Below are 247,901 nucleotides of genomic sequence, written 5' to 3' on the forward strand. Positions count from 1 at the left end.
TTTTTGAAATCAAGCTCTGCGGCGAAAAGCCTGCCTCTTTCACCATATTAAAATACCCCAACCAGCTCCCGGAACAAGTGAACGTCCTCGTCAGGTTGGTGGGTTTTTGTGCTTCTCGAATATTGGGTCACCTCCAAACCCACCCCACTTACCACCATGCCCTAGTGGGGAGCACAATGAGCGAACAACGGAACAACTCAAAAAACACAACAAAAGAGGTAACCATTTTGACAATTCCTACTTCTGCACAGTTTTCCTCTGTTAATTTGCTGCAATTTCCAACAGAGGTTACGTTCCTGGAAAGTTCCGAGACATATCCACATTAATTGTACTTGTGAAGTGAATCTGGACATTTGTCTGTCAATAGAGGATATTGCTTATTTTGGGTCACGTCTGTGTATAGTATAGTCCAGGTGGGTGTCCTACTAATGATGGTGTGGTTTTCCCTCTGACAGGCGGAGGATTGTTGTTTTTGTGGCTGTCCATGTCAATATCTCACGTGATGGTCAGGTGCATGTGAGGATGGGGACGGCACTGTGACGAGGTCTAAACCAGAAATGGATGAACATGACGATGTTCGTGAAAACTCACTCATATATCTATGTTTTTGTTTGCAGAAATTCAGTAGGAAGAGCACTAATAATTTGGTTATTCATGTCTCTATCACTCTCCATTGTCTTTGTCAATCACTAACTTCATCCTCTCACCAAAAACTCATCGCACCTTACCGTCAAATTAATGAAGTTGTTTCTGCACAACAATAGTTGGCCACGTTGCCACACCAATATCGATCTCATATCTCAAAAAAAAAAACAAACAAAAAAACTCGTGGGGACTCAATGATTAAAATTGGAGTTAACAATGTTCACCAAAAAAAAAAAAAGAATTACGTATACACGTACATGTATACCGCAACTAAATTTGATTTCAGCAATCAGCAGAATGTGTTGTGCAAACTGCAAAGCGCAGAACAAGGATGTGTGCCCACTGTACACAGGCATGTCGCTGTCTTTTAAATACTGTGATGGATGACGCATATCGCATATCACTGGTTGGATCTAAAATGAGGAAGCTACTGTTAGCGTTGACCATTATAGATTGGAAAAATTGCATCAAAATTTACATTAAAGTCCTATTTAAGGAAATAAATACAAAAATAAAATTTTAAAGAAAGTTATTATAAAAGATTCTACGTTTTCAATTACTAAACCGTCCTCATCTCCTCCCCTGAATTATCAGGTTTCTTTAGCAGTGTGCGTTGACAGTGTGCGTTGATAGGCAGTCATTAACAACTTAATATACAACTATCCAGAGGTAGAGGAGATAAGATCTAGACCGAAAAATCATAGATTGAAGGTCAAATGGAAGATAAGCTCAAGAAAAAGACACCAGCCAAAAAAAAAAAAAAAAGTGAGTTAGGCCTTCAACCAACCACGACTCTGTACACATTCCAAAGATACAATCCAAGGTCAAAATGCTGTCCACAACCATGCACATGCCAATGAAAAGTGAATGTCGCAGCAGAAATCAGAGTGAAAAGGATCACTTCAACCACAATGTCTAACGTTGGGCCAGAAAAAGCACAGTCTAAGACGTTTTTCTTTATAAAAATCTAAATTAGGTGTGCTTTATTTTTTGCTCATTCAAAATTAAAACTTAATAAATGCGAGGTTTAAAGAAACCTTAGACACCCTAAATCTATCGTTTCAAGTGAACAGATGATTCAATCTTAAATCCGGGTCCATATATCAGATAAACAAAAAGATGAAAGGTGAGCCGAAATTAACAAACATATTTTATCATGCTCGAAGCCACCAGACAGAAATAAAAATGGAAAAAGTGAGCAGCCGACCGCACTTGCTTAGACGTGACGCTGCTCATTTTATGGCTGCAAGTATTTCCTAAATTCATATGATCGTGGGGCGAAGAAGGCACGTCATTCCTGGTGCCAACACAATCTGAACATACCACATCAACATATTAACCTACAAAAAGTTTATACTTCAAATTTCCAAATCAAATTTCTGCTCATAACGTGCTGTGAAAATTAAAAAAAGAAAAAGAATTGACATGGGGCAGATGGAGAAAACAAGAAAAAAAATCATAGGAAAAAAAAGTAGGAGTTATTATTCACTCCATTAAATCAAACATGTATACATCATCTATTTATAAGACCCCAACATTGAAGAGTAGCCTAAATAGTTATAAAGAAGGAAATTAAGTAATATAATTGTGCGATTGGAGGTCACAGAGAATCAATACTAAAGACTCTTCAATTTGGGAGTTATAAAGTATAATGCCACTTAACATTATGTGAAAGGTTAAGAGTATCTTGCTTGGATGCTATCGTTCTATTGACATCCGCATAATTATAATCTTCATAACATTTTTTTTTTTGGTTTTTAGTAGTGGTTAGAAGTAAAAATTATGAGAAAAACTCGGGTCTATTATCATGGTTTTTTTTTTTCCGGTAGTTTTGTTTTAGCAAAGTCTTAACATTTTCTTTTCCTTAAAAAAAAAAGCAAGGAATACTGTGAATACCTAATTCTGATTTATTATTTTATTCAGCAAATTTTCAGTTATAGCGAGCTTCAAAAATTAATAAATAAAAAATATCAGTGAAAACTGGATTGTTAATCTCACGCGTTATGCTTTGTACCAAATTTAGTTATTCTAATCAGTTGTCGGCTTGTCGCTAGAGACGCGGCATCATTGTTGCCCGGAAGACTTGCGGGTTTGCTTACTAATTGCAAGTTCAGATCAGAATAGTCATAATTCAAAAAATACAGTATAGTTGTTATTATACTATGGTTTATGTGAGAATCAATATTATGATAAGCACTCTAGTTTAAATAGATTTACTTGTTAATTTGAAGCAAAAATTATATAATACTACCTCCAGTCCTTATATAAGACATATTTGATTAATTTGGAGAGATTAAAAAAGATAATAAATTACTTAATTATAACATATATTACATGATTTTCCTAAAATATTTTTGTGCATCATTAGATTGGAATAATATAATCTTTAGTCCCTTAAATTTCAAACTATAAGATTTGGTCATTCAAGAAAGAAAATTGTCCAAGTTTTTACTGAATTACGACGGCCAATATTTTAAATTAAAAAAACTTGAGGAACCAAAACACATGTTTTGAAACTTAAAACACCAAAATTGAAATGAACACAAATTTGAGCGGCAAAAAATTATACTCCCATGATCCTTAATATAAGATCTATTTAACTAATTTGATTATATTAAAGGAATTAGATAAGTTAGTTAATTATAAGAAAAGTGACACATTTTTCCTAAAACATCATAATCATCTTTGGTAATACCCCCTCTCTTTCTTCTACTTTATTATAGCTGAGAAAGTATCCATAGGGGTAATTTAGAAAAAATTGATAAATATGAGAAATGAGTTTTATATTTAGGACCAAAACCAGCTCAAAAATTAGGTCTTATATTAAGGATCGGAGAAATATTAAATACAGTGTCTAAGCCCAATCATGCACTCCAACGTGCCCAATATATGTTGGGCTTTCTCTTGTCCGTCTAAGCCCACAACATGTTACTGCCCAATTCCAGCTTAATATTTAACACGTGATCCTACGTTCAAACTTCTTTATTCTATTGTTGTCTCGTTGGTTGGAAGTAATTCTTCCATGACACAACTTTCCACGGAGGGAAAATTAATTCGTGTTTTTTATACTTTCATCTGATTTTCAGATTCTTGTAATTTTTTTTTCTTGTTGGTAGGCCCTCAGAATTTTTTCAATCACAGGCATGAGTGTCCAAACTCATAATCTGTTGATTTGTGTATGCATGACTCTCGCCCAATTATTAACTTTGCGACATAGATCTGGATAAAATATATAAAACAAGATTATAGATCACATATAGATGTATCGAGACGAAATATTAATTTTTTATTACACTGATAGTGAGTTGAATTTATTTCGTCATTTTCTTTTTTTCAAAAATAGAATTTTTTTTTATTTCATATTTTGCGACAACTTTTAGATGCTGTTCAATGAATATTTGCATTAACCATGATTCACTAGCTATGTGTATAGAAATTAGTACTTATAGTTAAAATGTAAAGATCTATTAGTTTCTTACTTCCCAAATGGTGTGTTACTTTTGAGAAACTCTTCACCGTTAGACTTTGACACAAATTGAGCTTAGGAAAGGAAACACAAAGCTAAGCCACTTAGGTATTTGCTGTATTTTTTCCTAATCAAGTCATAACATGGATTTATTTATCAGTTTTGTATAAAGTCTTACTGTCAAATTGTTTTTAAAAAAGGGTGTATATCATATTTTCGTTTATTTACTGTGTTGCTTTTCAGAGCCTCTTCGTCTAAAGGATCTCAATTAACAGTGTTACATCATATTTTAGTTGGGCTTGTTTGCCCATCAAAAATAAGTACCTCTTCCTCCCTCCAATTAACAGTGTTATACTACCTCCGGTCCTTGATATAAAACCTTGTTTAATTTTTATTTTAGTCCTAAATATAAAACCCCAATCCACTTTGTCTCTCATATTTATGCATTTTTCCCAACGTAATCATTCTAACAATAGTAGGTCTAGATAATAAACTTGATTAGCAGGATATTTTAGAAAAAACAACACATATTCATTATAAATAACTAATTTAACTAAGTTTCTTAATCTTCTCAAATTAGTCAACTAGGTCATATAATTATGACCGAAGGTAGTATTTTATCATAGCACTCGATAAAACTGAAACACAAGCTTCAACCAGAGTTACCGCTCCACATCTCGCCCTTCTTGATTCTCATTATGGCCTGCAATTTCTTCCAGCCATTCTCGGCTAATTGTGATCGCTTTCCATAGTTTCTTTGGCAAGAAATTAGTGTCACTGCTCTTGGCAATTTACTCTCAGCTTCCAATTCTTGATTCCTCAACCTATCCCCTTCTTGATTCTTCATTCCAGGTATGCTTTTTTTTTTTTATTCTTCATTTAGCTCATGTGTATAATTTTATGTTTGAAAGGGGCCATGTTGAGACACCATTCGATTCCATATTGAAAGTTGGAATCAGTTGGTGCATTTTGTAGTTTCTAGTTCTTGTGTTACTCTCTCTTTGATTTGTATTTTGGTTTTCTTGCTTCTTTGCTGGTGACAGTTCCTGTGGCCTGGACTAGTAAAGTATTCTTCTGGAATAGTTATTTTTGGCATTGATGGAAAAGTATTATTCAGTGGGAAGGGGTGGGGAGATCACCTGCATAGCATGTAATTGTTTCTCCTTCAAGTGTTATATTTTCTTCTGTCATTTTTTAGCTTGATGATATCTGCAAGGTATATATTGACTCTTCTAGTCAAGCGCTAATCTATTTTTCTGAGGGTATACGATTTTATCTTGATAAGGCCATCAAAAAAATACTGAAAATCTTAAAAAAAAAAAAAGCATAGCATCTATATTTATACTGACACTTGTTGACAGGTCCAATGCTAAAGGAAGTCGTGTAGCTAATAATTGAAGAGTATGGATGAGAAGCAAACTATTAGTGCAGAGCCCTATTTGGGCTTTGGGCCAAGAAACCCTAGATCTAATCTAGGTTAAGTTGTAGCTGTTAGAGTAATAAAATCTAATCTGATTATGTATTTGAATTTGATTTTATTCTCCTTGATTTTAGGTCTTTATCAGTCCTTAGTCTTGGGTCATTATTATTCCTAGTATCTTGGACTCTCTCTCCTAACATTAAGAGATCCTTTTGTCTATTTATTCTGCTATACTCTTTGATTCAATTAAGTGAATAAACAGAATTATTCAGCTTTTATGGTATCAGAGTAATGATCAAATTTGGCTTTGGTCTAGACGTTGATGGCCAAAGTTCAAAAGCTCATTGATTGATCCTTTCGGCCTGACAACAACAACTTCAAACCCTAGCAATCAAGCCCTATCCAATGCTAATCCAATCTCTACCACCATCCATCGACTGAATAGGCATAACTATATTCAATAGGCAAGCAACATTAGGTTGTGGGTGATGGGAAAGGGAAAATTTGGCTATCTAACTGGTTCACAAAAGAAACCAAAAACCACGGACTCCTAGTTTGCTACATGGGAAGTCAAGAACTCTATAGTATAGGTATGGTTAATAAATCCCATGACCAAAAAAATCAACTGTCGCTTCTCTTTCTTCCACACAGCTCATGAAGTATGGCAAGCAGCTAGGGACATGTTTACATCCCTAAAGAACAAATATGCAATTTTGGAAATTGAAAGCTTCTTCCATGACTTTAAAAAGGGTAACTTTTCAGTCACTCAATGTTATACTAACTTGTTTGTTTAATGGTAGCAGTTAGATATGTATGATACTCATATGAAAAGATCAAAGAAGCAAAAAAATTTTTTTAAATTCTTGCTTGGTTTAATGTTGTTCTTATGGTTGAGATAAAAAATTTACTTACCACACCTACATCATAACTTATGTTTGGTCAGGTGTGAGACAAGTAAATTAACTTTCTAACCAATCTTTTGTACCTTTCAGCATCTATAGGCAGCCCATCCTTCTTGTATTCTAGACTGGTAGATAAATCTATAGGAGTTGAGGATGGCTTAGCTCTTAACATGCCTATTTTCTTAAGCAAGTCAGGAGTGTATTTTCATTGAGACACAGATATTCCTACCTTTGATCGAGTCACTTCCATTCCCAGGAAGTATCTGAGGCTCCCAAGATCCTTTACTTCAAATGCAGCTGCCAAAGCTTTCTTTAGTCACTTGAATTGCTCCAAACCATCCATGTCATCACTATATCATTAACATAGACTATTAGAATAGAAACTTTGGACTCGGAGTGTTTCACAAAAAGAGTGTTTAATTTTAAGAACTAAAATTAATATTAGTGCAAATTTAAATGGTTAAACATTACATCAATCCTAATATTTTGTAAAAATTATATTGACCCTTTTTTTTTTTTTGTGCATAGAAAACTCTAATGTTTTAATTTTTCTTGACTTCAGCAGTCAATCTTTCCTTTTCCACAGCAATACTTTGTTTCATGAGTTCCAAGTTTGCTGCCAATCCAAGTAGCTCAATGGTTTTCTTTAAATTTTCAGTGTGAGGTTCAATATTTTCTCTTTGATTTGTTAATGCCGGCTTGTGGGTAGTTCCTCCTTCAAACAGTAAGTTCCTGCAGTCAGTCTTGTGCTCGTACTAATCCACTAGCCAATGATGAAAATAAAGATAACTTTTTCTACCAATACATATTTTTCTTTTGGAAAATTTGCATTAAGGTTCTACTAAAGGGAAACAAATGCAAGAAAATCATTAAATTCATATGAAATCTCAAGAAACCTCATTGTAAAAGATTCCACTTATTTAATTATTAAACTATCTTTATCTTTTTGTTTTTCCTCCAAATTATCAGCTTCCTTTAGTAGTATATGTTGACAACCGAAACGCGAGTCATTAACAACTCAATAGGAACAATTACTAACTATTATGATAGGTATTAACAACAAAATTTCTCAACACTTAACAGCATACATTAACAATTTAAAAAACAATAGTTAATAACTGATTTGCAAAAATTAACAACTATCAAGACAAGTATTAGCAACAAAGTTTCTCAGTACTTAACAGTATGCATTGACAACTAGTAGTTGTTAACAACTAAAGGTGATACAATTAACAACTATTGCGGTAGGTATTAACAACACATTTTTTTAGCTTATAACATAAGCATATTTGACTTGAAGTCTTTTTCATATAAACATATTTAACTTGAAATCTTTTTGATGTGCTGAAAAAAATATATTGTTAATGCATGTCATGATTGTTGTTAATTGTCATACTTTCAATTGTTAACGATTGTCCTTTCAGTTGTCAACGCATATTTGAAAAAGAAGATGGGGGCAATTTATTAATTGAATAAGTGGATCTCTTGCAATAGAGTCTCTTGAGACTTTAGATCAATTTAATAATTAAAAAAAATATATTTATTTCTCTTGAGTGGAACCTCAATGCAATTTTTCCAAATAGATTATTACGAGGAAAGCGGGGCCTCACGGAGGGAATTATTTTGGCACAAACTGACGGAATTGGGCCAGTCTTTGAGGAGCTTTAAAAAAGGAGGCCCATTTCGGCCTTCTTGGGTCTGCCAAATGGAAGATAGCCCACACTCTCATGGGCTTAACTATGCCGGTCCTTGATGTTGCTCAGCCCTATTACCTTTCCCGCGGTTGACCCATTGGACTCGAGTATGTGCCGGTTGCCACGCTATTCATACTTCAGGTTTTTCGTCGGCTTCTCAGAGGAAGTTAAGACTTAAGAAACTCTCATATCTCAAAAGTTTAATTAAAGGAACCGAGATCAATTTTGCACGAGAGTGTATCTTCCAAATCAAAATAATTCTCAAAATAACAACAATACTCTAGCATTTGGAGAAAAATAATCTGTATGCAGCTTTTGCATCTCTATCATCTAATATTTCAATCAGTACATGATAATTGCATAGTTTTTTAATTACATCGTACAATTGAATCAAATAATATTTTTACTATGTTTAAAACAAAAAGTTAGGTGATCCGGTATAATACAGGAACATTGATATAAATATCAATGTTATTGATTATGTACGTGTATTATAATTGTCACAATAAATATAAAATGGATTACGAAAACATATCGGGTCAGATTTCGGGTTGGGTCGGATTTCGGATCCTTGGAGCTCACGCTATAAGTTAGACTATAAAAGTCTAAGCTTTGAGTGCATAGCAGAGTACCTCTTTGCAAGAAAGAATAAGAGAGAGAGAGTAAGAAAACTCAACTATTAGAGTGAGAATGAGTTGGACTGATGGATGAAAGTTTCTATTTATAGCTTTTTTTAGGGGTATTTTGGGAAGCCAAAATATTTATTGAGCCCATCGGATTAAATCTGAGTTAGGATATATAAATATATCTTTATTTTATAATATCATGATATTTGAATTCAAATCCAGAATCAATCACAATTAATTCTAAATATATATACTTAATATATATTTAAGTTATACAATATAAATTAATTAAATTTATATCGTAATTGATTGGATTTGATTCAGGATGTTTGACCGAGTTAAACATATCATAATCTTGCTTAGATATTTAACCAGTATGTTCTCTTAATATCCAGTTGAATAGTTCAACCCATCAAGAACGGATCCAAACTCAAAATCCAATAATAATGATATAAAATACAACACCTCCCTAGCTCTTGCCCTAAAATTGCGGTCATGACGAGAAAATTTCTGTTCCTAAAAGTGACATATGCTTCATTTTCACTAGAGGCACGATAAAAAGGTTATGGTTGACTTCTTGATGGCGTCATGTATTTTTATCCAGCCGCCTTATGGAAGGGACAATATGACCTTCAAGATGCACACAGCGGACGTATCGGGGCGTGTTTATCTTGTCATCTCTGCCACGCTGGCAGCACTTAAAGCGGCCGAACTAAGCAAAACCCCTTTTTTTGCGATATTTTAGGATGTAATTTAATACTTGTCATGAATCAATTTGTTCATATCTCCATCAGGTTTTGCTGTGGATTCGTTTTAAGAACTTCGAAGCGAGTTCATGGTTTATCCACTGATGGAGCTAAGCCTATGGATTTTGCAGCATGCGTATGTAGCTATATGTGTGTGTGGTGGAAACTATAGTTGTTACTTTTTCCCCTCAGGAACATATTAGTAAAGGTAGGTTAGTTTACTTGTTCTATTAAATAGTTAATGAATCATTGAGGGGGTTCAAGCGACGGAGTTAGAACTCACAAATTCAACTAAGGAAAGAAGGATAGATTGGAGTTGAGATCAAAACAGAATTGAGAACAGAGGCTAGAGGTGAAAAGGAATGAACAAATAATTACAAAGAAGGGAGGAAACTACAACGGATCAGTGAGAAGTGAAGGTCAAAAGCTGCTCCAGATAGTCGGCTCCTAAATCCTCCAACACCAGCACAGCCTGATGATGAGTTGCAATCGATTTGGGTTTTGGCAGCAGGAGGGGTCTTGGACTTGGACCTTCGCCTCGAGGCGTGTTTCTTCTTGAGGGCTAACACCGGAGAGCAACCATCCTCCCATGTCTTGTTCGGCATCTTCCTCAGCGACTCCCTCACCACTTGCTCTGGGAAATTCAGCACCGCTTGTGATCCCCGTGTCGACAATGCCGCCTGATCATACGCCAACGCCGCCGCCTCCGCCGTATCAAATGTTCCGATCCACACTCGTACCCCTTTTCTGGTGGAGTCCCTTATCTCCGCCGCGTATTTCCCCCACGGCCGCCTTCTCACTCCTCTGTACACCCTCTCCTCATCCCCCGCCGACGGATGCCCTGCAAAATTCGATTTTTCTTCTTCCGCTTCAGCTTTGGGGCAGATGAAACCGGAGGAGACTTCGTTCACCGCCTCCAGGGATGAAGAATTGGAGTCGGAGGATGATGAATCCTTGGCCATAACATCGCAAGACACGGCATGATCTGGTGAGTAGTAGTAGTTGCTGCAGTCGTTGAAGAGCAACAGGTCATCCCAGCAGGACAATGATTCACCAGAAACAAAGGAATCTACAGGGGAGCAAGCAGGTTGGGGGTATTGGAAGAAGAAGGGATCTGAATAATCCATGCGAATTTTGATCACTATGCTGAGCCAGTTAATACCAGTACTTTCCTTATCTGGTCTTCGCTATTTATGTTGTGGTGGGTTTTAAAGCAGGATTCGGGTTGTGTATATATACCCAGTGAAAAGAAGGGAAAGAATACCACCAAAACAGCTGATTGACATTAAATATTCGAAATTGTAATATAAAAGGGGGGGGGGGGGGGGGTACGAGAAGTTGGGATTATTGGCGAGGGAGGATGTCTCGGATGGGATTGGATTGGGAAAGGAGGGGCCCAATAGAGGGTCTAGGGAGAGCAATTTTTTTTTTTTTTTTAAAACAGGGGAATGAGTGCTGATGTTCACCATCTTCTTTAATAATTTCTGCACGTGACCCAAAACGTGGGCAGCTTGGCAGCAACATCATACATTCGACCAAGGAACCTTCTTAAGTTAGTAATTCCATTATTATTGCTCAAATCTTCAACGCATCCTCTTTAGTTATGTGTAGTTCTTACATGTATATAGTGGTCTCCACACTCTCTCTTTACAATGTTATTTGTGTGTAATCTGATTAATTAGTGTCATCCATTTTCATATGTACGAGGCCTTTGCAAAAGAAGAGGTGGAAATCATAAAGAGCATAAGCTACACGAGATAAGAATGAAGAAGATGCAGGAGACATACAAATGAGATATTGATGGGGAAAGCACAAAATAAAGTGTTCCATCCGCCACAATTTAATCCAATGAAAACAGAGGAGCTGTATCTGGTCGTGCGTGTTGTTCAAATCTAATATGGATGTCCCCTTCAAACCAATGAATCATTATTAAACCAGTTTCCCATCCGAATTTTTGGCGGGCTTGAATCTTATACTTCTCTTTTCCCATTATCAAGCCTGGAATAATATAATGTTGTTTTGAGTTAAAAGAAAATAGTCAATCAATATATATATATATGTATTTGTATTTTAATAATTATATTTTATTGAATTGCGTGTGATCTATGTATAAAATGTTCTATTTACTTGTGATTGATGTCTTTCCTATATTTACATTTTATTTTTCAAAGTTATATGTGAATATTTTTGTATATTTTAATTAATTTATATTATTTTTAATCATAAGTAACAGACTATTCACCCTCAAATTATCATCCCAAACACTCTAATGACCCAAGCAATTGTTTCCAGCACCTTAATTTGCGTTTCCACACACACAATGATTTCCTCAGTATTCAGCCGCCATGCCATCTCCCCTTCCAAAAGAAAAAAAATTCATTTTCTGAATTTGCAATCTCTTCAATATGCATCATGTATTTATATATATATATATTAATTCGGTTGTCTCTTAGCTTTTCTCTGAATGTGGATACCGTTACTTGTGGGTTATACACACACACACACACACACACCAATCCGAGAGACGAAGTAGGACCGTGCAAGTTGAAATAGGGTAGACAAAGAAGAAGGAATACAATTGAATAAGGGCCACTTGGTGAGTGAGAACGAAAAGTGAGGGATAGTTTAAGAGGGGGTTTAGGCGCAGACGCCTCGTGCTGAAATTAAGAACAAGGGCACATACATTGGACTGATGATCATGATGATAGGTTGTTTTGATGGTACGCCTGCTTCCCGACAAGACAATTGGTTGGACTATTCAATGGTCAAAATTCAAGGTCAAGCGTGCCGTTCGTCAAATCTTCTCCTTTCCTTAGATTCTATGCCCTATATATATATAAAAAAATTGTAAAGTTGGTCTTATTCATTTAAAAATAATTGGAAGAAGACATAATTACAATCAAGTCACGTATAAGAAAAATAACTACTAAAAGGTTTAATAACAACCTAAACAACTTGTAATAACAAGTTCTAGAGTGAAGAATAACAACATTTAGGACTTGTTTTGTAATTTTTTTTTTACATGGTACCTCACTATAATTCTCTCTTAGAAGAGTTATTGTGAGATTCTGAAAAAAGAAAATGAAGATTAATAACAAGTGAGCATTCAACCGAAACTTGCTGTTATTTCGTGTAGTATTACAAGCTGTTATGAGAATTTTGTTTTAATTTTTTTTTTAGACTTTATTGTAATTCTCCTAAAATTACTTACCGATAATTAATTTTTATGAAAAGAGGTGGTATTTTATTTAAATATTTATTTAATTATTTGCATAAAAAACCACTTGATTTATAAAAAATATCTTTCATATTTATAATTAATAGGAAGAGATTATAATAAAAATTATAAATTTGAGAAGTAAAAGTAAAGTGAAATTTTATATTCAGGATAAACATGAATCTCTCTATTAATTTTTACTATGGTTAAAACAGGAAGGAGTATACTCTATATTTTTATAAAGTGGAGTATTGCAAGTGGGTCAAACAACTTCCATTGGTAAACTCCGATTAGGCATTAGGCAAGAAGAATCAGAGGAGGATCGACATTTTCGGAAGTTTGAAAACGATGAACTTAAGTAAAAGTTTAGCAATTTTGCTCAAAAAAATGTTAAAATTTAGCAACGTGCCATAAAAAGAAAATAAAAACGGAGAGTAAGTTTGGCAAGCAGTAAAAAGAAGCGAGGATTAAAACTAAAGGATTTTTTTATTTAAAATCTGCTTCTTAAATGACAAATTTTATTTATGTATCATTCTCAAGTCTCAACGTTCGAGATCCATTTTTGTAAACGTCAAAAATTACCCACAATCACTATACATATATAATATTTTTATAACCTGAGTGCACGAATTGTTGTAAAACTTTTTTAAAATTAATCAAAAACAACAGAAAGATTAAAAGTAGTAGAAAGAGATGAAAAAAAGGACAAAGAGACAATAATCAAAATGAGAATGATCTCGCTTATATTCTGTTTTATACTTCAATACAAATAAGATGTCATACATACATACATACATATATATATGCGAATGATCTGGTATTATGTTTTACATTTTAAATCATTAATTCATAACTTCACAGTTAAAAATATCAGCCATGCACATTTAACTTTAAAAAAACATAAAAGGGCAAAGGCATGTAACTGACATTAATGAATAGCAGGAATCTACAATTAGACGTACCGTGCTGTAAATAGCTTAGAGTGTGCAAAATGGACATTTAATTTGTCAAATTTGACAACCTTTACTTCAACTTCACCGTGACTGCAGGCGACCAATGATAAAACGAAGATAAAGCAATCGACCAGGATTGGCACAAGAGTTGGCACCACATCCTAATTGAGAAAACTGTCATCAAAAGCCAACAAACCCAAACCCAAACCCAAACGGAAATCCGAGGTGGTCGCACTAATAGACGACTTGGGAATTCACTATATCAAAAGCCAACAGACCCAAACCCAAACTTCTCAGCATATCTCATCAGACTACAAGCCCTAGCTCCTTGAAATATAGTTTGAAATGTTTCACACTTGCACCTTCTGCAAGCTGGGTTAGCTTTATTAGCTTCTTTAATTTGAACCCATTCTTCAAACACAATCGAACTTTCTTCATCAATGTATTTACCTTCGGTATGGTCCACATTGCCCCATGCATATGACATTAAATCTTCTTCACCGGCTAGTTCCCCCGGAAATAAATCTTTAAGGCTGCAGAAGAGAATGAATCAATACGGCAAGTTCATGCAATTTTGAGTGAGTATATGCATCTATGTTTGAAACCAACACACACACACACACACACACACACACACACATTTAACTCAAATAAATGACCACATCATGTTCTGAAGTTCTTATATTATAACTCACTCTTTCCGGATGTGGTCTCTGATTTGCATTAGAGTTGAGGTTTGGTCACCCATGCACAAAGTTGCGATGTATACACATGGCAAACTCTTAAATCTTCCAATGAAAGTAAAACGGCCAAAAAAAAAAAATCAAGCCAATGAAAAAAAAATTCAGTGGGATATACAGAGATAGAAATGGTAACACATTATAGACAATGAATATCCTGTAAATATGGCATCAATAAAATCAAGAGACGAAATTAGCCCCCCAAAAAGTTTGAGGTCTAATCTAAACAACCAAATAATTAAAGGGACTAGAATATTAAACAAGTAATGTGAAAGTATTTTTTCACTTATATCCCAACAGTTTGGCGCATGAGCAAAAATACAAATCCAGAAATTCGTTGTTCTCTCCTCTAACCGGGACTTGGAAGACGACATGTATTCAAAGCAGCATTTGACACTGCAGGGGCAAGAATAATAATATTAATTACAACAGTGGAGACAGACGATTTATTTGAGTTGAAGCAGAATCATACCTCAGTTGTTTCACAACTTCCATGTATTCTGCAACCACAATAACTTCAAATATCTTAAACATGCAAGAAAAAATAAGAAGTTTACCATAAACCAGAAGAGTTAAGGACACTTGTATACCTCTAATGCCATTTAAAACAAGCATATAGAACTCGATGGTTGAAATTGTATTCGTTTTTACAACACATTCAAGAGCAATATGTGCAGTCGTTGCAATAACTAAAATTTAATTTTTCAAAACCCTGACGACGACACAAAGGTAATTGGTACATTATCCCCAGAGATCTCTTCTATTACTTATATTTTTCTGAATGCGCCAAATAGCAGCCTATAAATCAGATCTAATACAAACGAAAGTGTTAGATGCTTGGACAAATGATGCATGTAATCATCCAGTAGTAGCCTTATATATGGTGAAGCATCCTATATATCTAGTGTCAGAAATTTCTAAAAGCTATAATATTCAAGTTCTATAATAACGAAAATATATAAGCACAGAGACAAGTTAATAATTGAAATTGCTTAAAAAAACAACCACCATCACGAAGACATAAAGCATATATTTCAGGTATTAGAGTAGGTTATCATTCAAAAATACAGAGATCGGAAAGCTCCATAAAACAAAACGCACAAACCAAATCATAAGGCGTAATGACATCAACCAAAGAAACCCAAGAAAAATCAGAGAAGGAAAAAGACATACAACAGTAATGCTAAAAATTCGAGAGTGATCATTTTCGCTTCAGTATGTGTATATATATGCCTTCCTCTGCAATATATTCCCTCTATAACACAGCTGAAATGGGGAATCTAACAACTGGGAACAAACAAATAAATTTGAAAAAGTAGGTTAGCAACGATCGGAAAGTGCCTGGGGTTAGGGTTTTTTTTTTTTTGTGTTAGGTTTTTGTTGGGGGGGGTGGTTGGGGAGGAATAAAGGGGACGATGAGGCGGCGTTTTGCGGAAAGAAAAACGAGGGCACGAACTGTATTAACTCTGTCCGAAATAGAAAATAGAAATGCAAATACGAATAACTAGTTACATACACGATATGCCCAATAAAAAAAGAAAGAAGTTCATAACATGGAAATCTTTTGAATATGAATATCAATATAAAATGTGAAAGCCATAAAAAATGCATAATATTTATGAACAGTACATAGAATTATTTGTATCAGATTTCAATTAATTTTTTATTTTTAATACATATATATATAGTTCTCGACTTCTAGGCAAGTACCTTATTTTTTTTTCAATTCCTGCAAAAAACAGCATTGGGGATTAGATGTAGAGGAAATAAGTTTGAGGAGAAGGCACTGGGTATTAGATTTGGGCATTTGGCAGTGAAGTATCTGTCATCGTCCCAATTCATTGTCCGGTGGAGCCGATTATATAAAATACAAATAGCGGATGGCGAGGTCCTAGATTTGGCAGAATAATCTAATAATGCCAAAACTTTAATATTAATTGGGGCTCACTTATTTAATTAATTTATCTTTAGAAGGGCTGCGTGCTTATTTTACTGGGAAAGGAACCCCACTACCACTTGCACTTGAACCCCACAGCAACATTATTGTGTTAATTACCAGAGAGTGGTTAATTAAAGTCATAAAACAGCAGCAACCTTCCATATCATGCATTACTGAAATTATCCATTGCATTAATTGCGCCTTTCTTGATTCATTTGAATGCGTTGTCGCCTTTGTCAGATTCATCACATTGCAAATTCAGCAAGTGTCTCCTTATTAATTTAATTTGCTCCTTGATTCTTGTTATCAATCATTAAATTATATATTAATTAAGTTTTTTTAATATTACTCCTATTCAAATTAATTTTTTTAATATTACTCCTATTCAAAATTATATAAAAGAGAATGTAACATAAATAATTTTAGGGATAATACTACACTACTATTTGATAGTCTAGAATACCTAATATTCACGAGAGAATTTATAGTTTAAAGAAAATAATAAAGATATCCTTTAATACTATATTTTGTGGCATACCTATACACTGCTCCTCAACTTCTATTACTATCTATGAATCTATAATGCTACGTATAATATCCATTCTGTTTTCAGACTTAACTGATAAATGCTTAAGTTCCACCTCTCAAACAGCAATGGTTGGTCAGAATCCATCATATATAAGACATTCTTGATCTTGGACTTTTAGGGAAACAAACAGTAGATGATCCGATGATTGGATGAACCAAGTCAATTTTGTTGTCATATACCAAAAAGAAACATTAAAGATCTTTTTTTTTTTGGAAGAAAAGGGGGAAATGGCAGGCGTGCATCTTCCCTTGCTCTAAAAAGGACGAGGTGTCGGGGGATAGATCCCTATAAACAATTATGTTTTTTAATTATTGCCTAATTTAGCAAGCAGAGCTTAATTACTTATAAATTACGAGTTGATGGTAATAATATCATGCTTGTTTATCCAATATTTTATCATTCAACTTGGGTCTGCATCATTATATTCTTTTAGAATTTTATTATAATATAGTTGCAAGGTATATATAAAAGGGTATCCATGTTGAATCTAGCAATTTGTTCAGCAGTTTCTAATTTTTCCGGTGCAATGGCGATTTTTAATTGCACTAAGCTCAGTGAACAATTGTAGCATCTTAGTTAACATATTAACTTCTTAGATCTCAAGGACGATGAGATAAAACCAATAATCCGCATGTAAACCCTCAAATAAAAAGTTCATCTGTTGAAGCTCAAAATTAAAGCAAAGAGAGTGCATTTCTTAACCGAACACAAGTTGGGTCACAAATGATGACCCGATCATATTCATCCTCTGCCCGATACACACAAAATTATTTTAATATTATATATTTTTAACACATGTTCATTGAACGTTTTAAGCCTCCGTTATTTCACCTAATCAATCACTTTCATAATATTAAGCCGCATAGTGCCATGGCTGCTTTCGTCCCAAATCGAGATTACACTGCCGCAATGCATGACCAGGATATGGCTGCTAGGAATGAAGACGCTCATCACTGTACAGATATTGAGTTTATTAAAGCACCCAGATACATGAATGAGAATGAATCGCTAGTAAAATCCAAATTGAAGTTCTCGTAATCCTCATACAAATTCAAACGTGGTACTGGGACTAAAATCTTGGACGAGGACAAATTCAATCACAGGCGGCGTCCAAAGCAAAGATTCATGCATCATTGGATCTGGCAGTTGATCATTTTAAGGGTCACCAGCAGACGCCAGTTCACTTTTCCACTCACGCAAACGCAACAATAGAGGTACTTTAATTCCAAAATCCTCCCTCCCTTCTTCCTTCCCTTGATTCATCTGGTCCTCTTAGTGAGAATTCTTGTACCTTGCAGATTTACTAAATTCCTCTGCCTCTTTTTCTTTCTTTACATTTTTGCAGATCAGCTGACGCATTTCAAGTGGTTAAAGATGGAACTAGATATATATAGCTGGACGACTTACAGAGGCATTACACCAGAGGTATGAACCCTAACATTACTTGATTATTATATTAGATCGAGATTCTTTTTTTTTTCCCCCGGCCTGCGAAGAATGAGGGATTTGTTATAGAGGGAGCTGGAGGTTGCGAGCAGATTGTTACGACAAATGAAAAATGGCCCCAACCTGAAAGTATTACATCTATTACGAAGCCTCTTAGGACCGTGATGCATTTGCTGTGAACAATGGCTGCTTTTCCTCTGATTTTAGTCCAATCCAGTAAACGGAGGAGGAGTTGGGAGATTATTGATCCGAAACCTGCAACTATTATGCATTCGAATTCCCTAATTTCTCACTGTAACTATCACCATAGTAAAAGTTAAATTACATGAGATTTCATGTTTTCTTCAGATAATTTATTATAAAAAAAACTTTAATTTAAATTACAATGTGTTAAATTATAACAACATTAAATGATTTTTTTCGACTCAAATAATTTTTAGTTAAAGTTTAGAAAAACTACAATACTTACATTAAATTGTTTTTATTCATTATGTCAAATTCTCTAATTATAAATGATCATGTGTCATGTTTTCGACATATTACATTTCATTATTGACCCGCATGAAAAAAATAAGATAACTGGCTATGTGTGATCAAAGAATAGATATAAGTAACTTAACTCTATTATGTGTTGAATTGTTTATGTTATTAATTAGATCGTATTAATTAGTATTTACTAATATGCTAAAAAAATATTACTCTTCCAGTCCTATTACAAGTCATAAAGAGAATTTTTTTTTAAAAAAAAAATTTAAGTGACATCATTAAGTTTTTTAGTATGAATATACTATTCTGTCATTCATTTACTGCTCCGGCTCTATGTAGAGGGCAGGAGAAGGAATTTTTGGTCATAATATAAATATGTAATGTTATCTTTCATTTATTATTATATTGACTTTATTTTTAGTAGGTATAATGTGTATTAAATACTCCTCTGGTCCTATTTATAAGACAGAGAGGAAAACATTTTTTAGTCTTATTTATAGGGCATTGAGAGAAATTTTTGGAATGAATGTACAATTTTACCCTCCATTTATTATTATATTGATCTTATTTACATGAGGTATAATGTATATTAAATAGGGATAAAGTTGAAAAGTTGTTAAATTTTAAACGAGAGTTAATGAAGTTTAAGATTTTTCTTAATCTATGTAAAATATGTTAAACGTGACTTATAAATAGGACCAGAATGAGAATAAAGTTAAAAAGTTGTTGAATTTTAAAGCATATTTAATGCAATTTAATTTTTTTTTTGTTTGTATGAAACATATTTAGAAGTGACTTACAAAAAAGACCAGAGTAGTATGTTGCTTTTTTTTTTTTTGAAAAAAATTGTATATATTAAATGAAGAGAAAACTAAAAATTCATAACGTCTTCACATAGAGTTGATCCAATTCAGTGTTTTTTTCGATTCGTCTGAAATATGCTGAAATGCGTTTAATTGCCTAATTATCCCTCAGCTCAACTTAGCAATATTGTGCATTTATGTTTTTCCCCGTGTGATTATATGCTCCATTGTTCACCGCGAGTGTTAAGTGTCTTTATGCCCGTCTTCCCCGGAAAACCAGACTCGCCTTTTTGAATTATTACCGCCGCGCTCATACTCCCATGTCCTTTCCCCCCTTCGTTTCCAGAAAAAACCCTATTTCCGTGCTTCATGGCTCATGCTTTTCGTTGGATGCTACAGTCAGCTTTCTCGAATTATATATGTTCTGTTTCGAAGCTACTCGATTCCCGAATTTTGACAGTCTTCTTCCAATGGAAGTCATTTCCGGGACCTAATGGGCAGCGTAGCACGCGATCGAGGGTTTCACCAACTCAGTTATCGAGGTAAATGTGAAATAATCTCCTTTCCTTTTCTTTTTGTTATTTTATCATTATATTCAGGAGGGAAGCTAAGGTTACTTTATGGCGAAACGGTTTCATTGTTGTTAATTAGTTTGAAGTCTCCCAGATATTCCAATTGGAATTAATCCTCGTCACCTCTGTCTGTCCAGCTGTTGGTTCTGTCTTTTAGGTTTTCCACTGAGTTTCTTGATTTAATAGCCCCCGCAATTATTAATTTATTATAGCGCAGTCGGATGTAATGACGAATTTGCCATCACCTTCTGGATGACTATCGTTTTCTATTGTTTTTTAGTAACAATATTTGATTTGATTAATAAGCATTCTGCCAATATCTTAGGTGCTTGCTGATTAATAAGCATGAGTTCAGTATTGACGGCCGCCAGAACGCCTCAAAGGATTCAGGTCATATATACTTAGATACTCATTCCGTTCCTTATTATAAGAGACAAATAACCAAATTACGTTGATCAAAAAATAGAGGACAATCAATGTGTAAAAATATAATGTTTTTTTCCAACAAATTAATAAAAAGAGTATGAGGACAATAATTGTCAACATGCCTTGTCTATAATAACAATATATAGTTTTCACTTATAGCTTTCATTTGATCACCATTCCTTTTAATTTTGGATGTTCTGAACTGCTGATTAATGTAGATTTCCTCAATCTTATGTCATTAGAATTCTAATTAGCCGACTTAGCCTGTGCGTTTATTTCCACAAGTATCATCAACCTTGCTGTTTGGACTTAATTAAGATACCGAAAATATTGGATGCGGCCGTATTGTATATATAGATGAAATATGGGCGGTGTATCATTTTGTCCAGGCATCTAAGATTCTAGGATGAGTTAATATATTTGTTGACATTTGGTATGCGTGTCTTAGAATTCTACAACTGTCATAAAAGATCTCCATATGCGATGGATTTCCACCAATTACACATGGAAACTATATCTCTCTTATCCTTTTTTTGTTTTTGTTTTGTTTTTAGTAGCCTACATAATTCGTGATTTCCTGGATAGATTATTGGTTTACACATCTGATGCCAAATATATAGAACTTGGAATTCCATCTTTCATCCTCGTGGTCTCTACTCAAAGTTCATGATCAATACCAATTTGAAATAATGAACATAGCTGAGCGTTGACATATGACTGAAGTATATCTGCTACTGCGTTAGGCATATCCACTAAACTTCCTTTTCTTCATTTATGTTTAGCCTATGAGTTGTTGCTGCAAAATTCATAATCATTTCCGATTAATAGTCAATGGGAAACTAATGAGTTGTGACATTTTTAGTAAATTGTATGGTATAGGTCTGATTCGTTTTTTGTCACAAAATATTTGTGCGTGGTATATATAGATGTACTCTTCCGGTCCTTAATATAATATCTAATTAACTAATTTGAGTAAATTAAGAATGTTAGTTAAATTAGTTAACATGATTTTTTTTTTCTAAAACACCCAAATATCTTCCTTAATTCCCTCCTTCTTTCACTTACTTGATTATTGTTGGGGAATATCAATAAGGTTAATTTGAAAAAAAAATTTGATAAATATGTGAAATAGATGTTATATATATGACTAACATCAACTCTCTAATTAGCTCTTATATTAAGGACCGAAAGAGTATATAGGATCTGATTTCTATACTGAATACGATTTGTTGTATCTGGGAAACTTAGTTGAAGAGATGTTTTGTCATACTAGAATCAATTGTTAGTTCCTGCGGTTAATCTTGTGCAAGAATAGAATGCAGTGAGAATCTTATAATTAGAAGGACGCCTTGCCTTTTTTTAGTTAACCTTACTTTTCTAGCAGCTCTCATTGTCCAGCAAATGAGGCAAACAATTGCAACACTATATGCTTTTTGCCTTTTCCCACCAGCTAGTAAGCGATGTTGAAAGAACTACTCGTGCTGTTGTGGCCTGTAATGTTGATACTTGATATTGAAATAAACCATACGGTCATTTTCTTTGGTGAGATTAAAATACAACATTTAGTTTATATAATACCATGTTTATCTCCATGTGTGAAAATTTTACGATGCCAGCTATTCTGGTTTAGTATTAGTCTTTTCCCATGGTATCAAATGATGTGTAAACATCCTAATTAATAAAGGAGTTCTTTGTTAGAAAGATTTTGTAGAGTTCAGATACAGTGACATAAATATAATTATACTAAATAAAAGGCTTCTTTTTCTTTTTCCTCTTCTCTGTGCCCTTCAACGAGACCTTTGCAATTGAAAACTTTAGAAAATCCAAATTTATTAAGTAACACTATTACATTTAGGTTTACTGTCTCTGAAGTCATGAGGAAAATGGAGAATGAAATACTATCTGATTTAACTTTATACTGACATATGTGGGAAGATTTCAACAGTGAATTCCAAGGTAATTGCATATATACTTCTGGCTAAACTAATTCATACATTCCTTTCCCCGGGTTTTGTTGATATTTCTATTATGGATGCATCGAGATGTGTTTTAGGCGCTGTGATTGGAAACCGAAAACTCATCGTCTGGTTCATTTAAAATTGCTGATCAATTAGTCATTTTATGGACATGTCTGGTGATGATTTCTTTTTTTGGGTAAAACTCGGGAAGGATTTGAAGCTGTTTCAAAAATAGATGTATGCAATATGAAGGTCACATTTTAGTTGAAGAAAAGATATAAAAGAAGTTTATGGGGCTTGGAAAGGGAAGACGCCAAGATGGTTTTAGGTGGGAACAAAGACACTGAGGAGGGTGCAATGGTCGAGTCGATGCTCTATGAAAGGAGCAGCTAGCTTTAGCTGAAGGTGTAATAATCATTGTAATTAGTTTCCAGAAAAAATTGGTAAAAGATCTCTTGTTTGGAGATTTTAATCAGTAGGAGGACTTGATAATCAGTACTTTAAGGATTTCATACACAAAGTATCGATATTTGAATTTAGGTCTTTCTAGCCAATACAATTTCCAAACAGGAATGATTCACCAATTTTCCCTAGTTTCTACTTTGTCCCTACTGCATCAGATATGTCAAATTTCTTAACGAACACCAACAAATAGAATGGGATGAGCTGGGAAGGGGGCTTATAATTAGCAAGAGAAAATGACTGCAAAATGAAAGAGGGACGAAAATAAGATAAATGGCGCCTCCACCTATAGGAGAAGGATAATATATGGACTAATAAATAGAAATGAGGGTGATTAATACTGTGTGAAACTGCAGGTTTGATTATTACAAGTATACATCTAGCTTGTAGTTTGATCAGATATGGTGAGAAGTTGCTCCAGATATTCAACACCCAAGTCCTCCAGCACCAACACCTCCGATTGTTGTTTAGCTTTGTCTTTCTTTGCCTTTGACGACAATTTTCTTTGGATGTAGAACCTCTCTTTGAGGGCCAAAGCAGGCGAACAGCCTTTGCGGCAGCCATACTTGATGTGTTGCAGAGACTCCTTCACCTTTTCCACAGGGAAATTAAGAACGGCGTTGTTGCCTCTCATGGTGAATGCAGCTTGGTCATAAGCTAGAGCAGCCTCCTCGGCAGTCTCGAACGTTCCCAGCCAAACTCTGGTTCCATTCCTGGTCGTGTCTCTGATCTCAGCTGCAAATTTCCCCCAAGGTCTCTTCCTCACCCCTATGTATGATCTTTCCTTCACTGCGCTCTCGGTTTCTTTGTTTTTACAACTCACCGGTGCTTGATTTACCTCCTTCTCAATCATATCGAAGCAGAGATAATCTTGGAAAGGGTCTTCGTGAAATTGGTCGCTTGATGAAGAAGAGGCCACGAAAGGTTCAAAGGTAGTCTCCTCCCAAAACTCACAATCTGGGCTCCAAGACATAATGGCTATGGTTGCAATCTGGTATGGTATTTATGACTTTGATCCCATTATTGCAGTTATTTATATACGCCAGATCCATGATGGTTCTATTTTGAATCAGCCACCCCGCAATTTTTTATACTATCATAAGACTATATTATTGCTAAACTTCAATTCAAGTTCTTTTGTTTTTTCGGGTCAGATACTTCAGTTCAATTTAATCTCTGCGGTCAGCACTGATATGTCGAGACAGCACTGGAATTAATTTGAGTGCTATTCTTCATTCCATATATTTTAATAATGAGCATGCATAAAATTCAATCTTTTCTGAATCATTTCATAGTATTGTATTTTTGTTCTTAATTTAATCGCCACTTTAAATATGAAATTTAATTCAATTTCATATCATTTATATGAAAATAATGTTATTTATATGCCATAAAAATGCTGCTTAAATACATAGCGTCTATATTACTTTCCAGCCTATCAAAAAAATGGCGTTTATATTAAATTATTTTGTACATTGTACATCTTTTATTGGGCTAATAATTGGACCTTTCCGTTATATACATCCAGATAAAGTATCAGTGTTCTCTCTTCTTGTTCTATTAATAGAAAAAATTATTAGAGGTTTGTGATCTTTTTATGGGATATTGTATTAATTAGCTATTATATTCTTTCTTTTTATCCCTGTTTAATGTTAATGTAGAAAAATGAAAATAATTTTTAAGAATACATTTAGTATAGACATAATAAGAAATTTTTTTATTTCATGGCAAAATTAATAAATAAAATGCCAAAAATAAATAGTTTATGTCATGCATGTGCGCTCCCTATATTGAAGTTAAAAATTATTATTCTAGTAGTAAAACCTATAAACTAGCTAGATCGGGACTCTTTTTGGGTCAAGCTAGGCCATTAGATCGGGATGGCTCGTAATTTATGTTTCTTGTCATAAGTTAGTAGTAAAAAATAAAAATGCCTCACGTGTTGGTTTGTTGGGTTGCGTCATTTTCCCTCTTGCCGTATATATACATGTAAAGTTAAAAAGAGATAACGTATAAGAAAGATATTTCTGGTAAAATTAAATTATTCATTTAATTATCTATTACCTTACAAACGAGCATAAACATAGTACTACCTCCGGTCCTAATTATAAGAGCTAATTGACTAATTTGAGAAGATTAAGAAAATAAATTAAGTTAGTTATTTGTAATAAATAGGTGTTGTTTTTTCTAAAATATCCTTGCTAATCAAATGTGTTGCCTAAAACTATCATTATTAGAAGGACTATCTTGAACAAAATGCATAAATATGAGAGACAAAGTGGATAGGGGTCTTATATTTAGGATAAAAATAAAAATCAAACGAGGTCTTGTATTAAGGAGTGAAGGTAGTACGAAGCAATTTTTAAATATGTATAAACAACTTGTCATCGCTCATCACTGTCACCCTCCCCAATTTTAAATGCTTCGTCGCGTATGCGCACAGGACGCGGAGCAAGGAATCCACGATTAATTAATTATCCTTTTTAATCCCGTGGTTTTTTTAATTTATGGAAGGTCAATATGGATTAGGAAAAATTTCATTTAACCCCGCATATGCGATTTTATTTCAAATAAAGAATTAAAAAAATATAAAATTACACTGTAGCGTGAAAGGATATCATAATGAAATCATGTTTTGACAATAAATGATCAAAATGCCCTTCCTTGATATGAACATTTTTTATTTTATTATTGTCAGTTATTAAAATATTTTATGCACTTATAAATTCACTAATAAAAACTTGTAAATTTTTGTATCTACTCTTATAAATTTCTATATGTCCAATTAAAATTTTTTACTATTATTAGTTGTTAAAATTTTTGCGTGTGCATTTTAAATTTTGTTATTGTTATTTGTTCGTTGCTAAAATAAGCATACGAGATTTTGCTAACAATAATAAAATAACAAATGTACAGACTCGCAGCACATTCCTATGTCCTAAGTCCTCACATGCCTTATCTATATGTTGTCTTTCATTCTCCTCTCCCTCAAGAAGCCTCTTGTAATCCGCGAAGGAGTCCAAGTTTAGACTTTTGGTTCTGTTTTTGCTTCCCTAGACTCCATTTCCAATGTAGACCAGATGGGGCAATAGATTTTAAACACAAATAATATAATGGTGCCATAAAAACTTGAGGTTTAGGCGGTTGCATATCAGCATTATTGTGCACTGGAGAATCCATGAGAGAAATCATCAGCAGATAATACACACACACACACACATATGTATTCCATTTGAGAAGTCATCGGCAAATCCCTTGACACGTACGATCGATAATGTCTTGGTGGCGATCGAACTTTTAATTGGTTGCTGGACAGAGAGATCAGGAAGACGAACATACATATAATTAGTGTTGCTGTTGGATCATGTTAATAATATGTGTGCACGTGGGGGGCAACAACATTAGCGATTACCTCGTCCAGTTCATCAGATCTTCAAATGCGTGCCTACGCGCGTCTGTGTCTGCATGTCTATATATAGTTCTTCTTACACACACACACACATATAAGCCACATCATCATTACATTATAATATATCTTATTTTTTTAATATGCCATTATTGGCTCCGTTCTTTTCCCTGAATGTGGACACCCATGTGTGTGTGTGTGTGTGTTCCGATTTGAATGATTAAATACTGTGAACAATGGCACCATCAGATTGTGATTATTGATTATTTTAGGGGCCACTTGGTGACTTGGTCTGGGAATAAAAGGGAAGTGATGGTTTATTAATTAATTATGAGATACATTGTACGTTGATGTGACATCTGCTTCCAGACAAAAACAATTAGTTGGCCTTGCTGTGCTCTGCCATGTCAATGGTCTTCTCTCTATTCCTTTGGTCAAAATTCAAGGTCAGGAATGCCGTTTGGTCAGATTATATGGGAGCGAGGCCCTCATCAATCCTAATCCTATATATGCTCATCAGTGCCTCCTTCCTTCGTTCATATATGATTTCATCAATGAGTGGTAAAATCAACTATTCAATATATATATATATATATATATTCAATTCTATATATCTACATAACTAAATTATCCAGGAGAGATGGTCAATTACAGAGAAAATATCCAAAATTACATGTTACATGCTCTCAAGTTTCTAATAAGAGTTTACAAAATCATAATCATGAACATCTATTAATATATTCTGCTCACGGTTTTATTTAGATTTGTGAGTTTAACAACTTTAGTAAGATCATACGTACGCTTTGATTTGCATATATATTTTTTTTAATAACTATCGACAATATTTAAGGGTAAAAAACTTTAATGAATGATTCGCAGATCGTCTGAAAGGGGAAAAAAAATTAAGAAGAATCAATTTAAATTTTTTTTTTATCAATTTAACATATTACTTAGTATGTCAGAAGAAGTGACAGACAACTTATAATAATCATCAAGAGTTAAGTTATTAAAATAATGGGGAGGGCGTCCCAGATTTTGGCAGAATCTAACGCCAAATTATGGAAATTTGCAAATTGCAGCCGCCCAACATTTCGCATTACAACAGTATTACGCGATCCAAAATTTTAAAACTACTAGTAAAAAGCTTTATTAATTAAATGTAATTTTATGATGGTGGGGAAAGGGAAAAGGAAAAGTATCCCACATTGGACTGGAACGCGGCTTTCCCGGCTTCTTGACCTTGAACTTGAACGTTGAAGGTTGAACCACACGAAGACATGAATCATATTATAATATTCATGCGCCATCCGTTTCTTCATTCCATTTCGATCCCTAATTGTTTGCCCTTGTCAGATTCTCAGATGCCGCAGTGTTCCCTCATTAATCATGGCCGCTACAACATATACTATTACCAGAAATTTGTTAAAATTAGTTAGTTAAAAGCAGTAATTTGATAAAAATATATCTTTATTTTTAAATATTCTCTGAAAAAAATAAAATAGAATGTATGAGAAAATGTAATGAAAAAGAGACAAGTAAATAAAAGATAGTGAATAATTAAGAATGAAATCGAAAAAAAATATTAAATATTGATGAGGCAAACTTAGATATTGAAATCTATAAAATGAACTACACCTGATCTTCTTCTTAGATTTAAAGTTTGTAAATAAAACTACTATGAAGTGGTACCATTTCTTTTAATTAAAAGAGCTGAAATAATTATAAATAGGATCAAACTCACAATCTTTCACTCAAGCAAAAAAAAAAAAAACTTTTCATGCATTTAAATTATAAGACCATTAATAAAATGAATTAAAGCAGTACTAATTCAATACTCGTGCTGATGATTACTTGTCTTCATAAAAAAATGGAATATTAAAAGGAATGAAAATCTATATAATATATAAGAATTATTTATTTAGTTTTACCTTTCATTTAAGATCATGATATTTTAAATATTAACTACTTTAATTTGACGACGTCCGTTTAACGTAGATGTTGTATAAAATAAGTATACTTTTTTAAAAGCAAAATTATTCTTTAGTCCTACATTATATCCCATACGGACTTATTTTCAGCTTCTATATATGTATATATATTATATAATATTCATCCTATTTTTTTGACTTAATAATATGTGCTTGACCTCGCGCGTACACATACTAAACAGCATCTTCTCCATGTTCTAGTACGCATGAGGCGTTGGGTATAGATTAATCTTGGCAAAAGTAGTTCTTATTTTAATTAGTTTTTCCAAATTGATTGGAAGTTGGATGCAAGTCAACTAGCGTTGTATGATGTATGTTTGGAAAGAATTTTTCAAAAAAAAAAACTTAATCTCACTTAAATTTTTTTGGATAACATATGAAAAGTTTTAAAATGTTCAAATAACTTTAAAAAGAACCAAAAGACAAAAAGTTACTTAGGAAAAAGTCATTTTTTCCCTCAAAATTATGTCAAATATTATTTTTTTTAATCCAACTAGTCCTTTTTAATCTTTAACTAAATTCTGAGAATTTTTTTTAAAATTATATGATGCACGAACTAAATTCATATAAAAAATAACGTATTGTTTATTACCAAGTCAGCAAGTTGTGCTTAATTATTTAAATCTCAGGCCGATGATCATACGTGTTTGTGCAATATTTTATCATTCAACTTGGGTTTCCATCATTATCAAGAATATTATTATAATTGCAAGGTACATATAAAAGGGTATATCCAAGTTCAATGTAGAAATTTGATCCGCTATAGCTTATACTATTTCTGATGCGATGGCAATTTTTTTTATGCATTAAGTGAACAGATAGCATCTAACATATGATTAAATTCTTAAATCTTGGGGCGATGGGATAAAACCAAGCAACATCCGTACGTAAAACACCAGGAAAAAAGAAAAGAGAAACACCAAACGGAAAATTCATCTGCCGAAGTTCATTATTCCCTCAGACCCATTAAACTTATATATATATATATATATTCTGAAATTTAACTGAGAAGAATACCTCATAGCTGATTGCGATGCAACATAACATATCCTGGTCGTGTATCAAGGCAGTACTGGAGTCTTGATATAGACGACGAAAGCAGCCATGGCACAGCGGCTAAAATGTGGTCGATTGAATGAAAAGTAACGGAGGCTTAGTAAGTTCAATGAACACGTGCTAAAAATGTAATATGAAAATATATAATTTTGTGCGTATATGTGGCAGATCAGAGGACGAATGGGGTCATCATTTGTGACCAACTTGTGACCAGTTAATTATAAGAAATGCACTCATATTTGGTTTATTAGCATCCCAATCATGGTTTTCCGTATTAATTAATCCAACTATACATATGTGGCTGCTGAAATGAAGACGCTCCCTGTACTTTTGAGTTGAAAAGCACCCAGATACATGAACGAATCACTATACATATATAGTAAAAGTATACTTTAATATTGTGCGTTTTCTTTCATTGCAGAAATCAAATTTACATTTTTCTCGTAATCCTCGAACAAATTCAAATGTAGTAATATTGAAAGCTGCATATACATGGTACAGGGACTCAAAGCTTTGACGAGGACAAATTAAATAACAGGCGGCGTCCCAATCCCCAAACTAATTCATGCATCATTCTGCTTTTGGCAGTATACCAGTTCACTTTCCCGCTCATGCAAACGCAACAATAGACATATATATATAGAGAGAGGGGGGGTACTTTCAAAGAATCCTTCCCTGATTCATCTGGTTTTCTATGGGAATTCTCTCGATCGCCTCTTGCAGCTGATTTACAGAACTTCCTCCGCTTCTTTTTCTTTTCTTTACATTTCTGCATATCAGCGAGGCGTTTCAGGCGGTTACGTTAAAGGTCGATGGAGAGAGGATCGAGGCATGAAGGTAAGAAACTAACATATTGCTTAGCTTATTAGATTATATATCGCTTCATTTGTTTCTTTCAATGAATACAAGTCTTGGGATAGAAGCCACGCCATTTCTCTCTTTATTCTCTGCCAACGTACGTCAATTATTGTGTGATAGTCTTGCACATAAATAATCACTGCTAAACGTCTTTTTTGCAATTTTTTTGAACGGGAAATTACCTATATATATTGAAAATTTTGGTAAATCGCACTAGTATTACCTTTTGGATATTCAGCTCAATCGCACAGGATTAGCTGATCTCCTTTTTTTTTTTTTCCCCCCTCTCTGTTTAGGAGAAATTACCAGACCACTCCTACGCGTTGCCTTCCAAAATAGGATCACTATTCACTAATTCATGTCACATTATTGAGCGTACGTCTATTCGTTAGAATGACTTATTATTTGGGAAAATTACAAATAATTTATTAGATAGAACTTCTCAAATCAAAATTTTAAAACATATACCTGCGCTTGTCTTACTCATTTTATTGTTCAAACTCATTTCTACAACCCTCGCGTGTTTTACCAATTACGAATCATCAAATTTGTTTGAAAATAAAAAAAATTCCAAATCTACCATTATTTAAAACTATAAATTACAGGGTATTTGGATTAGTTTTTTAGAAGTAATTTTATGGAGTGCGAAACAAGTATGTGAGAGAAATTCTGTTTCAATTTACATAAAAGTATTTTTTTTAAATACTTATAAAAAGGTAAAATTATATCAAACTCTAAATTAATAATGATAGTTTAAAAAGAATACAATTAATATTCTTTTTGGTAACTTATAATCAAGGACCAATTTTTTGCCAATTGGGAGACGGGGACCACTTATTTGCATTTCTAACAAGGACTTACTTATTTCTCACAACATACAGACTCATCCTTAATATAAGACCTAATTGTTGAGTTAATCTCAGTTTTATATATTTTTTAGATTTATTAATTTTTTTAAATTACCCTTATTGATACTCATTTAACTATAATCAAGTAAGAAAAGAAGGAAAATATTGAAAAAAATAATTATATTGTTTTAGAAAAAATATGACATATTTTTTTATAACTAACTAATTTATTTGATTTTTTAATTTAATTAAATTAGTTAAATATATCTTACACTGAACATAGGAGAAATCGTATAAGAGGCACCACAATGTGATATGAGAAGTCTTAAAGATTGATGCTGATATTAATATGCATATTTCCTTTTATCTATATTATAAATTTTTTAGTCTATTTTATACCACTTTTTGATAGTTTTAATGAGAGTAATTAAATATTTTTTCATATAGATGTCTGTATTTAATAAGGATAGTGAAAGAAAGTAAAAATTAATATAATGTGAAATTTAATGGGACTAATAGGGACAATATAAAAAATCACTCAAATTTTATGATAAATTTAATTTAATACTTTTAATCCTTTTGTATTGACACTGTGAGTTAGAAAAGTGAAGGGAGAGAGTTTTTTTTTCGTAGGTACTGGAGACAATTTTATTCAAAGCACTATCATATACTTCTTTTAATGAGGGTTTGAATCTTAGTTCACCACGATGTGAGAGACTAGCCTTTTTATTAGATTAAATCCCTGTTGGAAGGGAAAGAGTATTAATTACTAGTACTAATTTTTTCCTATTTATAACTCATTTGTAGGGAAAAATGTATTCCTAAATAGATGAAGTCACTTGTAGCGTATTTAATAAGTCTTTTCCAATTTAATTCCTGTTAACAATAGGTGAGGGAAAATAAATATGAAGTTTTTTTTTTTGCTATTATTCCTTTAATAAGGACAAGAAATGAAAAAAATTATCAGTTTAATGTATCTTTTGTTTTTGCTTTTGGGGGGGGGGGGCTAGAGATAAGTAACTTGTAAATAATAGGAAGTTGAAAAAATGTACTAGTACTAAATAAAAAGCATTAAATTACCGAATTAGCTCTCAGCTCAGCTTATGTTTTTTCCCGCCATTACGGGGTTTCATGCTCGGACACCGCGAGGGTTAAATGTCTTTATGCCCTTTTCTCCGGGAAAATCAGTATCGCTCTTTTTACTCCCCGCGCCCATAAATGGTCCCATTCCCATATCCTAATTTCCCCCCTTCTTTTCAGGAAGAAGCCCTCTTTCTGTGCTTGATGGCTCATGCTTTTCGTTCGATGGCTTTCGTTTCAAAGCTATTCGATTCCCGAATTTTGACAGTCTTCATTTCTGGGAGATAAGAGGCAAACCAACAGGTAAATGTGAAATTTCCTTTCCTTCTCTTTCTATTTTTCAATCAGAAGTTTCATTATTCAGGACCGAAGGTTAATTAGTTCATCGTTGTTAGTCCAAATCTCACAGATATTCCAATCGGAATAAATCGTTGCCAGTTCTATCTGTTTGGTGGTTGGTTCTGCATTTAGGTTTTCCATAGAGTTACTTAATTTAATAATTTAACAATTTAATAATAGCTCTCGCAATGAACATGGCGCAGTCGGATGAAATGACGAATTTGCCCTCCTCTTCAGGACGACTATCGCTTTCTATTTTCTACCAATATTTGGCTGATTAATGAGCATCCTGCCAATATTTTAGGTGCTCGCGCTGAACTCGTTTGTGTCCAGTATTGACGGCTGCAGAACGCGTCAAAGGACTCCGGTCATATATCCTTTGATCTTATGTAGCTCTTCAACTTATAAGCCTTTTTTTTTTTTTTGGTACTATGATATTTTCTTATGTTTTTATTTTGTGTCTTTTTCCATCTCAAATTTTGCTCGGACCTTCTTTGTTTAATCAATCATTCCTTTATCTTTTTTTGGTGAACGATTATTAATTATTCCTTTTAATTTTGGATGTTTTGAACTTCTAATTGACGCAGACTCTTTTCAGTCTTATATCATTTCAATTCTAATTAGTCGACCTATTCCACTTTAATTTTATGTCCTCGTCAGCTTTCATTTTTCTTTAAAATTTTGTAGACCATAAACGCCTTTGTATTTATTTCCACTAGTGTCAGCCTGATGAAACTACTAATTGATGAAATTTTTTAATATTACTCTTTGGACTTTAGATGCCGAAAACATTGTATCATTTTGGATGCACGAGTTATCTCTGTTGTCATTTGGTATGCATGTTTTAGAATTTTATTACTGTCACACCAGACCAATATGCGATGGATTTCCGCCAATTTCATAGAAACTATATCTTTCTTCTTCTTCTTTTTTTTCCAGAAATAAAACTATCTCTTGGCCCTTTTTCTTTGTTTTAATGGCCTAGATAATTCGTCACTTCCATCTTTTATCTACGTGGTCTATAGTCAAAAAAAGCACATGATCAATACGAATTTGAAAGAATGAATATAGCTGAGCATTAATATATGACTAAAGAAAATCCGCTGTCAAACATATCCACTAAGAACTTCCTTATCCTTCATATGTGTTTTGCATGAAGACGTGTTTGCTGCAAAATTCGTAATCACTCTGATTGATCGTCAATGGGAAGAAGTGAGCTATAACTAAATGAGGTATGACATTGTTGGTAAATTGGATAGTATAGATCTGATTCTTTTTTTTTCCACGAAAAAATTGTGCGTGAGATATATAAAGATCTGGTTGCTATGTTGAATACGATTTGTTGGATCTTGGAAACATAGTTGGAGAGATATTTTGTCATGCTAGAATCAATTATGAGCTCCTTTGATTAATGTTAGCTTGTATGAGAATAGTAGAATGCATGTAGGAGATGCTGCAAAAGGAAGCACTCCTGCTCTTGTGGCCTGTAATGTTGACACTTGGTATTGGAATAAACCATAGGTTATAAAGCCATAGGTTATTTTCTTGGATGAGATTAAAACACAACGTTTCGTTTCTACAATACCATTTTTATCGATCTCCAACAACAACAAAATCTTATCCTACTAAGTGGGGTCGGCTACATGAATCACACGACGTCACTATACTCTATCAACAACCCAGTCCTTAGATATGTTGTTGACTAGAAGGTCTCGTTCAATGACCTCATTGAGCGTTCTTCTTGGTCTTCCTCTGTCCCTTTTTATGGGACTCTATACTGTTTGATCTGCCCTCCTTATTGGGGCCTCCAATTCATTCTTTACACATATCCAAACCACCTTAAGCGATGTTCAATCATTTTTCCTTAGATAGGCGCCACACAAACGCTTGCTCTAATATTTTCATTTTGAATCTTTTTTTTTTTGTATGACTATACATCCATCTCAACATCGTCATTTCTGCTACGTCAATTTTGTGCTCTTGTTTTCTCTTTATCACCCAACATTCACTACCGTACAATATAGCTGGTCTTATAGCAGTTGATAAAAATTTTCCTTAACTCAGGTACCTTCTTATTATAAATAACTCCGATAGCCTTTCTCAATTTTAACTAGCCAGCTTGTATTCTATGAGAAACGTCTCCATCAATTTCACCATCTTTATGTATAATAAATCCTAAGTATTTAAACTTTGATACTTGAGGGATGATTTGATCCCCATCTTCACCTCCAAATTTATCTCCATGTTTGAAAATTTTACGATTTCAGCTATTCTGGTGAAGTATTATTCTTTTTCCTATGGTATCGAATGATGTGTAAAGGCTTTTCTACCATTAGACTGTAAACAGGAATAAAAAAAACCAAAATGCCACATGGCGGGAAGTATTTCGTTCTTGTTGAGAATGATTTTAACTTTTCTGCCATTCCGATAATGAAGATTTTGTAGAGTTCGGATGCAGTGACATATATATAATGAAAATCTATAAAGGCTTCTGTTTTTCTCTTCTCTGTGCTCTTTGGAACTCTACAAGGCCGTCAGCCCCTCATAATTGAAAACTCTAGCCAATCCAAATTTATCAAGTAACACTGTTGCATTTAGATTGACTGTATCTGAAGTCATGAGTAAAATGGAGAATGAAATAATTTCTGGTTTTATGTTGCCATATATGGAAAGATTTCAACCGTGAATTCCAAGGTAATTATGCTCTATTAGTTCATATATTCCTTTCGCCGGGTTCTGTTGATCAATTGGTCAATTTTTTAGCCATGTCTTGTGATGATTTCTGTGTTGGGTAAAATCAAAGTAGCGAAGAATTTAATTTGAAGCTATTTCGAAAATAGGTGTCCGCAACATGAAGGTCACATTTTGGTTGAGGAAAAGATATGGAAGAGTTTACAGGGCTTGGAAAGGGAAGACACCGGGATGGTCTTAGGTGGGAAAAAATAAGTTAACTGAGGGCTTTAGCTGAAGGTGTAATAATCATTCTAATTAATTTCTAGGAAAAATCAGTGAAAAGTCCCTTGTTTGAAAACTTTATCAGCCGGAAGGATTTGATATTGATGCTTTGCATGATTTCACACATGGAGAGAGTATCGGTAATCGAATTCAAGTCCTTACTAAAAGGAATCTCAAAGAGGGACTTTTCACTGATTTTCCCTAATTTCTGCTTCGTCCCTAGTGTATCAGATGATATCAAGTTTCTTAATGGACACCAACAAATAAAATGGGATGGGCTGGGGAGGGGGCTTATAATTAGCAAGAGAAAATAACAGCAAAATAGAAGGATGAAGGACGAAAATAAGATAAATGGTGCATCCACAAATGGACTAATAAATAGAAATGATAGTGATTAATACTGTTGTGAGACTACAGGTTTGATTACTGGAAGTATAAATCTAGCTTGTAGTTTGATCAGATATGCTGAGAAGTTGCTCCAGATACTCTACACCCAAGTCCTCCAGCACCACCACCTCTGATTGCTGTTTGGCTTTGTCTTTCTTTGCCCTTGACGAGAGTTTTCTTTGGATGTAGTGCCTCTCTTTGAGGGCCAAAGCAGGCGAACACCCTTTGGGACAGCCATACTTGATGTGTTGCAGAGACTCCTTCACCTTTTCCACAGGAAAATTGAGAACGGCGTTGTGGCCTCTCATGGTGAATGCAGCTTGGTCATAAGCTAGAGCAGCCTCCTCCGCAGTCTCGAACGTTCCCAGCCAAAGCTCTGGTCCCATTCCTGGTCGTGTCTCTGATCTCTGCTGCAAATTTCCCCCAAGGTCTCTCCTCACCCCTATGTATACTTTTTCCTGCACGGTACTTTCGGCTTCTATGGCTTCACAACTCACCCGTGCTTGATTTGCCTCCTTCTCAATCATATCGAAGCAGAGATAATCTTGGAAAGGGTCTTCGTGAAATTGGTCGTTTGATGAAGAAGAGGGCGGGAAAGGATCAGACGTCCCCGGCCGAAACTCCCAATCTGGGCGTGGCTGCAGATTTGACGGCCAATTCATCGTGGGTAGGGTTGCTGTCTGGAAGAGGCACGACTCTCATCCCATTATTGCAGTTATTTATATAGGCTAGATCCATGGTGATTATATATTAAATCAGCGCCCACCGCAGTTTTTTAATTATAACTATCATAATGCTGGTCAAAAAATAATTATAACTATCATAAGACTATTATTGCTTGACTTGAAATTCAACTTAATCTCTTGGGGTTCACTATGATTTGTTCAGACAACATTTGATTCGGCTGATATTCTCAGTGCCTGAGATTTTAATAATGAATAGAAGAGTTGTTGCTTAGTATTGTGTTTTTGTTTTTGTCGCCATTTTAGTTATGAAGTTTAATTCGATTTCATTCATTTATATGAAACTACGTTATTTACAAGCCTTAAATTTGCTGCTATTATACAACGCATAGGGTTTATATTAAATCACTTTGTACTCTGTTGATTTTTCATTGTGCTAATGATGTTTTTTTTTTGGTTATATTCATGCACACAGAGCAGTAGTACTTTTTTCATTCTATTTATAAGATACTTATTAAAAGAATAATTTCGTGATCTTTCCGAAGCGTCATACTGATTATTCATTATGATTTTTTATTTTCATCATTATTCAATATTAATATAAAAAGTATGAAACTTTATTATTTCATGATAAAGTTGATAAATTTTAAGATTTTTTTTGGAAGGTTTGGAAATGATATGTGAATATAATAGACCGAATGAAATATATGGCATGCATGTGCGTTACTGAATAATTATTGAGATAGTAAAAACTAGCTGGATCTATTCACCAAAAAAAAAAAAACTGAAACGAGCTAGATCTTGACCTTTTATTGGTCAAACTAGCCGGATCCTTAGACCGCTTCTCGTAATTTCTATATCTGGTCTTCTTATACATCAGGTGTTGCCGATGGTGCATCATTTACCTTTTCACTTGATACGTGTGGTCATTACCAAGCATCAACGTGTATTTATTTTTTTCAGTTTTACTCAATGTGCGTTCATTGAACACACATGAAAATTATAATTAAAAGAGATAACATATAATAAGGAAATTTTGGTAAAATTAAATTATTCATTACCTTTTAAAGAAATACGTATAAAAATAGTACAATGATTAAATAAAGTGGCATGTATAAACAACTCGTCATCTCTCATCACTGCACACCCCAATTTTAAATGGAATTTTTTGTCTCTGTTTTTGTCTTGTATGAACAGCACGGGCAGCCCGGAATCTATGGTTGATAAATTATCCTCTTTTAATCCCAACTTGGTCGCTATCTTTTCGGAAGAGAAATAAAAGTCGTGTGTGTGTGTGTGTGTGTGTGTGTGTGTGTGTAAGTTTGTAACTATTATGAGGTTTAGTACAGAAGACACGCACATTTGGCCAAGAGTAATATGCGTAATCCAGGTTGGTTGTTTAATAATTGGGTCTTACCTCATTTGGTGCTTCCTCCATGCTTATGTCTACTGTTGTTAGTCCTATTTAATTTCCTGATTGCACTCCTTACATGCTTTAATTTCTTCTTCCAAGCACTACTTTTAAAATGACCCTAACGTTAGAATGCATTAATTCAAATGGATGAATACTATGTTATAATTTACTCTTGCTTCTTGCCAACATATATGGTTTATCAGTATTTTTATTTAAATTTATTGAGTTATTTATTATTCTAAAATATTTGTAAAGAAAGAAAGCGCGTATTAAACGTGAAATGAGGGGGAGAAAAATACGTAACGCCTAGAATTTTGATGAATTTAACTTGTATTATTATGATAGAATAGATTTACCATGATATAAAAAAAGAAGCCCATTAAACTTATAAAAGAATATTTCACACCCAACTATGGTTAAAAAAAACAACAAAGAAAGAAAAGACAGTGACAAACCATAGTCAACAAGAAATTATCTATTAAAAGATGTTTTTACATGGCAACTGTATATATCACCTGTTTAGGAAAACCAAACCTGGTATATATCGCCTAACCAAAAGTGGGTTGGGTTAGGCTAAAAGTTTGAGGTCCCAAACGTAGGTTATCCATTAACAGCGCGACTACCACAAACTCAACATCCTTTTTCATAATTTCATCTTTGATTCATATCTAATTTACAATTATACTTCAAAAACAGATAACAAAGTTGTCACTACAGCCCCAGTGCACTTGGCTTCTCACAATTACAACATCCACAAGTTTTTTTTTTTTTGGGGTCAAGTACTACGTACGTTCACAAGTTTAAACGTATATAATATAAGTACCTCAACATCTATGATCAACTAACTAATCTTCAAAACCCTAATATCCACAAGTATGACTCAAAAGGCCCTATAATAGCAATATAGGTCATTAAATCAAACACGTGAAAGTAAAACTGAAACCATATAAAGGTAACCATAGCCTCAAGCTTTGGATCCCTCCCCTTGAAAACACTGTCAGAATCCTCACAAGTAAAATACTGAAAGAAATTTTCGGGCCCACGAGTTATTATTTCAATTCACAGTTATGCCAAAAGCTCATTTTCAGAGCAAGTTTGAGTATGATATAATACCTTGAATCAAGTTCAATTATCATAAAAGTTTTAATAAGATTCTCATTACCTAAAGTTTTCAATTGAAATAGTTTCTTTGTCAAATCAATGTCCAGATTGCTATATAAAAGGTACTCCCAAGTTCCCAATAATTCATCCATAAATTACCAAAAAAAAAAAACCAAACTTAAGCTTCTACCATAAGATCAAATTTCAACAAGCATTATAAAGACCCCAAAACAAACAAGTGAAGTTGTAAACCAAGATTTACATTCAAAAACGAAATTTCCTTTTTTATTGTCTAGGGTTACACGACTGCAATTTCCACCGACAAAGATCTTCCTTGAACCATAAAAAAAAAAAAAAATCAACTCACCTCATTAACCTCAGCCAAATGCCTAACAACCATAAGAAATTCGGACTTGTTGCTGTCACGAAGAATCAAATCCTCCATTGACACGTAACTCAAAATAAGCTTAAGAGGATAGGGAAGATGAGGGAGAGGGATTACCTCCCAAGTTTTTGAAGCCCAAAGGAATCGTACTAACACAAAAAAAAAACCCTCTATTTCTTTTTTTTCCTGAGCACATGTATCCTCCTATTAGAAGCCATTATGTTTGAGGTACTGTCAAATACTAAATACGAGTATACACCTCTCCTAGCATAAATATAAGATTTGGTTCATCACATTTTAAAGAATTTAGCCATTTCACTAAACTCAATTCCTATTGGTAAAACCCTTCATATCTTTGTGGGTAGACCCTTAGGCTAGGTTTGCCCACACACATAATCCGCACATTTATGTTTGCTGTGAATGTGAATGTGAAAAGTTCGTTTATTTTACTGACTTTCAAAAATTACAAATAATCTCATTCCAAGATAATTCATCCAGTCCTTCAATTAATCATCAATTAACTTAATTATGTTACTAAGACAATTTAATTAAATGAGTGTTGTTATACTTTTGTTTTTCCAAATCCTTAGAACTTTTACCTCAAGAGAGCTTTCTCGATTAATCCTCCATCATCAACTTCAAATAACTTAATAAGAATTTTGGGTTGGCAAAAATTTTTTTTACAATTTTAGGCATGTTATAAAATAAAATAAAATTAACTGAAGTAATAAAAAATTGAGATCTTATATTTAGGATCAACATAAATTATTAAATTAAATCTTATATATAGAAAGGAGGGGTATATTATATCACTTTATTTTTTGAAAGTGGCGGTTATGTTTTTTTTAAAGCCAAAGCGGCAGTTATATTTAAAACCAAGTTGACGCTGATGCTTCTTTTTATTAAAGAGTATTTGGGTGGAAATCAAATCATTGTTTTTAAAAGTAATTTTATGTAATTAGGGAGTTTTGGGTAGAAACAAAAACTATAATTTTAAAGATACTTTTGGCATATGAAGTAAATATATGAAAGAATTTGCCTCGATTTGTGAAAAATTATTTTTGTGGTATATGAATGTGTAGAAAGCACTTTGGCAATAGCCAACCCTCATTTTTTTCATTAATCCAAATACCCCTAAATATATAAGAGGAGTTTTGTCTTGACTTACATGAAAATAATTTTTTAAAGTGTTTTTTAGATAAACCAATCGTCTATCTTGGTCTTCTAATTTAGACGTATCGTGTGTAATATCCACCATTGGTATATTTAACATTGTGATCCTTTGTATCTCCAGTGAAAAAATGAAAGATTTATAATAAATAAATTAAAATTAAAATTACCATATATTATTTCATTTTTAAAATTTCAGGGAGGATTTTTTTTTTTTGGGATCCGGGAGGATGGGCAGGAAACCAAAATACCAAACAAACGTAAAACACTAAACTAGAAATTCTTTTGTTAAGATTCATACGTACACGAATTTTATCATTTTATCTATCAATCTTCGTGTCCCTCTAACACAAAATTTTAAAATATTCTACTCGCCTTGTCTCTCACACCCATCAAATCCTTGGACAACATTATTTTTTTTTTTAGAAAAACTGAATAATGCTTTTAATGTAATGAGGTATTCTTATCACAGTAGTGAAATCTCGGTCTGGATGAAGCAGCCATATGATATGACATAGCGACCAATTGTTGGTTAATTAATTATGTTGGTGAGTGAAATTAACAGAGGCTTAAAATAATGCACAACAATGAACATGTGTTAAAAATCTTAAGTTAAATATTCTGATGGAGACAGGGTGAAGAATCATGATCGTGATTAGCTAAGCATAGCGACCAATTGATGGTTAATTAATTATGTTGGTGAGTGAAATTAACAGAGGCTTAAAATAATGCACAATAATGAACACGTGTTCAAAATGTTAAAGTAAATATTATGATGGAGACGGGGTGAAGAATTGGGTCATGATCGCGATTAGCTAAGGAATTTGCGCTTATTAATTACTTTGATTTAGGACCTAACCCTACTTTTTCATAATTAATCCAACTATGGCTGCTATGAATGAAGACACTTATACTGTATCTTAATTTTATTTGATTGGAAATGACCCGGATACATGAATGAAATTAATCACCACGCATATATGGGAAAGTATACTTTAATTATTTTAACATGTCCCTTTTCTTTCTTCCATTGTCCTATTGTCTTATTTCTTGTTATTTAATTAACTCAGTCTTCAAGGCCAAGTGGCACCACCACTTGTGAGAGCGCAAATATAAAAATAAGTAAAACTACAACAAGGAACCATGCATGTATGGGCCATTGGGGGTACAAATAAAAAACAACAACTTAAAAAACATAAGAAAAGGGACATTATTTGGCAGTGTTTGCCGCAATTTAGTTCAATCTTCACTATATATCAATTCATGTCACCATCAATGTTCCCACCCCTCAGATCTAAAACAGCGACTGTGGAATTTTTCTAATGGGTTTGTACAGATTCAGTTTATACAGTTAGAAAAGACAAAAACAGAACGCTTAAATATATATCAAGGGGGCTTATAGATTAATTGAACTTTTTTGGTGGTGTAATCCCCAGATAATTTCAGCTAATATATTGAATAATGCCGGATACATGCACGGAACGGGGATTTAAAAGCACAAATGGTTGAATTCGTTGGTTATTTGTATTGACTACTACGAGCATGAATTAAATTAACATTAGGAGGATTTCATCAAAACATGCGTCAAACAACGTGGGGAAATGAATCCAGACATTTATGATGACTAAACTAATCCGGCCAAATTCATGCATCCTCCTCCTAAACTTCACCCACTTCTTCCTTTTAAATCCATTGGAGTTCATAGTCATGCGTACATTTTACGCACTTTGATTTGATTTAAGCTAGAAATAGAAATCGCTAACCATATCATACTCCTTGTAATTCACTTCCCACTCTGAAGCAGGACGTTGAAGCGTTGAAGCCTGCAACAATGGAGAAAGAGGTACTTTCCAAACCTTTTTAATTTCGAGCGCTTCATTTCATTTCTTTTTTTCCGAAGGCGAAGCTCTTTTTTTTTTTTTTCCGAGCTGAAGTACGTGAAGCTCTTATTTTCTTCTCCTGATTCCAAATTTTGCTCCTGGTTTATAGCTAGCTTGCATTTGTTTGCTCAAATTGGTTTGCCAAGAGGACAACATGTTATTGGGCTGATGGCTAGCTAGCTTCTTCATTCACAGAGAGGACTCTGTAAGTCCCAATAGTAAGTTATAATGGTGTTAATATTATTGTTGATTATATTCTTAAAGTTTGATTTTGTTCACTGTAATTTTAAATGATTGGTTTTAATGCCTGTAAATAATATTACACATATCTTATTTCTTTAGTAATTTCAAAATGATAAAATTAGCAACATTAGTAATTTTTCATTTTTCTTCTTTGGATAAAAATGAAAAAAAATAAAAAAATTGAAAATGCATGTAGGATAGTGAAGATTTATTTCCTGAACTATTTTTCATACCTTCATAGATTTAGCCCTCATGCTCTGTACAGTCAAAGCAACTTGGGTCTTGCCGTATAGTTGTTTGTTTTTAGAGTAAAATACATCAACACCCCTCTATTTTAGTTAATTACAGAAATCTCTATTTTATTTTGAAAATGTATATAAACTTCCCTTCAAATTAAAATGTATGTTACACTAACCTCCTTACACTTTTAAGATTCAATTTCCATCCATCCAACCGTTAGTTAGTTGACTGTTAAGTTTCACTTTTAAATTTTTATTTTGACCAAAATATTCCTCCTTAACATAAATGTTATTTAAACATTTAAATAAAAAATAATTTTTGACACAACAAAACATAATTATAATACATGTATTTTCAAAATTTTTAATATGCTATGAAATTTCTGATTTCAATTATATTATAGAATTATATAATTTTAGTTCCTCATGAAATATTGAAATTTAAAAATTTTTTAAATGGCTAAAAAATATTTTGAATATTTTCTTATCACATAATGTAAATTATGCAAGTTTAGAACCTTATATAAATCATTTAAGTTTATGTTTGCATTAACTAAATTACTTAATTTTTTGGCCCAATATGATAAAAACATTAAACAAACAACAATTTTTAAAAATAAAAAAATAAAATTAAGGTAAAGGAGAAAATCTTAAATTTTTCGATATAATTTTAACCAAGATTGTGGGATTAGTATTATGAAGGGTAATTTAACAAATAGAAAGTATTTCAATATAAATTTGAATTAAAAAATATTTTTTTGAAATATTTTTAACGGAGTTAAGAGTTTGAATTTAGATATATATTTTCAAAATAGAATGAAAATCCATATAGTTAAGAAAAATATAAAGAAATTAAAGTATTTTACTCTTGTTTTTACTGTATTTCGCCTTTTGGGGATGGCCCGTCATGCGTGCAAGACAGGGCCCACACACAAATTTGAAAGAAGAATAAAAGGTTACGTCAATCAAACATAGAAGTTAATGAAAGTTAACACAATTCTTGCTCTTTTTCACTTAATTTTAATTTTAATTTCTTAATTTTAAAATTATTAGTTTTAATCTCTTAAATTTTTTATTTAAAATATTAATTTTTATACTTTAATAAAAATTTAAACTATTTTATCTCTGTGGCTAAAACCTATAATTTAAAATTTGAAAAATTAAAACCAAAATTTATACAAATTTGATAAGCAAAAATTATCACAACCCTTTATCTTTTAATCTGATACCTGATGGGAGGTGCTGCAGCTTAACGGCCTCTCTACACATTTTGGGATTATTACTAATTTTGTACTTAAATTTTTATTTTTATTTTTGAATTCTTAAATTACGCATATGATTTTTATATGTTTGGGAATAAGATCTTAGTTGTTTTCCCTTTTTTTTAATTAATGCTATTCTTTCGTTGTTAAAATTAAAAACTCATAGTTGGCTAAAAAAAATTAAAAACTCATCACGCAAAAAAAAAAAAAAAAAGGAGTCAGGAAATTATGCCATTATCATCAAGAAGCAGCGCGGGTCGTTGCGGTGCAAATATGATGTTTTCGTCGTTTTGTGGCCCGCCCCTAGTTTTATTAATTGTTGGCATGTTTGGATTGGTTATTCAAGAGTAGTAATACGAGACAAGTTTATTTCGACTTGCCTAATACATGGGTCCCGAAATCCGGCTGCTTCTCCTTCTTCCTCCCCACTGGAATGAAACCCTAGCTTCCATCATCACCCACGCCAAAAACTCTTTCACTGATTCTTTTCCTTCATTCATCTGTTTTGTGCGATTGTCGCTCGTTCCAGAGTTCCTGAACTCCGGCTTCCTTTTCTCTACATATTGCAGAACAGCCAGGTATATTTTCAAGAAATTAAACATGGGGGACGCCGGATCCTTCACGCGACAGGTAAATCCCTAACTGTCATTTCAATTTCGTCTCAATGTCGGTTGGTATATAGGAAAGCGACATTACAACTAATTCATCTTTTCTTGCTTGCTGTCTTGAGTCTGTCACTGTGGAAGAATATGTTGTTTTAAAATCTATGTTGAACTTCTTTTTATGCGCTGCGTGATTATGTCTCTCCGACTTTTGTTTCTTCGTTCGTTCGTTCTAGGAAGAGAAAGTAAACATGGGACAAAAGCAAGGGATAGATTAAGCTAGACTAATACTATCTCCGGTCCTGATTATAAGATTTTGTTTATAGTCTATAAACGAGGTCTTATAAATAGGATTAGACGTAGTACTAACTTCCTTCCTTTACATAAGATATAGACAACTAATTTGTGAATATTAAGAATATTAATTTAGTTATTTATAATAAATGGATGTTAATTTTTTTCTAAAATATCTTTATTAATAATGTGTATTAGAATAGAAACCATTTGACATATGTAATCATTATGAAGACTATTTTGAAAAAGAAAAGAATAAATATGGAAGATAAAATGAATTAGGATTTTATATTTATGAACAAATTGAATGCCTGATTAATTCTTATATTTAAGATCCGGCAGAGACAGTAACAAAACTTCTTTTGTTTTGCAATTAACTAGCTATTAGTAATTGATTGATTATTCTGATACTCGAAAATATACATGTTCGATCAGTTGACATAGATATTACATAGTAAAATATTTGTTGGTTGTGCCACTGCAAGTTAGGATAATTAGTTGTCAAACATCAAGAACAGAATTCTCATTCATGCATGGTGTGTCTTCAATGCTCCTCCCTTGTCTTATCTGTTAACACTGTCAGTGCCTTCCTTTTCTAGCCAGTTACAATTCGGTATCTGCAATATGTCAGTGATTGGTAATCCTAGGACAATTTTGACAGATTTTACACAGATTATTCAGTTGTATTTCTACACGTTACTTATTGACATGTATGGTAAATTACATATGCTTTTAGAAAAGGCATTTTCCATCATATCATAAATTATATTGCTTGAAATATCATGTTTATCCAAAAAAATGTCTTTACGAAACTAAACTTTGACAAACTTGAATAAAAAATATTAAACTTTAAGAGGTATTTGAATTAGCCTCATATGAAAAAATTTTGTCTCATCAACCTATATATAAACACCTTTTTTAAGTGACTATAAAGGATTGCCAAACTTCTCACTCCCATTATTTCACATTGATGTCAGTGTGACTAGAAATAGGCATAAAGCCAAGGTAGGACTTGGGAGGGCCGTATTGCTAGCGCCTCTAAACGCTGAGTTTAAAAAGTGACCTTTAATTTAAATTATGCACATTAAAAATTATTATATAATTTAGATTCAACAAGATTTTAATATTTTGACAAAAATTGTAATGCAAAATTCAATGATATGTATCTAGGCCTCTCTTCCTATTATATTTATTAATAAAAATAATATGATTTTTGGCCAAAAAGCAAAATTATTTAAAAATTAATCAACATCAATGCTTCACTGAAGTTTAACACACAATTAGTTTAAAACAAAATTAAAATTAAAGGCCAAAAGAAATACTCCTATGGTTCTATTTATAGAAAAGAGAAAAATTTTTTTTGTCACTTTATTAAATTTTTACCATAAATATGCTATATTGTCCTTTATTTATTAAAATATAGATAGTTATTTTTTCTAAAGATGTATATATTATACATGGATAAAGTTGAAAAGTTATTATATTTTAATAGAGAATTAATACTATTTAAAATGTTTTTTGATATGTACGAAATATATTAAAAGTATTTTATACTAATAAATAGGACAAGAGGAGTAGCATTAAATTAAGCGAACACTCACTCCCACTGACCACTGTGGTGCATTAAAGACTTTTTCGTTACTTTGTTCCCTCAAGTTCAGACAATGTGATGCCCGCCTTTCCTGGAAAACCAGCTCCTCCCTCTTGCTTCCCCGCCGCTCCCACGAAAACCCCTCTTTCTTTGCCGCACGGCTTCGTGCTTTTCCGTCGACGCTAAACCCAGGTTTTGCTAATTACGTTCTGTTTCGAAGTTTTCCGGTTCCTGATTTTTGCTAGTCTGCTTTCAAGAAAAGTTATTTCCGGGGCAGATAATAGGCAACGTGAGGATGCCATGAATTTACTTATGGAGGTAAATATGTAATCCCTTTCTCTTTCTTATGTTTGATTACCGTTACCATTATTTTGGATCGAAAATTACTTCATGATGGAACGGTTCCATTGTTGCTGGTTGGTCCCTTGCAGATATTCCGATGGGAATTAATCCTTATCAGCTGTATAAGTCTAATTGTTGGTTTTGAGTCTGTTTCTTAATTTAATGGCGCTAGATAAAATACAACGATTTATATCACTCAGATATTTAGTCGCTATTTTGGCCACCAAAAAGATATATAGTCGTTATTTGATCAAAATTTACCTTTCCATCATCTCCAGGACGACAATCATTTCCTTTTTTAACGTTGGCACTACTCTCTCTGTGTGTGTGTGTGTCTTCTTACTTCTCAACTTTTGTTTGAACTTCTTTGGTTTTTTTTTTTGGCCTGAACTTCTTTGGTTGATTAATCGTTCCTTTTAATTTTACATTTTTTAGACTTCTGACTCGTGTATTGTTTCCAATCTACTATCATTTGAATGCTAATTACCCGAGTTATATACTTTATAAGTTTTATTTTATTTTCTGATTTCATTTTTTTAATTTTCGAAATTGTATTGCTGTTTATAGTTTAGATACCGAAAATTGGGTCTCTGTTGATTTTCTATACACGCACATACGCATAGATGAAAAATGGGATCTGTGTACCGTGTCTTTGTCTAAGCATCTAGCTAAGATTCTTGGATGTAGATATGGGTTAGATGTTACTGTTAGGTTTGCATGTCTAGAATTGTATAACTGACTTAAAATATCTCCAGATATGATTATTTCCACCTTTCACGTATATAGCAACAATCTTTCATCCTTTTTATTCGTTTTTAATAGTCAAATACAATGCATCATTTCCTGGATAATTCAATTCACTTACCATGCCAAATAAATTTAACTTGAATTTTCATTTTTATCGTTGTGATTTATACTAAAAAATCTGCTTAATTGTAATTTACAACAATGAATGATTTGAGTGTTAATATGAGCAGAAAATTCTGTTGTCTCAAACAGTTACCAGATCACGTAACAAACAATATATATCCTCCAACTCTTTTACTAAGGGTAGTACACATAGGGCTTTTGTGTTCTTTTATTGTTTTCCCACGAGTCTGGTGTAGGGATTGTCCCTTGAGGAGAGACACTACTCGCCAATGTGAGTGTACCTAGCAGATTTCAATGTGACATCCTTGCCATATCTGTGCCAGGAGTTTTTCCTGAGAATCGTGAACACATCATGAGCTACAGTTTGCTGCATCACTTAATCTGCTTAATATGAAACTATGAGTGCATGCAGATCAATTCCTTGTTTTATTCTATGGACTATGGTTAAAACCAATATGTGTTATCTTTTCTATGAACGTCATACGGTAATGAAAAGTTTGTTAGTCCTATCATGAAAATATTTTCTGTCAAAAGCATTTTATTGAGGATTTCCTATATTTTAAAACTTGATTTATTCAATGAACTCGATGATGCATGCTTTGCTTGACCTTATCTTTGTTTTCTTTTTTTAATGAATAATCGAATTTGCGAGCCCTTATCTAAACTTCCGTCTCCACTCTTTGAGGTTGGCTAAGTTGGTTGCTTTTGCCTTTTTTATTACCTACCTTCTTGCACGTTTCAGATAATTTCTGGTTATTGGTGGCTGCAGAATTCATTGTTACTCCGATGATCATAAATGCAACGAAGTGAGATATAAAATGTGAAATTAAACAGGTTATGGCATTGTTGGTAAATTGTATATTGTTGATCTCATTATTTTTTCTACTTTCCTCCATATTTAAGGTTAATTTCTTGTTTTTGGCGCCTGCAGAATTCGAAATTTCTCTGATGATCATAGATGCAATGAAGTGAAATGTAAGGTGTGGAACTAAACAAGGTATGACATTGTTGGTAAGATTGTATAGTGTTGATCTTTTTGTTATTTTTCCAAAAGAATTATGTGTGAGATAGGATCTGATTTTTCTATTGAACATGATGTTGTATTGCATCTAGGAAACATGCAGTTGGAGAGATGTTTCGTCATACTAGAATTAATTGTCAAGTTTACAATGACCAATCTTGTAAGAATACAGTGAGAATCTTATAATTGCAATATAACTTGCTTTTTTCAGCTAGCTAGTCTACGAGTCTTGTTATTCATGTGGAGTTTGAAATAAAGAACTTATAGTTTGAGAAACGGAACTACTCATACTGCTCTCTATAGTAGCTTTGTCCAGTGAATTTTTCTTTGCTCATACTGTTGTGGCCTGTAATACCTGATGATAAACCATAGTTCATCATTTCGGATGAGATTAAATCGCAACTTTTAGTGTATATAATATCTCCCTATCTTCCAATTAAATTCTTTTTACCATAAAGGTCAAATGCCTTGAGTTCATTATCACAAAAGTCTACGGTATACCTCGTGACTGCTATTCTGGTCAAGTATAAATCTTTCCACAGCATCAAATGAAGTGTACATCTTTTGTAGTTCTTTTTTTTTTTTGGGGGGGTGTTTGGCAGCATAAAGAGTGGAAATTATGAATGAAACTTACCTCTTTTCATTGTCAGTTTTCTCTTCTTTCTCCTAGCCCTGCTAGATTTTCACGTTAACAAACTCTTAAGTAGTCCAAACTCATCAGACAGTATACAAGTTAATTATGTACTTCTTGCGAAATTATCGTGTATATTCTGTTCCCTGGGATTCATGAATATTTCTGCTTTAGGTGGCACTCTTCAAAATGTCTTTGGTAGTTGTATGATTCGAAAATTAAATAGTCTAAGTTGTAACCTTGCTGATTAATTCGTCTTGTATGGCCTGTCTTGGGATTCTTGTGAAAATTTCTCTTTGGGATAAAACTAGTGAGGGATTATGGAGCTACTTTAGAAATAGATATCAACAATAAGATGACGCCACATGTGACGAAAGGTTTTTATAGAACTTCCAAAGGCAGACGCGGCGAGCGTTAGCAGGGAACAAAGAAGTGATCGAGTTAATGCCCTGTGAAAGGCGTAGCATGGCTTCAGCAGAAGGTGTAATCATTATAATTTATACTCCTTTCTTAGTGTATCAGATAGCAAATTTCTTAACGAACACCATCAAATAGAATGGAAGTGCCTGGTGAGAGTCATTATAATTACATAGGTGTCAGCCCCTAAATGGGGACTTAAGATCGTGGGCACATAATGATGAAAGACGGATGATAATAAAAGGAAGGGTCCATCCAAATTTAGTAGAAAGACACGTATGGTTATTTAGATAGAAACGATAACAATACAGTTGTGAAACACGTTTGATTATTCGAGTATATATCTAGCTTGTGGTTTGATCAGATATGCTGAGAAGTTGCTCCAGATATTCTACACCCAAGTCCTCCAGCACCACCACCTCTGATTGCTGTTTGGCTTTGCCTTTCCTAGCCTTTGACGACTGTTTTCTTTGGATGTAGTGCCTCTCTTTGAGGGCCAAAGCAGGCGAATGCCCTTTGCGGCAGCCATACTTGATGTGTTGCAGAGACTCCTTCACCTTTTCCACAGGAAAATTGAGAACAGCGTTATTGCCTCTCATGGTGAATGCAGCTTGGTCATAAGCTAAAGCAGCCTCCTCGGCAGTCTCGAACGTTCCCAGCCAAACTCTGATCCCATTCCTGGTGGTATCTCTGATCTCTGCCGCAAATTTCCCCCAAGGTCTCTTCCTCACCCCGATGTACGATCTTCCCTTAACAGTCTTCTTTGTTTCGATGGCTTCTGAACTCACCGGCGCTTGATTCGCCTCCCTGTCAACCATATCGAAGCAGAGGTAATCATGGAAGGGGTCTTCGTGATGAAGTTGGTCGCTTGGCAGAGAAATCAAAAGCGCATCAGAGGGCTCCTGCCAGGACTCCCAATCTGGGCAGGGGTGCCGCGCTGACGGCGAAGACAGTGTTGCAGTCATGTTTGGATTATTGTTTTGTGCGGGATGAGTTAATATGATATGCTACTCATCTCATCGTTGCTTATATAAGGCTCGATGGCTGATGCTGGGCTTGTGTCAGCGCCCACCACAATTTTTTATGTCAACCAATAGTGGTGGTTCTTGACACAGCGTTGGGTTTTGGGGAGTATTATATAATACCATGCCTTCTACATCTATTTTATTCTCTCCATTAATTAGTGTTTTAGACTTTTTTCTTGTTTTCAAATTTTCGTCGTTTTTGGGGATTCAAGGCCTGATCATTTTTTTGGGGTCAAGATGTACCCTTAATTATATTTCTCTTTTATCGTCTCTTTGTGGAAAGGAAATTCGTTCAAAGAAAAAGAAACTCTCTTTTGATTAATTTTTCATTGAAGGCTGACTTCCGTCAAACATAGGAAGGAGTGTCTTTCATCAAATTATAGCTGAGGAAACGACACTTCTTTTACAAACCATTAACCCCTACTTCTAAATATAAGGACTAGTTGACTAATATAAATAGATTAAGAAAATGAGTTAAGTTAGTTATTTTGTAATAAATAGATATTGTCTTTTCTAAAATATATTTGCTAATTAAATGCATTAACTAGACCTACTATTATTAGAAGGATTACCTTGAAAAAAATATATAAATATGAGAGATAAAGTAGATTATGATCTTATATTTAAGACTAGAATAAAACCAAATGAAATCTTAGATTAAGAACCGGAGGTTATATTAACATTGTATCTTTTTATAATTTAAGGCTATTGATGTCTTTTTCAAATCAGTGATATTTGTGTCTTTTTTTTTCTTTTTCTTTTTCTTTTTTAACATTCAACTATCAACATGTAAATTGATTTGGGCTGTTTGGAAACTCTCATGCTATTTGGATTAGTTTTTTAAAAGTGATTTTATAAGGTCAAAGGTAAACATGTAGGAGGAAATTTGTCTCATCTTATCTCTCTCTCTCTCTGTTTTTTTTTTCAATTTCCCGAGAATTTTTTCGCTATGCAAATCAAGACAAGATCTTTATCTTATTTTACTTTCTATCTCTTAAATTAGGTATATTAATTAAAATATGACAATATTTTATATTAATAATAAATTTTAACGTACGTGTATAGCCTGAACTAACAACAATTTTAAAATGAGGGCAGCAATAATGAAGACAAAAATATAGCTCATGTCAGCTGTTTCAAACCATTCAGTCTTGCAGCCCTTCGTTTAATGGTTTGTTTTGTGTTTGTTGTCATTAATCATAAAAATCAATATATAAAATGAAAAAAACTCATCATGAATTACATTATATATATTTATATAGAATATTATATAAAGTAGTAGCAGTATGACTTACCTTAGATTATATGGGATTCTCAACTCTTCTGTGCTGGAGTCTAAATGACTTAACCGATCTAAAACGGCATTTTTTTTCAATATAAACTACATATCATTCACAAAAAGTTGTCATAAAAAGGCGAAATTCTTATTTGTCAATAAACAGTACCAAAATTAACCAAATTAAAAATAAGCTGAAAATACTGGCATTAGAACACTCCCTTTTGATGTCAAGATAAGGTCTATCTCTGTGTTTTAGTTTGATTCTAAATAATCCTACCTCTAATTCTTAGTATAAGAGTTAGTTTGCCTTTTAATTGGATCTTAAATATAAGATCTCAATCCAATTTATCTCTAACATTTATTATTTTTTGGCAAAATAGTTTTTGTAATATTTACACATGCTAAATAATCTCTAATATTTATTATTTTTTGGCAAAGTAGTATATTTACACAATTTATCTCTAATATTTCATTAAATGGTTGTTTTAGCTAATATACATGATTAGTAAAGGTATTTTAGATAAGATAACACTGTTTTATTTGAAATAATTAACTTAATAAACTTTATTAACATACTCAAATTAGTTAACTAGTTTTTATATAAAGAGTGCAGGTAGTATAAGGTTTCATTCTCTCCTGCTTTCCCATAACACCTGCTCCTATTTGTTGGAATATTTTTTTTGCTCATAAAATTTTAATCAATGAATAGCCGGGGTATTTTTAAAGAAGTGTCACAAAATTCTCTACATATTAAATACAAATAATTAATTTTTTAATTATGAGAATTATATTTAATTGCCATTAGTATTTAGAATAGGAGGGGTAACATTTCTCAAGGTCTCGTAGCTATGGTATAATACAGTTTATTGTTGGCAAAAAATAAAAAAAGAGTACTCATATAGTCCTATTTATAAGGTAGGAAAAAAAGATATTTTTTTGTCCTATTTATAAGGCATTGAAAAAATTTGTATGAATGTGCAATTTTATCATTCATTTATTATTGTGTTTACTTTATTTATATGAAGTATACCATATATTAAATAAGGGATAAAGCTAAAAAGTTATTGAATTTTAAATAATAATTAATAAAATTTAAAGTTTTTCTTAATTTGTATGAAACATATTAGAAGTAATTTATAAATAAGATTAGAGAAGCATAATACAGCTTATTATGAAAGGCGCAGTTTTAGACAAATTCTTTGTTATGACTCATGAGTGCGACGAAGGGACTGCAAAACAAATGTAATAATGGTTATCCATTAATCTTATTTAAGCACAGTATTGATTATTGGTCTAAATAGCGGTCAAATGGGGTAGGCGAGTAGATCTTCGAAAATATTATTTTTCAATTTCAAGATTTGAGTTTTTAATCTCGGTCAAAGAATGGTCAGCCGAGAGTAGGTCAACTTCAGCTTCATTATAGTATATTTATAATTTAACAATATACTCTTCAATTCTCAAGCTTCAAAATTCAAATAACTGATTTTTATATAAAAAAAATTAGTTAAAATTATTTTTTTAAAAAAAGGTAAGAACAATACCTTTTTTTAAAATATGTTTCTAACAAAAAGAAATAAAATGTATAAAAAATGTAATAAGAAAAAAATAAGAATTTAATAAATGAGAGAGAATAAAGAATTAAGGATAAAATTAAAAAAATATATTAAATATTGAGATAAACTTAAATTAATGTTTATAAGATGAATCATATCCTTTATTAAATTTAAAATTTATAAATCACATCGAAGGAGTACGTGCGCATATAAATATCTCAAATCAAGTTCTTTTAATTTGTGCTTTCGTTTTTGGGCCAACATATATTATACAGTTACTCAATCTAACCCTTTTGGCCCAAATACTTTCCCAAATCGAAAATTGGCATCATTTAAACATAAGGACCATTGCCTTGACTCTCAAACTTGTACCCAAAAAAAAAAAAACACTCTCAAATTATAAATGCGAAAATTTTTATCACAAATATAAAATTTCAATTTATTTTATCTTCTATGTTTGTTATTTGTTCAAACTACCTCTATTGATTATGAACAGTAGCACGCCATTAAATGCAATCAATAAAGATAATTTTTAATTAGAAAAATCAACATATAGTTTCACAAGTAATTAATTTAACTAGTTTTTTAATTTAAATAAATTAATTATCTAGTTTTTTTTTGCCAAATTTATCTAGTTCCCACCTTTAGAATTTGAGAGAATATATTATGCATCTTTTAACTTTTTTTAAAATTAAAGAAGTAAATACTAGCAACTTGAAGTTACAACGGAATCAAGTTCACAATCTTCCATACCACAAGATATTTCATGCGGTTAATCAACCAAGGATGTTGACATTTTTTAAAAAACTCTATCAATCACCATCTTATATTTTCTATCTTTATATATGATAAGTGGCAAAAAAAGATTAATAAGAAATAAAAAAAGTTTGAGAAACAGCCAGAAGATCCCTCATCACTACTACGAAACTCGTTACCGACTTTTACAAATATATTATATATATATATTTACTATGTGTGTAAGCATTTTTTATCTGAAATACAAAAAAGACTGTCGAAATAAAAAAATTACAAATAAAAACCCATAATAATATTAGTACGAGTTTTGACAACAATAGTATAAGTTTTGATCACAATTTTTACAAACCAATCTCTATGTGTAATTTTACTATTTCGGTAGTCTTTTTTTTGTCATTTTTCCTTTTTATTTTTCATTTTGCGAATAGTAATAATATGACCTTTGCATTTTGTCCAGACGGAGTATATGACATGGGAGGTTCCTCATCCTAAATTTAAATTTTAAATTATTTTTAATTATTAAAATCTGGATCATCTGTTATCTCTTGTCAGTCGTTTCCCTCATATATGGCTAAGTTATTTTCATAGATCAAGTTATTTATCCACTTATCCTTTCTTTTCTGTGGTCATTTTAGAAAAAAAAAACTATTTTTGGGCAAAATAAAATTGCAATAACTGATAAAAGAGAATTCAGTTATTTCTCTTTACATATGGTGTTAGATTGAAAACTATCTTGAGAATTAACAAGTTTATTTTGTATATATACACATAATAAGACAAAATGAAAATATAATGTTAAGCTGTTTGATAACAAATACAGAACATTGCTTTGCAGTGGGAAGTCCCGGTCAAAGATCTTGTATATATCAAGGTCTTATGTCATTACCATATAATTATATGAATAATTAACTTCCTGCATGGATAAAATGCTAAAATTATTTCTTAATTAAAATCAATTGGATAATTATCGTAACTTTCACAACTTTCCTCGCCTCCTCCAACTGACATCATTTTGCTTCAATTTATTCCACCCTCTCCTTCTTATCCCACTTGTTCTGGGGTGACATTCTTATCCCACTTTAATTTGCTGTGCCGGTGTCAAACTATTTATGAAAGTTAGTGGCTACGTTGTTGATGTTGACAGGAAGGATGTTTTTTTTGGTTAGAATTATCTTGTGGTGACATCCACCATCCGTTACTCATTTAAAAAGTTATATCTCTTATTCTTAATATAAAATTCAATTAACTAATTTAGAGAAGTTAAGAAACTACTAAATCGCTTAATGATAACATATATTACATGTTCTTTCCAAAATACTTATGTATATTATTAGCTTATATATTAATTTATGAGATTGACAAATTAATTTGAAAAAATAGGGTAAATATACATACTTTAAGATAATTTATTAATCCTCTTAATCTTTCCAAATAAGTTAACTGTATTTTATATTAAAGATTGGAGATAATATAACATGTACTTTGTAGCTAGTGTAAAATTTCATTACAAAGTAAATCTTATATTAATGTTAAGAGGTATTAGCATTTTTAATTAGCAACTCCCAATTTAACAAGTATTAAGAATTGTATACTTGTGCTAATTACATGTTGGCATATACAGGGGGAAATGTTCAAATTCCTGGAAATTTTCAATATGAAGCACTCGCATAGGGAATAAAAAAGTCATTTTTATATTTATAAGATAAAATTTTTCTTATATAATTAAATTACGTAACACAAAATTACTCAAAATAAGTGGATTCAAACAAGTATTGATACTGGGGTTGATAAGCAATGAGGCTCTATTTGCTATTACTATTAAAATTACTTATAAACATATTCCATCTAAGTCGAGACAAAACTCTTTTCACATATTCACCTCGTATTCTGTAAATTATGATTAAAAAGCTACTTATAAACTGTTCTAAATGAGCCCGAGTTAGTGTATAGATAGTACAAAAGACTAAATTAATAACAAAGAGAAGCGGAGTTTTCAAGCGTTTAATAAGATGAATTGCGTCGAGTTTAACTTTGAATTTGTTAAAACCTTTAAAGAGTCCAATGGCAAAAAAATTTCCCTTGACTTTGAATTTGAAAGACGCGTGGGAGTGATCCGTTAAGTTATACTGCCATTTTAGCAAATTACACTGTGATTGTTAAATGCGTAGTGGGAATTAGACGCCTAATTTTTTACTAATTAATTAATTATTTGGCGAAAACCACTCTTTTGGATACTCATCGCCAGCTAATTCAACGGATTGTACGGTCCCCACGGCGGCGTCCGTCAACATCGTATATACATCACAGCCCGAATGGTGTTTTGATTTGAATGGAGATTTTGAATACGAGCAAAATTGGGAAAAAAATCTTTGATTAAAAATCTTATTAATAAGAAGAAATTGTTAAATTTTTATGCCCAAAAAACATTGGTATTTTGTATTTTAGTAAGCTTATTTGGTTGAACTTTAATTTGAATGCAATAAATAAAAACTACGCATGTAGTAGTACGCTTAAAAGACAGAAAAAGAGAATAATACCAACAACTTCATATTAATTTTTCAGCAGCATCTACTATTCTAATCTTGTTTACAGTATATTCAATACTTTAATATATTTTTTTAATGCATCTAACACATGACATTGTTGTCCCGTCTTATCAGCATCATAATTTTATTCATGGTTTAAAGTGCTAGATGCACTATAAATAGTAGTAGGATATTAAAAGTATAAAAAAATAACATTAAAGTGCTAGATGTATCATAAATACTGCCTTCGGTATTTAATACAAGATCTCATTTGATTTTTATTTTAGTCATAAATATAAGACCTTAATGCATTTTGTCTTTTATATTTATCTATTTTTTAAAGATAGTCCTTGTAATAATAGTAGTTCTAACTAATAAACTTTATTAATAAGAATATTTTAGGAAAGACAATTCTTATTTATTGCAAATAATTAATTTAACTAGTTTCTTTAACATACTTAAATTAATAAATTAGTTCATATATTAAAAATCGAAGATAATAACGTGCATGGTGCATGTTACTCTTCTGGTCCTTAATATAAGACCCATTTAACTAATTTGATTAGATTAAGGAAGTTAGGTAAATTAGTTAATTTTAAGAAATGTGACATGTTTTTCCTAAAACACCATAATCATCTTTCGTAATACCCATCTTCCTCTTCTACTTAATTATGGTTAAGGGAGTATCCATAGGGATAATTTAGAGAAAATTGATAAATATGAGAAATAGGTCTTATATTTAGGACTAAAATCAACTCAATAATTAGGTCTTATATTTAGGACTAAAATTAACTCAATAATTAGGTCTTATATTAAAGACCGGAGGAGTATATTGTTATTTTACCCACAGAAATTTGCCAGGGTGTTGAACGATAATGTTCAACCGCTGATTCCTCGTACCATTAGTCAAACCCTACATGATTACCAGTTGGAACCACTATTTATCCTTCTCGTGCGTGTTCTCGGAAAAAAACTATATATTCTTTATCACCCATCTTCTCTTTCATACGTATATATCAGTACATACATAACTGACCGCTAACATTAATTTATGTTTGACTCACAACATACTCCTACTTTCTTAGGTCTATCTAATAACATTTGATTTCTTGCCCTGTGACCACTTCTCCTTCTTGTTTGCAGACAACAACAAAACAAGACTAGGTCAGTCAATTAATATGATACTCCTCTAGTCTTTAATATAGAATCCAATTGTTGAGTTGGTTTTTGTCATAAATATAAAATTCATTTATCATATTTGTCAATTTTCTCTAAATTACCCTTATGAATATTCCCTCAACCATAATCAAGTAGAAGAGGAAGAAGAGGTATTAAGAAAGATGATTATGATATTTTAGGAAAACATGTCACATTTCTTATAATTAACTAACTTACCTAACTTTTTTAATCTAATCAATTTAGTTAAATAGGTCTTATATTAAAAACTGATGGAGTATATCCATTCGAGCGCACGTAGGTATTTAGTTGAAAGAAGTAGTGAAATTCTCACGTTGACTCTATCATTTGAATTTTGAAGTTTCATCCCTATGAGGTGTGCCGAATAGCTTGGCTACTATTTGAAACAAATAGCGTGAATAATCACTAGCACGAGTTGGAATAAACAAAAGTGAAAAAACGCTTTTATTCTTTTTAAACAAATCAGAAGACGCTATTATTCTGCTTGCAGATACTTTTCAGTATGATTATTTCTTCAACTTTATCAAACTCATACAAAACCGGTGTTAGTTTCTGAGATATATATTTTTCACAAATAAAAGATGAAAGAGAATACAGTGTTTTCATTAAATTAATAAAATATATAATCAAGAATATTTTAATTAATTAAACTAAAGATTATATATTTCAACAAAACAAAAATGGATTTAAATGTCAGTCTCCAGCTTAAAAGATCTTTTTAGGCCACATTCAGATTAACCATTTTTCTTCGGTACAACTACATTACTGGACCCAAATATACTGTAAGGAAAAATTTTTCGGCCCAGTAGTAAGAAAAGATTTGGGCCTCGAAGTCCATCGGGCCTAAATTTTATTATTAAATAGCACTTTTTCACTTTTAATAATAATTCGGAATTAACATAATTTTTGATATCTTCATTTGTCCTTATTTATGTTTTTGTCCTTTAAGTTTCATATAATAGATTTTGATCTTTCAAGTTTCTTTTTAGTTAAAATATTGGTTCATATAATTCAATAACAACTTGAACCATTTGGCCCAATAAGAGACCAAAACCTATAATTTAAAATTTGAACTCGAGGATCCGAAGATTATATTAATCCTAATAATTGAATTACATTGAATTTTATATAATTATATTTGTTGACCTTATTTAATTTTATTTAATTAAGATAATGTTATGTTGATTTTATAATTATCTTTTACATATTTTCTTTCCCCATGAAATTAGGAATGGATAAAAATAAAAATAGAACCATAAATTATACAGTTAATTGATGCCAAAAGAAAAGGACATCATTTATAAAGTAATTGAAAATAAAAGATCAAGATTAAGAAGGTCATACTAACTGTACAAATACATCATTGACCTAGCCTTCTACATCCAACACTATTCAAACTTATTCCAAAAAGAAAAAAAAATAAAAGAAAGTGTAGGGCCAGGTCTCTAAAAGTGAGAACGAAAACGAAGTAACGGCCGGATCCTTGCAGGAAGTAGGCCAGCCTTTACTCTTCGTTCTTGGTCGAATAGTCAAGAAGGTCCTCTAGCAATTTATCATCCAAACACTCGAATTCGAACACCTGTCTTCCACCCTGAGCTTCCGCCATTGAAGACGACGACGAAGCAGACGACGATGAAGAGCGATGCAGGTGGCCACTACTAGAACAGGCACTCCCTGCACTGCTCAAACCGTATTCTTCTGGGAAGTTGAGAATGGCCGAAGGCCCTCTCATCCCGAAAGCAGCACGATCATAGGCTCTTGCCGCTTCTTCTGCCGTGTTGAAAGTGCCCAGCCACAATCGAGCTCCGTGCCTGTTCGAATCTCGAATCTCTGCCGCGAACTTCCCCCACGGCCGCCTTCGTACTCCTCTGTACTTGCTTTCTTTTGCTTCGTCTTCCTTGCCAGTTTTTTTCTGCAACTGTTCCATCCTGTTTGGCGCGCTCATCGACACCGGCTTGACCCTGGCATTTATATTGACCAGCCAATTCATAGTTGGCCCCGAAACTCTGTTTCCGTTGTAGATTCAATGGACGTGTAATTATCAAAGTCCAGGAGGAAGCATGATGGAGATTGTTCCCATCGTTCAACGTATGTGGATCCCAATTACAAAGTGGCGATGGCTAAATGGCGTATTCAAGGTCACCTCAACCATTTTGGTTGGAATTTTGTTCATAAATAATGTCTTTGTTTTTGCAGGTGAGGTCAGGGTCTAAAAGCCGCATGGAATTTAAGAAATGCTCACCTTCTTAACTTAATATAAGATTTAATTATTAAATTATTTTGATTTTAAATATAAGATCTATTTTTATATATAATTAATTTTTTTTTTTAAATTATCCTCATGAATACTTTCTCAATTATAATCAAGTAAGTGAGGAAGGAAGGATATCAAAAAAAATGATTATGGTGTTTTTAAAAAGTCATATTTCTTATAATTACTTAACTTATCTAACTTTTTAAATATAATTAAATTAGTTACTAACTCCGGTCCTAATTATAAGAGCTAGTTAACTAATTTGAGAAAATTAAGAAAAGAAGTTAGATTAGTTATTTTTAATAAATATGTATTGTCTTTTCTAAAATATCTTACTAATCAAGTGTATTGGTTAGAACTACTATTGGTTAGAAGGATTACTTTAAAAAAAATATATAAATATAAGAGACAAATGGATTGAGGTCTTATATTTAGGACCAAAATAAAAGTCAAACAAAATCTTATACTCATTTTGTCCTTAATATAGGACCCAATTATTGAGTTGGTTTTGGTCCTAAATATAAGACTTATTTATCATATTTATTAATTTTTCTAAATTACCCAATGGATACTCTCTCAACCGTAATCAAGTAGAAGAGGAATACGGGTATTAAAAAATATAGTTATAATGTTTTAGGAAAAATATATCATATTTTTTATAATTAACTAACAACCTAATTTTTTAATTTAATTAAATTAATTAAATGAATCTTATATTAAAGATCATAAAAGTATTAAAGACCGAAGGCAGTAGATTTTAAAACTAAGGATGGGAGGAGTACTACATAAATAACTAAATCCATATGGCCCTTTTGCCATCGAACTTGGGGATCAGGAGGGTCCCAGGTTGGCCGGATGAGTTCATTAATTAATGAAGGTAAAATAAAAAGCTGGGATTGCAACAATAAAGATATGATTCCATTTAGCACGTGATGAGGGTTTTTTTTTTTTTTTTTTTAAGGCGAAACATTGAACTCCAATTGCTGCCAGCGTCACGCAACACATCAACAAAATATTTTTACCCCTTATCCTGATGGCCGATCGTGAAAACCAGCTGCTATCTTTTTTAAAAATAGAAGACTGAAAGTAGAAGACAAAAAGCAAGGATTTGGGTTAACCAAAAGACAAATAATATTGATTTTTCAAACGTCACTATGTGCATAGTGTTTTGGTGGATGAGAGCTTAACAATGCTACCTGCTCCAGAATAAGAAAACAGAGGGGTGGTGCCATGAGGGACCCTCGTCCTTTACCAGAAATAACCAAATGAATCCCTTCTGGGTCCGACCTCTGTTTTGGCAGGAACTCTCTAAATTGCTGTGCTTCCCCATTGGTATGCATCATGTTAAGGATCGGACGGGGATTTGTGTAACCCCTGTTTTGGCACGAACTCTTGATTCGTATTCATCACAAGAAACGTTCTGGCAACTGAAACATGAACAACTTATTTTTTTCCTTTCTTTTTTTTTTGAAGGGATTGAGTGCCAGTTCGGTTGGGTTTCTCAGGGGTGAAAAGTAACTTAAATTGGGCAGAAGCCTGATTGGAAATTTAGATGCTGTTTAGATGGACAATTGGGCAATCTGGTTTTTGTATAAAAAACTACAATAAATTATAAGCTAAAATTATCAGTTTATGATTTATAACTTTTGAAACATGGAGAGAAAAAAAGTTAAGAAATTTATTATCTCTTTTGATTTTTATTATAAGCCTCAAATAACTAATTTGTAGATAACAAAAAATAAGTTAAAATTAGTTGAAAGCAATAAATAAGTTAGAAATATACTTTTGTTTTTAAATATGCTCCTAGAAATATACTTTATTTTTTCATGTTTCACTTTATATTTAAAATATTTTATGATTTCTCTAAAGTTTTAAAATTTACTTCACTCATTAAATTTGACTTCTTCATATCAAATTATTTTAATTTTATTGTATTATGTGAAATCATTTTTTTTAATCATGTTTCATTATTTATTAAAACTCATACTCATTTTAGGCATTTTACAACCAAATTTATTTTTACTCAACCATAATCCAAACAACCCTTTATTAATCTTATTTTTGCAAACTAATTTTTCTGAACTCCAATATAAATACAATTCAACTTATCTAATTTAGCTTTTACCTAACTTTACTTTTTCATAAGCCAAATCGACAATAAGTTATTTTTTCAATCGCTGATCTAAATGGACTCTATATTACATTTATTTCAACTTTTAGATTTCTATTAATTAGTAAACATTATATATCATTTCCTAATACGATAGATGGTTGAACTGGGACAACTCAAGCTCTCAGATTGGTCATATCCCTAAAGACCAAGTTAACTCTAAAGCAAAAGACGTAATTTTGGTGGTCCCTATAAAAAATGTTGCCAAATCAACGACTGATTTGATTTGGTTATCACTTATCACAAATCCGATGGGGCCCATCAGGCAACTTTCTCCAAATACCCCCGAGATGAGACAGAGCTCAGTTACGACAAAATCAAGACATCACCAAACACCACCCATGATCATGCCTCTCGCCACCTTCCAAATGAAACGCGAATCAGGTTGAGGCAGCCTTTAATCTCCTCCTCCACTTCAAATCGCCACCTTCCAATGCCTCTTGCTTGGACGGCGCAAGTTTTTACACACACACACACACATCTTATTTTAATTCTTTATTAACATTATTAATTCATTTTATGATATTGTTTTTCTTCATATATCATATTTATTAAATAACTTAGACAGGATCACAGGACCAAACCTGATCTTCTATGCTGGGTTCGTCCGGTTTCGATCTTGGTACATGAAGAACGGGTATTTTAATTAAACTAAAGCAAAATATTCTCCTCCAAAAATACCAATTTCAGAGGAGAGGGGGAGGCATTCTTCTCCCTCCATTTCTCCCAAACCATGCGGAAGGGTTTCAACTGTTGGTAATGAAGATTTTCACATATGTACATGCAGAGACCACGGTGGTGGTATCTGAATCAAACAACAGAGAAAGTTCCAAGCCTCATAACACAACCACTTATCTGCCAACTACTAGCTGAACCAACTGAAGACAACATGGTATTTAAACTTATACAAGCAAACAAAGCTGCAAACCAACTTCATAAACTGCTAGAGATACAGAAGAATGAAGACTATGCCAAGTTTCACAGAACAACAATTTCCATTTCCTGAGATTCTCATTATTTATTATTTGACTCATAGTGTCATGCCTTGAAATGATAAAAAGTTGCTTCAGTGTCAGCATCGTTTTCGAAGAATTTCATGTAGAAATCCTTAGGTGTGAAGGGTCTGTAGATGGCAGGATGGAGTTCATCAACAACACCTTTTGCTGGTTCTATCACACTATCCTCCAAAGCCGTCACAAAGAACGCAGCTGACGCTCGAAATCTGCTAGCATTTGTCACCACTCTGTGTTTCACACTTCTTAACTTGTCATTACTTATCACCTGCACTCCAACTTAGCCCATTAATCATAACTCGTCTATAGAAAGAAATGTTAATTAATTAGCAGAAGATGAACCATACTCAAATTATAAGACAGTTTCGACTGGAAAGTGTGTACCTGCAAGAGGCAGCCGACGTTGACGACAAAAGCATGTGGAATAGGCTCAACGCTAATCCATTGATCATCTTTGAAGATTTGAAGTCCGGAAACTTCATCTTGAAGTAGAAAAGTAATGAGATTGGCGTCATCATGCGGGCACGTTCCTAGAGTCAAGCTTGGATCAGGGCATGGTGGATACTGCAGAGCTGTCAGAACCATACATGCGCTTAGTTCATTGTCAAAATGTTCACATTTCAGGCCAAGTCCTTCAGTGATCAACCCCAGAATCCTTGAAGCCAATTCCTTAATTCCCACTGAACATGCCCCAACAATCTCCCTGTCATGTCAACAAAAATTACGTAAAACTTGGGAGTAGAGAGCCAGTTTTATTATTGAAGAGGGTGCATAATTTTCTTACCGGTATCTGGCTGGGCTGTCAGGCCAAAAATTCTGCCACTTGTCCAAGGGATGACACTGGTGTTGCAGAAAGTCTCGCCACATATGAACCTTTTCATTAGCATAATTTTCACAGCTTGTGAAATAAATACACTCCTTGCTAAAGTCTTTAGTGTACAAGTGTTGCTTGGCTTCATCTGGCATTTGGAAGAACTCCCTCACCACACTTATTGTTTCACCCATTAAATTCTCCGAAACCCCATGATTCGCCACCTGATTTCATTGCAAACCTCAGACTTCTGACAAAGATTGATTAGGAAAAAGAAAATTAATAGAAAATGACATGAACCTGGAAGAATCCAAACTCTTGACCAGCCTTGAGAATTTTCTGAATTACAAGTGTTCGATCACCTTTCTCTGCTTCACTGAGATCAATCACTGGTATGCCTTCACCTTTAGGAACATGGATGTTGCCTGGTCTTTTTTCTGGTGGATATATGTAATCCTCAGGCACGGGTCGCACATTGTACCAGTTTGAAACAAGTTTCTCCATATCTGATCAACAGGGTCCAAAACAAAGAAACTCAATGATGCTCTGCCACTTGGGGATGAATTAGCGTGACCTATTGATTTGTATTTAAATAGGGCCCATCATCTTAGTGGTCCATCGGATTCCTACATATATTAACCCATTATCTTAGTGGTCCATCGGGTTCACACACGCACATTCAAGTTGCTCTGTAACATTTATGAAGTTTACATGTTGGATATATTTTGTTTATTTCATATTGTCTGTCACAAAAATGCGGTTTTTCAAGTTTTATAACAATACTTGTCGATTTTAAATTCAAGAATGCATTAAATTAGGAGTAGTTTTTAACTATTTGTTTAAACAAGGGTAAGGACATCTAAGAAAAGACGCAAAGTAATTTTGCAAAACAAAGAAACTCAAGAATGTTTTGTCACTTGGGGATGAATTAGTGTGACCTATTGATTTGTATTTAAATAGAGCCCATCATCTTAGTGGTCCATCGGATTCCTATATATATTAGCCCATGATCGTAGTGGTCCTCCGGTTGTGGGTGTATATGTATATTCAAGTTGCTTTGTAACATATACGAAGTTTACATGTGGATGCATTTTGTTTACTTCATAGTATCTGTCACACAAATGCGGTCTTTCGGGTTTTATAATAATACTTGTCAATTTTAAATTTCAAGAATGCATTAAATTAGGTGTAATGCTAGTATTTATTTAAACAAGACTAAGGACATCTAAGAAAAGTAGTAAAGTAATTTTGCAAAATCCGATGTTATTAAATGGTTTTCTTATTTTTGTAGAATTTGTTTTTGTTAGAGCTAATTGTAGTATGAAATATGGAGAGTATATACTCTCTGGTCCTATTTATAAGTCATTTCTAACATGTTTCACACAGAATTTTTTTTTAAAACTTCATTAATTTTTATTTAAAATTCAACAATTTTTCAAATTTAACTTTATTTAATATATATTATACCTCATGTAAACAAAATTAACATAATAATAAATGAAGGGTAAAATCATACATCTATATAAAATTTTTTCTCAGTACCTTATAAATAAGATTAAAATATACCTACTCTCTTTCGTATAAACATGACCAGAAAAGTATATACCAACGTGAATTTAGTATCGGTGCATATTATCTAATGAAGGCAATATTTTACAACCAAAAGGTGACAATTAGCCCCTCAACTTAAAGTAACTTTCCCATGACATGACATGAAACTTAAAATAAAAGAGGTGCTTTTCTGCAAGACAACACAAAACATAACAAATGAAGAAAAAGATAAGACTGAGGTGTTCAATGTACTTTATTAATATATTTAGTGAAGTACCCAGCCAGTTAGTTTTTTTCTTTCGGAAAACATTAATTAAGAACCTTGATTTAAGTCATTCTTTCTTAAGTGCATGCTAAGTCCAATTACTGGTTTCCAGCCCCAAAAAAAGTCCAATTACTGGCTTGTTCCTGTCCCCCTTTTTCGGGTGAACGCTCCTTTCCCTTTTCTAGCGTGGCCTGTGAGTCACCGTAACTTGAAAAGAATTTAGAAAGAAAATCTTTACTCTTGAAGGACTTGTAAATCGGAGGATGGAGTTCATCAATCAGAGCTTTTGCTGGCTCTATAACACTCTCCTCCGAAGCTCCTATGAAAAATGCAGCCGAAAATCGAGTTTTACTTGAATTTGTCACAACTCTGTGTTCCGAACTTCTCAACTTGTTGTTACTGATCACCTGCAATCTCAACACAAAATCAAATCAACCATTATTTGCTATAATTTCTACTTATTTCCGAATACTGCTGATCTAGAACGAACGAAAAATTTTAGACTGCAAGAAGTTAAAGAATGTATATGCCTGCAACTGGGAGGCTATATTGACCACAGTTGCATGGGGGTTAGGATCGACGCCAATCCACGTATCATCCTTCAACACTTGAAGTCCACAGACGCCATCTTGGAGTAAAAGGGTTATGATGTTAGGATCGGCGTGCTTGGTTGCTCCAAGAGTCAAATCTGGCTGAGGACATGTTGGATAGAAATTAGCGGATAGTTTCATAGTTTGGCTATATTCACCCTCAAGATATTCGCCATGCAGTCCAAGCCCTTCACTGTACTGATTAACCTCAAGATCCTGGAACTCAACTTCTTAACTTCCATTGAACACGCCCCAATACACTCTCTGATACAAATCAGACTAAACCCAATAAGTAAAGAAGTGTGCGTTTGTTTTTTGGCCTCAAAGAGAAGTGTGCGTGTAAAAGCAGACATATAAGCATTTTGGGTTCAGAGGGTAGCATCCATTACTGATATCTCGCTGGGGTTTGAGGCCACAAATGCTGCCACCTCTCTAAAGGATGACATGGGTGTTTGAGAAATTCCCTCCATGTATGAACATTCTCGGCAGCATAAGTTACACCGTTCAAAGTGAACCTGAAATCCTTGTGCCAATCCTGTGAGGACAAGTTCTGCTTCGCCTCCGCCGGCAACTGGAAGAACTCCCCCAACACACTCATTGTTTCATTAATTAGATTGTCCGGTATCCCATGATTGATCACCTATATTTTCATTCATCACACGTTAATGCAACTATATGATTGATCCAGCTTTGAAAAATCTTTTTTTTTTTTTTTTGCCCCATCAAACCGGCAAAAACTAACCCAAAAAGGAAAAAAGAAGTTATGGCATGAACCTGGAAGAATCCAAACTCTTGAGCGGCTTTGAGAATTTTCTGCACGGTATGGGTTCGATCACCTTTCTCTGCTTCGCTGAGGTCAATCACTGGGAAGCTTTCACTTACAGGAACATGGACGCTCCCTGGTCTTATTTCTGGTGGAAACACGTAATCCTCAGGCACTCGTTGCACATCGTACCAGTTTGAAGCAGGTTTCTCCATTGCTGATCAACAGGGTACAGATTAAAACAATTCAAGAATGTTTTATCAACGGGGAATTGATTACTATGAGCTATTGATTTGTATCCAGATTGAGCGCATCATTAACTCATGATCTTAATGGCCCATCTGATTCCTCTGTATATGTTCAAGACTTCAAGTAGCTGGTTTATACTAGTACATGTGAAATTTAGTATTAATCTAACATTTTCTTGGATAAATGCGAACAGGATAGTATCAACGCGTACCATCTGAGGAAAGTAATAGTCAACTACCATGAAGTTACAATTATGCCCATCGCCTTAAAATATGCTTCCCATAACATCACTTCAAATAAAACAGAGATACTTCTTTAGCAAGACAAAACAAAGCAACATAAATGATAAAAGGCGAGATCTTCAGTGTACCTTATTTAGTCTTCGGAAAAGATATATTTATTTGAAAAGGTTTAAAACACATTAATTAAATTAAGAGCTTCGAGAGCTTCGATCTAAATTATGAGCTAATTACGCATATAACAGAGCAGCTAACTGGATAAACAAACAAAGGAACAACAAGGAAAGCTAGGACAAAGATTACTCATACCTAATACAAGACACCGCAACAAGTCTAGTACTGAAGCATAACCACAGAGAATAAGGACACGACTCCTTTTATGAAACGCAATGCGAACTTAAGAGGAAGATTCACATGAGGTTGTCTTTTCACATAGAGCAACACTCTTCTTAAGTATGATTAAAAACAGTTTACCCCTTGATCGTCAAGTTTCATTTCCTTCTCCATTATCATCCAGTTTAATCTCATATATAAATGAACAACCCCAAGCCAGATATAAATCGAAGTGGAAGGCTACGGCCACAAGCCCGTAAAACTCAAAATCGAGGCGGGGAAATCCAAAAATCAACAATCTAGAAATAAATCTTAAATCTCATAACCAACAACGAGAGAAGAAGCTGGCAAAGGGTAAGTTACGAACAGAGTTGACAATTTCTATTGGTGAATGCGAAAGGTTGCTTATCCAGCCATAACCGACGGCCTGTCTTACCGCAAAGAAGAGGATCTGTGCCGTGCTGGAAGACAAGCAGTGGAAGAGGGCCTCAGATATTTGAGAAAGAAGAATAGATAGCATCCAGCGATGGCAAAGAGAAGATAGAGAGAGGTTAACGAAGAGCGACGATTGCAAGACCCTGCTCCACCTCCATATGCATTTTGGTTACAATGCCTCTGAGTCTCTGACCGTTGACTTTTCTTGTTTTTGGTTCGTATTTTTGTATTCAAACAGAACGGAACGATCAGATCTAAATCATCAGATGAGACGGTTCAGATTTAATCTTTTCATTTTTATAAAATAATTTTTTTAATTAGTCTCTAGGACCAAAATGAGGCCAATTTCCGAAGCCGTCATGCTTCATTGTTACAGCAGGCAACACAGAAAGGGTGGCCACGATGCCAAGAGAGGATTGGCGTCTAGCCAGTTCGTGAGCATAGACGTCATCTTGTAATAAAAGGATGAAAGGATCAGCATGCTTGGATACTACGCCACCTATGAACCTTCTCTGCAACATAATTTGGAGTGCTTGTAGAAAGCCTGCAACTGAAACCCTCCGTGAACAAGTCTTGCTTGGCCTCCGCCGGCAACTGGAAGAACTCCTTCCGCCCACTCATTGTTTCATTCATTAGATACGCCGGAATCCCATGATTGATCACCTGGCCTGTATCCTTCCCATCATCACACGTTTCCTGGTCTTGTTTCTGGTGGAAATATGTTATCCCCAGGTACGGCTTCCACATTGCACCAGTTTGAAGCAAGTTTCTCCAATACTTCTTCATTGATCGAGGGTGAGTAGCGCAGGAACTCGAAAATGTTTTAGCAGTTGAAAATTAAATGAATTGGCATGAGCTATTTCACTTTGTACATAAATAGACTCCATCATTTTTATTTAACAATAATTAATTCAAAATATTAAATTTGGACCGTTCATATGTAATTTAGACCATTCACATTTGATCTAAACTATCTAGATTACTCATAAGATAACGAGCACCCAAACTGAGCCCTTGTATAAGAGGTTTTGTGTGTGTGTGTGTGTATTTTTGCCATAATTCGATGTTATAAATTTTACAACGTACGGACATTGCATGGACCTTAAAAACGAAAGTAACAGTTTCATCTTATTTGACCAAGTCATTAACGTTGATAATTGAGCACACGCTTGCAAAAGTCAGCACACATACATGTATGTGTGAATCCGGCTATTGATAATAGTAGCATAGTACTGCATAATTAATTCACACACAGTAGGTTAAAATACACAGTAGACAATTTTTTTTTTTGATGAAAAGACAATTTTATTTAACCTAAATAAAACAAAACGATTACATAAAAAAATTGGCCAATCACATTTGGTTAATTTGAGTAAAACTCAAATAAACTAAAGGAAAAAAACAGCCCAAAACATCTAAAACTTAAAAAGAACATAAAGGCAATAACGAACAAAACAAAAAGTTAACGGCAGAAAAACATAAGCCCGAGACCACAAGCCAACAAGGCCATAATACACTACACCAGTTAACTACCCTTCCATTTTACTTATTAAAAGAGAAATCCCATCTGAAACGAGAGGCGTATGGTTTTATGCCCTGAAATGACTAAAAGTTGCCTCTGTGTCCGCACCACATTCAAGGAATTTGGCAACGAAATCCTTAGTGGTGAAGGGTTTATAAATGGCAGGATGGACTTCATCAACAATACCTTGTGCTGGTTCTATGACACAGTCCTCCAAAGCAGTCACAAAAAAAACAGCCGATGTTCGAAATCTACTTTCATTTGTGATCACTCTGTGCTTCGCACTCGTTAGCTTATTATTACTTATCACCTGCACTCCCACACACCAAATCATTCATTCATAGCTATATAATCATAATCTGGTATATTCACAAGACATTGTAGAGGCAAAGTGTATGAATTACCTGTAGGAGGGCGCCTATGTTGACCACAAATGCATGAGGAATAGGCTCAACGCCAATCCACTTGTCATCTTTGAGGATTTGAAGGCCGTATACTTCGTCTGGAAGCACAATGGTAATGAGATTAGCATCAACATGCTCGAATGCTCCTAGAGTCAAACTTGGCTCTGGACACGGTGGATACAGAAAGGACCACAGTGGCATACGTCCACTTAGTTCATCGTCAAAATATCCACATTTCAAGCCAAGACCTTCACTGATCAACCCCAGGATCCTTGAAGACAGTTTCTTAACTTCCACTGAGCAAGCCCCAACAATCTCTCTGTCAACAAATCAATTGAGAGTAAGTGACTAAACCCAAATGTTAGATAAGGTTTGTGAGTTTGAATACCGGTATCTGGTTGGGCTTTGGGGCCAAAAATGCTGCCACTTTTCTAGAGGATGACAGGGGTGTTTCAAGAAGTCACGCCAGAGATGAACCTTCTCTTTGGCATAACACAGACCGCTGGTAGAAAAAATGCAATTCTTGCTCATGTCTTCTGTGTATACATGTTGCTTGGCCTCATTTGGCATCTGGAAAAACTCCCTCAGCACACTTGTTGTTTCATTCATTAGATTCTCCGAAACCCCGTGATTAATCACCTGCTCAGAATTTATCGCGCATTAGCGGAACAAGGAATAAACCTTCAGAGGAAATCTCAAAAAGGGAAAACTAATAACTATGGCTTGAACCTGGAAGAATCCACAATCTTGAGCAGCCGTGAGGATCTTCTGAATGGTAAGAGGTCGGTCACCTTTCTCTGTTTCGCTGAGATCAATCACTGGGATGCCTTCACCAAGTGGGACATGAACGTTTCCTGGTCTTTTTTCTGGTGGAAATATGTAATCCTCCGGCACAGGCCGCACATTGTACCAATTTGAAACAAGTTTCTCCATTGTTTTGATCTCTCAGTAACTTGATGAGAGCAGAAAAAGGGGCGAAAAGCGGAGAAGATGGAACAAAGTAGGACTCTCGGTAGCAAGAAATGAAATGAAATCTAGAAAGTAAGTCCTTCATTATTATTGATCACATGCTTCCGCTGTTGCCGCATCTTCGTCTTCAAAATAAAATTACAAAGATAAGCTGTCCCGTGTACTTCAGCTTCGAAGAATGCGCTGTGCTATAAATTACATCATACAATCACAAAGTACTGGCTTCAATCTGCAGGCAACATGTGAGTAACACTACTTGATTATTTTAGCTATGATTTAATGATTTTTAACTGCCCAGCTTGATCTATTTGTACTATTCTAAGTTTTTATGCTATGATTTTCGTTGAAAGCCAAAAGGTAGAGTTAGTTTATCTTCCAAACTTATCATAAATGAGCAGAAAATGCAATTCTCTCGCACTTGATGGCCAAAAAAAGGCCCCAAAAAAAAAACTCTTTAATATACTTGTCAGAAATTTGAGGTTTCTGCTGAGAAGAAAAGTTGACGCTATCCAAGCCGATGGCAAGTGATTTCGAAACTATCTTCTTCGTGCGCCAACATTTTGTTAAACTCGTGTTAATCATTACTTTAGATCCTTTGGAAAACGGTGAAGTTGTATATAAAATACTACTGTACTATTCTTCATTTAGTCATTCATCTTCCTTTATATACCAAAACGTAAGCTACATTCAATATTGAACACAATTTCCATTATATACATAAATTGCTGGTACATTGAGTTCAATTTCCCCCCGTTTCATGAGCAAACAATTTCCCCTATTTTAAAGCTCCAACTTTACAGCATTCTGATTCATAACACACCACAACTTTGAGCTTATTGGTCGACAGGACTAGAAATAGTAGAGCTTACTTCACCCCTAACAATATGTAGACACACGTATTCCAAATGCACGCGCGTGCACAAACACATAAAACAACATTAACGTTCTTCCATTGCGCAGATGCTACGCCAAAACAGATCTTAATGCTGCCTGTGAGTCACCGTCATTTGCAAGGAATTGGGTCACGAAATCCTTAGTTTTGAACGGTTTATAAATTGGAGGATGGAGTTCATCCGTAAGATCTTTTGCTGGCTCTAAGATACTGTCTTCCAAAGCAATTACAAAAAATGCAGCTGATGTTCGAGCAGTACTTGGATTTGTCACAACTCTGTGCTCTGCACTGTTTAGTATGTTGTTACTGATCAACTGCTACCCAACAAGATAATTAACCTCATTTGCTATCCAAGAGCAGTTTCATGACCCCGTAATTCAGATGTGCTTACCTGCAAGAGGCAACCCATGTTGACTACAAATGCAAGAGGATTAGGCTCAACACCAATCCACTTGTCTTCTTTCAAGACTTGAAGTCCATAGACATCGTCTTGAAGCAAAATGGTAATCAGATTGGTGTCGGCATGCTTAGATGAACCCAGAGTCAAGCTTGGTTGAGGACATGGTGGATAGTGATTAACTGAAAGCATCATGCTTCCACTAAGTAGTTCATCATCAAAATATCCACATTTTAGTCCAAGCCCTTCGCTGATTAATGCCAGAATCCTTGAAGCCAACTTCTTGACTTCAACTGAACATGCTCCTCCACACTCTCTAACAACACACAAGAATCAATTAGTTATGACTAAACCCGATAAATTTATAGTATAAAAACTTATATTTCAGCTGAAGAGGCTGTATCATTTACTGGTATCTAGTTGGGTTTTGAGGCCAGGTATGCTGCCATTGTTCTAGAGGATGACATGGGTGCATCAGAAAGTCCCGCCATAGATGAACCTTATGAGTAGTACAATTTATAGTGTACGTTTTAAGCCTGCAACGCTTGCTAACATCCTCTGAGTCCAATTTTTGCTTGGCCAAATTTGACCTCTGGAAAATTTCTTTGAATACACCCATTGCTTCAGTCATTAAATTCTCTGAAACCCCTTGATTTGTCACCTGCTTTCAATTTATCACACAGTCAGTCAGTCAGATAACAGGTAATCGAACTTTGTAAACCTTGGGCTTAGACCAAGAGAGAAGAAAAGTAAAGTAATATGAACCTGAAAGAATCCAAACTCTTGAGCAGCTTTGAGAATTTTCTGAATAGTAGGTGTTCGATCACCCTGCTCTGCTTCACTGAGGTCGATCACCGGAATTACTTCACCTATAGGAACATGGAGGCTCCCGGGTCTTGTTTCTGGCGGAAAAATGTAGTCCTCCGGCACAGGTCGAACATCGTACCAAGATGAAACAAGTTTCTCCATCACGTTGATTCTAGTAACTAGATGGACCAGACTGCATAAATAGAGACTTGAAAGCACTTTGAGTTCATGTTCATCATTAATCGATGCCTCGTCAACCTGGCAGATTCTGATATTTTAAGTTCGAATGACTCGTAAAAGAACGAGACGTATCCATGAATTTGTCATATATTAGATTCTATAGGCTTTATTTTATGTAGTCCTAATCACAATTCAGATGTGAGGGATTTTTTTAATTATTATCTGTCACTAATCTGACAGTTATAAGGCATTAATCGTCACATCTTTTAATCAAACCAGACATTTCTTCTCTCCGGTCGTTTTTTGTTAAATTCATGGAAAGATATTTCTCAACCCCTACTCCGTATCCGAATATTATTCTATGATTGGAGTGAGAGAAAAGTAACGAAAGAGAAAACTAGAAAAGAAAATAGAAGAAAACAATACATTTTTTTTTCTTATTTTGGTCGTTAGAGAAAGTTTTTTTTTGGGGGGGGGGGAGGATGAATGAGAAAATGAAATATGAAATCCATATGTTTTCTCTTCAGAGCTTTCTTGTGAAAATAGAAACGATTTTTAGATCGGTCGAGACTTGATATCCTTAATTGCCATAAAGTTGACATCTCTCGATAATAAGTAATTAGACATCAATGAAGTCCCAATTCCTACGGAAGCTATTGTAATTATGACTGAAAGAAAACATGCAAGAAATATCCTTGTTCTTAAGCACAGGTCCAGTAGAAAAGACAACGCCACAAAAGAACTGGTTTAAAGACAACACATATCAAGATCAAAGGGTAATGCCACTAGTAAATGGTACGCATCATAAAGTATCTCTTCGGCTGATCACTTACTCTGGTGCCGGCTTGCATTGCTTCTATAAGCTCGGGGAACAAATAGGTAAATTATATGAACTTATGAAGAGAAAATTGACTATTTTTAACAAAAGCTTCAATTCTGAATGTGAAAGAAAACAAATTCTCAATTATGATGACATTCCCAAACTCTATTCTGTAATTTCCGGGAAAAAAATTATTTTCTAAGTGAGCAAAACTCGAAACTAGCAACCAAAGACCCGTACACAGTATATCGTATGATTAGAAAGGGAAAGACTAATAAGCTCTGCTGCTGGATTGAAGTGAGATGTTGGGTTGGGAGACGGTAGGTGGTTGAGGTGTATCAGGTAAGGGCAGAGCCTTTGCGGGAAACTCGTTTGCAGAAGCAGCACTACTGGCTTTTTGCTTCAATTGCTCCAGAAGTCGGCGGGCTTCTCTGAGTTCATCAGCAGCACCTGCTCCATGGCTTTCCCAAGCATCTATAGCTTGCTGTTGAAATTCTATTGCAAGGCCATAGCTGCACTTCCAAGACAGAGTGTATATCTTTAATTCTATTTTCATTAGTTTCCATGACAAATAACATCACATATTTGCACATTTTCCCAAGATAAAGATCAAAATCTAACAACTATATAACATACATAATTCAGGTGTTGGCAAAAAATATATAACATAATTAAGGCAACAAAAACATGCTAGCATATCTAAGAGGAATTGGCGTTCATCCACCCAGTTAGAGGACATCGCAGTAATTAACTCCTCTACCACAGTATAAACACCTTCCTCATAAATCTTACTTTGCTTCAAAATAAGAACCATTTCATAATCAATGATATGAATAAAGATGCAAAGAGAAAATCTAACAGGCCAAGAAGCATAAAAAGTACAGCACCTAATACAACCAGGATAACAAATACATTTCCGTGAACTAGAAGTCTAGAAGCAACCTTTCTTTGGACTTTAAAAAAAAAAAAAATTGCATGAGAAATTATGAAACTTACAAAAGGATCAAGACCAAGGAAATCTACCATACACTTGAATGACATAACGGCCATAAACTAACAATTTCCTTTTTCCTAATTCACAGTATTGGTTTGGATGGTAAGGCTTAATTAGAAGAAAAATAAATCATATAAAATGTCAATCTTTCATGAGTTCAATATCTTTTGCATTTACCAGCAGAAATGCCGAACATATATAAGCAGATGGAGGCAAAAAATCAAGATTTTCCATAATTAATGAATTTGAAACATCTAATTCCATCTCGCATGTTCAATAAATTGCAACAGCATCATACTCACGTAAAAGCACAAGAAGATACAACATTAAAAATACAGTTTTACGATTAGAATACATTAGCAACTGGATAGAATATGGACCACTAAAACCTTGGGTTAACTCTGGCAGCCAATTACGGCACACAGATAAGGATCTGAACTTCAAACATCCGAATGTTTATAAATTTAGGTTTGCTTCTGAACATAATTCCTTGTGCGTGTACGTGTAGATATTTGTATAAATTTGCACATTTGCATATGCATGTGCACGCATCTAAATATACACACTAGGGTGGGCCAAAGTGGATGAATCCATTGGACATCCATGATTTGTGCATTAAGAATTAGATCAGATCTTGCCCACTCGATCCACGAAATTTCATGAGGATTGGATGGGCATTTTGGTGCAGATATATAGATCTGGGATATCCATTGCTCACCATTTAAGTGGTTAGACTTAAATAGGCCCAAGTAAATTACAATTACAATACTAGTGATAAAAAAGTTAATTCTTTCCTTAGGCTAGCGACCCTGTTACCCCACACACACACACAATCAATACAACGAAATGAAATGAAATCAAAAAAGGCATCCATACCTTCCCATTTCACCATAAGCTTTCGAAAGATTCTGACAAGCTTCAATTGTATCTGCATGATGTGGACCAAGAGAAACATCCATGATGTCCTTGGCTACTGCAAACATTTGTGCCGCTGACTGGGGTCTTGCCAACTCTAAATATGCTGCTCCCAAATTGTTGTATATATAACCCACTCCAAAATGCTTGGGACCAAAGCTATCTTTCAATGTTTCGGCAGCACTTTCCAAGTAAGGAATAGCCTGCTGCACCTTACCTGTCAGCAAGAGTAACCACCCTATTCTTGCAGAAATGCTTCCCTCTGAATGCTGCTCTTGTGGAAGCTTCTCAAGCAAAGCCAGTGACCTCTTCAGCAGTGAGATTGCAGTTTCAAACTCATTCATGGCTTCATACTGCATTGAAATCTCTGAGTATGCCTCAGCTACTTCCACAGGGGAGATCGATTCTTTTTTGTCAAGAATCCCACAAGCAATCTCCAAACACCTTTTGGAGTCGGCAAACTTGTCCTGATTACATAAAGCTTTTGCCATTGATATAAGTACAAGTGCCCGAGTCTCACTATCTGCGTCTGTCTGCTGCACAACACTCCTCAAAGTACCAGTAGCCTCATCATATCTTCCCAGAGCAATCAGCATATTTGCTGCGTCTATTTCAGCACGCAGCAAATCAGAGTTAAGATTCCAATTCGTCAAAATCTTCTTGGACAAAGTATTCTGCTCGAGTGCCTTCTCATGCTCCTCCAACCCACTGTATATAACTCCAAGGATTCTCCTATCATGTGCAACCTCCACAGAATTATTCCCCAATTGCTTCTTATGTATCTCCAATGCCTGCATACAAAAAGGCAGTGCCTCCTTGAAGTTCAAAACGGCAACATAAGCTTCAGCTAAATCACGGTTAGCTTTACCCAGTTCTCTACTATCTTCTTCCAAACTCAATTGCTTAATCTCTAAACACTTTCTAAGATTTTCAAGGGCCTCTTCTCTCCTGCCCATGGCGGTCTTGACGTTTGCCAACTCAAGTTGTACAGCGTGAAGAATTGGCCTAACATCATCAACATCATTCTCTCCCTGTAACCTACCCAATATCCTATTCGCCCTGTTAAGATACCCTAGGCTATCACTGAATCGCTTTAAGCTATAATTAGCCGAACCCATCAACTGTAATGTCATTGCAACAAGTATAGAAGGTTTGTTGTCACTGTCTAATGCCTTTAAAGCTCTGTCAGCGAATGATAGGGCTTTTTCAGGGTCCTCACCTTCTTGATCAAGTTTGAGGCCAATTTTCAAAGAGGCCAACCCCAGCTCTCTCTCATCGAAAGTTGCCTCCATATCCTTGAATATTCTGAACATGTCCTCACTGGTTTCCGCAGACTCAAAAGCTTCCTCAAGCTCAGACTTTTCCTTTATTTTTCGCTGCCTAGACGATATTTGAGTGGGCGTTTCAACCAGAGTATCCATGTTTCGACAAGAGTTTGCCTGAAACTTGTTTCTGGTAAGTAATCCATGGCTTTTAGTGCAGTAGTGCTTGAGATGGGTCGATGGATTAATTGGCGGAGACGGAGAAGACGAAGTTGAAGGAGCCGAGCTGAATGATATAGTCGGGGCAAAAGGATTTAGTCGGCGACGACTGAGATGTTGGAGCAACGTGACTGAAACCTTTCTCATGGTGATATCAAGTAGCTTCCTTGAGATTGTGTTAAACCTTCCCAAAACCCTTGTCATCCATGAAGGGGAAACCACTCAAACCAAAACCAGAGCGAAATGGAAGGCAAGGGAGGAGTTCAGCAAAAACGCCGTCGTTGCAGTATTCATTATTACTGTGCTGTTCCTCATTAACTGTGCTGCTTCCTCAATAACGTGCGCGTGGGTTTATATTATTGACAACCGAGTTACCAAGGTTGGCTTTCACATAGGTCCCTATCTTATATGAAAATTGAAAAAAGTAGTATTTTTATTATGATACAAATACATGAAAAAAAAGATTTGTTCGCAAACTTTCAATTTACAGATGGTATAAAGCACATATTTAATATATATATATATAAATCATAAATGTGTTCACATGTCGATATCTGAAAAAAAAAAAAATGCCATTTTAGATTTATAAACTCAATATAGTATACTGACAGTCTGACACAATAATTTAATTTAAATCATACAATTTAAAATGAAGGTGTATTATCAAACATTTTGATCTAACTATTTCCATCATTTTCATATACTGGAGAGCTAGGCAGTGCAAAGAATATTTAACGATCTCTAGTTTTCATCTTCATCTTAGCGTGAGTCTCCATAATTCTTTTTCTGACCCATTTAAGAGTTGATTTCTGCCTGTCTAGATTTTTTCAATTGGAATGGATTAAAGAAATAACAACAGAAAGAAAGTCTCCACTTCAGCTTCATGACAATGAGTTAGGTGAATAAATTTTTTTTGGGGCTAAGGATAGGTATCCTCTCTCATTCTTTTAAAAAAAAAAAAAACCAATATCAGAATGTGGGATCTCAATTCCCCACACAGGCCTCTTATGAACGCTTATATGCCCTCCATATTTTAGTCATTTTATTTTTGTTTATATTTCTTTAATTACAGAAATCCCACCAAAAGAGGTCCCCACCCCCCCAAAAATAATAATAATAATAATTTAAAAAACAGAGAGAGTGTGAATTAGGACGCTTGTCATGATGAATGATAAATGTCTACATATTGTTTTCTTCGTTTTCTTACATTAGGAAGGCAGCCCTTTAAAGCCCCTATCCAAACTCTGAAGCTGGGTTTCACTCAGAATACAACCCAACAGAACAATTCAATGGATCTTTATCTACAGTAAAGAATATTGTTTCCATTGGTAGAACAGAAGACACAGCTACCATTTGCAGAGTAGGAACTCTAATACATTCCGGACACTCAAAGCAACAGCATTCAAACAAATAATCAGAGAACAGGCGGTCATCGCTCACAGACTTGCAGTGCTTGGATTAAAAGTGGGAGTTTCTGGGGGTCGGCTATAAATATCATCAAAATGAAGATTAAATTCCCCTGCCTCTAAGTCATCTGTATGTGTCGTCCTAGATAATCTATGATAATCTCTCCAGTCCAAGTGTTGCTCTTGATCATCTGAACATCTATCAGACAACCTATCATAGCAGTTAAATGTCTGGTGATTGAAATCTGGAGGCTCAAAAAAGCTTGCCTGAGCTTGCCCACCATGTGGTCGACTTCTAGCCCACCAATGACTCTTGCTCGACTCTGCCATATCACTACCCCTCTGATCCTCAAGTAGAGCTTCCCTGAAAAAGGGAGCTGACGTGGATGCCCCAAAATGAGACTCAGCTCGATCCCCACCATAACCTCTCAAGTATTCATCATACCCAGGTTCATTCTCCGAGGTCATCCAATACTCTCCGGAATGAAGCTCAGTCTTCTCAAATGGTTCTATTGGATCATGACGAGATCGAGAAGTATAGTAGCAATCAAGAATATAAAGATTATTGTTTTGATTGGCATCACTTGGCCACAATGAACCTAAGTGATTACCAATTTTGAAAGTGTTATGTGGCATTTCACTGGATATGAACAAATTTCTGTCTCCATTACTCCTCATGTAGGGACCACCCACCCACATTTTAGGACGGAAAGATGCATATCTGTTCCCATACCCTGGTAAATTTTGCTCTCTCAACGTTCTAAGATTCAGCAAAAACTGCTTCCCCTGAATATCTGGTTTCCATGATTGGTAGGTACTCTGAAAGCTGTAACCATAACAGGAGTCATTGCTATAAGGAATTGGAGACGTACAGAAACTTTGTTTCTACACAACACAAAGACGAGATGGCATGATGCCACATCTGTCTTTCAATAACGCATTTTTCAACAGCAGTACAGGTGAGAAAGAAAACAATAAGCAGAAGATAAAGTTCTTAGGCAGACCAATCCAAACATGAATAGAGTTTATGAGATTTAACTTATCCAGTCAGGATCCCCCAAAAAAAAAAATCCAGATCAAACATAAAATCTGTAATTTTCCAGTAGCATGAAAGGGAATAGTTGAAATATTGAAAATATCATCAGTAAAGGACAACTAACAGAAACAGATAGAACTTTTAAAATCCTGCATAGAGATAAGAGCAACTTTCTCCAGTATGAAATTATATGAATTTATACAACAGAAATTACTAAAGTAATTTTAACCTCCCTAGCTGATTGGTAAATAACAACCTAATTTTGTGTTTTCCAATATATTCATTCTTTTCCCCCCCTTTCCATTGACCACAGGCATTTCAGGTCCCCCCCCCCCCCCAAAAAAAAAAGGCATTTTATATAACCTAATGCAATTGTCAATGTAGGTAGAAACAAGCAAATAGGAAAGCGATCCAAATAAATATATATTTCCTAACATCTATACCTATAAACAGCGAGGCTCAACCTAAACAACCATGAATCATAGCGGTTCTAGACTTCTAGTCATAGTAGTGTTGTGCATATAACGAACTCAGCCAAAACAATACCTCAGAAATGATTTCTCCATCTTCCCCTGGGAACTCCTCCTGTTGCGAGGTGCATCGCATGGGGAACCATATTTGCCGTTTCCGTGGGCTTGAAAATCAAAGAAACTAAAACTGCCAATATTGAGGATATCACAGAAGAAAATATCGTACATCATTAGCACAACAACAAAAAATATTAAAACAAGAAAATAATCATTTTAGGCAGCCCCAAGTAATTCCCAGGATGCAAATCAAAGAAAAATGGAAGTTATTATGTCAATACCAACCTGCAAACATGACCAACCCCTTCAACATCCACTGTGAAATCTGCAATGAACTGCAGAATATCATCAACCCGCTGCAAATTGGACCCAAAAAAAAAAAGTTATGACATTATAATATATGGAGTAACCCAAGTGAAATTCTCGTCGAAGGAAGGTATTGACCTCGGGGACAACAAATAAAAGTAAATATGGAGTGAGGAAAATTGAGGCCATCTCCTCAAGTAACATCATCCCAGTGTACTGCACCATATGAAAATGTAGTAGCATGAGAATAAATAATATGCCATCATATAGACAACAAAGAAAAAGAACTCATAAAGGCTTGTCAAAATTAGTGCAATTGAATTAAACCAAAAATTGGAGAGAATACCTGAAATAGTGTTCCAAACTCAGTGCGGACCATTTCAGTACTTTCTTTGCCACGCCATCTTTTTGGCATATAGTGAGTATGTTGAACCACCATGGACATTGCTCCCTCAGGATCTAGAACAAGAAGCTCATTTGTCACCGCAAAACGGCTAACAGCTGTTATAGTTCCAAAAACAGCAGCATACCAAAACAAGTTTCGGCCAAATATCTGTAAGTTTTTGTATATAATTATCAATAACAGATATCGCAATGGGTAAATGCATAAAATCTTCCAGGCAAAATTAGCATAAATCCATTACATGGCCTTCAAGCAGAGATTCCTCAAGAAAAGCAATGATGATCAGAATTGCAGCAAATCCACCAGATACAAAAGATATGAACTTTGCAATGATTGATATAATAGGTGAAGGAAATTGCTTGAGATAATCAGAAGCATGTATCGTGCTGCTATTTATCCGATGTTTGAAGAGATGGTCCACCTATAGCAGAAGTATAGGTAAGCTCAAGCAATAGGATAAGAGAGATACAAGTTTTGTTATGTTAAAAATGATCATTAGGCACTGGCACTTACAAACTGACATAAAATTTAAACCACCATGGAACATGAATAGCAAATGATTATAATGTACTACCTCCGATCCTTAATATAAGAACTACTTGACTAATTTGGGTAAATTAAGAAAATTAGTTAAGTTAATTATTTGTAATAAATAGGTATTGTCTTTCCTAAAGTATCTTATTAATCAAGTATATTTGTTAGAACTACCATTGTTACAAGAACTATTTTGGGAAAAAAAATGAATAAATATAAGAGACAAAATGGATTGGAGTTTTATATTTAAGATTAAAATAAAAATCAAACGAACTTTTATATTAAGGACTGAAGGTAGTATAACCTTATCACCTCCTTAAAAACATCATACCTTAAAGGTGCTTACTAATAATGGAAGCCCTTCAAATAAGATAGCTTGCATTAGACTAGTGATTCTGAGGAAGAAAGTTAGAAACTAGGGGAGTTTGATATAATCCATGGAAAAGAATTCCTTTTCCATTGCATAAAAAATGAGATATAATTAATTAACACTAACTCTCCTTTTCAATTATTGTATCTTTTTTCTCATTCATGGGCACAAAAAGACATCTCCAACCTACAGAATTACCATTTTCTATCCCATTTCCTTTTACATTCCAGTTCATTTGCACACCAAACAGCCCTTAAGGTTTTATTATATTCAATAATTTGAAAAGAGAACTCGTTGACAAATTTAGAATATTTGCCAGGACAAGCATGCTAGTGATTGGAATAGCATCATCTGTCCAAGAGGAAATACTGGATACCTTCTCTGATAAGGATTTCTAGTACAATGGAATTCGCAAGTTAAAAACTTTACTGAATAATGTATATTTTTAGACTAGCAGGAAACCATGCGCAAAAGGCAGATGAACTGAAGGCTAAACTTAAAAAGAAAAAAAGAAAAGAAAAACGAAAAGAATAGAGATACCTCATTGAATTCCCTAAAGATCCACCTTGACAAATTTGACCACCTTCGAGATGATGCTGTGCTTGGATGATTATAAAATTGTTCAGCATGCCTCAGAAAGAGATACACCAGCATGAATATGACAAGAAATGGAGAAAGTAAAAGCATTGCAAGCCCAACTACCATAAGCCTTTTCTTCAATGTCTTTGGGTTGGACACAAAATCCCTTCTAACACAAAAGTTTCTGCAGAGAAAGCATGTAATCTTGGATTGGACATAAAATACTTCTAACACAGATGAGTACAAAATAACGAATATTAAGAAACTAATTAAGATACCATCCATAATAAGAAACATTGATAAATACAAGAAAAAATAAATATTTACTCTCTTTCCTTATTGAATGAATACTCAAACTAATGAAAGCCCTCCACATTTACATGACTTCTAAAATCTCCATGTGTCACCACATTTAATACTGTCTATAATAAAAATGCCCAGCAGTTAACTAGGAAGCAAGAAGCATTGATCAGAATACCATTCATTAGTTAATCTTAATTATAGTTAGGCATGTGAACTTAAATTTATAATGCGGCAGACGTATTATTTAATATTCAATAGTGCCAAAAAATTGCTTTTTTACATGCCAATAAATTCCAAGCGTAATGTCCAAAGTTATTTGGGGCATGTCTCTCTTGCAAGCCGATATATATACCAAGTTTAACATTCTATGAGCCACCATCCTACATCTCCTAAAAGGCCACTATATCACCGGATTAGCACGTCACCATTTTTCATAACAATTTGAAGAAAAACTTCAACAACCACTCCTTAAATGAAGTAAAATTAAAAGACCCACGTATATCCACACAATTTGTCGAAACAGATAATATGAACATGCTGAATATACATGAAAAGGAATCTGCATAGAAATTAACACACCGATCAAACATGCTTTGCAGGATGCACCAGTTTAAAGTCCACTCAAGGGTCTTGGTTAGTATGAGACGATATCGTGTTCCATTAGGACCACATTTCACCGTAGGACCAGCACCTGGGACCCACCGAGAAATGGGGAAAGCAAGCACCCCCTTGTTGATCATTCCAATCAAGTAGTTTTCTTTCCGCATCAGTCTCATCACCATTTCATGAGCACAGAGATCTTTTACCACACAGAGCTGCCGAGAACTTTGCACCAAAACAACCTTTTCAAGAATAGTAGCCCAGGGCATAGTTTGGATCTCATTGTCAGTAACACGGAGACTGCAAGAAGATCATGGAAAGTTATGACAAAATGATGTTAGTCATCCCAAAGTTGTAGTTTCTGTCTTAAATTTGAACGTTTATCATTTGTGCTTACCTATTGTAATAAAAGTGACGGATTTCCAGAATGTCCTTTAGTTGAGCAAAGAACCTCAAGAAACAGAATATCCAATAGATGGAAAATATTGCTAAATATCCAACAATAATAACCTTTGTAAGTGTTAGTGGGGTTAAAGGGTGTTGATGAATAGCTTCTTTACCAAGATCACAAGGCTTAATTCCTGATTCCACTGCATCCATCCCACACTTCGCATTGCGAAGTCCATTCCAATCAACATATAATAAGAAAAATCCCGAGAAACATATGGTAAATCCTAGACTAAGAAGTTCAACAATCCACTTTATAATAATGCACCAGAGCCCTTTCTCGCAGTAGTAGCTGTAAAGCCTTTCAAAGAAGAGGTCCAAGTCCGAAATCGGCTCTATGTTCAAACTCTCACCATTAAGAAGCCCTGAAGGGCTCTCACTACCTGGACTTGGAATCCTTCCATAGTCAGACAACTCAATCTCTGGTGGAACATCCTGAAGCAAACCTGTTGTCAGAGATGATCCATCTTGACGCTTCCATTTGAATATGTTAAAAACACTAGGACCCCTTGGCCTGATAAACATTGTTCACAGACACTGACAGTAGGCATAAACAGCCAGTCCATGACCCAGAAACCTGAATGGTTAGTGCAGGGTAAAGAGTCAAGATCAAAATATAACAAAAAGTAAACATGAAAGAACTTATTTTCAGATACATTAAGTGAATTACTGGAGGGGGCATTTCATGTCAACTTCAAATCATAGGCATCAATCTTTACCCAACTTAAGCTAAAGGACAAATATGTCAGTTGCAGACTTTATATGCCTGCGTTCGTTTTGACATAAACTATGGGTGGATATTTTGAAAACGATCAAATTGAACATATGACATTCACTCGGTTGAACCTAGCCTCCGTGCTGACAGAATATCCAACAAGAATTTGTATCTACATAGCACGAAAAACATTCTTTTTATTTAGGAAGGAGTTGGGCAAGAAATTTTCTAGTGCATAGAAACAAAATCCAAAATAGAAAGTCATAGACTATGAGATGACTTAATCAACTGGGCGCTAAAGTACGACTGACTAGCGAACCAGACTCGTCCAAAAACGAGAACGATCAGGCTGCTGATAGCTGATTGAAGCTTTTAAGCAAAAGAAGAAAAATGCTAAACCAATTTTGGTCAATAGAATCAAACCCCATCGAAGTAATTTAAAAAAAAAAAAAAAAGCAAACGGAACCATCCTTATCCATTGTCACGCATCAAGAAAAGCACACAAAATACAAAAATTCAATCGTTAAAGGAAAGACAACAATATCAGCTAACCGTACGCGGAAGCACAGGGTTACCTGGAACTAAGCAACACTCATGGAAGAAGTTAGGAATGACGCAGTACCGACCGAAATAGGTGAAGTACTCCCAGTAATGAAATTTGGGCAAAACCCCCCCTGAAAGTTAAGAAATTTAGGGGTTGAAACCAGTAGAAGGAAGGCTAATACAGCGAGAGAAGACGTTAATCAGAGCGGGGAAGAATACAAAGAGCATGAAGGCAAGAGAGGAAGAGGGCTTGATTGCGTAGAAGACGATGAAATTACAGTAACACGTAAATTCTTTTATTTAATATGACTTTGGAAGCCATACGCTGAGTTTTTGGGCCTCTCTTCGCCTCCTCCGTCAAGATTGTTTATTAGTGTAAGGAGACGTGGGGATGAGTATTACTTCGGCTTCCACCTCTTTATCTACCTCCTCCAAGTTCACGCCACTTTGATCTCATTCCCATAGCCCCGACCTTTCCGAAAATTGGGTTTTTGCTTTTTCTCTGTTCCCGGTAGATAAAAAAGTAACTAGATATGGATGTGAGGTTTATTGGAGCAACTTCCAAAGATTAGGGTTAAAAAGAGCCTATTATGTTAAAAAAATTTAAAAATGAAGTTTAGAAAATAAAAAATTATTAGAAGCCTTTTTGGGCCAACAAAACTTTTTAGAGGTCTTAATAAAATTAAAAAAAATTCTTATTCCACATCTCAAAGCCGAGCTGTGATAACTTGTAATATTGTTTATTCTGCTAATTTTTGTTTGGTGGTTTAATAAATGGTTGACTACTGAGATATTCTTAAGAGTGTTAATCTGTGAAATTATGAGATGCTAAATTTAGAATTTTAAAATATTTCAAAACTTTAGATGCAATAAAGATCTCCTGGGTTTTCTGAAAATAAATTAAGAAAATGATATCTAGAAATTTAAAATTCATAAATTTTAAATTAGAATACCTCAAAAATACAAATAGTGTTAGAAATTACAATTAAAACTTTGCCTCGAGAAAAATTAATTTGAACAAAATATTATATTTTTTCAAATTTAACATATTTATGAGTATTCTAATATTCTAATCTTGTTCGCTTATTTTGGTTAAAAAAATCTTGCGTGCTTCTATAGAAATTTGAAATGGCATAAAATCAAGAGAAGCCAGTTTGCTGTTGGGCCCAAAAAAATCCAACTATCATCTACTATCAACTATTATATCAATGACTTTATTGATCCATAACAATAAGAGTTGGTCCGACTAGGAAGAAATCAATTCATAACTCCTATAGTCATAAATTTGAATCCCATGTCCGATATGAGGGCATTATTTGTTGTAACAAAAAAAAATCTATTGATGCATAATAATAAGAAAATATGAAATATACTTTTAATGACCAAATGATTTTATACGCAAGTCACCATAATAAAAAGTGTCTTCGCTTACCTCTTCAGAATAAAAATTGTTTTTTAACAAAAAATATCGATTTTTTTATTTACAAGATATAAAAAATATCGATTTTTGTCTATCAATTTCTTAATCACATAAAGTATTTTGACGAATAAAATGGGGTTTTCTTCTTAAGTTACAGCCTATATAAGGTCATTTGGTCCACACTAGTGGATTTTATTGGGAAAATTTCAAAAAAAACAACTTTTAAAATTTCCAAATATCAAATCAAGAATAATTACAAAAATATGTTGTAATTTGCTTTTCAAATATTGTCAATTGTTGTTAAAGTGTAGTGAATAAGATTGATTTGAAATTTTAAAATTTAAAGATATTTTTTTAGATCTACACAGCATATATATGTGTGTGTACACGTGTATATTAGTTAGCTTTTTTTTTTTGTCAAAATATATCAGTCCGTTTAGATTCTTTATAATGCAACACTCATTTTTATTATATACTCCATCCCCTAAATGTAAAATTTAATTGATAAGTTGATGTTGATTTTATATATAAGATATATTGAATAAGTTTATTAATTTTTTTTAAAATTAACCCTATTAATATTTTTTTAACAATAACCAAGTAAGAGAGGGAGAGATAAAGAAAATTAAAAAAGATACTTTAAAAAAACATATTATATTAATTAATTTAACCAATATTTTTATTTTACTTAAACGCATTTATATAATATATTGAAGGATGTATTTATCCTTTTTTAATTTGTAACTGTAACACGGGTGGATCCTTTTTTTCGTTTTTTATCTGTTTCTCGTATCCGGCCTCAGATGTCAGATGACTGATTGGGCTGTCAGGCCCATTTAGAGGCCTCGCAATCTCCAGCGCAATAAACCGTCTAGGAGGCCTCAAAGTCTAAAACAAAAGAACGTTGGATGGGCCTATGTATCGAATCTCGAGGTCGACTGCCCCAAAAGAACTTGCGGGAACTAACGGGTCATTTTGGCGGGAATTCCACGTGGCATCGATTCACGAGAGGAGCAGCCTGGATTTCCCGCCAAAAGAAGCCCTAATATATAACACAGTCACTGCTCAATCTTCATTTCTGATAGAAATCTCAGATTCCCCCTCGCCGGAATATCGTTTTCCCGTAGGATGAGCTCCTCAGAGGCCAAGTCGTTGCCCTTCAAGTCTAAGAAGCCCCATATCTGCCACTCAGCCTCCAAATCCCAATCACCAGATCCCATTTCACTGAGCTCCAAAACACCAGAGAAGGCCTCACAGCTCTCGCACCGTACCAGAAACCGCGGCGTTGCGCTCTCTATTAGAGAAGTCAGGAAAGTCGCTGAAAGCCTCCAGGATCAGAAAGGCCAGCGGCAGAATCATGATCGTACGGGGCAGATCAAGTCCGCCCGAAGGAAGATTGCACCGTCTTTCGCTGAAATCTCCCCCCGCAAATCCAAGGCATCTGTAGATGAGCCCGTCAAGATGCCGGAAAAGTAGGATGTGTTCTTGGTGTTTTAGCTAGTAAATCTGAATTTTGTTCTGTTGTTGAGTGTTCGTCCTTGTCACGCGCTAACTTGTGGGGTTTAACCGCAGGTATGAAATTTTGGGTCAGTTCTTTGACAGCTTGGATAGCTCGATACGGTTGTTGCATTTGAAAGGTTCTACAACAACTTTCACGAATATCTGCCCCAAAATTGAATGTTTAACTGATAGGTGTGTCTCTCTCTTGCTTCATTTTGCGTGTCACATTGTTACTTTTTCTTTTTCTGAATTGTCGATTTGGAGAATGAGATCTCCTCTGTATGCTAGCAATGCACTGTTGGCTCATTTATTGATTTTATGCTGTAACTTCTATAGGAGATTTACGCATAGTCATCTGGCCCAGTTGAAATATATCTTTCCAGAGGCACTTGCTATAAAGAAGGTGCTCAGGTTTGATGAACGAACAAGTTGTATGAAGCCAGACCTCCATCTTACATTAAATCCCGATTCAAAGTTGTTTTCTGAAGGTGGAAATGTGTCCTTGCGAAAGTTATTTCGCACACGGTTAAGAGATTTTTATGAATCACATCCTGAGGTGCGACTTACTTCTTTTGCTATCAGTTCTTTGAATTTATATCCATTGATAAAGTTATTTATGGAAAGTGCGTTTATAGCTTCTTATTGTTCACTAGCTAGGCATCATGATCGCTGCTCTAATATATTCTGGAAGTTCTCAAGTTGCTTTAGATTAGTTGTCATATACTTTACCCCTTATTTTGGACAATTACTAGTGGAACATGAATGAATCTAAGTGAAAGCATGAAATTTATGGAACTTAACTGAATCTACTGCACCATTGATCAACTGCATTTTCAACAACCCCTCCTTTTCGAATGCGTGTATAAAGACCTAAACGATGCTTCTTCATCCAGGTTGATGAGATTCCAGAAGAAATGCTGCCTGAGCCGTTCAATCACCGTAAGCAAGATCGTCCTTTAGAAACATTGAGAACTACCTCCTCATCATTTGATACGATGCCATCAAATGATGCAGTTGCACCTCGTCGAGCTGCAGAACCTGAGAGCATGCAACATAATGCCATGGTAATCAATTCAGAGCCTGCTAAGGGCGAAGAAAACTTGTCAATGCCTGTTAACATGTCAAATGAAGCACATCATCAACAACCAGCAGTAGCCACTCATATGTCTCATTCTTTTAGAAGGCGCTTTTCTCAGAAATCTGTAAAAGATGAAGCAGATGGTGTTCAACAAAAGTCACCATCAGATTCATTGCCTCCTCAATCTGTCCTAGTTTCAGAATCAAGCATGAAGAAAAATTCATCAAGTGTAGACGCTACTATGTGCCCGGCAATATGTGCTTCTCCAGCTAATCTCAAATCATCTGGTGCTTCAGCTGCCACACCAAATAAAGTTGCTTCTACTCCCTCTAGGTTGATGACTCATACACCTTCGTTGCCTCCCCCTAAGAGATGTTACATGAGCCCCGATGATAGCCCTTGCAGCTCACCAAACAAGTTAGTTAGGCGTCCAACGAGTTTGAAGAAGTCATTGAACTTTGACACGCCAGTGAAAAATCGGAGGACAGAGAATGAAGCTGATGATGCTGGTGGCTTGTCAATTGATGACGATATTTATGATATTCTCCCGGAGGGTCTCCTCCAATCGGTATGTCCCAAACCTCACTATACATCGCTACATGCAGAAAGTTTAAGAGTCTCGTTTTTAACATTTCTACCTGGGCTGATTTGCAGAATTCCTAAAGAATGGTCATGCTATACTAAAAGTCTTGTATAATTCAAAAGTTGAACAATTGATATGTAAAAATGACCTCTTTTTCTTTGTCTGGAGGTTAACATATATGATAGGCTTTCTTTTTCCTTTTTCGTTTTTGTCCTTCTGATGATCGCTATTAGGTCTGCTTGGTTGTTCTCATCAACCGTGGAAGAGTTGATTATTTTCTTCTGTTTATTGATTAAGGGATCCTATGTTTATCCTTAACTTGCACAGATTAAAGAAAAGGAGAGAGTGGCAATGGAGGAAAGAAATCCGGCTATCTCACAAGCAAAAAGACGGAAAAAAATGATTGCCTGCCTCCCTAAGCTATTTAACATGATTCATCTCTTGATTCATTCATTGAATCGTTCTGTTGTCACAAAAGAGGAGCTTCTAAGCAAGATAATCTCAAACCATTGTGATATTGTTGACCGGAGTAAGACACAATTAGATGCAGTCAATTGTCAGATACGCAGTCATTTTCATTATGCTAAATCTTTCTCATTGTATTCTTAGGAGAAGTTGAAGAGCAGTTGAATTTGTTGCTAGAACTAGTTCCAGAATGGATATCTGAAAAGTTGGCTTCTAGTGGAGATCTGCTATTCTGGTGAGTTTCCATTGAATCTTAGCATAGTGCATTGACATGCAATGAATTGATTGCATATGTTCTTTATTCTAAACTCTCAACAATGTACTTTCGCTTTTCCTTAGTTTTGACGTAACTATCCATCCTTTTGGCAGCATAAATAAACTGCAGGACCCTGAGACCATACGATCACGGCTTGCAGAAGCAAAATGAGCTAGAATGTGACAGTGTTTCAGAGTAGCACCGCATCTTTTATTAAGAGAAGCGATGTACAAATACCCTTTTGTTTAGGATTGCTTGTAAATGTTTTATTTATTTGGTATTAGTGACGAGATGAGAAAAATTCACAATAGACCGGCTCAGCTATTTTGGGGTATATATCATGAAATTCGCGGATGGAATCATATCCTTTTTATTTACTCTTTAGCACATTGGCGACATACTATTGTGATTTCGCCATCATTGCAAGAACCCTCGAGACTTGTACGCACTATTCATGACTTCCAAGTCATAAGATCCCATCTTTCGCGACGCTACCTTGTTCAGAGCTTAACTTTTCTGTCTGCCCTGAAGTCGCTATCTGCGTCCTGCTTTCGTTTTGCTCATGTGCTGAACTTGATAGTTGTCGTGATTTGTAATCTTGATCAGTTTCTTTTCCCCATAAAAGCAAGTAAAGGCCGATGATGACGATGACTCCTCCCAGTATACTGAAACATCCAAAATAAGTCTGAAACTGCAGGGGTATGGTCATATGGACATTACCTGAAAAGCTTGAAAAGAAGGGCGAACATTACCTGCCCATGTGAAGCTGTTCCCCCATAACTAAGTACGCCAGGACTGACACTAAGACTGTCCCAAGGAGATTGAACATAGTCACGAAGACAGGTCCCTTTTGGTCCGTAGCCCATAACTGAACGAAAATACTCAAGCCACAACTTATAATTCCCTGCTAATGCCATAACACTTAAGTTTGTTGCATATTAAAGTTTAGACCCTACAATAACTTCAGCATTTTTTGCAGTAAAGCTTTACTTACAGCATATAAGATGCAATAGAGTTCGATTCTGGACGTAATGAACCAGGCATGGAGCTTGTGTTCAACGATCACAGCAAAGACTGCTGATTGTACTGCACCGATACAATTTATCCATGCCGTGAGCGAAAGCTGTGCTGGATATTTCTTCACTGTAAATGCCTACAACACAGACAGATTTCCCATGTCTATCTATATGATGATACTTTTCACACATCAATTTTCAATCTGAGAATGTTTGTTCTTTCAGGAGCGAGTCTTTTGTTGCAGCTCAATTCTGTGTTTAATGTATTGGTTTCCGTTCATAAGTTTTATGTTTGGCATTTCTATGCTAATTTTTAGCATTAGATATGAGCCTTTCATATATTTTTTTAATTCTAATGTATAAGAAAATTTTGTACCATCTAAGTTTATTATAGACAAGTTTACCTGCATTATGTAGAAGACAGACCATGATATGCAACTTGCAACAGTCAAAATAGATCCCTTAATCCAGTTAGGATGAGCAGATTGGGCTGTGATTAGGACTGGAGCAGCTTTTAAGTTCGGTATGGCGTGCCCTTTATATAAAGTCATAGTCAAGGCCCCAGCCAATGATAGAAGGGTTCCAAAGATCTTAGCTACCCCACGAGGGTTCTTAACATCAACAGCCTCTAACCTACGTCCAAAAAGACAAAAAAAGGAAAAATGGAGCTCTTTCTTCTATAGCAGAAAGAAATATGAAAATCGAAATGGTAATTTTACTTCATGTACTTTACCTGAGTGCAACTGCAATTATAAATGTTAGAGCTGATATTGTATTAACCATTGAAGTGACAAAGGAAGGAGAGGTATACTTCAAGCTTGCGAAATACATGTTTAGGGTGAGGCTAACCCTATTCCATAGTAAAGAAGATGCAGAAAGATAAATATCAGTCGAATTCAATCAAACTATATTTTGGTTTAAACAGATACAAGAATTCAACTTGAGTACTGTACCCTAAAAGGGAAAGCAAAAATAGCTCCATGAACATTGCCACCGTCATCTTCGGCCTAGATTTTCTGCCAAGATGATTATATGTCAGGAAATAATTGAGCACAATAGATCTTATGACAGATCTTATGTTCAACATGTTAATATGAATATTTCCACTAGTGCTCATAACAGTTGCAGCTCTTAAACTGCTAAATGTTCTGTGATATCATCTGAATTTTCTGACTGGGAAATCTGAAGAAATGGGGCTGCATATAAATGTATATTCGGCCATAAAAGGCTCAGGAGGGTATATAGGATATACCTTTCAAGAAAATAGGCAAAAGGAAGCACTACAATACCACCAAGAGCATGCCGGTAAGTTACAAAAACATGAAGATTCATTCCCTTGCTGAAGGAAGCCTCTATCTTCTGATAGAGAAGTGTGACAGCCACCTGAACAAAAACCATGAGAAGGTGAGGCCTGTATTTTCTACAGATCACATAGAAAGCAGTCTCCCTGTGAGACATTTCTTTATAATGATGAGAAGCTATAAGCTTATAATACTAATGCGTCTCTGCTTATTTGTGAAGTTGTCAGCAGAGTCTTGAGGCAGGTAAATAAAGATGAAATCTCTGCGTTCAAAGTATTCTTGCTGGTCTCTCTGCAATATGTATCAACATGGTAATGGAAAAATGACTCAGAAGGCTGATATTGGCTACGTCGATTATATGTTCCACTAAAGATGGAACATTTTATTCCATTAAAAGTAATTAGGGAATCCTAATATTTTGATGGCATTCTCAATTAAGTATTAGCTGTTCTAAGAATATATTTTTTAATATAATAATAGAAAATTCTTGACATACAAAAATACGGCTAGACGCAGCTGAGGGAGTTTTATTCTTTGCAAGGTAACAGAACCTATAGGAAAAATTAGCCCCCAAGAATCTTAATTTTTTACAAATCTTGTTAAGGAACTAAGAATATAAAGGAAGAAGTTACAGTATTCCATAGTTAAAAACGGATTACATAACTAGCATCAGATTTGATAATAGGACCCCTTTAAGATTTTACTGTCACACTTTGATATTCTTACCTTATTAGTTCCATGCAATGTAACTACCGTTAGATTGAATGATTATTAAAAAAAAAGAAAAAGAAGAAGTATTTTTTAGGAATTAAAAGAGAAAAACCTCCTTGCATGTATCAGCTTTATCACTGGCATGCCTAGTGACATGCCAGGAGGTGGGATCGCTGCTGTGAGACTTTATAGGACACGTATCCACCCACGCTAATATTAGTGGAGCGTTGTCAAGGTCAAAATGGACATTAACATAATGCATTATGGAATAAAACAATGAAAAATCCTGATGAAGGGTTTGCCCTCCATACTCTTGAGGGATATATTAATTCCTTATTCCTGCCAATAAGGAGGGATACCCTTAGTTTTGTACAATGATCTAACATTAGTACGTAGAAACCGCGCAAAGCTGATGATCATGCATATTTACATTACAAGCACCACAATATCTTCGTATAGAAATGAAAAAAAGCCAAGAGACAGACTTTATTAATCTCCATCACACTTTTCTTTCGAACTGTGATTGGTTGTTTCCTTACCAAATAGCATGCAGATAAGCAGAGGAAGTCAAGATATACAGTTGAAAAAGCAAGATATCGTATATATAGGACGCTTGTCGGCCAAAAAAAGAAAGAAAAATAAGACTTGATGTTCTTGACCCCATGATCTCATCAGCAAATTAAAGCCTTTGAATGCTTTGTTTTGTCCGTGTTAGATATACTCCTCTCATCTTTAATGTAAAAGTTATTTAACAAGTTTGGATAAATAAATTAGTTAACTACATCAAATCTGACATGAATTATTTAAAATGTTCATGTGTAAGTTAGATAAATTAGTTTTAAAAAATAAATATAAAAGATAAAATAGAAATCAATCTTTTAATTAACTGTTGCATATATTTAGAATCGGAGGTACTTTATTTTTTTTTTTAAAAACAGCTACTTGGTCCTTCTTTTAACTCTGGACCCCTTCTAGTGTAGTGCTTGCATAAAATGCAATGGAATTTATTCTCTGACCCATGTTCCTTTGGTTCTCCCTACTGTACACGGCCCACAATTAATTATATTTTCTTTCCATTTCAAGAAATATATCATGGGGGCTTTATTTCACGTCCCAAATGAGAATGGAATGATTCCCTCCAGGCTCCATCACCACCAATTGTCCATTTGGCATCTACTTTAATTTAATTTAATTAAACTATACTTTGAAAAAAAAATAGCAATACCCAGCTGTAGATGGTCAATTAGTCTAATCTGCAAAGCCCATAAATAAAATAAAAAAGAAGCCCAATAAAGTAATTGCTGTTCAAATGAAATTATTAGGAATTTTTGCGCAATTTAACCTCACAATCAAAAACCTTTTTCCCAAGATGCCAGAGACCAGAGCAAAGGGCCATGAGAGAATAATGTTTGTCCACAAATCAATGCTATTCTCATTGTCTGACAGATTTCTACAAGATGAAGCTGCAGGATTCCTTTATGGCCCAGAAGGTAGTTTCTACTTTCTATTTACAGGCGACCAAAGAGGTGACTTGGCGACAAGAAATCAGAAAAAACTAAACAACACTTAGTGCATACACTTTGGGCCTTATGCTGATTCCAGCGTAGACGAAACTTTGGGCCAAAGCCCAGTCAACTTGGACTTTAAGGCCCAAAAGATAACTCGACTTTAGGTTCGAGCGAGGATGGTTGCCCGCTTTCAAGTTTCAATATTGGAGCCCGTTATGTAAAGCCGCGTTACCTTGCACCCGAAAGCCACAACTTTAAATTTGTCTGTTAGAGTCAATTTCTACACATCTAAATGATTATAAAGTTACCGATTTTTTAGTTCACCATGTTTTGGTTTAAGATATCATGTTCCTTGATGGCGCCTGATATTTCCCATTTTCAGTTAAAACTGTAATTGATGTCAACAAGGGAGGAGTCTCAGACCTTATTAATGGAGAAATGAAAAATGAGGCTCTCTGGAAAGCCAAGTATGTCTTTGCATAAGCATAAACTATTGAAATATTTTTAAAATGAAGAGATGTGTTTTTGAAAAGTTATGTCTTTATGTAAATTTATTAAATTAATGAATTTATTTGAAGGATTGTGTTGCCATATAAATTAATATATTTATATGAGGGGTTGTGTTTTCATATAAATTAATATATTTATATAAAGGGTTATGTAGGAAGTTACAATACTAAAATAAAATACCCTGCATATTACATTTTATTTATTTAAATTATGCTGGCATGAACCAACATATGGTTGTGACTTTTGTTTAATAAGATATTATTTCAAAAGGTATCTCTTCAACTCTTCAAGGCATCATTTTATAGTCTATATAAACCCCTCACCATCACTTCATTTGGATATAACACAACACAATATAAACACAAAGATCAAACTCATTACCTTTATCTTTGAGTGCGTGTAGAAATAGAGTCAAATTATCACTTTGTAAAGGTTATTGTTCTCTTCCCTGGAATCTTAAAAGTGCAATCTATATTCAAGGGTCTTTATTACACCTTGAAAGAAATTTGTTGGTCAATCCAACTTGCATCCTATAAGATAGAAATAGGTGGGGGCGAATTAAGTCTAAAGGAAAGTACTGCCTATATCTTGAAGACATCATGCACGACTTTTTTCTTCATCTCTTCTTCTTGTACTCTTCAGAAAATCATTCCTTCCAACATAAACAAATACACGCATCAAAAAACCATTGGTGGTTTCTACTTTACAAGTTGAAGCGTCTGAGTTCAGTGGATCCTGATAGTCTGATACTCTATATCAGGAAAGGAAGGCCTCTTAAAAGTTTACGGGGCCAACATGAATTTGTAAATGTCAAACTCATATATGAATATAAGATAGGAATAAGTGGGAGCAAATTAAACTTAAAGAAAAGTACCACTCACGTTTTGAAGATATCATGCACTACTTTATTCTTCATCTCTTATTCTTGTACTCTTCAGAAAACCATTCCCACCAATATAAACAAGTACACGCATCAAAAAATTATTGGTGGTTTCTACTTTATAAGGTGTAAGCGTCTGAGTTCAGTGGATCTTGATAGTATGATACTCTATATCAGGAAAGGAAAGCCTCTTAAAAGTTTGTGGGGCCAACATAAATTTGCAAGTGTCAAATTCACACTTGATTTACCCGTGGGTAAAACTGGAACTTTTTGGCCAAAATTATTTATAGGCGCCAACTAAAACTACTAAATATAAATAGGTCCCAAATTTCAATTATTATCACAATAAAATATATTTGTTTCAACTTTTGTTGGTTAACGACTACTACCACAGTCCAACACTGGTATGGTCAATGATTAGTCAACCTATGGAGGTAATTTCACACTTTTTTTCAGGTGATTCCTAGGTTATCTTCTAGAACTTCGAAGTGATAACGGAAATTTAAGAGACCTATTTACACTTAATATTTTTACTTGGGTTCTATGAGCAATTGTCCTATATATCTATATTCATCAACTATAACTTACTTTAAAATATGTCCACGGTTCAGCCCTCACAATGATTACTCTTATGAGAAAGAAGAAAAAAGAAAAATCTGCAGGAAACTTCACTATAGCATTGAACCTGTGTGCTCGAAGCATTCATCAGAGATGCTAGGTTCAGATGGCATATATGCATTCTCAACAGCTCTTTCATACATATCTGAGTTTCTGGGCAGCTACTAGTACTGCACATGGAATTTTCATTTTTAAGATCATCTCTCTATATGTTTAAATACGGAGACCCAACTCTTAAAACTGGTATAAATTAAAATTATGACTGGTGAGAAGCTCCATATCCTGGCTTTGCGGCTAGTGCTTGCCAAAGATTGCTGAGCAGTGGCGAGCAATTTCTCATTCACATGATTGCATACAGCTAAAGATTGTTGATTAGTCTGACGACAAAACAACAGGTGAATATCCTCGTCACTAACTACAGTTCAGGCCCACTCAACCAACAAAGTGACAACCATTAATTGTGAGATTCAAATTTAAGGTGATGATATATCCTTGTCAATTTGCTACAGCTTAAGGATATGTATAATTAAAGAATCCCAGCACCCAAGAAAAAGGCTAATGCAAAGTGTGTGTGTGTATAATATACCAGTGTCCATCGTCCTCTCTTATTTATGCTTTGAACAATTATTTGTAATTTTATGACTTGTAATCCAATAGATTTGCTTCTTTCTTGCTTTTAGAATACTCGTATATGATTAGTGGCTGACTGCAAATCTTCAACAACCGTTAATTTATACTTTATACCGAGTGCTTGGGATGACAGAATTAATTACCTTCAATCAAAATTGTTGCCATATGGTCAGATTTCCATCTTATTTTGGAAGATATTCCCTTTTCATAATCATTGGTGTGAGATTTTCAGTGGAGGAAATAGAGGAAGGAGATGGGTTTAATTACAAGAATTTGAAAGTGAGAGGATAAGAAGAAAGCATCTGTCTCACTATACACTGAACTGGTGAAGCCATACTGGCTAAACGACAACATCCACTAAACCAACCTTATCTTTTGGAGCTACTTATTGGATTAAGCACTTAATCTCGCAAAACTTACTTGTGGTTAAAAAAAAGGACTTGTACCTTTCATGGTGGTAGGAATATCTTTTCTAGAACAGTGTTTCATCGATTTTAAAACCCATAATGCTTGACTTTCCCTGGAACAGTATCATTTCAGATTTCATGCTGTTGGATATGGAATTTCATTATTCTACCCGAATGTACCTTTGCTGAAAGTGACAGCTTAAAACAATATGATTAGTGTTGCTGAATAATAGAATACAACGTTTTACAAATCCAATTATGATATTCCTTACATTGTTTATAACTCCACACTCTACTAACCGCAAGAGGACAAGACTTTTCCTTTTCCTTTCCCTTTTAACGCTCAAGAACGGAAACATTATTACTTCAACCAAAAGGATTTTGGCCCTAAAGCATTTTATCATTGGATTCCTCGTGCTTGCATTGATCAAGCTATCACAGTTTTGATTAGAGATAAGAGCGTCCAGGGAAAGAAACAAAACCAAATACGATAACTGATGGATTTCCTGGGCAAGTTTAATCAGAGGGAAATCTTTCGTAAAGTGTGTTAACCCTACTTTCTTAACTCGTATGGCTAAAAGCTAAAAGATATAGTTTATCTAGTTAGTGGCCACTAGTTTATTTCACTTATATATTATTCTTCATGTGTTTATAAATATATTGGATTTTTATGTGGGTAGTGTTCCATTTTCACGCCCATCGATTTTGACTAAGGGAAAGGAGGCAAGCTGTGAGAAGACACTTGTACTCATAGCTTTGGAGACTGAGTCATCCTTTTCTAGATTTTTTTTTTTTGGTCTGTAACCTTTTTGGGATGAAGTGTTGCGAAAAGATTTCTAGTAAGATCTGATTTTGGCCCCTAATCTGATCATACTATGAGAAAAAGGAAAAGCAGCGCGAGAAAACGAAAAGACCATGGACATGATAAAAATTAAAGTTTCCATTTGGGATCTAAATGCAAAATCAAATCCTTAAAGAAACAGCATTTTTCTTCCTGTTTACATTGTCATTTCATACGGAACAAACTCACCCCTCGTAGGAATATAAGACGTTATTCACGGAATAAGAAAGTTAGCAGAATTTTGTGGGTGAAAAATTAAAACTTGACAGAAAAAGGAGAGAGAAATGATTGTTCTTCGTCACTTTGCATTTATGATTTATGATACTCATGGTCCTTTTCACTGGTCTTTATCCAGAAAGCCTATCATTAGAATCACTAACTCGCAGCGCGGCACCTTCATGCATAGCCTAGTTGACTTTGTCCAATGGCTATATCATTCTCGTAAGCTTTGATAACCCTAGACTTAAATTAATTGCAAAAACATGCGAACCGTCCAAAGTTTTTCTTCCTTTTTACCTTTTCCAACATGAAAGAATAATAGTAATCATCAAATTTCTGCATTTCCACCCCATATTTTATTGGCCTGTACAATTATTCTGTTTGTGGGTTTTGACCAAGCTAAGTAACACATTTCAGGCAATAAAACTAGAGACCCACTTGACTTCTGGCAGTCAAGTTTCGAATGAAGCTGTTCATACACACACACACACACATGATGGGTCATCACTATATATGATCGATAATTGAGGAAAGCTGGAGAGATATGTGATCCTATCGATGCAAAGCAGGAAAACAAAGACGCAAGATTGTGCCTCTTAATAATACTGCTAAGGAACAAGTTAAAGGCACTGTATTTAACCACTTCCGACAAAATGGGTCTTTTAACGATCAAAGTAGGCACAGTTGGTGTAATAGAACAAAGCGATCATGTCACTTTTTAACCATAGTTTGTATTCTTGTCCCTTATGGGGTAATAAATGACTAAATCCAACCTATATAGACCCCTATATAATTACTCTCACAGACGGATCAAACAAGGATGGCAATAGAAAAAGGAGATAAAATGATTCGAAATCAATGACAAGCTCATAGTGTTAGAAACAAATAATGGGGATTCCTGGAATGATGCTGAGTTAGTGTGGGCCTGTGGGGCAAGGGAATTTACAGAATGTGAAGGTGGCCTACATGAAATAGCTAAATATGACACAAACATAGTGATAGTGGGGAAGCAAACATGCTTGATTTGTTCCAAATGAAGCAAGAATGAATGAATGAATGAATGAATGAGTGAGTGAATGAAAGGTGGCCCAAAGAAATCGGTGCATGATCATACGGCATGGCCGCCGCTCAACAAGAAAGAGAGAGATCAGGAAGGTGAATTTAGGAAGAAGATATAATGCAATGAGAGGGTGGAGTTTGTCACAACTTTAGGGAAATAAGATGATGGCTGAGAAAAGGAGGTTAAGAGAGGAAGAAGTTGGGTAGCTCGGCAGGGTTTCAAAAGGAAGATTGAAAATTGAGGAGATAAGGATCGTTTCCTCAGTCAGGGAATCATGCTGTTGGCCATCAAATGATACCACCCATAAAGTGTGTATTTATAATAATTATATTTTACCTTAAGTTAAAAGAAAAGGTTAGTTTAAACTGTGAGGTAGGGGAAGATAATTCAGGATTTTATATAAATATATAAGACCTATTTTAGTTTTAATTAAAGTTAAATGTATTTTTTTTATTACATGTGCGACAAAACCCCTTCACCCCGTATCTGACACTTTTTCTAAACCGTACATATGAAACTATGACCATTAGTCACCTCAACCAACATTTAATTTATTAGTGGAAGTAGCTTCCTATTAGCTATAAATAATATAGCTAATTCATATTTTATATTAATATGTGTAAAATTATTTTTAACGCCGGTAAATTTTTAAAATTATTGTTTAAATAATGTTGAACGTTTTAAAAAATATCAGTAAAAATGAGCATAAAGTCAACCGTGTTTGACTTTTTTTTGTTCAAACTCAAACGTAAAAAACAAATTGAAGTTTTATTTCAAATGGTCTTCATGAGCTGTGTCTTAGCCTCTTAGCTCAATAAAACTCATTTAGAGCCTACGAAATATCCAAGTTATTTTTTAAAAGAAAAACTCTTATAAAAACATTTAAAGTTAAAGCTTATGAGTATGTCCCTCGTGTAGCTACTTTTTACAAGGTTGAGTGTATCAAATTGACGGGCCTAAAACCAAAACTTAAGTCTAAACACAATTACTATAATTTTTTTTAATAATGGTAAGTGATACCAATTCTGACCTTTAATATAAGAGTTAGTTAACTAATTTAAGTAGATTAAAAATTTTTGTTAAGTTAGTTATTTATAGTAAATATGTGTTATTTTTCTTAAAATACCATTACTAATAATATGTGTATTAGCTATAATTATTATTTGATGGAACTTTTAACATGTGCAATTACTACAAAAATTATTTAAAAAAAATAGATAAATATAAAAACAAAATGAATTGAGATTTTATATTTAGGATTAAACTGAATATCAAACTAGTTCTTATATTAAAGACGAGAGGTATATATATTTAAAGTAAACTTAGAATTACAATTCATGATTAGATCTCCTCGGACCCTGATTGGATAATTTCATTTCTTTTCCCCTTGATTTTAGCTCCATGGGCTTGTTGATGTTAAATATAAGCTCAAATTAGTCACTAATCCCTCATTAGTCCTCGGGCTCATGCCCAACATCTGCCCTTGGAGCTAGAGTGCGCACAATGCGTAGGATATGATAATAGGGGGTAATTGGGAAAGGAAGAAGCTTTATCAAGGTCGGCTACGCTATTTTGCTCATCATTGCAAGGATCAACGCTGTCCACTTCCCTACCAAAAGCTAGAAGGAAACAGAGTGCGCTCCTATATTACATCATCCTTCTATTCTATTGTAACCATATTCCCTGCAGTACTATTTTCCACCATTGACATTCTCTTCCTCTACGCAGCAAAGTGAGAAAGAGGAGGGTCTGGAAGTTTAGCAACGGCTTCCCTCTCTGATAAAGCCAACTGGGAAAAAGCTGAGCTTTTCTTTTTCGACAAATGTAGCTCAATTTTATTCGTTCAATTTTCATTGCCTTGAGTTAAGCTTCTTTCATTATCAACTTCCTTGAGAGGTTCATTCGGCACTGGCAGCTCTCCAACTCTGCGGTCAACCCATGTCTTCGGATATAAGCTAGAATCTGTTTCGACAACCTTAACTTTCTGCTCTTGTTACTTGAAGAATTAAGGAGCGTCCGTACGCATCCAATGGATAATTGCATTTTTTGTGTGCTTAAGGATACTGTTGCTGTGTTTCTTAGTATAGCGGGTTTACTTCTCTTTCCGCGTCTGTGAATTCTTCGAAGCTCCTGATACAGAGTTCGAAGCTTTGGGTAGTGGGACTTGTACTGGAATTCGCACGTGGTGTGCGAGTGATGGGTACGGATCTTTTGCTATTGCCAACAGTTGGACCGCCATTAAAACGGCGAGCAGGGTTAAGAAGAAAACAAGCTGGAAGAGGATCCTACAGGGGAAGCTAGGTCACGGTGATTGTGGGTAATTAGTGTTTTGGTGTTTTTTTCTGGGGTGTTACTGAACGGCCAATTTCTAGTGTCTGGGTGGTGAAATTTTAGTAAGATGGGTACCAACTTGCAGCAAGTACTCAGAAGCCTCTGTTTCAACTCTGATTGGAAGTACGCCATCTTTTGGAAACTCAAACATCATGCTCGCATGTATGTCTAATTTTACATTTCCTTGTTCTACAGCTTATATATTGCATCTATTTCTTGGTGACTATACAAGTTTACCCTCTTTTTGAATGTGAATTACTTAGAGTACTTTCGTAGTTTTTGCATATCTGCTAGGAAATTTGACTTCGAAGTATTGAAATCTATTTATCATGCTTGATGTGTATAATTATTTAGGCAATTCAAGCATATAATGCTTATCTTGGTTTTTAACTTTAAAGATCTTGATTATCTAAAATCCTTGTGGCAATAACATGTTTGATGAATTGCGATCCTCTGTCTAGTACGGGGGCTCTATGTTACTTTTATTATAGCGCATGCAATGGTGTAAGGTTTATATTTGTTATTGGTATTTGTTGTTTACTTTTAACTCAGATGGCAATATAATTTTTTCTCGTAACAATTGGCAACTGATTTATTGTCTAAGGAAATAGTTTATGATGCATTCCCTTGAATCACTTGTTGAGCGTGGTACTTGCTTGCAGGATCTTAACGTGGGAGGATGGTTACTATGACAGTCCTGATGAACATGACTCTTCAGAGAATAAGCCCAGCCAGAAGGCCTTGGAACAGGTTGATGGTGGTCAATTCTCACACGACCCTCTAGGGTTAGCTGTGGTGAAGATGTCATATCGTGTATATACTTTAGGGGAAGGGTATGACTAACCCAACATGTATGATGCTATTTAAATTTAATTTTAGCCTTTATGAAGGTCTTACCTGAAGCTGTAAATCTTTGATTATCCCATAAAAATTTTCTTTAAACTGTTTACTGTTACTCGTTTGTAACCTCTGATTCAGTCTCTGTGAACGTTGAAACTTTTGCTGGTCATAATGGGAAATGCCTACAATTCAAATTTATGACAGCAGATGAACTAAGATTATTTTACTAAATAATTATACATCTCATACTGTATTTATCCTTTGTTTTACAGTATTGTTGGACAGGTAGCTGTTACTGGAAAGCATCGGTGGATCTGTGCAGGTAATCAAGTTGCAGGTCCTGGCTCATTATATGAGGTGAGGGTTCTTTTTTAAAGTTTTGCTATTATATTCACCCCACCTAGTAAGATTTGAAGGCCCCACATTAATATTTTTATCATTATTAAACTGATTTATTATCCTCCCTCTCCCTGGTTTATTTTCAGTTTGTTGAGGACTGGCAATCCCAGTTTTCTATCGGAATCAAGGTAAGTCAACATATCATCAATTAACTAGAAGCCATGTCTGCTGCAAGAGAGAACACTCCATATTTACCAAGAAATAGAAATAACTAGATCTTAGCCCCATGCATTGCATGGAACTCGACGGAGCAAGCTGCGATGTTCATGGCCTGTTAACACTGACTTGTTAGGGATTTTTGTAGAGAAGATTTACATGATAAGAATGATGAACTTTTAATTTTCAACAAGAGATCAGAAAATTGTTATTGATATGTTTGTTGACTCAAAACCATAAATGGTCATGCAAGCAATAGCAGGACGCTGGCTTGTTGTTACTATTTCACTGGATTCAACCAAAATTTTTTTGAATCCTTAGGTTCTATTTGGCGTATAGTATTTGCAAAGTTATGTACTTTCAGCTATGGTCTCTTGTTTCATTGTTCAGCATAGAGGTCTTCTTTATTGATCCAGACTTGTGTTGTTGACATTTCAAATATTTTGATTTGCCAAGTATGATGCATGTTACCAATATTTTTCTCTGTATATATATTTTTTAATTGAATTTTAGCTGTTGAATAGATGCTGAATGAGACTTTTGTTTGGTCAGATTTATTTTCGTAAAATTAAAAGGAAATAGAGTTGAACTTTTCTATGTCACATATAATCAAACAGTCGTCACATGATTAAAAAAAGAAGGATGATACGAGTTAGTATCTAGACTTTTGTTGTACGATGTGTTTGAAAATTACTGATCATGTTTCAAAAATGGTTTTCTGGGCTGAATTGCTTGACTAACTTGGTTGTGTATAAAGATTTTTTTATCATCAAATTTCTTTTCTTTCCTTGTAGACCATTGTTGTTGTAGCTGTAGTTCCACTTGGAGTTGTTCAACTTGGCTCATTAAATAATGTAAGGCAAAGTTCTTTTATTATTTGCTTTGCTTAAACTCTTTATCCCTGCTGATGAGGTTCAAGATGATAACTATCTCAAATATTTTTATGTTGATGATTTTTGTTAGAAATTCTATTGGATCTTTAGCTTTCTTATTTTACAATTACATATTTCTCTCTTCTCATGCACTGGTCTTTGATTTTGTTGGATGTAAAGTTTCTTTTGTAGTTTTATATATACATTGAATGTTTTATCTGGAGGTTCATTTTAATTGAAAATTTTAATAGTATGCTCTGCTTCTGCCATCCCTGATAGCAGGTGATAGAAGATACAGAGTTTGTAACTCATATCAGAAATCTTTTTCTGGCTGCTCAGCATTATACAATTGGTCATTCTCTAGATCAAATACAAAGTAGTACGAAGAATGTCTCGCCTCTGGTAACTTTCTATCTCCAATTCTGTGTGTATTTGTACTACATCAATGTGCTAATGTCAGTGGGGATGGGCTTGTGGTCACAGGCATGTGCCAAGACTGATGTAGCAATTGGTTAATGCCATTATTAATTCAAATTCAAATACATTGAGAATTATCAGAGTGTTTAAATATCTTCCTTTCAGCCACATGTAATGATGAAATAGTTTTCTCTTGATAATTTTACCTGCTTGCTTGCAGGCTGTGGAGAAAATCAGGAGTGAGACGCCGAATAATTTGATGTCCTTCCCATGTTCTGAAAAGAACTTTTCACCTTCCTGTGTTACTCAGGAAATTGCTGTTGATATGGCCGAGCATGGAGGGTCTGAGTTTAACCTCGACGAAAGTTACCTCTTGAATCATCCAGTGTCAAATTTGGTGGATCTGGAGGATCAGAAGTCCTTGGAGATGAGATCTCTAAACAAGAGAGAGTGTGAAGTGGGCAGTAGTGGCTGCAAAGACATGAGGGTGGAATCAGAAAAAGATATGTCATCCTTGGCCCTCAATTCTGTTTCAAATGATAACAGGTTCCAAGATTTAATATGTCCATCAGGAAAGATTGGAGCTCATTCTGCCGGCATCCCTGCAGATTTTGTTGATGCTGTTGTTTATGGAAGTGACAAGGTACCTTACATGGAGCCTAACCCACAAGGCGTTTTCAGTGTTGTTAGACCTTCTGATGCAAATTTCCAAAAGGGCACATTAAAGTCAGAGTTGGAGACTGATCCTTCTTACAAGGATGTCCCATTCACAATGTTAAAGTTCCCTGCTGGCTGTGAGCTGCATGAAGCACTTGGACCAGCTTTTCTGAAACGGAGTAAATATTGTGATTTGGGCGCATGGGTGAATCAAGATGTTAAAACTGCAAAGATGCCAGATGAGATTAGCTGTAGCCAGTTGACTTCTGAATCTCGTCAAGGACATCTTTTGGAGGCAGTAGTGGCCAATGTTCACCACAGTAATAATGATGCAAATAGTGACTTGTCATTTTGCACATCAGTGCAGTCTGGCGTAGCGTCTGGAAGAAATCCTGAAGCTTCTATTCAAACCACCCGCACAATTAATTCAGAATGTTATTCTATAGATCAATCCTCTCTTATCAGGGAGGAGAAACAGCCCTGTTTGAGTTCATCTGGAATCTGTGGTGTAGTTTCGCCCAAAGGTTTTTCTTCTGCATGTCCTAGTTCATGTAGTGAACGGTTTGAAAGGTCTTCTGAACCTGCCAAGAACAAGAAGAGGGCTAGGCCAGGGGAGTCTTGTAGGCCAAGGCCAAGGGATAGACAACTGATTCAAGATCGTATTAAGGAATTGAGAGATCTAGTGCCAAGTGGAGCAAAGGTATGTCCCAGTAATCCATGCTTATTAGTTCTGCCTCTACTAATCACATCTGATTTTCTGATTTCATTTGGCTAACAATTTTGTGATAACTCACAACAGTGCAGTATTGATTCGCTGCTGGAGCGCACAATAAAGCACATGCTCTTTTTGCAGAGCATAACCAAGCATGCTGATAAGTTAAACAAATTTACAGACTCCAAGACAAAGGTAAGGTTTAATGGGATTTCAATGGTCTACCTTTCTCTCTTGTGTTAACTAATCTCTGAGCAAGATAAGTCATGTCTGAGCATTAAGGCCTTTATTGTAATTAACCTGATGAACTAACAGGTTTACCGGCTGTTATATGCACTAGGAAAATGTTCGCAATTATAATATTGTACTGTGGTTTTGCAGGTGCATCACATGGAAGCAGATGTTCTTGGCTCGTCTGGCTATGAACAGGGTTCAAGTTGGGCAATGGAAGTAGGGGGCCATCTGAAAGTTCATTCAATATTAGTGGAGAATCTTAACAAGAATGGGCAGATGCTCATTGAGGTGTGTGAAAGTTGAGGATTACAGTTTTGATTGATTTTGGGGGAGGTTCTTTGAATTTGAAGATATTTTCTTGGGCCTCTGCTGAATCTTTTATCTATTTATTTCTTTCATTCTTATTGTGTTCCATGCTGCAGATGCTGTGTGAGGAGTGCACACATTTTCTTGAGATAGCAGAAGCCATAAGAAGCTTGGGTCTGACAATTTTGACGGGTGCAACAGAAGCTCATGGTGAGAAGACATGGATATGCTTTGTGGTTGAGGTAGGAATAAAATAATTAGCAAGATTTTTTCTCTCGTTAGTAAATGCAAACTTGCTGCTCCGTTTTCTTTTTCAGAGGGTTGAAAAAAATAACACAGCATTGCAGGCAATGTGTTCCTGTAGTTCTAATGAAAATTTTATCTACATGTTTTGGTGTTATGGTGACTGATAGTCTACAAGTTTTAATAATTATCAAAAGTTAAATCTATTTAGACTAGAAGTTTGGCAACCCGTATTTACATCTTATTCTACTGTTCAATGCATCTAATGCGTCCTTCTCATTTCTATTCCTTCTTTTTTGGGCCATCTGTTTGCCTGAAGCCTATCCTATTTCCCAACTCGATTCAATTGTAATCCACCTTTTTACATGTAATTCGAGTCCAAATCTTGTTGCGATCATTTACTTGAGTTGCTCCAGTATGCGTACTATTTTGAGCTAACAGCATCGCATGTGAATCTGTCTCATGGTGTTGCATACTTTACTTTATGCCTTAAAAGGTCTGAAGCCAACACTGTTCCGATTAGAGACCGAGTTGTCAACTGTTCTGATTGGAGTTATCATAATTTGAATGGATAATACCTTATTATTTTAATTATCTGTCGCAACCTGGGTTGAACTGTGCACTTGCAAATATTCATAACAGTTAACCTGTCACAGGGCCAAAACAACAGAAATGTGCACAGATTGGATATATTGTGGCCACTCGTGCAAATGCTGCAATCCCAGAGTACTATGTATTCACAATGATCGGTCAATTCTCGGGAGGCATCTTTACTCCTTCACCGACTCCTGTACTGTCTTGATCTGTGAAATGATGCTTGACATCTCGTTGTGTTCATCAACCCCAGTTGCTCCAGCAAGGGAGGTCAAGGAAGGGGAAAATTACCTTACATTTGATGGGTTGCTATAATTGGTAGAGGATTGAAAGTGTGTCGAGATGCTAAATGGTGTTTGTTTTGATGTATGATTGGAATGTTTTTACAACTTGTTTATAAGGTTTGATATTAAAAATAAGATTATGAGTTGCACCAGCCTGTGTCTTATGCTTGGAACTGTGTCTGGAAATTCCTTTGGTAGGTTTCTCCTGTGCTGGTTCAGAACTTCTGTAATAGCCGGATCTGTTCAGAATGCGACTCGTTACTAAACAAAACTACTGTGCTAGTTCAATTGATTGCGTGCTTAAATTCAAAGTTTGGTATCAGACTCAACTTTGTTCTTTCTTCTGGGTTTCGAAAATTTTGATTTTGTGCTGGCGCTGCATAAGATAAGAGTATGGTCAGTGGGGATTTCGGATTTGCTAGATTTCGCACAAAAGTATTCTGAAACTTTGGTGTGATGAATATTTTGGTTTTACTAGAGTTTGGGAACTAAATGATGTTCTCTCTCCATCTTTGCTCATAGTTTCTAGTCTATCGAGTCGTGTCAATAATTGGCTTTGCTACCTCCGTACTTATCATTGAAAAATCAAGAATAGGAAGAGAAAAGGAAAACAGATTTCAAATACTACCTTCGCTCTTTAATATAAGAGTTAATTTAACTTTCAATTTTGTTTTAAATATAAAACCTGAATTCACTTTTCTTATATTTAACAATTTTTTAAAGTAATTTTGTAGTGGATGCACATGTTAAATGTTTAATTAAATGATAGTTTTAACTAATACATTATTAGTAATGATATTTTAGGAATGATAACACCTAACTCAACAAACTTTCTTAATTTATTTAAATTAACTAACTTTTATATTAAAGACCGGAAGTAGTATAATAAATTTAGGAAATATATTTCTCTTTTTTCCAAATCTGTTCTCCTTGTGCATCATAATCTATTATTCTCTTTCATAGTTCTATCATATATATTTTGACGTTGATGAAGTGATGCGTTTACCAATTCAATCATCATATAAAATGGTGCAGCTTAGGTGTATTAGAATGGATTATACATCCTCTTTTAGAAGCAAGGCAAACAAAACTTCTTGTACATTCTTCTATAAAGAAGTTGACCCTTCCTCTTCTTGGGGGACTTCAATTTGTAATGCTCATTCTCTGAATGTACTCACTAAGCACACACTTAGAACTAGGAATATTTGTAAAGTTTTTGATTGACTAATACATACCCTTTCCATTCAAAAGAAACTTGGATTTGTATTATCTTGCTTTTATCCCTAAAGATTCAAGTATGCGCTACCTTGACAGACATGACGAAGAAAACTACTAAAAAAGTAGTGCAGATAGTGTAACATGAATGCATTAGATGGTTAGGAATTAAATTTGATTACACATATAAACCTTTTATTCACTTTGTATCATATATTTATAGTTTTTTTTTTCAAAATACTATTAAATGTAAAAAACTCCCGTCAAAACAGTTTTGACCCACATTATTAAAAATGACAATTTTTTTGTTAATAACTAACTTAACTAATTTTTTAAATATTTATAAATTAAATATCTAACTCTTATATCAAGAATAATATCTCTCCATGTATCGTTGGGCTCCTCAGATGAGCAGCCCAAGCCTGGTGGTGATGCATACTTTACGACGGAAGGTCGGAACGAGCACGACCCATGCCAAACAAGGCTGGGCATCTACATCAAGGCTGGCCTTTCGGATGATTCTAGTGAGCGGCTTCTAATTAATTAATTAATTCACTTGTAATTTTACAGAGCCTCTCCGTAACATGCGTTTGCCGGCAAGTGTGCGGAATCAGATGCACTCCGATCAAACGGCCAAAAAAAAATAGCGTCTGGTTATGGTCATGTGGAAGAATCACCGAGAGATTAACAAGAGCGTGTACTGCAAATAAAGCCAACTAGCCGACCTACAAATCCAGTTAGGTTCAACGATGGCTTTCAGAGTTCTTGTGCCGGAAACTATGACCAAGATCGCCAAAACAGAACAAAAGTTAAGAATGACACTCGAAGTTTGAAAAAGCACAGGCTTTGAACTGCTCTTTTTCCCCTCTTGGCAGACAAAGTCTAGCAATCGAAAGATAGTTCCTAACCTCTTCCCAAGAGAGAAACCATAAATTAAAGAAAAAATTGTAGGCAACTACAATACTCAAATGAGAGCGAAAATTGGCTCCGAACCAGATACAAACCCTGGACATATCGTGGCGGATTCAAGAATGGCAAGAACCAGCAGGTAACCTGAGAAATTCCATGCAATATGGGTGCCTCCCGATTGATGCCACTAATAGGTTTTTGTTTTGGGAGCCTTCTTCTTGGGTTGCCTTTTAGGAATGGAGTTTTTCATTCCAATGAAAAACAACAGAGCCCCAAAAAGAGCCATATTCTGCAAGATGTATTTCAATATCGTTAAACAAGCAACAGCTTGAATTTTGGCATGCAGAGACAAAAGAGGGGCCCCCCCCCCAAAAAAAAAAAAAAAGGCAAAAGAACACTGCTCTAACCTGTGTAAATTTGATGAAAAGTTGATTGAACTCTTTGCCCTCATTATCATAATTGTAGAAGTCATACAGTATCGGAGTCGCAATCATCTGATGCAAAAGCTACAGGGGCCAAAAAGAACCTTAGTTCGTAAAACTAGTCAGGGCAAAAGATGAAATTCAATTTCAGAGTAAATTAATGAGAGAATTATAATGAGGTCCCAAGAAAGAAAAATAAGTAGCCTGTAAGTAGAAAATAACATCTGAGACTTTTTTGTAATTATTTTCCTTCCTTGGGCCTCATTGTAATTCTCCCTTAAATTAATTCATTATGAATTATCTGACTACAAACCAGGAGGACAGCTCCAAAAGTGCTTCCAAAGATGAAAAGAAGCCCCCCAATTCCCTTGAGTGCAATAGCTCCCGCAACCAAATATTTAATCTGCTCATGACATCAGTTGTATAAAAAAACAGTCTACTAAGACACCTGAACTATGCAATACATGTGCTGCGTGAAAAACAGAGTATTTCTTCTAAAGTCACAGACTTGTGAGGGAAAGCATGCATATGATTAATATTGATGAAGGAGACGAGATTTTGTAGTTACTTTCTGTTGGTTCTCCTTTGAGATTCATGACCAGAAAAAACACAATCACCTAGCTTCCTGAGAGCCAAAATCTTTAAATAAATGCATTAAAAAGTGCCAGTGAACCTTGGGTCAAGCCCAATGGAAAGCCTTATATAAGTTAACACTTCATCCATCTGATCTATTGAGCCATGCTTTAGAAAGGAAGAAAAGTCTGAAAACGTTGTTGAAATCACAAGCAATCTCCAACTTCAATCCAGATTCTCCAGCATATGACTTCTAGTAAGTTTTTCCACATTTACTTTTCTATTTTAGTGTTTTAATCATGTTCCAGAACTAATTGAAAGTAAGCAAATGAAAGAGAGAGACTAACATCAATTTCTGGAAGTTGAAAGCCAGCATGAGAATGCACCCGGTGTGTAAAAGCATCAAACTTTGGTCTGAGTGCCTTCGCTGCAGGTCCCCCGTCTACCCCATATTCATTGAATCTACAAGGCCAGAGCAGAGAAGACACATTTAGAAAGAAAGTTCATTTAGTTTTGCAGAATTCGTCTGCAATAACTAGGACTTTGAGACTCTTAAGATTGACTTTGAATAATTGGAATCAAAGATAGAACTGAAAAAACAGTGCAAAGCAGTACATCATACAGTCAAGGTACCCACCATTATGAAAAGTTAACAGCATGTTAAAAATGGTTCTTTAGTCCATGGCAAGCAGTTCTAATCCTATTTGGACGCTTGTGTCCCAGTTAAAACCCTATATGAATCATGATCTCACTAGTAAACTACAATAATGAATGCATTTTGAAAAAGAATCACAAATCCGGGTTCAGGTGAAAACCCTAAATAACCTTATCATGTACCATTACAATGTCGTGGGCATATTCCCGTGGCTACTTGATATGGTACTAATTATGAAGAAATAAAAAGAGATCTCTGTATATATCTCGTTCTCACTTCCCAGCGCATCAAACATACCACAAGAATAACACCCCCCGCCCTCGAGACAAGGACATCCTAGACGGACCGATTCTAGACAACGATACTGGTGGGGGAAAATCTCAAGCAAATTTCTTAAAGTGCAGCCCTTTTCATGAATGATTAATGAATGCCACTGACTAACTCCTTCCTTGCCAACGATGTCAAAAAGTCATGAAAAATTCATCGAGCTTCGAAATTGACCAACTTGGGACGACACAGATGGTAGTTTCTCGGAAAATCAAAATAAGAAACATAGATCTATTCAGGCCTCTCACACTAAACAGATCAGGTAAAGTTCAAAACTTTAATGCAACAGATCCGAGCAAAGCAACTACTAAAAAGAATCAATTGAAGAACTTACTTAAACATCGTAATTGTTATCTAACATAACAAAAATACAGGCATATACGCTAATAATAAACAAACATCGCATGAAAAATGAGAAAAAGAAGGGAAGAAAAATGAGTCAACGGAAGATATATACTAACTCTTGGTAAGCAGCGAGTATGAAAACGGAGGCGAAGAGGACTCTGCCAAGAAAAGAGGCGAAGGCCATATTCCGCTTCTCGCAAAAGCCGTGCAGAGAGAGGAAATCTAGAGACGACCGGAAAATCCTGCCTTCTAATTTTCCGGGACAGAGAAATAGAGCGAGCAAGACGAGATTTGAAAGGGAGGGCAATTCAGTCCTTTCGTATGGCGAATGCAAAATGGGTCCAGCGATGCAGTATCCTTGCGGTGGCGAATGCCGATGCAGGCTGCTTTATTGTCGCAGCCTCGCAGGCATGGGCCGACGACCGAATTTAATTTGATTTTTCCTATTTAAGATTTTTTAACATTATGAGTAATATACCTCTTCTCTGTTTTTCTAATATTTTTCACATACTTGACATAAAATATGTTATCAATGAAAAATTAAAAATACACGCGGCTGATGTGTATATACGCACACATTACTATGCAGAGTTCTGTGAAGAGAAAATAAATACTAGTATTTGTTCGGTGGAGAAAAATGGTAAACTTTTAATTATGCAGGCTGGCTACATGTGCTCCATGATAAAATTGGTATAAAGATATAAACTTTGAGTATGCATTTCATTTATATTTTTAAATACATCAAATGTGGATGCCCCTTTAAAGTCTAGTTTCATTTCCATCCTTCCCCATTTATTTGCATTCAATTCCGTTCCCTATTCTGATATCATAAAACGATATTTCCAGCAATATTAAATTGGGCATTTGAACAGTTACAGTTTTATGTTAATTATGTAATTTAATCTGGGTTCAAAAAGGACAGGTGCCCAACTACTCCCTAGAATGGGCACCACAGGTAGAGCCATATTTTACGCTGAGTAAGAGTTTTTTTTTTTTTTGGTCAAAACGCTGAGTAAGAGTTGACAGGCCTGGGGGTTGATGGGCCATCTTGGCCATGTGCCTCTTGTAACATGATAAAGTCTTAACATTTAAGTCCATTAACATATTATACCTCTTATTCTTAGTACAAGAATTTATTTAATTTTTATTGTGATTCTAAATATAAAATCTTAATTCACTTTATCTCTTATATTTATTTATTTTTTTTATAATAGTCCTTGTAATAATTACTTTTCTAACCAATATGTTTGATTCGTAAGGATATTTTAGCAAAAATAATATTTATTTATTACAAATAACTAATATAATTAATTTTCTTAATTTACTCAAATTTGTCAACTAGTTTTTATATTAAGTACTGAAAGTAGGAGTATCTTAAAGTTTGATCTGAATTTAATAGCCACGTATATTAGTTTGTGAAGCACTGGATCATCGTCAGTCCCCTTTGTGCTGCTCTTTTTTGCTCTTATGGTTTTACCCTTTGCCTGTTGTGTAATGCAAAGAAACATAAATGTGTTTTGGGTTAAATTTATTATCTGAATATAGAATTAGGCACAAACCATTTTAGGTGTATTGTTCCTCCTTAAATGAGATTACGATGTCTGATGAAGTTGAAGTAGCTGCAGGGTAGTTAATTACAACTCCCAACATTGAAGTGCCTTCCTTTAATTTATTATCCCAAGTAAATGTCTAACCTGTAACCTACCAACAAACTATGATACATCATGGGGCAGTTATATGTCATTTGGATAATTAATTGAACTCATTGATTTTGTTTATTGGGTGTCTAAACTCAAATTTTCTTCATTCCATATAGGGCTGTTCACGAGACGGATCGGGACCGGGACAAGCCCGTCCCGGTTCCATCCCGATGAACAGTAACGGGACATATTTTCTGTCCCATGTCCCGGCCCGTCCCGGGGTTGTCCCGGTCCCGGTCGGGACGGGACGGGACCGGGACGTCCCGAACATTTTTTTTAAATTTTTTTAAATTTTTAAATTTTTTAAATTTTTTAATAAAATCTGAATTTTTTAATTATATTTTTTTGGGCTTAAACCTTATAAAAAACATCTTTTTATTTTTTTTATTTGTTTGGGCACTCTTAAACAAAAGCTCAAAATATTACATATAATAATCATTAAAAACTCTAAACAAAAGCTTTTAACACAATAAAAACTTGCTAAAAATTCTAATAATCAATAATCTCATATCATTAACAAATATAAAACTCTAAATAAATATATCTATAGTTTCATACAACAGTCTCAAATCTCAAATCCCGTCCTGGTTTGTCTCGTCCTGAAATTTCCCGTCCCAATAAGACCGGGATCGGAACGGGCTGACCGGGACGAGCCGGCCTTGAACACCCCTAATTCCATATACTCCGTCCTGTCATTATTATAAGTTTTAAATAACTAATTCATATATAACGGATGACTAGTTAAAATTAGGTAAAAAGAATAAATATGTTAGAAATATATTTTTATTTTTAAATATACCTTTATAATAAATGAGAAAAATGATGAAGAAACTGTGTGGGGAAATGTGATAATAGATAAATAATTAAGGACAATATTAAAAAAATATTAAATGTTAAGACAAACTCAAATTAAAACTTATAAAATGGACCACATTTTTTTTTTCAAATTTGAAACTTATAACCAGCGTCTGACTATATGTGTGCGGGCGCACGCATAGCCTTTTCTAACTCCAATTTGCTCAGCGATACTGAAGACCAGGTTAAAGTTAGGTGTCATGCAGGAAATGGAATTAGAAACACAAGTCCTTCCTCAACTCTCTCTGATTTGATGTCGACGGACGTTGATCTCCCTCCACCGTTGACCTCAGTCTCCCTTGTTCCTTCTTAACACCACTACTGCTGCTCACTTCTTCCTTCATAAACCATAGCAGTTTTCTTCCTTTATTTCTTTTCAATCTCATAGAAAATTAATTTTAGATCAGATTATTCTGATCCCTTTTTCATCCTAAAGCCTCTATTATTCAAATGGCCATACTACTAAACAGAAATCATACTACATATATATATATATAGCATTTTATTTCATGCGTTTCCAAAGCTTCTGGTTTCACTTTTCTTCTACGGTGTTCCTTCTCATTTTAATTCTTATATCTATTTCATTTAAAGGTCCTCCCAACGGGGAATCAGAGTAGTCATAATTTTGAGTCCAAAAAAAAAAGAGTAGTCATAATTTTATTTAATTTTGAAGTCTTTTTTTGACAGCTTGTCAAGCGCTCGTACGTTTACTTCTTTTCTGATGCACCTTTTGCTTTTTGTTTATCCCGAGTCTATAACGATGATAACTTTTGGGGTTAAATATATTATCTGAGCATGACGATGTGTGGCTAAATCATCAATTATATATGGAAAAAAGCACAGACCATTTTGAGTAGTGCGTTATAACATGGTTGCTGATTAAATCAGATTATGAAAGGCCCTATGGGTTTCTAAACGTTGGTGATGAGCCCATTGGTCTGCAGCGCATAACCCTATATTATTTCAAAAAGGAAATGGGTCAGTTAGGTTTAATAGGCAAGGCATAATTGCGTTCAAAAGCGATTAGTATGAGTACTTGTTTTGTTGTTTACTTCAATTTTAATGGGAAAGAGTCCATCATTACAAGCCTACATCCTTAGTGATTTGGTAGAGCAGGACCAACCTACATATCAAATGATACGTTGCATTATTTAGCCCAGGAAGGTTTGGCTGTATTTGTTGTCGCGGCTAGGCAAGCCCTTCGGGCATTATAGCATCTAATCTCAGCCTAAATCTGTAAAAAGCTTAGCGTAGCATCAATATATATATATATATGTTCCATTTTCTGTGTTAAAATCAATTACTGTTTGATTCATACACACACACACACACATATTTCAACTGCAAATTTAAAACTGTAAGTCTTGTCTTCTTCCCTCAATCATATCCTCATCTGAAGACATCCCCGTGCATGCATGTTCCCATCAATTTGGTTGTCTCTTTTAACCTTTTTGGTGCTTGCTCATTTGCTTGTGTTCCTTTTCTTATTGGATGTATTGTTCATCTGAGTAAGGTCAAGCCAGATAATCGAATATGGGCCTATATATCTCAGTACTGAGGCCCAACCTAATCTTGTCTAGTTTAGTGTGCTCGAGCACATGCACAGGGACCGAGGAAGAAACAAGATTTACAAGAACAGTACCGTTGATTCAGTAAATATTAATATAATCCACCTTTAAGTGGAAAGGTTTTAAAAATCAAAAGCTTGGAAAAAGGCATAGCAGTTAGGTGTAGAGTGAAAACTAATGGAGACCGAATGGGAAGAAGGGACCTAAACTGATGTGAAATTCCATCTCTCTAGAGATGACACGTATAACAGGTTGATTTTGCTCCTCCTTTTAACGTACTTGAGCCTCTTTACTAAATCAAGGAACTAATGTCTTCTTTTCCCCATTAACTATGTATGAAGCATAAAATCTATATATGTACACGTGTAAGCGGGGCGGCAAAATTAATATTTGTGTATGGCTCCAGTGGGGCCAGTATTTGGGTCAAGATCAGATGGAGAAAATTGCAAGTAACTTAGCTTGTTCGAAACAAATTAAGCCTATATAATTAACCAATTAGTCTAGCTACACATGGGTTCATTCTTTAAAACAGTTTCTGTTTCTGTCATTTAGATACTGTGATCATTTTGTAGGGCCTACTCTGATTTTAATCTCATACCTTAAGAACGTTATAGTCATTAATCTTATTAGCTCATTCTTCAGTCAAATGCCTTTCCAAATAAGGTTACAGCTTCAATATTATTTGAACTACATATATTCAAGCCTTTTCCAGGTTGTCTCCACCTGTGTGATCATCAGTCCTGTCATGGAAAGTTTCTCTTTACCGCGTTAAACCCTCTTTTGAATTGACAACCTGAATAGCTTATACATAAATATGTTTTTTCTAATGAACAGGTTAGGAGCGAAGGAGTCCTTATATTATGGTTCAACTTTGAACGTTTGCCTCCCGTTCAAACTACATCTGATTAATTTTAAATGCCAAAAGTATCCTGTGAATGAACTACTAGTTTATGTAATATGAACATAACATTTGTTTATAATGTGCTGTTGAAAGTGAAGCTTTCTGCAGATGTTCCTCAGTCACGAAGCAACATCATGTTCGTTTGTAGCTGTTATTATTTAGATCTCAGAGCTCTTAGGTTGAACATCTAGTGGAGTCGCTTTTACTTGCATCATCAATATTATTATCTTAATTAATCCGGTCGAGATATCTGGTATAAAATATGTTCTAAAATCTTATCACAGCGCGTGTTGTATAGTTAATTAATCGTATAAATACAAAAAACTCAACTGACTTATTCTATATCTTATGTGTATAAATTAAAGGTAGGTTGCTTGAAGACATACGATAACTAAAACTGATATATGTATACGTGTGCGTGCGTGTGTGTGTGTGTGTGTGTATGGTGGGACATGAATATACAGCTAGAATCAAATAAGAGAGGGAGGTTAAGGTTACTTAAAGTCGTGCTGTAGTGTAGAACGAGAAGAAGAAGAGGAAGATGCAAACCCTAGATATCAGGTAAGAAAGAAGACACGTGGAGGGGCCCCATAGGGTGTCGGCTTGACTGGTCTTTACAGAGACAGACCAGTCAGCATCATATTCCAGCACCGTCTTTGTCCACACAACAACCGTGTCTCTGCTTTTTATGATCCCTCTCCTGCAATCTGCACAGAACCATCTGCAGGCAATAAGTTTCGTATTTAGGCATGCATGTAACTTTGATTGAGAAAGCTTAAGTGTATATATAACTTCAATTCCTAGCTAGCTAGACTCTATATACACACTGAAGCGAGCATAAGTGATCAGATGTGAATGAGAGAGTCATCTCAATCACACAAAATTAAGAAGCTCTCTTTTTAAGAACTCATTTTTACCATCTGCCAAGGTAGTGTCATAAAATTACTGTCTATTACCCTTCTTTCCCTCTTTCCATGTAGCAAAAAGGCAACGTAGCCAAAGGAATGAAGGTGAAATGTGAATAAATATTTTGTGATTTTGGTGATGGCTGGAGGCTTAGATTTTGAAATTGAAATGAATAAATTGGGAGTTTTGTCGTGTTTGCTTTGTAATTAGGTTATATGGAGGGAGCCTGACTGACCCTTGTTTTATCGTGTAGCGATGATTGGAGGTTCAAATGTGATTAGTTTATTTACAGTATAGAATGGCTGTGAGGAAGCCAAATTAATTAAGGAATTGCCAGGAGATTGGTTGATTATATTAGAAGAGGGAGAAATAATAGAGAAGGACAAAATTGGTGGTGACGTGGAGGCAAGGCAGACGCGGGGCCCGCAGGAGTTAAAATAATGAGGAGTAATTAAGAACAGGAGCACTCGTGCGGCGTGGGAAGCAAATGAGGATTAAGGAATCATGAATAGAATACATTATCATCCAATTATTCACCCAAAGCCATGTCTCCTATTGGGCACGTGCACCTCGATCCCGTCAATTATTACGTACGGCCTCTGAAATCTAATTATTAATATTAATCTACCTTATATTTATGTAATCATATAGTATTTTATAAGTGAAAGGTCATTGTTTTAATCTCGTAACCTCATTCTGTTAATAGATGCCTCTTTTAAAAAAAAAAAAAAAAAGGAAGGAAGAAGACAATACATGGAAGCCTCTCTGGACACAACCTAAATGAAGGACTCGTCCTCTTGTATCAGAAGCGCATTAAAGCAAATGAGTTCATCTCTGTAAAGTACTGTCTGAGTTTTTGTTTTGTTTTTTTTATAATAAAAACAACTACTCAAACTTATGCGTCTGCTTCATTTACATATCCATTATAATTATTAATCAGTAATCTGTGTGTATATATATATATATAGTCCAGAACATGCTCACATCAGTGCTCATTTTATTTTGGACAACATGTCCTGCACTTTGTCTCAAATTCTCAAAATAATTAAATGGGGGTGGGGGCATTATGTATCAACCAAACCCATACATATATACGTATGCCACTTTCTCAGCCTATTATTATAAGACTTTCCCACCATATAATTAAACAGAAATAATCTAATCAATTTTTTTCCTTTTGTCAAACTAAATACATATAGTCTTATAATTTTTTGATTGTTGAGAGACTTATTAACAACTTGAATTATATAAACAAATTTTATCACTTCGTTCCCCCCCCCTCTCTTATTGGTTACTTTCGCATTCTTTTTCTCTAATCATGAACTCATTGAAGAATAAAAAACTACCCAAAGAAATAAATAAATTCCATACAATAAACAGTTGTATGTTTGCCGGTGTCGTGTATTCTTTAAATCAGTAACTGTTGTGCTGATCCACTCATGAGTCATCACACACACACACACACACACACACACACACACACACACACACACAGAGTTACCCAGTGGAAAGAACCAGTTTTTGTGTGTGTGTGTGGGGTTAAGTCGTTTTGAATTCTACAAGGTTTATATATGGCCTAGTGATGGAATAAGGGCCTCTTCTTCATTTTTACCAGAAAAAGAAAAAGATATTCTTCATTAAAAAATAATACGGATAATAAATTGCATCAAATGGACAGAAACATTAAACATCTAATTACGCTGACAATTAACCAACTTTCCGTAGCCTCGTTTATGCTAATATAACTTACTTCTTCATTAATTCAATAACCCATTGTTGAACTAATGTCTACTTTATGCTAACTCATAAAAGACATATAAATTTGGAAATTAACCTTCCGTAGCAAAAACTTCAAGGCTAAAATACGTGCATAATGTCGCTCCCTTATCAATTTAACGTTTTAAGAAAATACATATCAATGGGCCTTAATTATTTAATTAAGTGCTACTTAACTTTGAACACTTGCATTTCCTTTATGACCAAAAAAAAATCCTTTTAAAAAAAACTCAAAATGTAACTCCACACACTGGCATGAATTTGGAGTGCATAGATAATACATTACAACCTGACTCATCATACTTTTGATGAAGATTAATAATTTAATAACGATGATAAGGATTCTCGCGAGGAAAACTAATATATAATGTCAATAAACATTTTTATTTCAAGTTTAAAAACTTTCTTGGAAAGCTGAGATTGTTTTTATTTATATCTATCATAACAGCGCGAGAATTATAATTTATGATTAATTATTAATTTAGTCGAGGACAAGTAGATGTATTTTTTATTATTGGTCTGCCATGGATGATTTCTTTTAATCTCCAATCATTAAAATGATTGTTTTTTTGCTCCTGCAATAACCCATTTTCTTATAAAAGCTCAATCTGCACAAACGCCAAAGTTAATGTCTGAGCTTATACACAATTAATTAAAAATATAGTTTTTTAACCGCAGGATTTTCATTAAACTTAAATGTTTTATGGGATCCTGATTAAATTTTTTAACTTTATAATTATAATAATATTCATTGATGATAACAGACCACCTCACAGAATTTAACAATTTTTCAGCTGTTAGTAAAGTCTTATTTGACTGCAAGCGTGATAATTTACTCAATCGTTGTTAAAGTATATATATAATCCAATGAGAGTTTACACATAACCGTTTTTGAATCAATGGTCTATAATATAGATCAATAAACATTATAAATTGAAAAATATCAGTTGGATAGCACAGCATATCAGAACAATATGCGCACCATCATGCCTTAGCATAGACAATAATTATCTTAAATTATTTTATCAAAATGATGAGTGAGAGAGAGAGTGTGTATGTGTGTGTGAGAGAGAATTATCTTAAAATCAACATATCGAATTAAAAGGCAAAAACATTCAAAACACAAAAATATAAAATCAAAATCACCTGCGTCAAACCAGAGAAACATAAACAAGGTAACCCTATATAGTCTTTTAACCAAAATACACGATGGTGACGGAAACCCAACAGATACAGGAAGAAATAATAGTAGTAGTAGTAATAACAATAATAGTCTACCGATAACTGCACAAGGGCGGGGTCTCTTGGTCGTCTAACAACATTTAATTTACATGACAACCATAGTTAGTTTACCTAACAATAGTCAGTAGAACCATATCCTTACTAAACGAATATGTGTACTCCTCCTATCTTTAAGGAACTAATTGTTGAGTTGGTTTTAGTTTTAAATATAATGATTATTTCTTATATTTATCAGTTTTTTCTAAATTATCCCTATTGATGTTTTTTCAACCATAATCAAGTAGAAGATGGGGGAGAATATTAAGAAAGATGATTACGGTGTTTTAGAAAAACATGTCATATTTTTTTATAATTAACTAATCTATTTAACTTTTTTAATATAATTAAATTAATTAAATAAGTCTTATATTAAGGATCAGAGGAGTATATACACACACATCTATATGTTATGTTGTTGTCCGGAAGGATATTAATATGCTGGTTGCTGGATATGATGAAAGAAAGTGGGAAACAAGTAAAAATGGGACGATACAAAGCGATTCCTCATTGAGGGGAGAAAATGGCTTCCACTAATTAAGGGCCATGCAATGTTAATAATTCTATACTTTGCTTCTCTCTCGTTTGTCCAATCAACCCTGCCCATAGTTATCAATAGGCTAGCCTTGTAATCACTCCTATACATATATATATATCCAAAATTTTTGCTCAAAAGCACTTTACAGCAGCCCTTCCAATCAGAGCGTTTTTTTCCTTCTTAAGAAAAAAAATTCCACTGCGTATTATAATATCTACTAGTTAATTAATAAAAGATGCTGGGAGAGATAGGAATATCTCATTGTCTCGGTTAATTGTTGAAAGAGAATGAGCTAACATATAAAAAGTGGTATCAAGTTCAAATTTCATCAGAAATACATCTATGTTAAGCAGTCATAAGGAAAATTCTGCTACTTTTGTAATATCCTTTCTGGATTTAAGAAATTGGTTATATATCCTACCCTCAATTTTCACTCTTCTATTCAAAATTTCAAAACTGCAATTTGATCAGGACCGTTTATTTATCCAACTCGTGCACTCAAACAAGAAAAAGAAAGAAAGAAAAGTAATCTACATACTAATATTTATTTAATTATGAGGGCTGGCTTTGGTTAGGGTGTCATTATTAGCTATGTTGGGGGTGTGGGGCCTGATTTTGCCTAAGTGAGGTCTACATGTTGGTGCTTATACTGGACACAAGAAAGTGATTTAAGTTATGAATGAGTTTGCAAAACCTTTGTTAATGATAATTATATTCATAATTTCTCGACAAACAAACCCCTGAGAGCCTTAAACAATTCCAAGTCTGGAAAGGGCAAGAAAATCTTCCCTTTCTCGTCCCCTTAATCCCTCTTAGATTATCCTCTTGTATGTACTAAACTAGTGCATTTTCTTTTGCTCCATTTCATGTTCTTGGGAATCTGCCTTTTTTTTTCTGTCTTTTTTGGCTGCTTTAACATGTACTCACAGGACAGCTATTATTCCCACAACAAGAATATAATCCTCCAGCAAATGCTCATCCTTTTTGTGATTAGTTAGATGTATAATTTCTTATCAATCCTATTTACAACTATAATCCATGTCTAATCAATGAAAAACACCATTCCCCCACTAGTGCTTGTTAACTGGAGACACAGTGTCCCCATATTATTGAACTTTTAATTCACAAATTATTGGTTTCAGCTCATTTAACTGAAATGACTTGTTTATTATAATATTGTATTTAAGCCTGATTTACTATGCTCTTCAATTGATTAATTAATTAATTGACATAGGATATGCAAAATATCGGAATTTGTGCCACCACCTGTTAACTAATAAGCCTTTCAATTTCAAGTTCATTTTTTTAAATTCTGGTTAACATCCAATGTACGTGCGTTTATATATAGTTTATGTAACGTAACTGCAATAATATTGCGGGACATGTTTAGGCATGCATCCTTGTTTTGATGTAAGAAAATTACAAGCACATATGGAGATTCTTAATTTAGGTCGGGAAGCAATTAGAGCATTCGATAGAGTAATTCCTTTAATTTGTCGGATAGTGGCAGATAATTATCTTGCTTCCAAGTTTTTAGCCACGAGCGACATAACAATTGTTAATCAAGAGCTAGGATTTGTATTAAAAAAGGTTATCTTTACCGTAAAGCTGTAACAAATGAGTAAACAATAATTAACCGGGTTATGATTTGATTTTATGATTACTGTATATTCTGATCAAATATATTCTCTAGGTCAACAAAAGTCGAAGTACTTGCGGCTACCACAAATAAGGTGCCAATTAATGCATTATTATTGAGAAAAGAAAGGACAAAAGAGCAGATGGATCCAAATGGTCAAGCTAAGCAAATACTTATACAATTGGGTTTGGTAATTACTAATCAATACTAGCTCTTTTTTGTCGTATTAAAGGTGTTGAACGGAATCTCATTTCTCTTACACATAAAAATACTACCTCCGGTCCTTACTATAATACTCTATTTGATTTTTATTTTGATCATAAATAAAGACCCCAATCTATTTTGTCTCTCATATTTATACATTTTTTTTTTCCAAAATAGCATTTCTAACAATGATAGTTCAAGTCAATACACTTGACTAGTAAGGATATTTTAAGAAAGATAACATCTATTTAGAACAAATAACTAACTCAATTTACTTCCTTAATCTTCTCAAATTAGTCAACTGGCTCTTATAATTAGAACCGGAGGTAGTAGTAAATTAGGCTAATTTTTTTAATGTTTCATAAAATTATGATTAATATATATATTTTTTACAAAAAGATTATAAGCCTGTGCTTTATACTAAGTTAAATGTGAGTTGACGGTCCATTATATTGCTTATGAACAATTGAACATCACTACTTTTTAGAAATTAAATTTTATATTGATATAATTTATATCTAATTTAATTTTCTTTTGACAATTCGATAAACATATATGATTATAAAAACAACTAATCTAATTTCTGAAAGAAATGTGCTACTCGTGTAAAAAGTTTAACTTCTGTCGTGTAAAAGAAATAAAAGAACTTGAAAAATCATTTTTGAAATAAAGAGTATGAAGTATAATTTAAAACGAAAATTTTAAAAAATCAGTCTCATTTATTGAATAAAATTTTTGTATATGATGAGATGGTAGATTTTTTTAAAATAATATAACAAACAAGTACTGTAGGCCAATAAGGGAACCTAACGGAATTAATTATTCCTTATTCTAATCCACCCCCCTCTTGCTTTGGTGTATATAAAGATGGTGATAAATGATTTGTGAATTGCACAAGAGCCAGAAAAAAACCAAAACAATATTACCTCAAAAACCACAAAACCCCAAAACTAAACACCCCCCAAAATTATTAAGATGACTGGTTCTGGTTCTCCCTGTGGAGCCTGCAAATTCTTGAGAAGGAAATGTGTGAGAGGCTGTGTTTTTGCCCCTTACTTTTGCCATGAACAAGGCGCTACTCATTTTTCAGCCATTCATAAGGTTTTTGGTGCAAGCAACGTCTCTAAGCTTCTCTCTCACCTCCCTGTAAGCGACCGTTGTGAAGCTGCAGTGACCATCTCTTATGAAGCTCAAGCCAGACTTCAGGATCCTATTTATGGCTGTGTTTCCCATATCTTCACCCTCCAACAACAGGTCTGCTTCGACGACCGAGCAATGATTTACTTAGTGAAAACCCTAATCTGTGACTGGAATTTTGAATTTAACATCCGTACTGTTGCTTTAAATTCTGCAGGTGGTTAATTTACAAGCACAGCTAGCTTATCTGAGGGAACAGGCAGCTCAGAGCAATATTCTGAATGCTTCTGTCACTGAAAACCCTAATAAACCTGCTGCTTTCTCTGATCATGATCTTCAAAAGTGGTTCCAGCCGGAGAATTCCAACACAGGGACCCAATTTCTTCCCAGCTCGTCTGATATTAATTCTTTTGCAACACAGTGCTACGGAAACTACACAACTCCCTTCGTGAATCCAAACCCTATTGGGGATTATAAAAGCTCAGGAACCATGGAAGACAGTGGTTCATTGTCGAGCTTTCATGGGGAGACCAATTGTAACTCCGTGTCCTTCGACATGCAAACAAGCAATAGGCAGTGGGACTTTCACGAAGTGGATGACCTTCAATCAGTGGCTTTTGGTTACAGTGATGACCACAGATCAGCTTCATGAAAAACTAATGGTGAACGACGTATCAATTTTGAATGCTAGTTGCTGCATATATATTGTGAAGAACATATATGCGCTAGCTAGCAATCCTTCTGTGTTGCCATATATAAATAAGCTAGCTAGGAAGCCTAGAAATTTTCACATATCTAGACTATTTTGGAATGTTGGAAATTCACCCCTATTTATAACCTTGCTGTGTTAATATCAATCAGTAGTGTAATTCTTACGGATAGAAAGCTCTGGTTTTCTCTCAGTTAAATTGTTCTTTTTTCTGGGAAAAAAACAAATTTGTTTATCACCTATAGCAATTAATGATCTTAAATTTTAGCCTGACGAAACCAGTCACACGTTCTGAATACTTTATCTTTCTGATATACACACGAGGACTTTGGATTTACATTAGATCTGAACAAAGTAAGCATGGTAACCCCAGAGTAAATTAATTAGGAAACCCCATGTGGAGCAAAGTTGCTCTTTCTTTTAATTTCCTCTGAAATAAGTAAACCCCCCCCCCCCCCAAAGTTATCCGTAACGCAAAAGGCACATAGAAAGAGTCAGACATATCCTTGGTTCTCACTTAATGGTGCAACTTGCTATATCAAGTGCTCTGGTATAAAGACACGTTTTGATTGCTCAATTAAAATGGTGCACTCCTTCCATTCCACCTTTGTTACTTATACAGTTATTAGCTAGAAAAGTGTATTTGATTAAAACCATGTGACGTAGATATATGTATAGAACAGTTCAATATATGTGAAAGCACGATCTTCTGCTTTGTATTTATTTGGGGATATTATCTCGAAGAGCTGTATATATAATTACTATATAATCTGCTGGTTGGTAAGTGGGAAAACTAACTTGGCCGTTTTCCCACACTGCAGTATTTTCTTATTGCTTGAGGTTTACCGCTGCCGATGTCTGACGAATTTGTCAATCACATGCACTTGTTTAATCATGAGTTTATATATATCTCTCCACCAGAGATGAAAATAATTATATTTTCACCTCGTGTGTGTTATAACTTATAAGGAGTTCAGACGATGACAGTACCAGAGAGGTTCATTTTGTTTAAGAAGCCGTACGCACACAGGTTCCCCAAAACTACTGGAGTCTGGCCTCTAGAATATGTACATTCCTTTATAAAATTTACAGTGCGTGCTTGGTTGGTGGGAATCCAAATAGAAGAAGCAGCAGAGAGAGGAAATTGGCAATATGTTGGGATCAGGAATATATTATTAGGGCTATATTTACATTAAACAACTTCAATATTGCATCTTAATCTTTATACCAAGTGTGCGTGTTTGTGTGTATATATATGTTTACCATTGATAGGGTTCTTCTCAAGGCCACTGTCTAGTGCTTGCGACTTCTAGAAGTATTCGATTCACACACAGTCCTCAAATCCCAGGAGAGGAAACAAGTTGCATTAAAATATAGTGAAGCTGATCGAAAGGCTCTGATCAGAACCTTTGTACGTGCAGACCTCTGAATATTCATATACTTGTAACTTTTTTGTAACTCGAGACTGCAAACATGGAAAGAAGAAGTGAACATCCGGCAGGTACAATACCATGAAGTAGAATGCTTGAATTATTTTCAGAGCAAGTGCCAAGAACTACACACTGAGAAAAAATGGAGAAGTTTAATTATGGGCAACAACAAGCGATTATATTTGATGCCACCACAACATTTGTGAATTGCATTATTCCCAAATTTTTTAATAAAAGAACTCATGGTAAATCTGTTACTCGTAATTTACTTGTTCATCAGTCACAACTATTTATCAACTAAATCTATAATTTTAACCTAAAATTACAAAATTGCCCTCATATTATTTCTAGCCACTATTTTCCCCATCGAGACATTCATATTCTCCAACCCATGTCCAAGGATCAATGGCTTCCTTACCATTCAGATACATGACTATATAACTTTAACTACCTGCTTTCGCAGTTGCACTCCTAGATGAATTTTGACTTGCTGATGGTGTAATTGTCCAAGAACGCCCTTTAGAACGAGTTTTAAACAACTCATCCCTTAAAAACTATTGTCTTTGGTTCTAAGTATAAGAATTAAATAACTAATTTGTGGATTTTAAAAAAATTGGTTAAGCTCACTATTTGTAACAAATGGATGTTGTTTTCTCTAAAATACCCATACTAATCATGTGCGTTGAAAATATTATTTGATAAATATTATTTGAAAATATTATGACCGTGAAAATTACTTAATTAGGGGCAAAATGGATAAATAATGTTAGGAAAAAAGTGAATTTGGGTCTTATATTTAGAGTAAAATTGAATATCTAACTAGCTTTTATATTAAAGACCGGAGGTGGTATTATATTCTATTCTAAAATTCCTTCTATGCTTAGTATGAAATTTATTGTTTTCTTTAGTATTTTGAGTTTTAGGGGTTAAATGATGTTGTTGTGAAATATTTACCTATGCTCAAGACAGGATCAGCGCTGAAGGAGAGAACGCCGGTAAAAGACTTGGAAATGTTGTTCCAAACAAACTCACGTAAGTCACAACTCTAGATTAAGATATATACCTGCTAAGTATTACATATGTGCGAGAGTTTGAGAAGTTCGGAAATATTAAGAACTCTTGCAAGGATGTTCTAATAGTTATTAGATTATTAGATGTCTTGCTGAATTACAAAACTGCTCTTTCTTGATCTGCAATTTTTGCTTCAGAGGAAAAGATTAAGATTGTAACTGCAAACAGATTTCCCCTCTAATTATGCATGCATGATAATTTCACTTTCACTTCTTTTAGGTAATAACTTTAATTTGCTGCCGTTATCCACGTTTTGAGAATGACAGACAAATGCTTTTGATGGCAGTATGACACTTGAGTCACAGTGGTGAGCATGAAATATTGATGAAGTGCCTTTTTAATTTCTTTGCCATCTTAGATTCTGGTTCTACTCGATTAGTGGTGTGGTCCTTCCTCTCCTAATAACTTATTTTACGATAATTTTGAAGTTGGCTACCTTCCCCACTTGGCTCGCATTCCCTCATCATTATTTCCAGTGCTTCCTTTATTTACAGGTAGAGGTAGCTACATTACAAAGGCATTGGTGATGAAAATGCTTTTACTTTTCCTTTTTAATTATCGAATCTAGCCAGCTAGATCGCTCTTGAATAGTCTTTGACTAATCGTCAGGTGTTTTAATTAAATATTCCTACACCCAAAAGTGCCTTCCCATCATCCCATGTATGCCATGTACATGAACTTGAGAGAAACTTGAACACACACGCACACACAGAGCTTCCAAGCTTGGTTCAGTTTTCAATTCCAGTATTTGGCTTTGAATGTAATACTACTTCTGGTCTAACTATAAAACCTCGATGAGGTCTTATAATTAGGATTGGAAGTAGTATTGTCTTTGGTTAAAAAATTAGATATCTCTCCTGTTGTGATGCTATATGGAAAGCACAAAATTGACATTCTTTTGTTATGAATAACTACTTTGTATGGAAAAGGAAACATCCTTTAAATTTTAAACAGAAGAAATTAGAAAAAAGCGAGAAAGTGACAAGATTCCAAACTTTGTCAAATATATAGTAATTGGTCAGATTTAACGGAATGAATTAACAAATTTAAGGATAAAGCAAAGGGTCTAAACAACTCGCACGAAACTTCACCAAGGCTCAATGTACAGATCAGAGACCCAATTCATTCACTCATTATTTAGTACTAGCGGTGATGGTAGAACGAGCAAATGAAGCTGTACTAAAGCAGGCCCCAGAAGTTGGGCCAGGGCCACCAATTTGGACCCAAAAAGTGAGTCATGTCCAAACAGGACCCACAATCGAGTAAAGCAATAAATGATCCAAAGTCAGACCAAAAAATAACAAAGATAAGGCAAGAATGACTATAAGAAGGAATCCAAAATTTTATTTATTTTTGAAATACTTATTAAATTAAATAAAATGCACCAGATATGAGTCCATTTGTACGATGATGTACCTATTCATTGTCTGCGTGCACTGTTTGTGAGGTGTATACAGAAAACTCGTACCACTAAAAGGATCTTGTAGGACGATAGTTTTTGTAGTAAAAACAGCAGGAATGTTTCCGAATGATTGCTTTTGAAGCCTTACGTACCGTCCTCCTCTTACCTCAATAATCATGAATTTCTTTTCCCACACTCAAACTCCAACAGTTTTTTCTTCTTTTTATCTTTCGGCCTATCAATCAAATCTTATAGAACGAAATAAAGAACAGACATGAACATATTTCTGGTTTGGGGGGAAAAAAACAGAAATGCACACAAACAGCTAGATGGCACGCACGATCATATTTCTGGTTTGAGAAACTTATAACTTAAAGAAGATATTGATGTAACTTTTTTTCTTTTAAAAAAGAAGATCATGATCAACTTGTTCACGATAACCTTGATATTATTGCTTAATTCAACTTGCAATTTTTTTTTATAAAAAATATGCAGAATAATAAGAGTGGCTAAGTGGAGCAAAGTCCTCAGTGAGTCAGTCTAACACGTATGAGTCATCGATGATCGCCTTCCTAATATAAACCACCCAAGCTGCAACTCTAACCCGGCCTGTGGATTCTCTTAATAAATTTTTTTTTTTACCAAAGATTCTCTTAATAAATTACTCTACAAGTTTTGAAGCCATTCATTTAAAATTCGAATCTTCATGAGAGAGACCTATATTAAATTATTAATTATTAATTATGTTGGCTTATATATAAAAATAAACCCAAGAGGGGAGAATAGTTAATATTTTCAGATTATACTTCAACCACCTTTAATTTTCGTTCCGTTTCTTTAAAAGAAGCAATAGATAACCGTTCCAAATTAATCTAGCTGTATATGCCTATGCATATCCTATCCTTCCCCTAAAACTGCAGCTGATATGATATTGAATTTAGTCAACCCCGCGTCATATTTTATACTTCACGTTAAATGTTATTTCAATAGAACGCAAAGGTCTATATATAAATATAAATATTCTTTTTTTTTGTTCCACCCAGTTCACTGGAGTTTTGTTTCGACTACATCTGGATCCGACCCGCGTCGCGCACCTGGCTGTGGTGAGTTAGTCTCCTAACAGGAATTTCTGCATACGCTGAGGTTCGAACTCGAGACCTCGTTTAAGCAGTACCAAACCGCTTACCACTTGGACCAACCCTGTTGGTAAATATATATATTCTAAATACGCTATAATCCCACCTAATTAAAGATTAAGATAGTGATCCAATTACCATGAGCTCGAGCCCATGTTGATGTGCCTGGCCGGCATCTTCTTCTTCTTCCTCACATATTTGTCTTATCCGCTGCACTCTGTATGTCATGTGTAGAAATACTATGGAATATGTATGCTGACAACGGACCTGGCTTCTCTTCGCTAACAAGGTCCCTGCGCTGCCCTTAGGGGTGGAAACAGGCCAGGCGGCCTGTCAGGGGCCTACGGCCTGGCCTGTATTTGGCCTAGCTTGGCCTGGCATATTTTCCAAAAAAGACAGGCTCAGGCCTGTTTGAAGGCCTGTTTAAGTTAAAAGGCCAGGCTTAGGCTCTCTAAAAGGCCTGTTAACCCTATTAGGCCGGCCTGAGCCTGTTAGAAACTTATAATTATAATATATAAAAAAATTAGTTAATGGTATTGTTAATGTGTACTTTTAATTTATTTTTTTAATTTTAATATATAGTTAATAGCTTAGTTCTTCCTTAGATTTTGAAGTTTAGTTGACAAGTAAAGATAAAAATATAATTTAAAATAAAAATATCAATAAATAATATGATCTTTAAATCTCAAAAATATAAATAAAATAGGGAAGAAAATTTTTGTTCCAAGAATGATAGATTAATTAACTTATGTATTATATTAATTAAATTATGATACTCTCTTTATTCATTGTAAAATTAATAATTTTTTTTATTTATTTGTCTTAATTTTTTTGGTACTTAAACATAGTTTTGTCCCAAATTTTAACATATAATTCGAATTAGTTTTCAATAATATCCTTATAAATTGTAATTAAGATTTAAAACAGTACCTATGATACTAAAATTTAAATAAAAGAAAAAACTAAAAAAATTAATTATTATGTATACTTTTTTTATTTTAGCTTTTTTCTAAAAAAATTTATTGTAATTTGAATTTTAAAAAAAAAACAGTTTTTTAACAGGCTCCAGGCCAAGCAGGCCTTTATACAAGCCAGGCTCAGGCTGAAAAATAAGCCTGTAATAGGCCACAGGCCAGGCTCAGCCTATAGGCTACAAAACAGGCCTGGCCTGTTAAGAGTAAAGCCTGGCCTGGCCTGTTTTCACCTTAGCTGCCCTGCCCTCCTCTACCCAAAACACTGTCGTTTTAGGTGCAAAATGAGGGGAGTTGATTGCTTTTTTTTTTTTTTTTTTTTTTGTATTTTGAAGTTTTTTTAGTAGCATCTAAAATATTTTTTTGGTAGCACCTAATGTCTCATAATAATTTTTGGTACACTTAATACTCTAAAATATTTTTTGATACATTTAGCATCTTAAAATATTTTTTTCATAAGCATCAAATATCCTAAAATAATTTTTTGTTACATTCAGTATTATAAAATATTCTTTTAGTGACATGGCTTAAAAAAAACAAAAATACAAAAAAAAAAGAATAAAAAAAAAAACCAATCAGCTCCCCTCATTTCACACCCAAAATGACAGTGTTTTGGGTAGAGGAGGGCAGCGGAGGCACCTTGTCAGCCGAGAGAAGCCAGGTCCTGCTGACAACACCTGTACAGTCTTTTATCTTAACATCCTCCCAAGAGCTATGTATAAGAGTTTTACTTTAGCTAAAAAAAAATATAAAATCTCAAACCATTTTAACTCTTAAAGTTATATTTTTTTTTTCCAAAATTATTCCTATTAATTGTATATCTTGGAAAAAGATTCCATAGAAATATTTTTTATTGCCAATAATTAAAGGAGATATTTTAGAAAAACAATATTTTTTATAATAACTAACTCAATAAATTTTTAATATATATAAATTTATTATTAGGATGTTATATTTAGAATAAGAGAAATAATAAAGAATTCATTTCATGGCCCCCTCGCATGGAGAGAGGCTAATCTTCAGTATATTAGATTTTATAACTCACCAGTTTCTCTCGCGGCTTTCTTGAAGCATTCTTGGTGATTGTTTTGAGAGGTTGCGTGTTCGAGACGTGGTATGGCATACACTCCCTCCTTTGAACCAAAAAAAAATAACTCACCTTGGACTAATAGAAAGAGATCACATTTGTGCAATTTTTTGACCCCTTTTTCTACCAGGCAGCTGCCAATCTCAATAATTAAGAGAAGACTTGGCTTTAACTTCACTGTGCAGTGTATATTGGTTCGATTCCACTTTTCTGGGGCAGCTTTTGATGTCGCTGTCACGTTCAGCTAATCATCACTCTCTCCCAATTAAGCTAGTGGGAATAGAACACTTTTCCAAATACAAGCTAATTAATGGATTCTAATTATGCACATAATAATTAATTTATATATGTCATTAATATATGCTCCTATTGGAGTCCAGAGCTTAAAGCCTGCATTATATTTTATATTCCTCCTTTCTCTACTTTGCCATCCCTCAAAAGCTTCCGATCAGCAGGTATGGATCTCACTCACTTAACTGCCTCTTCACTCTGCCTTTGGCTTATACTTTATATACATGCCACATTATGCTCATTAACTAGTGGACTTTTGTATTTTATTAATTAATCAGATATGTCCCTTCACTTAGTGCTTATATATTTAACTTATCTCTCCATAAATAATTGTTCTGTTTCTCCTGCAAGATCATTTTGAAGGGGCTGTCTGGGTTCATTCTTTATTTTAATTACTACTTAAATAACACCTTGTGGCCTGGGCGCACTATATATATATATATAGAGAGAGAGAGAGAGAGAGCTATTAAAGTATTAATTATTCTCTCCCTGTCACTAGATATTGCTGAGATAAACTTCAAGATCTCGCATCTGGAATATATAACTTTCTGAATGTTCCATAAGTCGTATCTCTTGACCTGCATTGATCACCTGACAAATCAGTTTCAAGAGGCTACTGATGCAATTATAATATATATTGGAGCTCGTCCCTAATAGACTCTCCAATGGTCAAAAATGTCTGTTAACTTCTTAGGGAGGGGATAGGTATACGAGTCTATGTCCTATATATATATAGATATATGTTACGTTATGCAATAATCCATATTGTCATCGGTACAAATAAATAAAAAGGGGTGGCGTTTTCAGTTAGGATCTTTTGCTTCGGTCACTTGCAGATTTTCATGGATATCGTATGGTCCCCAAGCTCAAACAGGTGCCCATAATGAGAAGTAGAACAATATCATATTGCCACAGCATGTTCATGTTCATGGTCTTGGATCACTTGTCTCGATCTCATCGAGAGCTCTCTCCTCTATTATTATTGTATTCATAAATCCCTCTCGATCGGACCAAATTATAGTTCTTTTCGTTTTTATCTTTTAAACAATTTATAACTTGTACCCTGCATGCTTAGTTTCTTGTCGATCCCATTATTGTTCATTTCACCAATAATATTTCGGTCGCATGGAAAAATCATGATAATTGTCATTGACAATGAAACAGTGACACCTACTGCTTCCCCAAAAAAAAAAAAAAGGTCAACTTTTAAAGTAACTCATGGACCTGTAGGTTAATTAATTATTATGATAATAACAAGCATATATAGCACCATATGGAATTCAAATCCGCCTTTGTTCTCTATGTGCAAGCTATATAATGGAACTGAATAGCCAAAAAAAAAACTTACATTAAGTTCTTTTATTATATACTCAGGAAATTAGTGCAGATTAATCGAGATCTGCTAAAAACCATTGCTTAATTCAATATGATATACTCAGTGGACTGTGTGTTTCTTTATTATATACTATGTGTCAATGTGAGAAGCAAAACCAGTGACGTAGCTAGCAGATGCTTTCAGTCGAGGGGACACGGTGTCTAATCGTAGGAATACAACAAAGAGTGAAATGAGAAAACAACTAATCGATGAACAAGCACTAATGTTAGGTAAACCTACCAGTTAAAATATAAAACCTAGGAGAGTGGGGTCCGTTTGGTACTGATCCCGAGCTTGTGTTTGCCTTCAGCTCTATAATGATAACATCAAAGTCCTTGGGACACTGCTTCTGCCATAACAAAATCTTAAAAAAGTTGTCTTATCAATGCGCTCAAAGCAGACATTGCATTTGGATCTGAACCCGTTGGGATCAATAGGGCAACTTGGTTCACTTTTGACTTATAGAGTTCCTGATTTCAAATCTTTTGCAATATAAAAATGCAAAAAGAGATAAAATTCCTAGACACGGTCTAAGAAGCCATGATTGTGGCTCATGCACGATCTCTTTTTGGTCCCCTCCGGTTTCTTTTCGAAAATATGCTTATATAATCAGGTTTTGGAAGAGATTAAGTGTACCTAGCTACTTGACTGTGTTAATTAATTGATAATAACTTTCTTTACATTTACTGACATGGGATAATGACAGGTTACGTGTTTGTCTTTTAAGAATGCCAACCAAACTCAGGTAGGTGGCTCTCCCACTAGAAATTCACTTACTTTTTAAATTAAGTTAAATGAAAGGAATGAGTTTGAGACGAAGATGCCAATTCCAAATTTGTGTAATAACTGAGCACACCTCATAATTCCAAGATATGCATCATTATTGAAGTTTGACAGGTAAAGAATGCATGTATAATAATGCGAGACAAGCCCTACTGTTGTAGGCTCTCTTTAATTTATAGTTTGGGGCTGTCCCTATTATTGTAGTTCACAAAAGAACTACATTATTTTCAACACTGGCAGCTAATATTTAGCAAGCACAGTAACTGATGAGATAACTTAGATAAGATAAAACGATAGAGATTGACATCTATAAAGAGCGCAAAAAATTTAATTAGTTTTGGATTGGAAGCCACGGACAGAAAAAGCCTAAATGCCCAGTTTAGGCCTACCAGTTAAGGGAACTAATACTCTCAGTATATACATCAAGGGATCGGATGCCCTTGAAGAAAACGTTAACGTACAAAGACAGATTAATAGAGAATAGCTCATTGATTATTAGAGCCTAGTTTCTCATCATTCTGAGTGCTAGCTCTTGAAGCTCGCTCAAGTCGTTGCTATCATACGATGGACTTTTCTTGGAGCGAGGTTGCTGGAAAGAGAAACCTTCTTGCTGCAAACACATGGATCCATCGTGAATTGTAGAGTAATCAACGGAGTCAAGAGAACTCTGAGGAGATATAGGGTTCATGTTGCTGTAACTAGTGCCATAGACTGGATTCAGTGTTTGTCCATAAGCATTGTTCCTTCCCCAGTAGTCTTCATTATTCTCTGTGCTCTTCTGAGCCAACTGTGCCTTGGCTTGCATCAGCTGTGCTTGCAAGCATGCCACCTGCATTTCATCAATACCGAGATCTGTGAGTTGAGAAAGAGGTGGATTCATTAACCAAAGATGGCATAACAACATTTTCCCTACCTGACTAGCTAGTTTCTGTGTGTGCGCGTGTGGTTTTATGGCTCATAATTAGTAGGCTTGTATTGGCTGTTGAAGTTAAATAGAAGCCAAACCTAGGTAGACAAACTGAATGCAAGAGAAAGACAGTGATTTATAGCGTGTGTGTGTGAAGGACTGGGGGCGCAGCTGCCCCTCAATTTTGGGGTTTATAAATGACCTCACAGATTCCAAATTTCAGTGTATAGGCAGAAAAAAATAACGGGGAAATGAGAAAGAAGTAGAATTAATTCTGAGTTCTAAAGTGGTAAAACTGAATAACAATATGGATGCCCCTTCTTCAAGGAGGGGTTAAAAAAAAAAAAGTTAGAATACATAGAACTTGTTCAGCTTTAATGTAAATTCAGGCAGGACGCATAACTTAGGAGTTAAACGAAATACAAAGTTGAGAGAGCTTCAGTAGTCAGAAGAACTATAAAAGTAAGCAAAGAGGGCACCTGTTGTTGTAAGGCAAAAATGTGGGAGACACAACCATAAACAGGGTCTCTGATACGAGCCTGAGCTTCATAAGCAATAGTGAGGACAGCCTCACAACGATCATGGGAGGCAAGTTCAAGAGGAGTTTGGAGACATTACTAGCTCCAAACACCTTATGTATGGCAGCAAAACTAGCAGGGCCTTGGTCGGAGCAGAAATAAGGAGCAAATATACAATCAGCCGCGCACTTTCTTCTCAGAAACTTGCATGCCCCACAAGGAGACCCTGAACCTCCACTCCCATTTCCACTATTACTTCCGGAACAAGCCATAATACAGACACCACAACTTCAACAAGAACAACAACAAAAAAGAAAGAGAATTAAGAAAAGTTTAAGCACACGAGCACACTAGGAAATGGTGCAAGAAGATGATGTGAGAACTAAGGGAAGTGGGAGGAAGGGAGGGACTTAGGGGAATTAAATAAGGGACATAAAGAGAGGGAAATGTGAAAGGGAGACATGGGGTCGCTCTGATGTAGGGTTCTGAGGAGACACTGCGTAATGGAAGATGCATTGTGGGGACTTGTTTTAGTGATGGGGTTTTGATTTTAATTAGTTTAAAGAAATTTAACCATACATGTAATTGGTTTGGTATGTTTTGCGCCGAACGCCGCACCTGAAAACTGCTCTTCTTTTTGTCGCTTTTTTGACGCTGACTCACTCTCACCGCCACCTGTCCCTACCTTTCACCCACGCCTTTCGGTTCTGTTCCCTGCTTTCTCTCCCCTTCTCTCTTCTTTCCCTCTTATCATCCGTTTTTTACCTTTTCTGGACTTCTATATTTTTGTATATAACACAATAAACCTGAGTTAATAAACATAGTTTGTTTAAAGTCGATACAAGAAGGTTGGATACGAGGTACTCAGGTTGAAAAAGAAAAATTACATTTGGTCACTGTACAGCACTTGTTTATCCGGTATTGGATCCACTTAAGAGAGTGAACACATTTGAGAAAATAAGAGCCAAATGTGAATCGAATCGGAGTAGAATAAGAAGCGTATATCATTTTATAATCATTACAAATAATAATATGCTTCTAGATTGCTGGGTCGCCGGCCATTATTCTGCAGGACGGCTTCAATTTCTTACATGCGTATAAAAGCATTCCCGGCCATCAAAGAAACGTGAAATGTGCACCCTTTAATTTATACAGCTATTAATTAACGCGGAGGTTCCCTTTCGTGATTTTTTCCCTTAATAACCTCGTTCTAAATTACTTAAATGTTTCCAATTCTATTAGAAAGCGAGGTTTGTCCACATCCAGGGACTTCGACCCCTCCTTTATGATTTTCATTTTAATTTTGCCTAAAGTATGAAATTTATATGATCCGCCCAAAAACTATAATGATGTTTTTTGGGTCCGCGTTAATTTTTGCACAAGCATAATTTAATTCATTGCATGAATATGTACATCCATGGAGATAGTAACGTCATCCTTGACAACAAGAAATGGCTTCACTTACCTTGAGCTTGATGGAATGATAGGAATTAACATGCAAGATTATATATACACCTAATCATGTCATGATGTTATCAACATCAGTTAACAGCGTCGCTCTGCACATGACACACATGCAAACCAGATATAGTATCTTGTGTATTCAGGGCCCCCACAAAAACCTCATCATCACCACCGTATCACTTACAATGCTAAGGACAAACTGCTACAAGGGTTTCAAATTTCTGAATGGCTTCGTTCAACTTTATCCCTGCCCTTGCAACCAAAAAGAAAGAAAGAAAACAGAAGTTGAAGGTCTCCAGTCATCCCAAAATGAGACCTTTCATCATCCTAGAGAGAATCCTATATTCACAAAAGTCTTGGCATATCACAGGTAGAAGCGAATGCACAAAACATACCCCCAAAATACTTGACATCCAGATTACTTCCCCATCCTCATCTCTTATGATGGAACCTCACCTTCAACAAGAACTGCATCTTAACCTGCACAAAATAATCCCATATTTAATCTCATTTGTCTCAAAAGTATATGATCCTTAATTCGGGCAGTAGTATCAACTAATCCCAAGTAAGAATAGAGCATTGCGCAAGCGCATTGTTTATCAACGTTTAAGAATTGGCAAAGTGTACCTACAGAGAGAAAACTAAGTTATAACGAGACTCAAACATCATACTTTCAGTGAATCATTGTACCCTGCTGGGAGTAAAGCAAAGGAATTCTCCGTTTTTGCGGTTTTGTCCGGGCAGAAGTTCCAATCACAACACAAATATTGGAATGATAATCAAGGCAAATTGTGTCATTCATTACGGCTTAAAGTAGTTACAATTCCACGAAAAATTAAAACTAATCTGCATGAATAAATCAGCATACCAATCTATGATGTGCATTACCACATTTCATCAAAGTTCCATATCCATTTTATACTGATTGAAAATATTGAAAATTTACAAGTATTCTAGCTTCTTTCATGGGCATGGTAAGACATGAGCACCATAAGCAAAGCTTCAAAACTTACTTGAGCAGTATTGTAAGCAATAAACTCGTTGTACATGAGCTCAGAAGACTTGACTCTTGATGACACTGGTTTTCCACAAGGAACAATGACGTCATCTCTCCACCTTACAAATTCCGATTCATCAGGTACTTTCTTGCCCAGTCCTTTAGTAGAGTGCTTTCCTTCCGGAGGTTTATCCATATACTTCATGGCAAAGAGGGAAAAAACTTGTCAGAGATAAGGAAATTGCCAATATATTCAGAAGAATTTTTTATCACATACACCCCCCTTGGGGGGGGGGGGGCGCAAAGCTTGAAGGCATGCACAATAAAGTAGTAACTAATAATCAACAACCAAATGCGTTATAAACCCACATGCACGATTGGAATTAAACCAGACTGACCTTAGCATTCTTAAGCTCGTAGACATTTCCAAGGGCAACTTCACTCAAAAGCATCAGACCAACAGGATTTTTCTTATCAGCGAAGCAATACTGAGCACTTTTACTGACCAGGTCAGCAAAGTATATTCCTTTGCCAAACTGTACAGCAAAATATTCAGAATTTCATATTTGGGTAGCAATTATGTACATAGTTATAAAAATAAAAAAAAATGGAAGAGACTAAGAGAAAGACAAAGAACCATATAGCCAGTTGCTGGGGCTTCAGGAGGTGCAATTCTCAGTCCTTGGCTAAGTATGCCGACAAAATTTGTCAACCTAGACCCTGCAACAGATAACATTCTAGTTATAGGACTAACAATTTTTAATTGCTTTCATTCTCCTGAACGTTGACTTCCAGCAAGCTGTAGTGAACTTTGGCGGATACAATGTTGCAGCAAGAATAGTCAACCTTGCGGTTATATTTCAATCATATCTTCATAGACAACTGGTGTATATAATTGAAGAAATATGCAAGGATATTAAGAAGGTTCAGCTTTGAAACTCTTCCGCTCTAGTCCGTGAGTGACTGATCAGGTTTATTCTCTTTTTCATGATGTCATTAGAAGGATATTAACTAGTGTGCACAATAGTGTGACCAGTAGTAAACCTACCATGCCATAGAAGCATTCTGTTACCCAGCTTTTCTCTGTAAGGGGCATACTTGTCAAATTCTCCTTCCCTTTCAAGTGCAAAAACTTCTTCTAGCTCAAGACTCCAATCCTGTGGAGAGGACAGACTGATAATCAACACATTTTAAAAGTGAAAGGGCAAGATCCAAAGACACGGACGCATAATACAGCTTGTGAGTCGCTGCTATTCAATTATAAACACACCGTATGTGTAGGAGCATGAGTAGTATGGAGAAACTTCTCAATCAGACGATAATCTTCACTATCATGAGGAAGCGGAGAAATGTCACAGTGAAGCTTCTTATACTTATCATCAATGGAGTCATCACCATCTGCATCCAATCCAACTAATCTTGAAGCTATTTCAATGTCTTGAAGTGATTCTAACATTTTCACCTGCAAGAGCAACATAATAAAATTCATGACAAAGGAGTCCAAAATGCATCAAGATAAAGCAACAACGTTTATCAGCTACAGCCCCCATAGGATTAAGTAATTTAGACCAATTAATAGTCCTTAAAAAAAAAAAATTCAAGTTTCCATGCACTTAGAACACGTTGCATTGTTTTTCAACATGTCCCACGTTGCTTTGTAGTAATTTAAACTGCTGTTGACCAGAATGATAACAAACTTCAGCACGAGATAGATTCCAAGCTATCATATTAAAATATAAATCTAAAATCATTTTAGAAGTTAACCGCAAAAATCATTAATTTCTTTGTATCATAGTTTAAACTTCAAACTAATAAGGCAACTAAGGCACAAAGACCCGTTGGCATCAACCTAATTTCATTTTTCATAACCAAGAAAACCTAGAAACTTCTTTAGGCATCGTAATATATACCTTTGACTTAAAATCTTCCTCGTCCCTTATAACATGTGGATGAATGGAAGGAATCACAGTGAAAAACCGATTGCTAGCATCAATAAGCAGGCTTTCTCTGACTGAAGCATTGGGATTGTTATTACTTAACAGATTCTGTATATCTGTTAAGGCTTCAAACCCTGGGACAAGGAAGCAAGTCAACATACAATTAGCATTTACCAGTCAATCGATAAATAATATACATTAGAATTTCCAATGTTGCCATTGCCAAAGAAAAAATAGTCAACAAAATCATTTGTTTTTGGGAAAAAAATAGAAAACCATAATCATACCTTTTTGAATATTATTTTTGCTCAGTTTCCCAAGTGGCATTTCAGACATATTTATCTCAAATTCCATCATGGCAGCCCTGTGAAAGTCAACATTCAGTATTTTGTCATGCATAACCAAAAATAAGATAGGGTATAATTTGATACCTGTATGTTTCCACATTAAAAAGCATCTTCATCAATTCCAGTAATGGAGGGGCCAGTTTACTGTCTTCATCTTTTTTACTTTTCTTTGTAACCTGTTTGTTAACCCCATAATCCTGCAGAGGCAATTTTTTTTTTAAAAAAACAACTGCATAAGTTGAACATCCATCTGATGAGCAAGAATGATTTACATCATAATGAGATACAAGGATATGAATAAGAAGTACAATATCTAGTGGGAAAAATCTTCCTGGTTGCTTCTGAAAATTCTTTTGTTCCCAAGCCTCCCAAGGGTTTCCAGTCTTCTCAAAGAACAATCGTTTGAATTCAGCAATAGCATCTTCTTTTGACATCTCCTCCAGCTTACTTCCTCCAATTTTGTCATTACCAACCCGACCCCATTTACGGAACACATAGCAATCTGATCCTTTATCTTCTTGAATTATTTGGAGAATGTAGTAACTATGCATGGGAGATAAAAATTAGCTTATTATTGAGACAACACAGTCAGAGCTGGAAGGAATTAAAAACAGCAGAGCTAACATCTTGGAAGATAACTAAAGCAGAAATGATCAAACGCCTTTGAAGTCCAAGTGGTCAGATTAAGCTCATGAAACACATAGACATGATAGCCTTTGTTCAAAGTAACTGGCAAAAATTGTTTCATAGTCATTACGTCATTTCCATCATAACAAAGCCAACATATAAAATTCATCAGCTAAGTGACCAAAATAAATTTTATCTGCAAACCACAAAGGATGCTTATAACCAGTACAAAGGCTATACTAACTTCCAATATCGTGGGCAGCATTTTTCTAGATAAAAACAATGGTACGTGGTATTGCAAAACTCAATGAAGTGTAAAGAAAATTCAGTAATAAAAAAATACAGCAAAAAGAAAATAATCGTAAGTCTCAAAACAGTGAGGCAGATGCTTGCAAAAGGTGTTTTTTCTTTTCCAGACAACCAACATTGTGGACATTAAAAACTAAACAAGTGTACCGTAAGACCTCATGGTCCAACAAAGAATAATATAAACATCAATTTGCACGCAACCTAAGTATTCCAACATTGCTTTACTCTAGAACTTATAAATCTTCAATGAAAAATTGCCAGGTCCTAATAAGATGAGGTTTAGAACCATCAAAGATTAAACAGAGTGGAGGGAACTCTAATTGCTTATTTGGGCTTTTTTTTCTTTGGCGATTTGTCATAATTTTTTTACTAGGCACTTTTAAGATCCATTATAGAAATTATGAATTCTCAACTAGAATTGCTGGCTGCCAACAGAATGAGGTCAGTAACAAGTAAAGATTAAACAAAGTAGAGTGGTATTCACTAGCTTATTTTGACTTAAACACTAGGGTGGGCATCAGTATATATAAATCCTTTTTCTATGTTTAATGGAGAAATTCAAGGATATCATTAGCTACTTGAAGGTGGTTGAAATTACATCATATTCAGTATATATAAATCCTTCTGCTATGTTTAATGGAGAAATTTACAGATATCTTTAGTTACTTGAAGGTGGTTCAAATGACGTCATATACAATATCATCATTTCAGCTAATGTTGCAACAAGGCATATCAGAAAAGTTGTTAAAATCAAATCATATAATTTGGACATCAGTTGTAAGGAACTTGATGTTTTGGAACTTGTATGGTTTGCCATCACAAAACCCAAAAGCATAATATGGTCAGGCACCTGTTAACACCAGTAGATAAGTCAGACATATTCAGAGTTGTATTAAATATGCTTTTTCCTTCCTCAAGTATGTGACCAGAATCCTGCAGGCCAGAGGCCTCATGAACAGCACTTTGACCCTTCACTTTGATAGTGACCATGCTAGAGGCTTCATTAGTAGCTTCAACTTTGTATAAGGGAACCGGAAGCTTCTTCTTTCTTTCCACACAATCAACCAGATAATCCTCTCTGACTATAGGTACTTTCACCCTCCTAAGGAAACTCTTTAAGGTCAGCGATTATTATTAATCAGAAATGAGAACATTTGAAACTGACAATTTGAATGCACCATACTTTGCCTTCCGTATTTCAGCATCTTGCTCGTCCAGTGCCCCAATCACCACCAAGCAGTTAGTATCTACAAGTAACCAGGCCAAATTTTCATAAATCCTTTTGCGTTTGGTCAAAAAAGAAAAACATACACAAATCTCTCTTTTTGGCATCTCTTTATGTCAGTCAATATTGTAGATACCTTTCTTTACTTTAGCATGAAGCACGCCACCAACCTCCTCAACTTTGCTTTTCCACTTCACCTGCACAATCATATCTCAGAAGAATAAGATAAATAATGAAGTTAAACATGAGACTCCTAGGATGGTTACAAAGAATCCTCCAATTAGGGATGTAAAGATGGAAGGAACATTATACAACAGATTCTTTAGGATATCCAGTAATAGCAACTCTCAGTTCTCCCAAATTTTCACTGCTTGCAGATTGATGCTGGCAAGCAATGATTTGACTTTCAGAATTTGATGAACTTGGAGGCACCATCCGAACCGGTTTCTCAGCCTTTTGAGATCTGAACCACTGCAAACAGCCAGTGTAATATAAAGTCAGATACATGTTTTATATTTGATTTATGACATTATTTTTTGTTACACACCTGTTTAAGGTACTGATTGTCTGTTCCCTCTGGAACTTTCCACTTCTGTCTAAGTCGTTTGGGTTCGTTAGTAGAGTAGGAGCATTTGCTCCATTCAGAAACATAACCATGGCACCGGTACGTTCCTCCAGAATAACGGAGAGAGCCAGAACATATTGGGCAACAAGCCAGTGGTCCAAACATCATTCCATCGGCACTAAATATTAAAGTGATAAAAGATGCATTACTAAAGCAAGAAGAGTAAGTCATCGCCACACTACATTTCACAGAAAACATTTGTAAAAGTAAGTCATCACTACCATTACATTTCACAGAAAACATTTGTAAAAGACATCATAAGTAGAGAATAGAAAATAGAACAAAATTGGAAACAGGGTTACACATCTAAGCAGTACTAGCGGTGCAAGACTAGCCTGCTTCCTTTTTCCCTTTGATATATAAATTGCAATCCAGAAAGTACAAATAATGTTAGCGCAATTATTAATAAGCAAGCAAGATGGACACCAAGAAAAATTAAACTGCATCTTTTGACTGTCCAATCATAACAACTAATCATTCATAGGAAAACGGCACAGATAGGCAGGGTGAAAGCAAAAGCTTCTTTTAAGATGAGCATAGAAAATGAATGAGACAATAAATTACCAGCGGTCACGCAAATCAAGTTCTGATCCTGTTGAGTCTTGACCATTGATTTCCAGCATTAGACGCAACTCAGCAGTCGTCACATGCTTTTTCAGATCATCTTTCAGAGTCCAGAGTTCTTTGGTTTGGGCCTCTAGTCTCCTTTCCAGATCAGATGCCTTCGTTGAGTCATTAACATTTTTAACTGATGCAGCCATGCCTCCAGAAGCATCTCCCTCAGCTTTGGCAACTTTTGACTTGGGGTTACTAGCAGCATCATTCCTGCGTTTTTTGCCAGCTTTAGAAGTTGATTCACATCTGGCATCCTTAGCCTCTTGAGCCTCAATGTCTGCACCATCTGAGAACAATAATGAGATGGCAACCAAAAAAAAAAAAGGGAACATATTAGATGCAATCACTACAGCATGAATAAACCAGATATCCTAAAAGATCATTATACCTCGCTGCTTGCAATGAAGTTTCTTAGCTATGGCATTAACAGCTGATTGATCAGAAGGTGAGAGACCATCCCATCCTGGCAGCTTTTCGACATGTATTGATGGGGATAATTCCATGAGACAGTTTGCATGATGCCAAGCCAATCCTTTAGCACCTTGACCATCAGGCTTACTAGATATACGAACCTATAAATACAATAGACCTATTAGCATGAAGAGATACTCAGTCAAAATGCACATCTACACAGACCAGTGTGATTACAAATAATTAAGGAACAGTCTGAAAATCAAAACATATCTGCATAAAATACACATTAGTGTCCTTTGATGATGGCAGTCAATTTGAACAAACTTGCCAGTGAAGAAGAAAGTATGATAGGCTTCTTGTTGCCTAACTGCTTTTCTGCAGATTTCACGCAACACCAAAATGCAAATAGGACATAGAAGATCAACTTAACCACTCCACTGATTCAAACTTTTGAGGACTCTTTGAAGTGGTGCAATTTTTGAAGAGAAGAAACAAATTGGCTGCTCACCAATTCCCCAGTGCACTAGGAAAAAGTAATCTGAATCTGAAATGTTTCTGTCCAGAGCCTTAAGCATTGAAGGCTTATATTTGTTGAGCTAGAATAACAATGGAATAAAGGAAATAAATGCCCAAGAAGGGAAGCCCCAAAATCCACCCAGGCAGCAGCGAACATATTTATTTCTGGGGTCTTAAAAGTCTCATAAGAACCTTATCAACTATCCTCTTCTAACATACAATTATATTCTTAGAGCTTGGGCAGTAATAGCTTGATGTTTGAAAATATCAATATCCAATAAACAATTTTGAACAATAAATACTCAAATCAATTTTCTTTCAAATTAAAATGGGGGATGAGGGAGGTATAGTCATGTAGAGGTTGTTTTTGGCCAGACAGCATGATTCTTGGGAATGGAGACTGCGATAAGCCAGAATAACAATTCTGGTCCCATGCACCTCTGCTTGTTATACGTTTTGGTTCAAGAACTCAATAGCCACCCCAAGATAAAAGGGAAGGGTAGCAAATTCATGAAGATTGATTCCTTAACAGACATCAAAAGCGCAATTTTGCCAAGAAAACGCAAGTATTGAAATTAAAAGAATGACAATACCCTATATTCTGGAAGTGTTATCTAACATATCTGTGAAATGCTCAGGATATTACTAGATCTCAAACATGTTAATTTCCATCAATACTTTTATGATAAACAAGAAGAAAGTAGGATCTAAAAAAAAAAAAAGCTGAACCACAAACTTACGCCTTTACTTATCATCTCCTTTGCACACCACAATGCCCACAAGCAATTTACATGCTCCACTAAGTAAAGCCAAATACTATGGCATTCAAAGAAACATAAAAACCAACCTCTCCTTTGGTTATTTTTTGCCCACAATGCTTGCACGTGGCACGAGAAGTTTGTGAAACTTCAATACCATACTCCATATCTTTAATAGTATTTGACTTTGGTTGCGCAGCACTCTCTACATATTCTCTGATTTTCTGTTGATCTTCCCAACGAAGCACCTCTATGCCCTCAACGTCATCAGTTCTAGAAGAACAGTATTGCATGAAAATAAATTCGTGCCCACGTCAAATCATCATACAAATAACAACTGAGGAGAAAAACTCATACGATTTTATCTGCTTTGGTTTCTTCAGTATACAACCCGCATGATGCCACATCTGATAATAAAAAACACAGATAAGAAACAATGATGTAATGAAGTTAAAACAAGCAACCAACAGAAGAAGGAAATTATAGCATATCATTTCATCCATAATTATAACGATATTGAGATCAATTGTAGTACAACTCTTTGCTAAGGTTTCAGTCAGATACAGAAAGCTAAATGGGTCATCCCTTTAAGACGCATGAAATATCTTGGTACGTGAAATGAAGGAGTTTCAGAAAGCAACAACATAACTAGGACCCCTAGGTTACATACAATCTGATGTAATGGGCGACAAGTCAACTTTTCAGAAACTTAGAATTGCACGAGTCTTCATAGTGCAACACTAGCATTAGCAAGGAAATACAAACTGCGCCCCAACATGATTCCAAGACTAATAATAGGTTGATAATCTGCTTATAAAACCAGTACCAGACTGTAAGCCCCATTTAGTCTATGTACTGTCAACATTCTCTCCGAAGAGCATCAATTAATATTTTTTGTTCGTTGTTCAGCTTTTATCTGGTGAATCCTTAAGTTGCAACTCTTTTCTAATAATATAAATAAGGGCAATTTGCAATCATGAAAGCGGATTACTTAGCAGTACAAGATTAAATAATCCAAATATAAATAAGGACAACTCGAATGGTCCATGAGATGTTATCAGCATTTTAAAGGTAACAGGTGTTGAAGAAAATCTCTCCGCCCCTTCAACTCTGCGACAAGGCGCGCGCGCGCCGGGGGTGCAGCAAGGAACAAACAGTCACAGCCAGAATGCACGTAAAATCCTCAAGGAGGAAAAAAAAAAAAGGGAAGGGGGAGAAGCAAGGTGAGCACACAAAACTGGACAAACCCCCCAGTTATCCATCCAAACATATCCGCAAGAATAATGCGAGGAATGTAACAAAACCAAATGATTTCAGGGTTTCCAGAAATAAGAAGCGTAGAAGAAAGAGTGAGGGGGTGAATGGGGAACAGAGTAGGAATGGGTGGACGCAGACCGGCATAAAACCGTCGAACTGGGTGGCTTGAACCATCTTGCCGAGGCGAAAAGTCTCTTTGCCGATGGCACTCTTGCAAGTCTTGCAAGACGATCGTCCTGACTTCGCATACTCTGCCTTCCATGGCTTTTGAGGATTCGCCATTTTCTCCTTAATCCCACCTCACCTCCACCTTTCTGTCTTACACTGTCGGCTTTCTGGGCAGAGGAATTTATAGTGTTGGGCTTAGTACACTACAGAGTATGCTTGGGAAAGAGTCTCCGAGTCCGACACTCCGACTGTTTTACCAGTTAGCTTGTGTCCGACGCTTTGATCGATTTCTCCTTAAAACTCATCAATAGGAAAATTAATCTGTCTTTTCTTGTTTTGCCGACGGAAAATTAGTCTATCAATCCATCTGGCTGTCAATCAATCCACAGATAATTAATTAGAATCCACTTTATTGCAGCTTTAATTATTTTATGCGTTTTGCTCAAAAGACACAAAAGAAAATAATTATATACTTTTCTATCTCTTATATGAAAATTAATTGATTAATTTGAATAGATTAAAAAAATTAGTTAAGTTAGTTATTTATAATAAATAGATGTTAATTTTTTCGAGATATCCTTGTTAATCAAATATATTGATTAGAACTACATAAATTAAATTCGTGTCTTATATTTAGAATTAAAATAAAAATCAAACAAACTCTTATATTAAGAATTCAAAATATTATACAATAATTTGATATATTTTATAATTATAAATAGGAAAATTTCAAAAAAAAATGACCATTGAATTTTAAAATTTCAAGTCAAAAATTACTACAAAATGTGTTATCATTTGTTTTTTAAATATAATTATTTTCTTTACGAGTGTAGTAACTATAGGCCTCCAATTCGGTTCGAAGGGGTGCAAATGGAAGGGAATGGACAATGAAGATATTTCAAAGTTCAGAAACGCTGGTATAAAAACCAAATTACGATTTTAAAAATAATTTTATGAAGCTCAAAATAATTATGTAAAAAAAAAAATTTTACCTTAACTTAGATGAAAAGCGCTCTTCAAAGGTGTTTTCCGAACCACCCAGGCATCTCATAAATTAAGGATATTGTGCCAACCAAAAAAAACGGATCATTGACATCAAATAAAAAGGTGTTAGAATTAATTTTGATTAAAAGTAATTCTATGATTCTTTTTTTTTTTTTTGATCAGAGAAAGTAATTCTATGATTCTGAAAAACTGAAACAAATACCCCTTTTAAATTAAAATCCAAGCTAATGAACCAGTCACTGATATTAGGTCGAGGAAAGACTTCGGCATTTGATCAGAATGCTTTTAATTTGACCAACAAACCGGTCACACTCATCTCGTTACCCAAGCTTCAGTATCAGCGCACGTCGACTTTTTCCAGGATACAGAGGGTTGAATATGAACATAGAAAAGATATCATTGGCAAATAAGAAAGATAAACTCAGTCCTTGCCTCCCCGTGAAAATGACTCTTGGGAAACATATCCTTTCAACCTTAACTGGTTTGCAACCTCAGTATCACCATACCTTGGAAAGAGCACAGAATCTTGACCATGGTTACATGCCAACAGCAATAGATATCTTACAAGTGATAGAACCACATTCAAAACCCTACTATAGTGGATATGTTTATATAAGACTAGACGTTTCCTATTTTCAACAATTATACTTTGAAAATTTTTAACTTTATAAAAAAGCATCACTCCTCTGTCAGAAATCCTACAAATTTTGAGTCTCCTTTTTTCATTGGTCTCATGCATCAACCTATTCTTCAAGTATCGGCATGACGAAATACGCCAACTTGAAAAACTTATTCAACAAGTGGCGAGCGCATGAAGAGGAACTGCACCATAAAAAAGATTCCATAAAGGGGAGATGCTGTGTCAGTTAACAGAAAAGAAAAATCCACTAGTATTAACGGTTCCTTTACGTACCTCAAATGATTTCCCTGATCGTTCAAATTCTAGCATACTCAGAGCAACTTGACAGCTTTGTGAGACAAGAGGCTCCGGATCAGCCACAAATTCCTCAAGAAGGGCTACACTTCGGTCATCTAGAAGGTATACAAGATAACAAATGTGTTAATTCAACAGGAACACCAGTTGAAATTTAAACTCTGCATAAGTAGAACTAATGAAGGATGTCAGCACCATATAATGCCCAGAATTTAATGAATAAGTTACATGTTCACAGCATATGAATAGTGTTACTTGCCTTCCGGTCAAAAAAAAAAAAGAATAGTGTTACTTGCCATAAATTTTATGTTTTAAATTGATTGATATCAATTTTGTGGTAGTTAACTACTATCATTCAAGTAGCTCAGCAGAACTAAACGAAAATTGATGGGACCTTAGCATACGTACTTCATTTATGTTAGGCGAAAAAATCAGGCAAGTCATGTTTGTTAGTTTTAAAATTTGAGAGATGAGAAATGAGAGAGTAGTAGGAAGACATGATGTTTTGCTGGTTTCAGGCAAACAGAGAGTAGATTCCAACTCCTAACAGCAGAGCCCATCCACATCCACAAAAACTAAAAATTACAAAAGTCTTCATTTAAAACAGATTACACATCTCTTGTAAGAGTGATTTCCTTCAACTATTACTAAATCCATTTATACTACCTAAGTCTTATAAATAGGACTGGAGGTAATATTACATTGACTGTTATGAATTTCATGAATCAAATGATTTTTCTGATTCTGCAAGAGGATAGTTAGCAACCAACACAACACCTCTCTAATACATTATTACTTTGAAATAGACCCCACATCATTTGATAATATTCAGTGGTAATACCTGCAATTGAACCAAGAGCTTCGGCAGCTTCATGTCTAACCATGGGATGCTCATTCCCATCCTTAAGTATATTGGATAGTGCAGCCGAAGCAGCTTTGTCTTGTAATTGGCCCAAAACATAAGCAACCTAAATTTTACAGAAATTACCAGCATAGAAAATTAGAAGTGTCCATTGACCCCCCCCCCCCAAAAAAAAAGAAAAGACAGGAAAAATCATGCGCATACAACTGCAGGAAATAATTGAAAGACAACCTCTAGCCTTAGATGGTTCGTTTAATATAATGACCAATTGATGGCTTTTATCAGTTTGCCTAAACTAAGAAGTTGTGGACGCAAGTATTTATCAATTATCAGACCAGACGTATAAATATCAAATCAATTTATTATTAGTTATAAAAAGCTACCACGCCACCATGCATCCCACTAAGGCACCCTCTAGGCCTTTGCGCTAGGTACATAAGAGATGAGCACATCACCTGCCATATATTCACACAAAGCATACATGCAGAAAAAAGTTCACATCAGGTGATTAAAAAAAAAAAAAAAGAATATTTAACAAACCTCATGGCGAAGGAGAGCACTTTTTGAACCCAAGGAATCAATTATAGCAGCAACAGCTTCATTTCCACCATCATTTCGAAGGGCAAAAAGAGCTGCATACCGTTCATACATCCCTTTTTCTTCATCCAGAAGTACTTTCCTAATGTTGATTAAAATGAGTTAGCAACGCAGTCCTCGATCTCAAGGTCACAGAGGCTTTAGCTACTAGAATGGACTAAACAAACCTCAATTGATCCACAGAAGAACATGAGGCAGCTGGAGCTGCAGGATCGACAGACTTAAAAGGTGATGCATCAATTACAGACAATTCATAACTACAGCCAGAATCTTTCAAATGCTCAATACGGTGAAGAGCCAATTCGCATGTTTCTCGAACCTCCTGAGCTGGATCTAAATCCAAACTATTCTTCAGTAGAGGAACATTACTATCTGAACCAATTGCACCAAGAGCTTCTGCGGCCTATGAAGTTATAACAAAATCATTTATCAATATGAAGGAAGCAGGGTATTAGAAAGCAAAAAAGAAGATTTAAACAAAATATTGAAGAAGCACATGCCTCGTGGCGAACAATGGGATGCAAAGAAAGATCATTTAAAACCGACGCCAGAGCAGGGACGGCTTCCACATCTTGCATTTGACCCAATGCAAATGCAGCCTCGTGTGCCAACAAATTTGAAGAATCCCTTGTGGCTGCAAATTAAAAAGATCAGCTAGGATCAATTTGAGTGAAACCGACAACAATCAAATAAAATAGCACAAAGCTTGTATGTCCGTCACGTCCGCCACAACAAGTAATCTAAATTAGAAAAACTGAACTCGAGTATGAATAAAGCTCTGGGATGAAGACAACAAATGCACTTTTGCCATTAACAAATACACTTTTCCATTAAGTTGATGCAAATTTCCTTACTACCTTATCGTGCAAGTCAAGCATTTAAAACCCTTTGCTTTCTTATTTCATCTCTAAAAAAATCACTTTAACAGTCGCCATACAAAAGAGTGCACCAAATAGGATAGTACAAAACGAAACAATCTGTCGAAGGTTCTTTAGAGCAACATTCGAGAACATGGGAGAAAAAGAAGGATAGAAAAGTATAAGCATCGACTGACCGAGAATAAGGGCATTGCGAGGAGAGGGGCCTTTGAGATTGCGGAGAGAGAAGAGAGCTCTGAAGCGCTCAGAAATCGGTTGCGTGGAATCCAGTAATAATTCACAGAGGAACGTTTCCACGTCCGGCGATGAAACAAAGGCGCCGTCATCCATGGAAGCCACGAAAATAGCAGCGTCGATTTCAGGCTTCAGCGCTCGGAAGTTATGCTCATTTTGTTTTGACGCGAAATCCACCCGCGCCCAGAGGCCCGTTGCATTTTTTTTTTTTTGGGTGCCAGAGATGCCAGTTATGCAGTTCTCTTTTTTAACTTAAAAGATGTTTATAACTTATAAATATACTCTAAAAATGCATTTTTTTAATTTTTTTCTTTTTTTAATTAAAAGATGTTTATAACTTATAAATATATCTAAAAATGCTTTTTTTTAATAATTTTTAATAGTTCTTTACTTTTCTAAAATGAAAGCACAAGACCTATCATTTTTTTAGACTAAAATGCATCAATCTCTCATCTATTTAACCTAAACTGTAGAGAGCTCTTTTTTTTTTAAAAAACCCACATGAACCTCTCTCAAAATTAAAATACATATTGCACAATTTTTTTTTTTCAGTTTTGATATTCAATTCAATTTTCACTCACTCAACCATATGAACCTCCCTCAAAATTAAAATATACTACTTTCGGTTCTAATTATAAAACCCAATTGACTTATTTGAGGAGATTAAGGAAGTAAGTTAAGTTAGTTATTTGTAATAAATAAGTGTTGTCATTCCTAAAATATCCTTGCTAATTAAGTGTATTGGCTAGAACTATCATTGTTAGAAGGATTATCTTGGAAAAAAATGCATAAATATGAGAGACAAAATGGATTGGGGTCTTATAATTAAGACCAAACAAAAAGTCAAACGGGGTCTTATATTAAGGACCGGAGGTAGTATATTGCACAAACCTTTTTTTTTAAGTTTTGATATTCCACTTTCATTCACTCAACTATTAGTTAACTAATAAAATCGACCAATTATTTTGACCAAAGTATCCCTTCTTAATGCATATATTAGCCAATAATTATTGTTTAATAACATATGATATGTCTTTATTTGAAATTAAAAATAATTTTAACACATATCTTAATAATTTTTTGTTATGATATTAAATTGATTATCATATTATAAATTTAATTAATTTTATAAATACATATTGTTATTTTATAATAAATTTAAATGTTTAATCTCGTTTATTTACTAAAACTTAATAAATACATATTAGCTGAAAATGTTTTGTAGTTGTATATATGTATTTTCAATTAAATTATAAAGTTGTGTCTTAATTTAGTAAAATATTAATAAATCATTAATATTAAAAGATAAACTAGAGATTCAATATAATGAGGGGTAAAATAGTAAACAAGATTTATTCTAATATGTTTTTAATTAAAAAATATTCTTAAAGAATCTTTTCAGAATATTCTTTAACAATATTAATGGTTTGGACTAACATATATGTTATTAAAACAGAGGTGATGTTTGTATACTTAAAATAAATAGAAGGGTGATCAAAATATTTTACTTTTTTTTTAAACTGTGGTTATAGTTTTATTTTCTTAAACTGCTTTTAAAATTTAAATAACATCAAAAATTAAGAAAGCCTGAGACTTTAGTCTCCTCTTTTTTTCCATAAAAGATTGCCCATACTATAAACCAAAAATGAAAAGTATATATACCTAAATTTTCAATTATAATAAGAGAATGAAAAAAATACAATTAAGAGAGTATTTTATCGGCAAATTTTTTGAATTTCTCAGATAAATATGATGGAATAATAATTTCTAAAATGTATACCATAATATATTTTGATTTAATAATTAATATGTAGTTCTATGGTAGTATTTTATTTCGCTTGCTTCGCGAGGCCGGCATGAGAAATCAAATTTTACCAAGTGAACAACATGGTTACACTTACAAACCTGGAACTTTAAAAGATAAATACAGAGATTTAAATCCAATCATGTCAAGTATTGAATAAAAACTCGGGTTAATATAATTTTTGATCTTTTAAATTTGTTCTCATTTTGGTTTTTAGCCTCCCAAATTTTAAATTATTGGTTTTGGTTTTCAAGGGACAAAATAACCTAAATTTTTATTAGATTATAGAGACCAATATCTTAAATAAAAAGAAATTTGATGAACCATAATTTATAATTTAATTTGAGAAATTAAAACTAAAATAACAGCAAATTTAAAGGTCTAAAAATTTATTATTCCTGAAAACTCGGTTAGAAAATAGATTATAAGACCCCATTTGACTTTTTATTTGGTCCTAATTATAAGACCCCAATCCATTTTGTCTCTTATATTTATGCATTTTTTCCAAGATAATCATTCTAATAATGATAGTTTTAGCCAATATACTTAATTAGCAAGGATATTTTAGGAATGACAACACTTATTTATTATAAATAAAATCTCCTCAAATAGTCAATTGGATAATTAGAACCGGAGGAGTAGTAAAGGATGCGGGGAATATGTGAAAAAGGTGGCAAAACGATGACAAACTTCGAGTTTCTGCAAAAGAAGGAATGTCAAAGCTTGGAAGCTTAGAACCTTCTCTTTCTCTTATTAATTGGCGACAAGTATGAAATCATGTTGCCGCCAGAATACGCAGCTGCTTCTCTTCTATAATCCTTTATATTGCAGTCGTTCGTAGTGTAATGCCTGTGATCCGAAACAAAGATGGGAGCTCACAAGAGCATTCATGCTGACAAAGGTTCGATCTTGCCCCCTAAATCGTTGCTTTTCTTCACAAATTTTATTTCCCAACAAACTGTGATTCTTCGTGCAAAACAGCCAAGCTTGACATTGGAGTTAATTTCTTACAAAAGCTATGTTGTTCTCATACTCTCCCTTCCCTCAGGTTTCCAAGTTCTTCACCACTTTTTGCTTCAGATTAATCTCTGGCTTTTGTTAAAACTTGAATGCCGATGACTAATTTCTCCATTTCTGTCTTAGTACTATATCTGCTGCTAGTCTCCTTTCTCTGGCTACCGGCAGGTACGTGGAATTTGGTTTAGTTCTTGCTATATATGAACAGCGTGTTTACATGCCGGATTTGGCTTCTCTCTTATTTCAATGACGCAGAAACTAGTTGGTTTGGTTAATTTATTGCAGATTCTGTGTGAAGCACAATAACCTACTGGGCAGAAGCGAAATGCTTGACATGTCGTGGCACATGGGCCTGCATGATTCAAACCTCCTGATAGCATTTAAGAGGCCTCTTCCCATATATGTTGGCCAGCCTTGTTTGACCCTTAAGGTTATTGTATTTGCATTTATAGATTTACTGCTTCATCTAGCTCAGGCTTAGACTGTAGAATTATAACAACAACTTCTATTTAATTAGTATTTCATGTTCAGCATGAAATGTCGCCGGAAGTGCGGATTCACGGCGTTCCCAAGCACAAATTTTCTCATTCTGCAAGTGGAAATGTCAGGTCCTCCACGTTGTCCGTAGGCTTTCACTACATGGATGAATCTTCTTCGACCTCTGATTGGAGCAATACAACCAGCGTTAATTTTAAGGTTTTGGGGAGTTCATAATGTTCCTTAATCACGTTCCATGTCAGTTCGTGCATCTAATTGAATTGAAAGTTCTGTTCTTTTTGTTTCCGCAATACAGCATATCCATTTCACGAATGATGGTGGCCGTTCTATTAGCAAGGACCTAGATGGTTTTCCTGTGTCCTTCAGGTTGCTCAAACTTCATTAATCTCTGTATTCATACAATCTGTTTCGGTATTTTCAGCTTCTTTTTATCATCTCGTATAATGCAGTGGAGATTCATCGGACAACATGATAGTTATCAAGCAAGAATCTAAGTATGAACGAATAACCAATGACCGATTTTCTTATGTAAGATATGCTCATAGTTTGGCGGATATTATATTCAAATAAAATTCCATTTCACTAACTGCAAGTTACTTCATGTTCATATTCAGTTGAGTTTACAAATGGAACAAGGGATTCCATTCCATACCAACTTGCTAACCTTCAATCGGCTCAAATTTGTTGCTTCAAGAGGACTCAAACTTGGGCCAGCATTTTTCTCCACAAGGTGAGTTGAACATAGATAACCACCCTTCACGTTCAACACAACACATTATTCTTTTGTATTGATTCTTCCAGTTTTGTTTAACAGAGTAACAGGTGGGTCAATTGTGGGATCCATCGCTCCTCATTTAGCATTTGCAATTGGAGGCCCTGATAGTGTTCGAGGCTATGGTGAAGGTGCAGTTGGTTCAGGACAATCATGTATCGTTTCTAGGAATGAACTGACTTTCCCATGGGTATAGATCAATTTTTCGTTTAAATATTCCACAGAAACAAGAGTCATAGTCATATCAGGTTGACTTCTTTTTTTTTTTTTTTCCAATTGCTCTGTGAAGAACAAAGGATCAGAAGGAGTTGTTTTTCTGGACTGTGGATCTGACTTGAGGAGTGGCCGCAGGGTTCCTGGTGAGTTTTAATCTAGGAACAAACATTAATATATGTTTGGTGAGAATATTGGGTCTGATGGTTTGGTTATAAGAACCATCTTATTAAAATGAGAATATCGCAGGAAATCCAGGAATGAGAAAGCGCAAGCCAGGGTCAGGATTTGGCATTGGATGTGGCATTAGGTTGAAATATAAGTTGGCTTACTTAACAGTCGATTGTGTTATGAATGCCTATCGACAGAGAATGATTTATTTTGGAATTAACATGGCTTAAGGCATGCCTGTTTTCTCAACCATGTCGAACTCAAAGCTTTGCTTAAGGCAGATTTTAAATACAATCCTATGACATCACAAAATGACCGTCACAGCCAAAAGCAGATTTTCTGTTGTTTTTTTCTTTGTGCTATTACTTCGAACACTCTTTCTCAGGTATTCAATGATGCACAAAGCGCGTATTGAAATATGGAGTTTCAGGTAAAAGATGAATATAACAGATAAAATTGAGCTGCCCTCTTTTTTCTCGAATAAAAACTGAAAACTTACTCGTTAATCAGAACAGTACAAAAACTAGCCGCCTCCATCAAAATCCACCTTTTAATAGGATTAAGGATATAAAAGTTAGCTTCCGTCGCATAAGAAGCTTTTACCAGATAATCAACAATGGAAAGGTTTTCTCTAGCATTATGAAGAATAAGAACCTGCCACTCCCTATGAAAACTATTCCTAACATCATCAACAGCCATTTTATCGTGTATGGTGCGATTACGTTTTACCCATAACGATAATTTTTTATAACTGAGACAAGATTGTGGTTTCCGCAAGTTTGAAAATACCAGATTTTGTCTAGAGAGTTTTCCGGTCACGCTAAATCCATTCACCCCTAATAACAAGCTTGTGTGTCCATAATCTTTGAATCTTTCCGTCAACTAAAGACTTAAAAAACATTTCTACGGGTATGAAAGCAGAAGCAGCTATGGAAATTGAACATGTAAGCAGTAAAACTTGGAAAATTGCATTATCTCCCGTATTTATAAGACTCAATTAACTAATTTAAATAAATTAATAAAATTATAAAATTAGTTATAACATATATTACATGACTTTTTTAATTAGATTATATATTCGTTTATAAACCAAACAGCTTAATTTGAAGAAACACTATAAATATAATTTTTTTAGAGTAATTTTATTTAATTTTTTTAGTTTTTCCAAAATAACTCAACTAGATTTCATATTAAATACTAAATGTACTAGGTAAAATTAAAAACTACGAGTTTACGAGACCAGTTGAAATCCGCAAATACGATTGCTGGAGGAAAACCACGTCAGGAGATTTCTTCTATTCCATAATCCATCCAAAAATTATTACCATGGCTGGTAAATGGCGGTCCTAGGCGGTAACTTGAGGGCCAGATGAAAGTTAATAATGCCTCCAATTCTTAATTAAAAAAGCTAATTTAAGTATAAATATAACATCTTAATTTATTTTATTTCTTATATTATCTATTTTTTCTAATACAGTCCTTATAGTAGTTGCACATATTAAAAGTTTTATCGGATATAGTTCTAGTTCTAACTAATACATGATTGACAAGAATATTTTCGAGAAGATAACACATATTTATTGTAATAACTAACTTAATTAATTTTTTAATCTACTCAAATTAGTTAATTAGCTTTTATATTAAAGATTTGAAGTGGTATTAAAAGAATGATTGCTAATATAGTTGCCGGGCACCTCATATGTTATACACTATATCTCTGGTTCTTGATATAAAAGTTAGTTGATTAATTTGAATATATTAAAAAAGTTTATTAAATTAGTTATTTGTAATAAATAGGAGTTTCTTCTTTAGAATATCCTTATTAATCATGTGTATTAGCTAGCTATTATTACTTGATAGAATTTTTAACTTATGCAACTATTACAAGAATTATTTTAAAAAAATAAATAAATATGATAGATAAAGTAAATTATGGTCTTATATATAGGATTAGATTGAAAGTTAAATTAACTTTTATATTAAGAACCTGACGTAGTATAAATATTTCATATTATCAAAATAGACCAGAGCTAATACAGTCAATACCATAGTTACTAATTACTTTTCACAAATAATAAATTTATGTTATCCATATAAAATTTAAAATTTATAAAAACACATTTAATGTAAAGTTCATGCAAATTAAAATAAATTTTTTTTCACATACTGATTTTTTGAATAGCATAAAATTATTTGTGAAAAACTATATTCCAAACACTTAATATCAGGAGAGCGTTTGAATAAAGACTAACCTATAATTTTTTAAAAAATATTATAATATATAAAAGGGATAATTAATCTATAAGTCCCTATAGTTTTAACTGATTTTGAATCAGGTCCTTATAGTTTTATTTCTTTTTATTAGGTCCTTATACTTTCACAAATTTTTAATTAGGTCCTTGTATTTATTTTTCTTTTTATCAAGTCTTTATAAGTTCCTCTCGTTTTTAATTAAGTCCCTGAATTTTTTACTCTTTATTTTATGAATTCTAATAATATTATTCTATAATCATAAAATAGTATATATTATTTAATATTAGTTTATAAACAATAACATCCTAAAAATAATGAATTATTATAATAATTTTATTTTTTTCCAGCAAGAAAATATTAATTGTTTTAAAAAAATTTCCTGAATTAATTAATTATATTACTTATATCAATTTAATTTAATTATTAATATTTTATATTTCAGTAATCTATTTAATTAAGTTTATATTTAAGTAATAAATAAAAATTAAAACAACATGGACCTGATTAAGAATTTAGGAAAATTATAAGGACTTTATAAAAAAAAATGCAAGGACCTAATTAAAAACATGTGAAAGAATAAGGACTTAATAAAAAGAAAAAAACTATAAGGACCTGATTCAAAATTGATTAAAATTATAAAGACTTGCAAATTAATTAATCCTATATAAAATAAGTATGTAGAAATTTTGTCTTGAGTTTTTTCTGAGCAGCCAATTTTTTTTTTGGGGAATTTCACTGTAGGACCGCAGAAGACAATTAATATCAAAGAGCCCCAAAACTTTCTGAAACCTCACTGCAGGACCAAGGGACCAATCTGATATTAATTTTTAGAGTGAGATTACAATAATACCCCTTCCTTTTATTTTATTAAAAAATAATATTACCGGAGTTACTGTTCTGGCCACCGGAGGTCAGAGGTCCGGCCACCGGCACTCAAGTGGCCGCCGTCGGGGTCCGGTCACGGTGGCCGGAACAGTAACTTCGGCGGGACCTCCGGTGGCCGGAGTTTTTTTGTTTAAAACAAAGTGGCCAAGGGAGGGTTTGAACCTAGGACCCCTTGGCACACTAAAAGACTTGAAACCACCAAGCCAAGCAACCCATTCAATCATAAAATGCAAATAAAACTATATATGACAAAATAAATGCAACAGTCCAAATGTAAGTGAACAAGTGAGATTAGATGATTTACAAGTGGAATTCAGAAATTTGCAACAAAATTAGGCAATTACAAATAATATAATAGAAGTCATAACCTAAAATGCAAGTATTTAAGTGCAAATGAGCAAGTAAAATTTGAAGATTTACAATAAAAGTTTATGGATTTACAACCCAAATTTGGTAAACACAAGAGAATTCACAACCCAAAATGTAAGTGTTTGAGTGTAAGTGAACAAGTGAAATTAGACGATTTACAAGTGGAATTCAGCAATTTACAACAAAAATTAGGCAATTTACAAATAACATAATAGAAGTCATAACCCCAAATGTAAGTGTTTAAGTGCAAATGAGCAAGTGAAATTTGAAGATTTACAATAAAATTTTATGGATTTACAACCCAAATTTGGTAAACACAAGAGAATTCACAACCCAAAATGTAAGTGTTTGAGTGTAAGTGAATAAGTGAAATTAGACGATTTACAAGTGGAATTCAGCAATTTACAACAAAAATTAGGCAATTTACAAATAACATAATAGAAATCATAACCCAAAATGCAAGTGTTTAAGTGCAAATGACCAAGTGAAATTTGAAGATTTACAATAAAATTTTATGGATTTACAACCCAAATTTGGTAAACATAAGAGAATTCACAACCCAAAATGTAAGTATTTGAGTGTAAGTGAACAAGTGAAATTAGACGATTTACAAGTGGAATTCAGCAATTTACAAATAACATAATAGAAGTCATAACTCCAAATGTAAGTGTTTAAATGCAAATGAGCAAGTGAAATTGTCGAATTTCACTTGCAAATCTATAAACTTTTGTTGTAAATCTTCAAATTTTAATTGCTCATTTACACTTAAACACTTGTATTTGGGATTGTGAGTTCCATTATGTTATTTGTAAATTGTCTAATTTTTGTTGTAAATTGCTGAATTCCACTTGTAAATCGTCTAATTTCACTTGTTCACTTGCACTCAAACACTTACATTTTGGGTTGTGAATTCTCTTGTGTTTACCAAATTTGGGTTGTAAATCCATAAACTTTTATTGTAAATCTTCAAATCTTACTTGCTCATTTGCACTTAAATACTTGCATTTTGGGTTATGACTTCTATTTTGTTATTTGTAAATTGCCTAATTTTTGTTGCAAATTTCTGAATTCCACTTGTAAATCGTCTAATTTCACTTGTTCACTTACATTTGGACTGTTGCGTTTATTTTGTCATATATAGTTTTATTTGCATTTTATGATTGAATGGGTTGCTTGGCTTGGTGGTTTCAAGTCTTTTGGTGTGCCAAGGGGTCCTGAGTTCAAACCCTCCCTTGACCACTTTGTTTTAAACAAAAAAACTCCGGCCATCGGAGGTCCCGCCGGAGTTACTGTTCCGGCCACTGGTGACCGGACCCCGACGGCGGCCACTTGAGCACCGGTGGTTGGACCTCCGACCTCCGGTGACCGGAACAGTAACTCCGGTAAATATTTATTTTTTAATAAAATAAAAAGAGAGGGGTATTATTGTAATCTCACTCTAAAAATTAATATCAGATTGGTCCCTTGATCCTGCAGTGAGGTTTCCGAAAGTTTTGGAGCTCTTTGATATTAATTGTCTTCTATGGTCTTACAGTGAAATTTCCCCTTTTTTTTTTTTACCGCGCAGTGGATGGACGGTATCAGGAGCGCGGAGCCGAACCGACAGTGCAGATGGAAATTGAAATCATTAGTGGGGCCAGTAGAGGCGAAAAAGGGTTAAGTAATCCTGTATGACCGCGTTGCTCCTTCTTTCTTAGCCCCCTGAGCAACACTCGTCAGGTTGCGCACTCTATAAATTTCCGTTACTTCTCTGTTTCGTCTCTCTGCTTCATACGTGTTGCTCGGAAAAGATAATCTCCTTCCTTCCTTTCCTAAGGTTGGCGTTCGCGATAGAATTTCCTTGTTCCTTCTTAGCTCTATTTCATCATTCAAAAATTCATCAGATCTGATTTTTGTTCATCATATTTATTGCATTATTCGATAGTTTGTGTGTTTGTTCTTCGTTCATTTGCTTCCCGTTGTGATTTCTATTTCATCGTGAGAATTTTTGGTGAATTACATGTGAAAACTCTTTTCCTGTATACAGAGTGGACGATCGGGTAATTGCGAGCACTCATCGTATCGGTAATATTGTCAGCCATGAATTCTAGGAGGTTAGTGTGAATTATTGATTTATACTTACCTTTATTGTTGGAGTAATAGTTTTTTCCCCGAAGATTCGATCTATGTTGGTGGCCTGTTTCCAATGCATCGATCTGTGGATTTATTTCCTGAAGTAGACTTTTCATCATTCGATTTGTTGGGCCGCTATTGGTAATTTGGATCCCTGGGCCATAGTTTGGATTTCCATCCGATGACAATTTTACCATGATTGATTAGCAAATAGCAATTTCACAACTCTGATTCTATCTAAATTTTTGGTCATACACTTCGGATTGCTCGGTTGGACTGAAATTCTGTTTTGTAAAATCTAGATAGGGTGTTAATGTCGATATCCTTTCCAAATTCACTGTTCGTTGCGTCTTCCAGTTGTTGTTCCAGTCATTGTTGATCTGATGACTGGGCTATCGGTTCCATGTCGATTATTGATGGTAAATATGCCGTTTGTTATTTCGAAAGAAAAATATCTCTGATTTAACTGGTTTCAGTTGGTTGGTCTAGCTTGTTATGGTGCGAACAAGAATGAGGTTGAGGACGAATTTGCTAAAATTTGTTAAGGTTTCTCTAAAATGGATTTAGCAATGTGCGAATTTTCAAACAAAGATGTGGTGTAAGCGCTCTCACTCTCTCTCTCTCTCTGTGTCGTTACCATGGTCTAATTTGTAAAGGCAAGCTGTCTTTGATGTATGAGACCCATTACAAAATTACTTTTCTTCTTTTTTAATTTTTAATTTGCCTTCCAGTTCAGTTAATCGCTTTCTGTCCTGTGCAACGGGGTAATTTTCTTCATTCAGTCCTGTCCCTCTAATCTCATCCTGGTAGAACCAAATGTGAGCTGGTGACTCATTATTCTTTGTTAAACTCCTCTGGTTGCAACCGAACTCTATTATTCAGCGGATTACTTCTTTTTCAAGGATTTCACTGCCTGAGTCTTTGTTCAAAGTCCATGCCATGGGACTTCGCATAAATGGGCGCACAGACCTTGGGACATTGTCTAGCTGTGTAAGGCCTGTATTGTGAGTAATGGGTAGGACATGTGCGCACTGGCAGCCTTCCAAATGCGAGAACTGAGTGCATCTTTGTTGGACTTGGGGCATGTCATATCTTTGCTATTACTTGTGCTCTCAAGAAATAGTTTTTTAAGAACACTTTCAACATGACTACTGGAAACCATAAATAGTTGTTGAGCTCATCAGGATTTTTATCTTAAGACTGAAAATTTGTCTAGAGCTAATTCTCTCAGCATATTCTCTCATGAGTTTTATGTTTTATGTTGTAATGGAGATATTGGCTCAGTTTATAGCAGTTAAATGGTTTAAGTAGCTAGAAAGAAATTTATGTTGTTTATATAATTTGCTTGTTTTCTGGCCGTTGTGGGTTTTATGCTTTTTTTTCCCCCAAAAAAAATCCTTGCAGGGATCTCCGAAACAACAGGGTTGCCCTTTTTGATGGCATTGAAGAGGGTGGTATCAGGGCATCATCCTCGTACTCTTCCCATGAAATTGATGAACATGACAATGAAACAGCACTGGATGGATTGCAAGATAGAGTCAATCTTCTAAAAAGAGTAAGTTTATCACGGTTGATAAGAGGCGTCGTCCATTTTGGATGAGAGCTCTATCTCTATCTGGTTCTTGTGGACCTTTCAAAATGTTTAACATATGGCAAGTCAACTGGTATTTCGTACAGATATGATTAGCATTCATTTTTGTAGATGATTTAAGAATGTTTAGCTAAATATTAACTGGACTTATTCTTTTTAATGGTCATGATTGCAACAGTTGTCAGGTGATATAAATGAGGAGGTGGATAACCATAACCGTATGCTGGACCGAATGGTGTGTATGCTGCAACTGTTGGAAGTTGAAACCTAGTTAGATGTTTGCTCTGTTACTTTCTTTGTTCTGCTGTAGTATAATTTTTTGGTACTGATTTAGGGCAATGATATGGATGCATCAAGAGGAATCCTTTCAGGCACTATGGACAAATTTAAAATGGTATCGTCTAAAATTCATTTATGCCTTTTGAATGATTGATTCTTCTTGCAGTTCCTCTTTATACACATTATTTAATTCTGCTCCTCTTCTTCCTCCTCTTTTGCTGCTGTTGTTGGGAATAAAAGGAATGAGGGTTTGAGATAAAGGTTTTGAATTTTGATGATCTCATATCTTCTTTTCAGGTATTCGAGACAAAATCAAGCCGGAGAATGTTCACACTTGTGGTGTCATTTGTTGTAGTTTTTCTTATAGTATACTATCTAACTAGGTAACTGTCATCTGCATTAGGATTGAGAAGGAGCTGTTGTTAATTTTACTGTAATTACCCTTACTAGTAAAGATACTCCGCTGTGTTTGTATAAAGATTTTGATAATACAAACAGGTATTGAACGCGAAGAGCAATGTTCATACTTCGTTTGCTTTTTGTTGTCACCTTTTCTGATTGAACCATAGATCTTTGAAAGAATTGAGCAGCTTTTCAAACGTCTCCTGCATTTTTATTGGTGACTCGAGTTTATTGTCCAGCCTTGGTGACCCCTGCTCGGTAGATTGAGTGTTAATAATTGTTGGCCGAAGAGAAAAAAGTATCAACAGTTGTTTGCCTGTCCTTTAGCCCTCAAGGATTTTTTTAGGAAGAGCAATATAATAGATCTCGTTGGGTTACTCGTTTGCAATGTTGGAACTTGGAAGTGCGACAGGTCCCTCAAGGGTCCAACGCATGACATCTGTAAAATCTGGAGTCAGTCATGGTAGATCAGTGGATGGTCGAGCAGTTCCCCCATTTCCCCCCCTTATAAGCCATCTTCGTACCACACGCTACTTTTTGGGAAAATTAGAATCAGAGTAGAATTTCTTGTTGCATGCGGGAGTTTAAATTTAAAAGTTCATTTCATGTAGATAAACGATTTCATGGTTGTAATGGTGACTGAATCTCAAGATGCTTAGGAGCAGGATCATGTCCAGATAACTAAAACACGAATTTCCCTTGAATTTTTATGTGAAGGTAATGCTGGGAGAAGTCTGAATAACTTGACCAGATGATAATCAAATTGCTCTTCCTATAATTCTTAATGACGATGAGAGAGACCCTACAATCTATTCATGATTATAATCATGGGCGTTCCATTAAATGAAAATTTGAAGATCGAAACGTTTTCATATTGGGTCATTGACATAGTAGAAATAAATCATTGTCTGGAGAATTGGCCAGACCATGGCTTTTCAGTGCTTAATTTATGAAGATTTCCATTTTGTTTTTGCATTGGAATTGTTTATTGGGCCAAGTCTAACAAGGCCCGGGTGTGGTTTGCCGATAATAATTGATGTGGGGAACTGGGAAGGGTGGAATGGGTTTGAATGAGGAGAATTATGAGGGAAGGCAATTTATTTGAGGAACAAAAATGGCGGGAGATGGTTTTGTCGGGATCGATCCATTCGTTTCAGAAACTTGTTGCTTCACAATGCAGCAGGTCGGTGGGTGTTATCTATCCTTCACACAAAAGCTACCCCTCGTCCCTCCCTTTTTGGCTTCATTTTATTCGTCAATAGACGTTAATCAGTTCATTACTGACTCTCCACAATTTTATATTTTGTGTCAGCCTCCGATGAGGGGTGCAGAGGAAGGAATCTTAGGACAAGCGAGTCCCCGTATTGGGTCGATTAAGTATTGACAATCCCATTTCTCCTACTGCTTTCTATTCCCATATACTACCTCCTGTCTCTAATACAAAACTTAGTTGACTAATATGAGTAGATTAAAAAAATTAGTTAAGTTAGTTATCAGTAATAAATAGGTGTTGTCTTCCTTAAAATATCCTATTAATCATGTGTGTTAGCTAGAACTATAATTTGATGAAATATTTAAGACGTACAACTACTACAAGGATTATTTTAAGAAAAAATAGATAAATATGAGATAAAGTGAATTGAAGTCTTATATTTATAGTCAAATTAAAAGTCAAACTAACTTTTATATTAAAGATCAGAGGTAGTATTTTACATCATTACCTACGTCACCTATCACCCTCTCTTGCCTCATCTTAATTAATCATTTTTCAATAAGTGGAACAATCAATCAGTTTCTGTCGTTTATTCCATATAAGCATTGCCATAGTATCTTGATTCATAAGCTTCCCGGTGGACAAACCTGTCGCATTTTAATTTCCTCCTGTCCATGGAAGCTAAGTGTGGACCTGCGGCCCCCATTATCTTTGCTTCATGGATTCTCGTGATGACTTGTCTTAGTCAAATTATTGCATTGTAAGCACGACAATAAAAACAAACTGCTATCCAAGAAAGTTATGGGGACCATCGATGGGTTAGTTATACAGCAAATACCACAGTCGCATTAACTATCGAATCGCCAAAAAATTCATAGACGTTTAAAATATGAAAGAGGGGGGGACGACTGAGAAGGATATGCGTCATTCGTTAGAAAGAAGCATCCATATGCCTCCGTCCGCGGCCTGCGCTGCTCAGCCTTTTAAAATACGTTTAGGTGTAATGCAACCATATCTCCCTCTCTTACTTTTCTCTCTTTATTTTCAAATAATTATTCACGTAGCTATATGATCTCATGTATTAAACCAACTCATTATTAATATCATTAGTCTCTCCAGTAATTATAATACACATTTTCGGTATAATCAACGAGAGAATCTAGCTGGTCTTCCTATATATACAACTTCTATATTGCCAGGAGAATGTGACATTTCTAACTAACCCGTTGTTTAGCCATATTAATTAATTAGCATATCTAGGCAAATAAAACAACAAAATGTTGCTTTTGCCTACGCCTATATATATATATATATATATATATGTTGAATTAAACACACAGGAAAGGACACCAGTATTCACAGCAATATTACAATTCATCATAAGCAATATGTAATTTTTGTGCGCGCGCGCGCACATGTGTAAATATCATCAATTAAGAATTGGTACCATTAACTCATTCTCTGAAATTTTATATATAAAGCAGCCAAAAACGAAGGTCTATATTTGATCAAGACAACCATGTGCAACGCATTTTCTTGAAAATGATATGTTCTATATATGAAAAACCAATGAAAGCAAATATTTCTCTTTAAACTACATAAATTTTTGCAATTTGCTCAAGTTCATTGGCGTGGCCATATACCGTTGGATGCATCCAAAACCACTGCCTATTTTCATGGCAGGAATTAGGTTTATAAATGTCAAACACTAACACTTTAATTATGCTTCCCACATATAAATTTTGAAAATTAACTCCTTAATTATGCTATAAATATATTCAAATACGTTTAAAGGCACAGATCCATTGGTGGAAAGGACAAAGAAATGAAGCATAATATAGCTGAATTAAACCTCCAAAACTGTATAAGTGACAATATGATTAGCCTGATCACTGTCCTCAGGAAGCTGCATACAGAAAATTGAGCCAGAGGGGAAGGGAGGGTATAGAAAGAGAGAGGAGCAATGAAGAAACATAAAAGGATTTACGCGGAGAAATTTGAATATCTAGTAGTTACCATCATCAGCGGAACCTTGAGATCATCGATGAAAAAGCCCTAAATCAGCTTTAGGCAAATCGCTCAACAGCTTCTAACCTCCAGGCCATCTATCTCTATGCATTTGCATGCACTAATCAAGGAGATATATAGATCATAGACGTGCTAGCTAATATATATATAGCTAACCACCATCTTCTCCTCGCCTTCTCGCCTTCAGTTGATTTCAGAAACCAGACACAGGCATGACAGATTTGAAGCTGTACAATTATGGATATATATAGGCGTAACAGCTCTCTGGCTTCTATACTCTGGATTTGACCGGTAGAAATAGAATATTTGTGTGCATGTTAGGAATGATAACCCAATCGAAGCTCCAAATCCAGACCATCTTCTTCACTGCTACCTCCTATCTTCTCTTTATTATCACGCACATATGGTGGATTAGACAAACTCAAACCCGTTCTCCAATTATAATCTCCTCCAAACGCATCCCGATCCATTTGATCACTGTACTGTGCCGCAGGAAAAGAAAATTGGGACGGAGGGCAATTATAATTGCTGCTGATGTGATCTACCTCAGGAGAAAAGTAACTGGGAGGTGGAAAACTTGAAATTGCATGGTCGAGCGTCTCATGGTCGTCAAGCAGTTTGGATGAAGTGGAAGCAGCAAAACTGGGCTTATTGCTGGACTTGGCTCTATCTTTCCTGTGAATATTCATGTGTCCGCCTAGAGCCTGTGCTGTGGTGAATCCTCTCTTGCAGAACACACACTCGTAGCATCTTCCACTTGCCCTTTCATCATTATGCTCCGATCGATCATCGATTTCTTCGCTCCAGCTCTTTGACTCTTCTGGGTACCTGAACTCCATTCTGGCTTCCTATGAGATATATTTAGTAATCGAGAGAGAGAGAGAGGGATGGAGGGAGGAGGGGGTGCGTTTATTAATATAGAAGAAAGATGAGGGAATATAGACAAACTAAGGGCACAGCACAGGAATTGAATAAGCTATTTAGCTATGAAGACTGGAGAGTCAAGTAAAAGGTGGAGGGCCGAGGCAAGGAGAAAAGTTTTATTATATTGTAAGTTTGGTTACAAGTGGGAGGTGTGTGTTTATATGGAATTACCTTCGTTTTTAAATAAGCGCCATAAACTCATCAGATCTAACGGTCTAGATTTATTTTTTTATTTATTCAAAATAATTATTTAAATATGAATAGAATATAAAGTAAAAGTAATTTCTTAACTATCATTCTTTTAAAAAATAGTTTTTTCTATTTAAAAATAAATAATTAAAAATTTTAAATATGAAATATTCAAATCAGATATAAACAGTCCAAATTTGATAAGTTTAGAGTACTTATCAAGGTGATGAGCATCAAAACTAATTCTATGTGTATATATATGTTTGGTTGTTATTATTTGTCACATATAAAATTTTTTTTTTACATATCAAGAAGAAAAGCATTAAGTAAATAATTTTTTTTATTTTTGTCTTTATTAAAAAAGCATTAAATATTAGTATATTTCTCTCATCCATTCCCTCTCTCTCTCCACTTTTACTATAATTAATATAAGCAAAATTGAAAATGAAGCATTAAAAATGATACAGGTAACCAATAAAATGGATCAAAATCTCCTCATACAGGTGACAAATAATAAAGGCAAGAGTGGTATTAATTGTTAGAAGTATTTTGGTTATTAATTGGGGAATAGCCGGCTGAGGATTCCTCTCACTATATATAAGACAAAAAATAATTTATACTATTGCTATCTCTATTCTTTATTATTGTTTGTCCCCCATTATAGCTTCTCCCTTACGTACGCAAGCCTTTATTTGCATTTCCTGTTGACATATAACAGTGTGTGTGTGTGTGTTCTCTCTATGTATATACGTATGTACTGATAAGGTTTATTTCAATTAGAAAAATCTGTGTAAGTTGCTGCGATAATAGATGAAGTAATCAAAATTGATAGTAAATAATAAGGCTTAAAAAACCCCCACATCAAGTCTTGTCCTACTTTTAGTAAATATTGTTCCCCACTTTAATTTTCCCAATATGACTATTAATTCACGGAATCACGGTATCACTCGACTCGCTAATCATGGGTGTCTTTATTAAAATTTTAGGATTAATATAATTTTTGACCCTTCAAGTTTGTTTTTATTTTGATTTTGCCCCCTCAAGTTTCAAATCATTGGTTCTAATTCCTCAATTTTTTCATTTATAACTTGGTTCCTATAATCTAATAAATACCCGGACCATTTTGCCTCTTGAGAGATCAAACCCTATTATTTGAAACTTAAAGGACTAAAACCAAAATGAGGGCAAACTTGAGAGACTGAAAATTACATTAAACCAACATTTTATTTCGGTGTATTACATCACAAAGAGTAGTAATAAAATTATTGAGAAAGACATTTGAAAGAATAAAACATTTATTTGTTTACACATAAAATTTACCTCTAAATATTAAAAAAAATGAATATTCTTTCACGGGAATAATTATAAACAAATCTTTATGTTCATATCACCAAAAAACTCATAGACAGGAGATGTGAATGCATTTCTCATAAGAGACGCTCGAAATAATAATTAATTATCTATAACCGTCCAAGTTGTCTTGTTTTAACACCAAACAAAAATGCCCCCCGACTAGATAGTTTTCTCAAGAAGAGAAAGCACAGCACATACGAAGGTAAGTTTTGTGAGTAATTGAATGAACGAATTAATATAATTTTTAGTTTCTTAAATTTGTATTTATTTTAGTTTTGATCTTTCAAATTTCAAACCATAGATTTGGTCCCTTAAGTTTCTTTTTATTTAAAATATTAATTCCTATAACTTATTAAAATTTGGATTATTTTACCTTTTAATGACCAAAACTTGCTATTTGAAACTTGAGAGACCAAAGATTATATTAATCATAACTATATATATCAGCTTCAAAATGTGATATATATATATATATATATATATATATCAATTACCCTCACTTTCTCCCACATGTAGATATATACTAACATATATACATCTGGTCTTTAATATAAGAGTTTGTTTAATTTTTATTTTGGTCTTAAATATAGTATCTTAATCCACTTTGTCTATAATATTTATTTATTTTTTTGAGGTAGTTCTAGCTAATACACTTGATTAATAAGGATATTTTAGGAAAGACACAATATCTATTTATTACAAATAGTTAACTTAACTAGTTTTTTTTTAATCTACTCAAATTAGTTAATTAGTTTTTATATTAAAGATGAAGTATCTTTTTTTTTTGGCTGCATCAACAACTAATCTAAAGGGTACACACATACAAACGCATCTAATTATAGAGTTAGTTAGAGCCCCCGCCATGGTTCGAAGGATTACAGAGGCTCCTCGGCATGCAGGAATAATTAACTTGGAGTAATTTTCTTTTATCGATCTCGAGAGGGTTTCACTGCTCCTGCATATATACAAAAAGCCGATTTACTATACGTACAAAGTCAAAAACGTTATCGAATATATATATATATAGAGAGAGAGAGAGAGATCTTGTACGTTGCGTATCTGGGAATGACATTGGGAACTGGAGACAGAAAAAATCAATACAGACATCAAGTCACACACTTAACTTACTGTATGGATCGTATTTGGGAGAGGAAACAGGAGGGAACCTTCCCCCTTATGCTTTGCTTAAGAGTGATATAAATCATCCTTTTTTGTAGCTTATATACTTGTCTTGTCTTCATTTCAACATTTTGCAGTTTGGACTAAATTTAGCTACTCACTGTCATATATACTTCCACTTCATATAATGCCTCCATCTCCTGCCTATTTATCAGCTTTATTAGGTGCATGCTTCCCTTTTATCACAGTACATTGCATTGCTCCTGTTTGTACTCTCTCTCTCTCTATCTATATATATATATATATATATTATGTATGTAATCCTGCTGCTTTGTGTTTTCCTGTGGGCGTTAATACTACTGTGCGTGATCTCATTGTTTCACCGAATACTATAACTTTTGGCCCTTAGTTGTCTGGATATCATAAACTAATTAAATACTAATCAATATTCCTCCCGTCATTAATATAAAACTATTTAACTAATTAATTAGATTAAAAAAGTTAGATATGTTAGTTAATTATTAAAAAAAAACATATTTACCCAAAATACTATAATAATCTTCTTTAATATCCTTATCTTCCTCTCTTATTTGATTATGATTGAAAGAGTATCAATAAGAGTAACTTATGAAAAATTGATAAATAGGTCTTATATTTAAGACCAAGATCAACTCAATAATTGATCCTATATTAATCAAGGACCAAATGAGTATTGTATAATCTCAAAGTCAGAAACTGATGATTGGTAATTAATAAGAATTAGCATACTTTAATTTGATTATGTGGACATGCATTGGTATCATATCACCTCTTCAGTACTAATTAACTCATAGCCTTAACTAGCTATAGTTATATAGTTATAGCAAATTAAAATGAGGTCATAGAGCCGTATACTCACACACACGCACACACTACTATATGTGAGTGTTTGTTTCCCATGATTGTCTGATATAGTTGTTTGTTGGGGAAGAATTAGGTTTTTTTCCGTCGTTTGTACCAATGAGAAGAGACTCAGCTCCTTTCCTTTCCTTTCCACCAAAAACGACAGGACGGGTTGCCAGGTTGTCAATCTTTAAAATCCAAATCCCCAGCGTTTCATCATCACTGTTACCTATCGAGAGGGGGGTGTTTGCTGTCCCTGTAAATGTGCTCCTTCCTGGCCCTTTATTTTGCCTTTCTTTCCAAAATTTTTTCTTATTTTTTAATTATTAAATTCTACTCCTCTTGCCTTTAATGCATGACTTAATTAACTAATTTAAATATTAGAAATATTAATTAAATTAGTTAATATAATATATTTTTTCTAAAATCCCTAAGTATAGTTTTCAATTCCCTTCCTTCCTCTCCTATTTGATTATTATTTGGGAAATATCAATAAGATTAATTAAAAAAATTGATAAATTTGTGAAATAAGTCTTATATATAAAACCAATATTAACTTTCTAATTATATCTTATACTAAGGAACGGAGAATTATATAAAATAAGTGGTATCTTATAGGTTAGAAATGGTATGATTTTCAATTTTTTATGATTTTTCTTATAAATAAGCTATATATATTTTTATATAAAATCGTTGAAAAATCGTAAAGAAATGAAGGAAGCCTAAACGGAAGGGTGGCATAGATAACGTGCATTAGAGAGGGCAGTAGACAATTCCTCCCGTTAATTTGCAGCTGCTTCCCTTCTACCCTGTGAACTTTAAACTCAGGGATTGTATATCACTGCACAATTATATAATTTTTAAGAAAATCGATCCAACGCAAGATCTATCACATTACACAGTTTTGGCAAAACAATAGAGACATGTTTCCTTATATACATATTGCATTACATTGTTTAATTACAATTTATAAATAGTACAGCTTGTTATAGCAATTAATTAATGTTAACTCACGAAAAAAATAGTTTAAATTAACTCAACAACTTCGAATTACTTATTGATTGGTTTACTTGTATTTTTTTCCCCGAATAATTACAACACTCCTTGATTCTGATCCATGCAAGCCAATGATAGTATAGTTGGATGGTAGATAGGAATGGCACCATGGTTGCTACTAGTAAATCATTATTATAAATTTCAAATAACTAATATGTGAATAATAAATAATTAGTTAAAATTAGTTAAAAATAATAAATACATTAAAAACATATTTTTATTTTTAAATATGTCCTTGTAATAAATGAGAGAAAGGATAAAAGAGAGCGTGAGGAAATATAATGAGAGAGAATGTGACGAAGGAAAAAAATAAATAATTAAGGACAAAATTTAAAAAAATACATTAAATATTAAAACAAACTCAAATTGAAACTTATAAAATAGACTACATTGATTTTCAAAATTGAAGTTTATAAATAAAATTGAATGGAGTATTTACTTTTCTAGGGTATAACTCAAAGTATTTTTAAATTACTTTGGCCTTAAGATTAATCTTTGTCGGGTTGGGAGCTTTAAGATTAAAACCCTTACAATAAGTGTGCTTTCATATATTTGAACTTTTGTTCTCCTCCTTATAAGAGTGAGACTGCTTATCATATTAGCGGACAGCTTATTGGTCTAAAGGGAGTATATTGTTGTTTTTGTTGTTATTGTTTTTATTTGTATTAATGGATTCCGTCGTTCTGGTGCAGAGGGAAGAATTACAATGTGCTAATGATGGCTTAGTTAGGAAATAGGCTTAGTTATTTATTAAGCGCATAATTAATATCGGAACCAGTCGTTTCGGACTTGGCCTTCAACAAAATTACAAGGGAATAGTATCATGAAGACAGGGACAAATAAGCAAAAATGAGAGACAATAAAAGGAGGACTACCAAACTGGCTTGTCTTGTATTAATCAAATTTTCCTCTTGATTTTAATGAATAAACACATACATGTTTCATCATCGTACAGTGTTAAGTTTCCTTGGCTTTGTTTGCAAAGAAAGCAACATTCATCCCTATCTATCACTCTTTTCCTTCACTGACGACTTGGCTCAATCTCTCTCTCTCTCTCTCTCTCTCTCTCTCTACGTTCGCGTACGTAAGACATCCTCAGACTATATTTACGATAACCACTTAAATAAATAATTTTTTTGATAATTATTGATCATTGAGTTGGATCGGTCTAATACAATAATAGCGTAACATAAACTTGTATTTCTCAGGATGGTGATGCAATGGAAGCCTAGTGGACTTTTCTATATAAATAACATGATATCGAATTGAATTGAACCAGTCGACAATGATCTAATTTCTGCATTATTTATAACATGCTCATTTTGACATTGAACACGGAATTAACAAAATATTTTCTTCTAAAATAAATAATTAAACACAGAATGTCCGAAAAGGAGGTCGGTAATATTTGATGATTCCATCTTGGAGTGTTCTATATTTTGTTTATGCATTGACGGTCAAGGAAATGTAGAAAATTGGTTTGATGACACAAGTATTTATTATTCCCACAATTTTCTCTAAACAGAAAATGCTTCCACATACTCCCGTAACATTAATTTCAAATCTTTAACCCGACCCCCACCCCCAAATTTAATTTTTTTTTCCTTTTCATACTAAAGAGATCTCAAGATGTACCATCACTAAGGTGGTGTCCATTAATAGTGAGTTCATCTTCATCTAAATGCCACTTTATTTGCGCTCTGTAAATGATTTTGGGGGAAGAGGTTCAGTTTGGTGCGCAAAAGAAGAAAGAAAAAAAAATGATAATAATTTCAACGAAGCAGAATAGATTTACTATTCGATACAAATTAAAAAAAATGACGAATTATATACTAATAAAGGTACGAGTAACAAACATTATCTGTCTCAATTTTTTCCCAGAATATGCATCTCAGGTATTATTCAACAAATGAGATTCTCCATTTCAGCCCTAGTGTTATATCTTTTTTTTTTAAAAAAATAAACCTAATGCTATATCTGGGTCATTACATCGTTTAAGGTGGGAAACGCGCAAAGCATCTTGGACCAAGTTTGTTTTCTGAGCCTATCTGGGACCATGTTAAGCCCAAAAGGATTGGGTCCCATCATGCCCAGACAACTAGTCCATTAGGGCCCCATAGTTTGCTGTGGGCCATTTTCCTAATTAAAAGAATGATAGAAACTATCACAAAAACGAAGCCCACCACACCATTGGATATGGGCTTAACGTCGTCTGGATTATATAACAGTCGTTCTGTGAAGCACAAATCAGACGCATAGCCCTAAATTTTATGAAATTTTACCAACAGCTAATATTTGAATAGCATGATTTATTATGAGTTTTTTTTTATTTACATTAAATATTAACATTAATATGAACTATATCCCTCCATCATTAAATATAAGGGCGTGCAACCTATTGGGCTGTTTCATGTCAATTGTCGAGTAACTATGTCTTAGTCTTATTTTAAATAATAATGCCACTTTCGGTCTTTAATATAAGACCTTATTTGACTTTTAGTCCGGTCCTAAATATAAGACCCCAATCTATTGTCTCTCAAATTTATTCATCTTTTTCTAAAAAAGTCTTTCTAATAATAATAGTTCTAACCAATAAACTTGATTAGTAAAAATATTTTAAGAAATGTAACACTTATTTATTACTCTCTCTGTTCCTTATTATAAGAGACATTTGATGCTTATGGCATGTTTCTATATATAAGAGACACTTAAATGTTGTCTCTACTTTTTTGTGTTGATTTCTTATTTTATCCATATTTATTGTCTCCAACTCATTCTTTCTCCTTCCCACTTCTTTTTCTTTTAATAATTTACCATTGTTCTCTCTCCTTATTAATGAGGGTATTTTTGGGAAAAAATTATACTTTTTACATATTAATTGTTCTTAACTAATTTTAACTGTTTTTTTAATCAATATAATTTAATTATTCGTTTCTTATAATAAGGAACGGATGGAGTATTAACTAACTTAACTTAAACCAAGCATAAGAAGCATCCAGCGGGCTGGTAGATATATAAATAATAGATCCTTAATAAAGGCATTAGAGAAAGCAGTGCCTTTTCCCTGTACTCGCAAGTCGTAATACACTGCCGATTGCTAATTTGCCATTCCCGGTCTGCATCGTGGTGAGCGGGGCCTGAAAGTTAGCGTCTTGTGTCTTGGCGAGCAAGTCAGAAGGCCGAGGGCCAATCTCAAATGATCGAATCTCTTCCTCCGCCGCCTTCGCCACCTCAGCCCACTCCCCCACCGGCTATCGATCAAAGTCTCACCTTGATTCCTGGCCTCCCCATCGACGTCGCCGCCCTCATCTTCTCTTTTATCCCTTACTCTCACCATGCTCGCCTCAAGCCCACCTGCAAATCGTGGAACCTCTTCCTTTCCTCCAGAAATTTTATCTCTTTCCGCCGTCACCACCGTCTCCTCTCTCACCTCCTCTGTATCTTCCCTCAGGACCCTTCCTTAGCTTCCCCTTTTCTCTTTGACCCTTCCTCCCTCGCTTGGTGCCCTCTCCCCCTTATGCCCTGTAATCCCCATGTCTATGGCCTCTGTAACTTCTCCGCCATTTCCGTAGGCCCTTACCTCTATGTACTCGGAGGCTCCCTTTTCGATACCCGATCGTTTCCGATTGATCGCCCCTCCCCGACTTCCTCTGCTTTTCGTTTCAATTTCTATGATTTCTCCTGGGAACGCCTTGCCCCTATGCTCTCACCACGTGGCAGCTTCGCCTGTGCCGCCGTCCCTGACTCTCAACAGATTCTGGTGGCCGGTGGTGGTCGAGGCATACGATGTTCGCGGCCGCTGGAAGCCGAATACGTTCCGTTGAGAGGTACGATATTGGGAAGGATGAGTGGGTTGCCATGGATGGTTTAACGAATCACCGGGCGGGTTGCGTTGGTTTTTTGGTTGGGAATCGAAAAGGGGACAGCAGGGAGTTCTGGGTGATGGGTGGATATGGTGCTTCAAGGACCATTTCGGGTGTTTTCCCTGTCGATGAGTATTATAAGGACGCGGTGGTGATGGAATTGAAGAATGGGTTTGATAACGGGAAGTGGAGAGAGGCTGGGAACATGTGGGAAGAAGGAGAGAGGATGAGGCTCGGAAAGATTGTCGTTGTCGAGGACGAGAACCAAGATTGTCCCGGCATTTTCATGCTCGATAGGAATGAGATTCTGAGGTACGGTCTCTCTCTCTCTGTCTCTCTTGTGTGTCTTGACTGTGAGGATACAATTATTAAGTTATCGTTCGTAATGGTGGCTAATAGTAATAGTCAATTCGTTCTAATTAACGGATTATAAGTTCAATTTCTGATTTATTTCTGGCTGCCCAAATGTATGTGTTTTTGAACTGCACTAAGCAATGTGCTTGGCCTGAATGTTTGGTTGCTGATGCTTGATCTTCTTCTGATTTTCGTTTGGATCAGTTAGTGTTCATAATAAGACGTATGAATGATCTCTAGTGTAGATATATGAGGATGGTGAGTAGTTGAGGCTATATTATTTGATTTGGTATTGTTGAATAGAAAGAGAGTCTCCGCTCTCCTTTTGTTTTTTGTTTTTGTTTTTGCTTGAATGATACTTTTATCATTACATTAAAAATAAAATTATTCGAGTAAAAGCTTATTGTGGAGCCTTGGGCCATTTCGGTGCTTGATTGAAAGTAATGATGTAACCCTTCATTTGCGCCTATAGTTTCGTCCAAAATAATAGTATGTGGTGTATACTCTGGCATATCATATAGATCAGTTTGCACTTAGCACCTGTGAATTTTTCCCCCATTGAGGCAGGTTGATCTCTTATCATAGCATAGTTTAATTGTGGTTGCTTTTGTAAAAAGCCAGCTAAAGATGCTTTCTTACAAGCTTGTAAATACTACCTTCGGTCGTTAATATTAAAGCTAGTTGATTAATTTGAGTAGATTAAGAAAACTAGTTAAATTAGTTATTTGAAATAAATAGGTATTGTCTTTTCTAAGTCCTTACTAATCAAGTGTATTAGCTAGAATTATCTTTGGAAAAAATGAATAAATATGAAAGACAAAGTGGACTGGGTTCTTATATTTAGGATCAAAATAAAAGTCAAACGAGTTCTTATATTAAGGACCGGAGGTAGTACATATTTTTAAGTAACAATAGCTAATCTTTTGTATTTTCCTAGATTTGATTACAAAAATTGTAGTATTAGTCGGCAAACTTAACAGTTACTTATATCAATAAGAGAACAGGGGTGTTCATTGAACGGGTTTTCCCTTGGCTAGTTATGGCTAGTTAAGGTCGCTTTGAGCTTGCTTTTTTATTCTTATAGTCTCCTCTGTATTTGTGAACACCCCTTATTTTCATCTATCTGAGTTAGATTTCCTTCATCTTGTAACCATCTAGTGTTTGGGTTCTTCAATAGTTTCCTCCTTCCCCTCCTTCTTTTGCTCTTTTTGGTTTTCAGCGTTGCTTCTTATTACTTAAATGTGCAAGTGGCATCCAATTCCAATATGATTTCTGTGCTCTTGAATTGGTTGCTCTTTTTGTTAGGCTCCTTTTATTGAGCTGTGCTAATTGCCGCTCTTCTGAGCCATTTGCGCACATAGTGGTGCCGGTAGTTTTGCAAGCAGCTATGTTGATAGTACCCTACATTCTTTTAAATTAGAATTCCAAAACTTTTTGAAGTTTTAGTATTCTTACTGACTCTTAATGTTGAATGCTCCTTGCAGATATGACATGTCTTCGAATTGCTGGCTGTATGAGTCTCGTGTGCCAAGAAAAGCTCCCCGTAACTCATCATTTGGTTTTGTAGTATTAGGTGGGGAGCTGTACGTGATGACGCATTCAAGTGTTGATATGGCTGAAACAAGGAGGAGAACCAGACACCACAAGAGGACGGGCACTCTGTTTATACAGATCTATAACCCCAAGAAGAAGACTTGGAGAACTCTAGTCACCAAGTTGCCCTTCAATTACCCCATTGATATTAGTACTACAGTACTGAGCTCAGTTTGTCTGTGAATTGGTAGGTTTAGGAATGCTCATGAAATTCTGGTGGAATCATGTTGTTGATTCGCATTCTTATTTGCAGATATATTTGTATATACGTGTATCTACTGAATGTTGAGTAGGGTATAGTTCATTTTTCTTTTTTATTAGGAGGGGATAATCTGTACTTTGGGTACGAGGAACATAAAGTGTGTGAACATTGAAGTACAGATATTTGTATGGATAATGAAATGGATTACATCATATGCTGCTTAATTTTATCCTAGAAAATAGTTGTACTGGGCACATATTATTTTGCCCTCCTTGTGGATATACTTTAACGATCGATTACGGATGATGCCATTCTACTCTATGAGGTGTTTAAGGCCTCTGCAAGTAGTGTGGCTTCAACAGTCTTCGTCTATCATCAATTTGTGCTGATTGGATAGCTTGTTGTAGTCCAAGAGGCCAAGACAAAAAGCCTCCAATCAAATCACTACGCCCCCGGTAGAGTGATGGTTACTCTTGCCTGCGGATGCTGGGGATGCCTGCGACCGTGGAGGGTGGCTGCCTGCCAATGTGTTCCCGTTTTGCTCTCTTTCATTAATTTGGATTTTTGAACAGTAATATATTCACAAAAAATTTAAGAAAGAAAGAAAGAAACTAAAAGTTCATCAACTCCTCCAAGGAACGACTGGTAGGCAAGGTATTTTACTTGCCCCTTAAAAACCAAATGCACGATAATTGTGATTTTTGTGCGCGCGCGCGCGTTTTGATTGTACAGGCTGCGAGGATCCTTGGATCCATTTTTTGAAGCAGAACGATCAAGATCCTATCGATGATAGAAAATTTTTTTAATGTTTACAAACACGTTTCCTAACATTATTTTGAAAGTTAGAAAGCACAAAAAGATACAAGGCTTTTTTAGGAGTACCATGTTAAAAAAATGTAAGGCATTTTTTGTCTTTTAAGGTGTTGATAAGATTTTCCTTTTTTTTTTTTTTAAACAATAAAGCCCTTACTTGGATGTGTTCCTAACTGAGACATCTAATTAAATGAGGATGACCATGAAACACACACACACACACATTTAAAGCCCAGTAACTAACTTATTTGGGGTCTACATTACCTAAAAGCGTCTTATAAGGTGGGAACAGTGCCTAGCCGTCCAAAAAATACTCAACAAAATATTTCTTTCAATTATTACCATACAGAACTGAAACCCCATGTTTAGTTTCTCTTTTATTTTGTTGCTGAAGATGTTATCTCATTTATTTTGTTCTTCAATGTAGCAAGGAAATGATTAGAAAAATTTACTTTGGAGTTTGGAGTGAAAGTTGCCAGGAACGCTAAATCTGAAACTGGGTATTTACAATGTTGCATATTAATGTTTACCAATTGATTCAAACAGACGAGTCAATCCGATGTGCTCAGCAAAAGCTTCCATTTCCTTTCGTAGAGGGCACTAAATCCAAAGTAAAAAATAAGCGTCATTTGGGTGGGCAAAGTTCAGTTTATTGTCTTTTTTCCTCCCACATGTCGAGACCAAGCTCAGATTTGAGTCCAAGATCTCAAGCAATGGCTTTCCATGTCTTGTGCCTGTAAACTAGCTCCATTTTACATGGGGAGTTTGCAGCTAAACTACGTTCTTCTCACAAATTAATGAGTTTTATGGCGTTCCGAGAAAAGAACTAGCACAGTATTGATTGCTACCCTCTTTTTCTTTTTCCAAAAAAACATGATTAAAGGCACCTGATTTCTGGACGCTTTGGTGTGCCATCCCCATTATCAGGTAGAAATAAAAAGAAATGAAATCCATACGTAACAAAATTTTGTTAAAGGAATGTTAAATAATCTGGAGAAGTAAGGTGAAAAGCTTGTTATGAATAGAGCAGCATCTGAAGCGAGTTAAATACAGATACCAGAACTTCTTCTCCTCCAATTAATTTAGTAACACGTTGCAGCGATCTCAAAAGAAGGACATCCTCTTGTTGCAGTTCCCTCTCGTTGTTCCTAATGATGCAGAAGCAAATAATAAGATGGCGAAAATGATTACAACTTTGAAGAGCTTATGTTTCCATGAGACAAAGAAATTCATCATATTGATTCTGAAACTGAAATGAACAAAGACAGATTCACCCTCTTGCGTTTTGAGCCTGGTCTGAACAGGTACGTAGTCTAGCTTGTGAAGTTTGTGGGGCAAATTAACCACGCATTTGTAGATATTGATGGAGAGCCTCCATTTTTCTGCTTCGGTGACTGGCCTACATGCTATTTCTTGACTAATGTCTTCATTTAACAATTAATTTTTAATGATTAAGCTTGACTGTGTAGGTTGAAAATTAAGTGAAGAAATCAAATACAGGAGCATCAAGTATACGCAGCAGACATGGAAACCAGTGGTTATTCTACAAATGGAAAACATTAAAGGTGTGTAGCACATGCTGGTTGCCAAAATTCAACGAGGGATTTAAAAACTAAAACGATGAGTCTTCCTTGTTAAGTTTGAAATTGCCCCAGAAGGAAAAGGCCAGTTCAAATTGATTAGTCAAACTGTCCAAAATCCATGTAATTAGCCCATCAACGTCATCCCATGCTTGACCTGTGATTTCTGATTCATGTTTGACTAGTCTATCCTGGTCAGACAAGAGACATCATGAAAATTAAGTTTTAACCATCTACTTCTCCTGAATATTCAAACCTTTTTTTTTTTTTATAGTTTTTATATATAAATGATGTTGCTATGAACAGCCAAATCTTACCTACATCTCATATGGTGGTGTCATTTTTACTATGGTTTTGCAAGTTTATAGGCACTTTTGTACCTTAAAAAAGTTATGATGGTAGACGCACTTTGAGTAAAAGTTTGTAAGTATTTGTACACCTTTACTCCTTTTTTTATATAGTTTTTATATACAAATGACGTTGCTATGATCAGCCAAATCTCACTTATATTAACACTCATCAGACAATTCTTCTTCTTAAAATAAACTTGCATCCACCGTGAAATAAAGTGGAGCAAACGAAAAGCAAAACCCATATGAAGGAATTTTAGCTTAAATTATAGAATCTGATTACAGAAGCCATGACAGTATTACAAATTCTATAGAAGAAATCATTGCAAAAGTATGTGAATGAATTAAATTACATATATCTGCAGATTAAAGGAGTGTTGGGCTATCCCTGAATAAGGACAAAAGCGACAAGAAGAATGTTAAGTTTGCCGATCTTGAAAAGGAAGAAAACAAGTTTAGGGACAATGACCACTTCCTCGTCCAGGAATAGTGTTGCAAGGGTTAGGAGAGGATAATACGGGGCCTCTTTTAAGAATCTGCAGCAAGAAGCCAGCTGGGAATGGCCTTATTGCTGATCCTACTTCTGCACTTCAAACCACAATGGCCAAGATGAATAACACCCTCACCATCATTTTTTTGTAAGAGAAAGCCATCTCTCTGCCTCTTTGAATATGAATGAATCAGAAATAAAGCTGTGCTGTGTTTGTTTTGTACTTCAAGATGTACGTCCTTGTGCTGTTCTTCCGGAAATGGAGAGCTTACAGGTAGGGTATTGGAAGAGAATGAGAGTTAGTTTGTGATATATATGGAAGTATAGCAATTGGCACGACGTGTATATTGTTAAAAATAATTCGTGTATTTTCCATGTCTGGGTCTGTTGTATTATATTGGGCTTGGGCTTGCTTCTTATTCCTAAGCCTATTTCGGTTAGACAGCTATATTTAGGTAGTGTTTTCCAGACTGGTGTTGTATGGAGTCATATTCTTTTCAATAGATAGTATTATTTAGTTGCGCAAATTCTCTGATTGTTTACATGGCATTAGAGCTCAGAATGGTCCATCGGTCATGTTTCGAGCCCATCAGATGAAGCCCAATTCACTTGGCCAGAAATCCAAGAACCGAAGTCTATCTCCAGTCCGCGGTAACCTAGTGCACCTTGTCTCTTTTTGCCCGGAAACCCAAGAACCGAACTCCATCTCCACTCCACGATAACCCAGTGCTTTTTGTCTCCTTTTGGTGCCGCTGAACCAAGAAACCCTAGTGAGTCAAGAACATCGACGACGGCGACCAATTTCATGGGGGAAAAAAAGGGATTGGTGAATTCGGTGATTGATTTCACAAGCCCTCTCTTTCTTCACCCATCTGACACATAGGGGATGTCCATCATTGGATTGATCCTCACGGGCAGCGACAACTACACAGTATGGAGCAAGGCAATGATGATAGCTCTCCGGGGGAAGAACAAGACGGGATTCATCGACGGTTCCTGCAGGAAGAGTGACCAAGATTCGAAGTTTCACGCTCACTGAGAAAGGTGCAACGCGGTTGTTCTGTTGTAGATATTAGGCTTGGTCTCTAAGGATCTTGCAACCAGTTTGGTGTACTTTGATGATGCATCATCCGCGTGGGGAGACCTCAAGGAGCGCTTTAACAAGATTTCTGGATCCTTTTTTTTTCTCTCCACCGTGAAATTCACTCTCTCCAGTAGGGTGACCTTTCTATATTGGGCTATTACTCCCGGCTAAAAGAATTATGGGAAGAACAGGGAAATTTAATGGCAATCCCAACTTGTAAATGTCCCACTTCTCAAGCATATCATGAAGCAACTCAGCGGTAGAGGCTCCTACAGTTTCTAATGGGATTCAATGAAGCCTACACGAATGCCAGGAGTTAGATACTCCTAATACAGCCCCTTCCAATGGTCAACCAGGCCTATGCGATGGTCTTGGAGGATGAAGCACAGAGAAGCATTACAAGCCTGGAGAAAGCAATTCCAAGTGAAGGAATGGCAATGACTGTGAAGGGAAGAGGAAGAGGAAGAGATAGAGGGAGAGGTGCTCCCTTACCCGAATGTGAGCACTGCCACAAGAAAGGTCACACGAGAGACCACTATTAGCATATTGTTAGATTCCTCTCGGATTACAAAGGGAACAAAGGAAGACAGAATCAAGAAGGCAAAGGGAATCAAAGTGGTGGACAAAGAGAAGCAGAGGCTCTTACTAACACTTCGATTTTGTATCCCCCAGCTTCACCCTAGAGCAGTACAAAGATTGCTGGAAATTCTGAAGAAAGATTCAGAAACCAACACCCATGCACTCACCAATACAGGTTTGCATGATCTTTTTGTCACTAAATTGAATCATAGTAAATGGGTTATTGATTCTGGAGCCACGACACACATGGTTAGTGATTTAGGTTTGTTAGACAGTTATAAAGCATATACTGGGCCTATCAAACGTATAAGAATTCCCAATGGTGATATATTTTCTGTAACTCACATAGGAGATGTTAAGTTCCCTAATGGAATAGAGTTAAAAGGAATTCTGTATGTTGCTGAACTTCAATTTAATCTAATCTCTGTTTCACAAATAACAAAAGACACTCTTGTGTTGTTTCTTTCTATCTTGATAAATACACCTCGTAGGGCCTTCTGGATGGGAAGATGAGGGGGATTGGTAGAGTAGATCATGGTTTATATTGTTGAGATTGGAAAAGGATTATACTTGTATGAACTCCGTTCATGATTGTGACACTGATAAATCTGTGGATTTGTGGCTTCTGCATGAAAGAATGGGGCATGCACCATTCAATGTAATCAAACATTTGGATATAGTGAAAAAAAATCTATAATAATAAATAAAAGTTGTGATACTTATTTTCAATCCAAACAGACAAAGCTCCCCTTTCCCTCTAGCTGTATTAGAACTGTTAGATGCTTTGACTTGATTTATATGGATGTTTGGAGACCCTACAAGGTTCCTACACATGCTGGCTTTCAATATTTTCTTACTATTGTAGATGACTATTCTAGAGCTACATGGACTTATTTGATGAAAAATAAATCAGAAACTGCTCATCACATTAAAACTTTCTTTTCTTATGTTTTAACTCAATTTAGTTCTCGTATTAAAAGAATAAGGAGTGATAACGATAGTGAATTTGTTAATCATGATCTGAGTAGTTTCTTTAAGGCAGAAGGTATTATTCATGAAACTACATGTCCTTATACCCCAGAACAAAACGGTATTGTTGAAAGAAAACATCAAACTTTAATGCTAATCTCAAGGGGATTAATCATTCAGTCTGATTTGCCTATTAGGTTTTGGGGAGAATGTGTTAAAACTGCTACCTACCTTGTTAACAGAATACCGAGTAGGATTTTAAGGTTTCAGACTCCTTATCAAATCATTCATGGACATGTTGTAGATTATAGTAATCTAAAAGTTTTTGGTTGCCTATGTTATACTACAGATTTGATAGTTACAGACAAGTTTAAACCCAGATCTATACCATGCATTTTCTTAGGTTATCCTCCTAATCAAAAGGGATTTATTTTTATTAAATATGAAAGATAACGGAATTTTTATAAGCAGGCATGTCAAGTTCCTTAAAAATGTTTTTCCTTTTAAAGATGGGCATAGCACCGATCAAGGGAGAGTGTCTAAGGAGATGAAACAAATGTTTTTCTTTGATGATTTTGATGATATGTCTGTACATCATAAAGGGGATCCTGTAATAGACACTAGACAGCCAGAGGAAGAAAGCGCTAGAGGCCATATCCAAACTAATGTTAATAAGAATGATCTAAACCAAAGAGAAAGGCCTAGTAGGGAGAGAAGGCCTCCCATATAGGCCAAGGATTATATTTGTAATATGACACGGTCTTTCTTAGAAAAGTCCAATGGGAAACAGAAATGTAAGTCTAACTGTAGGTATCCTATAGAGGATTATATTTCATATAATAATGTTTCTTCCTCTCATATGTGTTTCCTTTGTTCTATTGATGATGTTTTTGAACCTACCTATTATTGCAAGGCAATTAAAGATCAGAATTGGGTGGTTGCCATGAAAAGTGAAATTCAAGCCTTAGAAGAGAATAACACTTGGGATATAGTCCCAATGCCTAAAAATAAGAAACCAATTGGTTGTAAATGGGTATATAAAATAAAATACAAACCAGATGGGGCTATTGACAAGTATAAAGCTAGATTGGTACCAAAAGGATATAACTAAGTAGAAGGAGTAGATTATAATGAGACGTTTTCACCGGTAGTTAAGATGGTAACTGTGAGGATTGTTCTTAAGTTGGCTGCTGTAAATGATTGGTCTTTATATCAGACGGATGTGAACAATGCTTTCTTGCAGGGTGATCTTAATGAAGAGGTATACATGACTATACCTCAAGGGTTTGGAAATCAAGAAGGTAATATGGTTTGTAAGCTCAAGAAGTCTTTATATGGGCTTAAACAAGCTTCTAGGCAATGGAACCAAAAGTTATCTTTGGCTTTATTGAGTTGGGGCTTCTCACAAAGTAAATATGATTACCCATTATATTTTAAACATTATGATAATGGTTCAATAATTGTCTTGGTTTATGTAGATGACCTTTTGATAACTGGTAGTAATGAACAAAGAATTGAACAAGTCAAGTGTTTTCTGCATAGTCATTTTAAAATCAAAGATCTAGGAATCATGAGGTACTTTTTGGGTATAGAAGTTGCTAGGTTCAAGAAATGTATTGTTCTTTCCCAAAGAAAATACACCCTAGACCTACTTGCATCACACTGCCTGTGGCGTAGCATATGAAGTTGGTAGCATATGAAGAGAAGAAACATTGGAAGGAGGACTTGCTTTAGGAACCAGGGAAGTATAGGAGACTAGTTGGTAAGCTCATTTACTTGACAATGACAAGGCCTGATGTTTCTTTTCCTGTGCAGGTGTTTAGTCAATTCATGCAGCTTCCTATGAAGTCTCATTGGGCAGCAGCTCTAGGAGTACTAAGATATCTAAAGTAGTCACGTGGCCTTGGGATACGGTTGAGCTCGGATGGAGATCTGAACCTAAAACGCTTCTATGATTCAGATTGGGGGTCGTGTGAGACCACGAGGAGGTCGGTCACGTGGCATATCCTCAAATTAGGAGATTCCCTCATTATCTGGAAAACAAAGAAGCAGACAACAATATCAAGATCTTCAGTAGAAGCTGAATACCGGGTATTAGGTTCAGCTGTTTCAGAAGTTATTTGGATAAGAGGGTTGCTATTAGATTTGGGAATTCCCGTACAAGATCCAATTAATGTATTTTGTGATAGCAGATCAGCAATATACATAGCCACAAACCCGGTTTTCCATGAGCGTATGAAGCATATCGAAATAGACTGTCACTTTGTAAGGGAAAAAGTGACAGAAGGACTTGTGAAGTTGTAGCATGTGAGATATGCAAATCAAGAGGCAGACATCCTAACCAAGGCTGTAGGAAAAGAGACCCAATTGAGATTGCTTAGCAAGTTAGGTGCTTGTAATTTGTTTCATCCCCCAACTTTAAGGGGAGTGTTAAAAATAATTTGTGTATTTTCCATGTTTGGGTCTGTTGTATTATATTGGGCTTGGGCTTGCTTTTTATTCCTAAGCCCATTTCGGTTAGACAGCTCTATTTAGGTAATGTTTTCTAGACTAGTGTTGTATGGATTCATATTCTTTTCAATAGATGGTATTATTTAGTTACGCAAATTCTGTGATTGTTTACATATATATAGGAAAGTGGATTGACCGGAGGGTCTCGCGGTTTTAAGATGATGGGTTAGCTTGATTTCTCGTGGTTTGAAGGTTGAAAACTAAGTTTCAGGGCAAAGAAGGCTGAAAATCTATTAAACCAGATATTGAACGGATCAACTTACAGTAACTTGCACACCAAACACCACCTACTCAGAAACTACTGGCTTTCTTCTTTTTTGGGAAAAAAAATAATAGACTGGTTTTTTTATTTGAGTCAAGACTCTAAACAATAGTGTGAACGAAAGACCAGAGAACAATTAATATTATTATTGAGAAATACACAAAGTATGATCCGTCTGCTTTTGTTAGTGGGGGAGATTTCGAAGCAAGAGGCGCTTATGAATCGCCTATGAAAAAGTCAAAGGAGGCGCATGCTAACAGTATCAGTATACCCCAGGCATGTCTCCCAAACGAATGTAATGCCTGAAAGATAAAGTAAATTACTCTTCTAGTCTGAATATAGGACTCATTTTGCATTGTTAATTATACTACAAAATGAGTTCTACAATTATGACGAAAGGAGTATTAAAAAAGAATTTCTCGTGTTTCTAAAGTTAAGAATTTTTTTTTTCTTTTCTTAATTCCAAAATGCTCCGATGGCAAGACCAGAAGCTTAACACAAATAATTCGAGAAGAATTTGGTCTATGTTACGTTATATGAGTCAAATTGAAGAATGCGGTCACTGACCAGGGTCACATATGACTTTCCTGTGTCGGTCTCCTTTTAGGGATGAGAATTAAAGGAAATTAATATGAAGTAAGTGTCATAAATTTAGTTTATTATAAGATTTCAAGGGATTTTAGTGAAATGCATTTTAAAAATGCCGTTGACGAATTTGACCATTGGAGCTGGTCATTGGATCATCAAATAAATCAGTAAAATATGAGGAATTTATGGAAATAAAAAAAAAAAAAAAAGAAACACACACACGCACACGCACACTCGCGTCTGCTTTTAAGTATCACAGCTGTATGCACAAACTGTGCAAGGGGTCTCGTAGATAAAGCGATGTTTACATTGTTAAATATAAAAATTAATACAATAAAAAAAGATAACATTTTTGAATAAGTCGTATTGCCAGTTGTCGAGGGTACCGCGTCCGTCCATCAGCCAACGTGGTCAAAAGAGGTAGCCAAATGACATTTTGGTCCTTGTTTCAGAAATAATTAACGTACGCTCCATTAGTCTTAATTTCCTTTTTGAGGGACTTAATTATCATTTTCTCCTATATTTTAAGAACACACAGAAATCTGCAGAGTCAGGGTTTTTATGTCTTTCATCTGGTTTCCAGCTTCAACAAAGACGATGATCAACGCATTATTTTTTTTAACCTTTTTTTTTGTACATTTAATTTGTTTTCCGTCTAAATAGGTGTTAGCAACTATTATACTCCCAGCAAAGATTGAAAAAGAAAACAGTTTATTATATTATTATGTATATTACTTTAATATGAAGAGATTAAAAAAGTTAAATAAATTACTTAATTATAACATATGTAACATGATTTTTCTGAATTACGTATGTGTATCATTAGATTATATATCAATTTATAAATTAAACAAATTAGTTTATATTTAACTTTTTAAATCTTTTTTAAATTAATTAACTGGGTTTTATATTTAAAATATAAGGTAATACGAGTACATATTTATCCTTTTCACGTGTTCAATTTTCACATTGTTTCTGCTTGACTCATGTCTGACTTGTCTATCCTAGTAAGACAAGAGACATTGATCTTGACAAGCAAGTTTTTTTTTTTGGTACAATCCTGAAAAGCAAGTTATTAAGCCGTTCAGATGTCCAAACACCGCATGTTAAAGAAACGAAAAAGCATTCACAACCAATTTGAATGAATTTCGAATTGATTATTTCTGGAATAAGATTACAGAAGCCAGTATATTACATTTTATTCCGACAAATTACTACAAAGAAATGTGAATAAATCAAATTACATCTATTCAAAGGAGCCCTAAATCTTAAAAAGAAAAAGATTAAGCACTGAAAATATTTTCTCAGGTTCATCCAATAATCCGAAGTACCTTGGGGTATTTTAATACCCTAAAGTATTTTTCAACCACGTCTAGCATCCTGAAATATTCTTTTTGCTTTCATACTGGATGCAAAAAAAATATTTTTGGGTGTTAGATGCCCCTAAAAAAATATTTTAGGGTTCTGAATTCACAAAAAAATATTTTAAAATGCTGGGTGCACTTAAAAATTTATTTCAGAATGCTGAATATGTCATAAAATACTTTAAGATATTAGATATACAAAAAAATATTTTGGGTGCTAGATACAGGTTAACAAAAAATACAAGAGCAATATAAGTTTTGAGATTCAAGGGTGGGGACAATGACCATTTCCTTGTCCAGGGATAGTGGTGCAAGGGTCGGGAGAGGATGGTCCACCGCCTCTTTTAAGAATCTGAAACAAGAAGCCATCTGGGAACGGCCTTATTGCTGATCCTACTTCTGCGCTCCAAAACACAATGGCCAACACGAAGAACACCGTGAACATCATCTTCCTGCAAGACATACCCATCTCCCTGTAAATTATGAGTAAACCAGAAAAACAGTTGTCTGTATATATTTTGTAGTTGAAGACGGACTTTGGAGAGAGTTTTGGGAGAGAATATGAGATCTATAGTTTGTGGTGTGGTCGGATCAGGGATTGGAGCAACTCTATATAGGAACGTGCTTTGACGTACCAGAGGCTCCTGCGGATGGAATTTCAACGAGAAAATGGCTTTAAGTTTCATTAATATAACATATTCTCGTTGTGGTTTGAAGGCTGGGAACTAAATTTCCTGGCCAAAAAGGAAACGTGTGAAGACTAATTAAACGAAATACTGAATGGATCAACTGACAGTAATTTTTACGACAGACACCGTACCCATCTACGCAGAAAGGGGGGGGTTTCAATGTGACTTCCTTGTTAATTGATGGTAATTACAATTGAACACATTAACGCGTTCTTCTGCTGCTTTATTTTTTGTCATGCATGGGAGATAATTTCGTGGCAAAAGGCGCATATGGATCAGGATGTGGAGGGTTAAAGGAGCCACGTACCATATCTATATGGATATATCTCGGGCGTGTTTGCCGAGTGGATGTTTGAAAAATGAAAAAGACGACCTCATGGTTATTTCTTTGCTTAGTTCCAAAATGCTGAGATGCCAAGATCCGATCGAAGCAGATCGAATGCATGCAGGGAATTCAAAAACGTGGAAGTCTGAGTCTATGGTATGAGTCAAATTCATTAACATCACAGAGTAACAGTAGGGCCGGATTATGTGACTTCCTTGTTAATTGATGGAAATTACAACTGAACACCTTAACGCGTTTCTCATCTCCACACACACACACATATATATATCTCGAACCTTGGACCACTCTTTCCTCTTGATCTTCTGAAAAGTAGCTAGGAGTAGTGGAGACGGATCGATCAATTGATCAATGTTGTTATTTCTCAGTGTGTGCATGTCAATGGGTTTAATTATTTATATGTGTTTGAAGATCAATGGATGGACTGAGAAGCCTAACATTACTTGAATTCTAAATACGAGAAAAGAGCCTAGGAAGGTATGTATACGTATTGAGAAGTGGCAACCAAAATCAACCACAAGCAAAGCGTGTGATATATATGGAGTCTTCCCACGAGACAGGCCACTCGCTCACGCAACTCTGATCAGTTTAATTTAATTTGGTCCAACCTTTGCCAACTCTCCTCTCTCATTCAATTCTCCCTCATCCTCATTTTATCTCAGTAAAAATGCTTCCCTTCGATGCCCTGCCCTGGTATAATTAGTTCCTTGCCTAACAAGAAATTAATTTAAGAGGATGAGTATAGATATATACAGATCTGCAGATAACGTTTAAAACGAAACCACCAAGTTCATTCCAAATAGTAGTAGCAATTTTCAAATAATCAACGCAGAAATAAAAAGTCCACTGCCATCAATTTTTTTGCATCAATTTATTGACTTCATAAATGTTACAAGTTTACAAGTACTACCATCGGTTTTTAATAGAACTAGATAACTAATTTGAGTAGAATGAGAAATTTAGTTAAATTAGTTATTGGTAATAAATAGGTATTATCTTTCTAAAATACTTTTATTAATTATGTATATTAGTTAAAACTACCATTTCATAAAATATTTAACATGTGTAGCTAGTATAAGGATTATCTTGAGGAAAAACAGATAAATATGAAAAACAAATTGAATTGAGTCTTATATTTAGAAATATCAAACGGGTTCTTATATTAAAAATCAGAGATAGTAATAAATTACTAACTAATATTCATATTTGTGTTAAAGTCAATTATTTGATTCAAGCTACGTAGCTTTGTATAGGAAGCCGTCCGGTACGAGTATTATCCGGCTTGGGTCTCACACCCATGCATTATCCTCATTCCCTACATATTATATGATAATGTAAACGTAAATATCTCCATATAATATTTCATCGATATGCATGTAATTCACAAGAAGTTGCGCATTTCATACGTTATAAATATATAGTGTGATTAATAATTTCTCTGTGAATTAATATAATATACATGCTTGTCCAAAAACATTCCAAATCATGACGTTCGATGTTATCCCTTCACCATTGTTCTATATATGCATGACTCATGTCTGATCGACGAGAAATATCGATCGTGATGAGTAAAGTTTAAGCTGCCCAGATTTCCTAAAATCCAATCTGCATAGTCAATCTTGAAAGAACCAGCATGAGAAGAAAAGAAAGTCTACAATATGTAAATGCAACCGTAGGAAGTTTTTGGAGAAGAAAAGAAATCAAAACGTGAAGCAAGCATGACCTTCTTGGATCCATCTGCTTTAGAAAATAGGAAAAGGAAGAAAAGGAGAGAACAGAAACAAAGAGAAGATGAGGAAACATGAGTATAGATGAAGAAAAATAAGAACACAAATCGTGAAGGAAGCCTAACTAGATGCCCATCCCATTGCGCTTCACGAACTTCACAGCAGCCGCCCAACGAACCTTCCTTCGATTCCCGTCGATGACAAATCGATATAGCTTAGATTTCCTGCAACAACAAAAAACTATTTCAACAGAGGGAAAGCTGAAGAAGATGAAGAGAAAGAGAGGGAGGGCAGAGATGCTCATTTGAATGCATAACGGAACACTGATTGCGCTTGAAGATGAAGGCTCTGAGGAAGAAAAATCCAGAGAGAGAGAAAGAAAAGGGGTTAGGAAGTAGAAATTGATAAATGGCTAAGGGAGGGCGAGAGAGATGAGATGTGGCAAGGAGCAACATTTGAGTTTGTAAAAAAAAAAAAAATAATTAATATATTTCAAATTTCAAATTTTATTTGTATGTCACAAAATCCAAGATTTGTTTTCCCAGACCATCTATCATTCAAGTTGAACTACACGAAACCCAAAAATTATTTGGTCAAGCCACAAACACATCATCAATGCTTGTACTTGGCTTGATAGCAGACCGAAAATTATGTTTATTTAATTAATGTGGCTTGTAAACAGTGAGCTGCGTCAAGTGCTATGGCGAAGCCATTTGGAGATATGGCTTGGTGGTGGAAGAATATTAAAAGATATATTGATATTGATGATATGAACAAGTGACCCTATGAACAAGGACAAAAACAATCAAAGAACTTTTGGTCCCACATTTTTTTGCTTTCCTTCACGTTATAAAGTACGGTTGAAAAAAACCAAAAGCAGGACTTGTGATGCTTTTTCGAATTTCACGATTTAACCCGCTGGGCCAATAAGTCAAGTAGGCTGAAAGCTTCTTCATAAGTCAAATGTGTGAAAAACTACTCCAAACACACACAAAAAAAATTGCCTAAACATATTTGTTACCAATAAGCCACTTATAAGTGGGTTTGAACGCCAACCCAAACAGAGCTCAAGTTAATTTGATAATGCTCAACAAAGGTTTCTATTTCCTTTCCTAGAGGGTATTGAATCCAAGGTCAAAAATAAACATCGTTTAGGCGGGCAAAGTTCATTTGATTCTTTTTTTCCAGCCCACATGTCGAGACCAAGCTCAGATTTGAGTCAAGATCTCAAGCATTGGCTTTCCATGCCTTGTGCCTGTAAACTAGCTCCATTTTACATAAGGAGTTTGCAGCTAAACTTACGAGGTGTTTGGCAAATCTTGAAAAAGTACTTTTGGAACCTAAACCAAGATTTGGTCCCAAAAATATCCACACAATCCTTTTGAAACCATGGTTTTGTCATGAAACTATGGTTTGCCTATTAAAATCATGGTTTTGTCATAAGCGAAATTTTGTTGCTTTTGGAATGAATATGGACGTTCTTGTCAGCGAAATGTTTTGCCACATCATTGTCATCTTCATGCCTTCACATTTCTCCTCCTTACTCCTCTTTGATTCTTTTTTTTTTTTTAACTGGTTCTCCTCCCCCACTTAAAATAATATTTTTCTGTTGAAATTTTTTTTGCATTTTTGTAAAAAACATATTTAATCTTATATTTTATAAATATATATACACATATTAATTATTAATAAATATATTTTTATACATTATTTATTATGTTGGCAAAAAAACACTATTAACAAATTTATTATTCTGACCCTTAATGTAGGACCTAATTAGTGTTTCTCAACAATAATCAAGTAGATGAGGGAGGAAGGAAATTAAAAAAGATGCTTAGGATATCTTTAAAAAAAAATCATATTAACTAATTTAACTAACATTCTTAATCTACTTAAATTAATTAATTAGATCTTATATTAAGGATAGTAGAAAAACTTCAAATTAAAATATATTTTTATGTAATTATCATATTAACTTATGTCTTTTTTATTAATTTGTACCTAAAAAAGTGTTTATGATAATAATTATCCAAATACTCTTTTTTTATTAGAAATTATTTTTTCACAAAATCTATTTTTTCAGAATCTATTCTCTATAAGCTATTTTTCAAACCATGGTTTGGTTCTATTCAAACATCCCCTACGTTCTTCTCACAAATTAGTAAGTTTTATGGCGTTCCGAGAAAAGAACTAGCACAGTATTGATTGCTACCCTCTTTTTCTTTTTACAAACAAAAATGATTAAAGACACCTGATTACTGCATGCTTTGGTCTGCCGTCCCCATTTTCAGGTAGAAATAAAAAATATGAAATCCATAAGTAACAAAATTTTGTTAAAGGAATGTTAAATAATCTGGAGAAGTAAGGTGCAAAGCTTGTTATGAATTGAGCAGCATATGAAACGAGTTAAATACAGATACCAGAACTTCCTTCTCCTCCAATTAATACAGTGCCACGTTGCATCGATCTCAAAAGAAGGACATCCTCTTGTTGCAGTTCCCTCTCGTTGTTCCTAATGATGCAGAAGCAAATAATGAGATGGCGAAAATGATTACAACTTTGAAGAGCATGTTTCCATGAGACAAGGAAACTCGTCATGTTTATTCTGAAACTGAAATGAACAAAGACAGATTCACTCTCTTGCGTTTTGAGTCTAGTCTGAACAGGCACGTAGTCTTGTGAAGTTTGTGGGGCAAATTAACCACGCACTTGTAGATATTGATAGAGGCCATTTTTCTGCTTCCTTGAGTGACCTTGACATGTTATTTCTTGACTAATATCTTCATTTAACAATTAATTTTTAATGATTAAGGTTGACTGTGTAGGTTGAAAATTAAGTGAAGAAATCAAATACAGTAGCAGCAGTATACGCAGCAATGGAAACCAGTGGTTATTCTACAAGTGGAAAACATTAAAGGTGGGTAGCACATGCTGGTCGCCAAAATTCAACGAGGGATTTAAACACTAAAACGATGAGTCTTCCTTGTTAAGTTTGAAATTGCCCCAGAAGGAAAAGGCCAGTTCAAATTGATTAGTCAAACTGTCCAAAATCCATGTTATTAGCCCAACAACGTCATCCCATGCTTGACCTGTGATTTCTGATTCATGTTTGACTCGCCTATGCAAGTAAGACAAGAGACATCATGAAAATTAAGTTTTAAGCATGTACTTCTCCTGAATATTCAACCTTTGTTTTATAGTTATATATATATAACTGATGTTTCTATGATCTGCCAGACCTTATATATATTAACACTCATCAGACAAATCTTCATTTTAAAATAAAATGGGAAAATTACACTCAGGTCCCACAAAGTACAATTAATATAAAAAAGGTCCCACGAAATCGCGAAATGATTCTGAAGTCCCCAGGGACCTGTGTGTAATTAATTCTAATTGTGAAATTACCTACTTACCCCTGTTAATTTTATTGCAACAATTCGTTTCCAATCTCAACAGTGGCTGTTAACAACCCGAGAAGACGTGATTGACAACCTCGGCAGTGCTCATGACAACTCACTCTGTGGAATGCCAGGGACGTTGTTGAGGTTGTTAACCACCTCTTCTCGGTTGTTAACAGCCACTGTGATGTTGTAAATAGGTTCTAATTTTATTTACAATCTCAACAGTGCTGTTAACAACCCGAGAAGACGTGATTGACAACCTCAGTAGTGCTCATGACAACTCACTCTGTGGAATACCAGGGGCGTTGTTGAGGTTGTTAACCACCTCTTCTCGGGTTGTTAACAGCCACTGTTGAGGTTGTAAATAGGTTCAAATTAACAGGGGTAACTACGTAATTTCACAATTAGAATTAATTACACACAGGTCCCTGGGGACTTCAGAATCATTTCGCGATTTCGAGGGACCTTTTTGATATTAATTGTGTTCTGTGGGACCTGAGTGTAATTTTCCCAAAAAAAATTGCATCCACTGTAAAAAGTAACGGCAATTAGACATATCTAATGGCGATGTCATTTTTACTATGGTTTTGCAAGTTTATGGGTACTTTTGTACCTCTAAAAAAGTTATGACCATGGCCTCACTTTGGGTAAAAGTTTGTAGGTGTTTTTGCACCTTCATCTTTTTTTTTTTTTAACATAGCTTTTATATATAAATAATGTTGCTATGATTTGCCAAATCTAACCTATATTAACACTCATAAGACAATTCTTCATTTTAAAATAAAATTTCATCCACCACAAAATAAAGTGGAGGAAACGAAAAGCGAAACCAATCTGAAAGAATTTCAGCTTAAATTATGGAATCTGATTACAGAATCCATGGCCAGTATTACAAATTCTATATAAGAAATCATTGCAAAAGTATGTGAATGAATTAAATTACATATATCTGCAAATTAAAGGAGTGCTGATCTGTCCCTAAATAAGGACAAAAGCGACAAGAAGAATGTTGAGTTTGCGAATCTTGAAAAGGAAGAAAACAAGTTTAGGGACAATGACCACTTCCTCGTCCAGGAATAGTGCTGCAAGGGTCGGGAGAGGATGATACGGGGCCTCTTTTAAGAATCTGCAACAAGAAGCCATCCGGGAATGGCCTTATTGCTGATCCTACTTCTGCACTCCAAACCACAATGACCAACATCAATAACACCCTCAACATCATTTTTCTGTAAGAGAAAACCATCTCTCTCTGTCTCTCTGAATATGAATGAATCAGAAATAAAGCTGTGCTGTGTTTGTTTTGCACTTCAAGACGTACGTCGTTGTGCTGTTCTTCCTGGAATGGAGAGCTTACAGGTAGGGTATTGGAAGAGAATGAGAGTTAGTTTGTGATATATATGGAAGTATAGCAATTGGCACGACGTGTATATATAGGAAAGTGGATTGACCGGAGGCTCTTGCGGTTTTAAGATGATGGGTTAGCTTTCTCGTGGTTTGAAGGTTGAAAACTATGTTTCAGGGCAAAGAAGGTTGAAAATCTATTAAACCAGATATTGAACGGATCAAATTACAGTGACTTGCACGCCAAACACCACCTACTCAGAAACCGCTGCCTTTCTTTTCTTTTCTTTTTTTGGGGGGGGGGGGTGGGGGAATAAATATTACAACGACCAGAGAACAGTTAGTATTATTATTGAGAAATACAGAGAGTATGATCCGTCTGCTTTTGTTAGTGAGGGAGACTTCGCAGCAAAAGGCGCTTATGAATCACCTATGAAAAAGTCAAAGGAGGCGCATGCTAACAGTATCAGTATACCCCAGGCATGTTTTCCCAATAAATGTCATGCCTGAAAAATGAGATAAATTATTTTTAAAATTTTTTTCTTGTTTCTAAAGTCAAGATTTTTTTTTCCTTTGCCTAATTCCAAAATGCTCCAATGGCAAGATCGGTAGCTGAACACATGGAATTCAAAAACGAGGAAGTTTGGGTCTATGTAATGTTATGTGAGTCAAATTGAAGAACACGGTCACTGGCCAGGGTCGTATATGACTTCCCTGTGTAGGTCTCTTTTAGGGAAGAGAATTAAGGGATATTAATATGAAGTAAGTCTCATAAATTTAGTTTATTATAAGATTTCAAGGGATTTTAGTGAAATGAATTTTAAACTACCGTGACCGATTTGACCATTGGAGCTGGTCATTGGATCATCAAATAAATCAGTAAAATATGAAGAATTTTTATGGAAATAAAAAAAAAACACACACACACACACACACACGTCTGCTTTTAAATATCACAGCTGAATGTACAAACTGTGTAAGGGGTCTTGTAGATAGTAGTGATATTTACATTGTTAAATATAAAAATTAATAAAATAAAAAAGATAACATTTTTGAACAAGTCGTATTGCCTGTTGTCGAGGGCACCGCGTCCGTCCGTCAGCCAACGTGGTCAAAAGAGGTGGCCAAATGACATTTTGGTCCTTGTATCAGAAATAATTAACGTACACTCCATTAGTCTTAATTTCCTTTTTGAGGGACTTAATTATCATTTTCTCTTATATTTTTAAGAACACACTGAAATCTGTTGAGTAGGGGTTTATATGTCTTTCATCTGGTTTCCAGCTTCAACAAAGACGAGGATCGACGCATGATTATTATTATTTTTACTTTTTATTTTTCTGTACATTTAATTTGTCTCCCGTCCAAGTAGGGGTTAGCAACTATGATATTCCCAGCAAAGATTGAAAAAGAAAACAGTTTATTTCTTTCTGCCCCCCCTTAATAAATGGTTATGGGACCAAACCAAACAGGGAAAAGGACTAGTTGCTGAGCGTGAGCATAACAGATTCGTACAGCTTAAAGATGGCGTCTCAATCATGTGAAAATTCCATGTGCTGAAATTAGTAGAGATTGATTTCCATTAAATGCTTTGTGTCACCATTTGAGACTGGTGAGAATGGGCATATGAAGGATGTGTTTATCGCCTGGACTTGATTATTCAAGTTTTAATTATTATATTATTTTGTATATTACTTTAATATGAAGAAATTAAAAAAGTTAAATAAATTTCTTAATTATAGCACATGTAACATGATTTTTCTGAATTATATATGTGTATCATTAAATTATATATCAATTTATAAGTCAAACAAATTAGTTTATATTTAACTTTCTTAATTTTTTTAAAATTAATTAATTAGTTTTTATATTTAGGACATAAGGTAATATATATTTATTCTTTTCACGTGTCCAATTTTCACATTGTTTCTGCTTGATTCATGTCTGACTTGGCTACCCTAGTCAGACAAGAGACATCGATCATGAGAAGTAAGTTATTAGGCTGTTCAGACTTCCTAACACCGCATGTTAAAGAAGCGAAAAAGCATTCATAACCCAATCTGAATGAATTTCGACTTGATTATTTCTGGAATAAGATTACAGAAGCTAGTATATTACATTTTATTCCGACAAATTACTACACAGGAATGTAGATAAATTAAATTACATCTATTCAAAGGAGCCCTAAATCGTAAAAAGAAAAAGGCTATCTTGGGGTGCATTCAACACTCTGAAATATTTTCAAAGTGCATTTAGTATCTTGACGTATGTTTTTTGTTTTCATACTAGATGCAACAAAAAATATTTTTAGGTGTTAGATGCACTTAAAAAATATTTTAGAGTGCTGAATGCACAAAAAAAAAACTTCAAGACGTTTGGGTGAGTTTAAAAAATATTTCAGGATGCTAAATATACCACAGAATACTTTAAGATATTATATGCATGAAAAAATATTTTGAGAACCTAGATGCAAATTAATGACACAAAAAAAAACCAGAGGAATATAAGTTTTGAGAGTCAAGGGGGACAATGACCATGTCCTCGCCCAGGGATAGTGTTGCATGGGTCGGGAGAGGATCCACCACCTCCTCTAAGAATCTGAAACAAGAAGCCATTTGGGAACGGCCTTATCGCTGATCCTACTTCTGCACTCCAAAACACAATGGCCAACACGAAGAACACCGTGAACATCATCTTCCTGCAAGACATACCCATCTCTCTGTAAATTACGAGTAAACCAGAAAAACAGTTGTCTGTATATATTTTGTAGTTGAAGACGGACTTTGGAGAGAGTTTTGGGAGAGAATATGAGATCTATAATTTGTGATGTGGTCGGATCAGCGAGTCGAACAACTTGTATATATAGGAACGTGCTTTGACGTACCAGAGGCTCCTGCGGATGGAATTTCAATGGGAAAATGGCTTTAAGCTCCATTAAAATAATATATTCTCGTTGTGGTTTGAAGGTTGGGAACTAAGTTTCCTGGCCAAAAAAGAAACGTGTGAAGACTAATGAAACAAAATATTGACTGGATCAACTGACAGTAATTTTTACGACAGACACCATCTACGCAGAAAGTGCGCGGTTTCAATTTTATTTAAAAAGGAAAAAAATTAATTTGAGAAAATTAATGAAATTACGAAATTCTTTAAATTAGTTATACTTATTATTTTTCTTCAAACTAATTTGCCTCACTTATGAATTGATATATAATCCAATGATATATATAAGTATTTCAGAGCAAGTAATTTAGTAACTTCCTTGATCTCTCCAAACTAGTTATTAGGATCTTACATAAAGGTAGTATGCTTAATATTAATTTTTAGATTAAATCTTCGGATTTTTCAGTTCTGTTCTTGTGCTGCTTTAATTTTCGTCATGCATGGGAGATAATTTCGTGGCAAAAGGCGCATAGGGATCAGGATGTGGAGGGTCAAAGGAGCCACGTACCATATCCGTATGGATATATCTTAGGCGCGTTTGCCGAGTGAAGGTTTGAAAAATGAAAAAGACGAATTGAACTCATGGTTATTTCTTTGCTTGGTTAATTCCAAAATGCTGAGATGGCAAGATCAGATCGAATACATACAGGGAATTCAAAAACGTGGAAGTTTAATTTGAGTCTATGGTATGAGTCAATTTCAAGAACATCACAGAGTGACAGTAGGGCCGGATTATGTGACTTCCTTGTTAGTTGACGGTAATTACATTGAACGCATTAACGCGTTCCCCATCTCCATACACACACATATATATACACTAGTTATAATTATAAGACTTTTTATTTGTAGACTACAAACGAGATCTTATAATTAAGGCCGGAAGTAATATATATATATATCTCGATCCTTGCACCACTCTTTCTTCTTGATCTTCTGAAAAGTAGCTAGGAGTAGTGGAGATGGATGGATCAATTGATCAACGTTGTTATTTCTCAGTGTGTGCATGTCAATGGGTTTAATTATTTATATGAGTGAGCCTTTGTTTGAAGATCAATGGATGGACTGAGAAGCCTAACATTACTTGAATTCTAAATACGAGGAAAGAGCCTAGGAAGGTGTGTATACGTATTGAGAGGTGGCAACCAAAATCAACAATAAGCAAAGCGTATGATATATATGGAGTCTTCCCACGAGACACGCCACTCGCTCACGCAACTCTGATCAGTTTAATTTAATTTGGTCCAACTTTTGCCAACTCTCCTCTCTCATTCAATTCTCCCTCATCCTCATTTTATCCAAGTAAAAAAAGCTTCCCTTCAATGCCCTGGCATAGTTAGTCCCTCGTCAAACAAGAAATTAATTTAAAGAGGATGAGTATAGATATATACAGATCAGATAACGTTTAAAAGGAAAGCGCCAGATAGTAGTAGCAATTTTCAAATAATCAACGTAGAAATAAAAAGTGCACCGCCATCAATTTTTTTGCATCAATTTATTTACTAACCAAAATAAACACTTGTTGTAATTTTTGAAAACTTCATTAATGTTCCACATTTATAGCTTACAAAATCAACATTAATTCTAATGTTTTTGAACATATATAAATATATATCAAGTATAGCTCCGGTCTTTAATTAATAGAGTTAGTTGATTAATTTGAATAGATTAAGAAATTTAGTTAAGTTAGTTACTAATAATAAATAGGTTTGTCTTTCTATATACTCTTATTAATCATATGTATTAGCTAAAACTATCATTTCATAAAATATTTATTATGTGCAGCTAGTATAAGGATTATCTTAAAAAAATAGATAAATATGATAGACAAATTGAATTGAGGTTTTATATTTAGGAATATTAAAGTAGTTTTTATATTAAGAATCAGAGATAGTAGTAAATTACCAATTAATTTTCATGTTTGTGTTAAAAGTCAATTATTTGATTCAAGCTACATAGCTTTGTACAGGAAGCCGTCCGGTACGAGCATTATCCGGCTCGGGTCTCACACCCATGCATTATCCTCATTCCCTACATATTATGATGATGTAAATGTAAGTATCTCAATATAATATATCATCAGTATATATGTGTGTGTATGCGCGCGCGCGCATTTCAGACGTTATAATAGTATAGTGTGACTTGTGATTTCTCCGTGAATTGATAAAATATAGATGCTTTTCCAAAAACATTCCACATCATGACGTTCAATGTTATCCCTTCACCATTATATTGGTCTATATATGCATGGCTCATGTCTGATCGACGAGAAATATCGATCGTGATGAGTAAAGTTTAAGCTTCCCAGATTTCCTAAAGATTCGGTATGATTGCAGCCACCGCGCGCATATTGTTAATTAAAATTGAAGAAACGAAAAGCATATATAACCAATCTGATGAATGAATTTCAACTTGATTTACGGCATAAGATTACAGAAGCCAGTAGGTGCGTATTACAACATTTGATCCTATAAATTTCAAGTAATGTAGATAAATTAAGTTACACATCTATGTAGCTAAGGATGTGTCGAGCTGTCCCTAACTTATTTTGAAAGAGAAAAGAGAAACTACAACAAGTATATGTAATTAAGCTTGCAATCTTCAGAAGAAAGTTTAGTGACAATGGCCACTTCCTTTTCGAGGAATAGTAGTGCAAGGGTTTGGACCCGACGGCGGTATGGGGCGTCTCAGAATCGGCAACAACAAGCCATCAGGGAATGGCCTTATTGCTGATCCTAATTCTGCGCTCCAAAACACAATGGCCAACACGAACAACGCCGCCATCATCTTCCTGTAAGAGAAAGCCATTCTGTAAATTGTGAATATAAAACCAGAAAAGCGAAGATCGAGAGACTCCTGGGAGAGAATGAGAGTTGGTTTGTGATATGGTGGGATCAGTGTGATTGGAACAACGTGTATATATAGGACTGTGCATTGACCAGAGGCTCTCTTGTGGTTTTAAGAAAAGTCTTTAGCTTTATTCCTCGTACGTGTTTTGACGGTTGAAAGCAAGATTTCTGGGCCAAGAATGTTGAACACTGATTAAATCAATATTGAACGGATCAACTTACAGTAATTTTTACTCCAAATACACATCTGCGTGGAAAGTGCTGCATTTTAATTTCGTTTACTACAAAAGAAAAGGTTCGAATGAGTTGTGATCTGAGTCAAAACTCCAAACAATATTTGGTTGTAATTATTAATTATTAATGATATTTAATTATAACCTGAGAGTACTTAATATTGTTTTTTTAAGAGATAAATACAGAGTTTTGTCCCTGCAAGTCTGGGTCGTGGGAGATTTCGCAGCAAAAGCCGCTTATGAATCAGGATAGGAAGGGTCAAAGGAGCCGCATCACAAACGTATGACGTATCGATATATCTCAGGCGTGTTTCTCAAGTGGATCTCATGCTTTAAAAAAATGAAAAAATTCTTTGTTCTTTTCCTTGTGATTCTCAAGTCAGAAGGGGTTTCCCCCATTTGTTCCACATTCCACAATGTTGAGACGGCATAATCCCAAGCTGAATACAAGGAATTCAAAAACAAGGAAGTTATGTCAGGGCCAATTGCATGGAAGTCAAATTATATTATAAGAACACGCTAAGTGACTCAGATTATACGACTTCTTTAATTGATTATATACTCCCTCTTGTTCTCAACATAGAAGCTAGTTGAGAAGTTACTTAATTTATCTTCTCTTCTATTTTTATCAATTTTTTTTAAAACCAATTTATTTAACTTTTTCAATTTATCCTTGCTATTTATATATATACACTCTTTAATTTCTATATGTTCTATGTATATACTTATGTTTTATTTCCATAAGCTGCTCCGGGACGGAAGCTACTTATGCAAGTTCGTTTCTTATTCTACTTAACCTTATCAGCGGGTTAATATTGACTCCTGAATTTAGAGCAAGTTTTACTTTGTGATTCAGCCTTTGTTTGAAGATTGAATGGAGAAGCCTCAGGTCACTTGAATTCTAAATACCTAAAGGAGGAAGCATAAAGGAAAATATGTAGTGAGTGGTGGCAGCGTACCAAATCAACGGTAAGCAAATAGAATACCTCTCATCAATGCTCGTTCCTTCATCGCTATCTTAATAAAACGTTCTGTTTTAACTCATACATAATATGAACGGTGCTTCCCACATATCGTCTATGGTTGGTATAGCCAGTCCGTCCTCCAAGAGTCTCAGTCCACCGTCACGATGCTATCTTTTTGCTTTACCAACTTTTCGAGTTCCGTGGTTCAGTTGTAGGAAATTAATATTTTGAAAATGTATTATTTTCTTTGCGAGAGCACAATATTACATATACACACACACACAATTATATTATCGTGATTGATTACGAATATTCTTAACCTAAGGAAATATGAGATTGTGATTCCATTGAGCTCTTTCATTTATTTCACATGAACATATAGATAAAGTTTAGAAGCAAAACACCGAGTTCTTTTACTAAGTAGCAGATTTTAAATCATCAAAGTAAAATATTCATTTTTATTTACAAAAATACAACTAATCAATTTATTTTTTATATTGGTTTAATATTTATTAACCAACATGACGGGCATTAAAAAGTTCTTGAAAAAGGAGAAGGGAAAAATAAAACAAAAGAAAAACAGCAGCTAAGCTATACTGGGGCTATATATATCCTCAAGAATCAAGTGAGGGCAGTGAAAAGGTGTTTGTGAGATGAGGATGACTTCTGGTATGAGTAATTTCTATAAATCCCAATCTCCGTAGATAACATCTCTGATGCTATATGGTAATGGCTTGTCTCATGGAGTTTTCATATTAATGGCTTAAAATTAAAGCAGTTTGAGCACAACTTAATCTTAGTAACAAAATGTTATGGGCCAGGCCACGAACCAGGATGAGGTGGGCTACAGTGGGCCGAATGATGAGGTGGGACCACGACGCAGCACTCGTGAACGTAGGCTCACATGGAAAATGCGGAAGGAGTGACGATATATTCTGTTAGAAGAAAGAGAGAGACGTGGATTACATGAATTGGGTCTCTGCTCTCCCTCCGTCTGGACGTTCTCCTCTCTGAATATTCTGCTTCTTTTCTCGCTCTGGCAGTTTCTTCCTTTCCCTAATTTTTCTGTTATCTTGTGGCTTTGATGCTTGTATCTGGATATAGTACTGCTGTGTTTTGACGTTATACATATAATAGATCCACATTTTATATTCATTGTCTGCGTGGTTGTTTATTTTAATCAAGAACATTCCATTTGGTGCTTTCATTGACCACCGACTGTCATGGCAGAAGCTACACGTTTCAAGGATGTACAGGCTGAGGTGAAAAATGTGTAGGTTGAGGTGAAAGCGTTAGCTGAGTACATGGATCAGATGGAGAAATTCGCGAAGGAAAGAATGGACGGCATTGATGCTAATAATAACACGCGGTTTGATCCATTAGAATCGACTTTAGACATTTTAACGAACACCACTCAGCCTCGTTTTGACAAACTGGAATTGGCGATCGAGAACTTGAGCAGGAATCTGAGCTCCCCGAATCGTCACTCTGAGATATTGGGTGCGACTTCACCTATTGGTGCAGGTTCTTCCTGGACCGGCCACTCTGGCTCTGCAAAGACCATTAAACTTGACTTTCCAAAGTTCAGTGGGGTAGACCCGACTACGTGGATTTTTCACGCCGAACAGTACTTTGAGTACTACCATACGCCCGATATACAGAAGATCATCATCGCCTCGGTGAATTTCGAAGGTAAGGTGGTTCCGTGGTTTCAAATGCAGCAGAAGGCAAGGTTGATTACCAGTTGGCATTCTTTGGCTCGTGCTATAGAAAATAAATATGGCCCATCTCCATATGATCAGCCTCGGGTTCAGTTATTTAAGCTCTTGCAGACAGGGTCAGCTGATGAGTATTGCAGGGAATTCTTGACCCTTGCCAATCGGACAGAAGGCGTCTCTGACGAAGCACTGTTAGATTGTTTTACTGGTGGCTTGAAACCGGAGGTCAGACGCTATGTAGTCAGTCAACGACCGTATAATCTTATGCGGGCAATCGAGCTGGCTAAATTGTTTGATGCAAAAATTGGACTCCCAATGGACACAACCAAGCCCATCGCATCGGGCCCAACTAGAGGGGGTATTCTAAACCCTTCACTACTGCCACGACCAGTGTACCTTCTGCTTCGCTGCCAGTGAAAACTGCTCTTCCTCCTCTGTTACCCATTCCCGCCATTAAACCGATGACCCCTATCAAACGGATGTCCCCTGCCGAGATGTTGATACGACGGGAGAAGGGTTTGTGTTATACATGCGATGAGAAATTTTCCCCCACTCATTGTTGCCCCAACAAGCATTATATGTTAATGGAGTGTGACGACAGTGAAGGAGAGGTCCCGGAGATGAGGCCACATGCTCTCAATAGCGGGAATGAGGAAGCCACTAGCATCCATCATCTTTCTCTTCATGCCTTTCAAGGACAACAAGGTAAGGCTACCATTCGCTTTGAGGGGTCTATCCATGGGTCGGCGGTTCAGGTTCTGTTGGATGGCGGCAGCTCCGATAGTTTTGTGCATCCACGTATTGTAAAGCATCTACGGTTACCTGTTGAATCCGTGGGTCACGTGCGAGTAATGATTGGCGACGGTCATTCCATGAAAGGTGAGGGTGTGGTCCGTGTTCTTCCTGTACAAATACAGGGCCACACAATCGAAATCCCTGCTTACGTATTGCCCATTGCGGGTTCTGACGTAGTGATTGGAGCTTCGTGGTTGGCTACTTTGGGTCCTCATGTGGCAGATTATACAATTGGGTGGTCTAAGATTAAATTCTTCAATAATGGGACCTTTGTTACTCTTCAAGGAATGGCTCAATCGTCTATCACTCGGGCCGAATTCCATCACTTACAGCGCCTTGTTCATATGGATGCGGTATCTGAGTTTTTCATGCTGCACTTGGATATACAGGGTGAGCACGATTTGCATTTGGATGACAATATACTAGAAGACATGAAAAGTCTGTTACACAACTATCAGGAGGTTTTTACTAAACCTACGGGCCTCCCTCCACAAAGAGCGCTGGAACATCGGATTGTATTACAGGAAGGTGTGCGGCCGGTGAAAGTACGCCCTTATCGATATCCTTTTAGCCAGAAGGATGAGATTGAAAGGATGGTCACTGAGTTACTCCAAGATGGGTTGATTCAACCTAGCACTAGCCCGTTCTCTGCCCCTGTTATATTAGTCAAAAAGAAAGACGGTACATGGCGGTTTTGTGTTGACTACCAAGCTCTTAATGCAGTCACGATCAAAGACTCTTTCCCCATGCCCACCGTGGATGAATTGTTAGACAAATTAGGAGGCTCCACTTGTTATTCTAAACTGGACTTACGCTCTGGGTACCATCAGGTACTGATGCATGCCGCTGATAGAGAAAAGACAGCTTTCCGGACCCATCAAGGTTTATATGAATGGCTTGTCATGCCTTTCGAATTAACAAATGCACCAGCCACATTTCAAGCTCTTATGAATTCAGTTTTTCGCCCATTCTTGCGTAAATTTGTGTTGATCTTCTTTGATGATATCTTAGTTTACAGTACCAGTTGGGAACAGCATTTGCAGCATGTGGAAGAGGTTCTAAAATTAATGGCTGCCAATCATCTTTTTGCTAAAATATCTAAGTGTTCTTTTGGCCGCATCTCTGTGGAATATCTAGGACATGTTATATCGTCTAAGGGAGTTGATATGGATTCCACCAAAATTTCTGCCATTCAACAATGGCCCCCATCCCGTACTGTTACCCAATTGAAGGGCTTCTTAGGATTATCTGGTTATTATAGGCGTTTTATTCACCATTATGCAGAGTTAGCCTGCCCGTTGACCAAATTGTTACAGAGAGACTCCTTTTATTGGACAGAGGAAGCCCAACACGCTTTTGACCAACTAAAGTTGGCTTTGACTACAGCCCCTACGTTGGCTCTACCGGATTTTACACAACCATTCATACTAGAGACTGATGCTTCGGGAAAAGGGATTGGCGCTGTACTGCTTCAAGGTAAACACCCTATTGCTTATTTTTCGAAGCAACTATCCCTGAGATTACAAGCTCAATCGGCATATGTCAGGGAATTGTATGCTATTACTCAAGCTGTCTCAAAGTTCTGACACTATCTTGTGGGGCACCATTTTGTCATTCGGACTGATCAAGAGAGTTTGAAGCATTTGGGTGGGCAAGTAATCCAAACCCCGGAGCAGGAGGCCTTTCTACCTAAACTGATGGGGTATGATTATACCATTGAGTACAAGAGGGGCAAATCAAACATTGTCGCTGACTCGCTGTCTCGCGTTGATATGGCTATGATGCAGATTTCTTCTTCTCTCATTAATGACATTTTATCTGATTTACGGTCTGACCCTACTGTGCAGGAGATGATAAAACACCATATGCAGAACCCCCCATCTGACTCTGATTACGAGTTTCGGGATGGTTTATTATATAAGAAGCATAGGCTGGTGATTCCTGCTACTGCCACACAGATTATCAGGAAGTTATTGCTTGAGTTCCACGCCTCTCCCCTTGGTGGTCACTCGGGTACCTTGCGTACTTACCACAGAATGGCTACTGTTTTTTACTGGCCTCGAATGAAGTCTGATATTCGGGACTTTATCAAACAATGCCTCATTTGTCAACAGGCGAAAGGTTTGCAAACTCATCCTGCTGGTCTCTTGTCTCCGTTACCTATCCCTGACCAAGTTTGGGATGACATTGTTATGGATTTTATTACTGCCTTACCTCTAGTGCATGGTCATTCTGTCATTTTTGTGGTGATTGATCGTCTTTCTAAATATGCCCACTTTATGCCTTTGAAACACTCATATAATAGTCAGCATGTTGCCGAAGCTTTTATACATTCTGTTGTTAAGTTACATGGATTCCCAAAAACTATTGTTTCGGATAGGGACAAGGTTTTTTTAAGTGCATTTTGGCGCCATTTGACTACTTTGCATGGCATTAAGTTGAATATGAGTTCTGCTTACCATCCTCAATCGGATGGTCAATCTGAGGCTTTGAATAAGTGTTTAGAAATGTATTTGAGATGCTTTGTATTCGACTGCCCTCGACACTGGTTGGACTATCTCCCATGGCCAATTTTGGTATAATACCTCTTATCATACAGCGATTGGGATGACACCGTTTAAAGTATTATACGGCAGAGATCCCCCATCGATTCTTCCTGCTGCATTTTCCTCAGAGGTTTCCATAGATGTCATGGCGCAGCTGCAACTCCGTGATGCTATTTTACTGCAGTTGAAACAGAATCTGCGGAGGGCACAACTACGAATGAAGAAATTTGCTGATAGAAAACGCACGGAATCACATTTTGAAGTGGGTGATTTTGTTTTCGTGAAACTGCAACCGTATAGGCAAAATTCTGTGGCTTTGCACAAACATCAAAAACTTGCAATGCGGTACTTCGGTCCTTTTCCTATTACTCATAAAGTGGGTTCTGTCGCCTACAGATTGCAGCTTCCGGACACAGCAAAAATCCACCCAGTCTTTCATGTCTCTATGCTGAAACCTTATGAAGGACCTATCACTACTCCGTATGTTCCCTTGCCTTTAATGACTGAACCTGAAGGTCCTATCATTCAACCTATGGCTGTTCTCAATTCTTGGTCCATTTTAATTGGGGATACTTGGGTCCCTCAAATTCTGGTTTAATGGGATGGCATCGACCACGCTACCTGGGAACCTCTACATGAATTCCAGCAACTATACCCCTCTTTTGACCTTGGGGACAAGGTCCAATTTGTTCCGGGGGGTATTGTTATGGGCCAGGCCACAAACCAGGATGAGGTAGGCTACAGTGGGCCGAATGATGAGGTGGGACCACGACGCAGCACTCGTGAACGTAGGCTCACATGGAAAATGCGGAAGGAGTGACGATATATTCTGTTAGAAGAAAGAGAGAGACGTGGATTACGTGAATTGGGTCTCTGCTCTCCCTCCGTCTGGACGTTCTCCTCTCTGAATATTCTGCTTCTTTTCTCGCTCTGGCAGTTTCTTCCTTTCCCTGATTTTTCGGTTATCTTGTGGCTTTGATGCTTGTATCTGGATATAGTACTGCTGTGTTTTGACGTTATACATATAATAGATCCAGATTTTATATTCATTGTCTACGTGGTTGTTTATTTTAATCAAGAACATTCCACAAAATCAAGTTGTTGCTGGCAGACTTCAAGCCCTGTTTTGATTGCGAGAGAGTTATAGTCTAAGGAAAGGAAAGGCATAGCCAATCTGAAATAATAACTTCGATTAACTTGGTTTCTGGAATAACATCACAGAAGCCACTATTACAATTTATTCCGTAATTACTACAAACGAGTGAGGATAAACTAAAACTAAGCTGTCCCTTTTTTTATTATTACAAGAGGAATGTGAATTTTGAGAGTCTTCAGAAATAGCAAGCTAAGGTTGGTGACAGTGACCAGTTCCTCGTCCAGAAATAGTGTTGCAAGGGTTGGGGGTGGTCTGTCGCCTCTTTTAAGAATCTGCAACAAGAAGCCTTCTGGGAATGGCCTCACTGCTGATCCTACTGCTGCACTCCAAACCACAATGGCCAACATGAACAGCGCCCTCAACATTATCTTCCTGTATGAGAAACCCATCTCTCTGCAATTAAAATTATGAATAAACCTGAACAAAAAATATTATCTTTATTTTGTACTTCTCGAGACGCACTATATATCCTTGTGTTTTTCTTGTGTATAGAGTTTTGGAAGAGAATGATATGAGAGTTAATCTGCGATATATATAGAAGTAGCAGTGGGCACAACAGTACGGAAATGGATTAGCTTGATTTCTCGTGGTTTGAAGGTTGAAAACTAAAGTTCTTGGCCAAAAACTAACTAAGCGAAATATTGAATGGATCAACTTATAGTAACTTTTACGCCAAACACCCATCTGGGAAGAAGCTACTGGATTGAAATTTTTTTTGAGTCAGATCTCTAAACAATATTTGTACTCCTCCGGTCCTTAATATAATACCCATTTAACTAATTTGATTATATTAAGGAAGTTAGGTAAGTTAGTTAATTATAAGAAATGTGACTCGTTTTTCCTAAAATACCATAATTATCTTTCTTAATACCCCCTCTTCATCTTCTACTTGATTAAGGTTGAGAGGGTATCTATAAGGGTAATTTAGAGAAAATTGATAAATATGATAAATGGGTCTTATATTTAGAACCAAAACCAACTCAACAATTGGGTCTTATATTAAGGACCGGAAGAGTAGTACTAATTAATATTATTTTTCTTTAGAAACATACGTAGTTAATTTAGTCCATGAGGGAGATTTCGTAGCAAACTGCAAAAGCCGCTCATGAATCACGATATGAAGGGTAACAAATATCTTTCAATTTTAGTCATGAATTTCTCAAGTCATAGAATTTTTTCCAAAAAAAAAACGTAGCTTTTGTTTATTAAATTAAAGTTGTCGTTAATTTAAGTTGAAATTTGATGTTTTTTATCATTAAATTTGACCATAATTTTAAGGACTATTTTTTTAATGTATAAATTACAATAAACTAGACTCAAATTGACTGCAACTCCAAGGACAGCAAACTATTTTTTTTGTTTTTTTATTTTTAGCTTCAAAACGTTGAAACTAAATGGCATGATGGGAAGATGAATGCAGGGAATTGTTTTGGCGGGAAGGTTTTGGGTCAATGGTAGGCAGTCAAATTGAAGAACACAGTAAACTGGGATTACACATTTCACTACGACTTCCTCATATGGCTAATGTTACAAACATTAAAATAAACAAAGTTGGGGTTTCCAGCTTTGTCGAAGACCAACCATGCATTTTGGTCTTAATTTATTATTATTATTTTTCTTTTGGTGGAGAGGTCTTAATTCATTACTTTTTTTTATTTTTGCTTTTGCCTTCGCTTTTACTTTGCAATCCAAATTATCTCTGCATATTTTTCAGATTAAAAATATTGTTTTAAATAACTTTGTTCACTTTGGATCGGGAGCCCATCAATAAAAAAATGCATTCTGATTCTACTCATCATTCCTTTAATTTTCGTAGATTGTTCATATTTTTACCTTCCAAACCAAAATGTTATTTTTTTTACAACTCGCAGTTAAAAACTTTTTTTTAGGTCTCATTCCATATTTGTCTTGGAATGAAATAAAATAACGACATTTATTCCATCTACGTGAATGGTTTACATGTCTATTTGTTGTGTTCAAAATGTCTGATGTATACAAATTTGTAATACACTTATAATTAGCCGCATGCATGCAAAGTATTTATATATATCTTGTATGTATAAAAAGTGAGCAGTAGTTTGTTTCCAAATTTTATAATATATACTACATCTTTTCTTTGATATAAAAGTCACTTAACTAATTTGAACAAATTAAGAAAATTAATTTAGTTAGTTATGTGTAATAAATATGAGTTGATTTTCTTAAAGTATCATTTTTAATCATGACCATCCTTGAATAGAAGCCTCTTGACATATGTAATCAATAGAGATACTTTAAAAAATGAATTATAAATTTGGAAAATAAAATGAATTGATATCTTATATTTAGGATTAAATTTAATCCACAACTAGCTCTTATATATTAGGGACCAAAAATAATATTTTATTATTTCATTCAAATTAATTAACATGCAGTTTGTCAGAAAGACTCGGGATGCCTTTTTTTTAAAAAAAAATTGATTGAAAATGAAAACTATTGAAATTGACCATAATCAAATTAACGCAGAGAGAGATTGATTTGCACTGCACGGTATTGTTGATTGTCAGTGATTTGCAACATGGATTCACATTTCTTGCTACATACCAACACTTTCAGAAGTATGCCTGATAAGTATTAATTAATTAAGCTCGAGCCTTTAAAATTTTTTTAAAAAAGAGTCCTGTAGTCATATTGATGAATGCCGTCTTCAAAGGAGATGTTAGTGATGATTTGGTTCTTGGTCGAACAAAATCTTGGCGATCAATTACGATTGGGAACTTCGCATGAACATTATAAATTCATCCAAATTATTTGTAACCCTCCCCTGTCCAGTCACACATATCAATAAACAAAAATTAAAAGTACTAGTTGTGCGTCTGAATTTTTTTTCCCTCTTATTTTCCCCATTATTAAAGCAGTTGCATTAGAATCTAGCATCACGTATGGGAAAATGGAATATATAATAGGTCTAAACAGTATAGCACACTAACTAGTAGTACTGGAGAAGTTAAAATGAAACATAGTTTATTTTATTCAGTCGTTGGCTATATATCAAACATTATTACGCGGAATAAAGATACACTGAAGACACACGTACGTATAGGGGCACGAACAAATAATTAAAAGTAAAGAACACAGCATAATCGATACATGTCTATAGATAGAGAGAGTAATGGGTATGAGCATAAGATAGAATTAATTAATTAATTAATTAGCCGCAAAATGATGAGTAGGAGAAGGAGAAGGGGCGAGGGAAAGAGGAGGCTGAGCAGCCACGTTCACGAGCTTCATGGTGCAGACTCCACTGTGGGGGGGTCTAGGGATGGTAGTGCATGGGTTTGGACCCGAAGGCGGGCCACCTCGTCTTAGCGACTCCACCACAATTAATGGCCTCGCCTCTCCAACTTCCACTAACCCTAACACCACCATTACACACAATACCACAACGCTCACCAACTTACTCATCTCCATTTTGATTATAGCAGATCAGTATAGTTCTGGGGGATCACAGATCTGTTATTGAAGCACTTGGTTTTTTTGAGCAAGGGGATGAGTATGCTGGCTGCTTTCATAGATGCCTATTTATACTAGTTTTTTCTTACTGTATATCTTCAAGCTTGTCGGCATCTTTATTCTGACTCCTGCCTTTAAGTAGACTAAGATTTTTACCTGGAAATTCCGCTACTATGACTCAGCCTGTGTTTAATTTGAAGATTGATGACGGAATTCAAAATTTAGAATGAAAATTTATTACGAAGAAGCACAGTAAGGTAAGCACATATATGAAGGAGTCTGCCCACGACACCACCCAGCCGCTCACGCTAGTCTTATATGTTGGGCTAACTCACACCATCCCACAGAAACTTGCGTGTGCCAACTCTCTGAATTCTCAGTATACTTGTCAAGACCGTACCATTTCAAACGGGTTTGTTTTCAATGCATTTACTTTGATGAACTTGGCTCCATTTCAGTTCATCCGTATCGTCATCCTACTTGAAAAACCTTGGATTCTTCTAGACATTCGTGTGTGTATATGTATTTAAAGTCAAAGCATTGACTTGGGAAGGAAGAAAAAGGGAAGCAAAGCTGGCTTAGCTTATTCCTCGTACGAACCTTCGTGTCATGTTATATACGCCGTTCAGCTTCCTCGTTATGGTTATCGTCGAGGGTACTGTTGGTCTCCATTCGTTTAACAGCCTCCAGTCCCTAGAAGGAAGGAACATATATATATATATCTCTTTAGTTAGGTTGCTTAATTGGCCAATTATCCCAGAAAATTTTGGGGGGGGGGGGAATCTAGTTCGTGTGTTTTAAAACGAGGATTTCACTCCTTGTCGCAGGAGGGTCAATCACATTATAGAGACAAATTTCTTTTATTTTTTCAAAACCAACATTTTAATATGAGAAACCCATCTCTCTTCAAATTAGGAATGCTAAATCTGAAACGGGGTATTTACAATGTTCCATATTAATGTTTATTAGTTGATTGAGTATAAAAGTAGATTGGATGATATAATTTATATTTAGATTGACTTTTATAAATAAGCCTGTTTGTATAAGTGGAATTATTTGGATTACTATTGAAAAGGTAAATTTAATTATAAAATGATCAAAAAGGGCATGATATTAAATAGTATATGTAAATAATTTATTATCTCTCTTTTTCTATGCTCTAGTTACATTTTCCCATACATTTTTTTATACCTTTTGTTAATTATTACAAGAGTATATTTGAAATAAAAAACATATTTATAACCTACTTATTATTTTTCATTAATTTTAACTATTTTTTTTGTTATCTGCAAATTAGTTATTTGAAACTTATAATAAGAACCAGAGAAAGTAGTAAATTTCTCAAAGGTGAAACCTAACTATTTTCTAAATAAGCAAGTTCATAAATTTAGTTGTAAAAAGATGGAAGATGAGGTTTATTAAATATATATGTATCATACGTATATAATGTCATGCCTTCAAAAAAAATTTTAAAAAATAATAATACGAAAGAGCTGAAATGGACCGCACTAATCCCATATCACATCGTCACTTTGATAATATGAATAAGTGACCCTGTAAACATGGGCAAAAACAATCAAAGAACTTTTCGTCCCACATTTTTTCTTTCCTCCTCGTGTTATTGAGCACGGTTGAAAAGGCAAAAGCAAGACTTGCGATGCTTTTCCAAGTTTCACGATTTAAGCCGTTTTGGGCCAATAAGTCAAATAGGCAGAAAGCTACTCTATAAATCAAATGGGTCAAAAGCTACTCCAAACAAGAAAAAATTGTCTAAACATTTTTTTTTTGGCTAAAGTATAGGTATCATCTTATTAGGGGCAATCTTGTTCAAGGCAATGTCGGACACTAAATGTGGACACCTCTTTCAGCGGGGATTTAAACTTTGGTTCACCATGCTATGGAAGACTGGCCCAACTCCCGTTGATTTGTCTAAACATTTTTGTTACTAATAAGCCACTTATGAAAGGGTCTGAACGCCAACCCAAACAGAGCCCAAGTTACTTTGATAATGCCCAACAAAGGCTTCTATTTCCTTTCCCAGAGGGCATTGAATCCAGAGTAAAAAATAAGCATCGTTTAGGTGGGCAAAGTTCATTTGATTCTTTTTTCCCGCCCACACGTCGAGACCAAGCTCAGATTTGAGTCCAAGATCTCGAGCAATGGCTTTCCATGTCTTGTGCCTGTAAACTAGCTCCATTTTACATGAGGAGTTCGCAGCTAAACTACGTTCTCCTCACGAATTAATGAGTTTTATGGCGTTCCGAGAGAAGAACTAGCACAGTATTGATTGCCACCCTCTTTTTCTTTTTCCAAACAAACATGATTAAAGACACCTGATTACTGCATGCTTTGGTCTGCCGTCCCCATTTTCATTTAACAATTACCGATTAAAAATTAATGATTTCAGCTTGACTGTGTATGTTGAAAATTAACTGAAGAAATCAAATATAGTAACATCAAGTATACACAGCAGATATGGAAACCAGTGGTTATTCTAAAAATGGAAAACATTAAAGGTGTGTAGCATATGCTGGTTGCCAAAATTCAACGAGGGATTTAAAAGCTAAAACGATGAACCTTCCTTGTTGAGTTTGAAATTGCCCCAGAAGGAAAAGGCCAGTTCAAATTGATTAGTCAAACTGTCCAAAATCCATGTTATTAGCCCATCAACGTCATCCCATGCTTGACCTGTGATTTCTGATTCATGTTGGACTAGTCTATCCTAGTCAGACAAGAGACATCATGAAAATTAAGTTTTAACCATCTACTTCTCCTGAATATTCAACCTTTTTTTTATTTATAGTTTTTATATATAAATGATGTTGCTATGAACAGCCAAACCTTACCTATATTAACACGCATCAGACAATTCTTCATTTAAAAATAAAATTGCATCCCCTGTAAAAAGTAACGGCCATTAGGTATGTCAAATATGGTGATGTCATTTTTTACTATGGTTTTGCAAGTTTATGGATACTTTTGTACTTCTAAAAAAGTTATGATGGTGGGCGCACTTTGAGTAAAAGTTTGTAGGTACTTGTACGCCTTCATCCCCCTTTTTTATGTAGTTTTTACATTAACACTCATCAGACAATTTTTCTTTTTAAAATAAAATTGCATCCACCGTGAAATAAAGTGGAGGAAACGAAAAGCAAAACCAATATGATGGAATTTCAGCTTAAATTATAGAATCTGATTACAAATTCTATAGAAGAAATCATTGCAAAAGCATGTGAATGAATTAAATTACATATATCTGCAGATTAAAGGAGTGCTGAGCTGTCCCTGAATAAGGACAAAAGCGACAAGAAGAATGTTAAGTTTGCGAATCTTGAAAAGGAAGAAAACAAGTTTAGGGACAATGACCACTTCCTCGTCCAGGAATAGTGTTGCAAGGGTCGGGAGAGGATGATACGGGGCCTCTTTTAAGAATCTGCAACAAAAAGCCATCTGGGAATGGCCTTATTGCTGATCCTACTTCTGCACTCCAAACCACAATGACCAACATGAATAACACCCTCAACATCATTTTTCTGTAAGAGAAAGCCATCTCTCTGTCTCTCTGAATATGAATGAATCAGAAATAAAGCTGTGCTGTGTTTGTTTCGCACTTCGAGACGTACGTCCTTGTGCTGTTCTTCCTGAAATGGAGAGGTTACAGGTAGGGTATTGGAAGAGAATGAGAGTTAGTTTGTGATATATATGGAAGTATAGCAATTGGCACGACGGGTATATATAGGAAAATGGATTGACCGGAGGCTCTTGCGGTTTTAAAATGATGGGTTAGCTTGATTTCTCGTGGTTTGAAGGTTGAAAACTAAGTTTCAGGGAAAAGAAGGTTAAAAATCTATTAAACCAGATATTGAACGGATCAACTTACAGTAACTTGCACGCCAAACACCCATCTATGCGGAAACTGCTGGCTTTCTTCTTTTTTGGAAAAAAAAAATAATAGACTGGTTTTTTATTTGATTCAAGACTCTAAACAATAATATGAACTAAATATTACAACGACCAGAGAACAATTAATATTATTATTGAGAAATACACAAAGTATGATCCGTCTGCTTTTGTTGGTGGGGGAGATTTCGTAGCAAGAGGCGCTTATGATTTATGAATCGCCTCTGAAAAAGTCAAAGGAGGCGCATGCTAACAGTATCAGTATACCCCAGGCATGCTCCCCCAAACGAATGTCATGCCTGAAAGATGAAATAAATTACTATTAAAAAAGAATTTCTCGTGTTTCTAAAGTCAAGAATTTTTTTTTTCTTTTCTTAATTCCAAAATGCTCCGATGGCAAGATCGGAAGCCGAACACAAAGAATTCAAGAACGAGGAAGAATGGTCTATGTTATGTTATGTGGGTCAAATTGAAGAATACGGTCACTGACCGGGGTCACATATGACTTCCCTGTGTCGGTCTCCTTTTAGGATGAGAATTAAAGGAAATTAATATGAAGTAAGTGTCATAAATTTAGTTTATTATAAGATTTCAAGGGATTTTAGTGAAATGTATTTTAAACATACCGTTGACCAATTTGACCATTGGAGCTGGTCATTGGATCATCAAATAAATCAGTAAAATATGAAGAATTTATGGAAATGAAAAAAACACACAGACACACACACACGTCTACTTGTAAATATCACAGCTGTATGCACAAACTGTGCAAGGGTCTTGTAGATAATAGTGATATTTACATTGTTATACATAAAAATTAATAAAGTAAAAAAATAACATTTTTGAATAAGTCGTATTGCCGGGTTGTTGAGGGTACCGCGTCCGTCCCTCGGCCAACGCGGTCAAAAGAGGTGGCCAAATGACATTTTGGTCCTTGTATCAGAAATAATTAGCGTACCCTCTATTAGTCTTAATTTCCTTTTTGAGGGACTTAATTATCATTTTCTCCTATATTTTTAAGAACACACAGAAATCTGCAGAGGCGGGGTTTATATGTCTTTCATCTGGTTTCCAGCTTCAACAAAGACGAGGATCAACGCATTAATTTCTTTTTTTTGCTTTTTTTTGTACGTTTAATTTGTTTTCCGTCTAAATAATTGTTAGCAACTATTATATACTCCCAGAAAAGATTGAAAAAGAAAACAGTTTATTTCTTTTTTCCCCCTTAATAAATGGCTATGGGACCAAGCCAAACAGAGAAAAGGACTAGTTGCTGAGCGTGAGCATAACAGATTCGTACAGCTTGAAGATGGCGTCTCAATCATGTGAAAATTCCATGTGCTGAACTTATTAGTTGTAAGCAACGTAGAGATTGATTCCCACTAAACGTATCACCATTTAATTCCATGAAGGTACGTTTATCCCCTGGCTTGATTATTCAAGTTTGAATTATTATATTATTATGTATATTACTTCAATATGAAGAGATTAAAAAAGTTAAGTAAATTACTTAATTATAGCATATTTAATATAATTTTTCTAAATCATATATGCATATCATTAGATTATATATCAATATATAAGTCAGACAAATGAGTTTATATCTAGCTTTCTTAATTTTTTCAAATTAACTAACTTGGTTTTATATTTAGGACATAAGGTAACATATATTTATTTTTGCCACGTGTCCAATTTCACATCGTTTCTGCTTGACTCATGTCTGACTTGTCTTTCCTAGTCAGACAAGAGACATTGATCATGAGAAGTTATTAGGCAGTTCAGATTTCCTAACACCGCATGTTAAAGAAGCGAAAAAGCATTCATAACCAATCTGAATGAATTTCGAATTGATTATTTCTGGAATAAGATTACAGAAGTCGGTATATTACATTTTATTCCGACAAATTACTACACAGGAATGTGGATAAATTAAATTACGTCTATTCAAAGGAGCCCTAAATCTTAAAAAAGAAAAAGGTTAATGCACATCCAGCACTCAAAATATTTTTTTAGATTCATCCAATAACCCTAAGTACCTTGTGGTAATTCAATACTTTAAAGTATTTTTCAAGTGTGTTTAGCATCTTGAAGTATTTTTTTTGTTTTCATTTTGGATGTGAAAAAAAAAGGTTTGGATGTTAGATGCACCTAAAAATATATTTTAGGATACTGCATGCATAAAAAAAAACTTCAAAATGTTGGGGTGCACTTAAAAAATTATTTCAGAGTACTGAATGTATCACAAAATACATTGAGATATTAGGTATATGAAAAAAATACTTTGGGTGCTGGATATAGATTTAAAAAAAAAATACAAGAGCAATATAATATAAGTTTTGAGGTTCAAGGGTGGGGAGGACAATGACCATGTCCTCGTCCAGGGATAGTGTTGCAAGGGTCGGGAGAGGATCCACCGCCTCTTTTAAGAATCTGCAACAAGAAGCCATCTGGGAACGGCCTTATTGCTGATCCTACTTCTGCACTCCAAAACACAATGGCCAACACAAATAACACCGTGAGCATCATCTTTCTGTAAGACATACCCATCTCTCTGTAAATTATGAGTAAACAAGAAAAACAGTTGTCTGTATATATTTTCTAGTTGAAGATGGACTTTGAAGAGAGTTTTGGGAGAGAATATGGGATCTACAATTTTTGATGTGGTCGGATCAGCGATTGGAATAACTTGTATATATAGGAGCGTGCTTTGACGTACCAGAGGCTCCTGCGGATGCAATTTCAATGAGAAAATGGCTTTAAGCTCCATTAAAATAATATATTCTCGTGGTGGTTTGAAGGTTGGGAACTAAATTTCTTGGCCAAAAAAGAAACGTGTGAAGACTAATTAAACGAAATATTGAATGGATCAACTGACAGTAATTTTTACGACAGACACCATCTACGCAGAAAGTGCGGGGTTTCAATGTGACTTCCTTGTTAATTGATGGTAATTACAATTGAACACATTAACGCGTTCTTCTGCTGCTTTAATCTTCGTCATGCATGGGAGATAATTTCGTGGCAAAAGGCGCATGTGGATCAGGATGTGGAGGGTCAAAGGAGCCACGTACCATATCTGTATGGATATATCTCGGGCGTGTTTGCCGAATGAATGTTTGAAAAATGAAAAAGACGAACTCATGGTTATTTCTTTGCTTAGTTCCAAAATGCTGAGATGGCAAGATCAGATCGAAGCAGATCGAATACAAGCAGGGAGTTCAAAAACGTGGAAGGTTGAGTCTATGGTATGAGTCAAATTCAAGAACATCACATAGTGACAGCAGGGCCGGGTTATGTGACTTCCTTGTTAGTTGATGATAATTACATTGAACGCATTAAGGCGTTCCCCATCTTCACATATATATATACTATCTTTGGTCGTAATTATAAGACTTCGTTTATAAACTACAAACAAGGTCTTATAATTAAGGATGGAAGTAGCATATATATATATATCTTGATCCTTGCACCACTCTTTCTTCTTGATCTTTTGAAAAGTAGCTAGGAGTAGTGGAGATGGATCGATCAATTGATCAATGTTGTTATTTCTCAGTGTGTGCGTGTCAATGGGTTTGATTATTTATGTGTTTGAAGATCAATGGATGGACTGAGAAGCCTAACATTACTTGAATTCTAAATACGAGGAAAGAGCCTGGGAAGGTGTGTATACGTATTAATAAGTGGCAACCAAAATCAACAATAAACAAAGCGGATGATATATATATATATATATATATATATATATATTTATGGAGTCTTCCCAGGGGTACCGGCCACTCGCTCACGCAACTCTGATCAGTTTAATTTGGTCCAACTTTTGCCAACTCCTCTCTCACTCAATTCTCCCTCATCCTCATTTTATCCCAGTAAAAAAGCTTCCCTTCAATGCCCTGGCATAGTTAGTCCCTCGTCTAACAAGAAATTAATTTAAGAGGATGAGTGTGTGTGTGTGTGTGTGTGTGTATATATATATCAGATAACGTTTAAAAGGAAAGCGCCAAGTTCCTTCCAAATAGTAGTAGCAATTTTCAAATAATCAACGTAGAAATAAAAAATCCACCGCCATCAATTTTGTTTTGCATCAATTTATTTACTAACCAAAATAAATACTTGTTGTAATTTATGAAAACTTCATTGATGTTCCAAGTTCATAGCTTACAAAATCAGCATTAATTCTAATGTTTTTGAAGATATATAAATATATCAACTGACAATTAAGTATAGTTCCGGTCCTTAATAGGGTTAGTTGACTAATTTGAATAGATTAAGAAATTTAGTTAAATTAGTTATTAATAACAAATAGGTATTGTCTTCCTAAAATACTCTTATTAATCATATATATTAGCTAGAACTACCATTTCATAGAACATTCAATATGTGCAACTAGTATAAGGATTATCTTAAAAAAAAAAAAGATAAATATGATAGACAAATTGAATTGAGGTTTTATTTTTAGGAACGTCAAACTAGATTTTATATTAAAAATTGGAGATAGTAGTAAATTACCAATTAATTTTCATATTTGTGTTAAAGTCAATTATTTGATTCAAGCTACATAGCTTTGTATATAGGAAGCCGTCTGGTACGAGCATTATCCGGCTTGGGTCTCACGCCCATCATGCGTTATCCTCATTCCCTACATATTATGATGATGTAAATGTAAGTATCTCCATAAAATATATCATCAGTATGTATGTGCACGCACGCGCGCATCTCATGCGTTATAAATATATGGTGTGACTTATGATTTCTCTGTGAATTGATATAACATAGAAGAAAAGCATTCCAAATCGTGACGTTCGATGTTATCCCTCCATTCTATATATGCCTGACTCATGTCTGATCGACGAGAAATATCGATCGTGATGAGTGAAGTTTAAGCTTCCCAGGTTTCCTAAAGATTCGATATGATTGCAGGCACCGCGCGCACATATTGTTAATTAAAATTGAAGAAACGAAAAGCGTATATAACCAATCTAATGAATGAATTTCAACTTGATTTACGGCATAAGATTACAGAAGCCAGTAGGTGGGTATTACAACATTTGATCCTATAAATTTCAAGTAATGTAGATAAATGAGGTTACACATCTATGCTAAGGATGTGTTGAGCTAGCTGTCCCTAACTTATTTTAAAAGAAAAAAGAGAAACTACAACAAGTATATGTAATTAAGCTTGCAATCTTCAGAGGAAAGTTTAGTGACAATGGCCAGTTCCCTGTCCAGGAATAGTATTGCAAGGGTTTGGACCGGATGGTGGCATGGGGCCTCTCAGAATCTGCAACAACAAGCCTTCAGGGAATGGCCTTATTGCCTATCCTATTTCTGCACTCCAAAACACAATAGCCAACATGAACAACGCCGCCAACATCATCTTCCTGTAAGAGAAAGCCATTCTGTAAAATTATGAATATAAAACCAGAAAAGCGAAGATCGAGAGAGTCCTGGGATCGGAGAGAATGAGAGTTAGTTAGTGATATGGTGGGATCAGTGTGATTGGAACAACGTGTATACATAGGACTGTGCATTGACCAGAGGCTCTCTTGTGGTTTTAAGAAAAGTCTTTAGCTTTATTCCTCGTACGTGTTTTGACGGTTGAAAGCAAAATTTCTGGGCCAAGAATGTTGAAAACTGATTAAATCAATATTGAACGGATCAACTTACAGTAAGTTTTACTCCGAATACACATCTGCGCGGAAAGTGCTGCATTTTAATTTCGTTTACTACAAAAGAAAAGGTTCGAATGAGTTGCGATCTGAGCCAAAACTCCAAACAATATTTGGTTTTAATTATTAATTACTAATAATATTTAATTATAACCTGAGAGTACTTAATATTATTTTTCTAAGAGATAAATACAGAGTTTTGTCCCTGCAAGTTTGGGTCGTGGGAGATTTCGCAGTAAAAGCCGCTTATGAATACAATAGGAAGGGTCAAAGGAGCCGTATCACAAACGTATGCCGTATCAATATATCTCAGGAGTGTTTCTCAAGTGAATCTCATGCTAGAAAAAAATGAATAAATTCTTTGTTTTTTTCCTTGTGATTCTCAAGTCAGAAGGGTTTTCCCCCCATTTGTTCCACATTCCACAATGTTGGGACGGCATATTCCCAAGCTGAATACAAGGAATTCAAAAACAAGGAAGTTATGTCAGGGCCAATTGTATGGAAGTCGAATTATATTACAAGAACACACTAAGTGACTCAGATTATACGACTTCTTTAATTAATTATATACTCCCTCTCATTCTTAACATAGAAGCTAGTTGATAAGTTAGATTTGATTCTAAATATAATACTTTAATTTATCTTCTCTTCTATTTTTATCAGTTTTTTCAAAACCAATTTGTTTAACTTTTTTAATTTATCCTTGCCATTTATATATACACTCTTTAATTTCTATATATTCTATGTATATACTTATGTTTTATTTCTATAAGCTGCTACGGGACGGAAGCTACTTATGCAAGTTCGTTTCTTATTCTACTTAACCTTATCAACGGGTTTCTATTGACTCCTGAATTTAGAGCAAGTTTTACTTTGTGATTCAGCCTTTGTTTGAAGATTGAATGGAGAAGCCTCAGATCACTTGAATTCTAAATACCTAAAGGAGGAAGCATAAAGGAAAATTTGTACTGAGTGGTGGCAGCGTACCAAATCAACGGTAAGCAAATGGAATACCTCGCGTCAATGCTCATTCCTTTATCGCCATCTTATTTGAATAAAACGTTCTGTTTTAACTCATATATAATATGAATGGTGCTTCCCATGTATCGTCTATGGTTGGTATAGCTAGCCCGTCCTCCAAGAGTCTTTCAGTCCACAGTCACGATGCTATCTTTTTGTTTTACCAACTTTTCGAGTTCCGTGGCTTGGTTGTAAGAATTTAATATTTTGAAAATGTATTACTCTTCCGGTCCTAAATATAAGGGTCTTATATTTAGGACCGGATGAGTATTTTCTTTGCAATAGTATTAAACTGTTGACAGACAAAATGAATTTAAAAAAACGAATTAAAAAAAAAGCTAACATTAAATTGTTATCGTAGTGTTCAATTACCATTGATGGAACATGCCCATCCATCGCCATCATAAATTCTAAATATGACGGTAGCTCAATATTATATATATATATATATATATATAATTATGTTATCGTGATTGATTGCGAATATTCTTAAACTAAGGAAATATGAGATGATGATTCCATTGAGCTCTTCCATTTATTTTACATGAACATATAGATAACGTTTAGAAGCAAAACAGTGAGTTCTTTTACTAAGTAGCAGATTTCAAATTATCAAAGTAAAACATTCATTTTTATTTATAAAAATACCACTAATCAATTTATTTTTTTATATTGGTTTAATATTTATTAACCTGCATGATCGGCATTAAAAAGTTCTTGAAAAAGGAGAAGGGAAAAATAAAACAAAAGAAAAACAGCAGCTAAGCCATATTGGGGCTACACACACACTCAAGAAACAAGTAAGAGCAGTGAAAAGGTGTTTGTGTGATGAGGATGACTTCTGGTATGAGTAATTTCTATATATCCCAATCTCTGTAGGGTCTCTGATGGTATACAGTAATGGCTTGTTTCATGGAGTTTTCATATTAATGGCTTCAAATTAAATTAAAGGAGTTTGAGTACAACTTAATCTTACTAATAAAACCAAGTTGCTGCTGGCAGACTTAAGCCCTGTTTGATTGCGAGAGTTTTAGTTGAAGGAAATGAAAAGTATAGCCAATCTGAAACAATAACTTCGATTAACTTAATTTCTGGAATAACATCACAGAAGCCAGTATTACAATTTATTCCGTAATTACTACAAACGACTGAGGATAAACTAAGTTGTCCCTTTTTTTATTATTACAAGAGGAATGTGAGTTTTGAGAGTCTTCAGAAATAGCAAGCTAAGGTTGGTGACAGTGACCAGTTCCTCGTCCAGGAATAGTGTTGCAAGGGTTGGGAGAGGGTGGTCCGTCGCCCCTTTTAAGAATCTGCAACAAGAAGCCCTCTGGGGATGGCCTCATTGCTGATCCTACTTCTGCACTCCAAACCACAATGGCCAACATGAACAACGCCCTCAACATCATCTTCCTGTAAGAGAAACCCATCTCTCTGCAATTAAAACTATGAATAAACCTGAACAAAAAATATTATCTTTATTTTGTACTCCTCGAGGCGCACTATATATCCTTGTGTTTTTCTTGCGGATAGAGTTTTGGAAGAGAATGAGAGTTAATCTGCGATATATATAGAAGTAGCAGTGGGCACAACAGTACGGAAATGGATTAACTTGATTTCTCGTGGCGTGAAGGTTGAAAACTAAAGTTCTTGGCTAAAAACTAATTAAGCGAAATATTGAATGGATCAACTTACAGTAACTTTTACGCCAAACACCCATCTACGAAGAAGCTGCTGGATTGAAATTTGTTTTATTTGAGTCAGATCTCTAAACAATATTTATAGTACTAATTAATATTATTTTTCTTTAGAAATATACGAAGTTAATTTAGTCCTCGTGGGAGATTTCGTAGCAAACTGCAAAAGCCGGTTATGAATCACGATATGAAGGATAATAAATATCTTCCGAATTTAGTCATGTGTTTCTCAAGTCATAGAATTTTTTCTAAAGAAAACGTAGCTTTTGTTTGTTAAATTAAAGTTGTCGTTAATTTAGGTTAAAATTTGATGTTTTTTATCATTAAAATTGACCATAATTTTAAGAACTATTTTTCAATGTATAAATTACATTAAACTAGACTCAAATTGACTGCAACTCCAAGGACAGTAAACAATTTTTTTTGTTTTTTTATTCTTAGTTTCAAAACGTTGAACCTAAATGGCATGATGGGAAGATGAATGCAGGGAATTGTTTTAGCGGGAAGGTTTTGGGTCAACGGTAGGCAGTCAAATTGAAGAACACAGTAAATTAGGATTGCACATTTCACTTCGACTTCCTCATATGGCTAATGTTACGAACATTAAAATAAACAAAGTTGGGATTTCCAGCTTTGTCGAAGACCAACCATGCATTTTGGTCTTAATTTATTATTATTATTTTTCTTTTGGTGGGGAGTTCTTAATTCATTACTTTATTTTATTTTTGCTTTTGCTTTCGCTTTTACTTTGCAATCCAAATTATCTCTGCATATTTTTCAGATTAAAAATATTGTTTTAAATAACTTTGTTCACTTTGGATCGGGAGCCCATCCATAAAAAATGCATTCTGATTCTACTCATCATTCCTTTAATTTTCGTAGATTGTTTAGATTTAATTTGAATGGTGTAAAGTTCATATTTTTACTTTCCAAACCAAAATGTTATTTTTTTTTTTTTACAACTCGCAGTTAAAAACCTTTTTTTTTTTTATCTCATTCCATATTTGTCCTGGAATGAAACAAAATAACGACATATATTCAATCTACGTGAATGGTTTACATGTCTATTTGTTGCGTTCAAAATGTCTGATGTATACAAATTGGTAATACACTTATAATTAGAAGCATGCATGCAAAGTGTGTGTGTGTATCTCGTATGTATAAAAAGTGAGCAGTAGTTTGTTTTCAAATTTTATGATATAAACTACATCTTCTTTTTAATATAAAAGCTGCTTAACTAATTTGAACATATTAAAAAAATTAATTAAGTTAGTAATATGTAATAAATATAAGTTGATTTTTCTAAAGTATCCTTTTTAATTATGACCATCATTGAACAGAAGCCTCTTGACATGTGTAATCAACAGAGATACTTTAAAAAATGAATTATAAATTTAAAAATAAAATGGATTGATGTCTTTTATTTAGGAGTAAATTTAATCCCTAACTAGCTCTTATATATTAAGGACCAAAAATAATATTTTATTATTTCATTCAAATTAATTAACATGCAGTTTGTCAGATAGACTCGGGATGCTATTTTTTTTAAAAAAATTGATTGAAAATGAAAACTATTGAAATTGACTATAATCAAATTAACGCAGAGAGAGATTGATTTGCACTGCACGGTATTGTTAATTGTCAGTAATTTGCAACATGGATTCACATTTCTTGTTACATACCAACAGTTTCAGAAGTACGCCTGATAAATATTAATTAATTAAGCTCTAGCCTTTAAAATTTTTAAAAAAAAAAGATTCCTGTATTCATATTGATGAATGCCGTCTTAAAATGAAATGTTGGTGATGATTTGGTTCTTGGTCGAACAAAATCTTGGCGATCAATTACGATTGTGAACTTCGCCATTCAAATCGCAATTGCATGAACATCAGAAATTCATCCAAATTATTTATAACCCTCCCCTATCCAGACACACACGTCAATAAACAAAAATTAAAAGTAGTAGTTGTGCGTCTGAATTTTTTTCCCTCTTATTTTGCCCATTATTAAGGCAGTTGCATTAGAATCTACCATCACGTATGGGAAAATGGAATATATAATAGGTTTAAACAGTAGAGCACACTAACTAGTAGTACTGGAGAAGTTAAAATGAAACATAGTTTGATTTTATTCTGTCGTTGGCTATATATCAAACATTATTACATGGAATAAAGCTACACTGAAGACACACGTACGTATAATTAAAAGTAAAGAACACAGCATAATTGATACATGTATATAGAGAGAGTAATGGGTATGAGCATAAGATAGAGTTAATTAATTAATTAGCGGCAAAATGATGAGTAGGAGAAGGAGAAGGGGCGAGGGAAAGAGGAGGCTGAGCAGCCACGTTCACGAGCTTCATGGTGCAGACTCCTCCGTGGTCGGGTCTAGGGATGGTAGTGCATCTGTCTGGACCCGAAGGCGGGCCACCTCGTTTTAGCGACTCCACCACAATTGATGGCCTCGCCTCTCCAACTTCCACTACTAACCCTAACACCACCATTACACACAATACCACAACGCTCACCAACTTACTCATCTCCATTTTGATTATAGCAGATCAGTGTAGTTCGGGGGGGATCACAGATCTGTCAATGAAGCTCTTGGCTTTTTTGAGCAAGGGGATGAGTATGCTAGCTGCTCTCATAGATGCCTATTTATACTAGTTTTTTCTCACTGTATATCTTCAAGCTTGTTGGGCATTTCTATCCTGACTCCTGCCTTTGAGTAGACTAAGATTTTTACCTGGAAATTCCGCTACTATGACTCAGCCTCTGTTTAATTTGAAGATTGATGATGGAATTCAAAATTTAGAATGAAAATATATAAAAAAGAAGCACAGTAAGGTAAGCATATATATGAAGGAGTCTTGCCACGACACCACTCAGCCGCTCACGCTAGTCTCATATATGTTTGGCTAACTCACACCATCCCACAGAAACTTGTGTGCGCCAACTCTCGGAAGTCTCAGTATACTTGTCAAGACCGTTCCATTTCAAACGGGTTTGTTTTCAATGCATTTACTTTGATGAACTGGGCTCCATTTCAATTCATCCGTATCATCATCCTACTTGGAAAACCTCGTATTCTTCTATACATTCGTATTTGTATATGTATTTAAAGTCAAGGCATTGACTCGGGAAGGGAGAAAAAAGGAAGAAAAGCTGGCTTAACTTGTGGTCTCCGGAGTCCTCGTACGAACCATCGTGTCATGTTATATACACTGTTCAGCTTCCTCGTTATGTTTATTGCGGAGGGTATTGTTGGCCTCCATTCGTTTGACAGACTCCAGTGTCTACAACGAAGGAACATATATCTCTCTTTAGTTAGGTTGCTTAATTGGTCAATTACCCCCAATAAAAATTTTTTTGGGGGGGGGGTATATTCTAGTTCGTGTGTTTAAAACGAGGATTTCATTCCTTGTTCCAGGAGGGTCAAGCACATTATAGAGACAAATTTCTTTTATATTTTCAAAACCAACATTTTAATGTGTACTACTATCTCTAATTTTTAATATAAAAATTAATTTGACTTTTAATTTGATCCTAAATATAAGACTCCAATCTACTTTGTTTATCATATTTATCTATTTTTTTCAAAGTAATCATTGTAGTAATTGTACACGATAAAGATTTAATCAAATAGTAATTTTAATTAATACATATGATTGGCAAAAATATTTTAGGAAAGACAACACTTATTTATTATAAATAACTAACATAACAAACTTCTTTAAATTACTTAAATTAGTAAACTAGCTCTTATATTAAGCATAGGAGATAGCATTATTATTTTCAGTCAACAGTAGAGGCAGGGGATTAGCAGAAATAGCCCCGAGTTTTTTTTTTCTTTTTTAAACTATTCTATATGTTTATATGACCTCCAACATTTATACGCCAACTTTATGGTATATATGTGTTTCTCCCAGAATAAAATGCTGTATATGTCTTTAATCACTAGCCTATGATCGATCTCTCTACTGTGATAAATTATTGGGTAATTATGTTCTGAATGAAGTGAGAGAGAAATATCATACAGGCAGCTGCTTTTTCTGTTGTTGGTCAAAGTAACTTGAATTAATGTCGTCATCAAGTGAAAGAAAATATGACAAAGTGTCTCATCAAGTGAAAGAAAATATGACAAAGTGTGGTTAACTTTGGGGTGACTGAATCCTTTCTTAAAGGATGATAAATAGTTTTAAAATACTTAAAAACTTGAGGAAAAAGACCTTCGCTATCATCTCTCTATACAGTGGGGACTCCACATGCATCCAATCATACTTAACACATTCGGGCCTGTTTGGGTATTCCAAAACCGTGGTTTCAGAAGCACTTTTCCGCAAAACGAGATAATCTCCTCCACATATTTACTTCATAATCCGTAAAAACACTTCTGAAACTATGGTTTGGTTTCTATCCAAACACACCCATCTTCTTTACATATATAGCATATTTTAACTAGCTAATGACATTTTAATATCTCTAACAAATTTCACATTAGCGCTTTGACGCTTGGCAATATCCGTTTTTTAGGCTAAACACGGATATCAAGACACTATCAAATATTAAATATGAATTTTTTTCTAACCAGAATTCAGATGTTAGTTCATCACTACACAGGATATTAGTCCATTCAGCTGGGCATACATCCAGCATCATCTTGGATCTGTCTAGGGGTGTTCAAGACCGGCCCGTCCCGGTCGGCCCGTTTCGGTCCCGGTCTTATTGGGACGGGACAGATCTGTCCCGAAATTTTTCGAAATGGGACAAACCGGGACGGGACGGGGTCGTCCCGTCCCGGTTCGTTTTTTTAAAATTTTTTTTAATTTTTTATCATTTTTTTTCATAATTTTTTAAGATTTGAGACTATTGTATGAAACTATAGATATATTTATTTAGAGTTTTTATATTTGTTAATGATTTGAGATTATTGATTATTAGAATTTTTCGCAAGTTTTTATTGTGTTAAAAGCTTTTGTTTAGAATTTTTAATGATTATTATATGTAATATTTTGAGCTTTTGTTTAAGAGTGTCCAAACAAATAAAAAAATAAAAAGATGTTTTTTATAAGGTTTAAGTCCAAAAAAATATAATTAAAAAATTCAGATTTTATTAAAAAAATTTGAAAAAATTTAGAAAAATGTTCGGGACGTCCCGGTCCCGTCCCAACCGGGATCGGGACAACCCCGGGACGGGCCGGGACATGGGACAGAAAATCTATCCCGTTACTGTTCATCGGGACGGAACCGGGACGGGCAGGTCCCGGTCCCGATCCGTCCCGTGAACAGCCCTAGATCTGTCCTCATCAAACTCTATTTCATTAGGGGAGAGGCCAATATCCAGGTACTGTAGCCCATTAGACCAGAAATTTAAGAGCCCAACAAAAATTTGAGGCGCGTGGCGTAAGTGGCCCATTATCTTCCATCCAATGACTCGAGCGCAGCCGAAAGTTTAAATTCCCCATGCCCACATGTTTGAAGAGGGAACCATACCAAGAAAAATAAAATTACATCTTGTTCTATCTCAGTCTATGAAATTTCAACACCAATATATTGAAACACGCCCTTGATCTCTTATAATAAACAAAATCCATAATTAAACCAACGAAGAAAAACTGACAATTTATTAATTGCAGTGCTGAAACACTCATTAAGGGCGCGCCAGGCCTACTCATCTACTTCATATATCCCTTCATCATTGTTACCGCATAGCTATCATCATAACATACCCCCGACACACACACGCACACCCCATTACAGCAGATCGAAACTAAGGACGCTTTGGGAGAAAACTGCATGTACTCACACCCCCACGCTCACAAACAAACAATATGTGTGTGTTAGGAACAGGGAATGAAGCCCAAAAACAGGGGACGTAATCAAAACTTAAAGACTATATGTAGATATATTGTGTGAGTGTGTGAAGGTGCAAGTCAGGAGAGACATGGTTAAGGGTTACTGGGACAGTTTGAAGAGTGAGAGAGATTGGGAATGTAAGAGCAGGAAGAAGCGGCAGAAGGAGGAACAAGGGCTTTTCTGGTAGTGGTAGTGACTCTGTTACCTTCTTCTGCAGAACACCAATGTGCTCCTTCTAAAGTCATACCCACAATACTTGCCAGAATCAGCACCACCATCATCGTCACCCTCATCACCACACAGTTGCCCGCCATTGTTGTTCTACTTCCCTGTTTTACTCAACATACACTCACAGGCACAGCTCTCCATGCAAGTGGGCTTTTACAATGAAATGCTATATTTATAGCATAGATGGGTTATCCCGCAGCAATTAATACCGTGGTTTCATCTAAGCGCTATCTTCGATGGCTCTGATTGATATCAGCAAGTGTATGGCTTGGTGAAAATAAAATAAAGATTTCAATAACTCTAAATTAGATGGAAGGTTTCGGAGTGGACTTGAAATCCAACAAGTTATTCACTTATTTGGTATGTTCTGGGTGATGTAGAATCACATAACCGCGGGTTAACCATCAAACTTCGCCGGATGGGAGAGAGGTGATGTCAACCAAGGGAGAAGTTATAGGGAGTAATTTATTAGTTCTTTGTATCCCATATTTCAAGCATGAGTAGTTAAAAGGATTTAAATTTTAAGCCATGGAGGCAATACTCACTCTCTAGATCCATGTATTTCGTTATTCACATAGGAAACTCATTTGTACTGGGCTTGGGCCCCAATCCATCAAGGGTGGATTAGGTATAACTTAACACTAAAAAGAGTTTAAGTACAAAGTGAAGTTAGTAACAAGAATATATTGAAGTCCGTAAGTGGGACGAATCAAGGGTTGCCAACTTGTAAAATTGAAACCCAAAAATGACAGCATTTTGTTTCACTGTAGAGTTTTCTTGCAGATAATCGTCTTTGCCATAAGGACAGGGGTCTGGGGCATTGCTGAATTACATAGAGAAACAGAAGATGATATATGCACGTTTATACTTTTTTATATTATCACAAATCTTAAGATTAAAGCTTAGTACTTCATATCAAATTACCCCAAAAAAAAAGGAAGAGGGAGAGTCTTCCAACTCTGCAGAATGATGCTCCTCATCCTGTTAACCTTTGATTTCAAAGCAAGTAACAACTGATGTCCGTCAATTTTTGCACAACAAAACTGGAAGAAACTAACGATCTACATCACAATAAAAGTGACCAATGATGCTCACACACACACACACACAGACATATATATATATGTATAGATCAGCATCAGCTTGATGATCGGAAAGATTTTACTTAAATAAGAGCAGAATAAATTGTATTGTACTCCGAGCGTTGCGTCATTCCGGTGGTCTGCTCCAGTTCTCTCACTAGCTACGTCGTCCTTAACAATAGCCTTTTTCTTTTCTTTTTTCATTTTTCTTGTTAATTAGTTTTTTGAAAAACAGTTGCCCCTAATTTGAGCCTGTCCCTGGGTTCGCCCGTGTACTTGATCACGTTAATACTAGGCGCATGCATGAGCTATGATACTTGTGTATTTCAGATTCAGTGCCCATTAATTTAGGGTTCACCAAAACTCTACATTAGTTACCATTTACAACTTACAAGTGTTATTGACCTCAGTTTGAAGGCGTAGCAAAGTAGCTTGTCTTAAACATTCTCCAAAATGCCGTCTTTCCAATTTCTTGTTCATGTGCAGGACGGATTTAGACTTGGTACCCAGTCTTAGAGCCATGTACCTGATGCATAAATATCCTATTTGAATTGCCTGCGCTTAATTTGGATGCTTTTTTTTCATTTTGTATTTGTTGATTTTCTTTTGACAGCATATCTTTCAATTTGAAATCATTTACTATTGTTCTCTATTATGCGTTCATTAAGATAATAATATTGAAATTTAATTAAAAAATTATTACATATGTACCGTTCAAATTGACTCTGAACATCTACAATAAGATGTTTACATGGTACACATTTAGAGATGTTTCACAAGATCCTGATTCGGGCAGTGCACAACAGAAAACTATGTTCCCAAAAAAAAAAAAAAAAACTACTTTACCACTTCAGAGTCGTGCCTCACTTCCTTCCATATTCGGTAAATGCTTTATGCTTCGGCTTGATCAGATGGTATCTGTCACAGTTACAATCAGCAATTCCCTGTGGGTACTTAGGACAACTGGGGATAGTGTCCTCCTATAACCACCATACCCAATGGAGCCAAGCTGTTTGGACTTGGGATTTACAGTGAAAGTTCTTTCCCATCACATGAACTTACATTAGAATATGAAACTCACCATCTTATCAGCACAACGGGACTAAAACCCATTATTCTCTTCAGTTAAAAGAACAATGGGCAGTTCAAAACTGACCGGTCAAAGAAGGAACAAGCGGTTAAAGCTAAGGCCTACTATTCATTTTTTGTACTCTACTATCTTGTTCCGTGCGATCTGGAGATGCCTGTTCTTGAAACGCTCCTGATCCTTCAAAATTGGGAGCCAAACCAAATGAATGAAACGTCATTCTCTCTGTCGCATTTGCCCAAAGGCCCCAAATATTGCCAGATAAAGACAAATGAATCTTTTCTGACTATGAATTCTGAGCTTGTATTGAATTACAAGAAGAGTTAATGCTATTTGTGATGTGAGGTAAGCCAACATTTTGTAATGTCATGTTTGCCGCATTAAAAATGATTACCTTCCTCATGCATATTCTCATCCATAGGTTCTTCTACCAAGTTTAACCTATAAAAGTCTAGCTCTGCTTCCAAATCTTGTATCATTTTTTCCTTTTCTGACAGCAGATCATCAGCTTTCTCCAATGCAACTGCATCATGTTCTGCTTGCTCTTCCATCATTCTCAAATATTGGAGGGCCTCCATTCGGAGTGCTGCTTTATCCTCTTGTAACTTTGTAATCATAGCCATTGCTTCATTTGCTGCAATAGCAGAAGCATTTCTTTCTTCCTCCAGTTCCTTGTGTAAGGAATTGATAAATTGCTTGTCATACGTAAGCTGTCTCTTCAATTGATCAACAAGAGAGTCCTCCTCAATTCTACTGACAATGCTTCCAGACATAGATCCAAGACCAGAATCCAATGAGACTGACTTTTGAAGTACCTTAGTTCCATTGGAGCTAGCAGCATCAGCTTTTTTCTTTGGGGGATAAGCATCATCTAATGGAATAACTAGTGAGGTACTAGAATCTTGAGAAGATTTGTGTGATGATAGCTTCAATTCTTCCCTGTCCTTGTGCCTAAGACTTGTATGAGAAGAGTCACTTACAACCAGATCAGTTTTTTCGAACAGTTCAGCATTTATAGCAATCTTCATAAAACTGCCCCCATGATCTCTGATTGATTGAAGTCCATTATCACTTGCTTGAGACACATCTACAGCTGGAAACATTTCAGAAAGTACATGTTAACTTTTCTATAAATATTGGATAAAAAAATATGCAGACAAGGAGAAGGAGGCTACATTCCTCTGGTGACACCCCAACAATCGATTGAGTACCACCCAAAGCAATAGCTTCAGGTTGTGCAGCACAGAGGAAATTAGGAGAAACACAACAATTACCTTTATTCTTTCCTGGTTCCGCTGTGCTTGAGTCACTTGGAAGAAATTTTGATGATGCTATTGGTGTACATTGGCACTTAGGATCACTCCCAGCTTCATTGTTTTCATGAATTACAGTAGAAACATTGTTATCATCAGCAGAAAATGGAAACTCTGACTCAGGATGGAGTTTCAACTCAGCGAAGCCAGAATAACATAATGAATCACGACTGTTTTTCCCTACAAAGTGAGACGTTATCGATCCACAACAGGTACATGGCCTTGAATCCGAAGAACCAGAGAACAAGTCATCCTTCAACGAGCACTGGAAACTACAGTCACCATGAAACAGACCCAGTTTACCCACCAACAATCTATGAGCTTTTGAATTGGCTTTAGTCTTTGCTGTGAATGACAAGAGACAATCATCACACATGCCAACTCCATCCGCAACCTTATTGTGAATATGGCATGGCAGCAGAGAGGTAATTTCTGATATATGATTGTTGCAGAGTAGTGTCTGATATAACTCAGACTTTTGACCACCTAATGCAAAATCAAGCCTAGAGCACAATATACAAGGCGCTTGCAATCGACAGAAACTTGCAAACTTTGTTAGTAGATACGACAGCAGGGCATCGAAAAGCAATAGTATTATCAAAAACCACTCACAGACTGCAGATACGAGAAGAGCAGTAAATCCCCACACCCCCTGTGTCTTAACAAAGGAAATTTTACCTGCTGCCATCTCTACCTCTAATGCTCTATTAATCCATATAACTCAAGACAGGGCAATATGCTACACCCTGAGTCGATTATGTGAAATTTCAATGAGCCAGGGATAAAAGGTGAGAAACAATACATGAACCAACGCAATGAAATTATAATCCGAGTTGTTACATATAATAATAGGCCATTCTTGAAAAAACAAAGATAAAGACTAAGCTCAGACGGCCCAAGAACAACACCAAACAAACAGTGTCCAGTATATCAAACGAAGTTTCATCAAAATTGAAGTAAAAAAGAGAATTCGTTGAAAGAAGACAGGAGCTACGGTCAGTTTTTGCATGTTCACATTTAACGACTATGAAGTTCAAGAGAATCCATACGTGTTAGCTGTGGACTGAAATCAGGAAAATTCCTTGAAGAACCAGGGCAATTGACAAAGAAACAACCAAAGCTGTTCGATAAATTGATCAAGAAAAACTATGACCCTTTTTCATTCCAAATACCAGTGTAACTGTGAATGCGACCAAAACCAAAAAATAAATTCAAACCAACCCAACTGTGCCATAAAGTGCCTTATTATACTAACAAGTAACAATAAATTTAATAGCCCCACGCGCAAAAATTAAATGGAAAAGTAAATTAGAACATCATAGGCCTAACTTATCAATACAAAACCAAAGTCGGAATAAATTCGAGACGCCCGTCCTCTGGCAAAGATATAAGAAACATAAAGGGAAGAGATTTTTTTTTTTCCCCCCCTTGATTTCCGAAGATCATGATTAGAAGAAAGACCGGCAGACAATAAAAATTTTATGCTATGGCCTAACAAAATTAGAAACAACGTTCGTTAACGAAGGTAACAATGGTGAAAATCCAACGTAATGTGCATTCTGATCACAATGCAAGTCCATCCAAATTGTTCGAAAATCAAATGTAAAAATCCATTGAAAAACACATCAATTATGTCCATATTTGATTTTGGTTAATGGAGAAACGAAGAAATGCGATACCTGCTCTGGAGCTTGAGGATGAGAAAGAGGAAGGGGATGAGGAAGAGAGGTAAAGTGGCAATTTGAGATCAAACAGCACGGTAATGAATTTCTCCTGTTGTTTTCCTTTTATCTAATTTACGATCAGATTGGATAAAATTTTGTCAAAAAGGGTGCAAAACTCATCGGGAACGGACGTATTTAAATTACTAACCCGTGCTTAATTTAATATAATAGTTAGTTTGAATTTCAATTTAGTCCTAAATATAAGATTCTAATCCACTATATCCTTAACATTTATCTATTTTTTCTCAAATAATTTCTATAGAAGTTATACATGTTAAGAAATTACTTTTAAATTAAACACACATGATTAATAAGAACATTTAAAAAAAATAATAGTATAATACTCCTCCGGTCCTAATTATAAGACCCAATTGACTTATTTGAGGAAATTAAGGAAGTAAGTTAAGTTGGTTATTTATAATAAATAAGTGTTGTTATTCCTAAAATCTTTGCTAATTAAGTATATTGGCTAAAACTATCATTATTAAAAGGATTATCTTGGAAAAAAAATGCATAAATATAAGAGACAAAATGGATTGGATCTTATAATTAGGACCAAATAAAAAGTCAAATTGGGTCTTATAATAAAGACCGGAGGAGTATCTATTTACTACAAATAACTAATTCAACTAACTTTCTTAATCTTTCTAAATTGATTAATTAGACCTTATACTATCTTCAGTCCTAATTATAAGATCTAGTTTATAGTTTATACTCCTCCGATTTTAAATACAAGACCCTTATACTAGGAGTATTATAAATGAGAGTACTATTAAACACCTGAAGTAGTATAACATAGAATAAGGCGCGGAATTACTAGCGGCGCCTTCTCTATGATCAACTGACCGTTGAAGTTGAAACCGCCTGGCCCTCGTTCATTTGGTGCCAGCAAGAAAATTGGGCTCCGGAGGATTAAAATTGGGCCAGCCCACTGGTGCTACCATATTTCAATAATAATTTTTAAGAGTGATTTTCTAATAAATAATTATTTTAAAAAATAATTGAACTGATTTTTTTCCAATGAAATATTTTTTTTAATGTAATAAATTTTAAAAATTATTCCTTACTAATATATTATATCATATAAAATCAAAAGAATGAGCCCACTTAGAGGGCTTGGCCCATCCTTTTTTCCTTTAAAGAAATGGGCTTTCATTGATCCATTCTATTTGCAAATTGGGCTTCATTCATCAGAGCACCCTAAAAGGAAAGATTGGACGAAACTTTTTCGGTCAAATAAGCGCGTGCCTCTTCCCACCGTTGTTCTCCCTCCCTCACTCCACTTCTTCACATCGCACGGGAGACTTCTTGCCATTCCTTCTCCTTTATATACCAGAGAATCTAACGCCACACTTCGCTCGACCTGCTCTCATTGTCTTCTTGGCAGGGATATATGAGGGAGGTGATCAGTTCCTTCAGGGTACGTCTGTCTGTTCGTTGCGGGCTTTGGTTTTGACGGCTGTGTTTCCCCGTGTATAAAATTGAATTCTCAATTTGTGCGCAGAGGCTTGGAAGTGTTCGGAGCTACGCGAAGCATCTGCGTATTGATGGAGTTAGAGATACGATTGCTGTCGCCTCTGGTAAAGGTGGGGTGGGCAAGACTACTACTTCAGGTATTTTGCTTCCTCAACTTCTGTCCCAGCACTCTTATGTTTGTCTTCTGATGTATATACATGGAACAGTTTGTTTGTGAACGGTCTGGTTCGTTTCCTGGGATGGTGCGTGCAAAAATTATAAGTTTATTTCTGTTCTATAAGCATTCTTATTTTTGAACTTTGAAAATGCTAATAATTTTTTGTGAGGGCCAATTTCTCCTTTCTATGCATTGTTTAGTGTAGTAATTTGCTGTTTTAATGGGCAGTGAATTTAGCTGTTGCGCTCGCAAGTAAGTGCAATCTCAAGGTTGGTTTGCTCGATGCCGACGTATATGGTCCAAATGTTCCCCCCATGATGAACATTCATGAAAAACCAGAAGTGACCCCAGGTATTTGCTATTTCTTTCTTACCATCAATCTTCCTTGGGGCGCAGTAATAATTTAACACGAAAGGGGAGCTGAGCAAACACACTACGTGGCAATGATTGAATAACTAGTATACATGCAATAACGCATAACGGAAATAGATAAAGTTATTATCCCCCCAAACCCCCCCCCCAAAAAAAAAAAGTATCACTTCCCAAGAAGTGTATACAAGTTGAAGCAAAAGCATCGCGAACACTCTAACAGATACTCAATTAACGTCCAGGCATTGAACTTCTTAATGCTGGGGATAGTCGCTTGAGAATTGAGATCATTAACTTAAATTGCTTTCTATGACTGATAGAGACAACTAGAGTGATAATAATGTTTGAACTTCTCTCGTTTCCTTCCCATTTTGGATTTCAAGAATGTATTCTGTGGATGGCAATATTATATTGCCAAGTGCCAACTCGTTGCACATATTTAAATTGTGTTATAAGTTTACTTCAGTGTTTATTCGGCTATTTGCTTCTTTTCAGAAAGAAAATGATTCCAGTTGAAAACTATGGGATAAAGTGTATGTCAATGGGTTTCCTTGTGGAGAAAGATGCGCCAATTGTATGGAGAGGTCCCATGGTGTGCCTCTACTTCTTGTCTATTCTTCTTCTCTGTCCCTTTACTGTAGTTCAGCCTTAATTTTATGCTGTGATACGTTGTTCTCCTTCCTAGTAGATTTTTGTTTCTGTCATGCATTTATATTTTTGTTCCTGACTTAATTGAAACCAAAAGTAATGAAAACATTTAGAAGGGCTGAGATAAATTAAGTCTGCCACTAGAGTGAACCTTAGATCTTATATGCATGTTGAAATTTTTATTTTTAAGACTGACACAACAGTGTTTCCCATTTTATGCTTTAGCAGAAACTATTTTCTTTATATTATCTGGTAGACATGATAGATCTGAAGTTCCTGCTAAATGTATATGAGTGTAACGTTAATTAAAAGCAGCCAGTTACTTGTTAAAAGCATAGAATATGAAATATCCGCTCATTCTAATACCCAAAAAAAAAAATCATTATTACAATCTTTGACTATTTCGGTTTTTTTTTAAGTGTGAAATCATGCAGCTTTACTATATAGTTTAAATCTCTTTTAATTGAGATGTTAGCCGTTTGATTCTCCAGTCCAGTGTTTAGTGGAAAAGTTCAACATATGCTAAGTTGATAATTTGCTTATGAACGAGGGAGAAAATAGGGGGAGTGGGAGGTGACCCAATAATTTTGTACTTAAATCAGCAAACAGATGGTAATGATGAAGTTACTGATGTAATTTGTCTTTCTCCATGCATATTTTGGTATATGCACTTAAGTCAGGAGTTGTTGCATATGCTTAATGTCTCATGAATGAGATTGCGAACATTAGTGCTTCTATTGTCGTTGTTTGAGATCTGATTCACTTTAAAGATATTCTGTCTATAGTAGTTCTCTCATGATTGAGGGGTTAGTTATTTCAATCTGTTTTTGGTTCTGGCAAATTCCTACTGTATATGTTCGATCTTAATGTTATCATACGGCCTTTCACTGTTTTAGCTTTTGTTACTGGGTTGTAATAGGTAGCAAGTGCGCTTAAAAAAATGACACGTGGAGTTGACTGGGGAAGCCTTGATATTCTTGTGGTGGATATGCCTCCTGGAACCGGTGATACCCAGATAACAATCTCACAGAATCTACAATTATCTGGTAGTTTAAGAATTTATGGAGACAGTTCTCAAGGCTTTTGTTATGGGGGATTGTTTTTTTTTTTTGGTGTGTGCGTGTGTGTGTTTTTTTTTTTTTTTTGGGGGGGGGGGGTTGTTATTTGACCTTTTACTTCATAATCTCTATGTGGTTCTTGTCCATCTGATGTTTGAAATATATCATATGTGGACATTCCCTTCCCTTCAAATAGACTAAGGAATTTGGGAAAAAAAAAACACATTCCAATTTTCAGTTTTGGCAATTAACCCCTTCAACTTTGTGGTTTGCAAAATGTTTCAATAGCCAATTATACGATATTATTTTTTTTTTTTTTTTCTTATTATATTCATCTTAACTACTTCTCTTGCTAAAAATGGCTCTTGTACCCTTTTGTTAAAAAATATAAGTAGATACTGATAGTAATAGACATTTTACTTACTTTTTCATTTCCTTCTTTTCTATCAATAAATGGGACCTTAGTGAAAAAGTTCAAACCTAAAAACGCATTGAGACATTTATCAAAATTGAAGAGAACTTGTGGGTATTGGGTAATGCTGAAGGTTAAATGGCTTGTTTACCAAAGCCCCAACAGTGAAACTGAAAGGGCTTTTTACAATTACCATGACTTGCTGTTTCCAAGTTTAGTCATATAAAGTTTTTAACGTGTAAGCATGCACAAACAAACAAAAATCTCGTTATTTTGAGATGTTTCTTTTTAGTGGCTCATATACTCCATTCTTGTATAGTTTACATTAGAAGGGAAAAAATCTTTGGTTGTTAATTGCATAGCTGCTTCTATTGCAGGTGCAGTGATTGTTTCAACTCCTCAAGATGTTGCATTAATGGATGCTAGGAGAGGAGTGAATATGTTTAATAAAGTTCATGTTCCTGTATGGTCATCTTTGGCGTACTTATTCTTAAAATGTACTTACATTGATATAGTCGTATTGACGAGTTTGAGCCAGAATATATGGGCACTGAATATGCATGAATTGGGTGGTGGACAGTGCAAGGATGTACAGAAAAAATAAAAAAATCTATGGGCTCAGTCAACTTGATATTGCATTTTTCTGTACATCCATCCACTGTACACCACCCTTTTGAGTACCCATCAATGTGCTAACATGATAAGCTTTCATTTAAATTTCTTTTTGTCCCTTTGGGGACATGTGATAAAATCGTATAGACTTCTAATCAGAAGTTATAGTTGCAGTAAAACTTTTGCAACAAAGACAAGAAACATATACCCTGTTGACGGATATATATGCAATGTGTTTTCATTAATGTAATTTATTTTAAAGCATTTATTTTTTCCTCCATGTAAAATGTTGAGGGTGAAATTTTTGTGTTTCTATCTTTGTCAAGCCGTCCCTTCCATTCTTGACTTCAAATATTCCGGAAATGGATTTTGGTGTTGAGTATCCTTCTTAATGGATCTTCTTTTGTAATCACAGATTCTGGGAATTGTTGAGAACATGAGCTGCTTTAAGTGTCCGCATTGTGGTGAACCTTCATACATATTTGGGAAAGGAGGGGCTCGTATGACAGCAGCTGACATGGGATTAGAATTATTGGGTGAGGTCAGTATAGTATTCATGTGTTTAATGATCCTTGTTTTATCATGTTGATGTTAAACGCTCAACTTCTCAGATTTTACTTTTTGGATTCAAATTCATGGTTTGGTTGATGGTTGTACGAGGTATCATTGTAGCGAGTATCTGGACACGGGCCGGCTACTTTGTAATACAGTTTTCCTTTTTAAAAAAGAAAAAGAATTATCTGAGGGTCATTTCCTTCTTTTTTTTTTTTTTTTTTTTTTGCCTCTCCTGGTTATAGAAGCTGCAAATAACCATTTCTAATCTCCGAATCTTTCGACAGTTCAAAAACAATTTAAGAAGTGAATTGCCAACTTCCATGTGTGACCAACTGACAGACGTACTTCTACGTTGGGACATGGAATTATAATATTTTAGGTTAATATAATCTTTTGTCTTTCAAGTTTGTCTCATTTTAGTTTTGGTCCCTCAAAAGGCAAAATAGTTTAAGTTTTTATTAGATTATAGAGGCTAATATTATAAATAAATAAAAATTTGAGGAACCAAAACCTATGATTTGAAATTTAAGAGGCCAAAACTAAAATGAAGGCAAATTTAAGAGATCAAAGTTTGTATTAATCTTTCTTTTTTTTTTGTGAAATAATTGAGAGAGGAGTATTGACAACCACCCCTTCCTGCCTGGAATTTGTGATTCTTTCACATCAGCTGCTTGACGTTATAATTAAATTGGAATTTCTACATGAAGCACAAGTAGATCATCAGGCTGTTTGGGATTCTAGGTTCTTGTAAGTGTTGTCAACGGCGGGTGCCATGTCAGAATGATATGGCAATCTTGGAGCTTTCCTCTATAGAACTCCAAAGGCATGGCCATGACAGTCACCGTGATAACACTAGTTTTTACAAAAAAAGAAAAAAAAAAGGAGGTTTTTGCTTAAATCTTGTGATATAATATCTGCATATGAAATGGTTAGTGAAGAAAACCGGCATCTTTTTCTTGATGTTCTAAAGTGATTGCCTTCAACATCCATCTACTGCATATGTTAACCAACTCCCATCGGTGTTTAATGACTCCAGATACCGCTAGAAGTGCAGATTAGAGAAGCTTGTGATGAGGGGGACCCATAGTGCTGTCCGCCCCTGATTCTGCGGCATCTGAAGCTTATGGTGATGTTGCTCGAAAACTTGTTCAGAAACTCAAGGAACAACCAGCCAAACCTGAAATTGTACCATGAGGTGCTGGGCGCTCGCCTTGCATGTTATGAGTTTGCTGTTTAGATTTTATTGGAGGGATATTGAGGGATATGGACTAGAGTTGTCAAAACGGGCCAGCTTTTTAAACCTTTTTAAGTAAAGCGTCGGGTTTGTATTTTAAGAGGTTGAAAAGGAAATTGGGTTTAGAAGGGTTAGCTCTTTAGGGTTCAGAAATAAAAAGATCAGTCTTTTTAAATCCACCTATTTTTTTTTATTATCAAGATATTTATACAATTATGGATTAATTTTTTATGGATAAATTTGAAATAGAAAATTATTTAGAAGAACGTTAGTGAATCCATATAATTGGAAACAATTAGATGTCTTGAATTGGTAGAAGGACAATTAAAATCAATTTCTAATTCTTTCAAGAATGACAGTTGATATTCTTAGTATTTCAATCACTATAGTAGCTACTAGCTAGTGAATCTTTATTTACTATTGGTTTACATATCTTAACAAAGTATTAAAATTCTCTTATTCTAACAAATGTTTAGACTTTCATTTGTACTCTTAACTACTACATAGCTTTACTTTAGATAAAGGTGATGAAAAAAAGCCCTATATTTTTTATCATTGAAGAAGAGCCCATCTCTAGTGAAAAACAATCAAATGTTGTTGATCTTGATGATGGTGATAAAGATGAAGATAATAATTATGCTGATATTGTTAATATGTAGTTGCTTAGTTTTTATCTTTCTATTTTTCCTCTTTTATTTGGTTTTTTTTAGTTTGGATAATAATTCATTAGTATTTGTTATTTTTCTCTATACATCATTAGTTTATTTTACTTATATTATAATTGGAATAAAATTTTTTAGAAGTTTTATTGTGTTATTTTTTTATTTTTAAGATAATTGAAAAGATTTAAATTTTAAAAATAACATAAAAGACCGACTCTTTTAGGCCTCGACCCCATATGTCTAAGGGTCGGGTTTTAATAATATGATAATTTTAAAGTTTGCAGATTTTTAAGAGCTAGCTCTTTTAAATCCTGCCTTTTTTAGGTACGAGCTTTTCAAGTTAGCCTTTTAAGACCAAACTGGCCTTTATTGATAGTAGAGGTGGAAATCAGGGCCGGCCTTTTAAGGCTGGTGGGCTTAAAAGGCCGGTCTTTCAATACTGAAATTTAAAAAATACCCTAATTTATTAGGCCCGGCCCTTAAGCTACAGGGGTTAGGGCCGGCCTAAGGGCTTTTGGCCCGTTTAAGGAAAAATGTTGTTTTTTTATATTTTTTTATAAAAAAACAATAATAAACCAATGAAATTGTTAATAAATACATAAATATGAATAAAATTAAGTCACAAATACAAAATATCATCATATATAAATATCCATCAATATCCAAGAACATCTAAAACATTCATTAATAAGATAACAACATCTAAAAATTTTATCTATAGTGTAATTGTGCAATAAATAAACTATCATTAATCTTTTGAAATTTCATCATCACTATAATTAATTGCTCTTCTTTATAAGTATGCTTTTCTTTCGTAACAAAAATATCAAGTTTTTTTTCTTTATAAGAATTTTACGTTAAAATTTTACAATCTAGCTATTATTTTATTTTAATGTGAGAAACATTATTGTTGAAACTCATGAATTTCTAATTCAAATTATAAAATCACAATGTATATAAATATAAAAATACTCTATTATCAAATATATATACATATAGTTTAAAAATATCAACGCATATAATATAAGTCAATCATTATTAAAATCCAAATTAACCCATTTTTTAAAAATTTTATTGATAAATTATTGTCTAAAACTAAATAAATCAAATCATTCTGTAAAATTTAATTTTAAAATGACAATAATAACTAAATGTTTGAAATATTATTACAATGTAAAAAATTAATAATATTATAATTATATAAAAAATTTTAAAAAATAAATAAATAAAGGGCCTAAACGGGCCGGCCTAACGGCTCGACCTGTTTTCCCGGCTCTAATTGATAGCTCTAATATGGACAGTTTGTGCTGTTTACACGAGGGATTCCACGGGTGCCACAAATAGGGTCAAATCTAGAATGTTTTAGATACGCTGCTCATCAGTGCTATACTTAATTTAAGAGTTGATGTTAATTTATATGTAAGAACTATTTCATATATTTATCAATTTTTTTCAAAT

The 247,901-nt window shown here is 34.9% G+C and overlaps 22 protein-coding genes and 2 pseudogenes across 32 annotated transcripts; 8 read left to right on the forward strand and 16 right to left on the reverse strand.

Annotated features, from left to right (window-relative positions):
- Positions 1-9,729: 9,729 nt before the first annotated feature.
- LOC114717423 (ethylene-responsive transcription factor 1B-like) lies at positions 9,730-10,763 on the reverse strand (annotated as a pseudogene).
- A 2,921-nt stretch (positions 10,764-13,684) lies between these two features.
- LOC114717378 (uncharacterized) lies at positions 13,685-14,920 on the reverse strand. Its single transcript, XM_028902500.1, has 3 exons — positions 14,882-14,920; positions 14,365-14,457; positions 13,685-14,202 (listed from the first exon to the last, which is right to left on the reverse strand). Exons 1-3 carry the CDS (start codon positions 14,902-14,904, stop codon positions 13,932-13,934), a joined length of 387 nt encoding a protein of 128 aa, XP_028758333.1. The 5' UTR covers positions 14,905-14,920; the 3' UTR covers positions 13,685-13,931.
- A 3,086-nt stretch (positions 14,921-18,006) lies between these two features.
- Positions 18,007-22,449, forward strand: LOC114717387 (uncharacterized). Its single transcript, XM_028902510.1, has 5 exons — positions 18,007-18,151; positions 18,283-18,362; positions 20,072-20,214; positions 20,570-20,634; positions 22,055-22,449. The coding sequence occupies exons 2-5, from the start codon at positions 18,312-18,314 to the stop codon at positions 22,135-22,137; spliced, it is 342 nt and encodes a 113-aa protein (XP_028758343.1). The 5' UTR covers positions 18,007-18,151; positions 18,283-18,311; the 3' UTR covers positions 22,138-22,449.
- Positions 22,450-22,524: 75 nt separating this feature from the next.
- LOC114717404 (ethylene-responsive transcription factor 1B-like) lies at positions 22,525-24,063 on the reverse strand. Its single transcript, XM_028902531.1, has one exon. The coding sequence runs from the start codon at positions 24,061-24,063 to the stop codon at positions 23,470-23,472; it is 594 nt and encodes a 197-aa protein (XP_028758364.1). The 3' UTR covers positions 22,525-23,469.
- Positions 24,064-36,060: 11,997 nt separating this feature from the next.
- Positions 36,061-36,669, reverse strand: LOC114717405 (ethylene-responsive transcription factor 1B-like; annotated as a pseudogene).
- A 13,124-nt stretch (positions 36,670-49,793) lies between these two features.
- LOC114717424 (ethylene-responsive transcription factor 1B-like) lies at positions 49,794-51,325 on the reverse strand. The gene has a single exon (XM_028902548.1). It carries the CDS (start codon positions 51,115-51,117, stop codon positions 50,497-50,499), a length of 621 nt encoding a protein of 206 aa, XP_028758381.1. The 5' UTR covers positions 51,118-51,325; the 3' UTR covers positions 49,794-50,496.
- Positions 51,326-59,759: 8,434 nt separating this feature from the next.
- LOC114717406 (ethylene-responsive transcription factor ERF096-like) lies at positions 59,760-60,477 on the reverse strand. The gene has a single exon (XM_028902533.1). The coding sequence runs from the start codon at positions 60,475-60,477 to the stop codon at positions 59,992-59,994; it is 486 nt and encodes a 161-aa protein (XP_028758366.1). The 3' UTR covers positions 59,760-59,991.
- A 6,487-nt stretch (positions 60,478-66,964) lies between these two features.
- LOC114717388 (protein DOWNY MILDEW RESISTANCE 6-like) lies at positions 66,965-69,248 on the reverse strand. 2 transcript variants are annotated; one of them, XM_028902513.1, is made up of 4 exons: positions 69,162-69,248; positions 67,916-68,121; positions 67,531-67,781; positions 66,965-67,405 (listed from the first exon to the last, which is right to left on the reverse strand). In XM_028902513.1, the coding sequence occupies exons 2-4, from the start codon at positions 68,117-68,119 to the stop codon at positions 67,279-67,281; spliced, it is 582 nt and encodes a 193-aa protein (XP_028758346.1). In that variant the 5' UTR covers positions 68,120-68,121; positions 69,162-69,248; the 3' UTR covers positions 66,965-67,278. The 2 variants fall into 2 exon arrangements, with proteins under 2 accessions (XP_028758346.1, XP_028758345.1); XM_028902512.1 differs by having other exon boundaries at positions 66,965-67,420.
- A 5,764-nt stretch (positions 69,249-75,012) lies between these two features.
- LOC114717377 (protein KINESIN LIGHT CHAIN-RELATED 1) lies at positions 75,013-78,828 on the reverse strand. Its single transcript, XM_028902498.1, has 2 exons — positions 77,022-78,828; positions 75,013-75,663 (listed from the first exon to the last, which is right to left on the reverse strand). The coding sequence occupies exons 1-2, from the start codon at positions 78,743-78,745 to the stop codon at positions 75,423-75,425; spliced, it is 1,965 nt and encodes a 654-aa protein (XP_028758331.1). The 5' UTR covers positions 78,746-78,828; the 3' UTR covers positions 75,013-75,422.
- Positions 78,829-79,679: 851 nt separating this feature from the next.
- On the reverse strand, positions 79,680-86,726 carry LOC114717422 (autophagy-related protein 9). Its single transcript, XM_028902547.1, has 10 exons — positions 86,343-86,726; positions 85,003-85,629; positions 84,585-84,905; positions 83,664-83,886; positions 82,461-82,640; positions 82,163-82,369; positions 81,955-82,032; positions 81,796-81,866; positions 81,530-81,640; positions 79,680-80,773 (listed from the first exon to the last, which is right to left on the reverse strand). Exons 2-10 carry the CDS (start codon positions 85,575-85,577, stop codon positions 79,978-79,980), a joined length of 2,562 nt encoding a protein of 853 aa, XP_028758380.1. The 5' UTR covers positions 85,578-85,629; positions 86,343-86,726; the 3' UTR covers positions 79,680-79,977.
- Positions 86,727-88,818: 2,092 nt separating this feature from the next.
- Positions 88,819-91,974, forward strand: LOC114717384 (CDT1-like protein a, chloroplastic). The gene is made up of 7 exons (XM_028902506.1): positions 88,819-89,202; positions 89,303-89,422; positions 89,567-89,786; positions 90,124-90,876; positions 91,219-91,420; positions 91,501-91,591; positions 91,726-91,974. Exons 1-7 carry the CDS (start codon positions 88,859-88,861, stop codon positions 91,781-91,783), a joined length of 1,788 nt encoding a protein of 595 aa, XP_028758339.1. The 5' UTR covers positions 88,819-88,858; the 3' UTR covers positions 91,784-91,974.
- On the reverse strand, positions 91,960-94,086 carry LOC114717386 (WAT1-related protein At3g18200-like). 3 transcript variants are annotated; one of them, XM_028902508.1, is made up of 8 exons: positions 93,881-94,086; positions 93,582-93,644; positions 93,362-93,478; positions 93,033-93,261; positions 92,607-92,765; positions 92,365-92,516; positions 92,070-92,277; positions 91,960-92,003 (listed from the first exon to the last, which is right to left on the reverse strand). In XM_028902508.1, the coding sequence occupies exons 1-7, from the start codon at positions 94,084-94,086 to the stop codon at positions 92,079-92,081; spliced, it is 1,125 nt and encodes a 374-aa protein (XP_028758341.1). In that variant the 3' UTR covers positions 91,960-92,003; positions 92,070-92,078. The 3 variants fall into 3 exon arrangements, with proteins under 3 accessions (XP_028758341.1, XP_028758340.1, XP_028758342.1); XM_028902507.1 differs by lacking the exon at positions 91,960-92,003 and having other exon boundaries at positions 92,055-92,277; XM_028902509.1 differs by lacking the exon at positions 91,960-92,003 and having other exon boundaries at positions 92,055-92,277; positions 93,918-93,979.
- Positions 94,087-102,816: 8,730 nt separating this feature from the next.
- LOC114717396 (transcription factor EMB1444) lies at positions 102,817-109,695 on the forward strand. 3 transcript variants are annotated; one of them, XR_003737709.1, is made up of 12 exons: positions 102,817-103,806; positions 104,307-104,477; positions 104,757-104,841; positions 104,970-105,011; positions 105,834-105,893; positions 106,191-106,313; positions 106,549-107,685; positions 107,785-107,892; positions 108,079-108,219; positions 108,354-108,479; positions 109,137-109,392; positions 109,557-109,695. XR_003737709.1 is itself a non-coding variant. In XM_028902524.1 (11 exons), exons 1-11 carry the CDS (start codon positions 103,712-103,714, stop codon positions 109,224-109,226), a joined length of 2,178 nt encoding a protein of 725 aa, XP_028758357.1. In that variant the 5' UTR covers positions 102,817-103,711; the 3' UTR covers positions 109,227-109,687. The 3 variants fall into 3 exon arrangements, 2 of the variants coding, with proteins under 2 accessions (XP_028758357.1, XP_028758358.1); XM_028902524.1 differs by having other exon boundaries at positions 109,137-109,687; XM_028902525.1 differs by having other exon boundaries at positions 106,194-106,313; positions 109,137-109,687.
- Positions 109,696-111,242: 1,547 nt separating this feature from the next.
- LOC114717381 (uncharacterized) lies at positions 111,243-114,066 on the reverse strand. The gene is made up of 5 exons (XM_028902503.1): positions 113,921-114,066; positions 112,825-112,939; positions 112,218-112,307; positions 111,890-111,988; positions 111,243-111,771 (listed from the first exon to the last, which is right to left on the reverse strand). The coding sequence occupies exons 1-5, from the start codon at positions 113,986-113,988 to the stop codon at positions 111,670-111,672; spliced, it is 474 nt and encodes a 157-aa protein (XP_028758336.1). The 5' UTR covers positions 113,989-114,066; the 3' UTR covers positions 111,243-111,669.
- A 12,078-nt stretch (positions 114,067-126,144) lies between these two features.
- Positions 126,145-127,092, forward strand: LOC114717380 (LOB domain-containing protein 29-like). Its single transcript, XM_028902502.1, has 2 exons — positions 126,145-126,423; positions 126,524-127,092. Exons 1-2 carry the CDS (start codon positions 126,145-126,147, stop codon positions 126,956-126,958), a joined length of 714 nt encoding a protein of 237 aa, XP_028758335.1. The 3' UTR covers positions 126,959-127,092.
- A 9,775-nt stretch (positions 127,093-136,867) lies between these two features.
- LOC114717427 (LOB domain-containing protein 16-like) lies at positions 136,868-138,373 on the reverse strand. The gene is given in 3 exon segments (XM_028902551.1): positions 136,868-137,390; positions 137,948-138,054; positions 138,057-138,373. Coding segments are annotated over 3 exon segments (636 nt in total). The 5' UTR covers positions 138,259-138,373; the 3' UTR covers positions 136,868-137,063.
- A 1,094-nt stretch (positions 138,374-139,467) lies between these two features.
- Positions 139,468-149,542, reverse strand: LOC114717390 (poly [ADP-ribose] polymerase 1). Of its 5 annotated transcripts, none has more exons than XM_028902517.1 (21): positions 149,216-149,542; positions 148,178-148,227; positions 147,910-148,093; positions 146,521-146,704; positions 146,082-146,418; positions 145,440-145,635; positions 145,205-145,363; positions 145,029-145,089; positions 144,851-144,914; positions 144,518-144,769; positions 143,040-143,274; positions 142,816-142,928; positions 142,672-142,748; positions 142,358-142,518; positions 141,718-141,909; positions 141,496-141,604; positions 141,085-141,167; positions 140,846-140,983; positions 140,464-140,646; positions 139,846-139,930; positions 139,468-139,697 (listed from the first exon to the last, which is right to left on the reverse strand). In XM_028902517.1, the coding sequence occupies exons 1-20, from the start codon at positions 149,357-149,359 to the stop codon at positions 139,883-139,885; spliced, it is 2,970 nt and encodes a 989-aa protein (XP_028758350.1). In that variant the 5' UTR covers positions 149,360-149,542; the 3' UTR covers positions 139,468-139,697; positions 139,846-139,882. The 5 variants fall into 5 exon arrangements, with proteins under 5 accessions (XP_028758350.1, XP_028758349.1, XP_028758352.1 ...); XM_028902516.1 differs by having other exon boundaries at positions 139,468-139,702; XM_028902519.1 differs by having other exon boundaries at positions 139,468-139,930; positions 146,082-146,409.
- Positions 149,543-150,622: 1,080 nt separating this feature from the next.
- LOC114717407 (deoxyhypusine hydroxylase) lies at positions 150,623-155,703 on the reverse strand. Its single transcript, XM_028902534.1, has 8 exons — positions 155,661-155,703; positions 153,698-153,997; positions 153,144-153,277; positions 152,811-153,046; positions 152,587-152,725; positions 152,026-152,152; positions 151,164-151,282; positions 150,623-151,072 (listed from the first exon to the last, which is right to left on the reverse strand). The coding sequence occupies exons 1-8, from the start codon at positions 155,701-155,703 to the stop codon at positions 151,040-151,042; spliced, it is 1,131 nt and encodes a 376-aa protein (XP_028758367.1). The 3' UTR covers positions 150,623-151,039.
- A 720-nt stretch (positions 155,704-156,423) lies between these two features.
- On the forward strand, positions 156,424-158,507 carry LOC114717370 (outer envelope protein 80, chloroplastic-like). Its single transcript, XM_028902491.1, has 11 exons — positions 156,424-156,460; positions 156,541-156,607; positions 156,703-156,744; positions 156,862-157,006; positions 157,108-157,272; positions 157,370-157,440; positions 157,524-157,602; positions 157,689-157,804; positions 157,889-158,036; positions 158,136-158,205; positions 158,309-158,507. Exons 1-11 carry the CDS (start codon positions 156,427-156,429, stop codon positions 158,458-158,460), a joined length of 1,089 nt encoding a protein of 362 aa, XP_028758324.1. The 5' UTR covers positions 156,424-156,426; the 3' UTR covers positions 158,461-158,507.
- Positions 158,508-163,438: 4,931 nt separating this feature from the next.
- LOC114717371 (bet1-like SNARE 1-1) lies at positions 163,439-166,318 on the forward strand. Of its 2 annotated transcripts, none has more exons than XM_028902493.1 (6): positions 163,439-163,566; positions 163,764-163,830; positions 165,254-165,404; positions 165,619-165,675; positions 165,775-165,834; positions 166,017-166,318. In XM_028902493.1, exons 2-6 carry the CDS (start codon positions 163,817-163,819, stop codon positions 166,104-166,106), a joined length of 372 nt encoding a protein of 123 aa, XP_028758326.1. In that variant the 5' UTR covers positions 163,439-163,566; positions 163,764-163,816; the 3' UTR covers positions 166,107-166,318. The 2 variants fall into 2 exon arrangements, with proteins under 2 accessions (XP_028758326.1, XP_028758325.1); XM_028902492.1 differs by having other exon boundaries at positions 163,439-163,553.
- Positions 166,319-169,100: 2,782 nt separating this feature from the next.
- Positions 169,101-170,201, reverse strand: LOC114717369 (zinc finger protein 10-like). Its single transcript, XM_028902490.1, has one exon. It carries the CDS (start codon positions 170,199-170,201, stop codon positions 169,680-169,682), a length of 522 nt encoding a protein of 173 aa, XP_028758323.1. The 3' UTR covers positions 169,101-169,679.
- Positions 170,202-177,949: 7,748 nt separating this feature from the next.
- On the forward strand, positions 177,950-181,136 carry LOC114717383 (F-box/kelch-repeat protein OR23-like). Its single transcript, XM_028902505.1, is given in 3 exon segments — positions 177,950-178,658; positions 178,661-179,060; positions 180,587-181,136. Coding segments are annotated over 3 exon segments (1,269 nt in total). The 5' UTR covers positions 177,950-178,081; the 3' UTR covers positions 180,879-181,136.
- A 54,863-nt stretch (positions 181,137-235,999) lies between these two features.
- On the reverse strand, positions 236,000-238,258 carry LOC114717408 (myosin-binding protein 1-like). The gene is made up of 4 exons (XM_028902535.1): positions 237,498-238,258; positions 236,618-237,316; positions 236,348-236,403; positions 236,000-236,116 (listed from the first exon to the last, which is right to left on the reverse strand). Exons 1-4 carry the CDS (start codon positions 238,222-238,224, stop codon positions 236,000-236,002), a joined length of 1,599 nt encoding a protein of 532 aa, XP_028758368.1. The 5' UTR covers positions 238,225-238,258.
- Positions 238,259-240,561: 2,303 nt separating this feature from the next.
- LOC114717382 (iron-sulfur protein NUBPL-like) lies at positions 240,562-245,960 on the forward strand. The gene is given in 10 exon segments (XM_028902504.1): positions 240,562-240,680; positions 240,765-240,873; positions 241,122-241,244; positions 241,383-241,387; positions 241,762-241,854; positions 242,830-242,956; positions 243,758-243,843; positions 244,408-244,533; positions 245,584-245,623; positions 245,626-245,960. Coding segments are annotated over 10 exon segments (852 nt in total). The 5' UTR covers positions 240,562-240,653; the 3' UTR covers positions 245,742-245,960.
- Positions 245,961-247,901: the final 1,941 nt, after the last annotated feature.

This window comes from Neltuma alba, unplaced genomic scaffold (genome assembly GCF_004799145.2).
Source record: "Neltuma alba isolate B1F8T4 unplaced genomic scaffold, ASM479914v2 tig00011735_pilon, whole genome shotgun sequence".
Lineage (NCBI taxonomy): Eukaryota > Viridiplantae > Streptophyta > Magnoliopsida > Fabales > Fabaceae > Neltuma > Neltuma alba.

What these genes read in the sequence shown, in the direction of transcription:
- LOC114717407 (XM_028902534.1), bottom strand. Translation starts at nt 155,703, where the DNA reads ATGATTGGATTTAAATCTCTGTATTTATCTTTTAAAGTTCCAG. An exon ending in GTGCTCTCCTTCGCCATGAG is followed by an intron (nt 152,153 to 152,586) that starts GTTTGTTAAATA and finishes TGTAAAATTTAG; the next exon opens with GTTGCTTATGTTTTGGGCCA. An exon ending in GATCAGGGAAATCATTTGAG is followed by an intron (nt 151,073 to 151,163) that starts GTACGTAAAGGA and finishes TTTATGGTGCAG; the next exon opens with TTCCTCTTCATGCGCTCGCC.
- LOC114717387 (XM_028902510.1), top strand. Translation starts at nt 18,312, where the DNA reads ATGGAACTAGATATATATAGCTGGACGACTTACAGAGGCATTACACCA. An exon ending in ACAGAGGCATTACACCAGAG is followed by an intron (nt 18,363 to 20,071) that starts GTATGAACCCTA and finishes TGGATGCTACAG; the next exon opens with TCAGCTTTCTCGAATTATAT. An exon ending in TCACCAACTCAGTTATCGAG is followed by an intron (nt 20,215 to 20,569) that starts GTAAATGTGAAA and finishes CCAATATCTTAG; the next exon opens with GTGCTTGCTGATTAATAAGC.
- LOC114717404 (XM_028902531.1), bottom strand. Translation starts at nt 24,063, where the DNA reads ATGTCTTGGAGCCCAGATTGTGAGTTTTGGGAGGAGACTACCTTTGAA.
- LOC114717408 (XM_028902535.1), bottom strand. Translation starts at nt 238,224, where the DNA reads ATGGCAGCAGGTAAAATTTCCTTTGTTAAGACACAGGGGGTGTGGGGA. An exon ending in GGAACCAGGAAAGAATAAAG is followed by an intron (nt 237,317 to 237,497) that starts GTAATTGTTGTG and finishes AAATGTTTCCAG; the next exon opens with CTGTAGATGTGTCTCAAGCA. An exon ending in GCACGGAACAAGATAGTAGA is followed by an intron (nt 236,117 to 236,347) that starts GTACAAAAAATG and finishes TGGTGGTTATAG; the next exon opens with GAGGACACTATCCCCAGTTG.
- LOC114717377 (XM_028902498.1), bottom strand. Translation starts at nt 78,745, where the DNA reads ATGACAAGGGTTTTGGGAAGGTTTAACACAATCTCAAGGAAGCTACTT. An exon ending in GCTTATGGTGAAATGGGAAG is followed by an intron (nt 75,664 to 77,021) that starts GTATGGATGCCT and finishes TTGGAAGTGCAG; the next exon opens with CTATGGCCTTGCAATAGAAT.
- LOC114717406 (XM_028902533.1), bottom strand. Translation starts at nt 60,477, where the DNA reads ATGAATTGGCTGGTCAATATAAATGCCAGGGTCAAGCCGGTGTCGATG.
- LOC114717371 (XM_028902493.1), top strand. An exon ending in ACCGTATGCTGGACCGAATG is followed by an intron (nt 165,676 to 165,774) that starts GTGTGTATGCTG and finishes GTACTGATTTAG; the next exon opens with GGCAATGATATGGATGCATC. An exon ending in CTATGGACAAATTTAAAATG is followed by an intron (nt 165,835 to 166,016) that starts GTATCGTCTAAA and finishes TCTTCTTTTCAG; the next exon opens with GTATTCGAGACAAAATCAAG.
- LOC114717386 (XM_028902508.1), bottom strand. Translation starts at nt 94,086, where the DNA reads ATGTCTCACAGGGAGACTGCTTTCTATGTGATCTGTAGAAAATACAGG. An exon ending in CTGTCTTCTACATAATGCAG is followed by an intron (nt 92,766 to 93,032) that starts GTAAACTTGTCT and finishes TCTGTGTTGTAG; the next exon opens with GCATTTACAGTGAAGAAATA. An exon ending in GAACAGCTTCACATGGGCAG is followed by an intron (nt 92,278 to 92,364) that starts GTAATGTTCGCC and finishes TGGATGTTTCAG; the next exon opens with TATACTGGGAGGAGTCATCG.
- LOC114717369 (XM_028902490.1), bottom strand. Translation starts at nt 170,201, where the DNA reads ATGGAGTTCAGGTACCCAGAAGAGTCAAAGAGCTGGAGCGAAGAAATC.
- LOC114717390 (XM_028902517.1), bottom strand. Translation starts at nt 149,359, where the DNA reads ATGGCGAATCCTCAAAAGCCATGGAAGGCAGAGTATGCGAAGTCAGGA. An exon ending in CTCATGCTCCTACACATACG is followed by an intron (nt 141,605 to 141,717) that starts GTGTGTTTATAA and finishes TCCTCTCCACAG; the next exon opens with GATTGGAGTCTTGAGCTAGA. An exon ending in TTGCTTACAATACTGCTCAA is followed by an intron (nt 139,931 to 140,463) that starts GTAAGTTTTGAA and finishes TATTTTGTGCAG; the next exon opens with GTTAAGATGCAGTTCTTGTT.
- LOC114717422 (XM_028902547.1), bottom strand. Translation starts at nt 85,577, where the DNA reads ATGTTTATCAGGCCAAGGGGTCCTAGTGTTTTTAACATATTCAAATGG. An exon ending in AATCTCTGCTTGAAGGCCAT is followed by an intron (nt 82,370 to 82,460) that starts GTAATGGATTTA and finishes AAAAACTTACAG; the next exon opens with ATATTTGGCCGAAACTTGTT. An exon ending in GGGGTTGGTCATGTTTGCAG is followed by an intron (nt 81,641 to 81,795) that starts GTTGGTATTGAC and finishes CAATATTGGCAG; the next exon opens with TTTTAGTTTCTTTGATTTTC.
- LOC114717381 (XM_028902503.1), bottom strand. Translation starts at nt 113,988, where the DNA reads ATGGCCTTCGCCTCTTTTCTTGGCAGAGTCCTCTTCGCCTCCGTTTTC. An exon ending in TTCAACTTCCAGAAATTGAT is followed by an intron (nt 112,308 to 112,824) that starts GTTAGTCTCTCT and finishes TGTCATGAGCAG; the next exon opens with ATTAAATATTTGGTTGCGGG. An exon ending in TTTTCATCAAATTTACACAG is followed by an intron (nt 111,772 to 111,889) that starts GTTAGAGCAGTG and finishes TACATCTTGCAG; the next exon opens with AATATGGCTCTTTTTGGGGC.
- LOC114717396 (XM_028902524.1), top strand. Translation starts at nt 103,712, where the DNA reads ATGGGTACCAACTTGCAGCAAGTACTCAGAAGCCTCTGTTTCAACTCT. An exon ending in CTCAAACATCATGCTCGCAT is followed by an intron (nt 103,807 to 104,306) that starts GTATGTCTAATT and finishes ACTTGCTTGCAG; the next exon opens with GATCTTAACGTGGGAGGATG. An exon ending in GGATATGCTTTGTGGTTGAG is followed by an intron (nt 108,480 to 109,136) that starts GTAGGAATAAAA and finishes AACCTGTCACAG; the next exon opens with GGCCAAAACAACAGAAATGT.
- LOC114717388 (XM_028902512.1), bottom strand. Translation starts at nt 68,119, where the DNA reads ATGGAGAAACCTGCTTCAAACTGGTACGATGTGCAACGAGTGCCTGAG. An exon ending in AAGAGTTTGGATTCTTCCAG is followed by an intron (nt 67,782 to 67,915) that starts GTTCATGCCATA and finishes ATGAAAATATAG; the next exon opens with GTGATCAATCATGGGATACC. An exon ending in CAAACCCCAGCGAGATATCA is followed by an intron (nt 67,421 to 67,530) that starts GTAATGGATGCT and finishes TATTGGGTTTAG; the next exon opens with TCTGATTTGTATCAGAGAGT.
- LOC114717384 (XM_028902506.1), top strand. Translation starts at nt 88,859, where the DNA reads ATGAGCTCCTCAGAGGCCAAGTCGTTGCCCTTCAAGTCTAAGAAGCCC. An exon ending in CCCGTCAAGATGCCGGAAAA is followed by an intron (nt 89,203 to 89,302) that starts GTAGGATGTGTT and finishes GTTTAACCGCAG; the next exon opens with GTATGAAATTTTGGGTCAGT. An exon ending in TTTATGAATCACATCCTGAG is followed by an intron (nt 89,787 to 90,123) that starts GTGCGACTTACT and finishes TTCTTCATCCAG; the next exon opens with GTTGATGAGATTCCAGAAGA.
- LOC114717378 (XM_028902500.1), bottom strand. Translation starts at nt 14,904, where the DNA reads ATGGAAGTTGTGAAACAACTGAG. An exon ending in GAAGTTGTGAAACAACTGAG is followed by an intron (nt 14,458 to 14,881) that starts GTATGATTCTGC and finishes TTTCATTGGAAG; the next exon opens with ATTTAAGAGTTTGCCATGTG. An exon ending in AGAGACCACATCCGGAAAGA is followed by an intron (nt 14,203 to 14,364) that starts GTGAGTTATAAT and finishes TCTCTTCTGCAG; the next exon opens with CCTTAAAGATTTATTTCCGG.
- LOC114717370 (XM_028902491.1), top strand. Translation starts at nt 156,427, where the DNA reads ATGGGAGCTCACAAGAGCATTCATGCTGACAAAG. An exon ending in CCAGCATTTTTCTCCACAAG is followed by an intron (nt 157,805 to 157,888) that starts GTGAGTTGAACA and finishes TTTGTTTAACAG; the next exon opens with AGTAACAGGTGGGTCAATTG. An exon ending in ATGAACTGACTTTCCCATGG is followed by an intron (nt 158,037 to 158,135) that starts GTATAGATCAAT and finishes TGCTCTGTGAAG; the next exon opens with AACAAAGGATCAGAAGGAGT.
- LOC114717380 (XM_028902502.1), top strand. Translation starts at nt 126,145, where the DNA reads ATGACTGGTTCTGGTTCTCCCTGTGGAGCCTGCAAATTCTTGAGAAGG. An exon ending in TCTTCACCCTCCAACAACAG is followed by an intron (nt 126,424 to 126,523) that starts GTCTGCTTCGAC and finishes TAAATTCTGCAG; the next exon opens with GTGGTTAATTTACAAGCACA.
- LOC114717424 (XM_028902548.1), bottom strand. Translation starts at nt 51,117, where the DNA reads ATGACTGCAACACTGTCTTCGCCGTCAGCGCGGCACCCCTGCCCAGAT.